The 237,537-nt window shown below is 32.2% G+C and overlaps 13 protein-coding genes and 3 long non-coding RNA genes across 23 annotated transcripts in view; 8 read left to right on the top strand and 8 right to left on the bottom strand.

Annotated features, from left to right (window-relative positions):
* The first annotated feature begins 5,749 nt into the window (after positions 1-5,749).
* LOC115888014 lies at positions 5,750-8,555 on the top strand. Its single transcript, XR_004051192.1, has 4 exons — positions 5,750-5,873; positions 7,097-7,811; positions 8,200-8,367; positions 8,483-8,555. It is a non-coding gene; the product is annotated as an uncharacterized LOC115888014 (long non-coding RNA).
* Positions 8,556-8,816: 261 nt separating this feature from the next.
* On the top strand, positions 8,817-14,639 carry LOC115888008. The gene is made up of 9 exons (XR_004051186.1): positions 8,817-9,000; positions 9,067-9,340; positions 9,406-9,638; positions 9,898-10,101; positions 10,462-10,601; positions 11,039-11,217; positions 12,669-12,852; positions 13,362-13,529; positions 14,397-14,639. It is a non-coding gene; the product is annotated as an uncharacterized LOC115888008 (long non-coding RNA).
* Positions 14,640-28,350: 13,711 nt separating this feature from the next.
* LOC115888005 lies at positions 28,351-39,801 on the bottom strand. 2 transcript variants are annotated; one of them, XR_004051182.1, is made up of 9 exons: positions 36,613-36,796; positions 36,274-36,547; positions 35,976-36,208; positions 35,528-35,732; positions 35,041-35,178; positions 34,307-34,481; positions 32,047-32,226; positions 31,372-31,540; positions 28,351-30,743 (listed from the first exon to the last, which is right to left on the bottom strand). It is a non-coding gene; the product is annotated as an uncharacterized LOC115888005 (long non-coding RNA). The 2 variants fall into 2 exon arrangements; XR_004051183.1 differs by lacking the exons at positions 35,976-36,208; positions 36,274-36,547; positions 36,613-36,796 and adding an exon at positions 39,683-39,801.
* Positions 39,802-41,724: 1,923 nt separating this feature from the next.
* LOC115887959 lies at positions 41,725-47,969 on the top strand. The gene is made up of 11 exons (XM_030907530.1): positions 41,725-41,784; positions 41,844-41,978; positions 42,037-42,257; positions 42,371-42,516; positions 42,627-42,960; positions 43,016-43,118; positions 43,177-43,351; positions 45,335-45,521; positions 45,583-45,913; positions 45,976-46,182; positions 47,255-47,969. Exons 1-11 carry the CDS (start codon positions 41,782-41,784, stop codon positions 47,894-47,896), a joined length of 2,484 nt encoding a protein of 827 aa, XP_030763390.1. The 5' UTR covers positions 41,725-41,781; the 3' UTR covers positions 47,897-47,969.
* A 3,875-nt stretch (positions 47,970-51,844) lies between these two features.
* LOC115887990 (39S ribosomal protein L40, mitochondrial) lies at positions 51,845-52,825 on the bottom strand. Its single transcript, XM_030907569.1, has 5 exons — positions 52,680-52,825; positions 52,538-52,624; positions 52,300-52,470; positions 52,051-52,246; positions 51,845-51,998 (listed from the first exon to the last, which is right to left on the bottom strand). Exons 1-5 carry the CDS (start codon positions 52,712-52,714, stop codon positions 51,885-51,887), a joined length of 603 nt encoding a protein of 200 aa, XP_030763429.1. The 5' UTR covers positions 52,715-52,825; the 3' UTR covers positions 51,845-51,884.
* A 260-nt stretch (positions 52,826-53,085) lies between these two features.
* On the bottom strand, positions 53,086-160,146 carry LOC115887955. Of its 3 annotated transcripts, XM_030907521.1 has the most exons (19): positions 159,987-160,146; positions 102,503-102,645; positions 81,137-81,182; positions 80,975-81,072; positions 80,804-80,908; positions 80,209-80,451; positions 80,047-80,154; positions 74,334-74,550; positions 74,242-74,271; positions 70,515-70,721; positions 66,737-66,912; positions 65,049-65,265; positions 63,283-63,363; positions 59,469-59,742; positions 56,966-57,129; positions 54,585-54,807; positions 54,095-54,313; positions 53,657-53,824; positions 53,086-53,583 (listed from the first exon to the last, which is right to left on the bottom strand). In XM_030907521.1, the coding sequence occupies exons 6-19, from the start codon at positions 80,412-80,414 to the stop codon at positions 53,423-53,425; spliced, it is 2,451 nt and encodes an 816-aa protein (XP_030763381.1). In that variant the 5' UTR covers positions 80,415-80,451; positions 80,804-80,908; positions 80,975-81,072; positions 81,137-81,182; positions 102,503-102,645; positions 159,987-160,146; the 3' UTR covers positions 53,086-53,422. The 3 variants fall into 3 exon arrangements, with proteins under 3 accessions (XP_030763381.1, XP_030763379.1, XP_030763380.1); XM_030907519.1 differs by lacking the exons at positions 102,503-102,645; positions 159,987-160,146 and adding an exon at positions 81,347-81,512; XM_030907520.1 differs by lacking the exons at positions 74,242-74,271; positions 102,503-102,645; positions 159,987-160,146 and adding an exon at positions 81,347-81,512.
* LOC115887965 lies at positions 81,915-84,815 on the top strand. The gene is made up of 2 exons (XM_030907537.1): positions 81,915-82,939; positions 82,998-84,815. Exons 1-2 carry the CDS (start codon positions 82,810-82,812, stop codon positions 84,794-84,796), a joined length of 1,929 nt encoding a protein of 642 aa, XP_030763397.1. The 5' UTR covers positions 81,915-82,809; the 3' UTR covers positions 84,797-84,815.
* LOC115887954 lies at positions 87,315-176,034 on the top strand. 3 transcript variants are annotated; one of them, XM_030907517.1, is made up of 5 exons: positions 87,316-90,647; positions 163,741-163,852; positions 165,193-165,314; positions 171,232-171,311; positions 175,973-176,034. In XM_030907517.1, the coding sequence occupies exons 1-2, from the start codon at positions 87,549-87,551 to the stop codon at positions 163,816-163,818; spliced, it is 3,177 nt and encodes a 1,058-aa protein (XP_030763377.1). In that variant the 5' UTR covers positions 87,316-87,548; the 3' UTR covers positions 163,819-163,852; positions 165,193-165,314; positions 171,232-171,311; positions 175,973-176,034. The 3 variants fall into 3 exon arrangements, with proteins under 3 accessions (XP_030763378.1, XP_030763377.1, XP_030763376.1); XM_030907516.1 differs by lacking the exon at positions 175,973-176,034 and adding an exon at positions 170,348-170,510 and having other exon boundaries at positions 171,232-171,251; XM_030907518.1 differs by lacking the exons at positions 163,741-163,852; positions 165,193-165,314; positions 171,232-171,311; positions 175,973-176,034 and adding an exon at positions 102,980-103,254 and having other exon boundaries at positions 87,315-90,647.
* LOC115888052 (ras-related protein Rab-23) lies at positions 163,820-179,791 on the top strand. Its single transcript, XM_030907620.1, has 6 exons — positions 163,820-163,852; positions 165,193-165,314; positions 170,348-170,510; positions 171,232-171,311; positions 175,973-176,178; positions 179,679-179,791. Exons 1-6 carry the CDS (start codon positions 163,820-163,822, stop codon positions 179,789-179,791), a joined length of 717 nt encoding a protein of 238 aa, XP_030763480.1.
* A 5,605-nt stretch (positions 179,792-185,396) lies between these two features.
* LOC115887983 (N-acylneuraminate-9-phosphatase) lies at positions 185,397-205,234 on the bottom strand. Of its 2 annotated transcripts, none has more exons than XM_030907560.1 (4): positions 205,038-205,234; positions 198,517-198,691; positions 188,820-189,011; positions 185,397-186,320 (listed from the first exon to the last, which is right to left on the bottom strand). In XM_030907560.1, the coding sequence occupies exons 1-4, from the start codon at positions 205,065-205,067 to the stop codon at positions 186,001-186,003; spliced, it is 717 nt and encodes a 238-aa protein (XP_030763420.1). In that variant the 5' UTR covers positions 205,068-205,234; the 3' UTR covers positions 185,397-186,000. The 2 variants fall into 2 exon arrangements, with proteins under 2 accessions (XP_030763420.1, XP_030763419.1); XM_030907559.1 differs by lacking the exon at positions 205,038-205,234 and adding an exon at positions 203,431-204,157.
* Positions 191,198-194,338, top strand: LOC115888002 (NEDD8-like). The gene is made up of 3 exons (XM_030907581.1): positions 191,198-191,350; positions 191,406-191,988; positions 194,100-194,338. The coding sequence occupies exons 2-3, from the start codon at positions 191,916-191,918 to the stop codon at positions 194,306-194,308; spliced, it is 282 nt and encodes a 93-aa protein (XP_030763441.1). The 5' UTR covers positions 191,198-191,350; positions 191,406-191,915; the 3' UTR covers positions 194,309-194,338.
* On the bottom strand, positions 196,505-198,214 carry LOC115887970 (putative tRNA (cytidine(32)/guanosine(34)-2'-O)-methyltransferase). Its single transcript, XM_030907543.1, has 4 exons — positions 197,816-198,214; positions 197,569-197,749; positions 197,248-197,511; positions 196,505-197,195 (listed from the first exon to the last, which is right to left on the bottom strand). Exons 1-4 carry the CDS (start codon positions 198,137-198,139, stop codon positions 196,585-196,587), a joined length of 1,380 nt encoding a protein of 459 aa, XP_030763403.1. The 5' UTR covers positions 198,140-198,214; the 3' UTR covers positions 196,505-196,584.
* LOC115887962 (neurochondrin homolog) lies at positions 199,105-201,725 on the bottom strand. The gene has a single exon (XM_030907534.1). It carries the CDS (start codon positions 201,415-201,417, stop codon positions 199,219-199,221), a length of 2,199 nt encoding a protein of 732 aa, XP_030763394.1. The 5' UTR covers positions 201,418-201,725; the 3' UTR covers positions 199,105-199,218.
* An 876-nt stretch (positions 205,235-206,110) lies between the features above and the next one.
* LOC115887963 (patj homolog) lies at positions 206,111-222,409 on the top strand. Of its 2 annotated transcripts, none has more exons than XM_030907536.1 (11): positions 206,111-206,871; positions 206,930-207,111; positions 207,170-207,513; positions 208,620-208,762; positions 210,899-211,100; positions 215,978-216,104; positions 218,021-218,231; positions 218,593-218,845; positions 218,964-219,109; positions 219,387-219,617; positions 219,817-220,107. In XM_030907536.1, the coding sequence occupies exons 1-11, from the start codon at positions 206,805-206,807 to the stop codon at positions 219,975-219,977; spliced, it is 2,067 nt and encodes a 688-aa protein (XP_030763396.1). In that variant the 5' UTR covers positions 206,111-206,804; the 3' UTR covers positions 219,978-220,107. The 2 variants fall into 2 exon arrangements, with proteins under 2 accessions (XP_030763396.1, XP_030763395.1); XM_030907535.1 differs by having other exon boundaries at positions 206,112-206,871; positions 208,599-208,762; positions 219,817-222,409.
* Positions 222,410-227,505: 5,096 nt separating this feature from the next.
* LOC115887997 lies at positions 227,506-231,501 on the bottom strand. The gene is made up of 3 exons (XM_030907576.1): positions 231,266-231,501; positions 228,975-229,241; positions 227,506-227,698 (listed from the first exon to the last, which is right to left on the bottom strand). The coding sequence occupies exons 1-3, from the start codon at positions 231,333-231,335 to the stop codon at positions 227,580-227,582; spliced, it is 456 nt and encodes a 151-aa protein (XP_030763436.1). The 5' UTR covers positions 231,336-231,501; the 3' UTR covers positions 227,506-227,579.
* A 2,697-nt stretch (positions 231,502-234,198) lies between these two features.
* LOC115887995 overlaps positions 234,199-237,537 on the bottom strand; it is an 18,876-nt gene continuing 15,537 nt past the window's right edge. Inside the window, exons 4-5 of the mRNA XM_030907574.1 lie at positions 235,393-235,518; positions 234,199-235,223 (exon numbers count right to left, since the gene is read on the bottom strand). Of these exons, the coding sequence (XP_030763434.1) occupies positions 235,114-235,223; positions 235,393-235,518 (236 nt within the window). The 3' untranslated portion in view covers positions 234,199-235,113. The remainder of the gene's footprint in view (positions 235,224-235,392; positions 235,519-237,537) is intronic.

Below are 237,537 nucleotides of genomic sequence, written 5' to 3'. Positions count from 1 at the left end.
AAAAAAAATATGTAGGTGGCGCCCTCTACAAGTAGGAGTCATATTGACATCAAAATCAAATTTCTCATATCAAAAAACTCCCAGGCACCAATTTTCATCCAAATATTGACGTTATTTCATAAATTATTTGAAAAAAATCGAAATAAAAATGAAACTTCTACATCCTGTATTTCCGAAACTAAGCATTTTAGGACATACATTTACACGAACTTTTTTACACCCTGTATATCTAGTACGTTTGAACTACCATGAAAAATCTGATACGTTTGAACTAATTTGTCGGATTTCGTTGTTTTTATATTATAAAACTGCCCGAAATCGAGTATATGCACTAAGAAAGTCGATAGTTACGTAGGTACATAGTTAAGTGTTCGTAAAGCAATTCAAGGAAAAAATACAAAATGTCCACGTTCAATTAGTACAGACGTTATCTGAAACGAACAGATACTACATAAAATTTCGATAGCTTTAATGGAGTTTCGTAATTCGTAATAAATGGGACGACCAAACATCAGTAGTTCGGATGTACCACCGCCCCCATCAAACTATTTTTTTTTGTTTTCAGATTAAGAATACGTTAATTTCAATTGCGCTTATCATTCTTCCATGTCTCTTCTATAACTTCCACTATCACTGCCAAAAAAATGTGTTTTTTTTTCATTTCTATAGAACGTACATATTTTGATAAAGTACTAGAATTTTTCATTATTTAGATTAGAAAGATACTGTTACTGCGTTAACTTTAACCTTACGAGCCAGTTGAGGTGCGTAGTTCGAATGTACAGGGTGGGTCAAATTCGACGCTTTTAAATGGAAAACCCCTTTTCTATAGCAGATAGACGAAAACTAATATCGGTGTCTGGAGCTCAATTTTTGTCACACACATGATGGTGAAAACCGCACATCAATATCTGTTACCGTTTAGGAGTTACAGGGTGTTTTTAAAAAATGTGCATTTTTAACAAATCGCTGTAACTTTTTTGCTATGGAAAATTTTGTATTTCTATGAAAACATTTCCAAAGCACCTTTTTACCTTGAATTTAATGGTATAAGTATAATTTTTTTTTTTGTTTCGTTTCTTTGACCTGTATACTATATATTTTTTGTTTTCACTCTTGGCTTTAGGTCGTTGGGGTTGCAAAGATGTTTCTAGATTTTGTTCATTATTTTTTATTTAAGACGACGTTTCGACAGTATATGTCTTTTTCAAGCCTCTTGAATTTGAAAAATTTTAACTCTGTAAGAATCTACGTTCAAGAGGCTTGAAAAAGACATATACTGTCGAAACGTCGTCTTAAATAAAAAATAATGAACAAAATCTAGAAACATCTTTGCAACCCCAACGACCTAAAGCCAAGAGTGAAAACAAAAAAAAAAAAGTATAATTTTTTTTAAATTAATAATTTAAGAGTTATCAACAGAAAAAATGATTTTTTATTTGGGACACCCTTTATATTTTTAATTAACCGAAAAGAATTTAAAATTACCTTTCCAAAAATATAGCACACTTGATATTCTGTTATATTCCCCTTCGAAATACAGAATTTTTAAAAGTTCGCCACTTTTAACTAGTAGGAGAATTTTTAAAAGTTCGCCACTTTTAACTAGTAGGCTTTGGACCCCTTATTGATGATATGCCCTTAATGGAACTCGAAAACATATTTTTCCAGCAAGAAGAGGCACCGCCTCAGAACGCTGAAGTTATCAGCAAATATTTGCAGCCAATTTCAAGAATAATTGAATAGCTAACCAAGATCCCAGCCGTTGGCCGTCGAGGCCACCTGACTTAGTGCCTATGGATCTAATTTTATGGATATATTTGCGGAAGAATAAAAGTTCCTTATTCTTCCGTATAATCTAGACAAGAATTAGAAATACTTAGCAGTTATGAGAGGGTATCTTTCACCCCCACTGAGTTAATGAACTCCGCGAGAAATGTTCAGAAACGGCCCCGTCTGTCCATAACAGAAGATGGTCGATATAACAGAAGACCGTCGAACACCTGCAGCAAAATCCCATGTCTTGGTTTACTATTTATTTTTATTGTTATCAGATATAGTTTAAATTTGTTGATGTTGGTTAAATATATTTTAAATTGTTATCAAATTCTGCATCTCTCATAACACATATTATTTTCGTTTTAATTGATGCTCATAGCTAGAATTTTTTTGCATTACAGCCGGTGCCATTCAAAGCCTACTTATTTAAAGCGGGCGAATTTTTGTATACTCTATCTCTCGAAGAGGAATCGAGCAAAATATCAAGTGTAGTATATTTTTGGAAAGGTAATTTTAAATTCTTTTCAATAAATTAAAGATATACAGCGTGTCTCATATAAAAAATCAAATTTTCTGTTGATAATTCTTAAATTATTAATTTTAAAAAAATTATACTTAAATCATTAAATTCTACGTAAAAAGGTGCTTTGGAAATGTTAATAATGTGTGGAAATGTGTCCATAGCAAAAAAGTTACAGCGATTTGTTAAAAATGCATATTTTTGAAAAACGTAACTCCGAAACGGTAACAGATATCGATATGCGGTTTTCACCATCATGTTTTTGACAAAAATTGAGCTCCAGACACCGATATTAGTTTTTGTCTATCTCCTATAGAAAAGGGTGTTTCCATTTAAAAGCGTTGAATTTGACACACCCTGTACAACTGCTCTCTATTTTGAACATAATCATTTTTTCGAGTATTAATGACATTTAAACGTTATAGCTTTAATAGAATAAAAAAGATCAAAATTAAGGCGCGATTTAGTAGTTCTAATGTACCGGTACTTACGAAACGCATTGTCCGACTTGAAAATTATACATTAGTTTATTTTTTGTACCGATTTAGAAAAAAGTAACCGATGGACTGAATGTGTATTTGACCTATTTCGTAGTTAAAACGTATGTATGAAGCTGAGATTATGGCGGTAAATTTGAAAATTACTAGTTTTAGAATTTAAAATTTTCCGCTATATATTATGTACAGGTTCGTTAGACTAGAGATGTATTTTTTAAATAGATCGTGTACATATATAGAAAACTAGATACAGATGTTTAATATATTATGAAAAATGTGTGAAATTAACTCTGTGTGTTCTCTTCACAATTATTGTATAGCGCTAGTTTTTTAATCATATGTGTTTATTTTCTATTAATTATTTATATTCGCGAGTATCAATTAAGTACAACTTAAGTTTTATCCTTATCAAATTATTAAATATACAGGGTGGTCCGAACTGTATTCCGGAAACTTCGGTAGCATATTCTGCAGATAAAAATAATTAAAAAAGTTCGTATAAATGTACACAGGGTGTAGAAGTTTCATTTTTATTTCGATTTTTTCCAAATAATATCTTATGTATCTGATATAACGTCAGTATTTGGATGAAGATTGGTGTTTTTTGACATGAGAAATTTGATTTTGATGTCATTATGATAAAACAGTTTTCTTTTTCATCCAAATATTGACGTTACTTCAGAATTTATTTGGAAAAAATCGAAATAAAAATGACACTTCTACACCCTGTATCTCCGAAACTAAGCATTTTAAGGCATACATTTATACGAGCTTTTTTAATTATTTTTATCTGCAGAATATGCTGCCGAAGTTTCCGGAATACATTTCGGACCACCCTGTAGAGTGCATGACCTAAAGTAGTGATATGAAAGGAAGAAACGCCTTGTATATAGCCGGTTTGTTGGAAAATGTTTTCCCAAAAAAATGGAGTGCAGCTGATATACAGGGTTATGTTTTCCGCGATTCAATAGGATATTATTATTAATTACACGTTAGAAGATGAAATATAAAATGGTTAAAACTGTATATAATGGTGACTGTAATAACAAAATAGATAAGGAAATATGTCAAGAACATGTTCGATTTTTTTCTCATAATATTTACTTCATATATATTATAACTTTTGAAAGAAAAGATGTGCCCCGCTGACTTTTTTTCTGGCTCATGTTTTTTGAAACACCCTGTATATTTTCATTTTTTTTTTTAATACACAATGTAAAACAACGACATACTAGGCATAGAAATAACAATATAGTTAGAGCTTTACTATGTCTGTTGCTAAAGTTCTTGGAATTACAAGCACTTTTTGATATTTGTTTCATTTTTTTCAAATAACACTAAACTAACCAGCTGTTACTTTCACCATTAATAACTTGATGAATAGATATAGTAAAACTTGTAATAAAATATTTATTTCTTCGCCTAATATGACGTTGTTTTTTTTATTAAAGACAAAAAAGATTTTGTGTGACTGGAATAATTAACCTCGATCAAAAATCAGTTTAATATTTTTGAGACAAAATCGAATTTGCTCAAACTTATTTCAGCATTTGTAACTTTTGATATGTACTATGTATAAAATAGGTATTTTGAATGGCGTATATCTTACATCCTTGTCTACAATAAGTGATACATAAAGATGATTTACAAATATTTAGGAAATAATCAAGTTTTAATATTTAATAAATGTATGTTTCAAGCGGGTTGCTTTTTTTGTGTTGTGCATGATTAAAGGAAAAATAAATTTGATTAATGGCATTTAATTTGTCTTTATTAATACCTATGTTTAAAAAGCATTTCCTACCTATAGGCTTGGTGCATTCTCCGCCGGTGTTGCCATCGCCGGAGAACTCGTAAATAACGAATACATAACTAATTTTTACTTATTAATTAATTTTTTCTTGTAAATAAAGCAGCAATAATTCAGTTTAATTAAATTTCAAATTTGAAAATTGTGGCGCCAAAAGTTGAACAGATACATCCGGTAAGAGCTGTTAGCGTTGAGTCAAGTTAAAGACTTGTGAAGTTATTTTTTTAAATAATTTATCTCACATTTCTTACTATTTAACTATATAGAATTAGTTTCTTATTAAACTAAGGGATATTTATTGAATAAAAACACTTGTTTCTTAATAATTTATTAAAATATTGAAGAAATGCATGATTTTATAGTTCATCTAATTATGTGCCTACCAGATAATTTCAATATAAAATAAGTTTTGTATGATATTTTATACTGGAGGGAATAAATACAAATAAAGACAAATCATTTAATTAATTAAAGAAGCATATTCTACTGAAATTTTAATAAAAACCGTTCGTGTTTATTAAAAAAAAGTTAAATCAAGGCATCCAAGAGCAAAAAATACTCGTTCGTGATTGGTCAGTTTCGGTCGCTTGGAGGTTTTGAATTTTATTCTCCTTCGATGTTGCCAGATTGTTAATAAATGCCGAAAACATTTTTTTCTATGTGGTTTTTGTGAAATTATATTAGTTTAAATTGATCACTGGCACTATAGTGAGGGTAATTTCTATATATATTTAATAAAACAAGTACCAGTAATGTTGTTTTGTAGAAATTACTTTTATTTCTTCTTGTAATTACGTATTAACATTATAGTCTTTATTCTTGGTTTCGATGTATTTATAGCATTAAAAATGTATTTAAACAGCTTCATTTTATGTTTATTTCATGATTTTTGTATGCTTATGTTTATAATTACTTATTTGTTTCTTATTTATGACAATAAATATTTTACCTTACGTAAAAAAACGATTTCAGTGGAACGTATTGAGTAAATAATAACTTTTGAGAACAAAATTAAGCATAATTTACAAGAATTTTTCTATAAACTATTTTATTAGTAATAAATAAATTAATTTTATGAGCAGCTTAAATTTTACGAACGACTTCAATCTGGCAACGCCGGTCCTCCTTGGGTCGTTTGCAATTGAAGGATCCGCACGTCCTCCCGTCGGTTGCATCGATTTTTTTAATTTTCTGACGAAAAAGTGCGTTTAGTGTACACAATTTATGCGTAATCTGTTACTAGTGCCCTGCTTAGCCTCCTGAAAAAGTGAGTACCCGTAATTTTATGTATTTTTTGAGATATTTTAGTTTAAAGTTTTTGGATTTCGCAATATCCATCATGGCTGCCGTTTTCTCAATGTTCCCCATTAAGTTATTAATTTTTAAGAATATTGTTTAAATAATATACGTAGATTAATAAATAAGTATGTAAAACTATGTATTTTCGATACTTTGTATACTGCGTGTTACATAAGGGTAAAATAGTACTACGTTTTTGGTAAATTACGTAATGTATCTTTGATTTTTTGTTTAATTTTTTCCGTCAAGGAATGTTTAAATAAAATGGCTGCCTGTTGGAATTCGATGTCTTGATTTTTTCTAAATTGCTATTTTTAATTTAAATTTCTTTTTATAGGGCATTCTTGGAGTTTTCTTTATTTTTTAAAAATATAATATGCGCATTTTGATAATATTTTGAATGAGTAGGTTTTTTGTATTTAAGTTTTAAATAGGTAGGTTCATTAGGAATTTTATTACGTATTTTTTTTATTTAAGAATCCTACATATATTTATGTTTCAGCATTTTTGTAATGATTTTTGATATATGGTATTTTAAAATATATTTCTCTTTTAAAGCGCGTTATTGGCGTTATGTAATATTACATGTTAAAAAATAGTATTAATGTTAACAAATGATGTTTGCTAATTCAGTATTATATATGTATGTGTTGTGTAAATTTGCATTGAATAAATAAATCAATTGTTACTGAATTTTTATAAAAATTTAAATATTTCGAAAACAGTATAAGCCGTAAATTTTGATCGAATGTTTTTTGTGTCTTCATAGTAGAAACTAAAAATGTAATAAAATATATATAGGATGTCTCTTTGTTAAAAAAATATAACTTTAATATTTTTTATTTATTTGAAACACTGTAGGTTTAACTTTTAGCTCTAAATAATATGTTACAACTCTAAAAACTCCTTTTGTATTTTATTTTTTGTGTTACATCAAGGAAAAATTCTTTGGTTTTTGACCATATTCATCAAATTTATATCCATTTTTTCTGTCATATACCTAACAGCTTTATATTTTTGACATTTTTGGTATAATAATCAAGGAAAAATCTTATAAAATATTGCTGAGGTATAAATGGAGCATCTCTTTTTTCATTTAAAATAAATATACCTATTTATATATTGTCGTAATATTTTTATAGGTGTTTGATAATATTTTTATAGGTATTCCAATATTTTTTCTTTTTTTAGGCGCGTTATATTAATACTACAACACCAACCACTCCTTCCTCACTCACACGAGCATTGCTAGCTCTCTGTGTTGGTTAATAAAATTTCCTAATTCAACATTAGTGAATTTCGTTAGCTGATGCGGTTGGTTAACAGTGTTTTTGTCGGTGTGGATCCCCGGCTTAAGATGACTCCAGAGCGCGGCGCGGCCTTCCCCAAGAGAGGAGACTTCTTGGGTCACCCCCTAACCCTGATGCTCGGGCATCGATGACCTGTGTAGCATGCAGAGGTACCCAAGGGAGTCACCACCCTCTGATTTACGAGCTAGGTGTTCTAATGCTAGAGGCTTCGGCCGGATACAACCTGGCACCCAAGCTCCGAGATTTCTTCGTGCACGTATTCCGTGACCCTCGAAGGGGCAGGGGGCGGGATATCGGACACATTGAAGATGATGAGGGGGGTCCGCCTGTAGGGGGTCCCGGTGGATGTCCGTTCGACGGGTGACGAGGGTGACCCCAGACGAGGCGGCTTAATTGGGATGGGAACTGACTGGTGAGGCTTAATCGTCGACCAATGGGTCGAATCTGCATAAGGAAGGCAACCAGCACACACTCGCAGACGGGTCGTGGAAACATTTTTTTGTTTTTTTCTCTTGGTCTGCCCCGCGTCGAATTTTGAAGGCAGAAAATGTCGGGAGGAGGCGAGCATAACCAGGCCTAACTTAAACCTGTTAAAAGTAAGTCCATTTTTTATATTACATTAAATTGCAAACTTTTACTGTACTCTCTACCAAATAATTTTTTTATCGCACCATGTAGCAATCAAAATTCTTTTTATATTATTATTTATTTTTGTGTTGTATATTTTAGTTTTTTTGTTACATGAGCTTCAAATTAAAGTAGAATAACTTGTATAGTAATTAGAGCAACTTTTTTAAAACTTATAGTAGATATAAGTTTAAATTCTAATTTAACTTGTAGTTACTTATATAACTAATTTTTTTTTTCATTTTTTTAGTACAACCCGGTTTCGCAGCGCGATTTTAAAAAACAAGATTGAAGAAGTCAAAAATTCTGTCTACATGCTGCATATGATCAGTCCCAAAAAAATTCGGATTGTTCCAGGTACCGTCGAATACCTGGAAAACGTGTTTATTGTCAACTCTACAGGATCGACCGAAGTCCATGGAGTTGGGGGCATTCGATGTGCCCCATAGCAGTGAGACGCCACTGCTTTTTTCGCCGTATAATTATTATGGTGGGACTGAAAATGAACTTAAGCAAGATGTGATGGTGAGTTTTTAAATTTTTACATTGTTTTTTTTTGTTGTCTATAGCTTGTTTTTTGTTTCTTCTAGCATATGTATTTGTTAGAAATATTTTAATATTATTTTTTTTTCTCTTACAGGTGATACAGTATGGCTTGGAGAATTTCAAAAGTCGGTTCGCGTCGTGGTTCCAAAGCAGTAACTTTAGGTTCCCTACATCTACAGAATTTTGCATTAAGTACTGATTTTTAATTTGCAATCTTTACATTCATTTTTACTTTTTTTCTTACTCTATACAAGGCTTTAATATAAAGTTTTTTTAGCAATAATAAATGGGTAATAAAAAAATAACTCTAGAGAGACAAAATTAGGTAGCATATTGTTTTTCTATTATATTTGGAAATAACTATATTTTTCGTCTTATTTTAAAATTGATAATATTATTTAATTTTTTTAATAGTGATTTTTAATTAAACGTAAATTAGTAAATAATGTAATTTTACATTATAATGAGAATTAAAGTATTAGTAATTTATTTTTGTTACTAAAATTAAATTCAGTTTGTTCCTGCATAAATCTTTTTAGTACTAAGCTGCTTTGGAATGATTTTTTTTGGGGGACAACAGCAGGATTAGGGCCATCTTCTAGATGCCATCAGGTATATTTATATAACTTTATATTTATCATTTTCTTTGACTAAAAAACGTGTTTTTCTTTTTTTTAGGTAGGTGCGCTAGCGTAGTCGTTTGTTGTAGCATTATATCCCTTTTCCTCCTTTTTGAAAAATGTTTGTAAGACGCCTGAAATTTGTATAAGTTAGTTATATAAGTAGTTGAATAAGAATTGGTGAGACTTGGAAAATAGAAGAGGACAGAGAAGATGGAAGAGGATTGCTTTGAAATAGAAGAAAAGGAGATAGAAATGTTTGAGGAAAGGAGGAGGATTTTGTTCGCTGTAACGGAAATTTTTTGAATGAAATTTGGAGCAACTGTATTAAGGTAATTTTTTTCATCTAGTTGCAAAAAATAAATACCTACTTATCACAACTTTTATTTTTTTATAGATGTTATTGATATCTTGGACATCAAGTTTTATTTATTTATGTTTTATGCAAGCATATCTATTGGTGGAAATGTAGAATGGCAGCTGTTATAACAACTTGGATGAATTATTAGAAGCACCAAAGAAGTTTTGACAGAATTTAAACTGGGAAAAGGCTAACAAATGACCAATTTATTCTACATTAGATACAGGACATTAAATTGACTTCAACAACGCAGATATCTTTCAAAAATGGTATGTTTTTTTACATTATTTTCTTTCCTATTAAGGTTTTTGGAAAGCTTGGAAGTTATGACATATTGTACACATAATGTGTATATTTCAATAACTCTAGGTGCAATATTTAGTTTTAAATTTATTAGAATTTTTTTATTCAAATCAACTTAATTTTGTATTTTGCCTATCTATATTGATATTACCATGTTTTCTTATTTATTTTAATTTTCTACATTGGTACAAATTAATATACTTTTTAATATTTGTTTATTTTTAGATATCTGTTCGAGTGATGTACTGGGCGTTAACAGTTGCTGTTATAAATCTGCAAATGAGTTAGAACTGTACATTAGTTTGATGAATGCCAAGGAATTTTTTGAATGGAATGACACTGAAAATCTCACCCACAAATGACAATTTCAAGATACAATCAATAGTACTGAGATTGATTGGCCTTCATTACCATTGCGCTATGAAAATGGTAAGTTATTTTTATTTTTTTATTATTTTTTAAGGCTACAATTTTTGTATTTCACTACAAAATTGTAGGCTTCAAATTCAAAATAAAATAAGTTTGAGATTGAAAATATATTAATATATTTTTTTTTCAATCTTTATAGTTATTTACAAATTTGTATCAGACAATTTTAATTTTATTTAGTATGTTTTCTTTTTGTAAAAATTTATGAATAATTGACAATATTTTAAAGAGTTACTATTGCGTTTATTTTTTTAATATCTACCTAACATATTAAAAAAAAACTTTTTATTCCAAAATGTGTGAAGAAACTGACTTTATAAAAATTTACTTATTTACTTATTTATTTATTTGTATTTTTAGTAAGCAATACAAATTGGTATTAATGGACGTTTTGACAGCTGTTTCCAGTCCAAATTCCAGTTTTAATGGAAAATCTTTAATGGACACAGAAAAATGTCATTTACTGGATTGACTTCAACACCTGTTGCCTTTTAATAATGGTAAGTTATGTCTCTCAACTTCTTATAAAATTTAAAAATCTTATAAAAATATTAAATTTTCCATCATGTTTAAGCTCTTTTGGTCCAATATTAACATGCTCTATTTTTTTTCGTTTTTTTTTTTAACTAAAACAATAATAAAACGGATTATTAAAGACAGGACAAAATAAAATACAGACACTGTATTACTTCCATATCAAGGAAATTTATAATTTTTATATTATTTCTGAAGTTATCAATAAAAGTCTTTCTTTTAATTTTATATAACTCTTTATAACTTATTCAAATTAATATTAACAAAATGTGTATTATTTGTTTGTTATTTTTAGATAGTTCGAAATATTAAGATAATTTATGTTATTGTCTGTTTTCTGATAGCTTCAAAAATTGCTATAATAAAAAATTATTTAATACTTAATATATATTTTTTTATTTAGGTATACGAAAGGACAATTGCTATTAGAAACAAGTAAGTTCTACTAGCTGCAACTAATATTTATGGTGGCCATAAAAGAGATTTAAATGAAATGAAACTTGTGTGCAGAAGAAATCGAGGAAAACCATTGAACTGCTGTTACTTAATAGCTGTTAGAGGGGATCCAGTTCTTCATCAATGGTAAGTTATTTATCTATCCTATAAAATGTCATTGGACAGCTTGAACATTTTTAAAATTTTCTAATATTCGAGCGCTTTTGTTCGAATATTAGAACAGTCAACAACTATTAAAAATAGGCAGGACAAAATAAAATGCTGATACTGTATTACTGGTTGCATATTGTTACGGATTCTGTGGGTCCGCTAATTTAAACTCACGATAAAATACTTATCGGATTTATTTTCTCACAATTTATAATTTATACTGATTACATCACACAACAATTAACTGTTTTAAAAATCCTTCGCCAAATTGTCAACATTCGCTACTCAAAACTGGTTTGAAATTACAGAACTCATCACGTACACCTTGACGATATATTGAAGTTCCCACTAGAATAAACGCCATAAATATATATTTTAATAAATATAATTTTGATTAATCTTTTTTGTTTTGTTTTTTATTAATCTTGTTTTCAAAAACCTTCAAAAATTAGTATAGTAAAAAGTTACTTAATATTTTTTTTGGAATTTTGTAAAATGATTAAATTTTGCAGAATATTCATACTCTGCAGTTTGTACAGTGTTAACATTTTATTTTGCCCTAAATTTTAACAGGTTTTAACTTTTTTTATTTTAGAATCTAGAACATTCATTAAAAAAAAAGAAATTATCAAGTTTTAGCTCAAGTTTTAATGTGTATTTTTTTAAATGGAAGACCCTATACATTAAAAATATATTATATGGCACATTTTTTAATTTCTGAAAGACACTCGTGCCCTTTCTTTGTAATAATTTTATCAAAATTTAATAAAAAATGCACCAAAATTATTATCTTTATTTCTTTTTTTTTAATTTATAGGGTATTTCACTTAAAAATATACAGTTTTACCAATAACTGGGTTATACTTGAGAGTGTATGACATTTATAATAATAAAACCGTATTAAAACTTGACTGGAAAACTAATATAATTGTTTTTTTAATTAATATTAGAGCTCAAAAAATTAAAAAGTTATGGCCAGTTAAAGTGGAAAAAAATACAATGCTAACAGTGTTTTACTGGTTGCATATCTTTAAATTTATTTCAAAATTATTAAAGTTATCACCAAAATAACGCAATAAATTTACGAGTTATTACTAAATATTATTTTTTTCTTTTTCTATATATCTAGTAAATTAGATACTATTTATTTTTTGGATTATTATTAACTCATTATAATAATGTTTTATTTTCTTATCAAGGGATTTTACAATTTTTTATATCATTTCTGAAGTTATCAATAAAAGTTTTTTTTTTAATTTTATTTAACTCTTTATAACTTATTCAAATTAATATAAAAAAATGTCTGTTATTTGTTTGTTATGTTACATAGTTCTAAATATTAACATACTTTATGTTATTGTCTGTTTTCTAATAGCTTCAAAAATTGCTATAATGAAAAATTATCTAATATATTTTTTTTTATTTAGGCATACGATAGGACAATTTCTTGACAATTAGAAACAAAAAAGTTCTACTAGCTGCAAATAATATGTATGGTGGTTATAATAGAGATTTAAATGAAATGAAACTTGTGCAGAAGAAATCAAGGAAAAGCATTTTGAACTGCTGTTACTTAATAGCTGTTAGAGGGGATCCAGTTCTTCATCAATGGTAAGTTATTTATCTATCTTATAAAATTTTATTGGACAGCTTGAAAATTTTTAAAATTTTCTAATATTCGAGCGCTTTTGTTCCAATATTAGAACAGCCAACAACTATTAAAAATAGGCAGGACAAAATAAAATGCTGATACTGTATTACTGGTTGAATATTGTAACGGATTCTGTGGGTCCACTAATTTAAACTCACGATAAAATACTTAACGGATTTATTTTCTCACAATTTATACTAATTACAACACACAATAATTAACTGTTTAAAAAAATCCTTCGCCAAATTGTCAACATTCGCTACTCAAAACTGGTTTGAAATAACAGAACTCGTCACGTACACCTTGACGATACATTAAAGTTCCCACTAGAATAAACGCCATAAATATATATTTTAATAAGTATAATTTTGATTAATCTTTTTTGTTTTGTTTTTTATTAATCTTGTTCTCAAAAATATTTAAAAATTATTATAGTAAAAATTTACTTAATATTTTTTTGGAATTGTAGGTATACGCTGGGACAATTGCTGTTAAAAATCCACAAGTCGTACTATCTGCAAATATTATGGTGGGCAGCAAAAAGCTTTAAATGGAATGAAACTTGCAGGAAAATAAAGGAAAACCGTTTAGGGCAGCTCTTAATAGCTGTTGGAGTGGTCGCAGTCCTTTACCACTGGTAAGTTATTTATCTCTTTTTTCTTACTAAATTTTATTGACAAGCTTGAAAATTGTGATAAGGTTTCATAATATTCGAGATGCACAAGTCAATGAGGCCAACGTCTATTCCTATATATATGGCATTTATTAAAAATTGATTAAAACATTTTTCAAAAGTAATATTTAAATGTAACAAAATAAAAGGCTTTCAAACATACCGATTATTATTCAAAGGTTTTTTTGAAAAAAATATAAACACTGCTTTCTTTTAACTTTTTATCCTTTAATTTTTATGTCAATGATATATTGTGGCCTACCTGGTAGCAATTGTTATCATTTGTCATTCCAAAGGTCACTGTGATGCTGATTTTTTTTCTCAGAGTATATACAAATTATTAATTTAAAAAATGACGTACTTTTTAATTCGTTTACTACTTTTTAGACCTTGAGAAATTAATATTCTTGCTGATAAAAATATATATTTATTTTACTTTTTACATAGATATATCTTTTTTTAATATATTTTTTAACGTCTATTCCTATTTTATTAAAAATTGATATAAAAATTTGTCAAAAGTAATATTTAAATGTAACAAAATAAAGAGTTTTCAAACATACCAATTATTATTCAAAGGTGAAAACCTTAATTTAAAAAAAAATATACCATTTTTTATAAATGATATATTGTGGTCTACCTGGCAGAAATAATTGTCATTAATTGTTATTTTAAAAGCCACTATGATGCTGTTTTTTTTTTCTCATAGGGTATATACAAATTATTAATTTAAAAAACATAGTTATTGCATTAATAAAAATATATTTATTTTAATTTTTACATAGATCGTTTTATTCCTTTTTTTAATTTTATTTTTATTTTATTTTTTAGATATCTCTGCATTTTCTTTACAATGGATATCCAACAGTTGCTCCTACTCCTCGCTTTCCTCTTTCACTCAACGTGAAGCAGACTCAATATTCCTCAATGCCTCACCAAGGTTCGTTAGCTTCATTAATATTGTTATTGTTTCAATAAATTTGTTTACTGGTTTTTATCCTCTTCTTAACTATTTAAGTATATCAGGCGTCATATTAGTGTTATTGATTTTTTGTAAAATTTTGATAATCTGGATAAAAATCTTTTTTTTTTCTTAAGATTTTGCAAAATAAAACACTAGTTAAGAACAATTCACTTTATTTTATGAATAGGACCATTATTTATGTTTATATTGTCTTTTTATTTATTTATTTTGATGCTCTATTTATTATGTAATCCGCCTCTAGTTTGAGACATGTTTGATTAATTTTAAATCATTAAAATCTATGCATTAATCTTTATGAAAAATATGTTGAGCAATATTATAGTAATCTGTTATAATTTCTCTTAAGCTTTTTTTCAATCTCATTTATCTTTTATTTTTGCATTCATTAAAGGTCATTAGATATTGTAATTATTAATTAAATTGTTAGTTGTATTATATAACGTAATATTTTTTTAATAGAATTAAAGAGATTCTTTATAAATTTGTATCATTACCAATTATTTATAGTAGTAGTTTTTTAATTATTTTTAATTAATTACTCTAAATTTATTCCGGATTATCAAAATTATAAATGTTATGCTTGCGCAGCTGCGTCACTATAGCCCTATGAACACAAGTATTATTTTAGTTCTAAAGTTTATATTGTTTAATATTTAATTTATTGTATTAACACAAACTAAATTTTATGAAATTTATCTAACTATATCTACGATCAGATGATAATTTAATAGTTTAATGGTCAATTTAATCATTTTTATAAGTTCTGGATTGATTATTTTTAGTAAAATAATCCATTTTGTTAATACTTGTGTTCATATAGTTTTTTTTTGCTTTTGTGTATTATTTTTGGTACCCTAGGACAGGGGCGTGCATAAGAGGGTGGTAAAGGAAATAATTACCCCTCCCAGAAAGCAATTTATAAATAAATAAATAATTACAATTCCAAGTTTATTTTTTCCCCACGATTACTAAAAAACTTTTTAGCAAAAATTTCATTCAAATCTACTAGTTTACTTAAATATTGCAATTATTCCTCCCAGATCCAGCCTGTAGATGCGCCACTGGCCTAGGGACAGATGTTTTTTCATGACTGATCAATTTTTATCATTATAATTTTTTTTTTCAAACGTCACAAAGTATTAATTTTTGCGACGTGATTGGCAATATAAAAAAATGTTTTGACGCCTAAGCATAAAAATACGAAAAAATATATTATTAAACTGACATTAAGTGTCAAATTTAACTAGCGTAATCATAGTTTCTCGATATATAATTACTTACTTTTAAATGATTTATTTTATTTCCGTCGTTCTTTGTGTTTAAATCATTGCATCAATTATTTGTGACGTTTGAAAAAAATAGTATGTTCTATTCAGAGTAAAAATGACTTTTTGTGCCTCGCCTGTAATGTCGAACGTACAGCGTCGCCACAAAAAGTATCATTTTTACTCCTAATAAATCGATATACCTACTATTTTGTATTGTTTTATGTCATGTGTAATATAGTCTATCCAATGAGAGGATCCCTGACAGTGACAGTTGTGTTTGTCATTTTAATTAACAGTTAAATTGTATTTTCTGTCATTTTTAAGGATGTTGTCTGTCAAACTCTTCTTCAGCTCGTTGAACAGGCTATATAACGTAAGCCATTTTGTATATATTTCTAATAATAATGTAATAATTGTAATACAGCGAAATGGAACAAATTCGATAATAAGTAAATAGGAATATATCGTAAAAAACGCTTGCCAACGCGGACTGACATTTTTAGTTGCGCATTTTATTCAGCAAAGATTTTTATACAGGGTTTTTCATGAAACAGTCGCTAATACCGATTTTTTATTGTATATTCTAAAGTCTAGCGCATCTGTCATAACATAATACAAATTAACTTAACAATTTTATTATATTTTTTGCATACAACATTGCTGTTTGTCCTAATTTTAAACAAACATTATACTACTTATTTATATTTTTTTCTATTTTTTCTGTAAATAAATAAAAAATAAAAAGTTTTAATTTTAAATTAGCAAACATGTCATAAGCTGTCAATTGTTACAGTTATTGGTATAAACATGTTTAATGTTTAAATAAGACACACTGTATATTAGGAGTGTATTAAATAGCATATTTTTCTGATTTCAAAGATTATCACACATGCTTTTTAATTTTAAGAGTGTAAAAATGTTGTAAGTTGTCAATTTTGTTAGTGTTATTAGTTGAAATGTTTCTTTTTAAAATGGGACACCCTGTATATTAAAAGTAAATATAATAGCAGATTTTTTTTATATCAAAAATATATTTATTACACATTCTTTTATTTTTAACAGAGTATATTCATATATCTAAATATATTCTAAGATCGCCTAGCGCATTCGCCATAATATAAACTAAGTGAAACTATATAATTATTTTTTTAAATAATATTTATTATCGCATTTATTCCATATTCATTTGTCTTGCTCGAAGTTCTGTAATTAATTATCTAGAAGTACATGGGGCACCATCTGTTTCTTATAACGTTTATTTTTTAATATTTTGTCTGTGATATTTCAACTTAAAAACTTTGTGTTTGACGTTAAAATTATTTGCAAACACTTCTTAAATATAAAGTCGGATAAAAATTTAATCATTATTATTTTTTTACTGATTGAATATCTCATTTTGTTGATTTAACGTTAATTATTTAAATATTATAATCATTCTTATTTCAGTTTAGAGTAATTTTTTTGGCTGACGCACTTTTCTTTACTATTATTACTTACCTTATTGTTTCGTAATATAAAATTTAGATCGTTGTAAAATATTGCAAATTACCTCATTAGAATAACAATAAAACACAGAGTTAATAAAAAATATATATTTATTTATTTTTTCATCTAATAATAAATTACAGTATAATTAATATAAAATTATATGTTGTTAATAAATATATGGATGCTACATGTACATTTAATTGTTTTACACAGTTTTTCTAATATTTGTTTTGTATTTATGTAAGACTTTAGTGTCGCACATTTTTTAATGTTACAATTTGCTTTTATATGTAATATAATCAATATAAGGTGTTTTTTTTTCAGTACAAATATTTAATTAAATAACTTAATTTGCAAAGTAATAATATTAGTTTTGTTCTAATTTTTAGAAGTTTTTAATTGTGCTATAAGAAGAAAAAAGATAAAACACACCTCAATTTGATTGAATACACCTAATATTGATTATAAATATTATTAATTGATGTGTCCTACCTGCTGTGGTTATCAAACTTTTAATTATAAAATATTTCGGGTTTTTGTAATTTAAGATGATTTGTTGGTTGCCTATATTTTCTTAAAAATCTTTTTGAAACCTCCAACAACTATTAGATGGATTTATAATTGTTTTTTTGCTTTTGTTAAACAAATGTAATATATTTTTAAATTTTATATGTTAATTTACATATACTGTATACAGGGTGACCCAGTATACCGAAAAATCTTTAAATCAAGTTAGAGTTTTTCATTATTCTTTCTTGCAAAATATTTTAATAGATATACTTTTGTTTTAATAGATATACACGGTGATTATACTATAATTTTAGGCTTAATTTTGCAATTTTTTAATTGGGAAGGTTTATATTTTGTTTGCTCAGTAGATTTACTACAGAAATTTTCAAATTTTAAATAACATCAATATTATTTTATGTTTTTCAAATAGAAGTACATAGTCTCTTTTTCAAAACTATATGTATTTATTTTATTTAGAAAATTGGACAATACAAGTTTTAAAAATGTCTGAAAATCTAACTGAAGTCAAAAATAACTTTTAACTTTATTATCCAACCTTATCCAACGATATAAAGTGTAAAAAATAACCCAGTTTAAATTAATAGTAAAATCTTAAACAAAAATGGTACAAAAAGTATGAGCTCTATAAATTGTTATAGATAATTCTTTTTAGTTTTTTAAAGGGAAAATTACAACATTAGTACAAAAATATTTGTGTATTACCCTGTATATGTATAAGAATATTTTCAATATGTTCTCTACTTTAATTGTCGTCATTTGTAAAAAAATGGAGTGAAAATCGCAAACAGAAAAATTTATATTAGGTCTTTTTAGTATACCGGGCCACCCTGTATTTTCACATAGGCTTTTTGTCTCATTTGCATAGACAGTGAGTGTTGACAACCACAGTAAAAAATATACAGGGTCCAGCAACAAAGCGTCTTAAGTTAATTTTAAGTGCAGACCATAAACTGTGCACTAGGCCCTATTTCAGGAAACTATGTTTAGTTGTATAGGGCGTCTGAAAAAAGTGTGGATGTTTTTATTAAATGCCTCTTTCCCACGTTTTTACACTAAATTTTTGTTTTGGTAGTTCTAGAGAAATAAGTCTATAACATATAGGGATAGGTGCAGGGTTTTCAGAGATAAAAAATTAAGTTATATATTTTTCTTAGGATTCTGATCGTCTTTTGTTTATTTTTATTTCACTCTCTGGCAGTTCAGGTAAAACCTTACATGTAAAGTACATTTAAAGTTTTCTCCTACCTCCAATAAGGAAACCTGTAGGTATCGCACTAAATATCTCTGAAAACTCTACATATACCGTATGATCGAAAAAAAACAGCGTCCAGTTGGTTTGGAAATGAATATCGACGATATTTCCCATATAAGTTTATATACAGGGTGTCCCCGAAATACGTGCAAGTATAAGTAAGTCAAAAATAACGGAGTTATTTTACTTTGAATTTTTCCAAAAAAAAAATAATTTTTTGCTCAAGTTTTGAGAACCACTGGATCTTTTCTGGATTTTCTTTCTTGTAAATTTAATTTACTTCCTATGTTGCCATATTATCAAGAAGTTATGTTTTTTTTTAACTAAAAACTAAAAATAAATACAGAAAATTTTTCAAAAAATTCCGAATTTTCAAAATGTTTTTTTCGCGAAAAAAACTCTTAGGCGTGATTCTGGGGTTGAACTATACTACCACTTAAAATACTTGCACTTATTTCTGGGACACCTTGTATAAAATGACAGCGATCTTCATTTCACAGCCATCGCTGACGCAGTTTTTTTTTCGATCGTATTGTATTTTGTAGCCATTTTGTAAAAAAATAAAAATACAAGGCTTGAAATAGAAACAATGCTTGGTATTTACTACAGGTGGTCTGTACTAACGATTATAAATGTTATAACTATACAGAGTGCTCAAAATTTAATATGAACGTGGTTAAAACATACAGTAATTTTTCTTGGGTTTTCGTAAAAGTAAAATACCGGGCATTAGGTGAAAAAGTCAGTATGTCAACATTTCAGTGCGTTCCTTTTAAAAAATATGAAATTATTTTCTTTTTATTATTAAGCAAGTTCGGCATCGACTTTTGAACCCCCTCTACAATGTACGATTACGATATTCATGATAAAGTTAGTATAAACCAACTGTAAACACTTAATTTTTAACTCTATGGTAAACACTGTCGTCAGTTTGTAGATTTTTAGTTATTTTTTAAAATATACTCTAAGGTATATATTTTCATTGGTTAGTTTATTTCTCTGGAACTAATCAAAACTACTACAGTGACAAGAAAGGAATACTTTACACTCGCACTTTTTTTAGATATCCTTTATACAAGTGAATATATTTTCGTGAAATATGTTCTAGCAAGAGCGTAGCCAAGGGTGGGTAGAGAGTAAGCTAGAGATTAAAAAATTGCCTTAAGGGTCAAGTTTTCCAGAAATTTGCAAAAACGAGGATTTTGTTTTACTGCGCCCTCTAGGCCATCGACTGGCGACGCTCTTCTTTTGCATTCAGTTAGATCTGTCCAACGCGTCAGTGAAAATCTCGACAGACGACATCCAAAAAATGACAGAAAATACAATTTACATGTTAATTAAAATGACAGACATAACTGTCACGCCATGTACCCTCTCGTTGATCAAACTATACACAGTTTAGGTCTGCACTTAATGTGTCTGCAATAAAGTCCTTAAGTTCTTTAATAAACGACCTCTTCGATGCTCGGCGTACTGTTTGTTGCTGGACACTGTATATGGAGTATCCCATTTAGTTAGTGGGTTTTTTGGCTTATTCGTAAAAACTTCCGATTTTTATGAACATGAGTTACATTTTTGCTAGCCCACTTAAGTATTCTTGATACAGGGCGAATTTGAAAATGTGGCAGTGTCAGATCCCTTCGTATCACAGTTATTTATAATTTTATGATTTTTCGAAGAATCCAGTGGCCTTATTAGTTTCTATTTTTGAAATTTTGACCAATGTTTAATTTTAATTGGGACAGCCTGTATATTATGAAATTAATTCGTCCTTTTACAAGCTTATTAAAAATAGATAACACTATGTTATTAGAACATACATTAATTTTTCTTAGAAGAATTTTTGAGAAGCTTGTAAAAAGATTCCCTTGGCAAATATACAGGGTATCCCATTTAAAAACAAAGTAAACATTGGTCAATATTTGGTATATAAAATTCTTAAAAGAAAAACTAAATAAGCCTTTAAGCGGTTATGTAAATAGATTTATAAAAATGCGTTTTTACATTTTGACATGTCAGGCTAGTGAGATACGACGGGTGTCCGAAATGCAACATTTTGATTATCCTTAAACTCCTTTCACTTAAATGTAACTCAAGTTGGTAGAAACTGTTAGGTTCTATTAATAAGTCAAAAAACTCAATTGCAACTAAAATGGATACTCCTGATGCATGTACAGAGTGTCCCATTTTGGTTGTAATTGAGGGTATCTCGCTCATAAGCAACTTTGAGCTAAATTGTCATGGCTTTCTTAGACCTTTGGAGTTTAGGAAACTATGACTAAAAGCTTGCTGACACGGTCCAAGTATACTTAGACCTAGTACACTTGGATACTGCCATATAAATATACTTATATGGACGCTACGCGCGTGTTACTTGTTTGTACGCTGCTTGTAACTTATTAACTGTTTTATCCGAGTTGGAAGGCTTTGTAACATCTAAGTAAGTTGGTACCAAGCCGACTTACTTGGATGTTATGAAGCTTTCCAACTCGACCATACAAACGCGTATGTAAGAAGCGGCCAACATCCTAAAGTATATTTATATGGCAATTATGGCAGCATTCAAGTGTACTTTGATCGAAGTACATCTGTGCCGTGTCAACATGGCTTAATGGAGAGATAACCCTCTTTTGCAACCACAATGCGATGTATACTCTTGTCCATAGCAGGCACTTCATCATCCAGTATAAAATAATCATTGCATGTAGTAATCCATCCTTGCATGTAGTAATTGTAATTGTGTGTTAATTTAATGTAGTAATTTATTATAAATAAACCTGTTGAAAATGAACATAATTGTTTTATTTAAACTTGCGCATGTGGCGCCCTCTGGTGGTAAAGCCCTGAACTAAAAAAAAATGGAGTGACGCCCTCTGGTGTTGATGGAACTAAAAACTGAATGTAGCGCCATCTGGTGTTAATACCCGGAACTAAAAAAATGATGGAAGCGCCCTCTAGTGTTAATGCCCGTCACTAAAATAAAAATGCTAGTAGCACCCTCTGGTGTTAATGCCCGGAACTAAAAACTGATTGTAGCGCCATCTGGTGTTAATACCCGGAACTAAAAAATGATGGATGCGCCCTCTGGTGTTAATGCCCGACACTAAAAATACTATTAGCGCCCTCTGGTGTTAATGCCCTGAACTTAAGTGCATATGTACTTTAGTACGGTACATTGACACTAGGGGGCGCCACATAGACTAAGTGTGCTTAATAAATTGTTTACTATTAAAAAAAACAAATATTAAATTCATTATTTTGCGTATATTTGGTACATAAAATTTACATTAAAGAGAGAGAATAAGGTATTAAAATTTACATTAAATAATCAGGTATTTTTGACAGCATGTTCTAAGAACACGCTATAAGTTTTAAAGCCTGGTTGACTTGGACTAAGTTACACTTGGATGCTGCCATAAAAGTATACTTATATGGATGCTGTGCGCCCCTCACTTGTAAGCTGGTTCTATTTTATCAAAGTCGAATTGGAAAGCTTTGTAGGATGATATGAAGCTTTCCAACTCGACTTGGATAAAACATTTGATACGATACAAAGAGCGTACAGGTGAGATGCGCGCAGCATCCATAAATTATACTTATATGGCAGCACTTGGTTCAAGTACACTTGGACCGCGTCAACCCGCCTTGGTGCGGTGTTACACTATGCGTTTCAGCAGCACCATGTAAACCGGCCTTAAGAACGCGCTGCCTCTTACAGCAAGTTAAGAACTTGCTGTAAGTTTTCTTACAGCGAGTTCGAAAAACGTGCTGCTACAGGAAAATAAACAACAAATAAAATTTATCGCAAAAATAAGGCGTCAGCGTTGGCTTGAAAATGGCAATCCATCGATTGCCATCGATAAAATCAAATGTCATCAGCCCAAAAATCAAATGCCATCAACCCAAAACTCTAACGCCGTTAACTCTAAACACTAAGCTCCAAACTACATATTTTGATTAATAAATTAATAAAGATAGAATCTTGCGGTTTGTGTAAATTTGAGTTACTTTTAAGCGAAATCAACATAGCCTTCTTAATTTCCATGCTACAGGACGATAAGAAGACTGCATTTCAGACACCCCTCGTATATCGTTATCGTTAGCATAACATGTAGACGAATCGTTAAAATAGAACCTTTTACGTTACGTAGAATCCGCGAGCTTATTTTTTATCTATCTAATTTTATCTATCAAAACCATGTTTAGTTAATTTTTAAATAAGACACCCTGTATATTTGATAAGAACTAAATAGATCATTTGAATGGATTAATCAACACCGTTCAAAAATATACAGTAAAGAAAACAAAGAAAAAACATATAATCATATAATGACAGCCAAGGGGCAGCATTGTGTGCATGGCCTTATAAAAGGCTAATCTAAAATGAATTTTTGAAAGCTTGTAAAAAGACAAATTAATTTCTAGATAAATACACATGAAGTGTCCTATTAAAAAAACTAAACAATGGTCGATATTTCACAAATAGAAATATTAAGAAAAAAACTAAAACACTGGATTCCACATAAAGTATAAAGCTAAGCATATACAGGAGCGGAGAGCAGAACAGCGAAAACAGACACACAAGCTCCTTACTACAGCTCATACCAATTAATCTCGTGTGTTTCTTCTCCCCGTTTTGATTTCCGCTAGAGTATGTGCTTACCAGAAGAAATAATTCAACTTCTTGTCAGAAAACTGAGATACGAAGGGTAGAAAAAAACTGCATTTTTAGTAACATCCTGTAGCAGGAAAACAAAGTAGGCCGCGAGAATTTTGTTTGGCACATTAAATTTTACAAAGAAGTAGTAAGGATCGTGAAAACCGCAAGGTTCTCCATCTTTATTAATAAAGCGAAAAATTCCACATTTGCTACCAAAATGGGACACTCTGTATAGTGTTAGCTTTTATTTCATTTCGCTTTTAAAAAGGTTTAACTTTATTTTTTGGCCTAAAAAAGAAATTTTTTTTTTAGTCCAGTGTTTATACCACTGCTAATTTAAGCCTGTTAAATATTGGACAAAGTAAATTGCTAACCTGTACAGGGTGTACCATTTTCTATATGCTTTAGGGAGTTTCTACCTTATGAACGCAGATAGAGAAAAAGTTGAGATTTTCGCAATAGTTGGCTTCTTATTGATGAAATTACAGATATGAGGAAGAGGACTGTGATAAATGTATTATCCCAGCCCTCTTAGTTACTAAGCTACGGAATCATTTTTAAAAAAAAAGCAATTAAATTTTTGTAAATATTTAAAAAGTTATAAGCAAAAGCGAATTTTTATAAAAAATTCTTTCAGATGAAATTATGTTTTTCAGTTATCAACGGAAGGTGTATTTTATATATTTTATGTATAGGTTGTCAATCAAAATAAGGTAATTGCACACAATTTACCTCTATAAAAAAGTGCTTCGTTTGTCCATTAGAGATCATCAGAATTTAAAAATATGAACATATTTTTTTAAGATAAAAACATTTACACTGAATTATATTTTTACATTTACAATAAGTTTTTATATCTGAATACAAGTGACGGTTAAAAGCATTTATCAAAATCATCCTGTTGCTCAAAAACTATGAAGGTTATAACATGTGATTTAAAAAAAAGTAAAAAAACTACGTCATAGGCGTTTGGGGAATGACAATCGATGATAATTTTGGCGAGGTTAAACTCTAGACGTCATTTAGTAAAATTTTACATAAAACTTCAATATCAACACTAATTATAGAAAGAATAAAAAAGGATAGATCCCGTTCTAGACACACAAATCTATTTCCAAAAAATATTTTTTTTCCTGTAATTTTAAACAACGCCATTTAAAAATCGTTTTTATTCAATATAAAAATAAATTACAACCAGCTTGAGTTCGCAAAAATTGTCATCGTCATTCCCCAGCCGTTCATGACGCCGTTTTTCTACACCGTAGGGTATTTTATAAAAAATTAGTAGCCACTGCGAAAACCGCTACTTCCTATCTCCGTTCATAAGGGAGAAACACTATAAAACATGAGACACCCATGTTAAACGGTTTCGTCATTTCCATATTTAGTTGCAATTAAGGGCTTTCTCGCTTATTAGTAAAGAATACTAAATGTCGAACTCGTTACTTAAATGAACCCATTATTTTTTTCTTGAAAGCAAAGATACAGTACACAAAATTGTCATGGCCCTCTTAGTTTCCATGATACAATGCGTTGCAGTTTTACACACACTTCATATTATATCAGTAGTCTGAAAAAAAAAATAAAAACAGATTCATATACTTAGAATATATTAGGTGGAACCAGAGACATACGAATAGGTTTTTTCTTAATATTTTCATCACACACCCTGTACACTTGTCAAAAAAATTAACTTCGTCCTTCACAAGCTTTGAAAATATATCTAACAGTATATTTTAGTTAAAAGATGCAGAATTAATAATTTTAAAATAATACCAATAAAAATTTATTAGGACCATGCCAAAACAATGCTGCTTTTATCTTTTAATTGGCGAAACCAAATTTGATCTATTTAATTTTTAAATGAAAAGTTTAAACAATAAAGAACTAAAAATACAAATACTAAGAACCATGACATAGGATATAACAAAATTTGTATTAAACTGTTTTACCTCTAATTAAAAACTGTGACTTATGGTGGCTTGTGAGAAGATATATTAATTTCCTGAAAAATATACGGGCTGTCCCATTAATACAAACTAAACATTGGTCGATATTTAAAAAAAAAACATATAAATTATTTAAAGAAATTAAAAAAAGAAGTTCCATAGCAATATGTTTTAAAACTTATTGATAAGTTGTCAGACTACTTAAATAGGAGATGTATCTGAAACTGTAACATTTTCAAAATCACCCTGTATCATAGAAACTAAAAGGGAACCGTGGCAACTTTATTTTTCATAAAAATCAAGTTTATAAAAATTGCAATGTCATATCCTTACTATGAGCGAGATGGACAGTCTGTATAACATTATTGATTGATAAACTTTTCCTAGCAAGTGCCAATACTTTCAATTAAAGCACACAAAGTGGAAATGATAAAATGACGGAAAATACCCATTCATGAGGAAGTGACAAATACCATTCACATGAGTGTACCAAACATTGCGTTATAATTTAGAGCATAGCCGTTAGTTTTTCCTTGATCACAATTTAAATAAACATTTAAACAATGGAAGTTTGTTGTTCATTTTCCATTTAAACTAATATAAAATTAAAAATTGCATAAATTAATTAATCGCTCATCACATGAATTAAAATTATACAAAAAAAACTGAAGTGAATAGTTGATAAATAAATAAAAAACATATTAAATAACAAGATAAACTTCTAGTTAAGTGAAATTTTAAATGGCTTTAATATGTGCTCTAATATTACCCGCATATTTTGTAATAAAAAGATTGAAGTGATAATCTCAAAGAGAACACCTAGTTTATTTAACACTGAGCCACCCTGTAGTAATTTAAACGATTTTTTCTTTTAATTGAAATTTGAAAGCAATACTTAGAAAGCAATAAACAAATATATTAATTATTCTACAAATTTTAACTTTTAAGGTGTTTGAATGAGTAAGAATCGATTAGGCAACCAGTTATACTAAAATTTAAAGAAAAATTGAGATAACTATTTTCAGATGATTTTTCTACGTAAAATGAGCTTTATATAACTAATTTACACAATTTTCTACTGGAGTACAGTGGTGGATTAATCATTACACAATTACAGATCTTAATCCCATCACTGACTGAAATATTTAAAGATTCCAAAACTACAGTTTACAGCCTTAAAATTAGTTCAGATAATTGATAAGTGCTAATTAAATAAATTATTCCAGAAAAAGCTTGCCAGATGCATACAAAACAACAGTATCAGCTCATAAGAATGTTATTTAATGTAATCTACTAATTTGAAGTAGTAATTACTTAAGCATAATTTTTTTAATATATTCTACTTTCAAATATCTGGATATATTTAATTTCTAAATATTAACAATGCCACAATTTTGTTATTTATAAAATACATTATTATAAAATTAAGGGTGTTTTATTTATATAGCAGAGAAAGACATTATATTATATTAAGTTACCAACGTATAAAGTAATTTAGTATAATTTGTTTTGATCTTGTTATATAAAATACTAGTTGAAGCCTGGCGCATCCGCCACGACATCAGGAAACAAAATACTTTTTATTTTCTTTTTTTAATTAAATGAAAAACAAAAAATCCGGCGACGACAGTTTTTAAAGAGCCAATTAGCTATCTTTTAGTAAAAAAAGCAACTTTCTAGAGCAAGTCGTTACTTCAGTAGAGTCGACACAGATAAACATTAGCATTTTATATATGTAGATTTTCAATTAAAAAATAATACGACTTTATAAATTTGTGAAAGCTTTAAAAATGTACAGGAAAAATCTAAAATAACAATAGAATTAAAATTTGAATAACATTTCATTTAAATACTATCAATATAAAGCAAAAATATATTAAAAACCCCCTGTGTATATCTACGCACTATGAACTGGCTTTAAAATATGGTCTACTGTAACCCGTATATTTTATAAAAAAAATTCAGTGAAAATCTCAAACTGAAGACCTAACATGATTATTTTTGTAACATTGGGCCACTCTGTGGTAATATAAATTATTCTTTTTTAACTACTAAAAAAAAAGATTCTTAGTTAGCTGATTAATTATTTGACACGACAAAAAAATATTTGAAATGAAAAAAGAAATGACTGTAAATGTAGTGCTCGGAACCTCTAAAACGCTTACAAAATATAGATGTATACAAAACATTTTTATAACAAAAATACAGCCAATAGATCACAATAATATATAGAAAACAGATAATAACATTTGTACAGAAATAGTACAATATTATCGAATAAAAATGGCGTCGGCGATGGCTATGAAATGAAGATCGCTGTCATTTTATATATAAAATTATATGGGAAATGTAATTGATGTTCATTTCCAAGCCACTTTTTTTTCGATCATACGGTATATTGTTTTATTAGGAGTAAAAATGATACTTTTTGCGGCGAGACTGTACGTTCGACAGTACAGGCGAGACACTAAAAGTCATTTTTACTCCGAATAGAACATGTTCTTTTTTCAAACGTCACAAATAATGTTTTAAACAATTTCAAACGTCGCAAAAAATATAAAAATATTTAAAAGTAATATGTTGTAAGTAATTATATATCATAGAAACTAATAATTTTTAATAATAATAACACTACTTAATAATAATAAATAACTAACAGTTTAATAATAATTTTTGCACTTTTGTGTTTAAGCGTAATAATTACTTTTTTATATGTCAATCTTTGTTGTCATCATGTCGCAAAAATTAATAGTTTTGTCCGGTTTTGTGACGTTTGAAAATAATATAAAAAGATATTGTATTGAAATACTTTAATGATATCTCTTTGATAATAATAGGGATCTTCAAATTTATTTTGCTTAATAAATGTTATAAAGTAATATTTATTTTCAACAAAAAATATTTAGAAATATTTCCTATTACAGATAGCAAAGGTAAGCTATAGATCACTATTATTAACAAAATATTAAAAACAGTATTTATAAAATTCTAATACACGAAATAACATACAAAATTGGTATTAAAATATATTTTTTGTGACATTTAAGTGGAATGAAATATATGTCAAAAGATTTCAAATGTTGAAGGACCAACTGAAAAAAGATATGCCACATATAAAACTAGAATTATCATTTTTGTGTAACAATGTGTTTTATCTTAAAATTATATATTTAACAAATATGTATATACAAATGTTAATTTTTATATTATCGCTTATTATATTTCAATTGATCCTACAATATATATATTATATACCCTAGCAGACCATTTTCATATGTAAAATTCATAAATTTTAGAAGATAAAGTTTGTTTCATATTTTATAAAAAAATTATATAGCAATTAAAAAGATAAGATGTAATTAATTATCTTAAACGCAAGTGTAACGGTTTTATTAACACATAGCAAACAGCAGTTTGTATTTTTCAGAGACAGATGGGTCATAGAGGTCTAATAGATATGTTAAATAAATATGACAGGATAGAGACATTTTAAATACCTACTAAAATTGAGAGAAAAAATTACTTCTGGAAATATATTTTTTTTAAGTAATAAAAACATTACCACAACATTACATAAGAATCGATTAGGCAACCAGTAATACTAAAGGTTAAAATTCATGTATTTATTTTCAATTGAACTCTTCTAAAATAATTAATTTAAGCAATTTTGATGGATTATAGTGGTATATTAATTAGTACATACATTAAAAAAACATTGCATTAAAAAAAATACAATTTTAGTATAAATATACTTGAATCGCACAGTATATCTACCAAAAATAATTTTAAAATGTGTGCTCACAATATATTTGTTAAAAAAATTGAAATGAAAATATTAAAAAGAAAAATATTTTATAAGGAATGTATTTTTTATGAAAATGTTAATAAAAAAAGGCTTTTGCTCTTGTAAAGACGTTCTGAGGACATACTGTATATAAAGAGAATTCTGCACATGAAAAAGAAAACAATGCATGAAGTGCATTGCTCTCTGTGTTAAAGAAACAAACTTTATCACTAAAATTTAAGTACAAAATAGATATAAACATAAATGTTTTAAAATCATATAAATTAATTAAAAACATCTGTTAGGGTGCCAAAAATAATTCTCAAAAGCAAAAAAAAATATATGAACACAAGTATCCAAAATTGATTTAATAAAAAAATTATTTCAAAAAAATAAACACTGATAAATAATTTCTACCGGCTTGATATTGGTATTCAATAATCACATTTAATTTTTATGAAAAAATATTAAATTGACCATTAGCTATTAAATTATCATCCGGTTGAAGATATAGTTAGTTAAATTCTATAAAATTTAGTTTTGCGTTAATACAATAAATGAAATATTAAAAAACATAAACTTTAAAACCAAAATAATACTTGTGTTCATAGGACTATAGTGACGCAGCTGCGCAAGTATAAAAATTATAATTTTGATAATCTGGAATAAACTTAGAGAAGCTTCGAAAAATATAAATAATACAAGATAAAAATAAATTGGAAATGAGCCTATAAAGATTGTTTTTTAATTCTTTTAAAAAATACCTTTGACGAAATCCAGAATACAATATAGTTTTATCTAATAACAATTTAATGATTGAACTAATGGAAGTAAATATAAGATAAAAGATTATTGCATTGATTTGAATGATTTAAAATTAATCAAACATCCCTCAAACTAGAGGCAACACAAAGCATAAATATAAAGACAATATCAACAGAGATAATGGCCCTATTCATAAAGTGAAGTGTATTGCTCTTAACTAGTGTTTTATATTGCAAAAGCTTAAGAAAAAAAGGGTTCTATCCAGATTATCAAAATTTTACAAAAAATTAACATTAAAATGACGCCTGATATAATTATATATAGTAAGAGGATAAAAACCAGTAAACAAATTTATTGAAACAATAACACTATTAATGAAGCTAACGAACCTTGGTGAGGCATTGGGGAGTATTGAGTCTGCTTTATGTTGAGTGAAAGAGGAAAGTGAGGAGTAGGAGCAACTGTTGGATATCCATTGTTAAGAAAATGCAGATATCTAAAAAATAAAAATAAAATAATATTAAAAAAAGGAATAAAACGATCTATGTAAAAATTAAAATAAATATATTTTTATTAATGCAATAACTATGTTTTTTAAATTAATAATTTTTATATACCCTAAGAAAAAAAAACAGCATTATAGTGGCTTTTGAAATAACAATTGATGACAATTATTATTTCTGCCAGGTAGACAACAATATATCATTTATAAAAAATTGGTATAAAGATTTATAAAAAATTAAAGAATAAAATGTTAAAAAAAAGTTTTCTAAATTAAGGTTTTCACCTTTGATAATAATCGGTATGTTTGAAACCTTTTTCCTTTTTTCAATTAAATATTATTTTTATTTATTAAAAAGCTTTTTTATATCAATTTTTAATAAATGACATATAAGAATGTGAGTTAATATATATATATATATATATATATATATATATATATATATATATATATATATATATATATATATATATATATATATATATATATATATATATATATATATATGATAAGAATAGACGTTGACCTCAGAGACCTGTGCAGCTTGAATATTATGAAAACTTATCATAATTTTCAAGCTTGTCGATGAAATTTAGTAAGAAAAAAGAGATAAATAACTTACCATTCTCAAAGGACTTCGACCACACTAACAACTATTAAGTACAGTCCTTAATGGTCTTTCTGAGTCTTTTCCTGCAAGTTTCATTCCATTTAAAGCTTTTGGCTGTCCACCATAATATTTGCAGATAGTACGGCTGTGGATTTTTAACAGCAATTGTCCCAGCGTATACCTAAAATTCCAAAAAAATATTAAGTAAATTTTTACTATACCAATTTTTGAAGATTTTTGAAAACAAGATTAATAAAAAACAAAACAAAAAAGATTAATCAAAATTATATTTATTAAAATATATATTTATGGCGTTTATTCTAGTGGGAACTTTAATATATCGTCAAGGTGTGCGTAACGAGTTTTGTAATTTCAAATCAGTTTTGAGTAGCGAATGTTGACAATTTGGCGAAGGATTTTTTTAAATAGTTAATTGTGTGTTGTAATCAGTATAAATTGTGAGAAAATAAATCCGTTAAGTATTTTATCGTGAGTTTAAATTAGCGGACCCACGGAATCCGTAACAATATGCAACCAGTAATACAGTATCAGCATTTTATTTTGTCCTGCTTATTTTTAATAGTCGTTGGCTGTTCTAATATTGGAGCAAATGCGCTCGAATATTAGGAAATTTTAAAAATTTTCAAGCTGTCCAATGAAATTTTATAAGATAGATAAATAACTTACCATTGATGAAGAACTGGATCCCCTCTAACAGCTATTAAGTAACAGCAGTTCAAAATGGTTTTCCTCGATTTCTTCTGCACAAGTTTCATTTCATTTAAATCTCTTTTATGGCCACCATAAATTATTAGTTGCAGCTAGTAGAACTTTTTTGTTTCTAATAGCAATTGTCCTTTCGTATACCTAAATAAAAAATATATATTAAGGAATTTTTTATTATAGCAATTTTTGAAGCTATCAGAAAACAGACAATAACAAAAATTATCTTAATATTTGGAACTATCTAAAATAATTTATTAATTAATTAATTTGAATAAGTTATAAAGAGTTACATAAAATTAAAAGAAAGACTTTTATTGATAACTTCAGAAATAATATAAAAATTCTAAATTTCCTTGATATGAAAGTAATATATTATTATAACGAGTTATTAATGACCAAAAAATTAAATATCTAATTTACTAGATATATATAAAAAAAATATTTAGCAATAACTAGTAAATTATTAAATTTATTTTTGTGGTAACTTTAATAATTAGAAAAAAAAGGCTATGCAACCAGTAATACACGCATTGTTCAATTATCTTTTTTATTTTTTGAGCTATAACATTCATTAAAAAATAAATTATAGGGTTTCCTGTCAAGTTTTAATACATTTTATTGTTATTATGTATGTTATGTTATTACTCTGTAAAATTAAAAAATAGATAAAAATAATATACAAAAAAAATCATTAAAACTTGAGTTAAAACCCTCTAATTTCTTTTTTTTTTCAATGAAAATTCTAACTTCCAAAATAAAAAAAATTAAAATATATATTATACATATTATATATAATATATATTATACAGGGTGTTTCAAAACAAATGCGAAAAACTTCAGGGGGTAATTCCTTGTTCAAAATAAAGGGTAGTTTGCTTTATAAACGTTGGGTCAAAAGTCAACCATTAGGGAGATACCGCGCTACAAAGATGGCGGAAAAATAATGTTTTTATTTTTTATCTTGAAAACGAAAAGAGATAGACTAATGAAATTTTATGGAAGCATTACTGTTGTGAAAACACACTTTCAGGTAATTTTTTTACTTTTTTAAAATGAGTGGAAGGGGTTGAAATAAACTACCCCTATCATTCTTGTTAACGAAATTTAAAGAAAAATCTTATCAAACACTTGCAAAAAAAATAATTTGGATAGTTTAGTTTGTTTAGAAACTTTTTTATCTCTTGTATTTTTTTGATAAAACTCACCGATTTGAAATTAAAAAATAAAATGTAAAGCATTACATATCAGGACAAAAAACATTTTCTGATAAAGAATCTAGTGGGCTGATGTAATTTTTTTAGGAAAAAATCTAGTCGGCCGCTGATACTTTTTAGGATGTTCCTAATATTATTTTATTTGACATTACTCTACTGCAATACGTTATTATCTAGATGATTATTATTATCGTTATTATCACTAGATTCTCAATCTAAAAATGTTTTTTGTCCTGACATGTAATGATCTACATTTTATTTTTTAATTTCCAATCGGTGAGTTTTATCAAAAAATACAAGAGGTAAAAAAGTTTCTAAACAAACTAAACTATCCAAATTAAAGCATTTGCATGTGTTTGATAAGATTTTTCTTTAAATTTCGTTAACAAGAATGATAGGGGTAGTTTATTTCGACCCCTTCCACTCATTTTAAAAAAAAATAAAAAATTACTTGAAAGTGTGTTTTCATAACAGTAATGCTTCCATAAAATTTCATTAGTCTATCTCTTTTCGTTTTCAAGATAAAAAATAAAAACATTATTTTTCCGCCATCTTTGTACCGCGATATCTCCCTAATGGTTGACTTTTGACCCAACGTTTATCGAGCAAACTACCCTTTATTTTGAACAAGGAATCACCCCCTAAAGTTTTTCGCATTTGTTTTGAAACACCCTGTATAATTTATATTATATATAAATTATATAAAATTATATATATATATATATAAGTATATATATAAGTATATATATATATATATATATATATATATATATATATATATATATATATATATATATATATATATACAGAATTTTCAAGCTTATCAATGCCAATTCATAAAAATATATAGAGGGTATTTCACGTAACTAGCTCATTAAAAGTGTTTTAAGATGAAATTTAGTCTAAATTAAACTAGTTATAGACTTAGAAAAATATATACCGTGAAAAACTTTTAATGAACCAGTTGTATGAATATCCCTGTATATAAAATGATCAAAATAACTTACCATTATTAAATGGCAACAGATGTCGAGCCTAACCCTGGTTCTATTAACTTTACATCCTGAAACGACTGACATTTTTCTGTATCCAATCAAAAATTTTTCTTCAAAGCTGCAACTTGTTCGTTGAGTTGTGACTGCAGCTGTCAAAATGTCCATTACCATCAATTTGTTCAGCTCACTAAAAGTACAAAAAAAAATTAAGCAATTTTTTAATGAATCGATTTTTAAAAACAAAAAAAAAATTGTTAATATTTAGAACTTGTTTAGAACTATGTAAAATCATAAATATACGGCTATTATACCAATTTAAATAAGTCACAAACAATAAAGACCTTAAATAGACTCTAATAAAAAATAATTATAATTTTTATATTAATAGTTGCGGTTTTACCGATCGAAAAAAATATAAATAAGGTATCTGCTGTACTAAAAATATCAAAATAACAAAAATCAACTTATATTTACCATACCGTAATTGTATTGTGCTTATGTTAGTGGAAACTTTAATAATTATTAAAACCAGATTTAAAAAATGCATTTTTTTTCAAGATCGCTGATATGCAACCAGTAATACCGTGTCTGTATTTCATTTTGTCATGTCTTTTAATAATCCTTTTTATTATTGTTTTAGTTATAAAAAAAACAGAAAAAAAATAGAGCATGTTAATATTGGACCAAAAGACCAGTTTTATAAGATTTTTAAATTTTATAAGAATAAGTTGAGAGGCATAACTTACCATTATTAAAAGGCAACAGGTGTTGAAGTCAATCCAGTAAATGGCATTTTTCTGTGTCCATTAAAGATTTTCCATTAACTGGAACTTGGACTGGAAACAGCTGTCAAAACGTCCATTAATACCAATTTGTATTGCTGACTAAAAATAATACAAAAAATAAATAAGTAAATTTTTATAGTCATTTTCTTCACACATTTTGGAATAAAATAAATATTTTTTTTTTTTAATATGTTAGGTAAATATTAAAAAATAAACGCAATAGTAACTCTTTAAAATATTGTCAAATATTCATAGATTTTACAAAAGAAAACATACTAAATAAAATTAAAACTGTCTGATACAAATTTGTAAATAACTACAAAGATTGAAAAAATATATATATATATTAATATATTTTCAATCTCAAAATTATTTTATTTTGAATTTGAAGCCTACAATTTTGTAGTTAAATACAAAAATTGTAGCCTAAAAAAAAAAATAACTTTACCATTTTCATAGCGCAATGGTAATGAAGGCCAATCAATCTGAGTTCTATTGATTGTATCTTGAAATTGTCATTTGTGTGTAAGATTTTCAGTATCATTCCATTCAAAAAATTCCTCTGGCATTCATCAAACTTATGTACGGTTCTAACTCATTTGCAAATTTGTAACAGCAACTGTTAACGCCCAGTACATCACTCGAACAGATATCTAAAAATAAAAAAATATTAATAAGTATATTAATTTGTATCAATGTAGAAAATTAAAATAAATAAGAAAACATTGTAATATACAAAATTAAGTTGATTTGAATAAAAAAATTCTCCTAATAAATTTAAAATTAAATATTGCACCTATAGTTATTGAAATATAGACATTATGTGTAAAATATGTCATAACTTCCAAGCTTTCCAAAACTTTAATAGGAAAGAAAATAATGTGAAAAAAACTTACCATTTTTGAGAGATATGTGCGTTGTTGAAGTCAATTTAATGTCCTGTATCTAATGTAGAATAAATTGGTCATTTGTGAGCCTTTTCCCAGTTATTAAAATGTCAAAACTTCTTTGGTGCTTCTAATAATTCATCCAAGTTGTTATAACAGCTGCCATTCTACATTTCCACCAATAGATATGCTTGCATAATACATAAATAAATGAAACTTGATGTTCAAGATATCAATAACATCTATAAAAAAATAAAAGTTGTGATAAGTAGGTATTTATTTTTTGTACCTAGATGAAAAAAATTACCTTAATACAGTTGCTCCAAATTTCATTCAAAAAACTTCCGTTACAGCGAACAAAATCCTCCTCCTTTCCTCAAACATTTCCATCTCCTTTCCTTCTATTTCAAAGCAATCCTCTTCCATCTTCTCTGTCCTCTTCTATTTTCCCAGTCTCACCAATTCTTATTCAACTACTTATATAACTAACTTATACAAATTTCAGGCGTCTTACAAACATTTTTCAAAAAGGAGGAAAAGGGATATAATGCTACAACAAAGGACTACGCTAGCGCACCTACCTAAAAAAAGAAAAACACTTTTTTTAGTCAAAGAATATGATAAATATAAAGTTATGTAAATTTACCTGATGGCATCTAGAAGATGGCCCTAATCCTGCTGTTGTCCCCCAAAAAAATTCATTCCAAAGCAGTTTAGTACTAAAAAGATTTATGCAGGAACAAACTGAATTTAATTTTAGTAACAAAAATAAATTACTAATACTTTAATTCTCATTATAATGTAAAATTACATTATTTACTAATTTACGTTTAATTAAAAACCACTATTAAAAATATTAAATATTATCAATTTTAATATAAGACGAAACATAGTTATTTCCAAATATAATTGAAAAACAATAATATGCTACCTAATTTTCTCTCTTATTTTTTTATTGCCCATTTATTATTGCTAAAAAAACTTGATATTAAAGCCTATAATAGAGTAAGAAAAAAAGTAAAATGAATGTAAAAATTGCAAATTAAAAATGAGTACTTAATGCAACATTTTGTAAAATGTAGGAACCTAAAGTTACTGCTTTGGAACCACGACGCGAACCGACTTTTGAAGTTCTCCAAGCCATACTGTATCACCTGTAAGAGAAAAAAATATATTAGAATATTTCTAACAAATACATATGCTAGAAGAAACAAAAAACAAGCTCTAGACAAAAACCATGTAAAAATATAAAAAACTCACCATCACATCTTGCTTAAGTTCATTTTCAGTCCCACCATAATAATTATATTATCGGCGAAAAAACAGTGGCGTCTCACTGCTATGGGGCACATCGAATGCCCCCAACTCCATGGACTTCGGTCGATCCTGTAGAGTTGACAATAAACACGTTTTCCAGGTATTCGACGGTGCCTGGAACAATCCGAAATTTTTGGGACTGATCATATGCAGCATGTAGATAGAATTTCTGACTTCTTCATTTTTGTTTTTTAAAATCGCGCTGCGAAACCGGGTTGTCCTAAAAAATGAAAAAAAATTAGTTATATAAGTAACTACAAGTTAAATTAGAATTTAAACTTATATCTACTATAAGTTTTAAAAAGTTGCTCTAATTACTATACAAGTTATTCTACTTTAAATTGTAGTAACAAAAAAACTAAAATATACAACACTTAATATAAAAAAGAATTTTGATTGCTACATGGTGCGATAAAAAAGTTATTTGGTAGAGAGTACAGTAAAAGTTTACAGTTTAATGTAATATAAAATAATTAGTCTTACTTTTAACAGGTTTGAGTTAGGCCTGGTTATGCTCGCCTCCTCCCGACATTTTCTGCCTTCAAAATTCGACGCGGGGCAGACCAAGAGAAAAAACAAAAAAATGTTTTCACGATCCGCCTGCGAGTGTGTGCTGGTTGCCTTCCTTATGCAGATTCGACCCATTGGTCGACGATTAAGCCTCACCAGTCAGTTCCCATCCCAATTAAGCCGCCTCGTCTGGGGTCACCCTCGTCACCCGTCGGACGGACATCCACCGGGACCCCTACAGGCGGACCCCCCCTCATCATCTTCAATGTGTCCGATATCCCGCCCCCTGCCCCTTCGAGGGTCACGGAATACGTGCACGAAGAAATCTCGGAGCTTGGGTGCCAGGTTGTATCCGGCCGAAGCCTCTAGCATTAGAACACCTAGCTCGTAAATCAGAGGGTGGTGACTTTGGGTACCTCTGCATGCTACACAGGTCATCGATGCCCGAACATCAGGGTTAGGGGGTGACCCAAGAAGTCTCCTCTCTTGGGGAAGGCCGCGCCGCGCTCTGGAGTCATCTTAAGCCGGGGATCCAAACCGACAAAAACACTGTTAACCAACTGCATCAGCTAACGAAATTCACTAATGTTGAATTAGGAAATTTTATTAACCAACACAGAGAGCTAGCAATGCTCGTGTGAGTGGGGAAGGACTGTGTGGTGTTGTAGTATTAATATAACGCGCCTAAAAAAAGAAAAAATATTGGAATACCTATAAAAATATTATCGAACATCTATAAAAATATTACGACAATATATAAATAGGTATATTTATTTTAAATGAAAAAAGAGATGCTCCATTTATACCTCAGCAATATTTTATAAGATTTCTCTTGATTATTATACCAAAAATGTCAAAAATATAAAGCTGTTAGGTATATGACAGAAAAAAGGGATATAAATTTGATGAATATGGTCAAAATTCAAAGAATTTTTCCATAATGTAACACATAAAAAAATAAAATTACACAAGGAGTTGAGAATTGTAACATATTATTTAGAGCTAAAAGTTAAACCTACAGTGTTTCAAATAAATAAAAATATTAGTTATATTTTTTTAACAATGAGACATCCTATATATTTTATTACATTTTTAGTTTCTACTATGAAGACACAAAAAACATTCGATCAAAATTTACCTTAAAATCATACTGACTGTTTTCGAAATATTTTAATTTTTATAAAAATTCAATAACAATTGATTTATTTCTTCAATGCAAATTTACAACTAATACTGAATTAGCAAAAATCATTTGTCAACATTAATACTATTTTTTAACATGTAATATTACATAACGCGCTTTAAAAGAGAAATATATTTTAAAATACCAATATCAGAAATCATTACAAAAATGCTGAAACATAAACACTATGTAGGATTCTTAAATAAAAAAAAAATACGTAATAAAATTCCTAATGAACCTCCCTATTTAAAACAATACAAATAACATACACATTCAAAATATTAAAATGCGCATATTATATTTTTAAAAAATAAAGAAAACTCCAAATATGCCCTATAAAAAGAAATTTAAAATAAAAATAGCAATTTAGAAAAAATCAAGACATCGAATTCCAACAGGCGGCCATTTTATTTAAACATTCCTTGACCGAAAAAATTAAACAAAAAATCAAAGATACATTACGCAATTTACCAAAAATGCGTAGTACTCTATTTTACCCTTATGTAACACGCAGTATAGAAAGTACCGAAAATACATAGTTTTACATACTTATTTATTAATCTACGTATATTATTTAAACAATATTCTTAAAAATTAATAACTTAATGGGGAACATTGAGAAAAAGGCAGCCATGATGGATATTGTGAAATCCAAAAATTTTAAAATAAAATATCTCAAAAAATACATAAAATTACGGGTACTCACTTTTTCAGGAGGCTAAGCAGGGCACTAGTAACAGATTACGCATAAATTGTGTACACTAAACGCACTTTTTCGTCAGAAAATTAAAAAAAATCGGTGCAACCGACGGGAGGACGTGCGGATCCTTCAATTGCAAACGACCAAAGGAGGACCGGCGTTGCCAGATTGAAGCCATTCGTAAAATTTAAGCTGCTCATAAAATTAATTTATTTATTACTAATAATAGCTATTTATGTAACTAGTACCTAAAATGATGTTTTTTAGGACGAATCATTACTGTTTGCGGACGAGGCGTTAGCCGAGTCCGAAATAGTAGATGAGTCCTAAAAAACATAATTTAGGTACGTGTTACATACACTATTTTTTGTCATACGCTTTTTACAGTTTTTTAGAACGCATATTTGCAAATTTTCCATATTTGAAATTATAATGTTTGAAAAAGTTGGCTTATAAATTCATATCTTAGTAACGAGTTTGTTTATTTCATCGCATTTTGACATGTCATTCGAAATTTGTCACAAAATCACACAAATTCATCAACAATTTTAAAATGTTCCAAAATCCCGAACATATTGCTAATAAGGCCAAAGAAATCGTGTTGGATTTACTTCCTGTGAAGTCTCGTGCCATTTACCAGAAAGAATATGATGTTTTTAATGAATGGAAAGACAAAAATGGCGTATTCGTTGTAAATGAAGATGTATTGCTAAATTATTTCCACGAAAAAGTAAGTACCTAGGTACTTACTTTAAACAAATAACTTAGCTTTTGATATTGTTAGTATTTAATAATTTAATATAAAATATATGTATAATTTTATGTGATTTTGTGACAAATTTCGAATGACAAAATAAAACAACCAAATAACGAATTTAGACATTTTAGTCCATAAAGGTTGCCATGACGACCTTTACGGCCTAGGCCGAAAAAGAAACATTTTACGGACTGAAATGAGTCCGTAAAATAGCTGTTTTTGGGAGCGTATGACAAAAAATTGTTTATAGGAAAATTCTTGTAAATTAAGCTTAATTTTGTTCTCAAAAGTTATTATTTACTCAATACGTTCCACTGAAATCGTTTTTTTACGTAAGGTAAAATATTTATTGTCATAAATAAGAAACAAATAAGTAATTATAAACATAAACACACAAAAATCATGAAATAAACATAAAATGAAGCTGTTTAAATACATTTTTAATGCTATAAATACATCGAAACCAAGAATAAAGACTATAATGTTAGTACGTAATTACAAGAAGAAATAAAAGAAATTTCTACAAAACAACATTACTGGTACTTGTTCTATTAAAAATATATAGAAATGGCCCTTACTATAGTATCAGTGATCAATTTAAACTCATACAATTTCACAAAAATCACATAGAAAAAAAGATTCTCGACATTTTTTAACAATCTGGCAACATAGAACGAGAATAAAATTCAAAACCTCCACGCGACCGAAACTGACCAATCACGATCGAGTATTTTTTGCTCTTGGATGCCTTGATTTTAACTTTTTTTTAATAAACACGGATGGTTTTTATTAAAATTTCAGCAGAATATGCTTCTTTAATGAATTCAATGATTTGTCTTTATTTGTATTTATTCCCTCCAGTATAAAATATCATACAAAACTTATTATTTTATTATTAAGTGTTTTTATTCAATAAATATTCCTTAGTTTAATAATAATCTAATTCTATATAGTTAAATAGTAAGATATATGAGATAAATTATTATATAAATAAATAACTTCAAAAGTCTTTAACTTGACTCAACGTACCGGATGTATCTGTTCAACTTTTAGCGCCACAATTTTCAAATTTAATTAAAAACACTTTAATTCAAAATGTTCTCACTTTTTCCACACTGGCGCCACCGGAATTCTTCTTCTTTTTCGTTTTTAATTTAACGGCCCGAGCTGCCAGGGCTATTCGGCAATTTTTTTCGAATTTTAGGTCGTAAAAGAACAGCGACCACAGAATAAAAGTTATGTTCTTCTTCTTTTTATACTTATTAGACAAAGACAACAACAAAAATAAACGAGTACAGCAACACAGCAATTTTAATTAAATAAATAATTTTAAAGCTTTTAACAAGAAATGGTAAACTAATAATTTTAATGTTTTAAAGTATACGTAAAATGTAAATCACTTTATTTTAGGATTTGCAAGTTGGCATATCGAACGCAGACTTTGTAACTAATTTAAAGGAGATTATTCACAATGTCGATGACTTTGATACCCAAAAAGATTTAATTAATAATGTATTGCCAGCAGTCGAAGATCGTTTTAAACAAGTAAACTTCTTTAAATTCAATAGATGTAGAAAAAGTTTACAATCTTTTTGCTTTACAGATCTACAATGATAATTTCTCATTATCAGAAACTACAGAAGATCCAATAATTAATGTATTGGTGAGGGATAATTTAGAAGTAGCTTTTAATCTAACTGAAATGTACCAGGAAGTATTAAATTTAATTTGCCAGAAAGACAAAGTATATTTGGAAAACATTGAATTGGTTTTAAAACACTTATTAAATAGTATTATATATTTTCTCAAACATTGGGATTCCATGTACGTAAAGTATTACATACTTATTAATTCTTGTCTTTATAGAAAGATTATTATTAAATCTTGTATACAAGTTTCATTCATTATTGGACTAAAACGATTTATATATTTTTTAGATCTGATGAATACAAAAATGTTTTTACTGAGGAATTATTTAAGTTAGTGGAAGTTTTAAAACACTTGTATGAAATTCTTTTAAATATATTAGAATTTTCTGTTACAGTAGAAGAAAATGATGCAAGTATTAGTATTTTAACAAAGAGTAAGTTTTTATCTCTTCAGACTTCAAACAAACCAACTGATAAAAAAACTTCTACTTTATATAAGTCTTATTTATCATAATTGAATAATAATAGTAAAAAAATGTTTTAGCATTAATACAAATTAGTGAAATATCTCAAGAGATTTTTGAAGTCGATGTTAAATCAGCTATTTACAGTTGGAAAACTTTTGGAGCATTAACAGCAAAATATTCTGAAATATTAGGAAACGTGTTGGATGTTCGAATTCCGGTAAACTCTCTCAATATATTAGTTTGCAAAACACTCAATATATCTCTAGCAAACAAGGACGAGGAAAGCATGAAAGGTCATATAAAAATAGTCATTTTTCTAACGAAAATCCTCATCAAACTATCGGATATCTTCTATCAGCAATTAGAACAATTTTCATTGGAACTGCTTGTATTTTATGTAAAGATTTCATCGTAAGTTTTTTTAACATTTCGGGGATATTCAGTCTATTTGAATAAATCATTTTAGTTTTTCCCAGGAGCCTAAGTTAAGAAACATTCTTGACTTGGAAGTGTTTCCAAATTTGGATATTTTCTTACAACACCTGTTAATGGGAGACTCAAATTTTAAGGTAAAGTAGATTTCTTACAAAATAAAAGAGTAAAATACTAAAGGCAGTCAAATTGCAGGATCACATTAAACATATATCTACTTATAGACAGAGCATAAGCACATTCAAGGAACATTCCTTAGGAATATTATTTTTATCCAATAGAATCATACAGATTCTGAATAATATTTCTGAAGAATTTTATGGAATTGATATGGCAATCATTGAAACAGTGTTTGATGTATTACATACATGTAAGTATGGGAACTATACAGGGTTGTTCTCCACATACGACGCGGACTATTGTAGCTAAACTATTAGATTTTTGCATATTGTATGTTTTGGGTTCGTTGAAGGACTATTAGAGCTACAATTTAAAAATATTTTTACAAGATACAGAGTGTCCCAAATAAAAAAAAATATCAAAGTTGTATTTTTTGAAATGGAACACCCTGTATATTATTACATTTTTAGTTTCTACAATTAAAATAAAGGTAAATTTGATTAAGGTTTACCGCATTTTAATCTTACCGTTTTTGAAATATTTAAGTTTTTGTCAAAATACAGTAATAATTATGATGCTTTATTTCTCTAGGCGTATTTAAGTTTTTAAAACCAAATATTGTACTGAAGTATTTCAATTTACTAAATTTTGTGTTGCAATAATAAAAATTATACTACCTTATACAGGTGTCTAAAATTTATTTTAAATAATAACTAGTTTTAAACGGCAATAACTTCTTTAATTCAAATGGAACACCCTGTATATTTTATGAGAATCAGATGCACAATTTAATTGTCTATCAAATTATATTATATCATTTTTTACCTATGTCTTCAGGTTTTCGTAGAAAATACATTTTCTTATAATTTAGACCTCAATTATCAATATACCCATGGAATATTGACATTTTAGATTATTTTTAAAGATGTAACAAATTTTTAAAGGATGATACAATACTAATATTGTCGATATAGTTCGTTTATGTCATTAAAAAATAGAAAAAATGTTTAAATATTTGTAAAAAGGACCAATTAATATGATTCCAGTATTCAAACTACATTAATGGACTGCTTGCATTAATTAATAATAATTGATTGCTCCAAATATTAAAAACTGAATTATGTATGTGTCTTAGACAGTGTGGTAAAAAAACTAACACCTTAAAAATGATATTTTATTTTTTGACAAATGCTTATTTATTATAACAACAGAGACGTTCATTTTCATAACTTATTATTATATTGATTTCTGATTCAAATCCACATTTATTTAGAATAATTTATTAACGAACACAATTAAGTATGTAATTAATTAGTATTTGGGCGGAAATACTGGTGGTATATTTAATTAATGGTATACTCTTTTATAAAGATTTACTTTTCTTTTTGCATAAAGATGAGCTAGTAGTATTATCGTTTTACTAAAAACGATAATATTACTAGTCTATACATTTTGTACATTTGTTGTTTTAAAAACAATCTAAAATGTCAATATTCCATGGGTACGTTGATAAATGAGGTCTAAATTATAAGAAAATGCATTTTCTACGAAAAATTGAAGGGATAGGTAAAAAGTGGTATAATACAATTTGATACACAATTAAATTGTGCATCTGATTCTCATAAAATATACAGGATGTTCCATTTAAATTAAACAAGTTATTGCCGTTTAAAGCTAGTAATTATTTAAAATAATTTTTTAGACACTCTGTATAAGGTAGTATAATTTTTATTATTGCAACACAATAACTGATCAATAAATAAACTTCAGTAAATATTTAGTATTAAAAACTTTGATAGCCTCGGAGAAATGAAGCCTTAAAATTTATACTGCAATTTAACAAAATTGAAAATATTTCAAAAACGGTAAGGTTTAAGTGTAATAAACCTTAATCAAATTTACCTTTATTTTAATCTTAGAAACTAAAAATGCAATAACATACAGGGTGTTCCATTTAAAAAAATACAACTTTGATATTTTATATTTATTTGGGATACTCTGTATCTTGTAAAAATATTTTTAAATTGTAGCTCTAATAGTCATTCAACGAACCCAAAACTTACAATTTGTAAAAATCTAATCGTTTAGCTACAATACTCCGTGTCGTATGTGGTGAACAACCCTGTATAAACAACTATAATAAACATTAAAAAAATAAACGCATCAAGGACATAAAAACATCAACAACCAGGGCTTAACAGTTTTGTAATATTTATTTATTCGGTTTTTGTAGGCTCTAGGGAATTAATTCTTATCGACAATAATCAAAAATTGTATGAAGATTTAATACTAAACATATCAGCAGCTATATTACTGAGAGACAAAGACTGTTCTTCATTAGATATTCTCTTAAAAAACCTTCTTCATCCGAATGTTATGCTTAATTTCCTAGCTTTGGAAATCTACACAGTGGTTATAAGGTAATAATACGAGGTTTATCCAAAACACAAAATTTTAAAATAAAAAATAAACAATTTTCAGCAATATTTCACCAGAGGAACGTATGCTACTATTAGTAAATTATTTGTACAGTGTAAACGATTTGCTCTGTGGATACTTTACTCACCAACCTGGTATAACTAACCTAAGACATTTGTTTAAACGAATGCTTAGAAGTTTACCTAATGAATTCAAAGATCAAGTAGTAAAACTATTTAGTCCAGTGCAGTACTTTCAAATTTGGAGATTCATACATTTTGATCATTTGTCAGCTCAACAAGTCAAATGTTTAATAGACCCTTTAATGGAAAATACAACACAGTGTATACATCGTCTTTATATTGAGTGTAACGAAGAAGTACCTCTGAATATTGTAAGAATTTACTTAAATTAAGGAGATTTTATTTAATAATTAATTGTTATTTATTTTTTAAGGCTGAAAGTTTAGATTTACTTTCATCAATAGATCTTCCTTGTAATGATGAACGAATGGGTAGTATTATTAAGTTTGTTATCTCCTTTTGGGACATAAATTTCACGTCTTCCAACGTTTTGGATAACAACATTTTAAGATATTTTGTATGCAAAATTTCAGGAATCACACTGTATTGCATCAAAAACCAAATTGTAAATATTCAAGCAGTAAGTTTTCTTGTATTTTATAAACAGGAATGTCCTAGTGTTAAAAAATATCTCCATATCATATTATTTCCTATTATTTGAACCTTATAACATTTTAAAAATATCTATAATTCTGATATGGATATGTTTTCAAATATTGGATGACCCTGTATAGCATGGTAAACACTGTAAAGATAGGACGTTGCCACTAATTGTGTTCTAAACTCTGTAATTATAACCTTTGAATAAGAAGACTAAGGAAGGAGCATATCAAAAATCTTAGGTCCACCGCGATGAGCCTCAAATATGGCCGACTTAAATTCCGGTTTATCAGTGACGTTCTAATTTTATTTAAAAAATGTATAATTATGATGTAGGGTAGACGTGGGGTAGACTCGCTAATTTTTTATTTTATTTTACGTTGTGAATAAATGTTGGTAGTTATCAAAATTGTTATAAAAATATAAAATTCTAATAAAAATAGATAAGTTATAATAATTATTTATAACCACAAACATCCGATACGCTACTGAAGCAGGTAAGTCAAATTGTCGTATCTAAATTCTTTGACATCTAATCTTTGACAAGTACCTAGTAAATAAAAGCAAAAATGCAAGAAAAAATATATAATCAGTTAATTTAAGTGAATTTCATAAATGATCGGTTTACTAAACGTATGTATATTATATAGTCACTTACTAGCGAAAAGTTGTTCCATTATTTACTCGATTTTTGCCGAGATCTACCGCACGCTGCACAACCAACTATTTTAGAGTCTTTTTCGATAAATCGCGATAGTCTCACCGTTAATTTAAGTTCTGCCACAATTTCCATCTAGATTTACTAGCTTTATACAATTATCAGTAATAGAATAAATAATAAATAACATAAAATAAGCTTCGTAAAGACTGACAAATCCACAAAATTTCAAATCAAATTCAGATGCGACAAATGAATCGTCAAACAGAACTGTCAAGGATCCCCACCCTAGAGTCCTTTTTCCGCCCACCATCCATAAATCCATGGATAGCATTATGCTCCTTCCTTAGTCTTCTTATTCAAAGAATTATAACACTACTATTTTTATTTTTAGATATTTTCAAAGTTAACTTTACTCTCGTGTAAAACTGGATACTGGGCAACAGTTTTAAGACTAATAGACATACTTTTGAAGGGTCTTAACTCAAATGATAGTAACAAACAAATTTTGAAAGAAATATCAAACACCATAACTACTGTATTGCAGACTAACAGCAATTCAGAAACAAAGCAATACTACATTGAAATGCTTCAAGATTTAAATAAGTCTAATAATGAGGTACTAAATACATTGCTGGATAGCTTACAACCTGATATAGCACACAAGTTATATCAGTCTTTAGAAAATACAGCTTCCAGTAATATAGATGTTAATAATATACAAAAGGATTTCACACATAAATGTCTCAAGTGGAATGAAACGTGTGAAAATGTTGAAAACTATCCTGTTCCCAAAAAACCCAAACTTGAACAACTACCTAAATTAATAAATAATAACCAAAGAAAATCACAAGTCGAATCAATGTGTGTAGATAGATATATTGAAGAAGATGAGTCTTCAGTATCTGAAGTTATTGACAAGTTAAAAAGTGAAGTGAAATGTTTGTTAAAAGTATCCAAGACTGATAAACTAACTCCAAAAAATGCATCGGACTTGAGAATTATCATGAGTCAGATTTCTTCGGTGATGAGATAAAATTGCGTTAAGTTTTTCTTATTTGTTATATAGTATTTGTAAGTTTTAATAAAATGATTTTTGTAACTTTTGAGAAATTTGGTTTCTTTTAATACCTAACAAATAAATTGTACAGAGTGTCCCTTTTTTTGTATGTTTTATGGAGGTTCTCCTTTATGAGTAGAGACACTTTTTTTATGAAACTAAAGATAGTACATAGTGTGTACAGGGTGGATCAAATTAGACGCTTTTAAATGGAAACACCCTTTTCTATAGGAGATGACGAAAACTAATATCAGTGTCTGGACCTCAAGTTTCATCAAAAACATGATGGTGTAAACCGCACATCAATATCTGTTACCGTTTCGGAGTTACGGGGTGTTTTTCAAAAATGTGCATTTTTAACAAATTGCTGACAAACTTTTTTGCTATGGAAAATTTTGTATTTCTATGAAAACATTTCCGAAGCACCTTTTTACATAGAATTTAATGGTTTAAGTATAATTTTTTAAAAATTAATAATTTAAGAGTTATCAACAGAAAAATTGATTTTTGTTTGGGACACCCTCTATATTTTTAATTAATTGAAAATAATTTAAAATTGCCTTTCCAAAAATATAGCACACTTGATATTTGGTTATAATCCCCTTCGAAATACCGAATTTTTAAAAGTTCGCCACTTTTAACTAGTAGCACAGAATATCTAGCTACGCAACAGAAGCCTCGTTACATGTAAAAAATCGTAGGTCTCAAAAGGAGACAGACTTTTAAAGCCTGTCTCCAAATCAGATATTTTGATGCGGTAGTTTCACTACTACATAACAGAGGGCGATAAATTTAAAAGAAAACAGTTTTCTACAAAAGAAATTTAAAAGAATTTTATGCAGTGTTGCCATTGTGTAATTTATATTGTAATACTTCTGATAAAGCCTACGTTCAAATTTGCTACATCGTTTAAACATATTAAAATAGATTAGAGCTCTTTTTCAAACGTTTAAGTATTTAACTTGCTATGTTAGTTGGAGTTAAATCTTACGAGCTGAATTAAAATCACTTCCTGACGTTTGATTCTAACTGAATCCTAAATTTTGATTGTAATTCGGCGACAATATAATAAGTATTGTTCTACTATTATGACACCACTTCCTGACGTTCGATTGTGTTCATACCGTATGATCGGGAAAAAACGGCGTTAGCGATGGCTATGAAATGAAAATCACTGTCATTTTATGTGTAAATTTATATGGGAAATATCATCGATCGTCTTTTCCCAGCCAACTGGACGCCGTTTTTTTTCGGTATCATTGACGGTATTTGATATATACTTGCGTATTTTTCATGACATTGCAATATTATGGTACCATGAAGCATATCAAGTGATACCGTAATATAGTACCATATTACGATACATAGCGTTCGATAGGGCTTAAACTTGGTATATTTATATTACGTATCTTCAGTGACATTGTAATATTATGGTACCATGAAGCATATCAAGAGGTACCATAATAGTACCATATACGATACCATTTCCTGGCGTACGATTGGACTTATACTTGGTATAGTAAGTATCTTCGGTGACATTTTAATATGATGGTACCATGATGCATATAAAGTGGTACCTTAATATAGTACCATATTACGATACCACTTCCTGACGTTCGATTGGGCTCATATTTGACTATACTTGCGTATTTTTGATGACATTACAATATTATGGTACCATGAAGCATATCAAAGGGTACCATAATGTAGTACCATTTTACGATACCATTTCCTGGCGTTCGATTGGGCCCAAATTTGATATACTTGTGTTTCATTATAATGATTTGTTTAGTTAATAATTTTAATTTATTTTACGAATTTTAATTTATTGTACGATGTCGTGACAGCAACTTTTATGCCGAACTAATATATTATTAATTGTACCTGTGTCACTTTTTAAAATCTACCTAGGTCTATATAAATAACATGGCAAACAGAAAAAATTTGTTATTATAGTATTTTTTTAGTCAATTAACATTTTTGGTACTGCATTTTAATAAATCATTTCCATTATTATTAAACGTATATTTCATTACTAACGTTTCAGCATTAATAAATATCACTATCAATCGCCCTGTATATTATTAATTTTAAAGGTAATTAAAGTTATTTTCTTAGTTAACATAATAAAAGTAATGTATATTAAAATGTATTTTGAGAGCATATGTTTTCTAATTAATTTTTTATTTTTATTAATTTATTCTAATTTTAAAAGCCAAACGAATAATTAATATAAGTGTATCTAACAAGAAACGAAGAATAGAAAGAAATTATTATACACCAGAAAAAGAATGGGCTGCCAATTAAAGTCTGTTTGAATCTGGCAACTGTGCATATTTTGCCGAGCTTCAAGGCCGTCGACGTGCTGTTGATCTACGACGATCCAAAACCGAAAGTTGAAAATTTCCAATTATATTCTGATTATGATATTGTCGCGCCATCTAGTATTTTATTTGTGCAATTTTAGCTCTTTCATTTCGAGTATTTTTCTGTTGCGTAGCTAGATATTCTGTGCTAGTAGGCTTTGGACCCGTTATTGATGATATGCCCTTAATGGAACTCGAAAACATATTTTTCCAACAAGACGACGCACCGCCTCAGATCGCTGAAGTTATCAGCAAATTTTTGCAGCCAATTTCACGAATAATTGAATAGCTAACCAAGATCCCAGCCGTTGGCCGTCGAGGCCGCCTGACTTAGTGCCCATGGATCTAATCCTATAGATATATTTGCGGAAGAATAAAGGTTTCTTATTCTTCTGTATAATCTAGACAAGAATTAGAAATACTTAGCAGTTATGAGAGGGTATCTTTCACCCCCACTGAGTTAATGAATTCCGCGAGAAATGTTCAAAAACTGCCTCTTCTGTCCATAACAGAAGACGGTCGATATGTCAAACACCTGCAGCAAAATCTCATGTCTTGGTTTGCTATTTATTTTTATTGTTATTAGATATAGTTTAAATGTGTTGATGTTGGTTAAATATATTTTAAATAGTTATAAAATTCTGCATCTCTCATAGCAAATATTATTTTCGTTTTAATTGATGCTCACAGCTAGAATTTTTTTGCATTACAGCTGGTGCCATTCAAAGCCTACTTATTTAAAGCGGGCGAATTTTTATATACTCTATATCTCGAAGAGGAATCGAGCAAAATATCAAGTGTGTTATATTTTTGGAAAGGTAATTTTAAATTATTTGCAATAAATTAAAAATATACAGGGTGTCCCATATAAAAAATCAAATTCTCTGTTGATAATTCCTAAATTATTAATTTTAAGAAAATTATACTTAAACCATTAAATTCTACGTAAAAAGGTGCTTTGGAAATGTTTTCATAAAAATACAAAATTTTCCATAGCAAAAAAGTTACAGCGATTTGTTAAAAATGCATAATTTTGAAAAACACCCCGTAAGTCAGAAACAGTAACAGATATCGATATGCGGTTTTCACCATTATCTTAACTATCAAAACGGTGGAAACTGAGCCCCATAGAGTTTTTCATGTATTAATATATATTTATAATATTGAAAATATGTTACAAAAGTCCTTACAGTAACAGATATCGATATGCGGTTTTCACCATCATGTTTTTGATAAAAATTGAGCTCCAGACACCCATATTAGTTTTTGTCTATCTCCTATAGAAAAGGGCGTTTCCATTTAAAAGCGTCGAATTTGAGCCACCCTGTACTTTGGGACAAATCTGTGTGTACTACACATAGATTTGTCCTAGGCCTATTTGTTCCTGAAATACAGGGCGCATTTGAAAATGTTGCATATTTCAACCCCATTCATATCTTGGCTATCTTATAACTATCAAAACGGTGTAAACTGAGCCCCATAGAGTTTTTCATGTATTAATATACATAATATTGAAAATATGTTACAGAAGTCCTTTTTGCAAAATAAAACAATTTAAAAAATGATATTACCTATATTTCTAATTATTTCCCTGTACATTATTCCCATTTTTTGGAAATATCTACGTATTCACCGTCAGGCACATCATATTTCTCTATTGAAGGAGTTTCCACAGGCCCAACCGATTTGAATGGTATTAAATGGAAGTCAGGCTAAAATACAAACTTAGAGCCATTGAAACTTAAAAAAAGAGAATGTTCTTACTTGTATAGCTTCTTGATAAAGTTCCTCGGATTCTTTTCTTAATTGGTCAAGTGCTCTTTGTTGGGCAAACATTACTCGATCAATCATCTGAAGGTCGTCTAAAAGTTGGACTCTCTTATAGTTTGCCCATTTTTTTTCTAATAAGATTCGTTTTTCTAACGTTTCTTCTGATAGTACAACTTCCCGTTGTCTTTCTCTGCAATATAATCACTTTGAAAATTGTTTTTTTTTATATAAAAATATACTAACAATTTTTCATCTAGTATTGTAAGAGAGACCTCACACTCCTCTATCGGTTTAAACTGTTTAGCGTTCTTCTCCAATCTTCGAATTTGTTTCTCCAGTTTCCTTTTCTTCCTCTCTTCTCTTGCTCGAACAACGCCCGGATCAACACGTTTCCTTCTCTTTAATGGTTCAGCCCTTCAAATTTTTCGTGTGTTTAATATATATATTTGTAAAACATTAACAAGAGATACCGGATACTTACAACATACACGGAGTAGTTTTGAAGAATAGAGAATTTGCTGTGGAAATTCCTCTAAATTGAGTTTGAACTGTCGGTTGCAGGCATAATCTAAAAAAAGAGGGATTTAAAACAGTTCTAGGCGAAAACACGCTAATTTTTTTACCGATTAATTTTTAAAATGATAGGCGCTAGATTCATTTTAGCTTAAATATTAATAGTTCGGTATAAAATAAAATAAATTATATTTTTTAGGTTTAGGCAGGGTTTAGGAAAATTGACATTTAAATGAAAATTGACCACAGAAACTATGTTATAAAGGATGGCACAGAGTAAAAAGCTTAGTAATTTTACGGCCTAAGCTGCCAGGGCTATTCGGCAACGCGTTAGTTCCTACTCCAATGATGAATGATCGCTAGAGACTAGAAATATGATTTTGATCATATATAAACAGGTAAATTATTTCCAAATGCGACGTTTTTATTCAAATATCCATTTTCCGCTTTTTAACTTTGATTAAGAATAAAAACTTTTTAACCATTAAATACACAACAAAAGAAAAACTAGTAGAGAAAAAAGTTGATATTTTATTTTCTAATATTATGAGGCAGGTGTAGTATCTCGAAGAAAAACGAATTAAAACGCTCTTTCATTAAAAACTAAAGAAATAAAGATTGCTAAACTTACAAAAATAAAAAGATGAACATGAGCAATTTATAAACCTAAATTATACCTTTCTAGCCTAATAAATCTTTTTAACTAAAAGAACTTAGTCAAATTTAACAATAAAAAAATCAAATCTCTATTAATAACAAAGAGAAGTAACAGTTACAACCAATGGCAACAAAAATATAAAAATAATTTGCTTATAAAATATTTTAAGCTTAAAACGTTGAATTAAGGTAACATTCAAATCAAATTCTCCTGCTTAAGAATTTCATACACCGAGGGTATCTCTATGCCATATTGGAAATCCTCATTAATATCGTTTTTTATGTTGACCTCTAGTACACCAGCGTCTTCTACTAATTCCTTGAGTCGATTGTGAACTTTCTCATTGTGTGGGATTCCTGCAAAATACATTTTATTTAGACTGTTTACATGTACAGGGTGAAAAAAAAATATAATTGCAGTGTAACTTACCTATAAAGTATGTCATAATACCTAAAATAGGCACTGAGGCATATTTTTGTGGAAATCTACATACGGAATCTTTATGGACTGTCTCGATGTTGCCATAATCGACGAACAGAACTTGGTAAGTGTCTTCAATGGCGCCCTGTGTCAAATTTGCCGCCCTGTACCAAGTGTCTAAAATAAAAACAAATTCAAGAGATATGGCAATGATGTGCTTATTCATTAACATAAAAAGTAATAATACCTTGATATATACGAGCATAAACTTGTTTTATGAAAAAATAGTGTATGATATGTGTGCCTCGAAGCTGGATGGGACACGCCTTCGGCGTCGTGTCCCAAGCTTCCCTTCTCACAAAATAAAATACCACTTTTAGCACTTATATCATAAATAACTATTTTACGTTGTGTTTTTATCGCCCATCCTTGGTATTATAAACTTACTGTTATGTTTAGCCAAGCACATTTCGCTTGGAATGAAGGAGGGAGCATATGGTTCGAGGTCCTCTAGGTCTTTTATCTCGATTTTTTCTAGCCACTCCATGTTTTCTTCACTGATACTTATAAGAGTGACGCCACTGCCTGTACAACTATAACAAAAGTACATGTCCAATCCCAAGGTGACCTTGGTGTACTGCATGTCGTCCATAGAGACAGGTTTATCTGAAAAAGTAAGGTTATAACTTATATCCTACTGAAACATGTGTGCATAAAATGGTGTATGAAATGTACCGGGAAAACAATAAACACATTTTATAATAACCAATTCGCGCTGATCGGTAGTTAAGTGCGCGCTGAGCGAAAATTAACGCCATATACGCTGAGCGTCTAAAAGCGCTTAGCGTTTTCAAAGTTACAGAATATGGTCCCAGATCTCTCTAGGCGTTAATAAAAATTATGACTATTATGGTCACTTTAAATGTACTATACTTACAATCCTCAGATTTTTTCGTCGTTTCGACTTTTTCAGCAACGAAATGGACTTCTTTTTTAGGCGGATCTTCAATTGTGGGTTGTGGTTTCGGTTTGGGTACTTCGACAAAAGTCAGTAATTCTTCGCCTTTTTTCAAACCTTCCACTTCTTCGATTTTTTTCGATAAAAGATTGATTTCTTCGCCTTCCGTGTATTGAAGATCAAATTTGCCACCACTCAATACCTGAAAACGTACATTTTGAACTTATGCATAGATCTTTGAATAAGAAGACTAAGGAAGGAGCATAATGCTATCCATGTATTCATGCATGGTGGGCGGAAAAAGGACTCTAGGGTGGGGATCCTTGGCAGTTCTGTTTGACGATCCATTTGACACATTTGAATTTGATTTGAAATTTTGTAGATTTGTCAGTCTTTACGGAGCTTATTTTGTATTATTTATTCTCCTACTGATAGTTGTATAAAGTTAGTAAATCTAGATGGAAATTGTGGCAGAACTTAAATTAACAGTGACACTATCGCGATTTATCGAAAAGGACTCTAAAATAGTTGGTTGTGTAGCGTGCGGTAGATCTCGGCAAAAATCGAGTGAAATAATGGAACAACTTTTCGCTAGCAAGTGGCTATATAATATACATACGTGTAGTAATCCGATCATTTATGAAATTCACTTAAATTAACTAATTATATATTTTTTCTTGCATTTTTGCCTTTATTTACTACTTGTCAAAGAATTTAGATACGCCAAGTTGACTTACCTGCTTCAGTAGTGTATCGGATGTTTATGGTTATAAATAATTATTACAACTTATCTATTTTTATTAGAATTTTATATTTTTATACCAATTTTAATAACTACCAACATTTATTCACAACGTAAAATAAAAAAAAAATTATTGAGTCTACCCCACGTCTACCCTACATCATAGTTTTACATTTTTTAAATAAAATTAGAACGGCACTGATAAACCGGAATTTAAGTCGGCCATATTTGAGGCCCATCGCGGTAGACCTAAGATTTTTGATATACTCCTTCCTTAGTCTTCTTATTCAAAGGCATAGATAAAAGAAATAAATTTAGATTAAAATGCTCGACTTCCCGCCAAAACTTACTAAAATTGTTTTGAATCGCGTACCTTGTAGGGCGCTGCTATAGCGGTTGCTAAGATCAATCAAGCAAACAAAGAAAGAAAGCATTTTCTTTTGACAAAGTCAGTATCCGAGACTAATGTCATTTACTAGAGATAGATGGGAGACTGATATAAAACAAATAATAATAATAATTGATAACTATTGGAAACTATTGGTATCGTCTTCTAGCAAGCCAATAGAATGTGGAGTACTACTAGGCCCTATTTTGTTTCTTCTTTTTATTAACGACATTACTAACATTAACATCAGTGGTAAAATCTTTTTGCGGACGACACTAGCTTCACTTGGAGCAACAAGGACGTCACGGCACTTCATAGGATAATATCAAATGACTTAATCACCAATAAATCTTGGTGCGATTCGATCCTCCTGAGTCATTTCTAAAACTAAAGCTTTGTCATATAAAAACTCGCTGCAGCCTTTTGTACTTAACAACACCACCACTGATGTCGTAAAATCTGTAAAATTCTTAGGGCATTCTCTGAAATGGGACATGCATATTGACGCTTTGTCGAAAAAATTGAGCTCTGCCTGTTTTGCATTAAGATCTGTTTCTAAGAAGCTTAAGTTGTCAGTGGCTAGAACTGTCAGATATGCTCTTCCATTCTGGGGTACGTGTTGTGCGACTCAATTTGACCGCATTTTCAAGCTCCAGAAGAGAGTTGTTCGATATTCACTGGGACTAAACAGCAGAACTCTTTGCCAGGACTTTTTTAAAAAATTAGAAATATTAACTCTTCCTTCCTTATTTATATTTGAATCCGTTTGCCTAATACATAAGCATGTATCAGCTTCTCAAGGAAGGCCATCCACTCAGGAACGCCGGAGCAAGATCTTTATCTACCTACCCCACGCTCAGAGTTAGTTAAAGTTAAAAGTTCAATATTATACAACTCGAAAAAAATGCACAATCACCTGCCATTTGAAATCAAATCCATAACATCATTTTCTTCATTTCGCAAAGCATTGAAATCTTATTTACTAGACAAGGCTTTCTACGCCGTAAATGACTTACATTTTGATAATTGAATTTGATCTTGTAAACACTGTTCTAATATGTGCTATTACTATATTTACTATGAACTTACTAAACATTTTAATAATAAAAAAGGGTTTCGTTTTGTAAAGAAGACCCGGGGACATACCGTATATTAATTAAAAAGTAAGAACTTCACTCTATAAAAAAAACAGAAATTGACAAACCTTAAATAATGCTGATATTTACTTACCACTTTCAATTTCTTCTTACTCAAAATCATATTAACCAACAGGGTTGCGCTTTTTTCCGTGATTTTACTCAGAATTGGAAATGAAGGCGAGTCCACTTTAGCTCTTAATTCTGAGGCTAAAGTCGCGTCTACGTTCCTTAGAGTTTTCAACAACGCTGGCTCACCTTGAAGTAAAATAAAAATTAGTATTTCTTTAAAATTAGCGTATAGAAGGAGTTTAATAGAAACCAGAAACCGCCATTTCCATCAACAAGTGCCACTTTGTTTCTATAAATGAAACTCTATAAAAAACAATACTGAAAGAACAATAAAGCAGAGTGAAATAAAAAAAAAACATAGAATGTAAAAAAAGTCTCGCAACACAATTCCTCCGCTACCAAGTCAGTTTATTTTATTTGGTCTCTCTTTAAGCACCTATTCAACAATTTTGATATAAATTGTTAGTATCAATATTAGCCTTGTTTATATATTCTTAAAGTTGCTCAACCGACTAGACAAAATGTGCTGCCAGCTGGAGGACAAATCGTGAACCTTTCGGGGCGGAGTCAAAAATATCGATTATTTTCGTTATTTTCCTCAGAGTAATGTAATAATATAGCCCGGGTTTCTGCGAACTTTAATAGTGATCAGCTGATAAGAAATTTAAACGAAACTTTTATTTTATTGTAAATTGTGGATTATTTTTGCCTGTTATTTTAAGAATTCTAAACCGTATTAACAAAGCAATTATTATTTCAATATGTTGGTACACTATTTTAACTAGATTTAATGCAGGTTTATAAAAGAATCATTTCATGCTTAGATTATTTTATTCTAAATTGAGTGCTTTACGAATTTTACGATATTTTTCTTTTGAAAACATAAAACTTTCTACATTTTTGATGCCAACTAATTGGCATGGTATTATTGGTATGGAACTTAGCCAAGAAAGAAAAGAATTGTCTATAACTTGTAATTTTTCGAAAAAAAAAAAACATATTATACCTATATCTCTGAAAAGCTTAAAAATTGTGCTTTTTATGAAGTCATGGCCAACTATGGTTTTCATTTAAAAAAAAACATATGTTTGTGTCATATGTCAAAAATGACAGGCTTTAGAAAAAAAAACAGCAAACACAAACTCACTAGGTATGTGATTATCTACAAATTTTATCTGAAAACTTTTTGTCTAAAATACCGTATGATCGAATAAAAACGGCGTCAGCGATGGCTATGAAATGACGATCGATGATATTTCCCATATAATTTTACATATAAAATGACAGCGATCTTCATTTCATAGCCATCGTTGAAGCCGTTTTTATTCGATCATACCATAATATAGTAGATTATAATGGAATTAGAGACAAGTTTTAAAATAGCCAAAATTTGTTTTTTTTTCGAAATATCTAGTAAGCCCTATTTATGACACCACAAAACTGCAATTCTTTCCCCATTTATCCGACTCTCTATCTCCAGTACTTTTCGAGATACCCATAGAGAACATCGTAGGAAACTCACCCTATATAGTATTTAGAAACTAACTATTATTATTATTTGACTAGATTAATTTGATTAATAAGACTCGATTAATTTAATTTAAAATAAATCTTATCAGATTTTTTTTTCGTATATTCTACTACCAGAAAACCAAAATTATATGATAACGCACTTTTCAACGAAGTTGAAGGAAGATACATATAGTGTATCTATCACAATACTTAATAGAATTACTACAATTAGAAGAAAAACAAAAATAAAAAATACCCAAGTACCTTCACCTACTACTCATCTACAAAATAAACGAATATAATCTCTTATAAAAACACTACACAACTACTTCTTGTACTAATTAAAAAAAAATAACCAAATTATCCCTTCACCTACTACTTAACTACAAAATAAACTATAAAAACACTACTAAACTATTTCTGGTATTCTACACTAAACATTATAATTAAACTTAATAAAATTAATCTAATTTTAGACTACAACTACTACAACTACAAAAAAATAAGAACATTTTTTAAAACTAGAAGAAACAGAACTTCGATACGTGCGACCAGTATAATAGATCAAGCGGACAAAGAATATAAAATACTTTAAAAATATGCATTCAGAAAGAAAAAATATCTCGAAAATTATCTAAACAAACATTTTTTTTTCTTATCAGTGAAAAACATCGGCCTCGTCGGCCTTGCGGAATTTGTCGGGTATTTACAATAGTCGAATTGTATAATTACCAGCTTTTATAGCATATATAATAGACAAAAAGTATCTAGTCGATTAGTAACCAATTGGCACAGTCCGAAAATTATCGATTTTTATTTTCTCTGTTTTTATTGGTCGCTTCAAAATTCAGAGCAACAAAAAATATTTTTCTGTAGTAAAAGACTGTGAAATACGCCCCGCCATCTGGTGCTTTGCATCCATAAACGGCTAGGTTGAGCTACTTTAAAAATTCATATACAAGGATATTAGTCATCTTTATTTCTATAATAATCATACCGAGCCAAAAGCTTACTTCCAGAATAATCCAGATACTCCACGTCGGCAACGTTGCCTTTAATATTCTTGATCACAGCCCTGTGCATGCCTTCCAGCCCATCCTTGGCGCACAGAACGATTTGACCAACTTGTGGATTGCTTATGGGATTCTTTTCGAACGTCGTCAAGTAGTTGTTGATTTTCTTGCAAATGTCAGCTGTCGTTTTGTTGCGCAGCGTCAGATGCGTGTCATTGAAACCGATGATCATCACGGATTCGTCGTTTTTCAGTTGAGCATCGCTGGGCGGTATCTACAAAATAGAATATAATAAATACAGTATGATCGAAAAAAAAAACGACGACAAAGACGGCAGGGGAATGACAATCGATGGTAATTTTGGCGAGGTCAAGAAATTACTTATTATTTATTATTATTGCACAAAATTTTAAAGAAAGAAATGCTGTTTCAATATAATACAGGGTGGCCACCTCATTCACCTCTGTTGATGAAAACGAAAAGATATAGGAACAAAATATTTTATGGGTATATGTGGGGAGGGAATGTGCACAATTTAAAATTATTTTGAAATATACAGGGCGTTTTAGAACTAAGATCCATACCAATGTTATATTTTTTCTTATGGAACACCCGGTATTTTATTTCATTTTTGGATTCTTGTGCCCAAAAAAAGGCATTTATTATAAGGGTTAAATATGTTTAAAATCTTTGGTTTTTGAGATATTTAAAGATACTTAAATTTCAAATTCAAATTCAAATTCTAATTTCTTTATTAGACCCCATCAAGTTTTACAGAATAATAGTATTAATAAATGTGTGTCTAAAGGGATCGCACCGCGATTAAAAAACCGATACAATGGCACAAAGTGCCAGAGTGGTGCGACCCCAAATACAAAATAGCAATAAATTAAATTATAAAAATAAACAGAATTAAAAAAATTAAAATTATATAAAAAAAGTGAAAATATAATTTTATCAGGGATGAGCGGAGATAAGCAGAGAGGCATAATGAAACAGTGTAAAAACCGGAACAGCAACCAATGACGGGCATATCGGAAGAACAAGAACCTCACAAATCAGTCGACGAAATTATAATTTTTACGAATTTAGTAAATGATTTTTAATTTGTTTTTTATAATCTGTAAAGGATTGAAATTTAAAGTTATTAGAAATATTATTCCACAAATGTGGCGCTTTGAAACTGAAAGATTTTTGGAAGTTAGCTGTTCGGTGTTGAGGAATTTTAAAATAATGCACTTGCCTAGTCGAATGATCGTGGTCAATGTAATGAAACAATGAGAACAAATAGGGAGGCTGCTCTGTAGTTAAAATTCGATAAATGAATGTCATTATATGAAATTGTCGTCTGTTAGTCATGGATAAAATAGATAAATTTTTAAGATGTGGTATTATATGATCTCTAAAAGGAATGTTAAAAGAAAACCGTAGACACGAGTTTTGAAGTATTTGGATTTTTCTAGAGAATCTAGCGTTTATGGATGTACCATAAACAACATCGCTGTAATCAAATAAAGATAAAATGTGTCACATAATTGATACTTAGTTTTTGATGGTATATATTTCTTAAGAGACGAAAAATTCTTCAAACGTATATAAGCAGCCTTTAATTTAGTAGTTATATGTGCCTGAAAAGAAAGCTTCGCATCAAAATAGACTCCAAGATTTTTAGTCTCTGTAACAATGGGTATCGCAACATTATCTATATGGATATTCATGTTACCAGCCGTATTTGTAATTTTGTTTATATCACTGCCAAATACTATAACACAAGATTTACCGGCATTTAATTTCAAATTATGATCTAGAGCATATTTATTAATTTTATTAAGATCGTTGTTAAAATTTAACTGAAATTGTGCCAAATTATTAGTATCTATTCTGCAATAAATTTGAGAATCATCCGCATATTGCTGCAATTTGCTGCAATTTAGATGCTAAAATAGAGCAATTTGCAAATTTGCATGCTACAATAGAATAGATTATTAACACCCTGTACATTACTTTTTAGAATTAATTCTTGTGCTGAGTTTAAAGGTAAAGAAATAAACTTTACTGAAAAAAAGCATTGCTTCCTTAAATTTATACAGGGGTATCAAAAATTGCTGATCTATTTTAAGGATTTATTTTATATAAAAACCTCGTTATTTCAAATGTAACACCCTGTATTTTTTTAAATATACCGAAGCAGATTCAAATGCTCTTTCAAACTATATTAGGGTGTCCTATACCTATCTAGCTCATATTTTGCATAAAAAGTGATTTTTAAATAAAATTGCAATCAAGATGGCTGCTGTCGCCATGGCAATTTTCTAGTGACAGTTAGTAACTATTTTCAAAGTCGACATTAGTTTATGGACATTATTATTTATAATTTATAACAGTTTACTTAGATTTACCTACAATAGTTTAATAAGTAAGTATTCATTATTTTATCAAGAAAAATAAAGCAATATCTGCAGGAAGAACGAATGGATATGTTTGTAGTGATTTTATTTTGGGAGGAAAATTGCTTCTTGGCCTCAACAGCTTATGATCAAATGTATCCAAAAATAGGAATCTTCCTGATAAGCGTTCCTTTGAAAAACTACTTGCCCTATTTCGCAGATGTGGTTTATAAAAAAAAACCTGTTAGAGACAGAAACCTGTCGTTGGAAGTGAAGAAAATGAATTTCCCGTAATTGTCTCTTTCATAGAAAATCCATATATCTACAAGTCATCGTAAAATAAATCAAAGAACTACTTCTTCGTTTTTCTTGATAGAATAATAAATACATATTTAATAAATATTATTTATTAAACTATTGTAGGGTAAATTAAATAAAAGTAAACTGGTATAAATTTAAATAAGTCCATAAACTAATTTCGATTTTCAAAATAGGTACTAACTGTCAATAAAAAACCTGCCATGACGACACTAGCCCTCTTGGTTGCCATTTTATTGAAAAATTGCTCTTTATTCAAAATCTGAGCTAGATGGGTATAGAAAACCGTAACATAGTTTGAAAGAGCATTTGAGTCAGCTTCGATTTATTATAAAAAATACAGGGTGTTGTATTTGAAATAACGAAGTTTTTATGTAAAATAAATCCTTAAATTAAATCAGCAATTTTTGATACCCCTGTATAAATTTAAGAAAGTAGTCAACATTTTCCAGTAAAGTTTATTTCTTTACCTTTAAACTCAGCACAAAAATTAATTATGAAAAGTAATGTACAGGGTGTTAATAATCTATTCTATAGTAGCATGCCAATTTAAATATCTTTCATTATCTCAAAAACCAAAGATTTTAAAGATATTAAACCCTTATAATAAATGCCTTTTTTGGGCCCACAAATCCAAAAATTTAATAAAATACCGGGTGTTCCATAAGAAAAAATATAACTTTGGTATGGATCTTAGTTCTGAAACATCCTGTATGTTTCAAAATAATTTTAAATTGTGCACATTGCTTCCCCACATAAACCCATAAAATATTTTGTTTCTACATCTTTCCGTTTTCGTATAATCAACCGAGGCGAATGAGGTGCACCACCCTGCATATTGAAAAATAAAAATTTTCGTTAGACAAAATATTCTATTAATTTCTATCTTTTAAGTTTTATTTGGCATTATATTTCTAAAAATACTATTTATTTAAATATTTTCTATGTAGAAAGTGCCTAAAAAAAGAAAATACACCTAGAAATATCACCAACTTGCACAAAATTATATTCTAAAAAACTTCTAATGAGCCAGTTGTATGAACAACACTGTACAATTAGTATTGTAAAAACAATTATTGTTTAAAGAAAAAAAATACAGAGAGACTTACTTTGGTAAAACAATCTTCCTTGGTAGGTTCTTCTTCTCTCTCATTTCCATTAATCTGTACTAAATATGTATCAGTAGAATACTGAAATAAATAATAACATTTGTAATGATATACAAGGTATCTCCAAAATAAATGAGTTTGTTATACCGTGCTGGCAACGGTTACTTTTGGGTCGGCATTTACATGTGTGGAAGTAAATCGCATAGGGATCTTAATAAGTCGGAGTGAGAGAAATGCGACCGACCGAAGCGACGCGCGACGGTGTGCTGTTGCGGTGTTGCCGATTCGCCTTGCCCTATCGAATAAAGTAAAATCACGATCGCAAACCGCTTATTTTTAAAAGACTTTTTTTCAAGAGATAACTAGATAAAATCATTAGACACGTTTCTGAGCATCTGAAATGGAATTATAAGGATATTGTTAAGGTGTCATTTTTTTTATAACGAGAAAACGTAAGTAATCGCGATAATTTTAAAACTCAACTTTTTAACATATAACAGGCCATAACTCAAGAACCACTTTAGATATTGAAACTTTTTTTTATTTTGAAGATCGGATAGTTTACAATATGTTTACATAAGAAAAATTCGATAAGGTTGTTTTTTCTATTCAAAAATTGTAAACAATCCATCCGTTTACTTTTAGAGTATAGCGATTTTCAGCAATCGTGTAATTTTTTTATTGTTAAAGATTTTCACATACTGTCTACAAAGAAAATACAGCAGAAATATTAAAAAAGTTCTTGAAAAAACTACAATCTATTATTTCTAATAGATTTCGAGATATCGATTTTTGAATTCAGAGTTCTAATAGCGTGACCACTATCGAACACCCACTCAATTCCACTTATTTTTACCAAAAATGCAAGTGTTTCTAGCTTGCACTTAAAAAAATTCAAGCTATAGGGAAAATTACAACGATTCGTTAATAAATGAACAAATTAAGTATCACGAGACGTAATTAAATCGTGAAGCTGAACGCATGACGTACACCTTTCCCTAGAACTTTAAGTACTGACAGAGGTATTGATTGGGTCGACCGGGCAACTGCAACAAATCTGCTATATCCCCTTCCACGTCCCTTAGGGATGTGCACAGTTTCTCGGTTTATTTCATATGTTTGGCAACGTGTTTACTGTCCTCTCTTTGTTCAGTACATTATAAACGCATTGTACTCTTCTTACATACGGAAATCTCGACCCAAGACTAACCTTTGCCAGCCCTTAGTATGGGTATTCACATTTCAAAAAAAAAGTTAATAAATAATCTATAGTATGTCCAGCGAAAGAGCGAAATAAGGCCATAGCAGAGTAAGTGGATCGACGAGTAGCGACAGAAACCGTCGGCTCTTTTGATGTGGTGGGACCAAATTTTCTTTCTCTCTTTTTTGACGTGTTTGACAGATAGACTACCTATTTAACTGCTCAACTTATGAAGTGGTCCTATAAACATGGTATACACTGCTCATAATTTGAAGTGGAATCAATTATAAAGTTTTATACATATTTTTTATTTTGTTTAATCCTTATTTCTAAATTTGAATGTATAAAATATCTTACAGCTAATAAATAATTAAAAAAAAGATTCGTTGCCTGATGCATACTTGAAAAAGACCGACTTTTGTGGATTTTGTATAGCTTCATCTCAAAAATTTGTAGGCTGTACAAGACAAATATACTCAAGATGGATAATTTAAATAAATAAAGCGACCGTTCCGGCTGGTGATTGAACCCACTGCTGGCGCCGAAAAATATAGTGCAAACATACGTTTTTTTTGACAACTATTTCTAGTTCCTCGTCGACTTCTACAGATGTTCGGGTGTTAGAATCCAATGACAGAGTCATCCGAACTGATTGTGCTGGCCATTTACTGCTGTCGGAAGAAAGTTCTCTTACGGGCGTCGAGGACAGGATCCTTTTGCCAAAATCAATTAATTCTATGCTTGTTTGATTGGCGCCAACGCTGCAAATACGCCCTCTGTACCTGAAATAGATGTGTCATTTTTTAATTTAATGGTAAAGGGGGCCCACAAATGCGTTCCGATAAATAGAAAGAAATAAATATACAGGGTGTCTCAGAAATAAGCATGTAATTTCGTTTATAGGTACTTTTCCAAATTTCTATACCGTTTTAGAGAACAAAAACTTGAAAATATGGTGGAATTTTTTCCTAAAAGTCGTAAAAATCAAAGGGCGTTTCTATGGTAATATCACAGATTAGGTATCCTATAAGTATACAGATAAAAATTTTGTCCCTAATTCGTGGTACGAAAATTGTTTTTTATGACAATGTGCAAACGAGTCAAATTTCCTGTGCGCAAAAATAAACTCGCGTAAAATAACAATAAACAACGTAATAGAGAGATATCGCTAAACCGAATAGCGTGCATGGACGTTAATAAGGCCAGTTGTTATTTCCTTTACGTGAGGTGGTATAAACTCTCTTCATTTATAGTTATCGGATCGGAAAGAATTCTGATCGCGTCGCGTCCGTTATTTAAACTTAACCTAACTTTGAATTTAAAACTTTGAAATTGTTTTGTTTACTAGGTATTTTAAAACTAAAGGGCTAAAGTGCTTATTTCCAGTGCTTTATTGTTCAACGTGTGCCAATGGGTTTAGGGCAACAAGCAACAAATTCTTTTAGAAGGGCTAATAAGTCGTCATCTGCTGTAAACCTAAGACTCTTTATAGGTTCTTTAGTATTGGAAGAGGTGGAATTCATATTTTGGGCCATATTTATTTAATTAAAACTAATCCCAGCTACTTAAATATCAAATTACCTAATAAAACTAAAGCAATAATTCAAAACAATTGCTCTTCAATATTAATCGGTACTGAGTAAACCATAGCTTTGTTATTTCGTTTTTTAAAGCAATAAAATGTTTAAAAAATAATGAAATGTTGATTTTTCAATTAATTATTTGGCGCCATAACCTTCATAAGATTATGTTGATTAACCAGTTAGCAACCTATCAGAGCAAACTCTTTGCATTCAATTTTCTCGAAAACCATCACTCTGGGCGATGTGCAACAAGAGTACCTTTTTTGGGGAAAAAAGTATGTAGTTTTCAAAAAATTAGCCCACGTTGTAAAAAAAAATAACCTCAAAAAAGTTATTCGCGAACCCTGCCCTTGCAAAATCTACCCTTTCCGCTTTTCCAAATAATTTTTCAGTATCATCACTTGATTTAGGGTCAAAATTTATGGCAGAGGATTTTTTTTCAAAATTTTATCTCGTTTTTTAAGCCTACAATTTCAAAACAACCGTATTTTAAATTCACCCTTTCAGTGCCCCTAGCTTCCTTAATATGCATTTTCCGCCCTATACTTATAGGAACTTTTTTTACTATTTTTAGGAGTACTATCGCCGCCCGATTTTTTTTAAACCATTTCAATGACATCCTGTATGACTTTTTGAACGATCGCTGAATAAAGAATAACTCCCTACTCACCACGAGGTGTTATCATACGCTACACAAAACATGGACTCAGAAGGATTCTTGATTTCCTTATTTTTGCTATCGCGTGCGTTCACTTGATCGACAATTTGTTTAATCAGAGATTGATTATCGACCAGTTGGGCATAAAATACCGATCCTTTGTCTGGTCTGACATTTGTCACTATAACCTATAAATAAAAAAAATTGATATAATTATAAAGTTTCGTAAATCGATATACAGAATACAGACGCTCAGTTTTGTCGCTCAGACCGCCTGCGCCTGTGTAAACTTGGACTGTGCAGCTATAGCGGTACGTATGTGTGAAGTTCCGGCCGCCTGTGCAGGCCGTTGGTATGATTTGAGCAAAATCAGACCCTGCTTGAATTTGGCCTGCGCAAACTTCAAGCTTGAAGCTATGTATGCTCGTTCGTTTTTTATCTATCATCTATCTCCTACGAGAGTATACACTCCACAACGGTTGGGGTTTAGCCCTTCGTGCCCTTTACTGTCGAGGAGCTTATCTCCGGTTGAAGTACCCGTGAGGTGGAGGCTGGAGGATCTGTCCCCATTTTCTCCACCTCTTAACTTGGTTTTCCTTAGAAATGATATATATCCCTCTTTCTCTATAGGAACCTTAGATTTGAGGTCAATTACACCACAAGAGTTAAAGGTAGGCTGTAACGAGAATACAATAGGTACCCCCTGGTGCCCTAAAGTTGAGACCAATAGAGGCTAGTCTTCTATCCAGCCATGCATCCCTTTGACCTGGTCCCGCCATCGTATGATTTAGGTTTTTCGTGAGGTTGTCTTCTCTTGGATCGGGCGGTGCCTGGTATGACGGATAAGGTTTTCCCGTCCGGCATCGTTATACGTTTTAGTGCAATTCGCTGGCCACGACACTACAAGACAATGAGATGGTTCTTAAGGCGCACTCTCACGACTGGTCTACTTGGCAAGTACGCCAATATTTGCATACTTGGCAAGTATCCCCACCAGTCCCCAATTTGTAAACAACATCGGCAAGTGTGGTGCTCACACGACGTGTCCATTTCAACAAGTACGCCAGCACAAACATTGTTTAAATCCTTGGCAAATAAACAGTATAGTCACATCGATGGATACCGGTCGTCCCGAAATTGTTGTTGCTAGTGATTCTTTTTAAGTTCTTTTACTGTACACTGCAATACGATTTCTATGTTCTTTATGTTTGGCTATCCATATTATGAAGGGCTCATTTTCGTATAAATCCATAAATTCCAAAACATCATTTTTTGAAGACTACACGGGAAAACCTAGTTTTGTCCATTTTAATAGGAACCGAGAAAAATGCAATTTAGTGTTTTTAAAGAAATATGTTATTTTTGTTGTTGAATAATTAGAAAAATATATATTACTACCAATTCTGAATTATTAATATTGTGAATTATCGCCATATTCTGAAATACCGAATAAAAATGTCAAAATGCAAAACAAAACAAGGGAAAACCAGGGATGTCCAATTAAAGGTTGTATAAAACCTAAATCTAAACTATTATTTTTTGTTGTAGGGAGAAAATTAATATTTAAGTAGGTTTTTATTACAATACATAAATTTATAACATATAATACTAATTGCAAGATGCATGTTTGTCGCCCATGCGTCAGTACATCTCTGGTTTTTGCCATTTACGCGTGGACTACTCTGGTTTTTCCTTTGTACGGCAAAATAACCAAGTTGTAATATCTCTGGGACTAAGCGTATTATTGCTTTCTTTTTTCTCGAATGACGTTAACATTTGTCCATAAAGCTGTATCGCTCAACGTCGCTATCTTAATTTCTATGAAAATGTGACATATCTGGTTTTTCCCGTGTAGTCTTCATTTGTCCACTCCATTTATTGCTGTGGGAACGATTTAGATGCCGCCAATATTGAAGTTATTAATGTAAATTTGATATTACATAATCTATTATTGCAGTAACGTTTTGAATTACCCGCAATTAACTCGAAAAACACTACTAACTTGCGCAGGTGTTTTTTTGCGCCTCGGCAAGTGTAAATAAGTCTGGCCAAGTACACTTGGCAAGTGAACGATTAATCGTTTGACTCGGGTTATGTTTACCGACAGAAAGTGGGGACGCGACGAGTGACCAAGGAAATCGTTCTCACGACATGGCAAGTATATTCCAATAACAAATGTTTGTCAAGTACACCAGTCGTGAGAATGTGCCTTTAGACCCAACTAAAATGCCAGAGGGGATTCCCTTAGCACCTGACTAGGAGCTTCCCCACCAATGACAAGGTCTCGCATATCGTAGAGGAACACAGTTTATGAACACTTCATATAGAAGAAAAACTATAGGAGATTGATTCGGAAACAAATGGGGAAGCAGTTATAAAAAAAACTAATAATCTAAGAAGTTCCATTCTAGCGAAAAATTGCCCAGGTATAACTGCGCAAACTGGCCTGTACAGTCTGCCTGTGTTAAAGGACTGAGCGTCTGTGGAGACTCTAAGATTTGCTATAGCTGGAGACCAGGGCCCGAATTCTGTAACTTTGACATAAAAACGTTACGCTTTCAAAGCGGTGAGCGAAAGTATGTGATTAGCGAAACGTCAAGCAGTGGATTTTGGTATTCTCGTTGCCGTGCAAATCATTTTCTGGATACGCGTTGAGCACATATTGACAGCATCGCCATTTCGCAGGTATCTAATAGTCAAATGCGAATAAAACAGTGAAAAATGTCAATGTTACGTGAATTTCATAACCTATTGTTGAGTTATGTCTTTGAATAAAAAGACTAAGGAAGGAGCATATCAAAAATATTAGGTCCACCGCGATGGGCCTCAAATATGGCCGACTTAAATTCCGGTTTATCAGTGCCGTTCTAATTTTATTTAAAAAATGTAAAACTATGATGTAGGGCAGACGTGGGGTAGACTCAATAATTTGTTAATTTATCTTACGTTGTGAATAAATGTTGGTGGTTATTTAAATTGTTATAAAAATATAAAATTCTAATAAAAATAGATAAGTTATAATAATTATTTATAACCATAAACATCCGATACGCTACTGAAGCAGGTAAGTCAAATTGATGTATCTAAATTCTTGACATCTAATCTTTGACAAGTAGTAAATAAAAGCAAAAATGCAAGAAAACATATATAATTAGTTAATTTAAGTGAATTTCATAAATGATCGGTTTACTACACGTATGTATATTATATAGTCACTTACTAGCGAAAAGTTGTTCCATTATCTCACTCGATTTTTGCCGAGATCTACCGCACGCTACACAACCAACTATTTTAGAGTCTTTTTCGATAAATCGCGATAGTGTCACTGTTAATTTAAGTTCTGCCACAATTTCCATCTAGATTTACTACCTTTATACAACTATCAGTAGTAGGATAAAATTTAAGACTGTAATTTAAGAAATGTAAAGACTGACAAATCCACAAAATTTCAAATCAAATTCCAATGTGTCAAATGAATCGTCAAACAGAACTGTCAAGGATCCCCACCCTAGAGTCCTTTTTCCGCCCACCATGCATGAATACATGGATAGCATTATGCTCCTTCCTTAGTCTTCTTATTCAAAGAGTTATGTCAACCTATTTTTCTATGGATATGTCATTATTCTTATTATACGAGGGAAATGTTGAAAACGCTTCTTAGCATTTTCGATGTTTTGAACAATATTTATAGCTGCCAAGTCGTATATTATCAATTTTTTACCGCTTTGAAAGCGTAACGTTTTTATGTCGAATTTGCAGAATTCGGGCCCTGGCCTCTCCCCGTACTTACCTTATAAGTACTTCCGACATTTAACTTAACAGAATCTAAAACAACTGCTGGAGCTGTCGGAGTTTCGGAAGAACCCCATTCCTCTTCAACATCGTTTTTGTCTTCAGTATGATTTTGTTGCCTATTTTTTGGAGGGAATTGGGGGGGATTTAAATTGGAGGGAGGTGTATTGAAATTTCCTTCGTTCCTGCTTTGTCTTCGGCGATCCTAAAAAATAAACGTGCTTAATAATTATTTTTTAGGCCTAATCTGCTAGGATTTTCCGGCCACCAAGTGCAAGACTAACGTCAGGACAAGGTCAGGGCTCTTTCAATCTCCGTCATTTTTGAAACTTCTGGTATAATTTTGACCACTGTCAGCTACGGTCAAATTTACCTAAAATTTACCGTGATGATAGAAAAAAGTTTAAAATAATTTGGGAAATTCTTTCGATCATACACCTACACAAAGGATAATACATAAGGAATGCAATCCCGCAAATGCGGGATTCCTCTGTGATTCCGCGGGATCAAATTTGCGGGATTTACCGTGCGGGATCGACACCAGGGGATTCCCCTTACGGCTTGGCCATTAAAAATAAGTGAAACAAACATGTTAGTTGTTAGATTTCTTTCTGGCGTGCGTAAGTGAAGAAAAGCGTTTAACTAGTACTTGTGGACAATTTCGTCAAATAAACTGCCGGGCATAATTATCGGGACAAGCAAAATTTTATGGTAAATTTAAAGTTGAATATCTCTTGAACTAAAAAAGATTTTGGGATGCGGTTTGGACCAGGTTTTAGATGCATCTATTGTAATTAAGATACTATGCGGTTTTCGAAAATATGTTTAGCGAATTCTCGTATACAGGGTGTTTTATAAGAGTGTGAAAATTTGATCAAGAATCTTTTTTACCGCAAATTTACAATTTTAAAAAAATCGAAATTTTTACCAAGTTACGACTAATCTGTATTGAAATTAGAAAAAACAATTTCATTGGGGTTTTTACTTTTTTTTGTTTTAAGGAAAATATGACGTTTTTTCGAAAAATATGCATTTTTAGTCATACGATGGTCCTAAATGGTACAAAAATGCATATGCCAAAAAATTATTGATATAGAGTGTATCTAAAAGCAGATAACTAACACAAGTTGAAAAAAACCTTCAACATCAGAATAATATTTTTATTTATAAAATAAGTAGATAAATTATAATAAAATTTAAGTTTATTTAATATTAAATATATTTTTTGAACACCCCGTACACATCGGTCCAAACTGTACAGCTAGTTTAAGATACACGCTATATCAGTATATTGTGGGCCTACTCAAAATGTACAATGCCTTTTGTACCATTTAGGACCAAATGTATGACTATAAATGCATATTTTTCGAAAAAAAACTCATATTTTCCTTAAAACAAAAAAATAAAAAAAAAACACCAAATTGTTTTTTTCTAATTTCAATACAGATTAGTCGTACATAGTTAAAATTTTGATTTTTCAAAAATTGTAAATTTCCGGTAAAAAAATTCTTAACCAAATTTGTACACTATTATAAAACACCCTGTACACGAGAATTCGCTAAATATATTTTCGAAAACCACATAGCATCTTAATCACAATAGATGCATCTAAAACCTGGTCCAAACCGCATCCCAAAATCCGAGAGAGAAAAGAAAAGCATTTATTGTTTAAAATCCCGCAATTTTGCGGATCCGCGGGATTGATTGCTTTAATCCCGCAGGTTTGCGGGATTGAGATTGTGGTGCGGGATTGTATTCCATAATAATACACGAACGTCAAATATTAAAGATATATTTTATTTACGTGGATTGGACTTAGAGTTCCTCGGTTTCTGTTCAAATGTTATCATTTACAATTACAAAAAAAAACAGATATAAAAATAATGCGCCGGTAGCAATAGCCCGCGATGTTTTATAGGTAACGCTGTAACACAAAATGTTTATTATTCCAAAATATTACAGGTCTGAAAATAACAGTACAACAAGTTTTATAGGGATCACCGTGCTACGAAATTCTAAGCTTGCAATTGTTATTACAAAAAATAACAGACATGAGAATAACAGTGCACCGACAGCGACCGCTCGTGATATTTATCGTTGTTTCAGAAAATTCTAGAGTCACAATTGTTATTTTAAAAAATAACAGACATGAAAATAATACGGAGTGCGCCAGTCCGCGATGTTTTACAGGAATTGCCGTGCCACAAAATTCAAATTAAACTCGCAACTGTTATTCCAAAAAATAACAGGATAAAAATAACAGTGCACATATAGCGATAACGCGCGATGGTTTATACGTATCGCCGTAATACAAAATTCAAATTTGCATCAATTATTCCAAAATATTACAGGTATGAAAATAACAGCGTAACAAGTTTTATAGGAATCGCCGTTTATACGATATTCTACTAAGCTTGCAGCTGTTATTTCATAAAAGAACAGGTATGAAAATACCAGTGAACCGAGAGCGATAGTCCGCGAAAAATTATCGAGATCGCCCTGCCACAAAATTCTAAGCTCGAAACTGTTATTCCAAAAAATAACAGGTATGAAAATAATAGTGCACGGAGAATGACAGCCCGCGATGTTTTTATAGAAATCGCCGTGCCATAAAATTTTACTCAGCTCGCAATTGTTATTCCAAAAATAACAGATATGAAAATAACAGTGAAGTGCCAGCACTAAACTTGCAATGTTATTCTAAAAAATAACAAGTAATAACAATAAAAAATATAATAACTGCGGACATACTGATAAGCTGTCATTTATAAATAACATTTTCAAACAAAAGAAAGCAAAACCTAAAATATTACTTAGAAATAACGCGTTTTGATTACAAGCATTATTATTAATTTTTAATCAAATTTATGTTACGTTATTTTTATTGCTCTGTATCTAGCTTTAGGAAGTAGAAGACTTATTAATAATACAGGCTTTTGTGTACTAATAACCAAATTATTAGTACACAAATAATAACCAAAGTGTTTCAAAATTCTCAGAATTTATTATTTTGGTTTAGAAATGGTCAAACAAAAGCAAACTAGATAGACTAACATCACAAAATTACAAATTATCAAAGACTAGCTAAGAGGAACTACTGCAACAACATTCCTAAATAGAACATATAGGATTATAGTTCACACCATAGCAAATAAAAGCAAAATGTTAAAAGTCTGTGCAAAAATATGGGAAATTATTATTTTTATTGCTCTGTATCTAGCTTTAGGAAGTAGAAGACTTATTAATGATACAGGCTTTTGTGTATTAATAACCAAATTATTAGTACACAAATAATAACCAAAGTGTTTCAAAATTCTCAGAATTTATTATTTTGGTTTAGAAATGGTCAAACAAAAGCAAACTAGATAGACTAACATCACAAAATTACAAATTATCAAAGACTAGCTAAGAGGAACTACTACAACAACATTCCTAAATAGAACATATAGTATATATTTATTATATATACTATATGTTGTATGATTATAGTTCACACCATAGCAAATAAAAGCAAAATGTTAAAAATCTGTGCAAAAATATGGGAAACGATTAAACAATGCATTTGTGATAAGTTTGTGAAATGTGAAGCAGAAGAGACTCTTGCATTAACAAACGAATCACCATTCATCGACACAGAAATCTAAAATGTAATTTTTTGGCTTAAAATGATTTTCTTATTTTACATGATCAAGCCACATAGCAATTACATAAGTTTTATCAGTTACCTGACTTTTAAACCTCCTTCTTCTGTAATCCTAAGTCATTAAAAATAATTATAATTTTTTTTATATTTCTTTTATGTAAATATATAACTGACCTCATTTTTGTTCGGTGGTTTTGGTGAAAATGACTGAAAACCATTCTGGGTGGGAACATCTGATGATTTCGAAGAACCAGCAACCGACGTCTCTGGAGCTGTGTTTCTTGTGATAACAAAATTTTTAGATTGAGCATCTCTGGAAACTATACGACTTCTACCAAATGAATTATTGGTTGCTGTTTCGTTGGTGTTACCTAACAGGGCAGCTTTGACACTAAAGACAATATAAATTCATTAGACATTAGCTTGTCAGGCTTCAAGAAGAGTATTGTTAAAATACTTTAAGCTTTGTAAACATTAGTGATGTGTCGGTATTTGAGTAACGCGATTTTGGAGCGGTATTTTTTGTAAAGCCGCGTCCAAACTACTCGAACAAAATGTTCGCGAACATATATAATTAAACAGATAATAATATTAATAGTTCTCGGATATAGCGTTTAACGCCTTGGGAGTAGCAAGGTACAACTTGCTATACTAGAGCCGTTCGGTATACAATTATATACAGTGGTGGCCAAAAGTATGGAAATTTTTTACTTTTTAAAATATCACAGAAAATATTGCTATGCTTAAACTCTCAGGAATATAAATGAACAGCTTATCAGCAAATAAAAGTATTCCAAAAATTACACAGCGAAAAAAATCTGTTTAGCAGTTTTTGTAGGAGAACAATAGATTTCTTGTAGCTAAAAGTATGGAAACCATAAATAAATACATTAAAATTATTTAGTTTAAGCTGATAAACGGTACGACTTACTTCAGATAAATATAAACATCATGCCCAAGTCTAAATATTTCTCTACGGATTTAAAAAATAAAATAGTTGAATTATACAAGAGCGGTTATAAACAAATTCAAATAAGTAAAAATTTAAACATTTTAAGAAGCACCGTTTCGAAAATAATTCGTAAATTTAATAAAACAGGGAACGTTTCAACAGCTTTTAAGTCAGGAAGACCAAGAAAGGGGTGCAACAGGACAATGAAAGTAATGAAGAGAATATCAATGGGAGATCCAAGAAAACATCAACAGACATTTCTCGAGAAATGGGTGAAAGGGGAATATCGGTGTCTGCACGCACGGTGAGAAGAAGGTTGGATGACATGGGACTTTTTGGAAGAGTTGCGGTGAAGAAACCACTAATATCAAAGAAAAATAGGATGGGTCGCTTTAAATTTGCTCAGGATCATCTCACCTGGTCTTATCAGAAATGGAATACTGTACTGTTTAGCGACGAAAGCAAGTTTCAACTGTTTGGTAGTAACGGGAGACGTTATGTCCGAAGACCAAAAGGTACACGGTACAGCTATAAGTACCAGATGCCCACAGTAAAACATGGGGGTGGGAGTATAATGGTATGGGGGTGTTTTTCTCGCTCAGGTGTTGATCCTCTTGTTAAAATTGATGGGATAATGGACCGTTTTATGTACAAAGACATATTGGAGAATAATATGCTGCCTCATGCTGATGAAGAAATGCCACTCAGAAGGTTGTTCCAGCAAGACAATGATCCCAAGCACAAATCTCGGTTTGTTCAAAATTGGTTAAATGAACATAATGTTCCACTAAAGGATTGGCCCTCACAGTCTCCGGATCTTAACCCCATAGAAAATTTATGGGACCATTTGGATAGCAAAATTCGAAGCCATTCTATTTCAAATAAAAATGAATTATGGGAAGTGCTAAAAACTGAATGGGCGGCCATTTTCAATAAAAATTGTACGAGATTGATCGATTCGATGCCACGAAGATGTAGAGAAGTAATTAATTCAAAGGGATATTCCACTAAATATTAGTATAAACATTCTTCTTAAGTTTCCATACTTTTGACCAAGAAAATATTCATAATTTTTTATATATTTTTTGATAGCTGTAATTTTTTATTTAAATGTATTAGGTTCTGTAGGAAACTATTTGTAGGTCACGATTATATAAGTCGTTTTATTTCATATTTTAATTTCTCAGCATAAATGACAAATTAAAAAAGTTTCCATACCTTTGGCCACCACTGTACATATAATTAAACAGATACTAAGTGAAAATTGTGAGATAGGTAGATTTATAAATAATAAAGGCAACAAGTACAGCTAGTCTAGGCCTATTAAGGAGCGCGGAGCGCCGAACGGCTAGCTTGTACGCCAGAGCGTGCGTCTGCCTATGCTAGAGCGCGCGCGTCCTTTTTCCGACGGGTGTCGGTAAATCAAAAGGAGCGAACGGCGTGCATTCCGGCGGACATTGTACCGGACACTTGGAAGGGTCTCATTTAATTTGGGCGTCCATCTGTGATTTTTATTTTTTACCGAGTATTCGACAATAGGGGACGCAGTTATTAACTGGGATCGTAAAAAACATTTACAACTAATTTGTTTACACAAAGAATATATTTTATAATTTTAATTTTAGTGTGAATAGCTATGTAGCAAGATTTCGTCCATATATTTTCATTTTTGTTAATAAAGACCTTTATGATTATTTTTATTAAAAACCGGAATTATTATGGGATTCTGAAATTAAAAATTACTACTTAATAGGAAGTTTGACACGATGATAAATTTTACCATTACATTTTTAGAAATAAATGTACCGGGTGTTTCTGAAAAGTGGTTAACTTCTATAAGTTTTTTAATTTTTTAGATAAAAAACGAGATTTGATATGTTAGTATAGGACATAAATCAGGATTGATCGACGTTTTAATTTATTAACGGTCACTACCTATTTCACCGGAAATGACAACAACTTTTGATTTAAATGGTACCCTCGGTATTTTTTTACCGTATACGATAGAAAATGACATTCTAAATAGAATGATATATTATATGTCAACTTTTGACATTTTCAATTTAAAAATGGCCATAAATAAACGTAACGACAATTTTACTCCAAATACCAAGTATGTGGTACCAAATTATTCGTAAAAAATGCTTTTTCCAAATATGCTGAGCCAGCCTCGTACCATTTGAAAAATTTGAGTTATCATTAAAAATACGATTTGGGCATCTTTTACGCGGTCATGAAAGGATACGAAAAAAAACTACACGATCAAATATATGTTTCCAAAGTTCTTTGATTACAAATTAATAGTTTTAACTCAGTCTTGGCATTCTAGACTGAAATTTAAAATGCTATTTTTATTTAATTGGAATTGTCTAAAATTTACGTATGGTATGTCATTCAATTCAGAATGTCATTTTCTATCAAATAAAGTAAAAAAGTACTTAGGATACAATCTAAAAATACAAAGTTGTAGTCATTTCCGGTGAAACAGGAAGCGACCGAAGGTAATTGAATACGTCAATCAATCCCGATTTATGTCATATACTAACACACCAAATTTCGTTGTATTATCTGAAAAAATAAAAAAAGTGAGCCCCTTTTGAGAAACACCTGGTAGAATCGGCTGAAAATGAATACAGGTCTTAAAAATACACTATAACGAATAATCTACCAAAAGACCCCTGTAACCCTCCGCCTGCTAAATATTGATTCTTCAACGACAAAAGTTCTTAAACTGTTTACCCGTTAATTTATTTAATAAAATGCTTGCACTCGAAAAAATAGCGACTACCTAAACGCATCCTAGATCTATAGAGCAAACTGGTTGTCGCATTCTTCCATGCACCTGGGTCCTCGGGACCGATGCGATGGGCTGTGCCGTCGTTTACGACCTGCTGCTACGAGTATATAGTGTGAATTATATATGTTCGCGAACATTTTGTTCGAGTAGCTTCGACGCGGCTTAATGTCGTGTTGCGCTCCACTACGAATCAGTAACCTGTTACTGAAGAATGACGATCAACATATGTTCGTTCTCACAGCATCAGAAAATTGCCGAAAACAGTTAACTGAATTAGTAATCTATGTTTTTCGTTTATGACATATCTATGACTTAATTTATTAAGTTTAATTATTTGTTTAGTGTAGAATACCAGAAGTAGTTTAGTAGTCTTTTTAATAATAGAGTTTATTTTGTGGTTAAGCAATAGGTGAAGAGGTAATTTGGTTATTTTTTCTTTTTGTTTGATTTATTAGTAAGTTTGATAATTTGTTTAGTGTAAAGTAGTTGTGTAGTGTTTTTATAAGAGATTATATTCGTTTATTTTGTAGTTAAGTAGTAGGTGAAAAGGTATTTGGGTATTTTTTCTTCTTAGGATTAGGAAGTAGTTCTATTAAGTATTGTGATAGATACACTATATCTTCCTTCAACTTCGTTTAAAAGTGCGTTATCATATAATTTTGGTTTTCTGGTTTATACCGGGTGCGTCTCAAAAGTGGCTCACCCCTATAACTTTTTTATTTTTTGAGATACCAAAACGAGATTTGGTATGTTAGTATATGACATAAATTAGGATTCATTGACGTATTCAATTGTTTTCTGTCACTTCCTGTTTCGCCGGAAATGACTACAACTTTTGATTTTTTTTGACAACAAAAAGCAAAAAATAATATTAATATGGGTGATTCCGATTCTGAAAATGTCCCTTCGGATATTGAAGGCATTGCGCAAAACGTTGTCGATTCCCTACTTCCCGAAAAATCAAGACAAACGTACGAACAAGCCTATGTAAAACTTGAAGATTGGTGTAAAGGGAAAGGAATCAAGAATAGTAGAAACGAAAAGGTTCTCCTGGCATATTTTGAACATCTTTCAAAACATAGGAAGGCTTCATCACTTTGGGTATATTATTCCATGCTACGTTCAGTTATATCAGTGAAGAAAAATACAGATATTAGTAAGTACGTCCATTTAATTGCATTTCTAAAAAGAAAATCGGAAGGACTTCGGTCAAAAAGTTCGAGAATTTTAAGAAAAGAAGACATAACTCGTTTTTTGTTGGAAGCCGATGATAAAACTTATTTCCTGACAAAAGTTTCATTGATAGTGGGGCTTGCCGGCGTATCGAGTTGACAAATCTGCAGCTGCAAAATGTTAAAGATGAAGGACAATGCATTCATGTCATTATTCCATTTACGAAAACAAAGATATCACGAGATTTTTTATAACGAAAGGGATTGTTGAAGCAATAAATATGGTGGAAACGGTTCGAAGATATATAGCTATACGGCCAAGCAACACAGAGCATACTCGATTTTTGTGGGGGTACAGAAATGGAAAATGTATTAAGCAACCCGTTGGCATTAATACTTTACGGAAAATGCCGTATAAAATAGCATTGTTCCTAAGTCTTCCAAATCCACAACAATACACTGGACATTATTTCCGTAGATTGTCTGCGTCGTTGCTTGCAGATTCTTTTTATTTTTTTAACCGTTAACAGACATGGTGGTTGGCGCTCTAACACAGTGGCAGAGAGCTATATAGAAAATTCCAAAGAAAATAAGAAAAAAGTGTCATGTAATATTTTGGGTAACATTTCTGGCAATGATGGGTCTTCAACAAGTTAAAGCACTCAGGAAATAAATTTACTTTCTAAAAATTCAACTCACCTGCCATCGTCTGGAATTAATTTAACCAATTGTACTGATATTATAATTAATGTGTACAATAAATAAATGTATTTAGGTTCCTTTTTTTTGCTTGTTTCTTATTTTAATATTTGCGTGTTATTATGAATTCATAATAGCACTGGCGCTATTATGAATGCCATAATGACATCCAAACGACAATGTTAAATGTGTCATAATGACATTGTCGTAGATTAATAAATAAATTCAATTATCACTACAAGAAACACTCACTACAAGAATTATTACCTTTCAAATGTGCTTAATACTTCATCTTTATTGAAATTCTTTTGTAGCTTGATAACATATTGTTTGCCTTTGTTCAGCATGTAATTATAAAACTGCCTTAACTCGATGCTAGAAATAAAGCATGTTAATTAATAAATTTTTTACTAAAACATTACAACTAACTCTCGAGTGATCACAGCATTCTCAAAGCTCTCCTTGTCAAAAATGTTAAAACCCGCCCGACGTACGTCTTCCAAATTAACATATAATTTTCCGTTTTCACCTTCCAGCACTTCAACGGGGCGACCATGAATGTCTACATAGTCGTCACCTAAAAAACTACCTTCTTCCATGTCGTCTTGATAACTGTTATTACCTAAACTCATCATGTCGTCATCTACTACTGCGGGCTTGGGTGAATTAAAACTAACAAAAAAAAATTGTCTTCTACACTCTGATGCAAAAAATAAACTCAACATATAATTTTTTCCTCAAATTTAAAGTACGTATTATATTTTCTATTTTTAGTCCTATTTTTTCATGATTTTTTTAGCAATACAGTTCGGACCACCCTGTATATCTACTTTAATTTATAAACTAAGTTTTTTATAAACTTTAGTATTTGACTAGTTAGTTATACAGGGTTAATTGAAGAGTTGATTTTTACCCTAACTTTAAAACACCCTGTGCAACACTTTAAATTTCAGAAAAAAAATTTCTGTTGCATTTTTCTCGCCTCTGAGTGCATAAAGATTTTAAATTTCTTTAAAGAAAATACCTTTGGTTAAAATTACTAGTTCTTTTATGGCCTCGTTCTTCTAAATCGAACAATACTGTCCAACCTTTTTTACCGTTTAATTTCTGAACAGCTTGTTTTATGCTTCTAAAAGCACAAAATAAAAAATGTGAGTTTTCCAACATTTTAAATACATGTTTGTATAAAACTTACTGTTCGTCGCTGATGTAGACTTTAGCAAACTGTTCCTCTCTACTTATAAAAATTTTCTCAACATTCCCAAACTTCGAAAACTCCTTTTTTAACAAGCCCTAAAAGAAAGATTTAATATTAGTATCTAAAATGATCCTATACTACATGAAATAAAATGCTTACTCTCTCCAAGTCATCAATATTCCCCTTTACCGTAGCAAAATATCTCCTAAAAGATAATAGCAAAAAAAAAGTATATTATTATTCTAACTACAAAATAAAATGGTCAACTATGCCAAAACAAAGCGTTGGGTTACAGGGGTTACAGGAAAGCAAACAAAAACAGTACTCGGGTACTTTTCTAAGCAAACGAAAAATAAATAAATTTCTTACTTCGCCATAGTCAATTAAATGTGCAGAATTTCTTGAATATAAACTAACAGTGTCCAAGATTCATTACTGTTTACCAAACAAATAATTTTTTTAAAAATCTTGAAAGATTCAAAGAACCTCCACAATCCACAGAGAACTCACCTCACCAAAAACCGGAAGGAAATCTCTAAATTTCAAGGTTATGTTTATTTAAAATTGGCACTACTTATTTTCTATGGTATAAACCATAGATTCAAATTATGATATTAATCATATAAAATTGATATATGATCTAGATCTTCTTTATAGAAATTTAAATTTTAAAAACAACAACAATGCCGATCATCTATAGTATCTGGAGTTGGCATTTTCGGTACGCATTTTCTATTTATCTTTCTCTGATATTTCTACAGATTTCATCCTATAAATATATCTTAAGGTCTGTTCCTAGAAGAATCTCTGACTAGTCAGCGCGTCTCTTATTGGTTGAAATGCGTAGAAACCTGACTAACAATCAGGTTTCTACACATTTTAACCAATGAGAAACGTGCTGACTAGTCAGGGATTCTTCTGAACAGTACGCACAAGCCATACCCTGCGATACGTACTGCCAGGAATATAAAAAAGAAGAATCACTGTATATTTAGTTGCATAATGTATTATATTTCAAACCGATTAAATTTCTTTGAAAAACTGATTGAAAGCTTGGTTCAAAGCGAAAAACGGTTGACTATCTTCCGACATGTGTGATTTAAGGGGATTTAAGCAGAGATATGGACTAAGTCCATATCTCTAGATTATACTTATATATAAATGTGTGTATAAAGAACGTTAGCAGTCTTATTTTTTGAAGCTAGGTAGGTAACTGAACGTTTGTAAACAGGAATTATTATTGCAGAATGAAATTTGTCGTGCCACTCATTTTGACGATCGTGCCTTGGTAAAAATGTTAATGGCATTCCTTTTATCGTTCCTGAGCCGATCCATGCAACGGAACGAGATCATTATTTAATTTGCCCTATTGAAAATAGATTTATCCATCCTCGACCTTTTGTTCTAATTAAATATCATTCGTTCAAATCTAAAATTAAAAGATCTAGACGATTTTTGGACGTAGTTTCTCGACTCAAGTCTTTTTTAGTACCCCTTTTTCCATCACGCTGCGAGTCTGGCCAGCCAAAAGTAGGCGTTCCCGCTCGTGACAGCGGGGTCACGGACTCATTCAACGCCTCACCCCCATCACATGACATATTTCAAATGCATATTGATTTTACGTTTTTGCTTAAAAACACTTAACAAAATTCGATAAACAATTCGTGTCGCCTGTTGATTAATTTCATGTCGATGATTCAGGCATAAAAATAATTTATATCGTTTCTCCCCACCTTTCTTCTATTTTTTTTGCCCATTTGTTCGGCCAGTTGCGTCCGAACTGAGCTCCGGAGCCCCCAAAGACTGCTCGTCGTCGCGAAAATCGACCGAAAATGCCGTTCAACGTAATGATACAGCTGTGCCGCGTCACCAGGGCCAGCAAACTCTTCCAAAGGAATTTCTATTTGCCCTTGCTGAAGCCGCTGTCGCCCAAAGACGCGCTCAGGAGGCACATCATCACAGGCACGACTCAAATTTCTCGATGTAAGGTGTCGTTTTAACGTAGAGTTGTTATTTTTAGGTAAAGATGTGTTGCAAAAGGCTTTGGAGCACTGGATTCCCGTCCTGGAAGAGTACGCTGCCAGAGTGCAGCGACGCAGACACGCGCCGAAGGGTAGGGGTAAGAAACGACAAAGGCGAAAGGAATCGATGAAATATGTGATGCCTTTCTTCGACGACACGTTGCCGTCTCACCCGAAATTAGAGAATTTGGTTGCGAGGAAATCGAAAGGCCGGGGACAATGCTACACCTACCATATCCCAGAGAAAAAATGTACTCTGGTACTAACCCATCAAATGGAACGGGCTATCCGAGACAAAGATATTGTTGATATCGTAATAGCGCAGCGTCACGAAAAGATTATCGTAAAGATGCGTGACGGTACAAAAGTAACCATGCCTCTTTGTCCGTATGAGGGTAGGGCACCCTTATACCGAGGAGAAGGTTGGACGAGAAAGGATATCGAAGAATTCCACCATCACGGCCACGAGACTTTCTCCATAGCGCAACTGTTCGAGGCCAAAGAGGCCGGTATCGAGGAATGGGAGCTGGAAATGATGCGACTGGCCAGCCAGCGCAAGAAGAAAATGAAGGGCGAAGGCACGCAGGACTGGAAAGCCATGCTGCAAACGACGGTGGAAAACATGGACTGGGAAGAGTTCGAAGAGGACGCTAAGCAAATCGTGACAGAAGTAAACGAGGTGGTCGAAGACGAACCCATCGCCATGCAAGTGGACGACATGGAGCTAACCTGCGACGTGAACGAGAAACTAAAAGCCGCCGGAGCCGACGTGCTGGCCTTGTTGCCTTCGATGCCCGAGATTCCCCAGCTGCTTCGGCTGCTTTCAGGCCAGAGCGAATTGACGCAGGTGGCCAAGGTGTCGGGTGCGCGCGTCAGTCTGGACGCGGGTTCCGACCGCTTCGTGCCCGGGCAACTGGTGGCCTCGGAGGAGGGTGAGCTGTTCGTGCCCGGACAGACGGTGCTGACGGAGGCGGGAGAGAAGGAGTACACGCCCGGGTTCACCGTCATGATGGACGGGGAGCCCACTCTCATTCCCGGCCTTGTGATGGGGAACGATCCCAACAAGGCCATGTTCCTCCCCGGCGAGTCCACTATCACCGGCGGGGGAGAGCTGCAGTTCGCGGCCTCGGCCGATGATGTTCTGGTTAACGAACCCCTGCCGCCTCCCGTCGAGGAGCCCGAGGAGGCGGAGCTGGACGAGGATCAGAACAGCGTGGAGGAGGAGATCGAGATGCGCCCGCCTCCCAAACGCGAGCGGAAGGAATTCGTGTACGAGCGTCCGAAGCGACAGTACGACGTCGAGAGCATGGGTCCTAAGCATCGCGAACGCGGTCCCAAACGGTTGCCAGCAGCCCTACAAGCAGCAGCGAACGAGCCTCCGCCCGCGCCGAAGCCCTTCGTTCCCGTCAAGATGATCGAGTTTACACCGCCGGTGTTCGAGAAGGACCTGCTGGAGCAAGAGAAGGAGCGCGTGGCCGCCATGAAAGAAAAGACCGGTAAGGAAGAGGCCAAGGTAGATAAGACTCGCAGGGAGATCCGCATGAGAGCTAAAAACCTTATGGACAGCAGACCGCCGCCTCCTAAGTACGAGCCCTTGGAACCGGTACGTAAGAGCGAAAAGTTGAGGGAGATGGAGCGTAGTATTAAGCAGGGCGCATTCTTCGACACCGATTATAAGAAGTATTTGGTACGCGAGCGCAATAGCTGGCCCGTCAATTGGCTGGAAAAGTACCAGTATCGTAACACGTTTGACACGGTGGGGATACAGCGCCACCGCGTGTGGAAGTCGGTGTTTTAGTGCGCAGGCGTCGCCGGGACCTGCGCCGGCCGGGTCCACCCGCTGACCGGCCCCTCACTCAGTCGCCATCACAATGCCCATCAACGTCAAGATCTCCTTGTGCAAGATCACCCGCGCCAGCCGACTCTTCCAACGCAATTACTACCTGCCCTTGCTGAAGCCGCTCTCGCCCAAGGATGCTCTTCGACGCAAGATCATTACCGGCCAGAACATCTTGGGCAGCCGAATCGAACACTACATCCCCGTACTCAAGCCTCACGATGAGAAGGTGGCCGAAAAACGGCGTCGAACCAAAGGCGCTCCCGTCGTTAAGAAGAAACTGCGAATGCACGAAAACGCGCGTTACGTGGAACCCTTCTTGGACGATAACATGGAAGGTCACGATCGACTTCACCGAATATTAGCTACCAAACCCAGAGGAAAGGGACAAGCCTACATCTACGAAGTACCTGATAAGAACTGCAATCTGGTAGTAAACTATGCCATCGAACGAGCTCTCAAGGATAGAGATATCGTCGATATTACCATGGCTCTGCGCAGTGAAAAGATAGTTATGAAACTCGCCAATGGAGCTCGTATCACTGTACCCGTAGCTCCTTTCAACGAAGGTGCCACTTTGTACCGAGGATCGGGTTGGACCAAAGAAGTGGTGGAACAAGAACATCATCACGGTAAAGAGACGTTCTCCATCGCCAAGTTATTCGAAGCTAAAGAGTCGGGAGTGGAAGAATGGGAACTAGAAATGATGCGCATGGCCAACAAGCGCAAGAAGAAGGTCAAGGGCGAAGACGCTCAAGACTGGAAGGCCATGTTAGCCGGATGTATAGAGAATATGGACTGGGACAAATTCGAAGAAGACACTAAACAAATCGTCGACGAACAAGAGCAGAAGGTCGAAGAGGAAGACATTCCTATGGCGGTGGACGACATGGAAAAGACCAAACACGTCAACGAAAAGCTGAAAGCCGCCGGCCAAGACGTGCTCGCTCAGCTGCCCACCATGCTGGAAGTGCCTCAAGTTATCAAGAACCTCGAACAGGGCGAAATGGAAGAACTCGCACAAGTCTCCGGCGCCAGAGTCCAGATTCCCGATCGATCGTGTTTCGTACCCGGTCAGATGGTCAAATCGGACGAAGGGGAGGTGTTTATGCCCGGCCAAACGGTGGAGAAAGAAGAGGGCAACTTCGAGTACGTGCCGGGAGTGACGGTACTTCTGGACGGCGAACCCGAGCTCATCCCCGGTCTAGTCATGGGCGAGCAAGAGACGCAGCCGATGTTCTTGCCCGGCGAATCCACCATCACCGAAGGAGGCCAGCTGAAATTCGAGGCGACGGACGAGGACCGCCCGCGTCCCCCTAGTCCGCCTCCGATGCGCAGGCGTCGCGAGCTGACTCCGAGTCCCCCTCCCGCGCCCAAGCCGAAACCGAAGGTGATCCGGGACGAGGACATCGTCATTAAGCGACGCACCTTCGACGAACCCCAAGAGCCTCTGATCAAGGAACGTGTGAAGAAGAGGCCGCCCCTGGTCGACATGCAACCTAGACCGCCGACGCCGCCACGAGAATCTTTCCGGCCGCAAAGGCAACCGCTGGAAGACCCGCTGTTGCTGCTGGAGGAGGAACGGCTGAGACGCGACGAGGCCGAGAGGAAGCGAATGAAGGAGCGGATGGAGGAGAAGTCGTTGAAGGAGGAGAGCAAAGTGACCAAATTGCGCATGGAGGTACGTAAAAAAGTTAAGGAGATGCAGATCGAGAAGCCGCCCAAGTATGAGCCCATCAAGCCGGTGCAGAAGAGCGCGCGGCTGGAGGAGCTGGAGCTCAGCATACGCAAGGGCACGTTCTTCGACGACGACAAAACGAAGCAGATACTGGAGAAGGCGAAGAGCCAGACGCGGATGCTCAAGTACCAGCACGTACTGAACGCGTACTCGAACGAGTTCGATCTGCGGAGAAACTAGACGATTCCCAGCGCGGGTCCCACGAAAAGACGCCCCTATTTTATTTTATTTTTTTTTCTTTATTTATTTATTTTCAGTTTTTTTTTCTCAATCAATTCGTGTGTGCCATTTAAAAAAAAACGTTAAGAAACTCCAGTAACGTCATCGAGATAACTTTATGTAACAGAAATTCTTAAAAGACCTGATATCTCGTGCCAAAATTCCTGGAATATACTCTAAAAGGTCACTAATTTGGGTAATGGTGACATTTCCTCGACTACGCTACTGGATGCCTTAATGTAACTTACTCTCACGAATATTTTATTATTTAACGATCATTCATTTAATACATTTTCTTCTTAATGTAGTATTTTTTTGAAGAAATAAATCTTAAAATGATGTTTTGTGTTACTTTATTACCATATATCCATTACCCTTCCCAGAAAAAAAAAGATACTCATATATATGTTGTCTTTAAGAATAAGTAATTTAAGTAAACTACGGCGCGATACCTACTGAAGTAAAAATAAAGCTTTACTTCTCGAGGCAGTGCGTCGACTTCGTCCAGGTGAGCTTAAAAAAGCATCGGGACGCTTCAGTCTCGCTTGGACGTCGACACAGGACGCACCGCGACGCTCATACTCCGCTTAAATTCGCTCATTCATATCGATCGAACTCTCTCTGTTGTGTCTGTGTTGTGATCATACATCGTTCTCTCAATAAAATTGTATCACTGTCGCCGCGTCCACCATACATCGATTCAGTGTCTCATTTAAACATTCTTTTTCATAAATAAAGCCTTACTTTCAATTCGAAATGGTCAATTACGTTCTTTCTTTCTGTAAAATTACCGGGGCCAGTAAGATATTTACGCGAAATTTCTACCTGCCCCTGCTAAAACCTCTGACACCCAGGGAAGCTTTACGCACGCTTCGTATCACCGGGAAATGGTTGCTGGGATCAAAGTACCAGCATTACATCCCTGTGCTGCTCAATCATCGACAGAAACGTTCGAAAAGATCGAAAAACTACGGTAAACGAGAACACAAAGCGATGGATGATTTTACCTACATGACACCGAACATTGACGGTGAAAGCGACGCTCAAAAAAGACTCCAATCGATCTTGGACAGCAAGAAAGCTCCCGGGGGAACATACGTTTATACCGTCGAGGATAAAAAGTACAATATCGTGGTCCAATCAGCCTTCGAGCAAGCATTACGCGACGGCGACATCATTGACGTCTTAGTATCACAGAAAAACGACAAAATTCTAGTTAAACTTAAAGATTTCAAGAAAGTACCCCTAGAATTACAGTACTTCGAACAAAACGGCGAACCGCTTCACTGTGGCGAAGGTGCTACATCAGCTGACGAGGAAAAGTTCCACCATCACGGAAAATACACCATGAGCTTGGCGAAACTGTTCGAAGACAAAGAGACCGAGGATGAGAAATGGGAGGAGGAACTGAAACGTATTATGAAACGCCGTAAGAAGCATAAGTGGGAAGGCACCAAAGCTTTCAAGGAAATGATGAAGCAAATAATGCGAAAGTTTGATTGGGACCAATTCGAGCAAGACGCTAAGAAAGTAATCGACGACATTGAAGCTCCAGCGACTGAATCTCTGATTCCTATGGAGGTACACGACTTAGAAGCGACCAAAAACGTTAATAAGGCTTTGGAACAACAACCCCATCTCTTGCCTACTCTTAAAGACATCCCAGAAATCGTTAGAGGTCTTGGAGACGCTACGATGACTGAGCTTGAGACTGATGGAGTGGATGGAAAGGTTACTGGAGCTAAAGTTACCTTACCGTCAGGGAAAGAGTGCTTTGTTAGTGGCCAAATAGTCCATACCGAAGAAGGTGACGTTTTTGTACCTGGCCAAACAATTGAAAGTGAATTTGGACCCGAATACGCTCCAGGTATAACCATCAACATCGATGATAAACCCACTTTAGTTAACGGTCTTATAATGGGAGACCAAGAGAAAGATCCTTTATTTTTACCCACTCAATCCACGATCACTTCTTCGGGTCAGTTAACTTTTGCGACAGCTCCGGAAGAGCGTCCAGAACCTGAACCAGAAGAACAAAGGCAAAAACGCCGTAGAAAACTCCTGAGGATCATTAGTGTGGTTCCCGAAGAAGACTCCAACATTAAGGACGAGAGTCTTAAGGAAGTTATTGCTGATATAATCAAGGAAAGTGGAGCTCATGACATGGAGGACGTGGAAATTATCGTGCAAAACGAACCAAATTTGCTTGAAGACGAAGATTCCGATGACATTTCCACCGACGAATCTTCAGATAACACAGAATTAGCTAAAGAATTTGAGAACCTCGACATCGAGGCAATCAGATTGAAACATGAAGAGCAAAGAAAAGAAATGGAACAGCTTAAACTGATTTTACTCGACGATGGTATGAACGACTTAGTAAATTCCTTAGAAGAAAAACAACGTCTACTCAAGAAGAAGCTAGAAGAGCTCCGTAAAATTAGCATATCTAACGAACTAAACTTGGTGACGTACGTAAACGACGAAGACGCTATAGAACAAGCGAGAAATATAACTTCAACTTCAGAACTACAAGTTAAAAACTTAGCCGAAGCTTTGATAGCTCTGACTCGAAGAACGGCAGCTTTTCGTGATCGTAACAACATCAGGGTCGAAAATATTAACATGGATGTTAACATCAAACCCACAGACAAAGATATCAAATTCAACAAGTGTTCTGAGAAGCTTAAAATCCTTTTTAAGTCTGCCCTAGTCGCTGCTAACGATGTCTATAAAAATAGACCTAAAGATCAAGTTCTGGCCTTGCATTCTATAGTAGATATGGTTGGAGAAACCCTCAAGAACAATCCTCAACTAGTAGAAGAGTTAAATAAGCTTCTAAACAGCCCGACAGATCGCTTAGAAGTATGCGATGCTGTTCTGAAGCAACTAACTCAAGATATATCCCATACGAAAGTAGCTATGCTCAAAAACCTCACTTCTAACAACTTAACCTTACCAGATTGTTTGAAATATCTTGATAAAATAATAGAAGACGGTACTGTGATGAACACCTCCTTCGCTAAATTGCTCAAACTATGCCCAGAAATAATTTCAGATCTCACAGCCAACGTTCGGCTCAGAACGAAGAGCGCTACTTCGGAGGAAGCTGCTTTGGAAGCTGTCCAAGACAGTATAGTTGCTACGGTTCGTAGCTTGATGGAGAGCAATTTTGAAGAACTTCTCGGTAAAAAAGAGAGTACCGTTTTAGAGTTTGTTAGTGAAGCTCTGAGTTTTGCTAAAGCTCTGGAATTAGATGAAGTGGTCGAAAATTTATCCAAACCAAAAACCGCAATAAATTCTTTGGAGGAGTCTTCCGTAGAGATGTTAAAAAGAATGACCATCATCAGGCAGCTAGCCGAAAAAGATTACTCCTTGAAAACGGCTATAAGTAGAATCAAAAAGAACCCTGAATGCGCTAAATCCGATCCTAGGATCAGACAACTAATCAGAGAAAGTGCCATTCTTGTTTCGGAGATGTATCCTGTAAAAACTTCGAGAGATATACCTTTAGAGTTGCTCAAAAGGCAGAATCTATTGGCCATAGAGGATTATCTCATGCGTAGAATGAGACTGGACGTGCCAGTTTTAGTTACCAGGGGTCAGTTACAGGCTGTGATTCCCAAAGAAGCTGCTAGAGGTGTGCTGGCGGGTAGGGTGCCTTATATTCTTATAGACGAGTCGGGTGTGAACAATTTCAAACCAATGCACATGCTTTCAAACGTGGCGGGTTTAAATAAAAACAGAGAGAAACGCATTGAGAATTACTTGAGCGGTGTGAGAGAACGGTCGAGGTCAATCGACTTAGACAACGGGAAAGAAGATTCCAAAACCTATCTCCAAGCGAAGAGCAATGTAAGGAAGCTTCGTCGATTGTTGTGCAATAACACTAGAAAATCTGCTTGATCGTATAACCGAATTGTGTTTATGTGACTAAAAAGAGATAAATAATGAACGAACATATAGTGCTGGGGTGGCGTTTCAAGCCATCTCGTTGTTCCAGAAACAGAAACAAGTAAAGAAAAAATGAAAAATATGCCTTAAACGAAATTCAAGGCTTCGGGATGGCTTAAATCCACCACCCCATCGCAAAATTGCTTGTATTTTACCCTCCTGTGTATAAATTCCTATGGAAATGATGAGTAATAGTGAGTTATGCCCTCCCACGTATACGTTTTTGAGATATTTCGGGACAGACACTGTTAGGTGAGTCATTTTCTGCTTTGTGTTTTAGGTTTTTGCTGGATTTTCTCACCGGTTTTGTTTGTGTGATTTTTTTGCAGGTATTTGTGGTTTGATTTAATGAGTTTCTATTTATAATCAGTTATGAAAAGCGCTTATCTTTTAGTTTATGGGATTCGTAGATTTACGCACGGTGTCTTAATATGATAAATCGTTTTTAAGATTCATCTACAACCTAACGTTTTACCTTACGTTTTAACTGTTCAGTCAAAACGTATCAAGTAAAATCTTGTGTGTAGACGACAAAAAACGGACGTTTTTTGTCGTGGTAGTGCCGTGGACAGTGGCTGTGGTAATCACTAAATTTGACGTTTAGGCTATACACATATTTTTGACAGCCAGTTTTTTTCGTTCAAAAATTTTAAATATTTTTTTTCTCAAAAACGGTTAATGTTAGATATAGAGTGTTTAATATCAAAATTCATAAAATTTTACAGAGAATTTAATTACATAATAAAAAATGGGGGCACCCGTTTAAAATAAGAAAGTTGCTGTCAACTTCCGGTATTTCCGGAAGTGCCGCCATATTGAAAATATTTTTATTTGATAGATCTCGTTGTGAAACTATTATGTGCAAAAAATCTCCGAGCTAGATATTGTAGTTCTCTAGAAACTTCTAATGCACGTTCAGCCTGCGACACCCTGTATACAAAAGCTGACTTTTTAGTTTTAAAAACGGTCTGTGGAGAAATTAGACTGTAAAATGTATTTTTATGGTTTTACGTGTTTTAACGTTTTCTTTGCGATGTTTTTTAATTTATGAGGATATCAGCTTTTTAGGAAAATATACAGATCTTTAAAGAAATTCGACTTCCAGCCTATTGCACGCTTTGTTTTGCCAATGTACAAGCATCTGTACACTTAACTTGATTGAAATCTCTTTGTTATATGGCGATAAGATAATTTACAATAATTTTTAAAATTTATTCTTTCAGTTTAATTTTATAATAATACTTGCAGTTATTTATGATATAACCTGTATAATATTTTATGCAGTAGTTATAAATCTGACATAGGCTATAAGGAAGTATTGGGAATATGGCTTTTGCGATTAGTAACAGATGTAAATATTTCAAATGCCAATGCCAGAAACGTTTAAAACTTATTTAGAACAGCTATTTTTTCTTTACCTACCTCTTTGAAGTTAATACAGTGAATTTCGTTTAATGTTGAAGCGACATATTGGCAAGAATCCTGTGTCAAATTAACATGATTAATTGCAAAAATAACGAGCTGTATAAGAAGTTGAATAAGTATTTTATGCTATTTTCCATGGTAAGTTATGTTTCTTTTTGAATTTTTACCAGATCGTCCATCGTTATGACGATATTCATCGTCATTCAACATTATTGTCCGACGAAATGTGCGTCAATTCAGTTCAATAAATTTAAAATTATGTTACCTTAAAAAACATAACAAGTGCAAATGTTTTAGGGATAGTATATTTCGACCCCCCAGAAACACGTCTATGATTTTTTTCGGCAAAAACAATTTGGAACTTTTTGAAAAATGTCTGGATTTTTTTTTTAATTTTTGGTTAAAAAAACATAATACCGGGTGCGTCTCAAAAGTGGCTCACCCCTATAACTTTTTTATTTTTTCAGAAAAAACAACGAGATTTGGTATGTTAGTATATGACATAAATTGGGATTGATTGACGTATTCAATTGTTTTCGGTCACTTCCGGTTTCACCGGAAATGACTACGACTTTTGATTTTTAAATGGCACCCTCGGTATTTTTTTACTTTATTCGATAGAAAATGACACTCTGAATCGAATGACATATCATATGTCAATTTTTGACATAGTCACTTAAAAACAAATTCTATTTTAAATTTCAGTCTAGAGTGCCATGGCTGTGCTAAAAACACTAATTTTTAATCAAGGAGCCTTGGAAAAATAGATTTGATCGTCTAGTGTTTTTAGTGTCGCTTGTCGTGGCCGGTTAAAAGATGCCCAAATCGTATTTTTAATCATATCTCAATTTTTTCAAATGGAACGAGGGTGGCTCATTAGCATATTTGGAAAAAGCATTTTTTTACGAATAATTTGGTACCACACACTTGGTATTTGGAGTCAAATTGTCGTTATAAACCGCATGTTACAATTTCAAATAAACCATAAATATGTCAAAATGTCAAAAGATGACATTTGAAAAAAAAAAGATGAAAAGTTATAGGGGTGAGCCACTTTTGAGGCGCACCCGGTATACAATTGACAAACGAACTAAAAAAAACAGGCTTTTTGTGCTTGTTAATTTGGTGACAATAATGACAGATACCGTATGATCGAAAAAAATACCGTAAGATCGAAAAAAATACCGCAAGATCGAAAAAAAGGCGTCTAAGGCTTGGGAATAACAATCGATGATAATTTGGGCGAGGTCAATCTCTAAAATGATAAAAAAATGAATAGAGCGTTTCCAGACACACAAATGTATTTCCAAAAAAATATTTTTTTCTCGAATTTTAAACTACCCGAATTTTTAATACATCTCTTGCCTTTTGTTTTGCTTTTAACGTTATTTTATTAAAAGTGTAACAAACATACATTGTGTAAAAAAATAATAAATTTTCCAGGGGTTAAGTCTCTTATCGTCCAAATAATTATTGAATTTATAACTGTTTACTAATAAATGTCCAAATTGTTGGAATTTATCCAACTTAAAAAAATATGTAGTTGAATACCTGAGGCTAAATTGAGTTAAAATGAGTTATGTGAATCATTCATACATTTTTTTTCAAAAATATACCAAGACCGATCAAAGTTTGTTTTTATTTTTGAAGGTCTCCTTGGAAAAAATAGATTTAGTTTAAATTTGATTTTTGTTGTGTCCTCCATAGGTAGAAAGAACAATGTAATTAGCAAAATTAACTTATTTTTTGTGTTTCGAGCTAATTTTAATGTTTAGTTTCATCATGCCATGGGACCGACATTGAAAAGCTTATCTAGGGATATTGTCTAGCTTAGATCTACGATCTACAGGGGAGATCCTTAGAATGACATTTATACTTTCATTTTAAGGTAAACACTTAAAATGAAAATAATAAATACTCGGCACTCCTCGCCAGGGTTCGGAAAACTACATGTTACTTTTAAAAACTACATAAACTACATCACATGTAGTTAATGTAGTTTATGTAACCTATGTATGTAACTTTCAAATGTCAAAGGTTTGAGGTGAGGTTATAATAAGTTGAAGCTTTAAAAACACATAATGTATTTAAGAAAACAGAAGAAATATGGCTTTAAATATAATATGTACATCATATTATCTCTATTACACCTCATACAAAGGAAAAATATTCATAATATCAATACATAGTTTATTAACGTAGTTTTCATGTAGTTAATGAACGGGAAAAGACGTAGTTTTTGAAGAAAAACTACACGTAGTTAATCAGGTAAATTACCTACGTCTTAGTTAACTACTTCCGAACCCTGCTCCTCGCGTCGTATTCTTAGTCTGTCACGACCGACCCGTCCAAGCATAACTGCAACTGCGTACTGCCTGACCAGCCGACTAGCCGGCAATCGCGAGTACGAACGCAAAACGGGTAAACGTAAATTCGTCCGGCAACTTGCTATGTTACTAGTAGCCTGGTCTTCTCTGTATAGTGTTTTAAGACCGATGAAAGGATTTAATTAAATTGAAAAAAAAATCAAGTCCGTATTTAAAATAATTAAGTTGATGATGGTCAATATTTAATCACACAGAGTTATAGGGCAGAAAAAGTGGCCATGAAAATGTGTTTTTCGTTTTAAGTTATCTTAACAAATAAAGCCAGGAAACAATAGAAAACAAAATTGAAAATTCCGGTTTTTTTTCGAATATATTCGGAAGTATTCGGAATTTTTCAAAATGCAATACGGCATTTTATTGAACATCAAATTGCGCAACTTTGTCTCCATTTAACCGATTCTGTATTACGGTTTCCGAAATCCCAATGATGAGCGTCGAATTCGAGCCACCCTGTACACAGATTTTTAAGAGATGCACAGAATAACTTGAACACAGACGATCTAAATAACTGAAATTATTAGGTATGCGTTATTTTATCAGGAAATACACTTCTATTTTCAAATCGATAACTGGTTTCGTTTGTATTTTTTATAGATTACAGGGTGACCCTGTGTTCTGAAAAATAAACATTCATACCTACCGAGTTTTCTGTTTGATATATTGCCTGTGATATTGCTCTTGTTTATAATATACTAGTGTGTACCAGCGACTTCGTTCGCGTCGAATTAATCATTTGTAATGGTGATGATAAAGCAAAGCAGGAATTTCCATTAAACTGGATAAAATTTTCTCACATTTATGTTAGCATGAGAAAAAACAATATGGCGATATTATTATATAACTTGGTAATATTTGAGGGGTAGTTTCATCTCGTTGGAATTTGACTTTCGAAAAATCCGTTCGCCAAAAATAAGCTTTTTACGTCAAGCAGTTTAAGCTGAATCGTGGTTAAGAAATTACCCAACTTTTTGGAACACCCTGTATGATTTTTTAAAAAATTTCAAAATATGTAAAAAAAAACAAATAAATTATGCTTGTCCAAGCGTTTTCCCGAAAGACTAACCTTTTTTTAAATAACAAATATTGTGATATTTGAGGGGCGTTTTCACCCTCTTAGAATTTGAGATTCGAGAAACCCCTCCTTATCGAACCTCTACACCCCACAGTCAATCCGTTTGCCAAAAATCAGCTTTAAACGTCAAGCAGTTTAAGCAGAATCGTGATTACTTAATGATCATATTTTATGAAACACCCTGTATAAATTTATAAATCTTAAAATATGTAAAACAACAAAATAAAATATACGTGTTTAAAAGTTTTTCCGAAAAACTCACCGGTATTTTAATATTTGAGGGATAGTTTCACCCCCTTAGAATTCGAGTTACGAAAAATCCCTTCTTATCGAACCTCTACACCCTAGAGTCGATCTTTTTTCCAAAAATCAGCTTTTTACGTAAAGCTCTTTAAGCAGGATCGTCATTAATCAATGAACAGATTTTTCGAAACACCCTGTATACATTTTTAAAAAATCTTAAAATATGTAAAAAACAAAATAAAATATACGAGTTTAAGCGTTTTTTCGGAAATTTGACCGTTTTTTAAATAAAAAATATTGTAATATTTGAGGGGTGGTTTCACCCTCTTGGAACTGGAATTTCGAAAAATCCCTTCTTATCGAGCCTCTACACCCTAGAATCAACCTGTATGCCAAAATTGAGCTTCTTACGTTGAGTGGTTTGAGCAGGATCGTGATTAATCAGTATTTTATATATTCGTATAGATTTAGATTAAAGCTGCAAAAATTAGTCTAAACCGAATTTTATTATCGCTATGTTGGTCACATTGCGCCGTGTTCAGCAACGTTGTCGTTTATTATTGAACAATTATCCTAATGTCAGTCATTATTTTGTATAAAATCGTGTTGTTGTTAACTAAAATATTAGTTATTAAATTAAAAATAAAACGTAAAAATCTTTAAATTTTTTTTATAAATATATTGTTTGTCAATTTTAAATTAAGATTCATCTCATAAATCCGTCACAATCTGGCAGCGCTGTCGTCATCGCTTGTCACTCAAAGTTGATCACGTGCATCGGAAATTGTTTTGCGATTACCGTATCTAAAAATATTTTTCTTGACATACAGGGTGATTCAAATATATTTTTAAACCATGTCACCTAAATGGTAAAAGCGGTATTTATACTGTATCGCTTTTGATAGGAGCCGATATGTGGACAGTTCAAAATTTGAATGAGATTTCCTCTGTGACCAAAGACGATGCACCATCCGGTAGATTCCACGATATTAATATTAGAAAATGTACTATATGTCTAAAAAAATACAATAGCCGTTTTATGTCTAGTTTAATGTGTAAAAACAGTTAATGCTGTTCACAACTTCATATTGTTGTAGGTCAGAACATATTGCAAATATATTGCAAGCCATAAAAAATCTCCGCATAGCTGGCAAAACAATAATTTATATTTAGCAGTTAAATTTTTCTCGATTCCTGAGTTTATTAAACTCTAAAGTTGTTTATTTGTGTGTGTTTCGGATCTCTGTTCGGATTTCGAGACGGGAAATACTTCAAATTTTCCTGTTCCGCATGTTTTGGAATTTGGAAATCGATTATAGGGAACTTATTTTTAGCTCAGTTTCTTCTTTCTTAAGTTATTTTAACTCCGCTGATAATTACGGCATGCTATAATTAGAATTTCTTAATTTCAGGAAACGGTGCATTTTTGAAACGCAACGCCAGGTTTTTGACTTTATTTTTTTTGGGGATATTTTCAGTAAACGATGAAATGAATACGACGTCATAATAGGCATGGTAATTATCTATATACTAATATATAAAATCCATAAGTGACTGACATACTGATTAATCACGATCCTGCTCAAACGACTCAACGTAAGAAGCTCAATTTTGGCATACAGGTTGATTCTAGGGTGTAGAGGTTCGATAAAAAGGGATTTTCCGAAATTCCAATTCTAAGAGGGTGAAACCACCCCTCAAATATTACAATATTTTTTATTTAAACAACGGTCAAGTTTCCAAAAAAACGCTTAAACATGTATATTTTATTTTGTTTTTTTACATATTTTAAGATTTTTCAAAAATGTATACAGGGTGTTTCGAAAAATCTGGTCATTGATTAATCACGATCCTGCTTAAAGCGTTTGACGTAAAAAACTGATTTTTGGAAAACAGATCGACTCTAGGGTGTAGAGGTTCGATAAGAAGGAATTTTTCGAAACTCGAATTCTAAGGGGGTGAAACTATCCCTCAAATATTAAAATATTTTTTATTTAAAAACCGGTGAGTTTTTCGGAAAAACTCTTAAACACGTATATTTTATTTTGTTGTTTTACATATTTTAAGATTTTTTATAAATTTATACAGGGTGTTTCATAAAATATGACAATTGAGTAATCACGATTCTGCTTAAACTGCTTGACGTTTAAAGCTGATTTTTGGCAAACGGATTGACTGTGGGGTGTAGAGGTTCGATAAGGAGGGGTTTCTCGAATCTCAAATTCCAAGAGGGTGAAAACGTCCCTCAAATATTACAATACTTGTTATTTAAAAAACGGTTAGTCTTTCGGGAAAACGCTTGGACAAGCATAATTTATTTGTTTTTTTTTTACTTTTTTAATAAAATAACATTATTATCACCAAAAAAATATATTAAAACCAAATTATAACGAGAAAATTTTCCTGAAGTGGGTCCTTTCGAACTCGATGGCATGTGTCCATCAGCAGTTTACCATTAGCTGAAGAAGTACGATTCTTGGATTGGGGGGTAAAATTAATTATAAAATAACATTATTATCACCAAAAAAATATATTAAAACCAAATTATAACGAGAAAACTTTCCTGGAGTGGGTCCTTTCGAACTCGATGGCATGTGTCCATCAGCTGTTTACTATTAGCTGAAGAAGTACGATTCTTGGATTGAGGGGTAAAATTAATTATTAAATAACATTATTATCACCAAAAAATATATTAAAACCGAATTATAACGAGAAAACTTTTCTGGAGTGGGTCCTTTCGAACTCGATGACATATGTGTCCATCAGCAGTTTACCATTAGCCGAAGAAGTACGATCCTTGGATTGGGGGTAAAACTAATTATTAAATAACATTATTACCCCCAAAATAATCTATTAAAATCGAATTATAACGAGAAAACTTTCCTGGAGTGGGTCCTTTCGAACTCGATGGCATGTGTCCATCAGCAGTTTACCATTAGCTGAAGAAGTACGATTCTTGGATTGGGGGGTAAAATTAATTATAAAATAACATTATTATCACCAAAAAAATATATTAAAACCAAATTATAACGAGAAAACTTTCCTGGAGTGGGTCCTTTCGAACTCGATGGCATGTGTCCATCAGCTGTTTACTATTAGCTGAAGAAGTACGATTCTTGGATTGAGGGGTAAAAATTAATTATTAAATAACATTATTATCACCAAAAAAATATATTAAAACCGAATTATAACGAGAAAACTTTTCTGGAGTGGGTCCTTTCGAACTCGATGACATATGTGTCCATCAGCAGTTTACCATTAGCCGAAGAAGTACGATCCTTGGATTGGGGGGTAAAAACTAATTATTAAATAACATTATTACCCCCAAAATAATCTATTAAAATCGAATTATAACGAGAAAACTTTCCTGGAGTGGGTCCTTTCGAACTCGATGGCATGTGTCCATCAGCAGTTTACCATTAGCTGAAGAAGTACGATTCTTGGATTGGGGGGTAAAATTAATTATAAAATAACATTATTATCACCAAAAAAATATATTAAAACCGAATTATAACGAGAAAACTTTCCTGGAGTGGGTCCTTTCGAACTTGATGGCATGTGTCCATCAGCTGTTTACTATTAGCTGAAGAAGTACGATTCTTGGATTGAGGGGTAAAAATTAATTATTAAATAACATTATTATCACCAAAAAAATATATTAAAACCGAATTATAACGAGAAAACTTTTCTGGAGTGGGTCCTTTCGAACTCGATGACATATGTGTCCATCAGCAGTTTACCATTAGCCGAAGAAGTACGATCCTTGGATTGGGGGGTAAAAACTAATTATTAAATAACATTATTACCCCCAAAAGAATGTGTTAAAACCGAATTATAACGAGAAAGCTTTCCTGGAGTGGGTCCTTTCGAACTTGATGGCATATGTCCATCAGCAGTTGACCATTAGCTGAAGAAGTACGATTCTTGGATTGGGGGTAAAAATTAATTATTAAATAACATTATTGCCATTAAAAGAATATATTAAAACCGAATTATAACGAGAAAACTTTCCTGGAGTGGGTCCTTTCGAACTCGATGACATATGTGTCCATCAGCAGTTTACCATTACCTGAAGAAGTACGATTCTTGGATTGGGGGGTAAAAATTTACGTATTTTGAATTTTTTAAAAAAATCATACAGGGTGTTCCAAAAAGTTGGGTAATTTCTTAACCACGACTCTGCAGTTTAAGCTTGACGTAAAAAGCTTATTTTTGGCAAAGGGATTTTTCGAAAGTCAAATTCCAACGAGATGAAAATACCCCTCAAAATATTGCCATATTGTTTTTTCTCATGCTGACATAAATGTGAGAAAATTTTATCCAGTTTGAATGTTAATGGAAATTCTTGCTTTGCTTTATCATCACCATTACAAATGATTAATTCGACACGAACGAAGTCGCTGGTACACGCTAGTAGTTTTATATTATACTTTAGTAGGTATATTTATCGTTGAAGGTACTGAGTGTATCGTTTTTTACTGCACTTTCCTTAAATAGTTTTTTCAGGTCACCGATACAAAACAAAATGATATCCATCCGATTGCCAACCATACAATCGATACAACAGACCTGTTCCAAATATCTATTTATTCCCTTCGAATTGCTCAGTTATTTTTGATCTCCCGTGTGGTGCGAACGGCAACATCTAAAGGTTAGAAGGTTAGTGCCGGATGTTCTAATTTTAATCGCAGATCCTATTGTATACCACCCCCTCGCAGATTTACGTAATAGTGAAGTGCCCAGAGACTTTTACCTCGGAATCCAATTACTGTGAATGTATTAATGAGAAACGTTCTGTATTGTGTTTTATAGATAAAATACTAAAATGTTTACCCATTTTTTTTCGTTGCTTTTAATTTTTTATTTTAGTAATTTTAGTAAATTCTTAATTATTTCCTTCTTGATATTTTGATTTTTTTAATTCTTTTTCTAAGTAAATTTATTGAAATAAATAAATCTAATGCATATTATTCTGCTTATATTCTAATCATTGAAATTTTGATTGAAATCGAATTATACAGGGTGGCGCGTCATATGCGACGCGGTTTTTGCAAGGAGAACAAAAGTTTGTATTGAAGTGAAATTTTCTGAGCTTATGTAAGTCAATTTAAAGTATTTTCTAAAATTATGTAGAGTTCTACAGGGTGTCCCCAAAAAAGTTACACATCAAAGTTATGTTTTTTGTAATGGAACACCCTATATATTAATTGATTTTTGGATTCTAGTAAAAAAATAAAGGTTTGTTTCATTAGAAAATTATATGACTTAAAATGTATAGTTTTTGAAATACATTCACCGGCACGAAAAATGGAGATCTTAAAATAAAACTTTGAGGTATTTTAAAGGTTAATATATTTTATTTTAATGGGCCGATTTTGATGATTTTTTAAGCAGTGTGTTGGCAAATTATTTGACTTCTTAGTATCTTTTTCTAAATTAAAAATGAAACTCCCCATCTGTTAATTATACGAGGGAAAACAAAATGTTGATATTTCTGATGAAAGTTTAAAACACCCTGTGAAATACGTTAAAACAGCAAGAAATTTAAAATTTATTTTATCATCTAGATACATCCTTTCTCGATGGTTTGTTTTTTGGTTCATCTCATTAGCGTTATTTTTGTTGGAAATATTCGGTTTTAAAGAAGACACTAACATTTTTCGTAATTTTTACATTAAGACCATGCTTTTGCTTTTGGGTCTAGTCAACACATCTAGTAAGTTCTGGTCCCGAAACAGGCCTTATTGACATAAGATTTGCTTCATTTAATCTTCTTCTTGTAGTCCGTTAGTTAATATGTACGATTCTTAAGTGCAATTCATTATCAATTTGAATAGCTGGCAAACGGCGGTTTCTTAGCGATAAACTTACAATAAGTCGATCGTCTCGATTAGAAGTTCTCATGAGAAGGTTCCCGGACGTCCAGATTGACGTCCTCATGGACGTGGTTATAATTCAAAAACCACTTATTGTATACTCTATGGTATTAAGGTTATTTTTGGAACTAGAATTTTATAGCAAAATTCACTAAACTCGAATAAATAAATGATATATATTTGACTCACCCTGTATAACTATAAAAATATTTTTGAAATGTGAACTACCATTAAACATATATTTTGTAAAAGGTTTGGAGTGAAAATCTCAAATAGGATATCCTGATACACAGCTTTTCGGGAAAAACGGAGCCATCTTGTATGTATGCATTTGTATATATGTGTGTTTATTTAAATACTAAAGTGAAAGCAACGAATTTAAATTGGTAAACTTTATAATATATCTTATTAACAATACAATGCAAAAAGTTTTATAAAAATTCGTTCACAGTAAATGAATTCCGAGGTTTGTATCTCATAAGGGCTTAAAGCACTCCACTCTAAGTGTTTTTACTTAGTTTCAAATTTAAACATTGGTTCATGGTTCTGATATTTAATCCTGATCTTAGAAAAAAAAAGAAAATAACGCTTTATTGTGCAAAAAGCCCAAATAGCTTCATCGATAAAGCATTTACAAAACAAACAAAAGCACAAAAAATAAACAAATAATAAAAAATATACAATACAAATCATACAATTCAAAAAAAAATAATTAAATTAATTAAAAAGTCATTAAAATTATCTCGATCTTACCTTTAGTGTGCTTTAGTTCTGAAAATTTAAGGTCTTTTCCAACATATCAGACTTTTATACGTGATTTAACTGAATGTTTACCTGTTTATGTTGTTTTAATCTTACTATCGACTAGGATCTGTGTACTGTTATACTGGAACTGTCTGTAAGGGAACAAAAAAAAATAATTTAGACACAAAATAAGATCAGAAATATGAACCAATGAAATTTTTATTATTTAGTTGATACAAAACAACTATGCAAGGCCTTATACCCGTGGGTGCACCAAAAAAACGCAAATCTCCCCAACCGCGAACGAACGATCCCGAACAAGAGCCGAGCACTTCCGGAAGCGATCGAACACCCACGAAAACACCCGAAAACAAACGAACCAACGACTCGAGCGAGAAAAAGCGCGTTCCCATGCTTGTAAGAGGGTAAAACTCACTAAACCTCACTCTTTCCCTGTATTTCTTCATTCGGAGTGTATTTTTACAGTATCGGCGTCCATCAAGTTATTCCCAAAGAGTCCACAAGGGATGTTCTTAGTGGTAAAGTCGGATTTTACTTAGTAGATGACAGGGAGGGGGTGACTTACTTCCCTCCAAAGCACCTGTTTGTGGCGCTGAAGTTGGATCGGGAGCACGTGGAGAAGTTTGAGGATTTCAGTTGTTTGGGGGCTCACCAGAGGATCTTTGAGCCGAGACCTAGGAGACGTCAGGGTATGGGGTACCGTAGAAAGTATATTTCGGCGGAGTTGTTGAACAGGGGGGTCTATGTAAGTGGATTAAATGTCGTATGTGGTGTTATTTGTTGTTTAGATGGTAGATATATGATGTTGTTCTGGTTTGTTTGCTAAAAGAGTTACATTACGTGGGGAAAATTTACATTGTTCTAAAGTTACTCACAGCCCACAGGTCCTCAGATTAGAGATGGGTACCCGGTACCTAGTAAAGTAGTGGAAACATACCCAGTGAGTCTCAAAAGTTGCTCATCCCTATAATTTTTTTATTTTTTCAGATAGAGAAACGAGATTTGGTATGTTAGTATATGACATAAATTAGGATTGATTATCGTATTCAGTTGTTTTTGGTCACTTCCTGTTTCAACGGAAATGACTACAACTTTTGATTTTTAAATTGCACCCTCGGTGTTTTTTTACTTTACTCAATAGAAAATGACATTCTAAATAGAATGACATATCATATGTCAACTTTTGACATTCTCGCTTGATAAAAAATAGTATTTTAAAATTCAATCTAGAGTGCCATGGCTATGTTAAAAACACTAATTCTTAATCAAGGAGCTTTGGAAAAATAGATTTGATCATCTAATGTTTTTAGTGTCTTGTTCTGGCCAGCTAGAAAAAATCGTATCATATCTCAATTTTTTCAAATGGAACGAGGATAGCTCATTAACATATTTAGAAAAAGCATTTTTTTACGAATAATTTGATACCACACACTTGGTATTTCGAGTTAAATTTTCGTTACGAACCGCAAGTTATAATTTCAAATAAACGATATATGCGAAAATGTCAAAAGTTGACATATGATATGTCATTCTATTCAGAGTGTTATTTTCTATCGAATAAAGTAACCGAGAGAGAAAACAATTGAATATATCAAATATATCGTAAAAGTAAAAAAGTTATAGGGGTGAGCCACTTTTGAGACGCACCCGGTATAGAGAATATCGTTTCCCCCCTTACGGATGCCGCGTAGCTACAGAACGGATAGACGCACTGTACTTACATACAAATTTCGTTTTTTTATCAGACAAATAAAAAAGTTATAGGGCTGAGACACTTTTGAGAAACACCCGGTATGGCAATTTTCATAAATAAATGAACTAAAGCTCGATTTTTGTAGTTTTTATTAATTTCATTTTTAATTAGTATAGACTTATTATAAGGAGAAATCTTATCTGAAGATCTCTATAGAAAATGACGTGAATTTCTGATATTTTTTATAGCCATCTATAATTACTTTTTTTCTAAATTTAGTAGTTAATTTAATTCTGAATTCAGATATATTCTCTATAACTTTCTTAACCAATTTATCTATTCATAAGAAAGTAAAAGCCAAAATGTCTACCACATTTTAACAAATTTTAAGATTTATTGGATACGATGTTCCAAATTTTGACCTATAAATTTTAATGTATTTACTAGCGATGCGAGCTTGAATATTTTTTTCGATTTTTAATTCAGTGAAATCATGGTATATCTCTTCGATTAAATTAATTGATTTTATAATGAGGAATCGTGAGGTGTAGGTATACATATAATTAAATGAATGGCAGACGATGATTTTTTTTAATAAACTTTCTTTCACGAGATGAGAATAAACACACCTACTTTAGTAAACTGGTGCCACAACAACATTGGCATATAAAAAAAGTAATCGGATAGTGGTAAAAGTTATTTGTTGTATGTAGTGGATTGTATTGCCACCTTATAAGGTCAGTAACCCAATTAACGCCGGGTTCCCAATTACGCCATCCAGATTCTAGTAAAATTGTAAAAAAAGCAGTACATCACAATTTTGTAGATCCATATCGGAGAAAACAACTAGATATATGTATAAATCCTTTCTTTTCACTCAAGAGATGCCGTTTGTTGCAATATTTTGCCGATAAAAATAACGTGAAAAGTGCGGTTTTTAGTGTAAGATTGTTTCTATTTAATAACCTTTAAAATTGGGTTTAGTGACATTACGGTAACCTCCGATAAGTTCGTAACATTAGTTACTGTATTAGTTTTAATGAAAACAGGAGGAACTTAACCCCAATTAATAACAGATATTTTTATATCATATGCACCTAATAACGTCAGTGAAAAAATCTTCCACTGGCGTTGTTAGGAACTATAGGTCATTATATACAGGGTGGCCCATCAAAAACGTTCGGCAAGGCATAACGGCTAGGGTATTTATTTTTTCAAAAAATCCAAAAACACGTCAATTTTGTTTGTGAGGGGGACAAAATATTCAACCCTCTAAGCAGGGGTGTCATCCCGTCATTCCCAACTTTTTTCAAATGGAAAGGGGAGTCAAGTGGCGCCGCAATGAAAAGAGCTTTCTATTCTCTATATTTCCCCGCTTCGTTTTTGAAAATCGGTCGACTCATTGAGAAAATATGAAGGATTGAAATTTGAAAAGTTTATTTAAGCATTTATCAGAGTAAATGATAATTAAGGATAAATTCGACCAATTTGCTGTTTTTTCTTATTATTCCTAGATGTTTACGCATTTTTTCACTTGCCACAACGTTGAACGATCAGGTGCGGTAGTTGCTAGATAGCTGTTCTGTGACTTGTACGTTGAAGTTCTTCTCAATATCGTTAAACTGACCCACAATAGAATTTCCAAAAATACCAGCCCACACGTTCAATTTCTGAGGGTTTTGTGTGTGCACCTCGTGAAAAACCCTGGGGTTGTCCTCAGCCCAGTACCGACAGTTGCGCCGATTAACTACACCGTTCAAAAAGAAAGTACACTCATCCGAAAACACAATTAATAGGAAATTATTATCATTCGCCACTCGTTCACTCATAGCTTCACAAAATTGCAAGTAACGATCAAAACCGTCTTCGTTGAGTTCTTGTACCAACTGAATTTTGTACGGGTGGAACTTGTGTTTTTTTAATATCCTTTGGAAACTTGTATGATTCCCGCCGGTCTTATTAGCTAATTTTCTTGTACTCAGAATACTGTCCATGGCAACTTGGCCCAATACGAATACCTCCATAGCTTCATTTACTACAGGATTTTCCCTCTGCCTCTTTTTATTCATAACGAAACCAGTTTCGCGAAATTTTGCTACTAACTGGCGAACAATTTTGCCATAAAGGTGTTTGTCAGGATGGCGTTCATTGAATATCTGCGCAACCCGATTGCAAACATCTAGAAATAATAAGAAAAAACAGCAAATTGGTCGAAGGAATTTATCCTTATCATTTACTCTGATAAATGTTTGGTTTGGTTTGGTTTGGTCAAATTTCAATCCTTCATATTTTCCCAACCAAGCAGGAAAGTATAGAGAATAGAAAGCCCTTTTCATTGCGGTACCACTTGATCCCCTCTTCCCATTTGAAAAAAACGGGGGATGACACGCCCGCTTAGAGGGTTGAAGATTTTGCAATAATTTTTGGGGCAAAAGTTGTCCCCCTCACAAACAAAATTGAAGTGTTTTTGAATTTTCTGAAAAAAAAAATTACCCTGGCCGTTATGCCTTGCGGAACGTTTTCGATGGGCCACCCTGTATAGCCTTCTGGTGTGTTTTTCTTCATCGAAATTACAACTGGCGTTATTTGGGATAAGGAGTTCTTAATAGCGCCAATTGCAACCGAATATATTTTTTCCACCAATTTAAATTTGACGACTTTCGGGATGTTCCACATAAGCCAGACAGACTATATTTGGAGCTGTAATTATAATTTTTGGGGCTGGGAAAATAAGGGCAGTGGTTTAAATAATTTTTACCCAATTTTCCACCTGCTAGACATATTACAAAACGTACAGGAACAATACAGGAACACAAAAATGGTAAGAAATAGGGGTTGCCATTTAAAATTTTAGGGATAGTTGCCCGGAGAGTCAAGGGGTTGAAAGTAACACGACAACAAATGCCTCAAAAATTGTCCCCCTTGATATGTAAATTGACGTTTTCGCCAAATTTTCATACTATCACCGGTAGAGGTAATATTAAATACTATTCGTTTTCAAATTGTCACCCTGTATATTAAATTTGCTTAGAATCACATACCAAATAATTCTATCGGTGTTCCTGACTGGAAAAATAAGTACCGAAAATCTTCACTGTCTCCTGTACTATTAATAATCCTCTGTATATTATTCCGGTGAGTTTAGCTGTCATAATTTTGGCCACATTGTAGGTATATAGAAAACATTTTCGTGCGAAATAAAAATTTACGTCATTAAAAAATAATGACTGTTATAAAACTCATGCTGAAACGGTTTGTTAAATAAACATCAAGCGCTGAAATTTTTTTATGAATTGATTCTCTGGATCTGTGCCCACCAAGATCTATATCGAGACATATAGGTGAATAATTTTCACCTTTTAAATCTTTTTTTAGTCCTAATATATTGTATTTGTTACGCTCAATAGTCGAATTCGGGCAATGCCCGAAAAAAATACGCAAATCTAGTTTTGAGCAAGGAATATTTCCCAAACCCGAAAAACCAACTAATCAATGAATTAACACCCTCCAAATAACCACGCTAACCAACTCGCCAAATAACTAAACCAATCCAACCAAAATGAGTGAAACCAATACAATCAAATCACACTATAAGCAAAAAAAATAATCGAATAAAATTAATTTTTCGGTTTTGGGAAATATTCCTTGCTCAAAACTAGATTTGAGTATTTTTCTCGGGCATTGCCCGAATTCGACTATTGAGCGTAATATATTCACTTTAATTAATGAATTACAAAAAGTAAATGTTTCCGGGCCAACTGTCTCTATATTGATTATGTTGTGACCATAGATAAAAGAAAATAATCTACTATTAAGATAGATATGAAACTTAATAGTAAAATTTTGGGTCAAAGCGCCCCTCCGTGTTTTTAGTGGAGACTACGTTTAACCCAGCGCCTTCGCCTTTTCTGCTGTAAATGTTTTTTATGTTTATATTTGAATTCAAAGGATTTATTTTTAAAGTTACAGTGATATATTAGTACATCAGAGTAACTTTAATAAAACATAAGAATATATATATTTTACAATTTATTTTTTTATTTATTTTTCATGTAAATGATCGTAAGTCGACTGGCTGTCTAATGAATAGACCGAGATTTATAGATATTAAAGCGAACGAAAAAAAAAATCAAACAACGAATACATACCATATATTTTTCTTTTATCTAAGATACATACCTTATCGTCTTTTGGAAACACGTACATTCTTGCAGTTTTGTTAGTTTCTTTGCAAGATGCAACACAACAAGAAAACACCATTTTTACAGTTAATAAATAATAAAACTATTTCTGACTATGATATTTAAAATTTAGATAGATAGCAAATTAAAAAACAAACCAGTACTTGCAAACGCAGGCCCAAATTCAATAAAAATCAAAATTTTTCCAGCGAAAATCAGTTTTTTTTCACTGAAAAGGTATTTTTTGATTTATCAGCAGTCATTGTCAAGTTGACAATATACAGGGTGTTTTCGAATTAGTCTAAAAAAATTATGGTGTGATTCCTCATTTGTTCTTAAAACAATTTTTATATAACCATTGGGTCTAAAGTACTTCCTTTCTAATCTACAGGGTGTTAAAATTTAAAAAAATCGATTTTTTTGCTTGATATAAATGGTACACCACTGCTTTTTTAAAGAAAATATATTTTTTTCTTGACTGGCTATCCTTTTTCAACAAAATTGATCTTTTGAGTTTTTCTTGTTCATCAAACGGTTGTCGAGAAAAAAAAATATACTTATTAAGAGCCCGCCTTTCGTTTTTCTACCGATTTTATATTTTTTAGATTAATTAGGAAACACCCTGTATATGCATATCACAGGCAACCAAATAAACTAGTAACCTCTAAAAATTATTTTTCCTACCACTAGCGACATACCGTGTTTTTAGTGTGTACTAAATTATTTTATCAAAATTTCACCATATAAGTTTCCAGGCAATGCTTCTGACTTAAAACAATTCTCTGTGCGCCGCACAGAGTGGATTTTTTCCAAATTCGTGGCCAAAATGATTTTTGTATCATAAACTTACTATTTCTTTTCGAAACTAGTATTTACATTAAAAGTGAGTCATATTTACTAAGAAAATGTTTATTATACACTTTGATGCTATACAGGGTGGTATAAAATTGCAAAGTTCGAAACAGAGGTAATATTAATTATTAGAAGAAAATATTCAGTAGTTTTCATCTTTAAACATGTATTTTTTGCAAATTGTTCTTATGTTTTTCATTTTCATTACATATAAATTTTAAGGGAGTGATACAACCCCTAAAATATGTTTTATTGGTTAATTTTGCAGAAAAATGTATTTAAAACACGTATTTTCTATCGCTTTTCACCAAAATCAATAGTTTTTTTAAATAAAAAATATTTAAGGGGTTGTTCGTTGTTCATCCCTTAAAATTTGGGTTTCGAAAAATCCCTACTTATTGAACCTCCACACCTAACAATCTATACGTAAGCCAAAATTCAGCTTTTTACTCCTATTGGTTTCAGCTTGATGAAAAGGGGGTTGTATTCACCCCCTATGGGACAATCGTTGTGGAAAAAAATATCTTCGTATGTCAAAACAAAATTAAAAAATACGTGTTCAAGCATTTTGTCGCGAAACCAGTGGTTTCTTAAATAAAAAATATTTCAATATTGAAAGGGTGGTTACAACCCCTTTAAATTCAAGTTTTATAAAATTCTTTCTTATTGCTCGCCTACTTTGTATAAGAAACCTTTGTGCAAAATTTCGAGTCTCTAGACCCAGAGGTTTAAGCTGTGCATTGATATGTGCCTATATCCGTCACTTACAGTCACTTTCACAGACATTTTTTTAAGTGTCCGTTAACTAAAGGACAATTAAATTTAAAGGTGCCATTCATTTGACGTGACGTACAGGTCATCAATCAGTGTTAAAATGGCACTTAAAAGACCCTTAACCTAACGATCTCTTAAAAAAAAATGTCGATGCAAGTGGCTGTTAGACAGTTTATCTATATATATAAATCTGACCATAGACTTAAAATAAAATATAGACTACACTATTTACATCTCAACGCGGACAAACAACCTTTTTTGTACACATGTTTACTTCTGGGTACAGTCGACCGAGCCTTCCTCATCCAGCCTATGTTGTCACGTCTTTAATATTATCAATATTTTTTTTCTTGTTATACACATATATTGAGATATTAATACTACAGTTTAATAAAGTAGGTTTTAATATTCCAGAGATGTATTAAATAGTCCTTATACTACTAAATTATAAGTCGGATACTGTTTAAAAAGGATAAGTTCTTTACAATATGACAACACCGATTAGAGGCGAGGGAGCCTATTCATTCATTTATTACCTTGTAGTACGTGTCGCACGTGTGCGGTAAAGCTTTGTTGCCGCTATCTCCCCGGCTGTATTAACGCATTTTCTTAGCTTGTAGTGCTTAAGTGTTTATTTTATTGACTTTTTCTGTTCAAGAACTATAAAATATGGTTCGCCAGTGCCAAATTTGCAAGAAATTTGACTTAAATAATCCATTTAAGTCTTGAAACGACTTTTGACCGGTAGGCAACTCTCAATTTACCCATTGGGAGTCAGTGGCGTTGTTGTAGAAAGGCGCTTATTTAGATAATATTTTAGTAAAATGTAAAATCTGAATTTTTTCTTTTACATTACATTATTTACTTACATTGTAACAAAATCATAATTATAACCCTATTAATAATTAATAATGTTTTTATTAAAAATATATTCCGGTTTATTCTAAAATTATCTTCAGAATCTAAAATAACATGTGAATTTTAAAATGATATTAGGTACATTATAAAACAATATTTTTTAATATACAGGGTCGTCTCAAAAGTGGCTCAACCCTATAACTTTTTTTATTTTTTCAGATAAAAAAACAGATTTGTATGTTAGTAGGTATATGACATAAATTAGGATTTATTGACGTATTCAATTGTTTTTGGTCTCTTCCTGTTTTACCGAAATGATTACATCTTTTTCTATTTCTATCTAAAGGCACCCTCGGTATATTGCTACTTTATTCGATAAAAAATGACACTCTGAATAGAATGACGTATCATATGTCAACTTTTGACATTGTCGCTTAAAAACATATCCTATTTTAAATTTCAATCCAGTTTTTTTCAATCCACTAAGTTTTAATCAAGGAGCCTTGGATCGTCTAATAGGTTTCGTGTCTTGTCTAGGCCGGTTAAAAGATGTACAAATCGTATTTTTAATCATACATATGTCAATTTTTTCAAATGGAACAAGGGTGACTCATTAGCATATTTGGAAAAAGCATTTTTTATGAATATATTGATACCACACACTTGGTATTTCGAGTCAAATTGTCGTTATGAACCGCGTGTTACAATTACAATTAAACCATATGCGAAAATGTCAAAAGTTGACATATGATATGTCATTCTATTCAGAGTGTCATTTTCTATCGAATAAAGTAGAAATATACTGAGGGTGCCGTTTAAAAATTAAAAGTTATAGTCATTTCCGGTGAAACAGGAAGTGACCAAAAACAATTGAATGCGTCAATCAATCCTAATTTATTTCATATACTAACATACTAAATCTTGGTTTTTTTATTTGAAAATATAAAAAAATTATGGGGATGAGCCACTTTTGAGACGCACCCGGTATAATAAAGACAGTACCGAGTTATAAATGTAGTTTTTATTTTATCCACTTCCTATCACCTTCCTTGCTTTAATGGAACAGATTTATGTTTGCTCTAATTTACATAATAAGACATCACTTAACCAGAAAAAAAATTACAACAATCATATTTTTTTTCTCTCCCTGTTGCCGATTCTATTATATCTGTGGAATAGATCCTGTTTTGATTAATATTAGGGGTTGTAAATGTTTGACTAAAATTAATAATTTATTATTAATTTCAAAAATTACCTAATTTCGATGATAAAATTTCTTCTATAACGTGTATTTTATTATTTTTATCCTTTTTGGACTCTAAATTGTTTTTTCTAAACTTTTATTTAAAAAATCTTAATAAAATATAAAAAAGTTTAAATACGATATATTTTTAATTTAATTATAGCTTCATTAAAATAAAAAAATTACCCGACTATGATACGGAGAGTTCAGGTGTACTTGAGAAACGAAAGACAGTGTTGTGTTTCTCGGCAGAGTCGTCTGGGAACGACCGTTACGACAGAGACAACCTATCTATCGCTCGTGTCGCACTCGTTATAACCTAAAACAATAACACAACAATAACAAGACAGTGTCTGACCGCATGTTCCAGCTATTTATGAATGAGATGCTCAGTCTATATTTTATTTTAAGTCTATGAATCTGACTGTCCTGACTGATACTGACTCATCAACGCCCAGACCAAACCCTTGACCCTAGAAAGCTGAAATTTTGCACAGGGGTTCCTTTTATGATGTTTACGTAAGATAAGAAAGGATTTTTAAAAATTCATCCCCTAAGGGGGTAAAAAGGGGGGTGGAATATTACAATATTTTTTTATTTAAAAACGGTCAAGTTTCCGAAAAACGCTGAAACACGTATATTTTATTTTCTTTTTTACATATTTTCAGATTTTTTAAAAATGTATACAGGGTGTTTCGAAAAATCTGGTCATTGATTAATCACGATCCTGCTTAAAGCGCTTGACGTAAAAAGCTGATTTTTGGAAAACGGATTGACTTTAGGGTGTAGAGGTTCGATAAGAAGGGATTTTTCGAAACTCGAATTCTAAGGGGTGAAACCGCCCCTCAAATATTAGAATATTTTTATTTAAAAACGGTCAAGTTTCCGAAAAAACGCTTAAACACGTATATTTTATTTTCTTTTTTACATATTTTAAGATTTTTTAAAAATGTATACAGGGTGTTTCGAAAAATCTGGTCATTGATTAATCACGATCCTGCTTAAAGCGCTTGACGTAAAAGCTGATTTTTGGAAAACGGATTGACTTTAGGGTGTAGAGGTTCGATAAGAAGGGATTTTTCGAAACTCGAATTCTAAGGGGGTGAAACCACCCCTCAAATATTAGAATATTTTTATTTAAAAACGGTCAAGTTTCCGAAAAAACTTGAACACGTATATTTTATTTTCTTTTTTACATATTTTAAGATTTTTTAAAAATGTATACAGGGTGTTTCGAAAAATTGATTAATTGGTCATTGATTAATCACGATTCTGCTTAAAGCGCTTGACGTAAAAAGCTGATTTTTGGAAAACGGATTGACTTTAGGGTGTAGAGGTTCGATAAGAAGGGATTTTTCGAAACTCGAATTCTGAGGGTGTGAAACCACCCCTCAAATATTAGAATATTTTTTATTTAAAAACCGGTGAGTTTTTCGGAAAAATTCTTAAACATGTATATTTTATTTCGTTGTTTTACATATTTTAAGATTTTTTAAAAATTTATACAGGGTGTTTCATAAAATATAACCATTGAGTAATCACGATTCTACTTAAACTGTTTGACTTTTAAAGCTGATTTTTGGCAAACGGATTTACTGTGGGGTGTAGAGGTTCGATAAGGAGGGGTTTTTCGAATTTCAAATTCCAAGCGGATGAAAACGACCCACAAATATTACAATATATGTTATTTAAATACGGCGAGCCTTTCGGGAAAACACTTGGACACGCATAATTGATTTTGTTTTTTACATATTTTGAAATTTTTAAAAATCATACAGGGTGTTCCAAAGTTGGGTAATTGATTAATCACGATTCTGCTTAAACTGCTTGACGTAAAAAGCTTATTTTTGGCAAACGGATTTTCGAAAGTCAAATTCCAACGAGATGAAACTACCCCTCAAATATTATACCAAGTTATATAATAATATCGCCATATTGTTTTTTCTCATGCTGACATAAATGTAAGAAAATTTTATCTTAGTTTGTATGTTAATGGAAATTCTTGCTTTGCTTGATCATCACCATTACAAATGATTAATCCGACGCGAACGAAGTCGCGGGTACACACTAGTATATATATATATATATTAATTATGAGAATATTGCTCATTTCAGAATTTTAAATTTTGGCCACGAATTTGGAAAATCCCCTCTGTGCGCCGCCTATAAATTTTGTTTACAAAGTGCACACCTTTTTTGTGCAAAACCTGTCAAAATCAGGACGACATATTTGTACAAATACATTTCTTTTCTCTATCTGTCTGGCTTTTTCTGACAAATGAGACTTCGATGTCAATTTTAACTTCATACCGTGTGCTCTTTATTCTACTTACCGGCTAGGGCAGGTGGTAGCTGTCTCAACGCAACGCCTACAAATTTAGAACAGGCTCTCACCTAACAAATTTCTTTTTATTTGATTTGGATTCACACGTTATTTTTTTCGAAAATTCCATTGAATAAAACAACATAACATTGAAATTTGACAACTCTTTTTGTACACCTTTAGTTCTATATACTTGTGCAGCGTGTGATCGTTTCCAGATAATGAAATTATTATTAAATAATTACATCAAAACTTTTTTTATTTCTTATTAGAAACAAATGTTCTAAACAATTTTCATAGTTATTTTTACTTTTTATTTAACTTAACTAATTAATTTATCATATACTGGCGTGTACCAGCGACTTCGTTCGCGTCGAATTAATCATTTGTAATGGTGATGATAAAGCAAAGCAAGAATTTCCATTAACATACAAACTGGAGGAGAAAAAACAATATGGCGATATTATTATATAACTTGGTTTTATTTGAGGGGTTCTAAAAATGCGTTTGCCAAAAATAAGATTTTTACGTTAAGGAGTTTAAGCAGAATCGTGATTAAGAAATTACCCAACTTTTTGGAACACCCTGTATGATTTTTTAAAAAATTCAAAATAAAAAAACCAAATAAATTATGCTTGTCCAAGCGTTTTCCCGAAAGACTAATCGTTTTTTAAATAACAAATATTGTAATATTTGAGGGGCGTTTTTACCCTCTTGGAATTTGAAATTCGAGAAACCCCTCCTGATCGAACCTCTACACCCCACAGCCAATCCGTTTGCCAAAAATCAGCTTTAAACGTCAAGCAGTTTAAGCAGAATCGTGATTACTCAATGGTCATATTTTATGAAACACCCTGTATAAATTTATAAAAAATCTTAAAATATGTAAAACAACAAAATAAAATATACGTGTTTAAGAGTTTTTCCGAAAAACTCACTGGTTTTTAAATAAAAAATATTTTAATATTTGAGGGATAGTTTCACCCCCTTAGAATTCGAGTTTCGAAAAATCCCTTCTTATCGAACCTCTACACCGTAAAGTCAATCTGTTTTCCAAAAACCAGCTTTTTACGTCAAGCGCTTTACGCAGGATCGTGATTAATCAATGACCATATTTTTCGAAACACCTTTTCGGAAACTTGACCGTTTTTTAAATAAAAATATTGTAATATTTGAGGAGTCGTTTCACCCTCTTGGAACTGGAATTTCGAAAAATCCCTTCTTATCGAACCTCTACACCCTAGAATCAACCTGTATGCCAAAATTGAGCTTCTTACGTTGAGTGGTTTGAGCAGGATCGTGATTAATCAGTATGTCAGTCACTTAAGGATTTTATATATTAGTATATAGATTTAAATATATGAAAATATGGTCCATAGTCCAGAACTATTTTGTTTACGTAATTATGTAATTTTTATGTAGGTGTTGGTTTTAAAATTAATTTTACATATTATCTTTTTAAAAAATAAACAAGTCGTGCATTTTTTTATAGATCACTGGTGACCTAAATTTGGCGCCATAAATATAGTAGCAGTTAAATAGCTGTATGTACAACGCTCCTGTTTATTCCTGTATCAGTTTACTAGTTCAAAGAGACCTGCTACATTTATAGATTTATTTTGAAGTTAAACATATAAACAAATAAACCCCATTGCATCTGATATTGGTTAATAAAAAAATGGTATTTTCATTCATTAACTTTTTTTCTGTGTCAAATTGCTTATAAGAACGGATAATCGAAAATTCTGAAACAAAAAAAGTTGTATTTCTTTTTAAACGGAACACCCTGTATATTATTACATTTTTAGTTTCTACGATTAGAATAAAGGTAAATTTGATTAAGGTTTACCACATTTTAATCTTACCGTTTTTGAAATATTTACATTTTTGTCAAAATACAGTAATAATTATAATGCTTTATTTCTCTAGGTACTCTAGGTGTATTTAAGTTTTTAAAATCAAATATTGTACTGAAGTTTTTCTATTAACTAAATGTTGTATTGCAATAATAAAAATTATACTACCTTATATAGAGTGTCTAAAAATTTATTTTAAATAATTACCAGCTTTAAACGGCAATAACTTCTTTAATTTAAATGGAACACCCTGTATATTTTATGAGAATCAGATGTACAATTTAATTGTCTATCAAATTGTATTATCCCGGCGCCAATTTTTTTTCTGTCATACGTTATTAACATACCTATAGACCGGAAATAAGATTTTTTTATCTAAGCCTGTAGCTTTTCTAGGCCTTTGTCCTTTCTCAGCCGTGCAATCGGGACAGGTGAACCGCGTCTGGTACTCCGCGGCGAACGGCGACCATCTTCCGAAGTGGTACCGAGAACCAACAGTGGTTCCAGTGGTTCAGTACCCGCACTGCTTCTTTTCGCTAACGTGCTGGCAGCTCGCTAACCTCTCGCTATAGTCGTGGGTGATCTTTTTTCTTTTATTCGTCTGTTTGTTTTGGCGCTTTTTTCGGTTCGGTACCAGGTTGTGCTGTGATTATTTTCGTTTTTTCTTTGGTTTCACGGTTTTGGTGTGAATTCTGGCCGGCTTAAGTGGTACCTTTCACGGTGTCTCTGTAAGTATTTGGATAGTACCTAATTGGTTGTTTGTTAGAGGTTAGATTCGCTTTGTGATTTGTTTATTTCTTAGTTTGATTACTTTAAACACATTATTTTCGCACATTATACGTACAATGCATACCAATTTTTGTTAATATATTTCAAATATTTTTTGGTGTAACAGAGGTCGAGGTAGAAGCAAAAATAAGACAAATAAATGATGGTAGTTTGTTTGTCTGTCAAATATTTATCTAGTTGTTATAATTTCAGTTGAATATTTTAAATAAAAAAAATTGCGTGTGCACATCGTTAGGTGTAGTACCACTATAAGGCCCTAAATCAGCTAAAAAATCATATATAATGCGGACCTTGATCAATAACATTGTATTAACTGTATATTAAACACATACAATTATGTATTTATACAGGGTATCCCACTTAAGATGGATACAAGACAATATCTTGGTTGTTTGTTGAGCGATCTTTTTCATTTTTGGCAGAAGGCTGTATGGCTATAAGACGTACATTAGGGTAAGGAATGCGATACCTCATAGACGTACTTTTAATGGGGTTTGATATTTTTCGAGTCAAAAGTAAACTACCCTTAGAACAGTATTTATTTCAAATCTGATAAATTATATTGAATCCTCCTTACCCAAGATACTTAAGTTCTAATTTTGATAAATATTGATACAGGGTGTGTTATTAAAGTAAGACATTTTTATTTTTATTACTATTTTTTTAAGTACTTACGACGCCACTGGATAAACAACTGGTATATTATCAATAACCAATTATAACCAATTATCAATTAATAATCGATTTAAATTTTCAGATAGCTTCCGTAATAATGAAGATACGATACAAAAAAACTAAATATTTTCAATTCATTTTGTTTACTTAAAAAAAATGTTTTTTAAGTTTGCTAATACAAATAAATAAAATGAGTTACAAAATAATTTAAAACCCCAGTGGAAATGGAAACTGACATATGATTTTTATTCGTTTTATTCTATGGTTTTATTGAAGAATATTTGAAAAAATCCAACACACGTTGAATGCTGAATGACAGACAATAACTGTCATTCACTGGACAGACTTAATAATTTCTCTAACTATGTTATAAGTATATGATGTTATTTTTGTTTTCAATATATTAATAAATTTGGTACTATACTGATACAATTTATAAATAATTCACTAAAATGTAAAGAATGTGCAGAGTTAACCGTTATTAACAATGAAATTTATAATACCATTTTTTGCTTCCGCCTAAATTATATACTTATAGCAATTTTGGAACGTCTTCTGAACTTAATGAGTGCCACCATCTGTTAACCAGGAACCTGTCTGGTTTTTATTAGTACTTAAAAATATATGAAAGGTACTAAACCGTATGGTACGACATTAAAATTGGAATGAAGACTCGTATACGGTAAGAGAAGTATTTAGAATATAGAAAATCCTGTGTCTATTTTAATTTGATAATTTTTTTTTATTTAGAACCACAGAATTAATGTTAACATTACCGATTCTTCAAAATTTTCGTGTGGATTTTCAATAAAATATTGAAAATAAGTGATGACTACAGTGATTATATTATCAATTTATTGAAAATATTTACTAATGCTTCTATCAAATCTAAAGGTGGGTATACAAATGCGAGCCGAGCGGTTCGCAAACCGCTCGTGAACCGCTCATTAGCAAATTGTTTTTGTACGAACCTTCAACGATCCAAGGGAACCGTTCGCATGTTTATACCCACCTTAACAATTTTTTTTCAGGTCACTCAACCTGGAAAAAAGATTTGTTAGTTTGAATTGATTTGGAACAATAATAATCTCAAAATTATTTCTAGCTTGCCAAAAACCAACTGACATAACCGGGACAATTTTTGACTTTATTATGTCTGTTTTCATTAAAAAATGTATCAAAAAAGTCCCAGAAATATCACACGCTTCTATTTAGAACTAAAATCCTTGAATTCGTTATAAAAAATGTCCCGAATATTTCGCTTTGTTTCAAAATCTTTATATCTATTTTCGAAACTTGCTCTCTGTATAAGAAAACTTATATTAAAAATTGTATTCTGGGCAATCTATAATTAATTGTTTATAATCTATACTAATGTATAAAATCCTTAAGTGACTGACATACTGATTAATCACGATCCTGCTCAAACCACTCAACGTAAGAAGCTCAATTTTGGCATACAGGTTGATTCTAGGGTGTAGAGGTTCGATAAGGAGGGATTTTTCGAAATTCCAGTTCCAAGAGGGTGAAACCACCCCTCAAATATTACAATATTTTTTATTTAAAAAACGGTCAAGTTTCCGAAAAAACGCTTAAACACGTATATTTTATTTTGTTTTTTTACATATTTCAAGATATTTTAAAAATGTATACAGGGTGTTTCGGAAAATCTGGCCATTGATTAATCACGATCCTGCTTAAAGCGCTTGACGTAAAAAGCTGATTTTTGGAAAACAGATTGACTTTAGGGTGTAGAGGTTCGATAAGAAGGGATTTTTCGAAACTCGAATTTTAAGGTAGTGAAACTATCCCTCAAATATTAAAATATTTTTTATTTAAAAACCGGTGAGTTTTTTTGGAAAAACTCTTAGACATGTATATTTTATGTTGTTGTTTTACATATTTTAAGATTTTTTATAAATTTATACAGGGTGTTTCATGTTCATCAAATATGACCATTGAGTAATCACGATTCTGCTTAAACTGCTTGACTTTTAAGGCTGATTTTTGGCAAACGGATTGACTGTGGGGTGTAGAGGTTCGATAAGGAGGGGTTTCTCGAATCTCAAATTCCAAGAGGGTGCAAACGCCCCTCAAATATTATAATATTTGTTATTTAAAAAACGGTTAGTCTTTCGGGAAAACGCTTGGACAAGCATAATTTACTTGGTTTTTTTACATATTTTGAAATTTTTTAAAATATCATACAGGGTATTCCAAAAAGTTGGGTAATTTCTTAACCACGATTCTGCTTAAACTGCTTGACGTAAAAAGCTTATTGTTGGCAAACGGATTTTTCGAAATCAAATTCCAACGAGATGAAACTACCCCTCAAATATTACCAAGTTATATAATAATATCGCCATATTGTTTTTTCTCATGCTGACATAAATGTGAGAAAATTTTATCCAGTTTGTATGTTAATGGAAATTCTTGCTTTGCTTTATCATCACCATTACAAATGATTAATTCGACGCGAACGAAGTCGCTGGTACACGCTAGTGGTCAGTATAAAAAGCGTACAAAATAGACATCTTAAAACTTTGATGTATCTTAAAGTTTAATATATTTTGTTCTAGTGGGCCTATTTTGATGATTTTTTAAGCAATTTGTGGCTAAATTATTTGACTTTTTAGTATCTCTTCCTAAATTAAAGATAAAAGTTTCCATCAGTCAATTATACGAGGGGAAAGAAAATCGTCCATTTTTACTAAATAATCTTGCGAAAAAGAATTATAAAACGGGCTGAAATTTAAAAAAATCATAATTTTAACAAGTGGTAAAATTATCTCACAAATCTAACGAGTACGAATAATTTGTTCCGGCATTTTAGTTGCAGGTAAGCACTGGCTTGGATTGTTAAAACAAAAAATAATGGGCAATCTATATAATAAGCTTAACAAAATGAAATAATTGCGAATATAGTAAAAACAATAGCTTTTAACTCTTCACTACAAAACTCTCTAGAGCAGAAAGCCAGACTTTTTTCAAGGGGACATGAATTATTAAACTTTATATGGCCGACGAGTTGAGTTGAAATCCTAGATCATATATCACGTGGATATATCAACGCCATAAGATTAGCATTAGAAAGGGTGCCTCCAACATCACGACATGCCATTTTCGTGCCTTCTTTATTATACTTTATTTGCCGACCTTTCGTACAGAAAATTCCATCACCAGAATATTTTATGCAAAAAAAAATAAAAAATAAAAATGCAATACGGCATTTTATTGAGCATCAAATTGCGCAATTTTGCTTCCATTTAACCGATCCTGTATCTACTTCGAGTCCCCTGTACAGGGTGAGCCAACGATAGAGTAAAGTCCATTATCTCATTTGTTTCGCGCTTTATAAAAAAAATATTAAATATAAAAGTTATAGGGAATGTTAAGACATCTTAAAATTATAACGGCATATACAGAGTGCTTCAAAAAACACAACCAAAACAAGCCAAGAAAAAATATTTTTTAATTAAATTAAATATTATTTAAATTAATTTAAGTAACGATTAATAATAAATATTTTTATTTTGTCATGGCAACTATAATGTTTTTGCATAAATGAAAATAATAATGAAATTTAAAGAAAATAATACGTTAAAGTCTGGCCATACATACATACTGCCATTACTCGCTGACGAGTATTAGACACGCATCAAAAGATGGTCACGCAAGGCGTTTTCTTTCATGAGCTTTTCTGTGACTGAAAAGTCCGATACGTGATGTTATCTGCCTACCGCACTCCGGACATTCAAAAATCTCATTGCTTTGTTGCCTCTTTACTGTTTTACAATTTTTCTCCATTTCGTTCTATTGTGAGTTGCTTCTTCCAACTCATTCTGCATGTTAATCCCCTTTACAGTATTGGCGATAAGTGGATAAACTTTGTTAAAATAATGCGTTTTTCCTAATATGTTTAAAATTAAAATTTGAGCTATATTTACTTGAAGTCTAGTGTCAGTGCTATAAAAATAAATAGCATTATTTTTTTTAAATTTGCTTTAATAAGGTAGCAAAAAATTTAAATTGAAAAAACCATTGGACAAAAGTAGATGAACAAAATATATATTTAATAAAAAAAAAATCTTACGTTAACAAAAACTGAAAAATTAACTTATAATTTACTAGTACTTAGTGTAATAACCCTTATTCTTAATTACTTTCAGACATCGCTTAGGCATAGATCCCAGAAGATTTTCAATTATTGGGGGTCGTTAACATGTTGAAAGTAGTGTACAACTGGCATTTTTTCCTCCAAATAAGGCACTAAAAGGTTTTGTAAAATGTAGCCAAACTGTCTCTGTAGCCAAACCGATCCATTATGCCCTCAATTTTATGGAGAGACCACATCCCATACCCAGAAAAACAACCCCATACCATGATTGAGCCCCACCACGTTTTACAGTGGGTCGCGTGTAGTCTTCTTACATGTTGAATTCCATCTGATGACACCAAATTAACCTTTGATTCATCACTAAAACAAACTTTTTTCCATTGTGCCAGTTCAATTTCTTTATGTTCCTTGGCAAATGCTAATCGGGCCAATTTTTTTTTTGATAGCAGTGGTTTCTTGGCGGGTCTTCGGGAAAACAACTTCTGGTTAACTAATTTACGTCGGATCGTCCTTGTACTCACTGGTGGATAGCCCATTTCTTCAAGTTTTGCTTTTATCTTCGTTGACGGCAAAAATGGATCTTTTGAAGAAATCCGTTTTATGGTTTTTATCACATTGGGACCAACTTTTTTAGGTCGTCCTGGTTTTCTTTTTATAGAGACATCTCCTCTCTCATTATATCTCTTTAAAATATAATGTACCGCTGATTTTCCAAGGCGTAATTGCTTAGCGATTTCCGATTGCTTCAAACCATCCTTAAAAGCATTCACTACTCGCAACTTAAGATCTGCAGACAAGTTAATTCCACGTGGCATGATATATCACAAGAGCTCAAATGTTTTTAAATCGCAATTGTTCATAAAAGCAGAACAAATGAAACTAACGATTTTTAAAAATATTTGGTTCATCTACTTTTGTCCAAGACAAAAAAGCAACATTTGCCAATTCTTATCTATCACTGATAAGACTAACAGAAGAATTAATATTTGTTTGTAGTATTTTGGTAAGAATGTATTAACCTTTTAACATACAAAGGTACATAAAATAATTTTGGTATTTGACACCTCAAATCTGATTTTCTTCGCAATTATTGATATTGGTTCATCCACTTTTGGCCAATACTGTAAGTTTTCGTGTATCTTTCGTGTACCTTGTATCTTTTGAGTTGTCCACCCGGCCTCCTCTTACCGTCTACAAGCTCACCGTAAAGCAGAGATTTTGGTATGCGGTTTTCTTGCATTCTGCATACGTGACCAGCCCATCTTAAGCGGGATTTTGTAACCATGACTTCAATACTCTCGCAGTTAGCTTTTTCAAGGACCGATACGTTTGAGACATGATGGAACCACCGGATTCTTAAAAGTTGTCTAAGGTGTCTCTGTTGCAACTTGTTTAATGCGTTCATGTGTCGGCGATACGGCACCCAGGTTTCGCTCCCATTTAACATGGTGGGGATTATAACTGCTCGGTACACTGCAAGTTTCGTTTTTGTACTCAAGTCATGATTGTAGAAAACCCTGTCTTTTAATTTCCAGAATGCTCTTGAGGCACTGCTAATCCTGTGCTGAATTTCAGAGTCAATATTGGCCTTTTCCGAAATCAAACTGCAAAGTAATTGAATTCCGCCACATATTCCAATAGTTCTTCTCCGATTTTTATAGCATTGTTGTGATCTTCCGGGGGAGTGCACATGATTTTGGCTTTGTCAATGTTTAGCTTAAGGCCCAAAGCCTCGTATGCCCAGGTATATGTGTTCAACATTTCTTGTAATTGTTATGACGTGTTTGCAACTAGAGCGCAGACATCAGCGTATTGAAGTTCTGTGATGAATTTTGTTCGTGTTTTTGCCCCGAGTGTTTTTATGTTGAACAGACCGCCGCGCTGTCGTATCTGTATCTAATGTCCAATCCTCTATCCGCCAGTTTGCTGTCCGCTATAATAGAGAGAGCTGCCATGAATATGTTGAATAGGAGAGGCGCTAAGACACATCCCTGCCTAACTCCTCTATTTGTTAGGAATGGATCGCTCAGTGATCCATAATGTGATACTCTTGACTTGTTGTTATGGAGGCTTTTACACACTGTAACAAATTTGTTGGGTACTCCGAACTTTTTCATAATTGCCCAAAGCGCATCTCTGTTCACAGAGTCGAAGACTTTTGTTAGATCGATGAATGCAACATAAAGTTTAGACTGCTGCTCTTTTACTTTTTCCTGTAGTTGGCGGATGGAAAATATGGAATCGACGGTGCCGCGGTTAGTACGAAAACCCGTTTGCGATTCTGGAAGAATTTTTTCTATATATGGGTGCAGGCGATTTGACATAATTTTTGCAAGAATTTTTCCTCCGATAGCCAATAGTGACATTCCCCGGCAATTTCCGCAGTCTGATGCACTTACCTTGTTCTTAAATATATTCACTGTATTCGCGTTGCGAAAGTCCTGAGGTACCTCTTCGTTTTCTCATATGACATCGAAGAGAGCCTTAAGATGACCAATAAGTTCTTTACTTGCGCACTTATAGATTTCCGCCGGAATCGCCTAACGAATTAATTAAAGATTTCGACAGAGGACGTCCAAAGAATGACAGAAAATGCAATTTACCCATGAATGACAGACAACAACTGTCACTATCGTGTATTCTTTCATTGGACAAACTTTATCATATAATTATTTAATCAAATATAAAGCTTTAAATTTTAGATCATCCCATTCGCTAAATTATTCCATTAATTTCTAAAGAGTAACGGCATCTGCTTTTTAACATTTCAATAGTAATTATAGAGCCATTGAATTCGCTGTATAAATATATCAAAAAGCGATGAACGCTCCTATAATGGTAGTGCAAATAATATTCTACAATAATTCTACTCTCGAGAGCGTTGAACTCTTGTCGAGAATGTTATTAACATTAACAGATTTAATAATATGTCTATTAGAATACCTATAACAATCCGAACAAAACGGAGTGACATTAATTATTACAATTAGTTGTTTTATGTAGGTACCCTTTTGAATTCAGGTGGTTTTATTAGGTAATTTGCTTGTCTTTATTGCTTTCTCGAGAATTCACTAACTAGAGAAACGGTTTAATTATCAATAATTAGATAATTCTGTGCTGTAATTTACATCACGTGTTAGATCTAAGTGAAACAAGATCATTTAAGAACTTTCAAATTTATTTTATGTTGCGTAAATTAAACATTCATAGTTTATGTTTTTGGTTGAAGGTTAGTTCAGTTTAGAGCTTTCACCTTATAACATTTATTTTGAGGGAATATCATCGGTAATAATACCACTCTTCTTTTTCTTTCTCAGCCTGGTTCCATCCAGTGTTGGAAAAACCTCTTCTAGGTTTTTCCATGCTTCGCGATCCCTATAGCCAATCTTATCCATTCTCTTCCTGCCACTGTTCTGACGCCATCGACCCATCTCTTTTTTGGTCGGCCCACACTTCTTGTTGTTTCCCTAGGTCTCTATAGAATGACTTTTTGGGGCCATCGGTCTGTATCCTGTCTTGCCACATGTCCTATCCATTGCTATTTCAAACTTGCCATTCATTTAACAACATCTATTAGTTTTGTTTTTTTACGTATGTGGGCGTTCTGTATTTTTTCCCTAACGGTGAATCCCAATATAATTCTTTCCATGGCTCTTTGTGCAACTCGTAGTTGTTCTGCTGTTTTTCGGGTAATTGCCATAGTCTTTAAGCACAGGTAGAATGCAGCTGTCGTAAGCCTTTTTCGGTACTGACTAATTTTTGTTCAATGGTGGTGCAGTTCATCAATCAGAAAGCAAGGGATGGGGTTTCAAAGTAAAATGGATAAAAAATTGAGATTTTTAATGAAAATAATATCAAATTATTAAGTAATCAGTCATGAGAGAATTAACATGAACACAAGTAAAGAAAAAAGTATAGGTAACAACATAAACCAATTTAACTGAATTTGAGACAAAAGCCCTAAAATATTGAATTAAAAATGCAAATATCTTCTAAAAAAACCGTTTATCAAAAGATCGTACAGTTCTGAACCCTACATTCAGGGCCTTCAAAAACGCAATTTTGAAGGTACCAACAAGAGAGTGAAATAACTGCTTTCAAAATTGGTTCCAATGGATGCAAAAATGGATTTTTCTTCGTGGGGAATAGAAAAACACTAGTGTTTAAAAGGTGTTTATTGTTTTTTCTACTTCTACTTGCAAAATATATACAGGGTTGTTCACCACATACGACACGGAGTATTGTAGCTAAACGATTAGATTTTCACAAATTGTAAGTTTTGGGTTCGTTGAAGGACTATTAGAGCTACAATTTAAAAATATTTTTACAAGATACAGAGTGTCCCAAATAAATAAAAAATGTCAAAGTTTTATTTTTTAAAATGGAACACCCTGTATATTATTACATTTTTAGTTTCTACGATTAAAATAAAGGTAAATTTGATTAAGGTTTATTACACTTAAACCTTACCGTTTTTGAAATATATTCAATTTTGTGAAATCGCAGTAAACATTTTAAGGCTTCATTTCTCCAAGGGTATCAAAGTTTTTAATACTAAATATTTACTGAAGTTTATTCATTGTGACAATAATAATAATCCTACCTCATACAGAGTGTCTAAAAAATTATTTTAAATAAATTCTAGCTTCAAACGCCAATAACTTCTTTAATTTAAATGGAACGCCCTGTGTATATTTTAGGAGAATCAGATGTACAATTTAATTGTCTATCAAATTGTATTATACCATTTTTCACCTATTCCTTCAAGTTTTCGTTGAAAATGCATTTTCTTATAATTTAGACCTCATTTATCAATATACCTATGGAATATTGACATTTTATACTATTTTTAAAGCAACAAATGTACAAAATGTACAGGCTGGTAATATTTACTAGCCCATTTGTATGCAAAAAAAAACTATTTAAACCTTAATAAAAGAGTATACCATTAATTAAATACCTACAACACCATTATTTTCGCCCAAATACTAATTAATTACATACTTAATTGTGTTCGTTAATAAATTATTCTAAATAAATGTGGATGTGAATCAGAAATCAATATAATAATAAGTTATGAAAATGAACATCTCTGTTGTTATAAATAAGCATTTATTAAAAAATGAAATATCATTTTTAAGGTGTTACTTTTTACCACACTGTCTAATACACATATAAAACTCTGTTTTTTAGTATTTGGGGCAATTATTATTAATCAACGCAGTCAGTTAATGTAGTTTGAATACTGGAATCATAATTAATTGGTCCTCTTTAACAAATATTTAAACAGGTTTTTTAATTTTTTAATAAAATAAACGAATTATATCGACAATATTAGTATCTGTGCTCTTTAAAAATTTCGTACATCTTTAAAAATAATCTAAAATGTCAGTATTCCATGGGTATATTGACAAATAAGTTCTAAATTACAAGAAAATGCATTTTCTACGGAACCTTAAAGAGATAGGTAAAAAATGGTATAATACAATTTGATAGACAATTAAATTATGCATCTGATTCTCATAAAATATACAGGGTGTTCCATTTAAACTAAACAAGTTATTGCCGTTTAAAGCTAATAATTATTTAAAATAAATTTTTTGACACTCTGTATAAGGTAGTACTATTTTTATTTTTGCAACACAGAATTTGATCAATAAATAAACTTCAGTAAATATTTAGTATTAAAAATTTTGATACTCTAGGAGAAATGAAGCCTTAAAATTTTTACTGCAATTTCACAAAATTGAAAATATTTTAAAAACGTTAAGGTTTAAGTGTAATAAACCTTAATCAAATTTACCTTTATTTTAATCGTATAAACTAAAAATGTAATATACAGGGTGTTCCATTAAAAAAAAATACAACTTTGATATATTTTATTTATTTGGGACACACTGGGTATCTTGTAAAAATATTTTTAAATTGTAGCTCTAATAGTCCTTCAACGAACCCAAAACTTACAATTTGTAAAAATCTTATCGTTTAGCTACTATAGTGGTGAACAACCCTGTATAAAAGACAACCCTCGTATATGTGGTTGTGATAGAATAGGCCAATACTGGCTGTTTTCAGAAGACAGATAGTTTGATTTCTAAATTCTCGTTTTAATGTTGTCGTTCCCAGAAGACCACTATAATAAAACAAGGTGTCATTCAGTAGTAACAAACAATGGCAGAAAAACCCGTTTATCCTGGACGAGATTCTATGAAATAACTACATACACACAACGAACGATTTCTAGAAAACTTTCTCGGCCATTTTTAGCGACATCGACCGTGCATTATATATGTTAACACGGCGTTGTTAGATTTAATTGTGGCCACGGCTATACGCGCGCTCCGTTCCTGTTTCCAAGATGGCGGCGGTCTCGGTACTACGCGTGGAAAGGTCTAATGAACTTGTACGTGTTATTTGCACGAAGAAAAAAGGAAATTAACGCTCAATAAAGTAGCGATATAATTATGGTTGTTGGCGTGCGGTTGTGCCGACCACGAAATAATCCATTTAAATTTTATTATGTGGCATTTTTAATCCAGTCACCTTGTACTCACAAAAACCTTTTGGAGGAAAGTTTTGGGGTAGTTCTGATTTCTTCTATTTATTATGTTTTTTGGGGTGCTGAATTCGAATTTGACGTTAGCTAACAAAATTTCATGACGGAACATAGAGTAAAATGCAAAAAAGTTGAAAAAAACTGGACTTTTTGAGGTTTTTAGGGTTCCGTACCCAAAGGGTAAAAACAGGAACCATATTACCTATTACTGAGACTTCGCTGTCCGTCCGTCCGTCTGTCACAAAGCTGTATCTTATGAACCGTTATAGCTAGACAGTTGAAATTTTTACAGATAATGTATCTATGTTGCCGCTATAAGAACAAATACTAAAAATAGAATTAAATAAATGTTTATAAATAAAAAAGTACTTTCACTAAACATTATCTTTTAAGTAAGAATTTTACATAGAATCTTTCAAGTCCTCGGTGGCCGCGTGGTTTAAGCGTTAGGACTTTACGCTGCTATGACGTTGGAACCGTAGTAAGGCAGGTTAATTTTTACACATTTTTACATATTTATTTTTATTTTTTACATATTTATTATTGATTAATACAATTTTTAGTAATGTGTTTCTTCATTTTTTTATAAATTACTTATACGCGCATTCAAAAGGTTGTAGTTATTATAGGTATGTGTTGTAGTTATTTCAAATTTATTGTGAAATCTAAACCTCCCGTGTACCTGTTACATCCATCGGTATTCCAATCATGTTATCTGTGTAATTCTATTTTTGAACTAGTTATATGTGAAATTTTTTTTAAATCTTTGGAAAAAAACCCGGACCTTACACAAACAAATGTATATTTTGATAAAATTTCCTTTAATTTCAATCTCAGGTATTTAAAATAAAAACAGAGAAATTTTATTTTATTTTTACAATTCAGATCGAAATAACATATGGCAAGTTCTATAAATATTTTTGCAAAACATCCATAAACAACTTTGAAATTAATAATATTCTCATTTATGGAAATTAGTTTTTTTCTTCTAATCTTGTTCGCAATCTAATATTCGAGGAACCATAAACAAATCAGTTTTGTGGCTACCATTTGGTGTAGTAAAACTATACAGTATAAATAACTTATTAGCATTTAAAAAAATAGTTAATTATACGAAACTATTCTGAATAAAATATTTGTCTAGGGCACATGATATATAAAAATAACAAAAAGTTGTTCTTGATTTATTTGTTAAAAGATTGGCGCTTTTCAGTAGGGCCAAGAACGACGTTTCTTTGCCCAAAGCATTAACTATCTTTTCATAAGCTTTAAAAAATTACTGTAGAGAATAGAAGAATCTATCTGTCCAAAGTATTTCACTCTTGACCCAAAATTAATATGCAAAGAAGTTCTTGCTACAAGAACAATAGTCTCTTTGATTCATGCAAAAATTCTTGATTGAAAAGGGACATTTCTTGATTAAAGAGACACATTTCTTAAACCAATAGCGAATGCCATTGACTCAACTAAAATTTATTTTGATCTAAGGGAAGTCTATACATCATATACAGGCATATGCAGGCATATTACGAGGTATATTATTTTCTGATAAATTTAGGTTTTCCTAGTCTGTGGTAAGTAAAGTGATATTATTTTCCTCGATAGTAGGTAGTTATTTCTGCTTCTTCACTCCTTGGTATTTTTTGGGGTGGTTCATCACTCTACAAATTACAAAAAAATGTTACATCACGATTAATCAAAGTAAAGCAAACAAATTATTAAAATTATAAGCTTTGGTCACATTTTGATGTTTTAATACGATGACTTGAAATTCTAAAATTTTTGTAATTATTTGCATAAAAAAATCGATACCTATATTCTTATTCTATCTATAATCACGCATGCATTATCTAAACAGGTGCATTAGGTAAATGTCTCTTACCTTCAAATATAGCAAATAAATGCTCTAATTTCCATTTTTTCAGAAACTCCTTTAAAGAATCCATATATCCTAAAATTTGTCCATAAAAAATGACAAATGGATGTTAATAACGATCACTAATTTGTTATACGATATGCGTTTAAAAAGCAAATTATGCAAAATTCCAAGTGGAAAATTCCGAGCAACAAAACCCGTGCGTACTATAATGTGCGACCTATGAAATGCGACGTACGACTGATCGAACTGCCGACTGATTGTATATTTTATACTAGTATACTACTTCATCATCGTCTTTGCGTCTCGTTATTATTTTTCATCAAAAGAATATTTAGCTATTGGAAAAACGACCATGCTTCTTGAATGAAGTAGTTCCTAGCGTATTTTTCTTATTATCTTAAAACAAAGTAACTTGCACTTGGTTGAATGAAAATAGATTCAAGAGAAATTTTCGAATTTTTCAAGAGAACCAGTTTTCTTGAGTTAAGAGAGTTTTCCTTCAGGCAAAATATTTTCTTTTACGCTAAAATAAATTCTCTTACCACTAATCTTTTTTTCAAGAACGATGACGACTTTAGTTCAAGTCTATCTTTTTTATCAGTGTTCAAAAACGCAATTTTGAAGGTACCAACAAGCGAATGGAATAACTGCTTTCAGAATTGGTTCCAATGGATGCAAGAATACTTCGAAAAACAATAGTGTTTAAAAGTGATCTACTGTTTTTTTCTACCTCTATATGCAAAATATAAAAGACAACTCTCGTAAAATCGGTGACGAAGCCGGACCAATGTGACATTTTTGATCGTAATTGAGACTGTTTGACGGAACGGAACTGAGGCGTGACTGACATGTGTGAATAGACCTTTAAGACATCAAAATTTGTGCGTCCTGTAGACCTAAGTGTAGAATGTTGCTTTAAGTAAATTCACTTGTTAAATGCTATTACATATTATGTACGGGCTAGTTTAATTTAAAACGTATGGAAGATACGGAAACTAAAATAGCTATTGCTTGCCTTTATCAAATGACCTGAATCAATATCAGTTTTATCGAGCACTTCCGCGTTCTAAACATTTAGGTAGTAGAAGCAGAATTCCGATAATCTTTACTTTACAGTTCATCTAACCATATCTTTAGTATGTAACGAACAGTCTTCGGATTGCAACGGAGTATTTTACAGGACACGGTCTCAATCAACACAATGTGGGGAAAATGGGGAAACACCGGAACACATAATCACTGAGTGTGCCGAGACGACAACCATTCTTGCCCTAAACTTTGGTACGACTGATATCGGAGATGGAGAACTCACCTCTGTAAAACCGTCTCCAATACTGGCTTTTGTCAAAGCCCTGAGACTGTATGATGAATTATACATCAAGAAAGGGGGACACAATAGATCTATAAGATCGCGATTATTAACTTGCTCCATCCCATACAATCTACCATATATCTTCTTTTAAAAACATTTTAGTTGAATTGGACAAAATTCTTTACGCGAATTAATTTAACAACAACAAACAAAACAGCTTCATCGACAAAGCACTCACAAACAACAAAATCACAAAAAAATACAAACAACAAAAAATACACAATACAAATAATACAATTCAAAAAAATTTAAGTCTTTAAAATTACGAAAAGAATATACATGGACAATTTTAGAACAGTACGCAGTAAAATAGATATAATTTTAGAGTTAGAGTTATAAAATATTAAATACTTGACCTTTGACCAGTGTGTGAGATGATCAAAATTTTAAAATTCAAAATTGTTCATAATTAAATATCAACAAAAAAGTCGTTTACCGCATATAGGGCTCTCTCCAGTAAGTATAATTTTAGAGCTTTGCGAAATGCGGGAAAGAATGAAAGCGACTTGATATTCAAAGGCAGATGATTGTAAATTTTTTTGGCATTGTACAGTATTGAACCCTTAACTAGTTCTGAGCTCGGGGTTGGCAGATAAAGATCGTGCTCTGCATTCCTAAGTGGATAGTTATGAGATGGCCTTTCGGGAATAGCAGATATGTGCTTGCGGATTAAGCAAACGGATTCAAAAATGAATAAAGAAGGAAGTGTCAGTATTTATTCAAATTTTTAAAGAAATTCTGGCAGTGAGTTCTACTGTTCAGACCCAATAAATATCTAACTGCTCTCTTTTGAAGTATGAAAACACGATCAAATTTTGTTGCGCAGCAAGTACCCCAGAATGGAAGGGCATAACGAAAATGTGACTCAAAAAGGGCATAATAGACCATTCTAGAGGTTGAGAAATTAAGTTCCTTAGAAACTAATCTTAGCGCAAAACAGGCAGCGCTTAGTTTCTTTGATAGAGCTTCGATATGAAAGTCCCATTTTAACGAGTTGTCTACAACAAGTCCTAAGAATTTCACACGAGTTCACGACGTCAATAGTGGTGTTATTAAGTACAAAAGGTTGTGTAGTACTTTTATGTGACAAAACTTTAGTTTTTGATAGGTTGAGGCATAGGAGATGAGAATCGCACCAAGACTTAATGGTGCGTAAGTCACTGGATATAGTATCATATAGTGCCGCAACATCTGGGCCGCTCCAAGTGAAACTAGTATCGTCCGCAAAGAGGCAGATTTTACCGCTAATGTCTAGATTTGCAATGTCGTTGATTGAATGATTGCAGAGGAATAATTATTGCAGTTTGGAAAAACTCCTTTTTGGAATGACTCGTTAATTAAAGTAGTAATATGGTTTAATGTGCATTCAGGAAGTTGAGAGAACATTTTGAGAGCAAGCCCATTAGTCCCAGATGAGGATTTGTTTTTAATACTATTAATTGTAATGCTACGCGCGTGAAGAAGAAACTGTGTAAATTCTCATTTGCTTTAGGGAGATATGAAAGTGAATCATGGGAAAGAGTTATGGTGTTCACTAAATTTTTAGCCACATTAACAAAGTAAGTGTTTAAATCTTCAGGTGGAATTAAATGATTTAATTAATTATTATTTTTTTATTTTTTTCTCGGTCGTAAGTTCTGAGGAACTTTGTCGGATCCAGGTAATATCCTGTTAATATAGTGTTCACTTTTCTAGCTAGATCGTTTGCTTAGAAAGTAGGAGGACCAGGAGGACTTTATTTTCTTTCAAAAATCCAAATATGTATGGATATAAATTGGATTCATTTAAAGCATTCACATAATGAAAAATATTTTAAATACAAAGACCACCAGGAAATATCAACTTGAAACATTCAAATTGCTATCGATCAAAAAGCTCTGTATTTTATAGTGAATTAAATTAAAATCTCAGATATTCTATGGTCTATATACTGCAGTTTATTTCTATTATAGGCTACTAACCTTACATTGCAAGTCGCAATCTATGCCTTTTAAAAGTCTACGGTTCTAACACCATAAACCGCTAAGAATACCTAACTACCTCATTTTCAACTATCTCTTAGAGGTAAACCAGTTCCTAGTTCGCTTATTTTATAACGTCTTTAGATAGTTATCGGTTATTATGAAGTCTATTTCAATCAAGGGCAGTCAAAGCATCGTATCAGCCGGAGATATAATCATACAGAGTGTACCGAACTTTCAACTGATTTACCATAAGATTAGGTTTTCTTATTAATTTAACTATTTTTATTTAAATATTTCTGTTAGTATTAAGTTAGTGTACTACCAGTATTGTCGAATGTAATACCACAATATGACAACACGGTTGAGTTTCGTCTATCTTTTTGGCTCATTTGGCTCTATCAGTAGCGTGATGTTTTTTTTTATCAAAAATTGATGAATTTTATCAAAAATTGGGATTGGGATTGGGATTGCCTCAGACCAATTTTCCATTATAACTAGTTTTGTCTGAGGTCTAACTGAGGATAACTCTAATTTCACAATCGAAAGCGCAAGCAAATAAGAAAATGTACGTATTCTTGTAATAATCTACTTATAGCTGAAAGTATCTAAATACGCTACTGTAAAGCATGGCTAAAGTTGTTCAAAAGCTACAAAAACTTTCAACTACCGCAGAAAACCCACAACGGCGCGCTGTCAAATATAAGTTGAATGAAAACAAATGAAAACGTCAAATTTCAGCGTAATTCCTACAGATTTCGACAATTTCGTAGTAAAGATGAATCCACAGCGATGCCGCTGGTTGTCATTGTAATTTCCCTAATATAATTTAATTGGAAAACTAAAAATGATTTTAAAGGTATAATCCTGGCACAATCTATGTATATTAATTAAAGTTATATACCTATACAAATATTTAGTTTAACGTTTCTATAGGCACCCAAAAAACATTAATAACAATATAACATTTGGAACTCGAACCGTATTCTATCACATGCCGCGTAAATCTGTCATCATCGATTTTTGCGGAACACGTTTCGTGATCGCGATAAAATGTAAATTGTTTTGTCTCCCTTTATTTAGATGTGTATGGTTGCGAAAGGAGATGAACACAATAGGCCTTACTACCCCTTAACATCGAGGAAAAAGGCGCAAGAACTGCGATTTTTTTATTATTAACCATCGTTCCAAATTATATAAGACCGAGTTGTAAGACTTAACAGATTACATCGAGCGTGACAAACGGTCTTTGTTCCATCTGCTACTGGGTGTATACGTTTCGACGGAACCGCTCCGAATGTGTCGTTTTTGTTTATGTAACAACCGGCGGGCATTCGGAGTAGCTGGAACACGTCGAAATGGACCGAAAGAGAGAGACAGAATGTTATAATGGATGGAAATAAACGGGCAAAACGTTACTAAAGACCGTCGGTCGCTCGTAAATCAAATAAACATTCGATAACGGAATTTTCAAGTTTGCGGTATGTAAATTGCAGAGTGCGGAGTACTTCGGAAGAATATACGAGTACCGTAGCGACGAAAGGAGATGACGAAAACAAGAAGACGCGTCGACCATTTGGATCGTTCAAATCGACGTAAAGGCGGGTTTAGACCTATATGGTTTAGGCTCTGACGTAATTCATGCTAGAGGTGGGCAAAGATTGAACAAAGAGAGTCGTTCACATGAACGAGTATTAAAAATGAATCGTGAGATTCGATTCATTATTAATCCAGTAAAACATTTGTTGTTCATAATAAATGGACAGGCAACTTTTCCTCATGATTTTTTTTTGTAGCTTGATTATTTTTGGAGATAGCGTCCAGTTCATGAACAAATTAGGGTAGTTTTCAATGTTACTCTTTTTTCAGCAAATTCACACTAGGAAACTCGGTCAAAATAAGAGTCATATACCTTTGCCTTATGAACTTTTTTTGTAACTTGACTATTTTTGGAGATAGCGCCCAGATCATGAACAAGTGGTGGTAGCTTTAAATGTTTTTTTTCAGGAAATTCACAAGTGCTATTGGAAAATGGATTCGTGTTTTATTTGCCAGAAATTATTGAATGTTGCTGAAATTGTGGACGTTCAAAGAGAAGGACTGGCGACTCTTCTAAATGCAAATGTGGGTAGGGGCAATCTGAGGAGCCAACGCCAAGTCCATCACACAAAAGAAGACGATACAAATAAAAAAAATCATAATATTCATTCACTTGATGAATTCCATGTTTCGTTTTGGGGAAATAAATACATATCATAGGGAAGTTTGCATGTTTTTAATATGAACACCTTTAAGTTGGTAAATTTGTAGAACTAAACAAAAATTATGAAACTACCCCAATTTGTCCATGAACTGGACGCTATCTCTAAAAATAATGAAGCTACAAAAAAAATCATGAGGAAAAGTTGCTTGTCTATTTATTATTAACAACTTTCATACGTGTCAATTTGCTGTAAAACAAACTTTTTGAAAACCACCCCAAAGGGCTCATGAAACGGCCGGAAATAATAAACTTATAAAAAAATCATTAGGCGAACTTATAGAGAATGTTCTTATCTACAATTTGCGTCTAATTATTCTGTTGTAGTACAGTTTAAAAAAAACATCCCTATTGCTCAAAAACCGCAAGGAGAAAATTTCCGATTTTGTTTATTTTACACTCAGAAGACAGTCGCTGACAAACTCTGAAAAAATCAGCTTGCCCGTATTTTTTTTTCAAATGACAATTTTATTGGATTATATTTGCAATCCGGTTCGTTCAATTGAATCGTGGACAGCACGGATCCATAACATTTAAACGATGAGCCGTAAATAAGAATCGTAAGAATTGAATCGGATCACAATGAATCGTGGCCAGCACGGATCCATAAGATTTGAACGATGAGCCGTAAAAAAAGAATCGTGAGAATTGAATCGGATCACAATGCGATCGTGCGTTCAAAGAGTCGTGAGAATTGATTCATGCTTACAATACGGTTCGTTTGATTGAATCGTGGCCAGCACGGATCCATAAGATTTGAACGATAAGCCGTAAAAAAGAATCGTGAGAATTGAATCGGATCACAATGCGATCGTGCGTTCAAAGAGTCATGAGGATTGATTCATTGCTTACAATACGGTTCGTTTGATTGAATCGTGGCCAGCACGGATCCATAAGATTTAAACGATAAGCCGTAAAAAAGAATCGTGAGAATTGAATCGGATCACAATGCGATCGTGTGTTCAAAGAGTCGTGAGAATTGATTCACTGCTTACAATACGGTTCGTTTGATTGAATCGTGGCCAGCACGGATCCATAAGATTTGAATGATAAGCCGTAAAAAAGAATCGTGAGTATTGAATCGGATCACAATGCGATCGTGTGTTCAAAGAGTCGTGAGAATTGATTCATTGCTTACAATACGGTTCGTTTGATTGAATCGTGGCCAGCACGGATCCATAAGATTTTAAACGATAAGCCGTAAAAAAAGAATCGTGAGAATTGAATCGGATCACAATGCGATCGTGTGTTCAAAGAGTCGTGAGAATTGATTCATTGCTTACAATACGGTTCGTTTGATTGAATCGTGGCCAGCACGGATCCATAAGATTTGAACGATAAGCCGTAAAAAAGAATCGTGAGTATTGAATCGGATCACAATGCGATCGTGTGTTCAAAGAGTCGTGAGAATTGATTCATTGTTTACAATACGGTTCGTTTGATTGAATCGTGGCCAGCACGGATCCATAAGATTTGAACGATAAGCCGTAAAAAAGAATCGTGAGAATTGAATCGGATCACAATGCGATCGTGCGTTCAAAGAGTCATGAGGATTGATTCATTGCTTACAATACGGTTCGTTTGATTGAATCGTGGCCAGCACGGATCCATAAGATTTAAACGATAAGCCGTAAAAAGAATCGTGAGAATTGAATCGGATCACAATGCGATCGTGTGTTCAAAGAGTCGTGAGAATTGATTCATTGCTTACAATACGGTTCGTTTGATTGAATCGTGGCCAGCACGGATCCATAAGATTTGAATGATAAGCCGTAAAAAAGAATCGTGAGAATTGAATCTGATCACAATGCGATCGTGCGTTCAAAGAGTCGTGAGAATTGATTCATGCTTACAATACGGTTCGTTTGATTGAATCGTGGCCAGCACGGATCCATAAGATTTGAACGATAAGCCGTAAAAAAGAATCGTGAGAATTGAATCGGATCACAATGCGATCGTGTGTTTAAAGAGTCGTGAGAATTGATTCATTGCTTACAATACGGTTCGTTTGATTGAATCGTGGCCAGCACGGATCCATAAGATTTGAACGATAAGCCGTAAAAAAGAATCGTGAGTATTGAATCGGATCACAATGCGATCGTGTGTTCAAAGAGTCGTGAGAATTGATTCATTGTTTACAATACGGTTCGTTTGATTGAATCGTGGCCAGCACGGATCCATAAGATTTGAACGATAAGCCGTAAAAAAGAATCGTGAGAATTGAATCGGATCACAATGCGATCGTGCGTTCAAAGAGTCATGAGGATTGATTCATTGCTTACAATACGGTTCGTTTGATTGAATCGTGGCCAGCACGGATCCATAAGATTTAAACGATAAGCCGTAAAAAGAATCGTGAGAATTGAATCGGATCACAATGCGATCGTGTGTTCAAAGAGTCGTGAGAATTGATTCACTGCTTACAATACGGTTCGTTTGATTGAATCGTGGCCAGCACGGATCCATAAGATTTGAATGATAAGCCGTAAAAAAGAATCGTGAGTATTGAATCGGATCACAATGCGATCGTGTGTTCAAAGAGTCGTGAGAATTGATTCATTGCTTACAATACGGTTCGTTTGATTGAATCGTGGCCAGCACGGATCCATAAGATTTAAACGATAAGCCGTAAAAAAGAATCGTGAGAATTGAATCGGATCACAATGCGATCGTGTGTTCAAAGAGTCGTGAGAATTGATTCATTGCTTACAATACGGTTCGTTTGATTGAATCGTGGCCAGCACGGATCCATAAGATTTGAACGATAAGCCGTAAAAAAGAATCGTGAGTATTGAATCGGATCACAATGCGATCGTGTGTTCAAAGAGTCGTGAGAATTGATTCATTGTTTACAATACGGTTCGTTTGATTGAATCGTGGCCAGCACGGATCCATAAGATTTGAACGATAAGCCGTAAAAAAGAATCGTGAGAATTGAATCGGATCACAATGCGATCGTGCGTTCAAAGAGTCATGAGGATTGATTCATTGCTTACAATACGGTTCGTTTGATTGAATCGTGGCCAGCACGGATCCATAAGATTTAAACGATAAGCCGTAAAAAAGAATCGTGAGAATTGAATCGGATCACAATGCGATCGTGTGTTCAAAGAGTCGTGAGAATTGATTCATTGCTTACAATACGGTTCGTTTGATTGAATCGTGGCCAGCACGGATCCATAAGATTTGAATGATAAGCCGTAAAAAAGAATCGTGAGAATTGAATCGGATCACAATGCGATCGTGCGTTCAAAGAGTCGTGAGAATTGATTCATTGCTTACAATACGGTTCGTTTGATTGAATCGTGGCCAGCACGGATCCATAAGATTTGAACGATAAGCCGTAAAAAAGAATCGTGAGAATTGAATCGGATCACAATGCGATCGTGTGTTTAAAGAGTCGTGAGAATTGATTCATTGCTTACAATACGGTTCGTTTGATTGAATCGTGGCCAGCACGGATCCATAAGATTTGAACGATAAGCCGTAAAAAAGAATCGTGAGTATTGAATCGGATCACAATGCGATCGTGTGTTCAAAGAGTCGTGAGAATTGATTCATTGTTTACAATACGGTTCGTTTGATTGAATCGTGGCCAGCACGGATCCATAAGATTTGAACGATAAGCCGTAAAAAGAATCGTGAGAATTGAATCGGATCACAATGCGATCGTGCGTTCAAAGAGTCATGAGGATTGATTCATTGCTTACAATACGGTTCGTTTGATTGAATCGTGGCCAGCACGGATCCATAAGATTTAAACGATAAGCCGTAAAAAAGAATCGTGAGAATTGAATCGGATCACAATGCGATCGTGTGTTCAAAGAGTCGTGAGAATTGATTCATTGCTTACAATACGGTTCGTTTGATTGAATCGTGGCCAGCACGGATCCATAAGATTTGAATGATAAGCCGTAAAAAAGAATCGTGAGAATTGAATCTGATCACAATGCGATCGTGCGTTCAAAGAGTCGTGAGAATTGATCCATGCTTACAATACGGTTCGTTTGATTGAATCGTGGCCAGCACGGATCCATAAGATTTGAACGATAAGCCGTAAAAAAGAATCGTGAGAATTGAATCGGATCACAATGCGATCGTGTGTTCAAAGAGTCGTGAGAATTGATTCATTGCTTACAATACGGTACGTTTGATTAAATCGTGGCCAGCACGGATCCATAAGATTTGAACGATAAGCCGTAAAAAAGAATCGTAAGAATTGAATCGGATCACAATGCGATCGTGTGTTCAAAGAGTCGTGAGAATTGATTCATTGCTTACAATACGGTTCGTTTGATTGAATCGTGGCCAGCACGGATCCATAAGATTTGAACGATAAGCCGTAAAAAAGAATCGTAAGAATTGAATCGGATCACAATGCGATCGTTTGTTTCTACGGCGATATAGGCATAATGCAGGCACCAATATTTACACTTGAAAAGCCCTAAACAATTAATATAAGCCCTAAAATATGCCGGTCTGTGTATATTAAAGTTAATTATCTGTTAAATCCGAATAATTCTTCTGGTTTTATCTTAATTACAATGCACCTTCAGATGGAGCACGAACTTTAACGACTTTGGTATTCTCCTGTTTGTTCTAAAATTAGAAAAATATCCTCGTAACTAGGATCTAGATAACCAGCGAGCCAAAAGCTCTTACCGACTAACATCCTTATTTGATTTATCTGGTCGCATAAATCTGACGCAAAGTCTCCACGTATAGAAAGTAACTATAATAAATTTCCTCTCGACCTTTTTTCTCTTTGTGAGTTATTTTTGTTGGCATTAACTGTATACTAAGTGGAGTGCAAATGCCGGGACTACTATTACAGGTCACACGGTGGTTTACTAACAAATCGACGACTATAAGCAGGGGCGGATACAAGAATTTATTTTAGGGGGGGCCCAAAATGAAAAGCAATGTAGAATATGCTTTTTAGGGCGCCATTTTTAACGCAAAAGCCTAATATTTTACACAATTCACAGGCTTTAGGGGGGGGCCCGGGCCCCATGGGCCCTCCCCCTGTATCCGCCACTGACTATAAGGAAACCTGCAATGACCTTTTACAAACGAAATTATTGCACAGGGTGTTTTCAAGTTAGGGTAAAAAAACAACCCCTCGATTAACCCTGTATAATGTGCCAAAAATACGTTTTTTGACACTTTATCAATTTTTGCTACCAAATTGCAAAAATGAAGAGAAAAATTATTCAAGGACGTGGCAATAGCGCGAACACGACAAAGAAAAATACGAAACAACAGACGTCCACGTACGGTTTCCAAAGCCTACTGCGGTTAAGACTTCCGCCATTACTATGGGAAAATATGTAGAAAAACTGGTCCGCATGCAGTTAACATTCGTGTGTACTTTTAGTTATGTAGGTAGAGAGAGGTACGCTAAAAGAAATAATGCGATATATCTGCTCTATTTTGATTTTGTCGGTATTCTGCAAAAATCTTGCAAACCAAACCAAACCAAACCGATAAGTACGATTTTTATATATATATGAAATATTTCAACCCAAACAGTGTCAAAAAATGTCTATACCTATGTGACGGATTCATTTCTCCAAAAAAATCCTTTATGGGTATTTCGCCACTGCACTGCAACAAAATCTACAAAATAAAATAGTTATTTTTTGTAAACACTTGTGCGCTAAACCTAAACGGACACTGCTTGTCAGATGTTATGTTTACAGTTATACCAATTTGCCTAACAAAGAAAAAAAATGCTTAACGTTTCGGAAAGTTTATCTCTTTTCGAAGTTTAACTTGATATAATGTCATTTTAACAGAACGTCAACGGTTTCTTGTAGACGTATCTGTTTTAAAAAAGTAAAGTGTTCTCGAATAGTTGAATTTAAATATTTTAAATAGTTTTTTCTTTATTCTTTGTATTTTTTGCTTGACGGAAGCAAATATTGAAAGTTCGAATGAAATTCTCATTTAATTTCTAAAAGTTGTAATAATATTTTGTATTTACATCCAAAAGTAATGGAGGTAGGCAGTAAAGGTAAATAAATTTCAGTAACTAACTAAATAGAATGACTTTTAAGGACCATTCAAACTTATCACGCAGCCATTGTTTCTTAAAGTCAGGAACATTTAAAGAAAACATGAAAAACAAGACAACAAGTAATCGTGAATGTTTTGTAAGCTATAAAAATATAAATATTTATTAGATTTGTTTATTTATTATTGATCTGTTTTAATATTGGACCTGCCAATCTTCACTTGAACAGTTTATTAATAAAGTACTTTTCAATATTAAACTCCATTGAAAAGAAGAAGCAAACGTAAAAGCAGAGGATAGGTACATTAAAAATGCATAAAAGATAAATTTTATAATAGAGGTATTGAAATTTAGAAAACGTCAACATTTGACGTTTCCAATATTTTACCAAACCGTTCCGTATCAAACCGATGTTTTTCACGAACCGCTTTTTACCGTAGTTTATCGGTCTGGTTCGCCTGGTTGTGCAAAGAAATACAACCTTAATTGATAATAATATAATGAATGATATGAAATATACCAAAGTTATGCCGCAGTTACAAAGATACCCCCGGTAACACCAGCATCTACATTGCGTGCCAAGTCTAATTTATAATATTAATCATTGAATTTTTCAGTTATTATTAAGTTACTTAATAGTATAGTAACATGCTAATTTGACGTTAATCTGATCTAATACATCAGCATTTTAGTAAACACCTTTCACTAATGAAAATAATTTAAACATTAACACAAATTTTAATTATTCAGAGAAAATTGCTTAAGACTTTTTAAAGAACTCACGAAATACATGACTTTATTTTTAGAAATAAACCCACTATTCATAGTCCTGCTACATCCTAAAATGATTAGTTTCGGAGATACAGGGTGTAAAAGTTTAATTTTTATTATTTCGATTTTTTCCAAATAATTTCGGAAGTAACGTCAATATTTAGATGAAAATTGGCGTCTGGTTTTGTTTTTTAACATGAGAAATTTGATTTTGATGTCAATATGACTCCTATTTGTAGAGGGAGCCACCTACATGCGTTTTAACTGTTTTGAAGAGTAATAACTTTTCGACCGTACCTGTATAAAACTATTGAGTGAAGAAATATACATTAAGCAAATATTGAGTGTATATATGTCTTTTTGTATGCGACAAAAATTAGCTAGTTGAAATCAGATGCTCAAAATGTTTCCTTTCCTGTTAACTGCATAAAATAATTGCCTTTTCAAAAGGATCTTTTCATTTTAAAAGGCATATGTGGAGTTCTACATCGAAAAGCAGCTACAATAATTTCTCTCATGTTGTCAACACTGGTTGGTCGAGTTTTGTAAACACTGTCTTTAATATATCCCCATAAAAAACCAGACTAGATCAAATTAGGAGCATTTAAGAATTTTAATTGGTGAACGCACAGTGCATTCACCAACTAATAGAATCATATCAGTTCTTTCTGATGTAGGATAAGTTGGCATTTTCGACAAATTTCTGAGAATTTTTTTTGTTTTAACTGACACAAAATGATAACTAGTTGTTAAAGTTGGACTAATTAGACAGCTATGTTGAAGTGACGTCAGACATATCACAGCCACCTAAATTTTATCAAATTCTACTATTTAAAAAAAGATCTACTCAGAAATCATGTAAATAAAAATATCTAGGAAAATCTTTGTTTGAGAGGTAGGCAACCTTAATAGTATTTTTAAGAGACATGAATTCTCCATTGAATATCGGAATAATATACTGGGTGTTCCGTTTAAAATAAGAGAGTAATATGTTTTTAAAGGTGACCAATATTAATTTTGTCTCACCCTGTATAACTTTTTGGATCAAGTTTTAATTTGATTTAAAGTACAATAGTTAATTTAACTACATATTAGGCTATACCGGGTAAATTCCAATTTAGGTAACTTTTATTGTATATTTAAAAATTATTGTTCTTTATTTCTAGAAAATATTAAATATGTCAAAAACCTTACATTTTAGTCATATACTTTTCTTATAAAACTTGCCTTTATTTTTCCCCCAGAATCCGAAAATCAATTAATATATAGGGTGTTCCATTAGAAAAAACACAACTTTGGTATGTAACTTTTTTTGGGGACACCCTGTAGAACTCTCTATATTTTTAAAATATGCCTTGAATTGACCTACCTATGCTCACAAAATTTCATTTCAGTAGAAACTGTCGTTCTCCTTGGAGCCTCCGCGGCGTATGAGAGGCACCCTGTAGAGGGGACTGTACGTCTCTGCTTCGCTATATTTTTTTCCGTAATGAACGACTGCAAAACTCTAATCTGACCAAGAAATATATTTTCGAATACTTAACTGTGTATAATTGCTCGAAGGAATGTGTTTGTGAATTGATTGGGTACAAAAAGCGCCGTTAGAACGTGTAGATGGAAAAGTTCAGTGCTTTTGATTATGCATATTACATACCGCGAACGATTATTCATAGAGAATTATTCTTGGTGCAACGAACAACCTGAAATCCGATTATTTCCTAAATAGGAATTAGTCCAAGATAAAACTACCATACGATCGAGAAAAAAAAACGGCGTCAAAGACGGCTGGGGAATAACAATCGATGATAATTTTGGCGAGGTCAAGCCCTAGATGTCATTTACATGGCCTGTATTCTTCTTTATGTTTAGTAAATGACATCCACAGATTGAATTCGCCAAAATTCTCATCGACTGTCATTCCAAGCCGTCTTAACTACATTTTTTTCGATCATATGGTAGAATATAATAATAATAAATTTTTAAATGGTAGTCTCGGTGTTTTTTTACTTTATTTCCTAGAAAATGACATTCTGAATAGAATGAAGAACATATGTTAACTTTTGAAATTTTCAGTTAAAAATGGTATTTTAATTTTCAATGTACAGTGTGTCCCATTTTGGTGGAAATCATAGGGTATCTCCGTTATTAGTGAAGATAGAAGGGTGTGGTTTGCACAAACCTGTCCCACTTTTTCGTCAAACGGAAGATGCTGCAAACAAAACTTTCATAGCCCTCTTAGTTTCTGAGCTACAGGGTCTTTTCGAAAATTTTGCAATTTGGGACACCCCCTGTATCTCTGTTATTGTTAAAGGTATCGAGAAGGCGAAAACTGCTTATTGTAGAACTTTTTACGTAGGATACAGTGGTGTAGTCTGTTTTTCTACAGAAATAATATTTTTGAAAATATGAACTAAAGTTATGTTTTTTCAAATGGAACACCCTGTATATGTATAAATCATATGATCCGTCTTGATATGAGCTTCTCAAAATATATATCACTCTATATTTATTTTTACTATTTACTGCACTATATGTATAAAATATATCATTTTCTTATTAGTAGGCCGTGATAGATAACAAAAAAAATGGTATTTACTAAAATAGTCATACACATATTAAAATTTATTTGGGATTGAAATATTTTACTTTTGAACTGTTACCACTGAAACTGTGAATATATTTTTCTTTTTTTTATAACGGAATGGGTTTGCAAATATCTAAATGCTTGAATTATTAAAGCATTTTTCAGGTGTTCGACATTGTTGTAGGTTGTAGTGCCCACGATATATTTCGCATTTCAAAAATCCCCAAAATCAGAAATCGAGAACGGCGAAATCCGGGAATCGAGGAGGCTATCAATATGTGTTCATTGGTTCCAATTCATTGATTTGAAAAATAATAATTTAACAGTATTTTAATATTTTCATAGTTATGAGGGGGAATGTTCCCCACCTTGCTGAAAGTATATTTCACGTAAATTAGCTAAAGGAATATCTAAAATTTCCGATACGATAGATTATTCGTACGTATACACGTATTCCAAGATTTACAAATAGCTCCCAAAATCAAACAAGATAGCAGTATGTCGATAGCAGTATACTTTTAATAATTCTTTAGTTTCTTTTATTATCAATCATGGCCTACTAATAAATATGATCTTTTAATAAAAGCTTTTAAATATTGCAGTAAATAGTGAAAATAAATATAGAGTAATATATATTTTTGAGAAGCTTATAGTAAGAGAGATCATATGATTTATAAATATACAGGGTGTTCCATTTAAAAAAACATAACTTTAGTTCATATTTTCAAAAATATTTTTTTGGTAGAAAACCAGACTACGCCACTGTATTCTACGTAAACAATTCTAGAATAAACAGTTTTCACCTTCTCGATAGCTTTGACAATAACAGAGATACAGGGGGTGTCCCAAATTGCAAAACTTTCAAAAAGACCCTGTAGCTCGGAAACGAAGAGGGCTATGAAAATTTTGTTTGCAGCATCTTCCGTTTGACAAAAAAGTGAGACAGGTTTGTGCAAACCGCACCTTTCTATCTTCACTAATAACGGAGATACCGTATGATTTCAACCAAAATGGGACACCCTGTACAGCTTGCCATACTAGAGCCGTTCGGTATACAAGGAAGGTAATGTGGCTAGCACTACGCTTCAACCGCCTATTATTACCAGGATGTGAATCCCAAGTACTCATTTAAGGCTGAGTCGACCTAGGTATCTGAACTATTTTTATTTTTTATAAAAATAGTCGGCTGATGCAATGCCGGGAGTGGGATTCGAACCCACTACCTTGAGATTGGTAGACGAGAGCCTGTACCTCTACGCCACCGGGCACCTTTAGATATCATACATTAATCTTATTTTTGCTAGGGAACAACCAAATGTCAAAAAATTCTGGCCGTCATTTTGTGGCCGTCAATAAAATTGCAACTGAGGTATTAAGAAAATAATAATTTAAAATACAATTGAATATAAATACGAGAAGATCCGAGAGTCGAGAATTCACCCGTGAATTAGTTGGGTGCAGTCAAGTATGATGTTTGGTTTGTGGTTTGGAATATTCAAAAAATTGTAAACTCAGCATTGGAGCGTTTTATGAGTGGTTGCCATATTGTTGAAATTTCCTTACTTGGATTGCTAAAGATTTTATTATTGTTAGAAATGAATACAGCCTCTCTAAATTTGCGCTTTTTATGGGGTTCTTTGTGGACAATCCTGGCTTCCGACCATTTCATTTTGTGGTGCTTGGACCATGATCTGCAATGCCTGACATTGTTTCACCTCTCTGTGTTTGTTTTTAGGGTTCCGTACCCAAAGGGTAAAAACGGGAACCCTATTACTAAGACGTCGCTGTCCGTCCGTCCGTCTGTCACAAAGGTCTATCTTATGAACCGTTATAGCTAGACAGTTGAATTTTTTACAGATAATGTATCTATGTTGCCGCTATAAGAACAAATACTAAAAACAGAATTAAATAAATGTTTATAAATAAAAAAGTACTTTCACTAAACATTATGTTTTAAGTAAGAATTTTACATAGAATCTTTCAAGTACTCGGTGGCCGCGTGGTTAAAGCGTTAAGACTTTACGCTGCTATGACGTTGGAGCCGTAGTAAGGCAGGTTCGAATCTTAGTCAAGGCGACTTTTTTTTAATCGTTTTTATTTTTACATATTTATTGTTACTTTTTACATATTTAATATTGATTAATACAATTTTTAGTAATGTGTTTCTTCATTTTTTTTTAAATTACTTATACGCGCATTCAAAATTTCAGCTTCAGCGGAAAAAAGTTTATAATAATGTTAGGGGGATTCCGTGGGTCCACTAATTTAAACTCACGATAAAATACTTAACGAATTTATTTTTCTCACTCTGTACACACATCTTATACTATTTACAACACAATTTATGCAACTACTATTACTCTAACGGTTCTGGCACCTTCGCAAATTAATTCACAATTTAAAACGCGGTATTATCAAACTTCAAACTGTCCCAATTGCCTATTACGCGGGCTTATATACGCTATTGACTGTTTCTCGAACCTTCTACAATTCTCGGAGAGCGTTCTACTTCCTACTGGAAAATTCTACTGCTGTCCGATTCGCTTTTGCACTTAGCTAAGAGATGGTGCTTCCACAAAAACGTCTTCAGATTTGTTAACAATGCAGGCAACCAGCAATACACGTTTTTTAGTTACTCGCTTCTCCGACAGATGACGCCACATACACCTTGACAATAATATAGTGTCTATGTTTAATGTTGTATAGATAATGATACGGAACCTTTCGTGCGCGAGTCCGACTCGCACTTGACCAATTTTTATGTTCGTCAAGTCACGAAATAACTCAATCGATTGAGAAAGAGAAAAACGATTGAGAAAGAGAAAAACTTTTGTCTACCATTTCTGCATGTTCTTGTCAATAGAAGCAATGGATCCATTGTACTGCTGTATATAGAAAACCCACACATCTGAACTCTCGGCGATTTACATTTGATAACAGTCAGTGATACTTCTGACCGAAACGTTGTGTAAGCAAAATAAATAAAGACAATGGAACTCCGAAATTCTTTTAGTTTTAATACTGAATCATTTTCTACCACATTCAAAGTAATATCAAATATGTGTTATACAACATTATGTATTTGTAAACTTAGTAAATCCATCAACACTTAATATCATTTAGATTAGATTGATACATCTTTACTAAATAATCCAAATTACATTAATTAGACGAATATCAGCTAAATTCAATGAAATCTAATAAAAGAGACCAATTCGGGTTCCATAAGTGATTATTAACGATGATTTCAATGCAATATCTGATACTATTGTATAGAATTTGTACCAAAAATCAAAGGGTATATTCAATCGCGGATCTCTACCCGAGTTAGAGCCAACACATTCAAAAGCCTATTGCATAAAATAAATAAATACACTGTGAGGACTAGCGCAAATGTAGAACTCATCAAATACAGGATCATACCTGGCGATTTTACTACCAATGCAAACAACAGAGTGAAAATATATTAAGCAAAATTTAGATGCCAAATAACGCCCCAATAACTGTAAAATACCGCTAGAACAGTCTTTAAAATCTTTATATTTTTACTATACAACTTTTAACTTAAAACACAAATAAATATTTTATCAAAAACTAAACGTTCTCTAACCCAGTGTGAGTACATATTATCAAAGCAAAACCTTTGAAGGTGGGTAAAAGGACAATAACTCAATCTTTAAGTTGTTTAATTTAAATTTTAATGCTTAAAAAAGCAAGGGGTCCACATGTTTCGGGAATATAAAATATTCCCATCTTCAGGCCCAAAGACAAAAGTCACCTAGGAAGTCCAACCACTCAGAAGAAATAAAACCAGTTAGAGCTGTTAACATTTACACAACTCTCTCATTTTAATTATAAATTGTATAACTCTTCAAGAAATCGTTGCCTTTCGTTGTAATTTTATTTCTTCCGAGTGGTTTACTTCCTAGGTTGACTTTTGTCTTTTGGGCCTGATGATGGGAATAGTTTAAATTCCCGAAACATGTCGCCCCCCTTGCTTTTTTAAGCATTAAAATTTAAATTAAACAACTTAAAGATTGTGAGTTATTGTCCTTTTACCCGCCTTCAAAGGTTTTGCTTTGAAAATATTTTATCTCTCTAAAAAAATTAATAATTTCCCTCGAGAGTGGAAAAACGTATACAGAGTGTTTCAAAAAACATATGTCACCTCCCGTGGGGAGATTTCTCGCGTAAAAATATGACTTATTTTTCATATCAACATAGGGCCGATTCTGATTTGTTTCGTTGTTTACATTGGAATATAACATGAATCTACATATACCTTGTTTTGTAAATATTTTCCTGTAAAATAAACTAACCTATATATAAATGAGATTTTTAAAACTAGTTTCGTAAAGCTTTCTATTTATAAAAATCTAATAACTTCATGCTGCGTCCTACTAAGAAACTGATTAAAAATTCAAAAACGAAAGGAAAAAAAGTTTTTTTTTTTTTTTTTTATTAATATTAATATAATTGTGACAAAAAAGACTTGCTATTTGATCGATGTTTCAAGATGCGTGCTTGGTCTGATGTAGTTTAAACAATATGCTTCAAGACCATAATAACGGTGTGCATCGGTCGACGGACATAGGAAACTCCCATGATAAATATTAATGAGTCAATATGTTCCCTAATTTAGAGAAATAAATTCTATTTATTTTATTGAAGAGCATTAAACCCCACATTCAAAAGAATAACTTAATTATTTTGATTAGCCCGGTTACGAGTTATCGCCGATTCTTTTTAAATTTCTCCTTTTTTTTGAAAATTTTAAAAAAAAAAAAAAAAAAAAAAAAAAAAAAAAAAAAAATTAAATTTATTCAAATATTCTACTTAGTGCTTTATTATTAATCATTTAAAACTCATACCACACAAAAATATTAGCCCGATGAAATACACTACGAACAAAAAATTGATGATTAAATGGTAATTATCAGAAATAGTTATACAAAAGGTGTCTGTGACCATTGTTGAAATGCTCTGAGTTCCATCCGAAGTATTACCGACTTAGCTTGGAAAATCTCAAATCGCAAGGAATATCCAGAGATTGAGACCAAAGGTACCTACCCTAATAAATAACTGCAGATTTGAAGCAAGGCAGGAACAATGAGAAGATGCAAGAAATGCAAAGCACAAGGTGAAAGATCAGCACACGGAAACTGAGATTGAAAATAAATAAAAAGAAAGAGCTACGAGAGAGGACGAAATACGGCGCAGGCGTTTTGTTTGATATGATGGAAAGAACAAACACGATTAGGAATTTTAAAAACATATTTTTCACTTACGAATGCACGTTTACCTTAAATAATGAACCAATGTTCAAAAATTATCGATATTGAACAAAGAAAATTGTCGAAACAAGGACGCAATCTCCACAGAAATAAATGTTTGGGCAGGGATTTCGGACACAATATTATCGGGCCATATTTCTTACGCGAAATTTAAATGCAAGGAAATTATTGGAACTACTCGAAAATTATATTTTACCTGTTTTACATGATGCCGCTAGGAAAATCAGGAAGTTGTCCCAATGTTGGCGCCCGCACATAGTTACCCTGGCTGTTCGAATATTAGACCAATAGTTTTTAACGGAACACGTTAACTGGCCAAAATGCAAACATTTATTGCCAGCAATTTCTCCTGATATTTCGCCAAATGAATTCTTTCTCTGGGCCATTTAAAAAACAGGATAACAATGAAAAAAATACCCAAATCTAGTAGATTAAATAAAATGCTATCTCTCTATATGCAATGGAATTCAGTTACCCAAACTAGCGAGTAAGAAGAGAATTTTATTTTTTATTTTTTTTATGATCGCCTGGGTTGTCGATGGAGGAATATTTTTGAACATCTTCTTAAATCTAAAGTTCTAACCAATTAATAGTAACCTAAATTAATAAGTATTGAATATATGTAATATAACGTAATAAAAACAAAACTTAAAAAAAAAAAAAATATTACTTAATTCATATAATTTGATTTAAAATACATCTTTAAAGATGCCGATCACGTAATGAGTTTTCAATAATATAAAGCACTAAAATAGATAAAATTTCTAATTTTTCCAAAAACTTTTAAACAATTTAAAAAAAAGAAAATATTTAATAAAGAAATCGCGATAACTCGTAACTGAGCTAATCAAAAATATCATAAGTATTCTTTTGAATGTGGTTTTATCCTTTCTAATAAACCTAAAATAGATTATTTCTCTAAAAATTAATCGGGAAGCCAAAATTGACCCCATTAAAATTTACATGGGATTTCCTATGTCCCGTCCGACGATGCAACACCCGGTATAGGTACGGAGCAATCAACAATGATTGAAATAGTAGGCTATTCTGATTTGGTTCGTTTGGTTGGCAATAAATTAAAGACATTCGAAGACTGATCGACTTATCGACTGTTACCATTCATTTTCATTTTGTCTACTTACACCTACGTTTTGAACGTACTAAAGGGCTCCAATAAACGCCTCCCAGCGGGTTCGTGTTAACCAAGTTGATAGACACTCTCGCCCATATCTTTTTCGATCTCCTCTTTAATTGTCCTTTACCATGCATGTCTTGGACGACCAGTTCTTGTGGATTCCACTCAATATCTTCGTTTCCACTCGCTTCGTCTTAAAGTGTTACCAATCCACCTCCATTTCCTAAGTTTGATCTCGTTATACACGATTATATTGGTTGATCAAGGTGCCTGCTCACCAAGGGATAGAAGGCAATGAAAAGCAAATATCTACTAGGAAGAGAGCAAAACATCCATCTAACTGACCAAACCGTCTATTTTCAAACGAACACTGAAACGTAACTGAGAAAAGCGGAACGACTCCATCCTAACTTTGGAGAGGGTTGGCCTATCCTAAATCGTCTAAGACACCAACATATATATCGCAGCTCAAATAAACTTTTTGTATGACCCAGATAAAATTCATAAGGTTCTCTTATTTAAGTTATAAACAATCTTCGTATTGTCACGGTTATCTTAATCATGGACACTGTCTTCCTCAACGAACACTTCTCAGTAGGGCCTGAAGACTGAGAAAGACAACGGGCAATGCAGATCTTGTTGAAAATTACGGGAAAACACCAGATATATCTACTACCCTTTACATCATCACTGAGTGCGCCGAACGTTACTGACCCACTTCGTCCATGAAACTCCCTGCACGTCTGTATACAATGAAAGTCTGGCCCTGTTGAGCTCGTGTGCGAATGATACTGTGCTTTTGTCAAACCCGTGAGACTGTATGATGAGTTATAACTCGTTATAACTCAAGAAAGGGGAACACACAATAGATCTATAAGGTCGCGGTGATTAACTCCCCTTCTAAACATTCTACAACATTCTACATTGGTTGATCAAGCTCCATAAATCCTAATTTTTGATAGTATTTGGCCAGAATATTTCTACAATTTCTCGCAGACAACGGTTTACGAAAACATGGAGTTTGTTAATTAATAGCGATTTAATCTTCTAGGTCTCTCGACTATAAGAAGAAAATTCTTACATAAAAAAAAAGCATTTTTTAAGTGAGTTTTAATGGCGATATACTCAGAAGAGTCATCCATATGCATGAAGACATATATTTTGTAGAATTCTAATTAATAATTGCCTTAAAATTTCTAGGTAATCTAACCTAGTCTTGGTAAACATGGGCACTGTTGTATAAATATTTACATTAATTTTTTAATGAGGTACTTAAAGCATGGTCAAAAATTATTCGAAACTGAGATTATGTTTGATGATGGTTAACTTAACCATTTGATAGGTCAATCGCCTCGAACTTCAAGGTCAGCGCAAAATATTTTGGGGTGTAAACAATTTGCACAATGTTGTTTTTTTTTTATTGTTCAAATTCCTATATAGTGGAGTGCCCAGAGACTTTTACCTCGGAATACAATTACTTTGAATATATTAATGTGAAACCTTCTGTATTGTGTTTTATAGATAAAACACTAAAATGTTTACCCATTTTTCGTTGCTCTTAATTTTTTATTTTAGTAAATTCTTAGTTATTTCCTACTTATTATTTTGATTTTTTAATTTTTTTTTAAGTAAATTTATTGAAACCAATAAATCTAATACATAAGCTATACCTATTCTGCTTATATTCTCATCATTGAAATTTTGATTGAAATCGAATTATACAGGGTGGTGCTTCATATACAACGCGGTTTTTGCAAGGAGAACAAAAGTTTGTATTGAAGTGAAATTTTCTGAGCTTATGTAAGTCAATTTAAAGCGTTTTCTAAAATTATGTAGAGTTCTACAGGGTGTCCCCAAAAAAAGTTACACATCAAAGTTATGTTTTTTGTAATGGAACACCCTATATATTAATTAATTTTTGGATTCTAGTAAAAAAATAAAGGTTTGTTTCATTAGAAAATTATATGACTAAAACGTATAGTTTTTGAAATACATTCACCGGTACGAAAAATGGGCACCTTAAAACTTTGATGTATTTTGAAGGTTAATATATATTATTTTAATAGGCCGATTTTGATGATTTTTTGAGCAGTGTGTTGCCAAATTATTTGACTTTTTAGTATCTTTTTCTAAATTAAAAATGAAACTCCCCATCTATTAATTATACGAGGGAATACAAAATCTTGATTGATATTTTGGTGAAAGTTTGAAACACCCTGTGAAATATGTTAAAACAGCAAGAAATTTAAAAATCGTTTTGTCATCTAGATACATCCTTTCTCGATGGTTTGTTTTTTGGTTCATCTCATTAGATTTATTTTTGTTGGAAATATTCGGTTTTAAAGAAGGCACTAACATTTTTTCGTAATTTTTCAAGACCATGCCTTTGCTTTTGGGCCTAGTCAAGACATCTAGTAAGTTCTGGTCCCGAAGCAGGCCTTCTTGACATAAGATTTGCTTCATTTAATCTTCTTCTTGTAGTCCGTTAGTTAATATGTACGGTCCTTAAGTGCAATTCATTATCAATTTGAAAAGCTGGCAAACGGCGGTTTCTTAGCAATAAACTTACAATAAGTCGATCGTCTCGATTAGAAGTTCTCATACGAAGGTTCCTGGACGTCTAGATTGACGTCGTCATGGACGTGGTCATAATTCAAAGACCATTTAGTATACTCTATGGTATTAAGGTATTTTTGGAACCGGAATTTTATAGCAAATTCACTGAACTCGAATAAATAAATTATATATATTTGACTCACTCTGTATATCTATAAAAGTATTTTTGAAATGTGAACTACCATTAAACATATATTTTGTAAAAGGTTTGAAGTGAAAATCTCAAATAAGAATCCTGATACAGAGCTTTTCCGGAATACGGAGCCATCTTGTATGTCTGCATTTGTATATGTGTGTTTATTTAAATACTAAAATGAAAGCAACGAATTTAAATTGGTAAACTTTGTAATATATCTTATTAACAATACAATGCAAAAAGTTTTATAAAAAATCGTTCACAGTAAATGAATTCCGAGGTTTGTATCCCATAAGGGCTTAAAGCACTCCACTAATAGACAAACCTATAATTTTCAATCAGTAACTTTTTTTGTTCGTGAACAAATCATCGAACACTATTGTTCTCTGAAAAGTTTAAACCTCTAAATTTGGTATAGTCTGTCCAATAGGTGGATTCTTGACAGTGACAGTATAGACGCGTTTTGATTTTTAGATCAAAATAAAACATCTAGCTCATTTCCCAGCTCAGAATTAGAATTTAGAGTTAGTAACTAGCATAGACGGCCATAGAAAAAACAACTGCTACCTCGTGCAAACCGTTCCTTCCCCTAATTAACAGCTGTTCGTTCCATGCGAAGACTTTTATCTTCATCTGTGCATCTGTACGAACCACAATAATTAATATTCAGCTCCGCGTTCTTCTTTTTCTTCGTTCCTCTTTCTGCGATCTTCTTATTAAGAGGTTGAAATCGATAGTGTGCTATGGATTTCTTTTTTCCCGATGTTCTCGATTTTTTCCTCGAACACCATATGAAAAGAAACTCATTTCGGAATTTGCAATTTGTAGTGTAGATTTTTTTTTGTAGAACGCGTAGAGATTGTGGTTGATTTTTATTAAAAGGTTGATTATGTTTGAATAAGCGTTGGCTATGTTAATTATAACTTGGGTGAAACTGTAGTGAAGGGGAGATTTTAAGAATTTTCAAGTTCAATTACTTTCGAGTTATTTCTTGCTATAAACTATAAAGAAGCACAGCTATACCGTGCTGGCAACAGTTACTTTTGGGTCGGCATTTACATGTGTGGAAGTAAATCGACGGTGTACTGTTGCGGCGTTGCCGATACGCCTTTCCCTATCAAGTAAAGTAAAATCACGATCGCAAACCGCTTATTTTTAAAAGACTTTTTTTTCAAGAGATAACTAGATAAAAACATTAGACATGTTTCTGAGCATCTGAAATGGAAATATAAGGATATCGTTAGGGTGTCATTTTTTTTTAACGAGAAAACGTCAGTAATCGCGAAAATTTAAAAAGTCAACTTTTTTACACATAACAGGCCATAACTCAAGAACCACTTTAGATATTGAAACTTTTTTTTTTATTTTCAAGATCGGATATTTTACAATATGTTTACATAAGAAAAATTCGATAAGGTTGTTTTTTCCATTCAAAAATTGTAAACAATCCATCTATTTACTTTTAGAGCATAGCATTTCAGCAATCGTGTAATTTTTTTATTGATAAAGATTTTCACATACTGTCTACAAAGAAAATACAGCAGAAATATTAACAAAGTTCTTGAAAAAAACTACAATCTATTATTTCTAATAGATTTCTAGATATCGATTTTTGAATTCAGAGTTCTAATAGCGCGACCACTATCGAACACCCACTCAATTCCACTTATTTTTACCAAAAATGCAAGTGTTTCTAGCTTGCACTTAAAAAAATTCAAGCTATAGGGAAAATTACAACGACTCGTTAATAAATAAACAAATTAAGTATCACGAGACGTAATTAAATCGTGAAGCTGAACGCATGACGTACACCTCTCCCTAGAACTTTAAGTACTGACAGAGGTATTGATTGGGTCGACCGGTCAACTGCGACAAATCTGCTTATCCCCTTCCACGTCTCTTAGCGAAGTTTCTCGGTTTATTTCATACGTTTGGCAACGTGTTTACTGTCCTCTCTTTGTTCAGTACATTATAAACGCATTGTACTCTTCTTACATACGGAAATCTCGACCCAAGACTAACCTTTGCCAGCCCTTAGTATACTATAAATGAAGCTAAAAAAATTTGAGTAAATATATTTTTATAATATTAGGGCAGAGGATGTATGTTTCTTAAAAATAAACTGAAAAAGAAGACAACATTTTTTACTAAAGAACTAAAAAATACAGATAGCAAATAGATCTGCCATGTCGAGCATAGCCGTACCATCCTTTTCTCGGAGGTCTTAGAGGCACTTTTGACCACCCTGTAACTTCGTTGTGGATAAAGCCAGAATATTAATTTTTATGTATTTTGGTAACTAGGTTACCAAAATATCTAGTAATTATTATACCTCATAGTTTATGAATTATCGCTTGTCAAAATATTTTTTTAATTTCGACATTGATTCACCGACAGATCATCAAAATTTTAAGGTACTTCTAGATGTGTCACAAACTTCAAATTTCGAATTTTAGATAGCTTTAAACTTATAATGGAAGGAAAAAATTAAAAATCACGAAATATCCTTTTGGATCAAAAGTTAACTGTCTATCCGCTACCTCGTCTTGTCTCGTCTTGTTTCGACTTGTCTCGTTTAGGTTAGGTTCTTAATTTCGGGAGACGATAATGCAATTTTATCGTCGTGTATAAAACAATATTTTTTTCCATAATAGCGAGTTACGTTTTAAAAAATATTCAGAAATTATTGTTTCAAGGAATTTATTACGAGTAAAAAAAATATTGTGCTGAATTGGCATTGCTTTCTATGTAATTTGACAAATAAATAAAGCTGTCTCTTCAGTTGTCAGTTTTGAGTCAATATTTTTATTTTAAACACATAAAATAGCCCAAACAGGCATGGAAACATTGTCAAATAAGAATATTTCACACCAAAATAATATAATTACAGTTAAGATAATACTACAATTAAACTAAGATCCTAACTAAGTAAAATAAGCAAATACATAGAAGAAATAAAAAAACGATAGAATTAATATATACAAACAACAAATATTATTAATATATACAAACAACAAATATTACACATTAGATATCAGACTTATATACACAGCTTTATCGGATCTGTAAAATTCTTCCAATGAATAAAAGGCTTTCTTTGCTAGAAAGATTTTTAATGTGGCTTTTAACTTGTTTCTTGCCAAACCTCGAACACATTCGGGAAGGAAATTGTACATTTTTATTAATGAGAAATCAACATTTTTTTGTAGGTAGCTAAAATTATATTTATCTCCGACTAAATAGGACTTATTTCGCGTAGGGTAATTGTGAGTTAGTTTCAAATTTTTGAAAAATTGCCAGTTATCATAAACAAACATTATGCACTCTACAACATATATACTTGTTATTGTTAGTATTTTTTGTTCAATAAAATAATTTTTACAGCTCTCCGTGGGTTTCATTCTAAATATTGAACGTACGCATTTCTTTTGCAAAAGCAAAATTCTCCCGATATCGCTCGAGTTTCCCCAAAATATTATGCCATACTTTATCCTTGAGTAGATAAATGCATAGTGCGCTGAAAGTGCAGCATCTACCCCAACAGCGTCTGATATTATCCTCAGCGCTAAAGAAAATTGTGCAATTTTAACCGCCACGGTTTCAATATGTCCTCTCCAGTCCAGTCGTTCATCAATTCCCACTCCCAGAAACCTTATACTTTTAACTGAATTAATTTTAATATTATTATACATTAGCTCAAAATCTGAAAGCTTCCGATTACCAAAAAGAAGGCATTGTGTCTTTGAAATATTTAATGTCAAGCCATTATTATTGAAATAATTCACCAGAGTGTCGACAGCAGATGTCACTCTTTCTGTTAGTGGATTTATTAAATCATCGCTAAATAGCAGAGTGGTGTCATCTGCATATAAGATTGTCTTTTCGCCAGTGACATTCGGAATATCGTTTGTATACAAAATATATAGCAGTGGACCCAGCACTGAACCTTGAGGGACTCCTTTTTTTAGCACTAATTTATTTGAGATAACTCTTTTGCCATAATCATCATATTCTACGATTTGCTGAGTTCTATTGCTTAGATATGATTCGAATAATTTTAATGCAGTTCCCCTAATTCCAAATCGCTCCAATTTCATTAATAAAAATTTGTGATCGACACTATCGAATGCCTTAGAAAGGTCTAAACACATTATTAAAGTTTGTTTTCCATTATTTAAGGACTCTATTACAAAAGATAATGCTTGGTATAAAGCTCGTATTGTTGATCTTCCTTTCATGAAACCGTTTTGTTTATCCGATATAATTTCGTATTTCTCAACAAAATCTATCAAACGTTTATGTAAGACCTGCTCAAAAATTTTACTGATGTTTGGTAATAAAGATATCGGCCTATAATTTCTCTCATCATCTTTTGCACCTTTCTTAAATATTGCCCGAATATATGCATTTTTTAGGCTATTTGGAAATGTCCCTGTCATAAAACATAGATTTATAATATACGCTAATGGCTCTGAGATACTATTTGCTACTTCTTTTAGGACAAAAATAGGAACTTCGTCATCTCCCACTGCTCTCTTATTTTTTAAATTTTTTATAGTAGAAAAATTGCTGATTGAATTGGAGCCAGAAATGGCTCAAAACGAAATAAGTAAATTACCAACAGATATTCAGGCTGAGGCGACAAACGCCATATCCAAACTACTTCCATTTAAATCCCGAATAACTTATGAAAAGGAATACAAAAATTTTCAAAAATGGAAGCAATTAAAAAACGTGCGAGAAGAAATAAAGTTTTTAACCTATGAAAAGATGAGGAATGTACCAAAGTTATGCTGCAATCACAAAGATACCCCAGTTTACGGCATTTCATTTGCTACAAGAATTTTTTAGCATTCAACTGTAAAACGCAAATACTCATAAATAATATCGCACTGCAGTTATTTTTAACTGTCACGAAAAACGGACGTTATCTATGAAATAAGTATGGCTACGGTAAGGCTCCAGATATTAATTTTACGCTGTAAACATAACTCAAAATAATTACCACTTGGATTTAACAGAAATCGCGGGATACTCTTGGCGTGCTGCGCTGTTATAAATTGCAACCGAATACCTAAATCAAATTTGCGATGGTTTATTAATAATTCTAATTGTGTATTTTGCTATTTCCTGTTTAATGAAACGCCTAGATAATTGGTTTAATCCAAAGACATCTAAATGGGTAGAGAGAACACTCCATTCATAAAACTCAATTTTTTAGAATCATACATGGTTTGACACTTTTATGAAGTTAAAAAGAGATGGGTACTGATGGAGATTTGGCTCTATCATCTATCGGTGGCGTCATGTTTTTATTATCAAAAATTGATTGGGATTGCCTCAGACCAATTTTCCATTATAGGTAACTAGTTTTGCCTGAGGCCTAACTGAGGGTAACTCTAATTTCACAATCGAAAGCGCCAACAAATAAGAAAATATACGTATTTTTGTAAAAATCTACTTATAACTAAAAGTATCTAAACACGCTACTGTAAGCATGGCTAAAGCTAAAAAAACGTAATGATACTTACCGTCGAAATATCAATTCCGAGTTAGAATAGTCCACCCTTTTACAAACTGTGCACTAGCAAACCATCGTAGATAGTTAAAAACTACTTTAAATAGTTTTCTTTGCAATAAACACTTATAATTGTTAGAAAGTTGTTTAAAAGCTACAAAAACTTTCAACTACCGCAGAAAACCATAGATAAATGCAACAAGTTTAGATTGGAAAGCCCGTAAAAAATTTAGGTCGCGAAATTATTTTGGGTCGCGACCGTTATACGCGATCTGGCGCTGCTATAGCGGTCGCTAAGAACAACGGCAAACAAAAACAGAAATAATTTTCTTTTGTCAAAGTCAGAATCTTCAAAAATCATAAAAATCTTCAAAATCTAAACCGCTCTCATTAAAGAAATTCCGAAAAGTGTTTATAGCGTCCATTTTCAAAGTAATTATTGCTACTTTGTGAGTTTAATTCAAGTTTTATTTACTCCAACCGGTGATAATTGTGAAAAAGTGGCATTAAAAACTTAAAAACCTGTGCTGTGAACTGTGAACTGCAAAAACCATCGTGGATCGTGGCATAACGTCGGTTTCCAATGTTTCATAGGTATTTCATACATGCGTCCTTATATAAAATAAAGTTTCTTGTATGCAACACACTGTATTTTATTTATAATATATAACGAAAATAATAATAGATTTGAATAAACAATATTTGGCGATATAATTCCGGAAAAAGCCGAACCGCTCCGAAATTTTCAAAAGTTTTGGGTCGCGACCGTTGCAAGAATAGCGCCAAATAGTGTTTACATTGTCCTTATGGGCACTTTCCAATCTAAACTTGTTTCATTTATCTATGCAGAAAACTCACAACCGCACGCTGTCAAATATAAGTTGAGTGAAAACAAATGAAAACGTCAAATGTCAGCGTAATTCCTACAGATTTCTACGATTTCGTAGTAAAGATGAATCCGCAACGATGCCGCTAGTTGTCATTGTAATTTCCCTAATATAATTTAATTAGAAAACTATTATATTAATTAAAGTTATATACCTATACAAATATTTAGTTTAACGTTTCTATAGGTACACAAAAAAACATTAATAACAATATAACATTTTGAACTCGAACCGTAATCACAGTAACTAGTTATTACTTTAATTTTATATTGTAGGTATATATATATATATATATATATATATATATATATATATATATATATATATATATATATATATATATATATATATATATATATATATATATATATATATATATACCTATATATCTACATACAGTGGAAAATCTTCAAAATCACAATCATTTTGGGTATGTAAAATATGCGGAGAGTATTTTTGTATAGAAATAATAAAACATAGTAAACTAGGTTGTGGAATGGACAGTTAACAAATTTATTTTGGCAACAAATTTCAAACATTCACGTTTGTGATAATGATAACTGGCCCAGAAATGTCAAGCAAAAAATCAGATTTGTTATACAGACAGTTCCAGATTCTTGGACATTTTTTTTTCAAAATCATTAATAATTTCGCAATGTTTACACTATTTGTATAATGCTGAAATTCAAAAGCGACTGATTTGAAGTACAAACCAAAAGTATGTATTAGGATATATTTCAGGAAATGGTTTTAACTTATTGTTAAAATAATTTCCTGAAACGGTTGCTCAACAAAGTGTGAATGGACCGGGATGATTTTATTTAGATGGAACACGTTGTATTATATTACATTTTTGGCTTCCTTTCTGATCACTTTACATAAACTAAAGAGATTATTAAATATCTCCAAAAAAATCCTTTATGGGTATTTCGCCACTGCACGGCAAGAAAATCTACAAAATAAAATAGTTATTTTTTATAAACACTTCTGCGTTAAACCTAAACGGAAACTGCTTGTCAGAAGTTATGTTTACAGTTATACAAATTTGCCTAACAAAGAAAAAAATGCTTAACGTTTCCGAAAGTTTATCTCTTTCCGTCGTGGGAAGCAAAAAAATACAAAGAATAAAGAAAAAAACTATTTAAAATATTTAAATTCAACTATTCGAGAACACTTTACTTTTTTAAAACAGATACGTCTACAAGAAACCGTTGACGTTCTGTTAAAATGACATTGTATCAAGTAGTTCAGTCATTGGGGATTTTTCCTTGGAAAAAAGTCCGGAAGTTTTGCAACTTTGCAGGTTTATAGGTTTTCTTGCCAAGATGGCGCCCAAAATCGGTATTATGTAAATATCTCGAAAACTATGCGTTTTTCGCAAAAATTTGGGGAGAGCAAAATTAAAGAGAATAAAATTTTCTATAAAAAAGGTTCTATGAAAATTTTCGCTAAAGTCAACCGTTTAGGCACAAAATCCCTGGAAATTTTAGAATTTTGCGTAAAATGTGATATATTACGTATAGTCAATTTTCCGAAATCAAATGTCGATTAGGGTTCACTAAAACTAGTTTTGGTTTAGAATTAGAATTTAGAATAAGTGGGAGGGGGGGTTAATCTCTGCGACCTTAGAGATCTATTGTGTCGCCCTTTCTTGAGTTATAACTCATCATACAGTCCCAGGACTTCCTACGGAGACCCGTGTCCTTCACAGTCGAGGAGCTACGACCCAGGCCGGGTAGACGAAACGGTAGCTTGTGTCGCCTGTTGGGTTTAGAGGTAGGAGGTAGGCTCCCGACCCTTGGAGGAGGTGGTAACTTGTATGCCACTTGCGGAGGATGGTCTCACGCAAGTGTCAGCCACCTCTCCTGTAGTTCTCTTTGGGTTTGGCCCCTTGGAACTTTCATTGTTACTGTTCCCATTGTTGCTAGGGGGTTTCCCCACAGCTTCACCGGTGATGTTTTTATTACTATTATTACCAGATCTCATAGTGTTCCCATGAGTCGCTAGGGACAGTCGGTCCACTTCTACAGAGCCCCGCATTTAGGAGTAAAGGGTAAAATACAATGGGGTGCCCCCAGGTGCCCCAAGGTTGAGGCTGTCCGTAGCCCCGCCCGGTATCGTTATATGTCTTGGTGCAATTCCCTGGCCACGACACGACAGTCAGGGACAAGACGATGAGTGAGATGCTTCTTAGACCAAGCCAAGTGCTAGGGGATTCCATCTCCTAGGGGAAGTAGTTTTGGTTTAGTTTCTTCAATTTTGTCATGAAACAGTGGCGTATCATTAATTCGCTCATTAATTTATGAATAATTAATTTTAATTATTGAAAATGTGTACTTGTTTCCACACCACCCAAGAGACAAGCATAATTTATTTGATTTTTTTACATATTTTGAAATTTTTTAAAAAATCATACAGGGTGTTCCAAAAAGTTGGGTAATTTCTTAACCACGACTCTGCTTAAAGTGCTTAAATTTTTGACAAACGGTTTTTTCGAAAGTCAAATTCCAACGAGATGAAACTACCCCTCAAATATTACCAAGTTATATAATAATATCGCCATATTGTTTTTTCTCATGCTGACATAAATGTGAGAAAATTTTATCCAGTTTGTATGTTAATGGAAATTCTTGCTTTGCTTTATCATCACCATTACAAATGATTAATTCGACGCGAACGAAGTCGCTGGTACACGCTAGTCTTTTATAAGAAATTAAAACAACTTTCGTTGCACGTCATCAATGACACCATACGTCGGCGTCGTCTTATCGAGTTTGCTGGTAGTCGTATTATGATGTGCAACCAAAGTTATTTTAATTTCCCTTATCTGCACCCCAATCTATATGTTCATCATTTGATAGTTGTTTTCATCTGTTGCAGGGTCCCGATGGGCAGTACATGGGTAGTAGCAGAGGCCGGGCCATGAGTTCTGGTGCCCTTTTAGGGCACCGCTATTGACATGCGCGAAGAGGATTTAGAAGTAGCTCTTAAGGTAAGCAAAAAAAACGTATCCCATCAAAAACATAGAATGTAAAAAATGCCAAGTCTCGCAACACAATTCTTCCAATATAAAAAGTTGAGATCTCATGTACGAGTAAAACCAAAAGTCGGTTTATTTTATTTAGTCTCTCTTTAAGCACCTATTCAACAATTTTGTTACAAATTGTCAGTATCGTTATTAGTAATATTTATTTCTGTAATAATTATAATGACTTGGCAATTGCACCGCATCATCATAGCATCATCAAAGAATAATATACCATCTCGATTACCAAGTAAATCTAAACAGTGCCCTTAAGAATAATTTTTTTTTTTAATTAGAATACAATATCATATTGTACAATTGCGAGGGCATTTTTTAAATTCTATCTTTTTGATGGAATCTCATTTCTTTTTGTAAATTATCTTCCTATTTTTTTCTCGGGTAGGTAATTTATCATTCAAAATAATATTAACGAAGTTTGACTAGCAATAATGATCAGTGGCGGCTTGTGGGTAAAAAATTAGGTGAAGAGCTTGTTTCTTTTAAATTGCGCCACAGGCGAAATTTTTTTTGGCGCATTCACCATTTTGTCAACATTTTTTTTTGTTATTATTTATACACTAATACCTATAATATTTTCGTTTTAGTTTGGGCTAAAACGCATTAAGTAAAAAGAGATACCACCAGTTTTCGATAAACACATTATTTTGCATTCCAGTGAAAATATAATTAAATTTAAATTAAATATTATAAACATTATATATAGTGTCCACCATAAAGTTGGATCCATATGGACGTTTTTTTTATATTAGAGTTTTAAAAAATCTTTTTGTGGCAATCACTTCTGCTTTGAAAACAACTTAAAATGCACCAAGCTAAAGTTGACAGCTAACATCTGGGAGCTGTCAAATACAAAATATTTAAAAGAAATTTCTAAAAATTATTTTAAAAAAAGTGACTAACAAAATTATGTTTCAACTTAGACTTGGTGCATTTTAAGTTGTTTTTAAAGAAGAATTGATAGCCACAAAAAGTTTTTTTAAACTCTAATACCAAAAAAAACCATCCATATGGATCCAACTTTATGGCGAACACTGTAATTATTGAATGGCTTCCCCGAAAGACGTTGTAACCGACATTTTTTTTCAAAATAGAGATTTCAGTGAAATAATAGGTAATTATTAATTATTCATAAACTTTGAATTATCGTATATGTCCGTAATTGAATTTAATCAATTCAAGATAATGTTTTCACATTTGAAAATTTTATAAAAACATATTACAAGTCCGAAATAATGTTTATTACTCAAAGAAATTTAGTTAAAAAAATTATAATTTGATTTTTTAAGGTGGTCATTGTGGGAAATGGAGGCGTGGGCAAGTCAAGCATGATCCAAAGGTACTGCAAAGGCACTTTTACTAGGGACTATAAGAAAACTATTGGCGTGGACTTCTTAGAGCGACAAATAGAGTAAGTGTAGCTTTTTAACCTAAAGAAATAAGACAAAATCATACTAATATAGGTATAATAAAATACACCTGAAATGATTTATTTTTATAAAAATTAGTAGTAAGAAGTTCTATGTATTTTTATAAATTTATAAAAGGCAAAATGTACCTTTATTATATCATATTATTTTATGTTGCTTCATTATATACAGTTCATACTCACTTTTATACAGGGTGTTTCAAAACAAATGCGAAAAACTTTAGGGGGTGATTCCTTGTTCAAAATAAAGGGTAGTTTGCTTTATAAACGTTGGGTCAAAAGTCAACCATTAGGGAGATATCGCGGTACAAAGATGCCGGAAAAATAATGTTTTTATTTTTTATCTTGAAAACGAAAAACGATAGACTAATGAAATTGTACGGGAGCAATACTGTTATGAAAACATACTTTCTGGCAATTTTCTTACTTTTTTAAAATGAGTGGAAGGTTTTGAAATAAACTACCCCTATCATTCTTGTTAACGAAATTTAAAAAAAAGCTAATCAAACACATGAAAACAAATTAATTTGGATAGTTTAGTTTGTTTAGAAACTTTTTTATCTCTTGTGTTTTTTTGATAAAACTCACCGATTTGAAATTAAAAAATAAATATCACAACACTATTTATTTAAACAAAAAATCTAAAATGCCAAATCGAATGAGAATGTCAGGAAATAAATAAATAAATGCGACAACTTAACATTTTTACAGCAAAGTTACCACCTGAATCCGCAGCGCGAAATTTAAAATCCAGTTAGTCAGCCCGGCGCCGAATATGTCCATGGTTGGCAACAATGAATTTAAAAATCGCGCCCTCGATTACGTAACTAAAAGTTTAATTGATATGAAATATATGTTGCTTCATTCATATGTGTTGTTCATATGTTGCCTCATTCATATATGTTGTTCATATGTTGCTTCATTCATAAATGTTGTTCATATGTTGCTTCATTCATATATGCTGTTCATATGTTGCTTCATTCATATGTTGTTCATATGTTGCTTCATTCATATGTGTTGTTCATATGTTGCTTCATTCATATGTGTTGTTCATATGTTGCTTCATTCATATATGCTGTTCATATGTTGCTTCATTCATATATGTTGTTTATATGTTGCTTATCAGATTGTTCCATCTTCGTTTGTTACTTCCTGGTTAACGTATTGTTTTTACTAACTTCTAAACTAAAGATATCAGTGGCTTATTTAACTCTGTTGTGAGCTGTGATACTGTTTTACTGTTTAGAAATCCTAATTAATCTTCAGCAATGTCTTCTACAGTAAAATAAAATTTACATATGTTAAATAGTATACATTTCATTATTTTTCGTTACTGTTAAACTGTTGTTTATTATCCATCATAAACACTTGAAATCGTTTGATCCTGACGATCTTCTACGACGTATATTTGACGTATCGCTGACAAACACTGTTCGAGAGCTGGCGGCTGTTCCATGTAAAAATTCAGAGAAATAAGTAAACCTAGAGGGGTTCTCAAAAAGCGCGAGTTCTTCATATTAATATTAAGAGGTGTCGCATCGTGGTTTTCTATTTTCCATTCATTTCATTAAATCAGCGTATTAACTTCAAATCGTATATGATCACGTCTACAATTTTTTATATTTTATCACGAAATAATGGCTCAAAAACATAAAATATCCTATTTTTCGTAAAGTTCATCTAGTGTTCTTTGGCAAAACATTGAAATTTTTACGTAGATATTTTTCGTAGATTTACATAAATTAGATACGTAGATTTACATAGATCTTTTGTTGATGTTTAATTCAGAATTTTACTAATGTTTATTCAAAATTATTTTTTTGTCAATTTTACACATATTTTATTTTTTATCTCGAAAACTATACAGGGTTGTTCACCACATAGACACGGAATATTGTAGCTAAACGATTAGATTTATGCAAATTGTAAGGTTTGGGTTCGTTGAAGGACTATTAGAGCTACAATTTAAATATATTTTTACATGATACAGAGTGTCCCAAATAAATAAAAAATATCAAAGTTGTATTTTTTTAAATCGAATACCCTGTATATTATTACATTTTTAGTTTCTACCATTAAAATAAAGGTAAATTTAATTAAGGTTTATTGCACTTAAACCTTACCGTTTTTGAAATATTTTCAATTTTGTGAAATTGCAGTATAAATTTTAAGGCTTCATATCTCCGAGGGTATCAAAGTTTTTAATACTAAATATTTACCGAAGTTTATTTATTGATCAGTTATTGTGTTGCAATAATAAACATTTTACTACCTTATACAGAGTGTCTAAATATTTATTTTAAATAATTATTAGCTTTAAACGGCAATAACTTGTTTAATTTAAATGGAACACCCTGTATATTTTATAAGAATCAGATGCAAAATTTAATTGACTATCAAATTGTATTATACCATTTTTTACTTATCTCTTCAAGTTTCCGTAGAAAATGCATTTTCTTGTAATTTAGAACTCATTTATGAATATACCCATGGAATACTGACATTTTAAATTATTTTTAAAGATGTACCAAATTTTTAAAGTGTACAGATACTAATATTGTCGATATAGTTTGTTTATTTCATTAAAAAATAAAAAAACTGTTTAAATATTTGTTAAAGAGGACCAATTAATATGATTCCAGTATTCAAACTACATTAATTGACTGTTTGCGTTGATTAATAATAATTGCTTCAAATACTAAAAAACTGAATTATGTGTGTGTGTATTAGACAGTGTGGTAAAAAAACTAACACCTTAAAAATGTTATTTCATTTTTTGACAAATGCTTATTTATAACAACAGAGACGTTCATTTTCATAACTTATTATTATATTGATTTCTGATTCAAATCCACATTTATTTAGAATAATTTATTAACGAACACAATTAAGTATGTAATTAATTAGTATTTGGACGGAAATACTGGTGGTATATTTAATTAAAGGTATACTCTTTTATAAAGATTTAAATAGTTTTCTTTTTGCATACAAATGGGCTAGTAATATTATCGTTTTACTACAAACGATAATATTACTAGACTGTACATGTCAATATTCCATGGGTATATTGATAAATGAGGTCTAAATTATAAGAAAATGCATTTTCTATGAAAACTTGAAGGAATAGGTAAAAAGTGGCATAATACAATTTGATAGACAATTAAATTGTGCATCTGATTCTCATAAAATATACAGGATGTTCCATTTAGATTAAACAAGTTATTGCCGTTTAAAGCTAGTAATTATTTAAAATAAATTTTTAGACACTCTGTATAAGGTAGTATAATTTTTATTAATGCAACACAATAACTGATCAATAAATAAACTTCAGTAAATATTTAGTATTAAAAACTTTGATACCCTCGGGGAAATGAAGCCTTAAAATTTATATTGCAATTTTAAAAATTGAAAATATTTCAAAAACGGTAAGGTTTAAGTGTAATAAACCTTAATCAAATTTACCTGTATTTTAATCGTAGAAACTAAAAATGCAATAATATACAGGGTATTCCATTTGAAAAAATACAACTTTGATATTTTTTATTTATTTGGGACACTCTGTATCTTGTAAAATATTTTTAAATTGTAGCTCTAATATTCCTTCAACGAACTCAAAACTTACAATTTGTAAATATCTAATCGTTGGGCTACAATACTCCGTGTCGTATGTGGTGAACAACCCTGTATAAAAGATAAATCCTTGAATTATTGTTTAAGATATGTATTTAATATTTTACAATCAGAATATTAACGAAAATAAAATAAAAAAAATTACGCCCCCATGCAGCCTCGAGTCTAACTAGAAAAAAATCATAATCTTTGAATTATTGTTGGTACATAGATATATAAATAAAATCAGAAGAAACCGCTCCGATTAATAATTCTAGTTTTCTATCTTTTTCTCGACTGGAAAGTCAGTTACAGATAGCGGCTAGACAGCTAACTTTTAATCCATAAGGATATTTCGAGATTTTTCATTTTTTCCTTTGGTTATAAGCTTAAAGCTACCTAAAATTATAAATTTGGAGTTTGTGACACATCTAGAAGTACTTTAGAATTTTGATGATCTGATCTGGTCAGTGAGTCAATGTCGAAATTAAAGAAATTTGACAAGCGATAATTCATAACCTATGAGGTATAATTACTAGATATTTTGGTAACCTAGTTACCAAAATACATACCTATTGTATGTCTTCATGTGTAGTGAAAATTAATATTCTTGCTTAATCCACAACGAAGTTACAGGGTGGTCAAAAGTGCCGCTAATACCTTCGAGAAAAGGATCGTACGGTTGTGCTCGACTTGGCGGTGGCACTGCCGTACTAGCGGAAGACTTTAAAAATATTTTAAAGGTTCCAACCCCCCTGTAATAAGGCATTAGATTTCCAAATAGATAATTAATTTTAGTTTGGCATGATAATAATTGTATCTTGAACATTATAAAAGATTTGAAGGAGATGAAATGATGGCGCAAAGTATGTTAGGGCACCTCTACGTTTACCTATTTCTCTTTGAGGTAAAACATCGGTACGTAGGCCATTTTTCATTGTCAGGAACGTGCTGGAAATGGACCATGTAGTTGAATCAGATCAGTTTATTTAGAAAGTTAAAATTAAATTCACTTTAGCCGCGAAAAATCGAATTGCGTCAGCGGTTGCAGAAACAAGCCTCCGTACATTTCAGGTCTAGGCTCGTTTGTGTTTTCTATTTGTCATGCAGGAGTGAAAGCAGCACGATTTTCAGGAGTACCTCTAGATCATATACAGGGTGTTAGGTTAGGTTAATAGTCCTTCAACGAACCCAAAACTAACAATTTGTAAAAATCTAATCGTTTAGCTACAATTCTCCGTGTCGTATGTGGTGAACAACGAACAACCCTGTATAATATGGAATTAATAAAACCAGGTATAAGTAAACCGCATAAAGTAAGCCGTGTACCTACAAGCGAAACCGCGTAAATCAAGTGATTTCTGTATTTGTATCTATAATATAATATTTGTAATTTTCGATTGCAGAGTAGACGGTGAAGAGGTAAGACTGATGCTATGGGACACTGCAGGACAAGAAGAGTTCGATGCCATTACCAAAGCTTACTACAGGGGGGCGCAGGCTTGCGTTCTGGCTTTTTCCACGACAGATAGAGATTCGTTTGAGGCAGCCCATTCGTGGAAATTAAAAGTAAATACATTATCATTGTTTTCTTTATTCTGTCAATCTTATTTTCTTAATCTGCGTTCTGTCCGTCAAGTCAAGCACAGCCTATTCTTTTCTTGAAGTAATTGACGTCACTTTTGACATCCTACACATGGATTTTTAGGTATCAAGACTACATATACAGGGTGGTTCAAATTGTATTTGTGAAACTTAACCAAATAATTTCTAAACTAACGTCGATATTTGGATGAAAATTGGTGTCTGGTAGTTTTTTGACATGAGAAATTTGATTTTGATGTCAATATGACTCTTGTACTTCTTGTAGAGGGCACCACCTACATATTTTTTAACTGATTTGAAGAGTAATAACCTTTTGTCCGCACCTGTATAAAACTAATGAGTAAAAAAATATACATTTCCATCTCTAGGTAAAAATCGCTCGAGTATCTAATAGTTCTCGAGCTATTTGAAACTGATATTAAAAATACCGTATGATCGAAAAAAAAGACGGCGTCAGCGATGGCTATGAAATGAAGATTGTTGTCATTTTATATGTAAATTTATATGGGAAATGTCATCGGTCGTCATTTACCAGCCAACTGGACGCCGTTCGATCATACGGTACCTGTCATCATTGACAAATTAAACATGGTAATTAAATAATTAATTAGAAACAAAAAAAAATTATTAATTGTGAACAAACCAAAATTCATTTTTAATTTTCATTCTTTATGTTTTATTGTAGGTGGAAAACGAATGCGGCGAGATACCCACTGTTATCGTACAGAATAAAATCGACTTGATAGATCAAAGCGTAGTAAATCCGTAAGTTGCCAGTAATACTGAGGGATCAACAATGATCGAAATAGGGAATGCAATCCCGCACCAAAATATCAATCCCGCAAACCCGCGGGATTAAAGCAATCAATCCCGCGGATCCGCAAAATTGCGGGACTATAAACAATAATCCCAAACTAAACTTTACATTCGACGTAATACAGTAATCTATTTAACTAAACTGCCGGACATAATTATCGGGACAAGCAAAATTTTTGGGGTAAATTTAAAGTTGAATATCTCTTGAACTAAAAAAGATTTTTGGATGCGGTTTAGGCCAGGTTTTAGACGCATCTATTGTGATTAAGATGCTATGTGGTCTTCGAAAATGTATTTAGCCAATTCTCGTATACAGGGTGTTTTATAATAGTGTACAAATTTGGTTAAGAATATTTTTTACCGAAAATTTACAATTTTTGAAAAATCGAAATTTAACTTAGTACTACGACTAATCTGTATTGAAATTAGAAAAAACAGTTTGGTGGATTTTCTTATATTTTTGGTTTTAAGGAAAATACAAGGTTTTTTCGAAAAATATGCATTTATAGTCATACATTTGGTCCTAAATGGTACAAAAGACATTGTACATTTTGCATAGGCCCACAATATATTGATATAGCGTGTATCTAAAACTAGCTGTACAAAAATTTGGACCGATGTCTAGAGGGTGTTCGAAAAATATATTTAATATTAAATAAACTTAAATTTTATTATGATTTATCTACTTATTTTATAAATAAAAATATTCTGACGTTGAATTTTTTTTTAACTTGTGTTAGTTATCTGCTTTTAGATACACTCTATATCAATAATTTTTTGGTATATGCAGAACGTACAAGCTTTTTGTACCATTTAGGACCATACGTATGACTAAAAATGCATATTTTTCGAAAAAACGTCATATTTTCCTTAAAACAAAAAAAAATAAAAAACCGATCAAATTGTTTTTTCTAATTTTAATACAGATTAATCGTACTTGGTAAAAATTTAGATTTTTTAAAAATTTAAAATTTGCGGTAAAAAGACTCTTGACCAAATTTTCACACTCTTATAAAACACCCTGTATACGAGAATTCGCTAAATATATTTTCCAAAACCACATAGCATCTTAATCACAATAAATGCATCTAAAATCTGGTCCAAACCGCATCCCAAAATCTTTTTTAGTTCAAGAGATATTCAACTTTAAATTTACCCTAAAATTTTGCTTGTCCCGATAATTAAGTCCGGCAGTTTATTTGACGAAATTGTCCACAAGTACTAGTTAAACGCTTTTCTTCACTTACGCACATACGCCAGAAAGAAATCTAACAAAACTGCCCTGTTTGTTTTACTTATTTTTAATGGCCAAGTCTTAAGGGGAATCCCCCGGGTTCCGAGCGTCGACGCATCGGCCTGGAACGAAGCGGTTTGATCTTGATCGAGATCGATTCGGTTACCCAGTAGTAATGTGTCGATCCCGCAGATCCCGCACTGTAAATCCCGCAACTTTGATCCCGCGGAATCTCAGAGGGATCCCGCATTTGCGGGATTGCATTTCCTAATCGAAATAGATGGCCATTCTGAATAAAATCCTCTAACACAGTATTGCCAACTATTTCAATAATATTTTATCACTCTGTATGATATTTCCGTACCACAATAGAAATTAAGGTTTTATTTCACAGTAAAAATGGGTTTATTAAAATTGACACTACTTAAAATATATGAATATTTTATTTATATTTATCACATTATCTTACTATTACTCTTAACACTGACAAATTTTAAGAAAATCGACTACAAAGTATTTAAAATAATTATTACAAAAAAAAAATAAATGTTTGACATCTTTTTCTGGTAGACAATGGGTATATAGTTTCAGACTCATGTTTAGGAGCATTTTTCCATATTTTTGTTCCCATGTTTTTGCATATTTTGCTCTCTGGAATTTGACCGTACATTTTCCCACCACCCTGTATACAGAGTGGTGCCCCACATACGACGCGAAGGTTCCAAGGAGAACGATAGTTTGTATTGAAATGACATTTTGTGAGGATATGTAGGTTAGTACATGGTTGTAGATTAGTACATGCTACATATGTGGTTAGAACATTATTTAGAAGAAAAATAAAGGTAAATCTTATTAGAGAAGTAAATGGCTCAAAAAAATGTATGGTCTTTGACATATTCAACATTTCCTAAAAATAAAGAACGATTTTTAAATTTCAATAAAAGCTAAATTGGAATTTACCCATTATAGCCTAAAATATAGTTAAAATAACTATTGTGCTTTAAATCAAATTAAAACTTGTCCCAAAAGGTTATACAGGGTGAGACAAAATTAATAATGAACATTGGACTAATTAATAGAATACTTAAATGCTCTTGATTTAACTAGTCTGGACTTTTTATGGGAATATGTTAAAGACAGTGTTGCAAAACTCGACCAACTATAGTCTACAACATGAGAGAAATGATTGTGGCTGCTTTTCGAGGTAGAACTCCACATATGCCTTTTAAAATAAAAAGATATTTTGAAAAGAGAATAATTTTCCGCAGTGAACAAGAAAGTAAGCATTTTGAGCATTTGATTCCAGCTAGCTAATTTGTGTCACGCAATTATCCTTTTATATCTAGTAATAATTCTGTAATAATTAAAATATGTTTTAAACGTGTATCTTTTTATTACCGTTGAGTATTTTATTTTACATCCGTTGATTTTTGTTAAATTAACAAAAGGTGTATCACAGCCACCTAGATTGTATCAAATAATAAAGGTCTACTGACGCAAAATCATAAAAATAAAAATATCTAGGGATATCTTTGTTTGAAGGGAAGGCAAACTTAATTAGTATTTTGAAGGTGTATGAATTCTCCATTGAATACCAAAATAATATACTGGATGTTCCATTTAAAACTAACTTGCTTTTAGAAGTGACCAATGTTCAATATTAATTTTGTCTCACCTTGTATAAATTTTCGGGTCAATTTTAAATTTGGTTTAACATACAAATAGTTATTGTAATTAAATATCCGGCTATACAGTGTAAATTACAATTTAGGTAGCTGTTACTGAAATTTAAAATATATTCTTCATTTTTTCACAAAATATGAAATATGTCAAAATCAAGTGATTTTAGACATATGCTGCATTAGACATACCGGGTGTTGCATCGTCGAGCGGGATATAGGAAATCCCATGTAAATTTTAATGGGCTCAATTATTGGCTTCCCTACATCGGAAATCTTAAAGATGTATTTATAAATACAAATTAATATGAATTAAAGTAAAATAAAAATGATACCGACTTGGAAGTTTTATTGTGCGTGGAAGAGAACGATGAAAAGATCAGCACAAGGAAACTTGAGGATGAAATAGGAATAGATCACACTACAACGTTTCGAATTTTGAAACGACGTAAATACTATTCCTTCAAATATGAAAAGCACAAGGCGTTTTGTTTTGATATGATGGAACGAGCAAACACGGATAAGGAAGTTAAAAAAAACATATGTTTCACTGACGAATGCACGTTTACCTTAAATAATGAACCCAATGTTCAAAATTATCGATATTGGAACAAAGAAAACCAACACAGGTTTGTCGAAACAAGGACGCAATATCCACAGAATGTAAATGTTTGGGCAGGGATATTCGGACACAATATTATCGGGCCATTATTTCTTACGCGAAATTTAAATGCAGAATATTATTTGGAACTACTCGAAAATCATATTTTACCTGCTTTACATGATGTCGCTACGGAAAATCAGGAAGTTTGGTATCAAATGGATGGCTGCCCGGCACATAGTACCCTGGCTGTTCGAGAATATTTAGACAATAGTTTTAACGGAAACGTTATTGGCCTAAATCATACAGTAAATTGGCCAGCAAGGTCTCCTGATATTTCGCCAAATGATTTCTTTCTCTGGGGCCATTTAAAAAACAGGATATACAAGGATAAAAAATACCCAAATCTAGACGAGTTAAAAAATGCTATTTCTGCCGAATGCAATAGAATTTCAGTTTACCAACTAGCGAATGTAAGAAGATAATTTTATGATCGCCTGGGTTATTGTCTAGCAGTCGATGGAGGAATATTTGAAAATGTTAAATCCTAAAGTTCTAACAATTTAATAGTACCTAAACTAATAAGCTATTGAATATTCTAATAATACTATAATTAACCTTGTAATTGGTTAATTTATTTTACTTTAATTCATATTAATTTGTATTTATAAATACATCTTTAAGATTTCCGATGTAGGAATGAGTTTTTAATACTAATAAAGCACTAAATAGATAAATTTCTGAAATGACAATTCATTTGACAGTTAACTTTTACCTTGGCTGGTGCTCATAAGAAGAAAATCGAATCAATTATCGAATCGAAAATCAATTAATATATATATAGGGTGCACCCTTGCAAAAAAAAGAACTTTGATGTATAACTTTTTTGGGGACACCATGTAGAACTCTAAAGGTTTTTTTTTTATAAAATGCTTTTAATTTACCTACATATGCTCCAAAAATCTCATTTCGATATAAACTACCGTTCTCCTTGGATCCTTCGCGTCGTATGAGAGGCGCCACCCTGTATGTATCGATGTTTTAATTGCTTTATCGTCGATTTGTATAATTAACTTTTTTGTTTATATACATATAGGGAAGAAGCGGAGCTCTTGGCCAGAGCCCTGGGCTGTCGCCTCGTCCGAACCTCTGTAAAGGAAGACTTGAATGTCAGTGCGGTGTTCCGACACCTCGCGCAGCGATGTCTGGCCGAGCTGCGCGACCCCAGAGAGGAAGACTGCGCCCCCGAAGACTACTTCTCCGTAAGGCCCCCCGCCATGCACCATAACGCCCTTAGTATAAGTGAGTATCTTGAGAAAAGCGTAGATGTAAAATGTATTTACAAGCTACTTACTTATTTAACTACCCAAATAATGAAAAACTGAATAACTAAACTAAGTTGCCAGTTGATATATTGTATTAGGTATTTGTTTGTTTGCCGTTCTTGGTCTCCCATAACGGCGAACAAACATAACTTTTTGTTATTTTCAGTTTTTCGTTATTTTTTAAATCAATAAAGGCAAGAAATATTTTTATTTTTATTTGGAATGTATACAGGGTGAGTTTTCTACAGTGTTTTCTATGGGTATCTCGGAAACTACTGGAGCTAGAGAGTGGGTTAAACGGGGAAAGAATTGCAGTTTTGTGAAGACATAAGTATGCGCCTTTCGGATTTTTGAAAAAGTTCATGGCTTACTAGATATTTCGAAAAAAAATCGTTTATTTTAGAAATGCTCCCTAAGTCCATTTTAATCTTATTTTAGAAAATATTTCAGATAAAAATTGTAGGTTATCACATCCTTAATGAGGTTGTTTTTATCGAAAAATTACTGAGTTATAGATAGCCAATTTTTATTTTTTTTACTAATTTTACTTAGTTGGCATGGCATTATTCTATTATGATTTATAACTTATAAAACGACAAAATATTACCTATTAAACAGTTCTTTGCAATTTACATTAAACAAATTAAAACTTAAAAAGCTTTTATCACTACATACACTTTAAGTTATTTTGGCAAATGTTCAAAAAATGCCGCCAGTGTTTTGAGAACATAAAATGCATCTTTATAAAATTGAATTACAAACTTTTCTCAAAGAACCGCGTAGTGCCTTTCTTGATTCATAATTTCTCTTGTATTTGTTTCTCTTGTATTTGTTAACCATACCGCATAAAAAAATCAAAAACTGATAGGTCAGGTGACCGAGGAGGCCCATGCAATTGGTCCACCTCTTCCTATCTCTGAGTTTACATAATTCTGATATAATTTTTTTTTAACATTTCTTTTATTATGAGGGCGAGTGCAAGAACAGTTAACCTAATAGGACTGCTCATTCAGCCAAAAGTGTCTGCCAGGTGCATGCCAAAACTCCTCGCTTTGTGACGTCAATGTAGTCCTTGTCATGATTATTAGTCCTTATCCGGCAACCAATAATACACACACGTGCATTATTGGTTGCCGGATGCAAGACGTTCATTATTTAGTTTATTTATTTAAACAGCTTATATGTATGCAGTATAGAAAATTAACTGTATAAATCGTATTAAATACTCGGATAATGCATTTTTAAGAACAGCAGTTCCCAGCATCACCTTTTGCAGGCATTCTTTTTAGAGTACTTCCATATTTTGCTTTAAAATAATTAATAAACAATATCGTAGGCACTTAGTAAGCACTTTGTCACAATCCACAACACAAAATGAACGTATTTATACACTATAACACCTTTTTCACATTTAAAATTGACAAAATAATTAACTCAAAAACATAAGTTTACCGTAGGCAACTAATAATACACACTATCATGACAAGGACTACAATGACGTCACAACTGTCAGCTGAAGCGCGGGAAGAGGCGAACGTACGTCTTATGAGGATGAGCAATCCTATTAGTTTACCGTTCTTGGGGGGAGTGTTTTATGTGCAGTGGTTGTATCATGATTATGCTAATTTTAATTCCTTTAATGACCTAATGAAATACTATCTAGCATCAATGCATGCCAGTCCAAAGGCAAAAAAACTATTATACCAGATAAATATAAGCTGAATAAAACATAAACCAAGCCAACGTATATAAACAACCAAAAATACATGAATGCATCAAAAAATACTTTTATCAAATCATACCCTTGGATATATTATATATTTTTTATATATCGCACATCCCGTTCAAAAGTTTATTAACTCAAAATAGGGAACATTGTCAAGAGAAGTAAAAGAAAATTTAAGTTAAAGCAATAATATGCTCCTTTTTGCATATTAATGGTCAAACAATATAATGTTGATTTAATAAAATTTTACTGGCATCCTTCTGAGGTATAAATCAGATTAAAAGGACATTGTTTTTGTAATAATTGTTTGTTTTGTAAACATTTTTTGGAGACAATACAGTTTTGAACGGGCTGTGCGATATAAACAAGAATTTTACTAATATTTGAGGTTAGAAAGTATTTAAAGAATATAAAACATAATCGAAATACTTTTTCACCTTAAATTATAATTTTTTAAAATTAGGAAACATTTTTAAAATATCCGAAATTTGTTTTTTTCGAAATGTAAGCCATAAACTTTTTCAAAAATCCGAAAGGCGCATCTATTTGTCCTCCCAAAACTGCAATTCTTTCCCTATTTGATCAACTCCCTAGCTCCAGTAGTTTCCGAGATACGCATATAGAGAACATCGTAGAAAACTCACCCTGTATACATTCCTCCATACATTAATAATGATTTTTACAATTTTTACTGGCTTTGCACTTGATAAAAAAGCGCGAACATTCTTCCCATGTCGAAATATCTTTTATTCATCGCGTTGAATAATTTATTAGTTTTAAAACGATTTTATTTCTTTATTTAAACAATAATTACTCTTTGGCTATTAAATTATTCATAGGAGAGATAGATGTTCCCATTTAGCATAGTAATTTGAATACTTAAATGCCTTAGATTATTTGTCTTACACTTAAATCGGTATTCTCATAAAGATATGACGGTTTTATTTAAACATAGAGAGTCTAACTACATAAATACGCATTTTTATATTTATGAAAACGTCATTAAATTCTATTTTATTTTATTACGAAAGGTATAATAGAACATAAAACATTAATACATACTAAAATAATAATTACTGATCTCTATTTATCCTCATCTTTTTTACTGAAAAAAATATACAGGGTGGCCCATCGAAAACGTTCCGCAAGGTATAACGGCCAGGGTAATTTTTTTTTCAGAAAATCCAAAAACTTATTTTTAGATGTTTGGTTTGGTTTGGTCATTTGGAGTCAGTTTAACGATACTGAGAAGAACTTCAACGCACAAGTCACAGAACAGCTATCTAGCAACTACCGCACCTGATCGTTCAACCTTGTGGCAAGTGAAAAAATGCGTAAACATCTAGAAATAATAAGAAAAAACCTCAAATTGGTCGAAGGAATTTATCCTTATCGTTTACTCTAATAAATGTTTAAATAAACTTTTCAAATTTCAATCCTTCATATTTTCTCAATGACTCGACCGATTTTCAAAAACGAGGCGGTGAAATATAGAGAATAGAAAGCTCTTTTCATTGCGGTGAACTTGACCCCCCTTCCCATTTGAAAAAATTGGGGGATGACACCCCCGCTTAGAGGGTTGAACATTTTACAATCATTTTTGGGGCAAAAGTTGTCCCCCTCACAAACAATATTGACGTGTTTTCGGATTTCTTGAAAAAAAAAATACCCTGGCCGTTATGCCTTGCGGAACGTTTTCGATGGGCCACCCGGTATAACAAAGTTTTCCTAATTTCGCCTCTTTCTTTCAGGTGCCTTCAGTCCTAGTCACGCTTCCAAAAACCACAACGGTACCATAGTCCTTCAGCCCCACAAGCACAAAAAGAAGAAGAACGTGCTGAGGAACGCGTGCAGGATCCTGTAGACTTTAGCCCCCAAACCTCCAGACCAACCAGACTTTGACCCTAGTGATAATATCCTAAAAAACTACTTTTCGTCCAAGATTTACTCGAAACTTCTCGTATTATTCAATAATAGTGTTTTCGTTATGGTTTTTATTGGCTATTTCTACAAAATTGTAAGTTTTGGTTTAAATACGTTTTGGACAAAATTCAGTAAATAAACGATAATCGTACACGTAGGAATTGTGACAATGAAGTGATAATAAACTTTTTTGTCCAAGATTTACTTGAAACTTTTCGTATTATTCAAGAATAATGTTATTGTTATGGTTTTTATTAGCTGTTGCCACGTACAAAATTGTAAATTTTGGTTTGAGTACGTTTTGGACAAAATGCGGTAAATAAATGTAAATCGTATCTATAGAAATTGTGAAAATGAAGCGAAGGATGAAATGCGTTTAGAAACGGACTCATATTAATGTATGGATTTTAGTGTATAGTGTGAATATTCCCTAACTCAATTAGGCCAAAATGGTGAAGTGCTAATATATATTCCTATTCTTTTCCCATTTTTGAAACCTATGTTAAACATATGTTACTTGTATATTATCATTATTCTTTAAAGCTCAATAGCTTAGTTATTATTGTGTTTTGAGAATCCATATTATTATTATATTATGTATTATACACCTCTAATGTTCTCTTTATTGACATGTAGTCACTATAACGTATCAGCAGATGTTGTAAAGGATTTCCTATCTTTTTCTTGTTAAATCAATAAATATATTAAAAATATATTATGAAAAATACCAAAAACTATTTTTATTGCTTTCTGATGTGACGCCTATTGTTATAACACTAATTTGTGATGTATATATAATCCTTTTCGTGTTACTTTACTGAACTAGGGATTACCTAACAAAAGCGATCAACTCTCTACTAAAGTAATCACTTCAAAGTTGGTCAAAGAATGCTTAGAGAAGCTGAACAAATTAGGCAAAGAAAGGCTCCTTCTAATCTCTTCTGCCTATTCCACCTTTATTTACGAAATAAATACACACTAAAAAAAAAGGAGATGGAAGGATGGTTATAAAAAACACAACAATTTTTTCTATAAAATAATTTTATTTTTTATCCAATTCCAAAAACAAAGAGAAAAGAAACGTAAATATCCTAATATTCGATTGGAAAAATATCCAAATAAAAATTATATAGTGTAATTATTTTTCGAAAATGAATTCAACCAAGTGTTATGTATAACACCCAACTTTTCATGTCTAAATGAGTAAAAGAAATCTAATAAATAAATAAGACAGTTATATAGAGTGGCCTATTTTTTACCACTCTGTTTTGGATCTGTTAACTTCTCTATATTATACCGCATGATCGAAAACAAAACGGCTTGGAAATGACGACATTCCCCATATAATTTTACATACCGGGTGTTCCATCGTCGAGCGGGACATAGGAAATCCCACGTAAATTTTAATGGGGTCAATTATTCGCTTCCCTAATTATTTTACAGAATAATTCTATTTAGGTTTATTGAAGAGCACTAAAACCCACATTCAAAAGAATAACTTTAGATATTTTTGATTAGCCCGTTTACGAGTTATCGCCGATTTCTTTTTAAATATTTCTCCTTTCTTATGGCCCTGTATTTACTTATGAGCACCAGTCAAGGTAAAAGATAACTGTCAAATGAAGTTGTCATTTCAGAAATTTATCTATTTAGTGCTTTATTATTATTATTAAAAACTCATACCTACATCGAAAATATTAGCCATGAATTACACTACCGAAGAAAAAGTATTGATGATTAAATGGTATTATCAAGGAAATAGTTATCAAAAGGTGTCGGACATGTTTGCTGCTCTGTATCCGAATAGACCGATACCTGGAAAATCTACAATCGCAAGGAATATCCAGAGATTTGAGACCAAAGGTACCCTAATAAATAACTGCAGATGTGAAGCAAGGCAGGAACAAAGAGAAGATGCAAGAAATGATACCGACTTGGAAGTTTTATTGTGCGTGGAAGAGAACGATGGAAAGATCAGCACAAGGAAACTTGAGGATGAAATAGGAATAGATCACACTACAGCGTTTCGAATTTTGAAACGACATAAATACTATTCCTTCAAATATGAAAAGCACCAAGAGCTACGAGATGGGGACGAAATACGGCGGCAGGCGTTTTGTTTTGATATGATGGAAAGAGCAAACACGGATAGGGAATTTTTAAAAAAACATATGTTTCGCTGACAAATGCACGTTTACCTTAAAATTAAAAAAAATTCTGAAATGCCAACTTCATTTGACAGTTATCTTTTACCTTGACTAGTGCTCATAAGTAAATACAGGGCCATAAGAAAGGAGAAATATTTAAAAAGAAATCGGGCGATAACTCGTAAACGGGCTAATAAAAAATATCTAAAGTTATTCTTTTGAATGTGGGTTTTAGTGATCTTCAACAAACCTAAACAGAATTATTCTCTAAAATAATTAGAGAAGCCAATAATTGACCCCATTAAAATTTACATGGGATTTCCTATGTCCCGTCCGACGATGCAACACCCGGTATACAAAACGACAGCGATCTTCATTTTTAATTTATCTCCGATGCCGTTTTTCTTTCTTCGATCGTATGATATCTTTCATTAAAAATATTTACAACAACTTATAAAATTTCGTTCTCAAAAATACCGTATGATCGAAAAATACCACCATTTTTTCTGCGATTGGATAATATTTACGTACCAAACATAAATATTAATCTTCTCGTTATAGTAAACATGAAAATTATAAAACTAGTCTGATTATATAATAATCATAATTTAAATATATAGATCTAGAGAAAATATTTTTTTTTATATTCTTTTTTGATATTATAAAAATGGGTCACACTGTATATACTTTTAATAAACTATAAAGGTACGCGCACACTGACCAGCGCCGCATTCTTCGCTATTTTGTTTCTTTTTGCCCCTACTACACCCGTATTTGCCAATCGAATTTATCATCAATCGCTTCCGGAGTCCTGTCTGTGGTGGTAAGCGTATTTTTGAATATTTCTCGACAATGAATGACAACGAACAAGAAATAATTATGAGCTCCTTGTTAATAGAAGAAGAAAAAATCGAAAGTTATAGGTTCACAATATTTGCAAAAATCCACATTATTTCCATATTTAATTGAGGATGAGCTAAACATTTTTCAATATGAGCCATAAAAAATTTGCGAACTTTCTTAGCATATTGAATTTCTAATCTCCTCTTCGGCTACCTACGCTACGTAGAGTGGAAGGAATTGCGTGTGACGTCAGCAGCACTAGCCGCATTTACCGAAAATCATTCTGGCCCAACAATGCTGGCCGCATTTTCGTCGATGCGATTCGTGCGGCTCTGGCTAGTGTGCGCAGCTTCATTGAAAGTAACACAAACAATATTTTTCTTCGGTCGATACTGCGCGTGCGGCTCTGGTCAGTGTACGCGTACCTTAAGAAGTATAATTCTTGAAAAAGTTGATTTATATACAAAAATATATAAAATATATACTGAATCACCTGCCATGTTATCACAGCGATGTATATGGCGAACATTATTATACATATATAGGATGGCGCATCGTCGTTGGAAACATAGGAAATATTTCCAACTATCCAGTAAATAACTTTTAAAGGTTGTAACTACGTATGCTGAATAAACATGCTTAAAGGTTTAAAGGGTGTAGGACTGTCGGGCTGAGTATCAACTCAGACAAAACCGCGATAGTGCCATTCACCAGAAGGCGAAGTCTGAAAAACTTGAAAAGAATCCAACTCGATGGAAAGGAAATACTGCCAACACAGGAAGTTAAATACCTGGGAATAACCCTGGACAGTAAACTCCTGTGGAACAGGCATATTAAGAACACTACCAGCAAAGCCATAAAGGCTCTCATGATATGCAGAAGACTGGCCGGAAATAGATGGGGCTGCTCCCCTAACATTTTGCGCTGGATGTATACCATGATAGTAAGACCCATGATTACTTATGGAACAGCTGCCTGGTACACAAAACTAGAGCAACGGACGGCAAGGCTAAACCTATGCAAAGTCCAGAGACTAGCATGCGTTTGCATCATAGGAGCCATGAGAACCTGTCCAACAGCAGCAATGGAGGTCATTCTAGATCTAACACCACTGCACATTGTCATTGGTAGATATGCCAATGCGACAATGATTAGAATGGTCACTTACGGAATTAGTACTGGGAGAATTGTCAGATCAGGGGCTTGGAACACCCTCATAAAGGAAATACCACTCCTGCAACTCCCAGTGGACGATATGCCAAGAACGTACAACTTTGAGAAACATTTCAATGTAGTATTGAGCAATAAAAAGGATTGGAAGAGCGAAACGCTTGCCCAGCAGTTAAAAGACCATACCATAACTTGGTATACTGATGCTTCCAAAACCATACGGGAACAGGGATCGGAGTGTTTGGACCGAGAGCTAATTACTCCGGAACCAATGGGCACTTACCCTAGTATCCTACAGGCAGAAATCTACGCTTCGAGAGATGCGTACAACTTATCTTAGATAGGAACTATCGGAAACAAGAAATAGCCATCTTATCTGATAGTCTAGCAGCGTTAAAGGCGATCAACTCAGTATCAATCAATTCGAAATTGGTCAAAAGAATGCATAGAGAAGCTGAATAATTTAGGCAAAAGAAAACAAAGTCCTCCTACACTGGGTGCCTGCTCACCAAGGGATAGAAGGCAATGAAAAAGCAAATAATCTAGCTAGGAAAGGAGCGAACACTCCACTAACTGGACCAGAACCGTTCTGCTTTCCAAGTGGTAACCAACTCAAGGCGAAACTCAAGAACTTGGAAGATTCCATCCGCAACCTGGAATGGAAATCTTGCAATGGTCTAAGACACTCGAAGAAGTTTCTGAGGGCTTATGATCAAGAAAAATCACAGATCTTTCTGAGTAAGAACAATCTTCGGATTGTCACGGGGTTTTTAACAGGACACTGTCTCCTCAATGGACACCTCAGTAGATTGAAACTAAGAAGAAACGGCGAATGCAGATTCTGTGGGAAAGATGGGGAAACACCAGTACACCTCATCACTGAGTGCGCCGAGACGACAACCATTCGTGCCATGAATTTTGGTACGACTGATATTGGAGATGGAGAACTACCCTCTATAAAACCGTCCCAGATACTGGCTTTTGTCAAAGCCCTGGGACTGTATGATGAGTTATGATTCAAGAAAGGGGGACACAATGGATCTGTAAGGTCGAAGTGATTAACCCCCCTCCCACTCATTCTAAATTCTAAACAATTCTAAAAAAACATGCTTAAAAATAGATGGGCGCAGTTTTTCCTAAATTACTTAAAATCGGCTTGTCAAAAATTGTTCAAATCTGGCATATTTTCAGCATAGGCAAACCTTTAAAAAACCTATTTACGAACAAATAATTTCAAAAACTCAACTATCAAAATATAATGGTAGCAAATTTTTAAAAGTATGCATAGGTATAATATTCTATATTAATTGGACATACTGAATGTAAACTAGGTATATTTGCTGCAATCGATAATATATTTTGCTGCTTATTTTCATCATAACAAAATCCGTTATGATGAAACCGTCAATACCGCTACTCAAGCTGTAAAATTAATAGTGGAGCCAATATTTAGACAGTTCAAAATTTGCATGGGATTTTTTTATATTTCCAACGACGACGTACCACCCGGTATAATCTTAGATCAATAAAATTCACATCAAACAATACTTTTTTAATGAGGATATACAACCAGCAATACAACGAGCTAAAACATATTGCCAGTTTTATATTATACAGATTGTTAACTGGACAGTTACTTACAGGGGAACAGAATGGCAACACTGTCTATTGAGAAAGCATGCACTGTTCTGCCGACTCGTCCCGTCGCGCGTCGCGTCGTCTATCGACGAGTGGTTAGCGGTTAATATAGAGGTTGCCATATTTCAACCATAAAGCTCTTGCCGCGAGTAATAAACAAATTAACAACCTGTATATCTGATAGTAAAGGGCTTCTTGTAAACATTTTAAAGTGTCCTGCAAATTTTACAGAACATTATACAACCTTATTCACAACAAGAACCAGTTCATTTAAGAAAAACAATCATTCTATAACACTTTCACACATTAATACTACAAAAACGTGTGCTACCACCCCCCTAAACACCAAATATCAACTGAAATCGCTCCCGTTTGAGTTACAGTCGTCCTCGGGACAAAACCGTCCTTTCTCTGCGTCCGCCACGTCATCAAGTAGCCAACGCAGCTCCATGACGTCGTGGATGACGTAATCTGGGACTGGGTCGTCCTGTTTGAGAGTAAAAGGGCGACTAAGCGGCACCCAAACTGTGCCGCCCAATTGTGCCTCTACGCCGCCTAAAATGTCGGTTTCTAATTTGTCACCGACGATGAGACAGTGTTTGGGATTGACGTGAAGTTCGTCGCAGGCCTTCCAGAATATTCTTCTGTCCGGTTTTTCACAGACTAGGTCGCCTAAAAGAAAATTATAGCTGTCAAATTTGATTTATTTTCTATCATAGAGAAAAAAAAATAAAAAAAACTGAGATCTCCTATAATACATTAAATTCTCAGTAAATTTATTCAAATAAAGGTAATTTATACAAAAATTGCAGTTACTTATTACATCCATGTGAGTTTATAATCATCTGCAGATGATGCTAACATGGTTAGCGAAACGCGCGTCCAGTGTAAAAGTAAAAGTGTTTTGGTGTATTGTGGTGATTTAGTGTTTTTATTTTGCTGTGTAACACCAAAGGTTCCAACCCTCAACTGTAAACATCCCCTTGTATTGACGCCACGCTACGCCGCGCCGGCGCCGCTACGACAGGGTATATCTGACAAACGATTCTGAAGCAATAAAAGGCCACGTTCTTAAGGCCAATTGGCAGTTAGCGCCATTAAAAAAAATAAAGAAAAGTACGTGTCAAGTAATAACGTCTAGGGCTTGACCTAATAAAAATTATCATCGATTGTCCCAGGCGTCTTCGACGCCGTTTTTTTTCTATCGTATGGCACTTTAAAACAAAAAATGTATACCAGGTGTTGCATCGTCGAGCGGGACATAGAAAATCCCATGTAAATTTTAATGGGGATAATTATTGGCTTCCCTAATTATTTTAGAGAATAATTCTATTTAGGTTTATTGAAGAGCACTAAAACCCACATTCAAAAGAATAACTTTAGATATTTTTGATTAGCCCGTTTACGAGTTATCGCCGATTTCTTTTTAAATATTTCTCCTTTCTTATGGCCCTGTATTTACTTATGAGCACCAGTCAAGGTAAAAGATAACTGTCAAATGAAGTTGTCATTTCAGAAATTTATCTATTTAGTGCTTTATTATTATTATTAAAAACTCATACCTACATCGAAAAAATTAGCCATGAATTACACTACCGAAGAAAAAGTATTAATGATTAAATGGTATTATCAAGGAAATAGTTATCAAAAGGTGTCGGGCATGTTTGCTGCTCTGTATCCGAATAGACCGATACCTGGAAAATCTACAATCGCAAGGAATATCCAGAGATTTGAGACCAAAGGTACCCTAATAAATAACTGCAGATGTGAAGCAAGGCAGGAACAAAGAGAAGATGCAAGAAATGATACCGACTTGGAAGTTTTATTGTGCGTGGAAGAGAACGATGGAAAGATCAGCACAAGGAAACTTGAGGATGAAATAGGAATAGATCACACTACAGCGTTTCGAATTTTGAAACGACATAAATACTATTCCTTCAAATATGAAAAGAACCAAGAGCTACGAGATGGGGACGAAATACGGCGGCAGGCGTTTTGTTTTGATATGATGGAAAGAGCAAACACGGATAGGGAATTTTTAAAAAACATATGTTTCACTGACGAATGCACGTTTACCTTAAATAATGAACCAAATGTTCAAAATTATCGATATTGGAACAAAGAAAACCAACACAGGTTTGTCGAAACAAGGGCGCAATATCCACAGAAAGTAAATGTTTGGGCAGGGATATTCGGACACAATATTATCGGGCCATTATTTTTTACGCGAAATTTAAATGCAGAATATTATTTGGAATTACTCAAAAATCATATTTTACCTGCTTTACATGATGCCGCTAGAGAAAATCAGGAAGTTTGGTATCAAATGGATGGCTGCCCGGCACATAGTACCCTGGCTGTTCGGGAATACTTATATAGACAATAGTTTTAACGGAAACGTTATTGACCTAAATCATACAGTAAATTGGCCACCAAGGTCTCCTGATATTTCGCCAAATGATTTCTTCCTCTGGGGCCATTTAAAAAACAGGATATACAAGGATAAAAAATACCCAAATCTAGACGAGTTAAAAAATGCTATTTCTGCCGAATGCAATAGAATTTCAGTTTACCAACTAGAGAATATAAGAAGAGAATTTTATGATCGCCTGGGTTATTGTCTAGCAGTCGATGGAGGAATATTTGAACATCTTCTTAAATCCTAAAGTTCTAACAATTTAATAGTACCTAAATTTATAAGTTATTGGATATTGTAATAATACTATAATTAACCTTGTAATTGAATACTTTCTTTTACTTTAATTCATATTAATTTGTATTTATAAATACATCTTTAAGATTTTTGATGTAGGAATGAGTTTTCAATAATAATAAAGCACTAAATAGGTAAATTTCTGAAATGACAACTTCATTTGACAGTTATCTTTTACCTTGACTGGTGCTCATAAGTAAATACAGGGCCATAAGGAGAAATATTTAAAAATAAATCGGCGATAACTCGTAAACGAGCTAATCATAAATATCTAAAGTTATTCTTTTGAATGTGGGTTTTAGTGCTCTTCAATAAACCTAAATAGAATTATTCTCTAAAATAATTAGGGAAGCCAATAATTGACCCCATTAAAATTTACATGGGATTTCCTATGTCCCGTCCGACGATGCAACACCCGGTATAGATGAGTTTTATTTCTATTTCTATATAAGGCTTACCTGAAACTAATATGATATCAAACAGATCTCTTATATTCAACATGTCAATTTTTTCCCATTGAGCAGAAGAAGTCCCATTGGTTATTATGCCGATTTGGTACTTTTTTCTTAGATTTTTCAGTAAGATTGTGAGTTTCTTCGATAGAGCCAAATGCTGGTATCGTTGAGTCAACCATTTCTTGTAGATTTTATCTGAAAAAGAAAACGAGAATCATAAAAAATACAATTATGAAAAGCTCTTATTACAAATATTTAGTACACCACCTATATTTCTTAAATATTCTATACAGGGTGCGGCAACAGTGCGTCGGGCCTTTGCAATTCCTAGAATAAAAAAACTTGGGAATTTTGTCTAAGGATGTATTTCAGGAAAATATTTTAACTTCTATAGGGTGGTTCAAAAAAATTTGAGTGGATCGGAATGATTTTTTTTAGATGGAGCACCCTGTATGATATTGCATTTTTGGCTTCCTTTCAGATCACTTTACATAATCCTAAGATATGAGTAAATATATTTCGATAATTTCAGAGATATTAATAAATAAATAAAAAAATCCATTTTTAGTCTTTCTTAAAAAAATTATTAAAAATACAAGAACTGTCCTGAAATCAAAACTATATTAGGTATTTACTTTAGATGGTCTGTACTTGCTTTGCTATAAATATAGTAATCGTAAATCATACGGGATGTTCAAAATTCTACGCCAGACTTTCTAAAATATAAAATAATCTTTCTTCGTTCTTGTAAATATTGTATGGAATAGCCTGCATATTATTTTTTTAAAGATGGAGAATTAAAATAATTAATAATAATTTTTTGTATTTAGAGTATTTCAAAATGTTTAATGGTTTCGCAGATATCCACGGTTTTATATTTCACTAGCGTGTACCAGCGACTTCGTTCGCGTCGAATTAATCATTTGTAATGGTGAGGATAAAGCAAAGCAAGAATTTCCATTAACATACAAACTAGATAAAATTTTCTCACATTTATGTCAGCATGAGAAAAAACAATATGGCGATATTATTATATAACTTGGTAATATTTGAGGGGTAGTTTCATCTCGTTGGAATTTGACTTTCAAAAAATCCGTTTGCCAACAATAAGCTTCTTACGTCAAGCAGTTTAAGCAGAATCGTGGTTAAGAAATTATCCAACTTTTTGGAACACCCTGTATGATTTTTTAAAAAATTTCGAAATATGTAAAAAAACCAAAGAAATTATGCATGTCCAAGCGTTTTCCCGAAAGACTAACCGTTTTTTAAATAACAAATATTGTAATATTTGAGGGGCGTTTTCACCCTCTTGGAATTTGAGATTCGAGAAACCCCTCCTTATCGAACCTCTACACTCCACAGTCAATCCGTTTGCCAAAAATCAGCTTTAAACGTCAAGCAGTTTAAGCAGAATCGTGATTACTCAATGGTCATATTTTATGAAACACCCTGTATAAATTTTTAAACAAAACAACAAAATAAAATATACGTGTTTAAGAGTTTTTCCGAAAAACTCACCGGTTTTTAAATAAAAAATATTTTATTATTTGAGGGTTAGTTTCACCCCTTAGAATTCGAGTTTCGAAAAATCCCTTCTTATCGAACCTCTTCACCCTAAAGTCAATCTGTTTTCCAAAAATCAGCTTTTTACGTCAAGCGCTTTAAGCAGGATCGTGATTAATCATTGACCCGATTTTTCGAAACACCCTGTATACATTTTAAAAAATCTTAAAATATGTAAAAAAAACAAAATAAAATATACGTGTTTAAGCGTTAAGTTTGCGCATACCACCTGTAACGTCATACGCCATACAAAAAAATATTCATATTGTCCAATTGCCACTAATAAAAAAAGACCTAAAATAGGGAAGAATTAGGACATTACCCCAAAAGTTATGTCAAATCATAGAGCTTGACATTTGGAAAATTATTTTCACATTTATTATGTCATCTGTTTGACAATTTGAAATTGGCGCGCGGAGCTTGCCGACCAATGGTGCCGTTTATCACCTGTGACGTAGTGACCAACCTGCGCAATAGCATACCTTGTATTCTTTGTATCATGGCATTTTTCACAGTAATTTTTATCACAGCCACCCAATAATTTTTCTCTCGTATTTTACCGTTGAAAGAGCCATATAAAATAATGCGTGTATCTGCAAAAAATATTTATTTTTTAATTCTCTATCTACTGAAAATAATATACAGGCTATTTCATTTAAAAGAACAAAGAAAGACTGTTCATATTAGCTTCAGAAGCAAAAAGGAAACGTTAACTTAAAATCGTTTTTTTTTATTCATTTACACCCTATATCATAATAGAGAGCTATCAAAAGTTACACTAAAATACCGTAACGCCGACACCGTAACCATGAAAACAAAATCTGAAGTGTCAAATTATTGACAAGTTAATAAAAAAAACTTTCAACTTTATGGCGGAATTCAAAATTTTCAGTGAAAAATTAATGTAGATATTTACAGATATTTACGAAAATTCTTAGTATAAATGATTTTACGGATAAAACCTTTCGTGGGTAAGTACAAAAAGGTAATTCTAATGGTAAATTTTGAAAAGATATTCACTTTTAGGACCCGAACAAGTCATAGAAATCGAGCCTAGCGATACCATCGATGTTTTGAAAGAAAAACTAGCCGAAACTGAAGGCACAGACGTTGAGCAGCAAAGACTAAGCTACAAAGGAAAAAAACTTAAGGGAAACAAAACCATCGAAAGCTATCGTTTAAAGAATGGAGCTACGTTACAACTAGTTAAAGCACTCAGAAGTCATTGATTCATAACATAATAACATAACCTATTTCATTAATTATAAAGAAACCTCCAAAACAATGATTGTCGCACTGTTTTGGTTCATTTTAACTATAATGTACCTATATTATCTCACTGCCACGACACTACACGAATAGAACATAAATAACCTAACCCCGGTCAATTAGAAAACTAGATTTGTTTGTCAAACGACAGGAAGTGTCAAAGAAATCATGACAGATGTCTAACAAAGTCGAAATTCTTGTTGAAAAGGAAACCAAATGCGATAGGGACGAAGAACAAACTCGTATAATTTTTCTGGATTGAATTCAATGATATTAAAGGTTGTTACCTTGACAGGAGATGAACGAATGATAGATGTAGAACCATCGGACAAAATAATAGGTGAGTTTTGTCTTGGTATAGTTGTTCACAATTATAACGTATGATATATGATTTTATCTAAGCTAGTTTTAAACAGTTACAGTGTGAATTATTCTAAATATAGGAAAATCGAGCTAGCAACGTTTTCGAGAAAGTATTTTAAGACGTCTGGCCCTTTTATATATCTTTTACTATGCTCCAGTGGCGGCCCGTCAGGTGAGGCAACTGAGGCGCCGCCTCGCCTCGAAATTCTAGCCTTTAGTAGTACACAAATTTATTTCCAGCTAATCGTATATTTATATTATAGCAATATTAATATTGAATAATTTTATTAAAATATACCAAGCTTTTTACTTTTCGACCGGTCTAAACCAACCGATCGCGCCATATCGTTTCTGTTTTAACTGGACTACAATGCATCTTTTCGGTCTGCGTTCCTGAGGCGTACTTTTTGCCGCCTCTGCCGACCTTTTTTTATCAATGAACTAAAACGTCACACATTGAAATCGGTGGGTCGGGGAAGCGGAGGGAAAGCGTGAAATTAGCTGCTGCAGAGGCGACAGCCAAATCGCTTAAGTGCAACGCTGTTGCCAGATTCATGAAAAAAATCCATTCTTTACAAATTTGATTGTTAACTTCAAAAATAGTTCGTGCTTGATATGGCTGGATAATGCGATATTATAATGCTCTTTGTAATTAAAATTAATCTATTAAGTGATCTTCACGAAATACCCCATCAATAATTATGGAAATAATATCGTATATCGAAGAGAGTATAGAATAAATTTGAATAATATGAACTCTTGGCATCCACGCAATACTGGTCAAAATAATTAACTTTAGATATTTTGGGGAATTACTAAACGTCACGTCTGTTCGGTCGGTTTGTTTTATGCTTTTGTGAGTAGCAAGTAGTGTGATCTAGCCGTAATTCAGAGTTTAGTGATTTATTTTGTAATAATCAGACTTTAAAATGAATCATGTACATGACATTGTGATGTCCCTTCTAGAAACCCCGTTTTCCAGAAGACAGGAGGATGAAAAGCGAGAGGTCTTATAGGGAAACAGACCTACTCCCCAGATAAGTGTTATAACAAATGATAAAAAGACAAATTAACGATCCCGATTACAAGTGTTCAAGCCGAGCGGGATTTTTCTTGTCTAAGACGGATAAAATCTTACTTAAGAAATACAATGTTACAAGATAGACTTTCTGCTTTGTCTTTATTTTCAATTGAAAAGGCGCTGTTGGTTACCCTTAGTGAGAACGAAGGGAAGTTTTATGATGACATAATTGATAAATTTGCTATTTTTAAAGACTGACGAATAAACTTAACCTACAAGGAATAATTCTTATACAATTACATTTTTTAACTATTTTTTACTTGTTTGCTTCTTATTTATGTCGTCGCGTCGCGCGTCGTAGAGCTTGATGTGACAAATTCCGTCTTACTAACCGAACGAAAACCTCAAATTAGAGCTGTTATATTACGATCATTAGATTAGTTAGCTAATACCTAATATATGTTTAAGTTATATTATTTATACTCTAAAGAAAAAAATAAAGAAACAGTTCCGATGATGACTTTTTTAATAAGTTATGCTTACAAACTTATTATATATGAGGAGCAAAAAAATCTCTAGCTTATTGTTGCTTAGCTGCTTAAAAAAAACAAAAAGAAAATAAACACATAAAAACAAAAAAAAAAGTTTTTATGACATTTTTAGTAGGTTAAATCTTCAAACATATTATATCTGAGGAAAAAAAAATTAAACTTGTTGCAGCTTAGACCCCCCCCCCCGTCTTTTTGTTTTCGTCCGAGTTTGCGTCGCCTCATCAGTTCTAATGGTCACGAGCCGCTACTGCTATGCTCTCTGGAACAGAATGCGGCCCGTCTGGCTGCCGATACCCGTTGCGTTCACTACTGCGCATCGGAAGAAGATCCTACATTTTTACCGGCAGCCAGACGGGCCGCATGCTGTTCCAGAGAGCATAGTAAAAGATATATCAAAGAGCCAGACGTCTTCAAATACTTTCTTTAAATTATTAGGAACACTTAAATTACTTGTACTCGTTTGACAGATACCCTGTATACTGAAAACATCTTCTAAAATGTATTTTTTGCTTACAGTTCTCAAAGAAAAATTAGAAGAAAAAGAGGGCATTCCCCCGCAACAGCAACGTCTGATATTTCAGGGCAAGCAACTGAAAGACGACAAGGCGATCAGCAGCTACAAACTAAAGCCGGGTGCCGTACTGCATCTTGTTGTGGCTTTGAGAGGTGGCGAAGACAACAACAACAACAATATTTACATAACAAACAGTTTCTGTAAAATGTAAAAATATAAAAATGTAAATATTAAAAACCAAGAAAAATGTATTGTGTTGTTCCTACACCTATAGCACACTATAGGCTTGGCGCGTTCTCCGCCGGTGCTGCCACCATCGGAGAATACCGTAAAAAACTAGCTATGTTTTTTTATGCTAGCGATGTTCATTTCATAGCCACCGCTGACGCCGTTTTTTTTTCATCTAGCAAAGAAATAATACACAGGTTTTTGTTCCATTAAAAAAAAACGAAGAGACTATTTCATATTTTAAAAAGTTTGGCATACAATTTTGAACACCCTGTATGGTTAAAGATTACGATATTTATAGAAAAGGTAGTACAGACCCAAGGACTGTATATATTCTAAAGGACTGTTCGATCGCGTCAAATCGCCGCTGTCGTAGTCGCCGTGGAATGCTACGTGACGCGCTGACCAGCGCTCCACAGTGCGGCGGATGGTTATTCTAGCGGGACAAAATCTCAAGAGCAATGTTTGGGACTTAAAATCTAAGAACGTAGCAAATGGTCTAATATATAGCAACCATATGGTTAAATTTATTTATTTATTAACAAATTAATTTATTAATAAATAAATACAAGATAATAAAACTATGATATTATTCGTACATGACACACAAAAACCGTATTGTAAACTATTGCCAAATACATAAAATTATGATATCAAAAAACTCTTTAGCAGTTTTTTTTTTAATTAATTTGTAATCTTGTGACACCCTCTCTAATTTATTTTAATAAAATATATTTTATTTTGAAAATAATAAATAAGATAGATATTTTAATTTTAATTTTAACACTCGGTAATTGTAAATTCATATATAGTAAGTATCTAAGACAATTTTTTAAACTCAGTGCCTTTTGATGGAGTTGTTTTGTTTTTATACTATCCGATTGAAATGAATCTTTTTGGGCATTCACCTGTTAAGCTTGAACTCCCTGTGACTGTGAGTACCTGTGTTGGTAACTATTGGTAACTCAAAAGATCTACATCATTCAGTATATCGATATTTGAAAAAAAGTGAAAGTTTGATATCTGCAGAACAAAGGCACGACGGATTTTAACAAATAATATACGTACAGTAGAAAAGTACATACCTTTGACAATCTTCAACATAATTTGGCTTTGGAATAAAATGTATAAGCACTTGTAAATATTTTGTTTTCGTATCATCTCTGCCTTGCTGAGCAGAAAACGACCAAATTTGGTTGATAAAAATGTATCGAAATACAAAAAATATTCATGCATTTTTATATCAATTGGAATGTCTACTATTTATTCTTACAGTGCACATTTTTTGGCTTATTTCTAACCAAACGCTTTTGTCCCGCTAAATTTATCTTCCAACGCACTGTGCGCTCGTCCGTCAAATGCAAAAATAACTGTCACTGTCTAAAATCTTTAGGGCCAACTTCAACTCGGTCCCCAGATGACGTAAAAAAACTGACAGTGCAGGAAGATAGGAATCGAACTATCCTTATCTCTATAGTATCCTTGGTACAGACCCACTACAGTTAATACCTAATATAGTTTTGATTTCAGGCCGAAAAAAATAGTTTTACTTATTTATTAATATCTTTGAAACTATCAAAACATATATTTCATAATATCTCAGGATTATGTAAAGTGACCAAAAAGGAAGCCAAAAATGCAATAATATTCAGGGTGTTCCATTTAAAAAAAAATCATCCCGATCCACTAACACTTTTTTGAGTCACCCTGTAGAGGCTATTAAACAAAATTTCTCACTTTTTTTATTATATGAGCTACAGATGCCCGGCGCACTATTGCCTGACCCTGTATAGAAAAAAGAACCACTACACGCAGATATATTCCTAATAAAGTCTCAAGAAATTACATTAGGAACGTAGCTCACTGTAATGCTTAACTTTGCTTCTAACATTACGACTTCAACAATTTTTTGCGATTACTAATCTACATCTGGTTATGGTTGAATTTCTTGAACTTCTTAAAAAGCGGCGTTGCCAAGAGGAGAAAATATTCTACAATTTAAGACGTTCGTTATAAAGAAGTCTTACTTTCGAAAATTCCCATTTTCTTAGTTAAGATAATTCAGAATAAATCTGAAATGACTTTTTAAAATCAGCACAGGAATAAATAAAATAGATGAACTGGTGTTGTTATTGCTTTGTGTAATAACTAATAACTCTTAAAAACAAAATCAAAATCATCTTTATTAGTCAAAAAATAAAAATCTAGATAAGAAAATATTACAACAAAAAAAATAATCAATATCATCTACAATAATTATTACTCTGAACAAAAACAAGTACATGTATGTGGATTGTTGCCTTGCTGTACGTGTTTCAAAAGTGCAGCTATAATTTCTGGGTCGCTACTTTCATACTCGCACAGAAACTCGAGTTCTTGCAAATTTTTCAAATCCACATTCCTCAGCTCTATGGTGGCTTCAGGTTCTTCCTCCACCACTTTAAGCTTTTTTACCTCTTCTACTTTCAACAATAGATCAAAATAAGGTCCATTATCAAACATATCTTTAGTTTTAGCCTCGTTCTCACAAGAATCCTCGGCAATGTCATCGAAATTTGAAGAAGAACAGCTCTCTTGATCATCTATATCAGTCAAATTCAGTTTTCTCACGCTGTCATTCAGGCTTTTCATATCCGCGCCCAAACCTAACCCTACTCTTTTTGCAGCCTCGTCGATCTTCTTCAAAAACTGATCTATGTCAGATTTGGTGGGTTCAGGTTTGAAACTGTATGGAGGGGCTATGGGGGGTTGGACCGGAGCTCTGTACTCATACGGTCCTTCTCCCTTAAGTTGCAAAGGGTAAGTAGTGTCCGAATCATAAGCGCTAACATCGCCACACACAATGAATGGGATAATAACTCTGTTTATTCCTTAAAAAACAACATAATAAATACACTATCACAATGATTCCTAATATTTTACCTTCTAATGTACTGAAATCTTTGTTTGAGACCTCTAAATATGGTGTCATTAGCTTGGGATCAAAACCGTCAGGTGGAAAATATCCTTGACACACCACAAAAGCTTCTATACTAGAATGTCTTGAACTTTTCGGTTTGGCAACGTGCACCTCACGAAACAAAGTTAAAAGTTGATTTGTGAGTAAATCACTATCTTTGCCTCGAAAAATCTTTGCTATAAAAGTCCCTCCCTCCCTCAAAACGTTACAAGTAATATGTAGGGCACCTAAAAAGAGGCATTTTATAAAAACTATCATAAATTAATATGTCAAATTGCTCATACCTAATAATAGCTGTGCCTGTATATAAATATCCATACAGTGAAGTCCTGTTACATCCGGAGCTCCATCACATATAACTAAATCAGCTTTTTCTCCCTCAAAATGTGTTATTATTTCTTGTGCAGTCGAGTATTTTGTTATGTCTCCTTGTATTTGTATTACGCCTGGTAATGGAGACATTGGCTAAAATTTAATATGCCTCTGTATATTTCACCTTGTTGAATTGTATACAATTGAAAATATACATACCTGTAAATCAACAGCTACTATTTTAACATTTTCGTTTTTCTTGGATTCATTAGTTGCTGGTGTTTGAACCTGAGTTAAAGCTTCAGTATAAAACAAATTAGTCGGCTCTTTGATGTCGATTTCTTCGTTCAAATACAATTTACGCGATAAAACTTGTGACCAACTACCCGGAGCCGCACATAAATCTACCGCTTTGGTCACTCCGCTTAAAATATTAAACTTTTCATCGATTTGCAATAGTTTAAATGCGCTACGGGCACGCCATCCTTGTTCTTTAGCTTTGCGATAATAAATATCACGTTTGTCTTTTGATTTCTTGCCCATTTTTTAACGAAAAATACAAAAAAATTAAAAATTTCTCTTTGAAAAGATTTTTAAAAGTTTTAAAACTAAGGTTATAAAAAATTATAACCTTAGTTTTTCATCCTGACAGCTGTAACAAAAAAAACTATCTTTTGTCTTTGGTGTTTGCTTTTACCTTGATATATGACAGAATATCATATATAAATTTACGTTCACCACAGATCTAATTTAATTATAAACATATGGTTGTCAAAATGAATTTTAGAAAATATGTCAAATACGTAAATAAACATTTGGTTTTCGACTTTTTTTTGCTGTAAACATTTCAAAAATTCAGCCCTTTAAATTAAGTGAAAGTTGTACTATAAAAGTACTAAAAATAACAATTGCTTACGTACCTGCATCATGTCGAAACTGTTCACCCAAAGCTTGAGACCACAACAAAGTCCTCCACGTGTCGAGATTCATGAGGGTATTTTCTGGGCATTGTCTGAAGTTTTTTAAAAAACTTGTACATATCGATGTGGCTTTGTCTTTGCTGATTTGGTACCGATTCCTCAGGTCATTCGCTATCTAATAATAGAGCAACAAAATTTGTTTGAAAAAGTAATACAGGCATCTTATCCTTTCATTTAGATATGAAACCTTAAAAGGTATATTTTTGAAGACTATTTACTAGATTACTTATATAGGTTTTTTTTAAATAAGTGCCAAGTTAATAATATAGCATCTGTTCAAAATTTGTTACTTTGTTCTAATAATATCCTTTATGTAAACAGTATTAAGCATGGTCTAAATTTACTGTCTAGTAACAGATCTTAAAACTACACAGATTTCTGGAAACATTTCGAGCTATTTTTATCTAGACTTGTTAATTTCTCAAAATAAATTTGAATACTTAGGGAAATAATAGACTGTTTTCAAAAATCAAGTTTTTATTAATCAATATATTTTTGTATAAAAAAATGTTTCTTTAATCTTAACAATAAATTTAAATAGTATTTATTATATTCATTCAAATACACTTCAAACAAAAATGCATTAAGTGAAAACAAGCTTGAGCTTATCAGTGATATAAAATCTCTTAATTTATAGCAGTCTTAGTCACCAAACAATTTCTTTCCCAATTCCATCAACCTGTGATTCCGACAGATTCTAAGAGCTTCTGCTTTCTTTAGCACGTCAGCAACGTCTTCATTTGCATCAACTAAATGGCATAAGAAGTCTTCAAATGCTGATTTTACATTTGGCGGTAAAGTACCAACTTTCACTTTTCTTAACAAAGTTACTATGCCTTCAGCCCATCCAGATTCAATGATAAAATCGCTGATCCAGGGGATCTGAGACAAAATACCTGCTATAGTTTGCATACCCAAAAACCAAAGTTCCATCAACTCTATCCAGTGTTCTTTGTAAGCCATCGAAACTACCAAAGCAGTTGGGTCATTCGATTCATCTATTATGTACGCATCCCAAAGGAACCGGATTGTGGCCTGAATATATCTACAAATTGAAAAGTCGTTCTTCTTAACCCTTCCAGACAACTGTTTGAGTAACAGCAATCCTAATACAGCTAAGTTTCCATGTAGGACTAAATTTTCAGGTGTATCTTTAAGTTCAGGCAAGCTATCGAAAATAAATCTGAGCAAGTTATTGAAAACTGGACTACTCTCAACATATTTAGCTTCCAAGACAGTTATGTTCATTAATACGTTACAGGTACTGCTCATAGCAACCCTGGAGTCTTTCATATCTTCCAGAATTTCAGGAGTTAGTTCAGGTTTGGGTTGAGTTAAGGCTTTAAGTCTTTCAGCTCTAGGAACAGGTGGTCTCTTATAGTTCACGATAGTCCAATGAAACTCCAAGGATTCTAAAAGTATCTTGTCACCTTCGGCTTTAAGCAAAATAGCTCTGGCATCGTCCTCGACCCCCAAGTGGCACAAAGCTGGTAACAGAACTCTTAAAATATCCACTTTGCCGAACGGATCATTATCGACAGGTTGACCAGCTTTTTCAGCGATTTTTTGAGCTTTATAAGCATGGAAACTATCAAAAGCCATTTCCAGTATGAAAGGCAAGAGTTGGTAAACTTGCTGGCGCATTGAGGTGGTTTCTTGAGCTAGCCAAGCAGCTAGAACGCGAATTGTAGCACAGACGAACAATTTGTCTTCACCCTGGGGCTTGTTCTTGTCCTGCATCACTTTCAGGAGTAGGTTAATGACGGCAGTAAAGGCCCCTTTCAGGGCTGTGTAGATGCTTTGGCGTTCTTTCTGATCCAAGTCCACTGTGTCTTGAGCCATGAAATTTAAACAAAGTTCCAAAATGATGTACGAGGCGGTGATCAAGTTTTGATTTGCCTGGGTTCCTTTAAGCGTTTTCCCATCCAGTTGCATCCTTACTTCAATTGCCGCCAACTGAATTAAAAGTAAATACATTTGTTTACCTTTTTCTTCATCGGAAAACAACCATTCAACACCGAGCAAATCCAACATGCTTGAGGCTAGAATAAGAGCAGGATTCCTTTGAGCTGGACCTATTTTGCTTTGAAGGATATCACTCAGGCCTTTGTAGATACTCTGAGGCCATATTTCACTTGTAGCACTTTCAGAAACCACTTTTCTAGGACAGTTAAAGATGATAGCATTAAGACACTCTGCCAATTCAAACTTTCTTTTATCCTGATCTGTTTCGAAGTCCATGGCAATCTTGTTTACTAGCGCATGGAAGGCTTTAGGGTCTTTGGGGTCCCAAGATAAGGCGCCTTTTTTAGCAACGAGAAGTCCGAGGATATTTAAGGCTTCATCGGATTGAAAACTAGCAGATGAGTAGATTTGGCTGAGTCTGTCGATGGCGCCTGCATTGATTAGGGCTCTCTGGCCCGGAGGGAACAGGGCGATGCCTTTGAGACAGTTGTAGGCCTCGCCGATGGCCATGAGGTTGTCGTCGTTTTCTGAATCATCTGCTGACTGAACAATGTCCAAGAAGACCGGTATAAAGTCGAGCATTTCCTTCTTTGTAGCCAGTTGTTCTTCTGAACAGAACACTGTTATTATTGATAAGGCTACGGATTTGTATATTGAAGGGGGACAATCGACAGGGACGTCAGTAGTGAGGAGAAGTCGGCGAAGAAAATCGAAGCCGATGGCTTCGAAAATGGCTACTTTGGCTGCGGGAGTGGCATGTTTTCCTTTCACTAGCTTGGTGACCATAAACAATGCGGCGAACTTTTCTGTGTCGCTGGGAGAGTTTTTCAGTAAGTTGCAGCACTTTTTAACGGCGTCGGATACCTCGCCCGCCATGTTTACCACGAAAATACTCGGAGAAACTGTTTGGAACTACTATCCACAATCGCGGAATTTCGAAAAGACACTAAAACTACAGGCGCGCTAGCGTTAAGGTTATATTTAGACCGCCCCTTCGAGAGGTTTCTATATTCGGCAATTTCCACCGCCGGTATCGCCTTACGTATTTTTAGATCCAGTCGTTGACATGACGGCGTCCCGACGCCTATACCACGACGACGACGCTCGCACCATTGCTTTTTTCCTCTTCGTCACGAAAATCCGCTTTTCAAGGATTATTTTTGATTTTCCAAAGTGAGGTTAGTTTTCGATTGACAAATATGTAGGGAGGTGTTACAGTATCGATAATTATTCTCTATCGATATAGATTAAAAAATATTGTCTTTCGTAAACTTTAGAATAAATACAAAAATATATGTCGACCGGGTGATCACAGTAATATTTATTGATTAAGAAAGACTATTTATTTAAACTGAACAATAATTTTCGAAAAATACAGGTGATGGTCCACTTTAGGTACGTCGTCAATCTTGAAGTTGTGAATTTGATATTAATATGTTCTACAATTAATGTTTTAACGTTTTAAGTACGGATCGTACGGATATTTAACGTTTCAAAACAACTTAATAATTATATTATTATTAAGTTGTTTTATGCAATAACAGGGAAACAATCCTTATGCGGAATATTGACAAAAAAGATTAAGAAAGGAGTATAATATAGTGCTATCCACAATGACTAAAGAATACAAGAACAAATAACACCCAAGACTGAAGACCAAACTGTTACCATTCTTCCAAACAGTGCGGTTGCACATATTTTGGCACATGTTTTTCTTAAGGTAGCTACACACACTACTGCAAGCTTGACAAGCATGCATGAACAACCTTTTTGTACAAGCCATGCATAATTTACCTTCGCCGCCACACGGTACATGCATGCTTGAACAAGCTTCAGTTTATGCCACGAAAAAGAAGAAGGAAGTCCGAAGAAAAAGAAGAAGGAATCCTGAAGGCATTTATCTTTTTAATAACGGCATTTTTATCGGCTTGGCCGTCAATTAATCTATACTTATTAAGTAAAATTTTGTATGCTGCATCCTTCTTCACCCTATCATGACATTCTGGTGATTTAATTCGCCAAAGACACGGCTGAGTTTCGTATGCGCGAATAAAATCTTCCAATAATCCTCGATTGCTACTTTTCAGATCGCTAGACATGATGGTGACGCGACGTACAGCTCATTTACGATCACAGACTGAACTAATTGTTTATTGTTTGTACAAGCTGAATACATGTGGTACACACGTACCGTTTCGCTTGCGCAAGCATGGCTTGTCCAAGCTTGTATGATTCAAATTCAATCAATCATCAAGCGGCTTGCACAATTAAAATGCTTGCGCAAATTTTCCCTACAGACGCTACAGTTTGCTTGTACAAAAAGATTGTTCATGCATGCTTGTCAAGCTTGCAGTAGTGTGTGTAGCCGCACCTTTATCATAGCTGCTTGAAGCGATATTTTAGATGTTTGATAAATTTTGAATCAGACCTTTCAGATGGCTGATGGTTCAGACTTTGTTTCATTGTCGTCCGTTTTATTAAAAAATATTTTTTTTAGCTCTTAACTTTAGCACACGTGTTATAATCGCGCACAGCTTTAATTTTATGGACTTGATCCATTTCATTTTTGAAAGGAATCAAGAGAATATTCAGAAACAAAACAGAAATAGACTATAGCTGCTTAATAATCTCTACTGCAAAAACAATATTTTATAAACGTATAAAGACGATTATCTTAAAATAGTAGGAAATTGGACTTGGTCCATTTTAATTGTGATCACTCCATATTGCAAGGAAACATCGAAATAACAATTATAAGAAATATTATCGATCAGGGCACCCATCTCTAATACACACCATGCTGCCTCGTCAGCTGATCGACCAGAGACGTAACAACCGTCTGAAAAATCACCGAAAATTCCACATACACGCATATGATCAAATAAATACCTTGTCGCAAGCCTCTGCATCTCCCTTCCTTGTCTGGATCAGCGTGTTGTCCAGATCGAACAATATGCAACGCACGTCCATATGCCTGGCTTTGTTTTCCAGCGTGGTTTCCATGGTAACGTAATCAAAATATATCAGCCCACCACGATCACAACAACACTACCGTTCTAGGAGCCCTCTCCTGGCCAACTGCGATTTCGAGAGAAGATCGGGAGGTGAGAGAATACCACAATTCCAAGATTTCTCGTTTTTTCGTATCGGCAATTTCCTTGAAAGCTCCTTAAATTAGGGTTAAACGACTAGAAGTCTCAGTTTTTGACAGAATGCGACACTTTCTCCAACGATGGGCGTATTTTGATTTTTGGATTTGTTTTGGTGCTGACGTCAGAACTTTGATGACGTCGGAGATAAAAAGTTTGCTCTAAGTAAGCGATGACAATAATTATATTTTTTGGCAGTTATGTGCGATATGTCTCATTCATCGATTAAAAATAAATTGATGATATTTAAGCGACAAAAGATATATATTTAGTTGTATTTATTTGAAAATTCTCGAAATGACACGTGCAAACATTCATTACTATAAATAAACAACAAAAGTGGTGAAATGTGAAATCAAAACAAAGATTGGGATAGTTAAATAATTTTCTTTGTCTATTGTTTTTGGTCAAAATATACAGTATGATTTAGAAATTCAATAGATACCAAGGTTGATCTTGAAATACCGTTTCTCAGTGTTTAATCGAGGGCGCGATTTTTAAATCCATTGTTGCCAACCATGGGCATATTCGGCGCCGGGCTTGGCTCAACTTTCGTTTAGCTGAAATGTGTTATATAAAAAAATGACTTTATATATTTTTTTTATACAATTTGATAGACAATTTAATTGTGCATCTGATTCTCCTAAAATATACAGGGCATTCCATTTAAATTAAAGAAGTTATTGCCGTTTGAAGCTAATAATTATTTAAAATAAATTTTTAGACACTCTGTATAAGGGAGTATTATTTTTATTATTGCAACACAATAACTGATCAATAAATAAACTTCATTAAATATTTAGTATTAAAAACATTGATACCCTTGGAGAAATGAAGCGTTAAAACTTTTACTGCAATTTCACAAAATTGAAAATATTTCAAAAACGGTAAGGTTTAAGTATAATAAACTTTAATCAAATTTACCTTTATTTTAATCGTAGGAACTAAAAATGTAATAATATACAGGGTGTTCCATTTAAACAAATACAACTTTGATATTTTTTATTTATTTGGGACACTCTGTATCTTGTAAAAATATTTTTAAATTGTAGCTCTAATAGTCCTTCAACGAACCCCAAACTTACAATTTGTAAAAATCTCATCGTTTAGCCACAATACTCCGTGTCGTATGTGGTGAACAACCCTGTATATGTATATAATGATTTAGATATTTTCGAAAAAAAAAACAAATTTGTTCAAATCTGTCTGAAATATCACAATATTCACAATCATATCACCAGTTTAGTCTATAAGGATTACATTATCTATTAAGTAATTTATTTGAGGTACAAAGTTCTCTCCTAAACTGAGTTTATTTCGAAAATTATCATAAATTCGAAAACTTACCGAGCATGTGTCTAACATTTTTGAAAACATGAACAGATAAACAGATAAAACAAGAATGGTACCCACATGCAAGACAGTTTGTCTGACTGAATAAAGAAATAATTTTAAAATGGTAAACTTGACATTGAACTTGGAAGATCAAATAAAATCACGGAACTAGCTAAAATTCGTATAGGGAGGTCCAAAAAATTGATGAGTAATATTCCTCTTTTTTATGAAACAATTTCTGTTGTACTATTATTAAAAATGTCATTGTATTATTCATATTATATTCAACATGTAATTTTTCCACGATTTTATTGTAGTATTTTCACATTCATTAGAAATAAAGAACGTAGAAAAATGATTGAGTTAAATTTCTCAGAAATTTTTAATATGGTTAAAGCTTCAATAAGTTTTCTTTTTGATAATGTAAAAACTAAAAAAAATGTAATATACATTATATTAACTAAATACTGTATGATCGAAAAAAAACGGCGTCAAAGACGGCTGGGAATGACAATCGACATCGATCTTCTGGCGAGGTCAATAGACGTCATTTACTAAGAATTGACATAAATATAAATCTTGTCAAAAATACTAATTATACAGTATGTCCCCGGATTGTCTTCTACAAGAGGAAAAACTTTTTTATTATTGACATTTTGAAAAAAATGCATTCTTCTTAAAACATTTTGCTTTTTGTTCTAAAATTGTTTATCCCGTTACTTTTTCAAATTTCCATATTGATTGTTTTAGAAAAATTAAAAAAAAAAACATGAAAATATGGTTCAATTTTTTTAAGTACCGTATGATCGAATAAAAACGGCGTCAACGATGGCTATGAAATGAAGATCGCTGTCATTTTAAATGTAAAATTATATGGGAAATGTCATCGATCGTCATTTCCAAGCCAACTGGACACCGTTTTTTTTCGATCATACGGTACTAAAAATCAAAAGGCGTTTCTATGGTAATATCGTATGATCGAAAAAAAAACGGTGTCAGCCATGGCTAGAAATGGAGATCGCTGTCATTTTATATGTAAAATTATGCGAGGATCGATCATATGTTCGACGATCATCATTCAAGATCATTCCAGAAACCGTCATCGATCATCATTTCCAAAAGCCAACTGGACGCCGTTTTTTTCGATCATAAGGTAATAAATAATAGAGGCAAAGTTCAACTACCTGTTATTACTTTATAGGTAACCTACGTGACCCTTTTGAAATATTCAAATGCCTGGAATATATCGATCCAAGTAAACACCGATATGTTGCGTGTCGTTTGTTATCGAGAAACTCTGAAATATCCACCCTTCAAAAGCCTTGCGTGGTACCCTCCTACCTGCCCGGCCTACTTAATTAAACAAATCTGGATTTGGATTCCAATCCAGACCATATCCAGACTTTAAACAGATTTGTTTACCCTTCACCCCCACGTACGACTCTGTTGCCCATCTCTATCTTCGTTCAACACACTCATTTTATGTTCTCATCTTGTTTAGTTTTGACAGCTGACACAAACAAACGAACGCACAGCTGTTCATTGAATCGGTTTTTCGCGTCGTTTCCTTAACGAGTTTTCGAAAAAAATGTTCGGCGAAACGGTAAAATTAACGTTTATACGATTAAATCAAACGCACACCGCTTTTTCCCACTTTGAATTCCGCATAAATCAATAAATTTTCGTATAAACTCACACTTGTAATCAAAGTAAGCCTCAAAAATGGGGCGCGCGACTTGAACTTGATGTGGTGAGAAATGAATTTTGTGGAGGAAAAACATGGTATTGAGTACGGATTGGTCGCAAGTTGAAGTCATAGATCTGTTTAACGATGGTTCAGGACTAGGTAACGTATTCTATTCTTTATAACCTTCATTTTTTTACTTTAAAAATTGCTCTTGTAGGTTTTGGTATTGTGGGAGGTCGTAGCACCGGTGTTGTTATTAAATCCATTCTTCCTGGAGGTATAGCGGATAAAGATAGTCGTCTACAGAGCGGGGATCATATCTTACAAATCGGGGAAGTGAATTTGACGGGATTCAGTGCCGATCAGGTAGCTTCCGTCCTGAGACAAACCGGACCACAAGTAAATAGGTGTTTAAAAACCAACTACATACTTAAAGACTTTTATACTTAATTTCTAGGTTAGGATGGTGGTAGCCAGACCCATCGAGCCAACATCAATTGACTTCCAAACATATCACTGTACTGCTCCAATAGTTGAAACGAAAATACTCACAGACCCTGACGAGCTTAACAGACAGCTCCTACAAAATGGCTATTCCATGTCCTTTAATACAAAAGGGGATTTAACGCCTATTGATGATAAAATCGCCAGCAAGAACACGGATTTGAATAGTCCAAAGTCGGAAAAAATATGTGAGAGTATAGAGAAGACCAATCAGACCTTTGAAATCATCAGGAAAGTCAAGAGTGTTGATATTTGTGAAATTTCCTATTGCAACAATAATAATAATAACAGTGAAAGGTAAGAAATTATTATTTTGCAGCCAGAGTATATACTGGGTGTCCCAATAATTTACCTCTATACAAGATTGCTCCGTTTTTCCGCTAGAGGGTATCAAACTTTAAAAAAATAAACAAATTTTTTTAGATATCTTCAGAACCGTTATTCCGATTTGAAAGAGATTTTGGGTGTATATATTTTGCTAAGTGCTTTAACATTGGATTTTTACAAAAACAAAGAAAAAGTACGGGAAGGGTAAAAACTACCCCCACCCGTACATACATTTTAGTATAAATATTTTCCAATTCCTCTGACGACAGATTTTCTTTTCGTAAAATGACTCCTAATATTTACTACATTATTCATCTCTTCTAAAAAACGCCAAATCGCATTGGGTTTGAGAAAAAAATGTTTGATGAATTTATTTTTCCAAAGCAGACCTACAAAATACAGGGTGGTCAAAATGTATTCCGGAAACTTCGGTAGCATATTCTGCAGATAAAATTAAGTAAAAAAGTTTTTATAAATGTATGTCCTAAAATGCTTAGTTTCGGAGATACAGGGTGTAGAAATTTCATTTTTGATTTTTCTAAATAATTTCTGAAGTAACGTCAATATTTGGATGAAAATTGGCATCTGGGAGTTTTTTGACATGGGAAATTTGATTTTGATGTTAATATGACTCCTACTTGTAGAGGGCGCCACCTACACATTTTTTAACTGGTTTATAGGGTAATAACTTTTCGTCCGTACCTGTATAAAACTACTGAGTAAAAAAATATACATTTATTACTTTTTTTACGTACAAAAGGTCTCTTGGTAAAAATCGCTACAAGTAATGGTTCTCGAGATATTTGGAATCTAAATCATCAATACCTGTCATCATTGACATAAATTAAACATGTTGACTAAATAGTTATTAGACTAAAATCATAAATTTGAAATGTTTTTGTTCCAAAAGTTCAACAGAAACTGTTTCATCATCATTTTTTCAAAGAGAAACTTATGATTAATTTAGAAAAAACGTGGTAAAAAAAATACGTTGTAGTTCAATGTTCACAGAATATTGGGACACCGTGTATATTAATTAATAAAAATAATCACAGCATTACTCCAAACTGTGACAGTCCGGCAACTGAAAGTCAAAGTCCTGTGAGTGCCAGTCAAATAATAGTTACTCCTATCGATTTAGAAGATGACATACCCGAAACTGAAATTTACACAGTCGAATTGGAAAAAGGAGAATATGGATTAGGAATTACCATAGCTGGTAATAATTTACTTATAGAGTAATCAATAATAGTTGGCGTGCAAGTCATCAAAGATGTCGAAACCACAGTTTAACTTCAATAGTTCGGACAATCGCCGTAATTCCGTTTCAAGAAAAAGTTTAGATCTGTTCTAGATATGACAATATGCAAAGAACAAGTATACAACGCAGAAGTAACTTACTTGTTAAGTAAAAAAAGTAGCCATGGCAACATTGCGACATGCACATCAACTTTTATTGGTTTTCCTATATCTACCGATTTTTATACTATACCGGGTGTTGCATCGTCGAGCGGGACATAGGAAATCACATGTAAATTTTAATGGGGTCAATTATTGGCTTCCCTAATTATTTTAGAGAATAATTCTATTTAGGTTCATTGAAGAGCACTAAAACCCACATTTAAAAGAATAACTTTAGATATTTTTGATTAGCCCGTTTACGAGTTATCGCCGATTTCTTTTTAAATATTTCTCCTTTCTTATGGCCCTGTATTTACTTATGAGCACCAGTCAAGGTAAAAGATAACTGTCAAATGAAGTTGTTATTTCAGAAATTTATCTATTTAGTGCTTTATTATTATTACTAAAAACTCATACCTACATCGAAAATATTAGCCATGAATTACACTACCGAAGAAAAAGTATTGATGGTTAAATGGTATTATCAAGGAAATAGTTATCAAAAGGTGTTGGACATGTTTGCTGCTCTGTATCCAAATAGACCGATACCAGGAAAAACTCACTACAGCGTTTCGAATTTTGAAACGACATAAATACTATTCCTTCAAATATGAAAAGCACCAAGAGCTACGAGATGGGGATGAAATACGGCGGCAGGCGTTTTGTTTTGATATGATGGAAAGAGCAAACACGGATAGGGAATTTTTAAAAAACATATGTTCACTGACGAATGCACATTTACCTTAAATAATGAACCCAATGTTCAAAATTATCGATATTGGAACAAAGAAAACCAACACAGGTTTGTCGAAACAAGGACGCAATATCCACAGAAAGTAAATGTTTGGGCAGGGATATTCGGACACAATATTATCGGGTCATTATTTCTTACGCGAAATTTAAATGCAGAATATTATTTGGAACTACTCGAAAATCATATTTTACCTGCTTTACATGATGCCGCTAGGGAAAATCAGGAAGTTTGGTACCAAATGGATGGCTGCCCGGCACATAGTACCCTGGCTGTTCGGGAATATTTAGACAATAGTTTTAACGGAAACGTTATTGGCCTAAATCATACAGTAAATTGGCCAGCAAGGTCTCCTGATATTTCGCCAAATGATTTCTGTCTCTGGGGGGCCATTTAAAAAACAGGATATACAAGGATAAAAAATACCCAAATCTACACGATTTAAAAAATGTTATTTCTGCCGAATGCAATAGAATTTCAGTTTACCAACTAGCGAATGTAAGAAGAGAATTTTATGATCGCCTGGGTTATTGTCTAGCAGTCGATGGAGGAATATTTGAACATCTTAAATCCTAAAGTTCTAACAATTTAATAGTACCTAAATTAAGAAGTTATTGAATATTGTAATAATACTATAATTAACCTTGTAATTGATTACTTTATTTTACTTTAATTATATATATATATATATATATATATATATATATATATATATATATATATATATATATATACTATATATATATATATATATATATATATATATTAAATTATATTATATATATTATATATTATTATATATATTATAAATACATCTTTAAGATTTCCGATGTAGGAATGAGTTTTCAATAATAATATAGCATTAAATAGGTAAATTTCTGAAATGACAACTTCATTTGACAGTTATCTTTTACCTTGACTGGTGCTCATAAGTAAATACAGGGCCATAAGAAAGGAGAAATATTTAAAAAGAAATCGCCGATAACTCGTAAACGAGCTAATCAAAAATATCTAAAGTTATTCTTTTGAATGTGGATTTTAGTGCTCTTCAATAAACCTAAATAGAATTATTCTCTAAAATAATTAGGAAAGCCAATAATTGATCCCATTAAAATTTACATAGGATTTCCTATGTCCCGTCCGACGATGCAACACCCGGTATATGGTAATATGAATAATTATTCATATATGTTTCTGTCTAAGGTTATGTATGCGAACGGGAAGATCTGAATGGCATATTCATCAAAAATATCACGGAAGGCTCTGAAGCTTTTAAATGTGGCTTGATCAATATTAATGACAGAATAATTGAAGTTGACGGGCATTCGTTACAAAACCTGACCAATCACGAAGCCGTAAGAATTCTGAAAGATACAAAAGACAGTGTTCTCCTGACGTTTGAAAGGTATAAGGCTTCTCTCACAGCGGATGCGGATACGCACGAATTCTAAAATTTCGCGGAACCGTCCGATAAAAAGTTGCGATCAGCAGATGCGGGAGTAGTTAAAATTAGTAGTGGGAACTATCGAATGAATACTATCGAAACATTCGATAGTTGCAATTCATTCGAATAATTCGATAGCTAGTAAGAAAACATTCGTTGAAAACTATTCGAATAAAAATTATCGAATAGATGCGTCATTTGCCTTGAAATATTGTATTCTAGTAATTCGGCAGCAAAAACCATTCATTTGTAAAATTAATTCATTCATTTATAAAATTCATTTATTCGTCAGGATCGATTATAATAAAATATTAACTGGATTTTAGTTGTCGCCCGGCGACGTAGGTTTCTTTCCGAGAAACCCGACAGCGGTCGGTGGCAATGCTATGAAAGAAGCCGGCGTCTTTGATTTTTTGCGGTGTAAAGATAAGGACACATTATTTTTTTTATTGAGGTGGTAGTATTTACACAGAAAAATACATTATTAAGGGCGCTGTTGCCATATATTGGTATTAGTTGATATTAGCAAAGAATATTATTTTTTGGCTTTAGTTAGTTAGGGATTGTATGTCTATATGTTTTGCATTTTTTTATTAATATTCTGTTGTTACACTGCAATAATACTTTTTATTTTGGATGTAGGAAAATGATTTTTAATACTTTTAAGCAAAGACTGGTTTAATAAATAATAATAACAGTAATAATTTGTTATACCTATTAACGACAAAATTTAAAATCATTTAATATGAACATTTTTTTTAAGTAGTGGCAAAATATAAACAACAAATTAAATGTCAAAATTATTTATATTAGATCCTATTTAAAAATAATATAGACTCTAAATTTTTTGGCAACGGTTGTTTTTTAAATAATAATAATTACAGAACTAATTTGTTATATTAACAACAAATTTTAAAATCATGAAATATCAACATTTATTAATTTTCTAAGCATGCAGTGTAATGGAAGAAAAATATAAATAAAAAATTAGAAATCCAAATTATTTATATTAGGTGCTTTATATTACTATTTAAAAATTATATTTACTTTTACTGGCATTTACTTTAAAAAATAAATGAAATATTTCTTCGCAAAAACTACATGTAAGAGAATTAGCATAAACAAAATACAAACATCGTTAACTTTTTTTTTAAATTGGCACGTGTAAAACTTTCATTTTAATTTTCTCACCCCATAGTTTGAGTTCGATAACCATTTACTTAACCACATTACTTTAATATGATTATTAAGTTCAACTAATTCATATTATTAAAACATCTAAAATACAAATATGTACTTTTAAAATTAATTTAAGTTCATCTCATCTCTCTTAAAAATTGCTACTTCTCAAAATTTCCCATTAAAAAATAGACCATATACCATATAAAATTAAATAATTGAAAGATCGGACTACGGAAAACCACACAACTTTTCGGAAAAATTTTGACCACCTGCACATGCACACAATCGTCAATAAATAAAATTAAAAAATAACTACTATTTTAGTATTTTAACTATTTTAGTAAACGCAAAAATAGCACAGTATTTATACGGTGAAGTTATAAAAATTTGGAAGAACTAATAATGCACTGACGCATACAAAAATCAAACGAATACTAAATTTCATTTATCAAAAGCATTCGATAGTCGTGACTCAACGATAACCATTTAGTCGCACGGCGAGGTTGTCACATATGCTTTAGTATACAAATGAATGAATGATTTTATTCGAATAAAACCATTCGATAGTTGAAATCATTCATTCATTAACCATTAGATAGTCTAAATCATTCGATAGTTCCCATCGCTAGTTAAAATGTCGGGTCGGGATTTATATTTTCTAGAATATTTCACTCATGTACAAAAAATCCCATATGAAGCGGGTAATTTTCGGCGAAAATTAAAAAAAAACTTGAAAAGAATCCAACTCGATGGAAAAGAAATACTGCCATCGCAGAAAGTCAAATATCTGGACAGTAAACTTTTGTGGAACAGGCATATTAAGAACATTTCCAGCAAAGTCACAAAGGCTGCCATGATATGCAGAAGACTGAAAAGAGACGGGAAATAGATAGGGCTATATTTTTTAGGGGATATATGAATTGTCATATCAGGGGCTTGGAACGCCTTCAAAAAAATACCATTCCTCCATCTACATATATAAAATGCTAATGTTTATCTGTGTCGTCTCTACTGAAGTAACGACTTGCTCTAGAAAGTTGATTTTTTACTAAAAGATAGCTAATTGGCTCTTCTAAAAACTGACGTCGCCGGATTTTTTGTTTTCCAGTTAATTAAAAAAATAAATAAAAAGATCTGATATCGTGGCGGATGCGCCAGGCTTCAACTAGTAATAGGATCATAGACTTAAAATAAAATATAGACTACACTATTTACATCTCAACGCGGACAAACAACCTTTTTTGTACACATGTTTTCTTCTGGGTACAGTCGACCGAGCCTTCCTCATCCAGCCTATGTTGTCACGTCTTTAATATTATCAATATTTTTTTTCTTGTTATACACATATATTGAGATATTAATACTACAGTTTAATAAAGTAGGTTTTAATATTCCAGAGATGTATTAAATAGTCCTTATACTACTAAATTATAAGTCGGATACTGTTTAAAAAGGATAAGTTCTTTACAATATGACAACACCGATTAGAGGCGAGGGAGCCTATTCATTCATTTATTACCTTGTAGTACGTGTCGCACGTGTGCGGTAAAGCTTTGTTGCCGCTATCTCCCCGGCTGTATTAACGCATTTTCTTAGCTTGTAGTGCTTAAGTGTTTATTTTATTGACTTTTTCTGTTCAAGAACTATAAAATATGGTTCGCCAGTGCCAAATTTGCAAGAAATTTGACTTAAATAATCCATTTAAGTCTTGAAACGACTTTTGACCGGTAGGCAACTCTCAATTTACCCATTGGGAGTCAGTGGCGTTGTTGTAGAAAGGCGCTTATTTAGATAATATTTTAGTAAAATGTAAAATCTGAATTTTTTCTCTTATATTACATTATTTACTTACTTACATTGTAACAAAATCATAATTATAACCCTGTTAATAATTAATAATGTTTTTATTAAAAATATATTCCGGTTTATTCTAAAATTATCTTCAGAATCTAAAATAACATACAAGAATTTTAATATGATATTACATTATGAGACAATATTTTTTAATATACCGGGTCGTCTCAAAAGTGGTTCACCGCTATAACTTTTTTATTTTTTCAGATAAAAAAACAGATTTGTATGTTAGTAGGTATATGACATAAATTAGGATTTATTGACGTATTCAATTGTTTTTGGTCTCTTTCTGTTTCACCGAAATGATTACATCTTTTGATTTTTAAAGGCACCCTCGGTATATTTCTACTTTATTCGATAGAAAATGATAATAGAATTCTGAATAGAATGACATATCATATGTCAACTTTTGACATTGTCGCTTAAAAACAAATCGTATTATAAATTTCAATCCAGGGTGCCATGGTGTTGTTAAAAACACTAAGTTTTAATCAAGGAGCCTTGGAAAAATAGTTTTGATCGTCTAATGGGTTTCGTGTCTTGTCTAGGCCGATTAAAAGATGTACAAATCATATTTTTAATCATACATATGTCAATTTTTTCAAATGGAACAAGGGTGACTCGTTAGCATATTTGGAAAAAGCATTTTTTTATGAATATATTGATACCACACACTTGGTATTTCGAGTCAAATTGTCGTTATGAACCACGTGTTACAATTACAATTAAACCATATGCGAAAGTGTCAAAAGTTGACATATGATATGTCATTCTATTCAGAGTGTCATTTTCTATCAAATAAAGTAGAAATATACCGAGGGTGCCGTTTAAAAATTAAAAGTTATAGTCATTTCCGGTGAAACAGAAAGTGACCAAAAACAATTGAATGCGTCAATCAATCCTAATTTATGTCATATACTAACATACTAAATCTTGTTTTTTTATTTGAAAATATAAAAAAATTATGGGGTTGAGCCACTTTTGGGACGCACCCGGTATAATAAAGACAGTACCGAGTTAAATAAATGTAGTTTTCATTTTATCCCCTTCCTATCACCTTCCTTGCTTTAATGGAACAGATTTATGTTTTCTCTATTTTACATAATAAGACATCACTTAACCAGAAAAAAAATTACAACAATCATATTTTTTTTTCTCTCTCTGTCGCCGATTCTATTATATCTGTGGAATAGATCCTGTTTTCATTAATATTAGGGGTTGTAAATGTTTGACTAAATTAATAATTTATTATTAATTTCAAAAATTACCTAATTTCGATGATAAAATTTCTTCTATAACGTGTATTTTATTATTTTTATCCTTTTTGGACTCTAAATTGTTTTTTCTAAACTTTTATTTAAAAAATCTTAATAAAATATAAAAAAGTTTAAATACGATATATTTTTAATTTAATTATAGCTTCATTAAAATAAAAAAATTACCCGGCTATGATACGGAGAGTTCAGGTGTACTTGAGAAACGAAAGACAGTGTTGTGTTTCTCGGCAGAGTCGTCAGGGAACGACCGTTACGACAGAGACAACCTATCTATCGCTCGTGTCGCACTCGTTATAACCTAAAACAATAACACAACAATAACAAGACAGTGTCTGACCGCATGTTCCAGCTATTTATGAATGAGATGCTCAGTCTATATTTTATTTTAAGTCTATGAATAGGATAAACTCGCGCTATAAACGCGCGTTTTACAATTCGCATGTTGACGCTTCCACTGTGAGTCCATCCCAATTAACACAAGTCTTGTTAAACTACATAATTCGAGATTTCTTTTTATATTTTTAGGTACTTGAGTGGTCCGAAATTTGAACATCTCCAAGAAGCCATTGCCAGTCAGCAAAAGAGAGAGAGCACTCCTCCATCACCTTCATCTTTAGCCACTCTCAGTTGGATTCCCATAGAGAACACTGAAGTAATTTATAGTTTATTTGTTACCTTTATTCAGCGATCATTCAACGTCATATACCGGGTGCGTCTCAAAAGTGGCTCACCCCTATAACTTTTTTATTTTTTCAGATAAAAAAACGAGATTTTGTATGTTAGTATATGACATAAATTAGGATAGATTGATGTATTCAATTGTTTTTGGTCACTTCCTGTTTTACCGGAAATGACTACGACTTTTGATTTTTAAATGGCACCCTCGGTATTGTTTTATTTTATTCGATAGAAAATGGCATTCTGAATAGAATGACATATCATATGTCAACTTTTGACATTCTCGCTTAAAACGGAATTAAATTTTAAAATTCAATCTAGAGTGCCATGGTTATGTTAAAAACACTAATTCTTAATCAAGGAGCCTTGGAAAAATATATTTGATTGTCTAATGTTTTTAGTGTCTTGTCCTGGCCATTTAGAAAATGGTCAAATCGTATTTTTAATCATATCTCAATTTTTTCAAATAGAACGAGGGTGGTTCATTAGCGTATTTGGAAAAAGCATTTGTTTACGAATAATTTGGTACCACACACTTATAATTTCAAATAAACCATATGCGAAAATGTCAAAAGTTGACATATGATATGTCATTCTATTCAGAGTGTTATTTTCTACCGAATAAAGTAAAAAAGTACCGAGGGTGCCATTTAAAAATCAAAAGTTGTAGACATTTCCGGTGAAACAGGAAGTGACCGAAAACAATTGAATACGTCAATCAATCCTAATTTATGTCATATACTAACATACCAAATCTCGTTTTTTTAACTGTAAGAATAAAAAAGTTATAAGGGTGAGCCACTTTTGAGACGCACCCGGTATTGCCGAACAAAATGTAATACGATATTATTAATTTATTTTGTCCGAAACGACTCCGGTGTATGTACTTTTAGTAAGGTTTTTTGTCTAGCCTCCCAATCCCTTTCCCAAATCCTGGCTCCGCCCCTGTGGATGCATAAACGCCATACGATTAGCTTTAAAAAACGATGTCTCCAACATGACGACATGCCATTTTCAAACCTTTATTGCGCTTATAAAACCGTGGCTAACGTCATATTCAAGGCCTGACTGTTTTGACAGTTCTACCGAAGTGGTCCAGAATTAGTAGTCGTAAACAAACCAATTGTTTTCATTAGTTTCGCAACATATCTGTGTTTTTTACGCGTTTCTATGCTAATAAAATTATACTAAATAATTTTGAGTGAATAACGTATAGTTTTCAAATTTTTTAATATTTGGAAACTTTTTATCACAGGTATATTATTACTAGTTGCTAAATACTCGCTAACGCAATTTTAGGACACGCTTTTTATTATCTAGATTTTATTTTGTTCATCTTATGCTGTAGTTTATTTCATATTAATATTCGTGCTTTAGATCTAAATTTTAATGCTATTAAATTACTTTAACGCGATAAAAAGTTAATGTTATTTTTTAATACCTTTCTGTATAATATTTTTCATATTTATATCTGGCAAAACTATCAATAAATACTATTATTTATGCAGAACCTATATGCAGTACCATATGGTACAATACAAAAGCCGGACTAGTGCGGTGACGTCACAAATCGATGTCTCTGGCCCGTCTGTCATGTTGGTCATGATGAAACATTCAGTAAGTTTGCCTTTGCAGAGGACCTTACTTCGTGCATTCAATATTGCACGTATGTCCAATTTAAAAAGTACAAATAATTATATAACGTTATGAAAACGAACTATCGTTGTCGTCATGTTGTCATAATCATATTTCCATCGCGTAAGACGGTTGTTTTTTGCGTTTTTTATTTTGAACACACCCTAAAACTCATATTGGACAAATGCTGATGACGTAACGTTGCACGATCGCTGAACAGTCTTTAGGGTATTTGTATGTAAATCTATTTTGCAGCAACCAATTCCACTAGAAACAGAAGGCGACTCGATTACATCAGTTCCAAGTGAAATATATGATCAGATTGTCGAGAATAAAGAAATATTTATAGAGGAAGATTTTGAAACCAATCCGAAAGACGACCTGGAAAGTGTGATTAAAAGAAAATGGGAAGGATTACTGGGTGATGAGGCAAACGTGGTTGTTGCAAATTTAACTAAACTTAAAGGTAATATATCGCCAGCATTAAATTATTTTAAATTTAATAAACTACTTATAGTACAATAAATAGTCGTGAACCATTTAATAATTTATCTTAAGTCTATTTAGTAATCAAAATTCAACTCTTATTTATATACAGTTTGTCCCATAAAACAACAAATATGCTGTAAAGTTATATTATTTATTTTTATATTTTTTATACCTACTTACACCGTTTTTTTTATTTTTCTGTATTTATTACAAATACAATCGAAAGATATAAACGGCAGGCGAAGTCCGCAGGCCGGATCCGCGGACTTGGTCTTTCGTAACTTAACGCTGAACTATTATTATTAAATGATTAGATCTGAACAATATAACATTTGTAGGACTGGGAATAAGTTTGGAAGGTACTGTAGATGTGGAAAAGGGTATTGAACTAAGACCTAGACATTACATAAGGTCCATTCTCCCTGAAGGGCCTGTAGGACAAAACGGTAAACTCAGTCCAGGGGACGAACTTCTAGAAGTAAACGGACAAAAACTAGTTGGATTAAGTCACGTTGATGTAGTAAAAATACTTAGGGAATTGCCTAACATCGTGAGATTAGTCTGTTTAAGAAAGGATATAACCGATAACAGGTACTGAGATAGATAGATAGCTTTATTCGTGTTAGGATTACAATAAAACAGTCATAAGAAAATACAAACTTAATTACTTACCTGTTTTTATCTGTGAATTTATAATTTTTCCTTCTAGGGTTATCAATACGTCCCAAGACATTGAAGCTTTTGAACAGAGGAATATTTTGGGAGGAAGCTTAAAAAATTTACTGGCACAACCCGAACAGAGACTTATAAAGGCGCTGAGTGAAACAAGTCTTCATACGTCCAGTACAGTAACTGGTAAGTTTGTTCAAATTGTCTTTAAACATTTGTTTTCCATTATTTTAACAATTAGAACATCTACATTTGATTTTTTTTGTAAATTATCATTTTTAACCGACTTTTTCGTCTTTTTTATTTCTTGTGGCGTTAGCTACTTACGTTGTTCTTATCCTGTGGCTAATTTCAGAGTCAATAAATTTTTTGACGTAACAAAAAGTAAGGTTATGGGGATTGTCATAATTTGTTTTTTAACAATTAATCGAATTTTTATCAATTAAAATGACTGTTTTTTCAGTGAGCGATGAATCGGGTGGTTTAAATAAGGAAAAATCGCGATCTATGGAAATGAGCTCGCCGGCTATGTGGAGCGACGATATTGAATACGTCGAATTACAAAAGAAAGACAGGGGTCTTGGCTTCTCTATTTTGGATTATCAAGACCCTGTAGATCCAAATTCAACTATTATAGTTATCAGAAGCTTGGTGCCCCATGGTCCTGCGGAATTGGATGGTCGTATCACACCAGGTACTGTTGGTTTAGAGTTATAATCTTGATACATATCCCTATAAACTCTGTTTACCTTTTTCAGTTTGTGACTGCTTTACGTCAGCTTTGAGTTTTTTAAAATTAAATAATGCATAAATTTATAGCAAAAACGATACTATAATTACTCAGAATATATTTATTTGTGTTTGTCAAGATACTTATTATTGATTTTCTTTAGGAGATAGATTGATGAGTGTGAATGGTACAATAATCAGGAATTTTACATTAGACCAGGCAGTACAAGCCCTTAAGGGTACTTTACCAGGAATTGTAAGGTTAGGAATTTCAAAACCATTGCCGTACGGCAGACACAATGGTAATGTAAGTAATAAGTCCTAATATAATTATTGAAATGTCATTTTACTGTATGTAAAAATTTTGTATGTATATACTTTGTTTATATATTAAATAGAAGGTTTTAGTTCGTATTGTAAAGTGCAATGACTAAAGAATACAAGGGCACTAACTGGAGCTAAATCTTTGAAGTAAAATTATAAAACACCATTTTTCTGGTGTCAAATAAAGGAGGCGACACCAGGAATAATTTTAGCGATTTGTAATTGTTTGTTGTATGTAGTGAACGTTGTAACTTTGTACAGGGTGAGTCAATGAAAGAGTTTATTATTTCATTCGTTTTGAGAATTATTAAAGAAATGTTAATAGAAAAGTTATAGGGAAGATTAAGATGCACATTTCAAAATTATTACAGAGTATACAAGGTGCTTCAATGCATCACTTATTATATGCCCAAATAATTAAAAAATAATAACTATCAAACTTTGACATGTCTATTAAACACATTAAGAACAAAAATTGAATTTTAGTTTAATTTGTTGTAATAAGTATAGGTGGTAGAGATAATAGTTAGATTTTCCTGAAAATGAATTATTGCTTAATATAATTAATTATGAATTTTTTATATTAATCCTTTTGCACGGCACTGGCCAAATAGCTTTTGTATCCTTTGGACTGGTAACAATTTTATTTCTGGTGTTATTAGTCCTTGTATTCTTTAGTCATTTGTAAAGTGTTTACTTGTCTTCTGAACGTTTGTTTCACATATAAATTTATCTATCGGAAGGACCAAAGGAGTGTAACAGCTTATACTTTACTTCAATATAAAAACAAAGTATATTAGTGTAAATATATGTAAAAAAATAAATATCTCTCAAAACCAAAAATATTAATTTATGGAAATAAGTGCTTGTTGAATTTTATCTTTCAATCAAAAAATCTGATTATTTTTTTTTCTTTTTACTTTGATGCTGTGATATATACACGATCTTGTCAATAATAATATTGTTGTGAGAAAATATTTAAAGAAAAATCAAATCAAGGAAAGTTGTGAACTTTAAAAATGTTCTTTTTTATTTTCTAATTGTAGCTTGTAAGGTATACTCGAAGAGACCACTTGACACATACCATTTTAAATATTTATTAAATTTTAATAAACACTTTGGTAATAATTAAGAATAAATCAAATAAAATCAGCACAATCACTGTTGCCTTTCTAGGTTATGTATTTTTTAAATAAGAGTTGATATCGTTATGAATAAAAATATGGTTAAGTAAAGTTATGCTCAAAAAATATCTGAATATGTAATCTAGTGTTTTTATTCATAATTTTTGAAATCGTATAAAGGTGCGTTTAGGCCTGCTGCGCCGCTCCACGCCGCGCCGCGCAAATCATTTTTTAACATATACTTTTGTGCGCTCTAAAAAAATACACTTCAAAAGTACATGTTAAAAAAATGTTTTTCGCGGCGCGGCCGGCCGGTGTGAACGCACCTTAAGAAAATAGTAAAGTTTCAATTTGGTATACTCCCGTATTGTTGATCTCATAATAATAAAAATTTAAAATATCTCGAATATAAATTATAAATCTTTATTACGACAAAGAGAACGTTTGCAGGTATTTTGTAAATAGTGATTATTAATTATTATTAAGAATGAAGAACAAAAACACGTTAAAATATATTCTCAGAAGCACAATAATTAGGTACTAAATATTTTAATACATATTAGTAAGGAATGAAATTGTAAAATTGAGCGTTAGGATTGCACAACGACCTTAGCGCATGAAAATAAATTCTGAACTTTGATCAAATGACAAGAACATTATCATTGCCGATATCTCCTAGTTACAATGTAGTTCTTTTTTCAAAATATTGCATTGTTTTAGCTTAAAAAAAACTTGAATTATGCGGCTTTTTTGCGAGAGCTACCGGCGCTGCGTTAATAAAGAGATGGCTATGTAAAGTACCTCTGCTGGATCTGTGTCTATGAAAGGAATGCGGACAAAAAACATTTAAATAAACAGCAATATATTTTATACGTCGATTTGACGAGTACATCACCACAAATCGCTCCGTCCACTCATTTTCTTGGCTACTTGCAAATTTGTAGAATTTTTATTGATGGGACGCGTCGTCTATTTTTTTACGAAAAACATCGAGAGAATATCGTTTCCCCTGTCACGGATACCCCGTAGCTACAGAACGGACAGACGTACTGTACGTCAATCGAAAGACAGTATTTGCGATAGTCTTTTGTTTACACGGAGTATAGAAAATTTTTGCCACAGCTTGTTTACTACCAGTAGTATTTGTGCGTTTTTTTAAATTATTTATTATTAAATAGAAGGAAATGCGACCGAAAAGAAAGGTCAAAAGCATAGACAAACTAACAAAAGCAAGACGCGTCAACGCTGTACTGCAAAACGGTAACAAGTTTGATAAGAGTTTATTACCGCGCTTGCGTCAACTGGCCTTTTGGACGAGGACGGTTTACTTATGGATTGTGTATTTTGTAGTAGCCTTTTAGACAAGGATGTTTAATTAAAAAGCGTTTATTAAAATCAAATAAATTTATTTCCATCGGTAAAATAAACAATAATTTCTGGACATAACAGATATAAAAACAAAAGTTAAATAAACGAAAACGTATTTCTCTTGTTAAAATAACAAAAAAGATGATAAAAAACAACAGTTATGGTAAACGAAATAAAAGCATTATTCTTCAAATGGTACAAAAAAATAATTATGTATATTATAATATTAATAATAGGAACAACAAAAAGCATCTTAAAAATATACAACTTTTTCAAATATAAAACAAAAACATAAACTTCACATTTTCACAAGAATTTGCAAAAATATTAACATTTCGAGTCTATTATAAAATATAAAGCACGAAAATTCAAATCATAAAAAGATTAAAAAGATAAAGATTCTTATAACTTACAGTCAATTTGTAGGACCTTCGTTTTGTCTACGTTAGCGATGTAATCACAATAATATGTATAATCACAGTAATTATTATGTTCTTCATAAATGTAAAATGTATTAAATTATTTGTTTTCGTTTTGTACGCTAATAAAATAATAGTAATAACCAAACAAAACGCAAAATCAGGAATTCAACAGTTCGTTCAAGGATGGTTCAAGGCAAAAACGTTTTTCGTTTAATTTAGGTTAGGTTTGACGAGTGCGACTGCGCGATGATTTCTGACTCGACTGGCCAGCGCAAAAACAATAATTCGACTTCCTCAATCCTTTGAAAAGTCTTGCTTTTGTTAGTTTGTCTATGGTCAAAAGTTAGTAGAAATCCGGATAAATGGAAGCGCAATATTTCCAAAAAATCTCGTGACGAGGTAAAATTACAGTCTATTGTGGCTATGATTGACGTACATAGCCATCTCTTTATTAACGCAGCTCCGGTAGCTCTCGCAAAAAAAGCCGCATAATTCAAGTTTTTTTTAAGCTAAAACAATGCAATATTTTGAAAAAAGAACTATATTATAACCAGGAGATATCGGCAATGATAATGTTCTTGTCATTTGATCAAAGTTCAGAATTTATTTTCTGTAAAAATAGCGCTTAAACTAAAACCAAAGCTGAACGTGCGCTAAAAACTGCGAGCATTGTACTGGCCATTTTTTTATTTATACTCGTTATTACTGCTAGCATAAACCGATAGACCTAAATTTTGAATATGTTGTAACTAAATGTATAATTAATTAAATAATAGTATTCATATCTGTCAGTTTTAAAATTTATAACAGAGATTTTTATCTCAAAGTTATAATATGCTCGGGCAATGTAAACAAATCGAAAATATAAAAAATAATCCAGTTATTTAGGCTTGTCGGAAGCGCTAAAGACTCATGAGTATTTCTATGCAAAAATCAACACGATACGATAATTATTAACGAAATGACGGCAGGTTTAAAATTATTATTTATTTTGTTAAATCGGCGCGTCGCTGTCTCGCTTGCCTACTGGGCTGCCCGCGGCCACGCACCCCGCACTAAGGTCGTTGTGCAATCCGGACGCTCAATTATGTGCAAGATGATTAAAAGAACTTTTAATTTTCCAATAAGATACACCAGAATATTTGGCCTGTGGACTTGGTCTGCGCATTAAAAGTTTGTGTTGCAGGCTAAGCCTTTGGCGGATCAAGTTTGTCACAGGCCAGATCTGTAGACTTGATCTCTCAGATTAGATTAGTCTAAAGAAACATTTATCTGTATAAAAACTGTCATAAAACGTCAAAATACGAGAGTTTTGGTACTTTACAGGCCAAGGTACGCAAGCCAAATCTTCTGGTGTACTTACAAAAAAATTATGGTATGTCTATTGAAAAATATTAAAAAAATAAGATAAAAAATTCCAATTTTTTACTAAAACAGATTGATATTAAAAGAAAGAGTACTATTATTATACAGGGTGTTTCAAAACAAATGCGAAAAACTTCAGGGGGTGATTCCTTGTTCAAAATAAAGGGTAGTTTGCTTCATAAACGTTGGGTCAAAAGTCAACCATTAGGGAGATATCGAGGTACAAAGATGGCGGAAAAATAATGTTTTTATTTTTTATCTTGAAAACGAAAAGAGATAGACTAATAAAATTTTATGGAAGCATTACTGTTATGAAAACAAAATTTCGGGTAATTTTTTCATTTTTTTAAAATGAGTGGAAGGGGTTGAAATAAACTACCCCTATCATTCTTGTTAACGAAATTTAAAGAAAAATCTTATCAAACACATGCAAAAAAATTAATTTAGATAGTTTAGTTTGTTTAGAAACTTTTTTATCTCTTGTATTTTTTTGATAAAACTCACCGATTTGAAATTAAAAAATAAAATGTAAAGCATTACATGCCAGGACAAAAAACATTTTCTGATAAAGAATCTAGTGGGCTGCTGTAATTTTTTTAGGAAAAAATTTAGTCGGCCGCTGTTACTTTTTAGGATGTTCCTAATATTATTTTATTTGACATTACTCTACTGCAATACGTTATTATCTAGATGATTATTATTATCGTTATTATCACTAGATTCTTAATCTAAAAATGTTTTTTGTCCTGACATGTAATGCTTTACATTTTATTTTTTAATTTTAAATCGGTGAGTTTTATCAAAAAAACACAAGAGATATAAAAAAAGTTTCTAAACAAACTAAACTATCCAAATTAATTTTTTTGCATGTGTTTGATAAGATTTTTCTTTAAATTTCGTTAACAAGAATGATAGGGGTAGCAAACTACCCTTTATTTTGAACAAGGAATCACCCCCTAAAGTTTTTCGCATTTGTTTTGAAACACCCTGTATATTGACTATACTATTATATCGTCGACCGAAAAGATTAATTAGTGAATTAATTTCGGGAGACGATAATGCAATTTTATCGTCGTGTATAAAACAATATTTTTTTCCGTAGCGAGTTACGTTTTAGAAAATATTCAGAAATTATTTTTCTTCTTTCTATATTTCTTATTTCTAATTATTCTTTGTAATTTGACAAATAATTAAAGCTGTCTCTTTAATGGTCAGTTTCGAGTCAATATTTTTTAATTCTCTTTCGTGCCGATTGCTGATTGAATTGGAGCCAGAAACGGCTCAAAACGAAATAAGTAAATTACCAACAGATATTTAGGCAGAGGCGACAAACGCCATATCCAAACTACTTTCATTTAAATCCCGAATAACTTATGAAAAGTAATACAAAAATTTTCAAAAATGGAAGCAATTAAAAAACCTGCGAGAAGAAATAAAGTTTTTAACCTATCCTCGCTGTTAAAGTACCATTTAATCTACCCTTGCGGTTAAAGTACTATTTTATCTACTATTTTTGATAGATATAAGGTAATTTTAACAGTTGCTATGGAAAAAAAAATTATATAATACCAGAGATAATACTTGTCATTTTGGCTCTGCCTATTCTTGCTAATTATTATGGTTACGTATATTTTAAGACTGATTTTTTTCTTGTATGTGATTGTAAGCGCGATCGAGATCTCTCATTTTTAGAAATGAAACACTGTATTTTGTATATTTTTCCTATTTTAATGATTAAAGACACACCACTATTGTCTGGATTTGATTTGAAATACGGAAATAAAAATTTATGTTGCAACTAAATTTGTTTTATTTTTACCTTATTTGACTCGTAAAGCCCCGTCTACACGTAACGTTTTACCTGTTCAGACAAAATGTATCGTGTGTAAAGCATTGTGTATAGACAAAAGACGTTTTGCCTGAAAGTAAGACGGAACACCGTCTAGAGAACCAACAGGATCATTCGGTTCTACAACAAAATACCCTGGAAATACATATTATACAGGGTGAATCTTAAATAAGTGCAAATATTTTTAGAGCTGGTATATCTTGATAAAATAAATTATTAATAATGATTTTTCTCTTTACCGTTTTTCAAGTAAATCCAAAATAACCGAAATACGAGATATTTTATTTTCAAAATTAACAAAAAATATTTTTCGCTTAAATTTTGAGAGTCACTGGGTCTTTTCTGTTTTTTTTAGGGTTCCGTACCCAAAGGGTAAAAACAGGAACCCTATTACTAAGACTTCGCTGTCCGTCCATCTGTCCGTCTGTCACAAAGCTCTATCTTATGAGAGATGCAGAATTTTATAACAATTTAAAATATATTTAACCAACATCAACGCATTTAAACTATATCTAATAACAATAAAAATAAATAACAAACCAAGACATGAGATTTTGCTACAGGTGTTCGACATATCGACTGTCTTCTGTTATGGACAGACGGAACCGTTTTTGAACATTCATCGCGGAATTCATTAACTCAGTGGGGGTGAAAGGTACCCTCTCATAACTACTAAGTATTTCTAATTCTTGTTTAGATTATACGGAAGCATAAGGAACCTTTACTCTTCCGCAAATATATCCATAGGATTAGATCCATGAGCACTAAGTCAGGCGGCCTCGACGCCAACGGCTGGGATCTTGGTTAGCTATACAATTATTATTCCTGAAATTGGCTGCAAAAATTTGCTGATAACTTCAGCGTTCAGAGGCGGTGCGTCGTCTTGTTGGAAAAATATGTTTTTCGGGTTCCATTAAGGGCATATCATCAATAAGTGGTCCAAAGCCTACTAGTTAAAAGTGGCGAACTTTTAAAAATACTGTATTTCGAAGGGGATTTTAACAAAATATCAAGTGTGCTATATTTTTGGAAAGGTAATTTTAAATTCTTTTCGGCTAATTAAAAATATAGAGGGTGTCCCAAATAAAAAATCAATTTTTCTGTTGATAACTCTTAAAATATTAATTTAAAAAAAATTATACTTAAACCATTAAATTCTACGTAAAAAGGAACTTTGGAAATGTTTTCATAGTTTTCACCATCATGTTTTCGATGAAAATTGAACTCCGGACACCGATATTAGTTTTCGTCTATCTCCTATAGAAAAGGATGTTTCCGTTTAAAAGCGTCGAATTTGACTCACCCTGTACACAGGACATAAAGGAATGGAGGTGAATTTAGGAATGATTTAACATGTCAGCAGATGGGGGGGTAGAACAGTTACCTTTTGGCACAAAAAAACTTTATTAAACTTATTTTATAAATAAATAAATAATGAATTAACTATTTTATTTGGTCTAAAGTATTTTTTTATCTTACTTGCGATAAAATAAGAAGTTAGTGCAGCAACATGCCGTGATCAATTTGTGTTCCCTGCAAGAGTTTGCGTGCAAAAAACTGCAATCTGCATATTGGCATTGGTACGGTAGCTGTTCTGTAAATAATTAAATAAAAAACATATTATTATTATTATTTTTTAGTGTAAATACCTAATAGGTATATTTCTTAATAATAAATAAAGCCTTGACCTATACTAGAATAATTGTATGTTTTTTTTGTTAAAGACATACACTAGATTATTTTTAATTAAATTATAATAAAAAATATTTCATTACATTTTTTCTCTGATATACAGGGTGTCATTGAAATGGTGTAAAAAAAATCGGGGGGTGATAGTACTCCTAAAAATAGTAAAAAAAAGTTCCTATAAGTATAGGGCGGAAAATGCATATTAAGGGAGTTAGGGGCACTGAAAGGGTGAATTTAAAAAACGGTTGTTTTGAAATTGTAGGCTCAAAAAACGAGATAAAATTTCGAAAAAAAATCCTCTGCCGTAAATTTTGACCCTCATTCAAACGGTGATACTGAAAAATTATTTGGAAAAGCGGAAAGGGTAGATTTTGCAAGGGTAGGGGGTTGTTTCGCGAATAACTTTTTTGAGGTTATTTTTTTTACAACGTGGGTTCATTTTTTGAAAACTACATACTTTTACCTACAAAAAAGGTACTCTGGTTGCACATCGCCCAGAGTGATGGTTGTGAAAATTGAAGGCAAAGAGTTTGCTCTGATGGGTTGCAAACTCATCAGAGGTTGCAATCAACATAAGGTTGCAATCAACATAAACTTATGAAAGTTATGGCGGTTCAAAAGTAACCAATTAGCTATCAAATAATTAATTGAAAAATCAAAATTTCATTATTTTTGAAACATCTTATTGCTTTAAAAAACGAAATAACCCACTAGATTTCTACTTCTGGGGTCACTTGAAAGTTTTGGTTTAATCAGTACCGATTAATACTGAAGATTAACTACGGTAACGCATTATTGACTGTTCCAATCAAATTCGGACAACACCAAGGATATTCCACATACTTATAGGAACTTTTTTACTATTTTTAGGAGTACTATCACTCCCCGATTTTTTTACACCATTTCAATGACACCCTGTAGTTATTGTATTTATAAATTAATTAAAAACTATTAAATCAAGGTCCTGTCATGCTTTTTTTATACAATAGTCATCTAACAGAGAATTTTGTTTCCCCCTACTGTAATATTAATATTTTTGCTTTATCCACATCGAAGTTACAGGGTGGTCAAAGTAAAAAGTGCCGTGAGTTGGCTGTTTAAACTTGTTTAAAAAAAAAATAACCTGGTACAAAATAACTGTTTGCAAATTGTATCTTTCTAATTATTTCTTTATCACTTACCATACGGATTGTTTGGATTATTGCAACAGCAAGAATCGTGGAACAACTTCTCGCTACAGTAACCATATACAGAGGAATCGCAAATCGGGCATCTTCGTTTCAACATGTTACTAAATGGGCCGAATGAACCAAAGGTAGTAGAAGGATTGTAACCATTGTATGTTTGTCTTAAACCTAGATTGTTGGTAGAGAGTCCCAAGTTTGGACTGATTGCTGACTGAAATGGACTGCCAAATGGAGAATTGTCTATTGCGTTTGAGAAAATTGCTAAAAATATTTCGAAATTATTTGTATCGTCTACAAAAGCAGAATCTTAATAAAGCATTTAATATCTTAAATGAACTGTACTGTGTTAAATATTATTAAAATTATACAGGGTGGCGCACTTCATTTGCCTCGGTTGATTATACGAAAACGGAAAGATGTAGAAACAATTATATATTTAACCCTTATAATATATTTATTATAACGGTTAAATATGTTTAACATCTTTGGTTTTTGAGATATTTAAAGATATTTAAATATGCATGCTACCATAAAATAGATTATCAACACCCTGTACATATCTTTTTAGAATTAATTCTTGTGCTGAGTTTAAAGGTAGGGAAATAAACTTTACTGAAAATGTTTATTGCTTTTTTTAATTTATACAGGGGTACCAAAAATTGCTGATCTATTTTAAATATTTATTTTACAGAAAAACTTGGTTATTTCAAATGTAACACTCTGTATTTTTTAAAATAAATCCAAGCAGATTTAAATGTTCTTTTAAACTGTATTAGGGTTTCTATACCTATCTAGCTCAAATTTTGAATAAAAAGCGTTTATTTCAATGAAATGGCAATCAAGATGGCTGGTGTCGCCATGGCAATTTTCTAGTAGCAGTTAGTAACTATTTTCAAAGTCGACATTAGTTTATGGACATTATCATTTAGATTTATAACAGTTACTTAAGTCATCGTAAAATAAATCAAAGAACTACTTCTTTGTTTTTCTTTTTTTAGCTTTAAAATATGTCGAACTTAATAATAACTTTTATTCTCAAAATGTCATTCCAATCGTTAAAAGCACTTGGAAGAAAATTATAATAAATCGAAAAAAGTTACCCCCTGTAAGTAGTTACTACGTACCGACCCATATGTTGATATGAAAAATAAATCTCATCTTTACGAGAGGAATCTCCCCACGAGAGAAAGCACATGTTTTTTAAAACACCCTGTATGATCGAAAAAAAACGGCGTCTCGTTGGCTTAGAAATGATGATCGATGGCATTCCCTATATAATTTTTTACATACAAAATATCAGCGATCTTCATTTTCATGCCATGTCTGACACCGTTTTTTTTTTGGTCGTTTGGTATTTAATTACCAACAAATTAATATTCGCATTCGGCATTCACTATTTTGTATATATACCGGGTGCGTCTCAAAAGTGACCCCCTATAACTTTTTTATTTTTTCAGATAGAAAAACGAGATTTGGTATGTTAGTATATGACATAAATTAGGATTGATTAACGTATTCAATTGTTTTTGGTCACTTCCTGTTTTCCCGGAAATGACTACAACTTTTGATTGTTAAACGGCACCCTTGGTGTTTTTTTACTTTATTCGATAGTAAATGACATTTTGAATAGAATGACATATCATATGTCAACTTTTGACATTTTCGCTTAATAAAAAATCGTATTTTAAAATTCAATCTAGAGTACCATGATTATGATAAACACACTAATTCTTAATCAAGGAGTCTTGGAAAAATAGATTTGATCGTCTAATGTTTTAGTGTCCTAATGTTTTTTCCTGACCAGTTAGAAAATGCTCAAATCGTATTTTTAATCATATCTCATTTTTTTTCAAATGGAACGAGGGTGGCTCAGCATATTTGGAAAAAACATTTTTTTACAAATAATTTGATACCGCACACTTACGGTATTTCGAGTCAAATTTTCGTTACGAACCGCAAATTATTAATTTCGAATAAACCATATAGAAAATGTCAAAAGTTGACATATGATATGTCATTCTATTCAGAGTGTTATTTTTTATCGAATAAAGTAAAAAAATACCGAGGGTGCCATTTAATAATCAAAAGTTCTAGTTATTTCATTGTGTCGAAACAGGAAATGATCGAAAACAATTGAATACGTGGATCCATCGTGAATCAATCCTAATTTATGTCATATACTAACATACCAAATCTCGTTTTTTTTCTCAAAAAATAAAAAAGTTATAGGGGTGAGCCACTTTTGAGACGCACCCGGTATACGAGAAAAATATAAATATACTCACTCGTAGATTCTGTGACATCAGAACATATTCCCACTACCACTATACACACTACCATCAACCATTTTTCCATTTTTATGAATTAAAAAAAACTGTTTTCTTTAAAAATAGTTTTCTTAAAACTTAACCAGTAATATCTTCGGTTCTTCGCTATGGTTCTTCTTCAAATCGCCGCTCCCGTTCATGCCACAACCTTAAATCCGTCTTGAAGAATTCGCATCTCATCTTGGCCTAACTGTACATCCCGGCCGACTTGACCGAAACGTTACAATCGATTATATATTGATCGTCGTTTTTCATTATTTTTCTTCTTTTCTGCCATTTTTAATGATTCTTTTCCTATCTTTTTCTTATTTCGATATCGAAAAAATAAATGGATTAGTTTACCAAAGCGTGACAGGAGCATTGATTTACAGACCTGGCCAATTTAATAGAGAGCTTTAGCACAGTTCTTAGAGAAATAAGTAATTATAGATGGTCTCTAAAATACAAGATGGCGCATCTCATATACGACTCGGAGGCTCCAAGGAAAACGGTGGCTTATATCGAAATGAAATTTTTCGAGCATATGTAGGTTAATTGAAAGCATTTTATAAAAATATATAGAGTTCTACAGAGTGTCCTCAAAAAAAGTTACGCATCAAAGTTGGATTTTTTGTAACGGAACACTCTATATATTAATTTATGTATTTCTAGGAAAAAAATAAAGATACGTTTCATTAAAGAAGCATATACCTAAAATGTAAGGATTTTGACATCACACCGGAAAAATCTAGGGATATCATTTTATTAAAGTTAAAAAGCTAAGTTAAAAAATTTTTTTTGAATAAACAGCCACATATTTGTAGGCCGATTCTTTCTACTTCGATTGAAACGAAGTAGTCATACTAGTTATTTCTAAATTTGGGATATTTGCAGAAGTGTTTGTGCATTTTTTGTCAAATGTATAAAATGCACCTAGCATCAATTGTTCGAATTTAACCTGTACTGGCTATGTTTTTATGATAACTGGTCAGAATTCATTCAAATAACTCTGTTTAGTAATAAACGACATTATGGAGCGTAGACATCTTAACAGAGACGAAATGTTAGGGGCCATGGGATGCTCGAAGCTGGAATGCGCCAAATCGACGTAGATAGAGCATTAAATACAACGCAAAGTGTGATATCGCGATTAAGTGCACGCTACCGTGAAAGTGGTGATGTTGCTGAAAAGCACACAGGGTGACATTGCATTACTACCCCTCAGCAAGATCATTTTTTACAATTAAATGCTCGACGCCGACCGACTCTTACAGCACCAGAGCTTAGTTTAATTCTCCAGGAAACAGATAATGTAACCGTTAGTCCTGACACTGTTCGCAATAGATTAAGAGAGGTCAACTTAAGAAGCAGACGCCCCTGGAGAGCTCAACCCTTAACGAGAGGAAATCGAGAGGTACGATATTTGTGGGCTCAAGATCATGTTCAGTGGTCGAATGAACAATGGGCCAATGTTCTCTTCACGGATGAGTCACGCTTTGAAATTCATCCGGATTTGAGAAGGCTTAGGGTATGGAGAGAACCGGGAAATCTTATTCGGTTGGATCACGTTCAGGAAGTGCACCCTTCTGAAGGTGGAACAGTTATGGTCTGGGGAGGAGTCCAGTTAGGCCGAAAAACCGATCTCGTTTTTCTTGAAAGGTTTCTAACAGGAATCACATATCGTGATTTAATTCTTGAGCTTGTCGTGTTACCATATGCCAATGATTTTGGGAGAAACTTCATTCTCATGCATGACAATGCACGGCCTCATACAGCCAGAGTGGTAAGTGAGTTTATCAATGCTCATCAATTAAACATCTTACCCTGGCCGGCACAATCTCCTGACCTCAACCCCATCGAGCACGTATGGGATGCGGTCCAAAGAAGAATTTTGAGAATGGATATGCCTCGTGAAACTCGTAGAGATCTGGTTCGGGCCGTGAATGCAGCGTGGCAGGCTGTACCTCAAGAAGAGATCGACAACCTGATCAGGAGCATGGAGAGACGATGTAGAGCTGTAATGACGAGTAGAGGAGGCCATACCCTTTATTAAGTAAAAATGGTTTTATCTTTTTTTTTAATTCACAGTTTAGAATAAAAAAAAATGAGTGTATTTTTTTGAGTTCAATAAAAATCAAGGTAAATTTGAAAAATTCGGTAAATTTTGCATTTTTATTTCCAATACGTCCTGTAAACTATTTGTTTATTTTAATTTTATTATATCAGAAATGCAAATAATAAAATTACTGACGATGGCTGGATAAAATTGTAATATCCCTAGACTTTTCCGGTGTGTGTATTTCACATTTTATGAAAATAAAGAATAAATTTTAAATTTCAATCTTAATTGTAATTTACCCTATATAGCCTGATATTTAATTATAATAACCATTGTATGTTAAACCAAACTAAAATTTGACCCGAAAAGTTATACAGGGTGAGACAAAATTAATATTGAACATTGGTCCCTTTTAAAAGCAAACTACTCCTTTATTTAAATGGAACGCCCAGTATATTAGATATGGAGAATTCATATATCTTTAAAATAGGTACATCTCAGACAAAAATTTTCCTAGATATTTTCATTTTTATGATTTTGCGTCATTTTACAGTAGATCTTTATTATTTGATAAAATCTAGGTGGCTATGATATACCTTTAGTTAATTTAGCAAAAAATAACTGATGTAGAGTAAAATACTCAACGTTAATAAAAATATACACGTTAAAAACATAATATTTTAATTATTACAGAATTAAAACTAGATATCTATAAACGAATAATGATGTGACAAAAAAATCTCTGCTTGGACGTTATGACGCTATTTTTTTATTAAACTAAGACAAAAATTATGTGCGATGTTTAAATTATATAAATTTGTGCATCTATTAAAGGACAAAAAAATATTAAATCAGTTTTTCCAAAATTTATTTTAACATAAAATCAACTTTACAATAATTAATAGTCAAACAATAAATTACTAGCAAGTTTAAATTAAATAATTACGTAAAAAGTATACATATTCCAGTCGATCGAAAAAAAAACGCCGTCAGAGTTAGCTTGGAAATGAAGATGGTTGTCATTTTAAATGCAAAATTATTTGATGAATATCATCGATCTTCAGTTCCAAGCAACCTTGACGTATTTTTTTCGATCATACTCTATATATCTGTTGCAATTTTAAATATAATTACATAGTTTTGTTTGATCATTCAAAAAAAAATGTATGTATCAAAATTTATTTATGTAGTCTGTGTGCATATAAATATAAAATTAAGTAATAATAATACTTTTTGATTATACATGTATTACAACAAAACTGAAAAATGATAGTTGTACATCTACAGTGAAGTAACTATTGTATTTACTTTAGAAAAAATATATTTGCATCTGCTTATTGAAATATACAGAATTATTTTATATACTAACTTTTATTTTTATATGTAGGGTATAATCGTAATGCCAAAATTATCACATAAGAAGAATGTTCTGTTAGATCTATTAAGTCGAGAAATAAAAATAAAACACGCTGTTTTATATAGCATATTAAAGCCATAATATAGAATAGTGTTCATAAAAATCTTATCATTTTTTTAATAAAGATCTTTGTTATATATGCAATTTAAGAAACATGAGTGAAAATGATATTATAATTATTTTTTTAAATGATTTTTAGTTCAGTAATTATTAAAATTTAAATGAAATTTGTGAAAGAAACATTTTGAAACGAATTTAGAGTAAAATTTTAATGAACACTCGGTATTTTAAAGTTAAATTTATACAATTTATAGCACGGCAAATGCTTTAAAGCCATAGGTGATGTATTTTTTATAGTAAATATACAAAAATATGTACAACACTTAATAATATTGGTAATATAACTAAAATATTTTTGGTGCTTGTAGAGGGAGCTGTACTAGCTCCATATTTGTGCCTCCCTGTAATAGAAACAATAATTAAAAAATGGGAAAACAATAAACGAGGGTTATACAGATATTACATTACATAAAAATCTGACAATTAAGTGAACTTAGTGTGGCTAATAGAGTTAATGTTTATTAGAGTCCTAGTAGAGAAAAATGTCTTGATCTTGTAGGAAATACTTACATTTTTGTAATAAGTATTTATCACAGCAACATATCCTTAGTCTGGTGTATTCGTTACAATCTGTGGCTACTGGGGTGCAAAGTTGGGTGCCAATGTAGCACGTGTGGGGGATATATGGCAAATATTCTAAAACAAACAAAAAAAAACGAGTATAAAATACAATTTATCCACTTGTGATAAAGAATAAAGCGTTACTCTAAGATAGTTTTGTACTAAACATACATGGTTATTAAGCAAATGGTTTATTAAAAGTTATTTAGACTTTCATTTAAATACAAATTTAAATATTTCAAGTTATAGTTACAACCAGTTGCGTTTAAACTCCGTACAATATGTAGGGCATTCAACTAAAAAATACTTAAAAAAATAATTATAGTGAATACTTGAAGCCTCACATGGTTGTCACAGTTCGTTGTTTTTAAATAAATTTTATAAAATAAAAAAAAATCCTTATAAGGTGACAAATAGTTTTACATACAAATTAATACAATACCTATAAAATTATTAAAAAATAAATATAATATAGACATAATTCAAATTGTCGTATTATATACAGGGTGCTACAAATTCGAGGTACGAGCATTGGTATCTCGGTAACCGTAATGGAATAGATACGAACATGGTTAAATTGGGGCAAAGTTGCCGCTTTGGGATGTTCACAAAGATGCCATCAAAAAAGTTTTAGAAATTTCAAGGATTGCTGAGTTTCTTGAAAAAAACTGATTTTTTTGAAAATCAATTTTATTTTTTCCTGTCGTTACTTTTTAGAAAATCAAAAAACTAATTGCACATTCTCATAGCCACTTTATTAGGGCTATCTAACAGTATTTTTAGATCTTCAAATTAGCTGATAATTTGTGAGATACAGAGGCCAACTTAATTTTTTTAAATACGGACCTGCATTTTTTATTTCAGATTTTGAAAGAACTCGGGCTCCTGAGTACAATGGTATGTCCCACTTGATATTTTTTGTTTTGGGTACCTCAACAACAACAAAACTATTTAATTATTATTTTGAATAATTTCAAGTCCGACTCTGGTTTTTTAAATTATTTAATCTGATTATATTCATCGCATCAATATTGATCACTGCTAATTAACATTGAATAAGGAAAATCGAGCCAACTGAAAGATTTTTCGAGATACCAATGTTCGTACCTCGAATTTGTAGCACCCTGTACAGTCAATACAGTCATACCCGTTTTTCTCTAAAAAAGGCTCCTAAAAACATACCTTATTAACCTCAATTATCTGACTTTCTTGATTGGTCCCCCCCCCCTCGTCGCGTAATTTTTATAATTTTTCACGACGTCTATTCGCAATTAAGCCGCCTAAGCGTATTGTCATGTTCTCGGTGTTTATGCGCTTGTATATGTGCGACAATTAAAACATTTGATCTAATCTAACGGAATTAGTCACTATAATTAAGCAATTTAGACATTGTCACGAGTTACGCTAAAAAAACTTATATAAAAAGACACTTTCTACTTCGGGTAGTTAGGTCCAGTATACAGGGTGGCGCACCTCATTCGCCTCGGTCGATTATACGATAACGGGAAGATATATATACATATATATATATATATATATATATATATATATATATATATATATATATATATATATATATATATATATATATATATAAATGAACAAAATTCTTACAGCTTTAGTGTATATTAATAAATAATATTTTCTTGCCTTTAGCTGTGTATTTTTTCTAATTTCGAAAAATCGAAAGTAGAGAAAAAATAAAAAGTAAAAAGAACAGCCCACCTGATGAAGGGTAGGCCCAGAAACCGCTTGTGGGAGTGGAGCTTGGTTCCCCCCTTTACGACAAGCAAAACAATTTTCTTTTTACTTTTTATTTTTTTTTTAATTTTTTCTCTACTTTCGATTTTTCGAAATTAGAAAAAATACACAGCTAAAGGCCAGAAAATATTATTTATTTATATATATATATATATATATATATATATATATATATATATATATATATATATATATATATATATATATATATATATATATATATATATATATATATATATATATATATATATATATATATATATATATATATATATATATATATATATATATATATATATATATAATCGAAGGGTTCTACCCGAAGGTGTAGGC

Source organism: Sitophilus oryzae, unplaced genomic scaffold (assembly GCF_002938485.1).
Source record: "Sitophilus oryzae breed Bouriz unplaced genomic scaffold, Soryzae_2.0 scaffold_682_pilon_pilon, whole genome shotgun sequence".
In the NCBI taxonomy this organism is placed as follows: domain Eukaryota; kingdom Metazoa; phylum Arthropoda; class Insecta; order Coleoptera; family Curculionidae; genus Sitophilus; species Sitophilus oryzae.
This window is presented reverse-complemented; position numbering and strand designations above follow the sequence as displayed.

Coding starts and splice junctions, on each gene's coding strand:
- LOC115887983 (XM_030907559.1), bottom strand. CDS start 203,544: ATGGAAACCACGCTGGAAAACAAAGCCAGGCATATGGACGTGCGTTGC. Junction 189,012..198,516: donor ACAGTTTCGACATGATGCAG/GTACGTAAGCAA, acceptor TTTCTTTTTCAG/ATAAAATCTACAAGAAATGG. Junction 186,321..188,819: donor TGATATCATATTAGTTTCAG/GTAAGCCTTATA, acceptor ATTTTCTTTTAG/GCGACCTAGTCTGTGAAAAA.
- LOC115888002 (XM_030907581.1), top strand. CDS start 191,916: ATGATATTAAAGGTTGTTACCTTGACAGGAGATGAACGAATGATAGAT. Junction 191,989..194,099: donor ACCATCGGACAAAATAATAG/GTGAGTTTTGTC, acceptor TTTTGCTTACAG/TTCTCAAAGAAAAATTAGAA.
- LOC115887965 (XM_030907537.1), top strand. CDS start 82,810: ATGCCGTTCAACGTAATGATACAGCTGTGCCGCGTCACCAGGGCCAGC. Junction 82,940..82,997: donor CAGGAGGCACATCATCACAG/GCACGACTCAAA, acceptor TGTTATTTTTAG/GTAAAGATGTGTTGCAAAAG.
- LOC115887955 (XM_030907519.1), bottom strand. Junction 53,825..54,094: donor GTGCTTGGCTAAACATAACA/GTAAGTTTATAA, acceptor TTTTTATTTTAG/ACACTTGGTACAGGGCGGCA. Junction 53,584..53,656: donor TATTATGACATACTTTATAG/GTAAGTTACACT, acceptor TGTATTTTGCAG/GAATCCCACACAATGAGAAA.
- LOC115887962 (XM_030907534.1), bottom strand. CDS start 201,417: ATGGCGGGCGAGGTATCCGACGCCGTTAAAAAGTGCTGCAACTTACTG.
- LOC115887959 (XM_030907530.1), top strand. Junction 43,352..45,334: donor GTTTGATGTATTACATACAT/GTAAGTATGGGA, acceptor CGGTTTTTGTAG/GCTCTAGGGAATTAATTCTT. Junction 45,914..45,975: donor AAGAAGTACCTCTGAATATT/GTAAGAATTTAC, acceptor TTATTTTTTAAG/GCTGAAAGTTTAGATTTACT.
- LOC115888052 (XM_030907620.1), top strand. CDS start 163,820: ATGCGCGAAGAGGATTTAGAAGTAGCTCTTAAG. Junction 165,315..170,347: donor TTCTTAGAGCGACAAATAGA/GTAAGTGTAGCT, acceptor TTTCGATTGCAG/AGTAGACGGTGAAGAGGTAA. Junction 171,312..175,972: donor GATCAAAGCGTAGTAAATCC/GTAAGTTGCCAG, acceptor ATATACATATAG/GGAAGAAGCGGAGCTCTTGG.
- LOC115887997 (XM_030907576.1), bottom strand. CDS start 231,335: ATGGAAAAATGGTTGATGGTAGTGTGTATAGTGGTAGTGGGAATATGT. Junction 229,242..231,265: donor TGATGTCACAGAATCTACGA/GTGAGTATATTT, acceptor AAATATTTTTAG/CAATTTTCTCAAACGCAATA. Junction 227,699..228,974: donor TAATCCAAACAATCCGTATG/GTAAGTGATAAA, acceptor AATTATTTACAG/AACAGCTACCGTACCAATGC.
- LOC115887970 (XM_030907543.1), bottom strand. CDS start 198,139: ATGGGCAAGAAATCAAAAGACAAACGTGATATTTATTATCGCAAAGCT. Junction 197,750..197,815: donor TAGTAGCTGTTGATTTACAG/GTATGTATATTT, acceptor ATTAAATTTTAG/CCAATGTCTCCATTACCAGG. Junction 197,196..197,247: donor AGATTTCAGTACATTAGAAG/GTAAAATATTAG, acceptor TTGTTTTTTAAG/GAATAAACAGAGTTATTATC.
- LOC115887990 (XM_030907569.1), bottom strand. CDS start 52,714: ATGAATCTAGCGCCTATCATTTTAAAAATTAATCG. Junction 52,625..52,679: donor ATCATTTTAAAAATTAATCG/GTAAAAAAATTA, acceptor CTCTTTTTTTAG/ATTATGCCTGCAACCGACAG. Junction 52,247..52,299: donor ACAATACTAGATGAAAAATT/GTTAGTATATTT, acceptor ATTATATTGCAG/AGAAAGACAACGGGAAGTTG.
- LOC115887954 (XM_030907517.1), top strand. CDS start 87,549: ATGGTCAATTACGTTCTTTCTTTCTGTAAAATTACCGGGGCCAGTAAG. Junction 90,648..163,740: donor ATCTCCAAGCGAAGAGCAAT/GTAAGGAAGCTT, acceptor CATCTGTTGCAG/GGTCCCGATGGGCAGTACAT.
- LOC115887963 (XM_030907535.1), top strand. CDS start 206,805: ATGGTATTGAGTACGGATTGGTCGCAAGTTGAAGTCATAGATCTGTTT. Junction 218,232..218,592: donor AAATTTAACTAAACTTAAAG/GTAATATATCGC, acceptor TAACATTTGTAG/GACTGGGAATAAGTTTGGAA. Junction 218,846..218,963: donor AAGGATATAACCGATAACAG/GTACTGAGATAG, acceptor TTTTCCTTCTAG/GGTTATCAATACGTCCCAAG.